Genomic DNA, 288,358 nt, shown 5'->3' with positions numbered 1-288,358 from the left:
CTCTTCTTAACAAAGTTGGATTGTTTTGCTCAGACAGGCACAAAATCAGTCTTCCTTCCCCTATGCAGTGGAATCTTTTCCTCTTCTTTTGAGCTGCATTTTAATAAGACCCCAAGGGATAGTCTTAAGGGATCAGGAGCCAAAAAGTCAGTTTAATTTTCAGATCCTGGCTCTTTTGGTTTTCTGGGTTCTTTGCTTGTGGGGCTCAGTCTGCTCCCACTGAGAAGCTCAGCTCTAGGGACACTCTGGGCAGCTGCTCCCTGCTTTAAAGCATGCAGCTTGCTGCTGGGGCTAAGTCTTGAGAGGACTCAGGGACATGAGAATGGTGTGGCCACAAGGCTATATTTAAAAGTAGTATATCTTATCAGCAAGTAAAATTCTATCTCAGCCACTCTGTATCCTTGTATCAACCTCCATACCTAATTTAAATATCCCATAGCATTCATTTGCATTTGGCTGCATTTATTATTGTTGTGGTTTTAAAGACCTCCTTTTCTTCCCATCTAGTTCTGCTTCTATTTTCATGTCTTTTTTTTTTTTCTTTATGTGATGATCCAATAAGTTGAGTTAGGGGTGCTTACAGGAGCATGAGTGAGGGATTCTTTACAGAAGCATGGGAACCTTACCAGGGGCTACAGCACTAAGAAAATGTCTCTCCCTCCCCCAGCAACCATTGATTGTCTATAGCTACTCAGGGAAGGGGCTTTGCCTCATGCACCCCTCGCCCAGCAATGACCATGTTGAGGGGCCCAATCTTTGATAGGCAATCATAGTTGCTAAGAGTTACAGAGTTGAAGAGTGCTATGCCTGTTTTATGCCCAGATGGCAACATTTGACAACACTCTTCCCCTTCCTCTGGCCCATGGTTTTTACTCTTTTGCTATACTCCCTGAGCCTCGGAGGAGTTGATAAAGATGTCCCAGTTAGAGATGAGCACTGAATTCAATCATAGCCGTTATGAGTCTTTAGTTACTACTGATCACTGCAAAGGAAAGCTTCTCTGACCAAAGATGCCAGCAGCACTCATCTATAGGCATAAACATAACTATTTAGAAGGCAATTTCAGAGGCACATTATGTCCATTTCACAGAACTGAAGCAGTAGCTTTCCCACTTACAGCTTATGACCTGCCCAGCCACAGGCCTTTGACCAGGATTAGAGTACCAAATGTGAATTCCCTTCTGGGAAGCAAGCCTTAAATCCAGTCCGACAGCAGTTGGTTATCCTCATAACAATCATGCCATTATTGCACCATTGGGGACATCTTGCCTGGTAGACCATTAGTACAGCACACAGGGTCTCACAGCTGAGTAACTCTGTTGAAGACAGTTGTCTCCAGCAGCCTGCACAGCACCTTCTGGCACTGTCAAAGCGATCCAACAGGGAAAAGGCTTCCAGCTCAGTTCCAGCTTGATTTATCTATGCTCCGAGTTCACACCATTTGAAGAACCTGAAGTTGGCAAAGACATGTGATTAATTGAGCAAACAAGGTACAGAGGATGACACAAATGGCACAATCTCAGCTGAGTAGCAAGAGTACTATGTACAGAAGATACTAGGCACATATGCTTGTATATGCATCAACCATTTCTGGAAGCATATTTGATTACTGGTTGTTTCTTGGGTTTGGCTTTGGTGTGTCTGGCAAAGAGAACAATTTATACTTTCTGCTTTATACCCCTCTCATATTTAAAAACATTCCGAGGGAGCTGTAGAGATGACTTATTAGTTAAGGAGCTTGCTGGCAAAGCCTAAGGACCCAGGTTCAATTCCCCAGGACTCAAGCCAGATGCACAAGGTGGCACATGCATTTGGAGCTCATTTTCAGTGGCTGGAAACCTTGGTATGCCCATTCTCTCCTCTCTCTCTCTCTCTCTCTCTCTCTGTGTGTGTGTGTGTGTGTGTCTCTCGCTAATAAGTAAATAAAAATAAACATAATGAGCTTACATTGATAAAAAATGAAAAATTAAGTGTACACTTTGAGCTAGCAACCTGACTCTGACTCTTGGCTGTTTGTACTTTCCGATGCTGTGAGCAGCAAAGCTGCCCACGCCCCCCCCCCCCGGGCCTGCGGAGACCAGCTGGGAGGGTGATGAGGGGAGAAGCTGCGGGCACATCCTGACTTGGGTCTGCCTACTAGTGTGCGAGCCCACATTAAAGACAAGACTCTGGGGTTTCCTCCATGTACAGTTGCACCCTGCTTCTTTTTATTTAATTCACACAGCTCCCTCCCCACTTCTGAAAGCTTGCTTGTTGCCACAGTTTCCACATGTGCCCTAGTCACATAGTTCTGAAAACTGTCTATAAGAGCACAGAGCCATATACACACAGACTGCTGAAGGAATTCTGTAGCACGAGCTTCCCTTCAGCCCACTGGCATGATACAACAAATTCTTGAGTTCTTGGGTCCACTTTTAGTGGGGCTTGGCTTTCTCACTGACTTGAACCAAAATTTTTGCAGCAACATTACAGGTATTATAAAATAGCAGTGTATCATGTTAATGACACCAAAGAAACACATACAATGAATTTTGGAAACAACAAAACAAGTCTTAAATTATGATTTTAAAATGAGCATGCTTAGCGTTGAGATGAGGCTAAGTTACACCATGTTGTATTAAACAATGGTTTTATACTGTATAAATTTTCTAAGCAGCATTTAACTACATTTTTACTGTAACTTCAGAGGAAGGAGGATTCATTAAAGTATATTGGGAAGTACAAAGACTCTATTAGGAACTGGGCTAGAGCAGTTTGTATTATATTCTGGCAAAGAAACTGGTTGCTCCTGTCCATATCCTTAGAATCTGAATGAGGCTGAAATCAACAGTAATGAACTGAATTTTTGGTGGAGGAAATCTCAAGACAGGATAGCATCCAGGCTGTGTCATGGTTACTGCTTGCTGCTCTGATCTAGGTCTACAGTGAGAGAGTGCAATTGGAGTAAAAACAAAATCCAGAAAGATGAAAAGTGAGCAGTTTGGCAAGGAAAAGAATGTGAGTTTAAAGTTACAGATGAGGCACATTTGAAATCAGTTTTAAGTGTTACAGAGATTAGCACCATTGAAAAGAAACCTGAAACTCTGTTACTGAGAAACAGGAGAGGTACCTGAGTGTAAGACCTCACCTATCAAAGGCTCCATCTTGTGAAAATGAATATCCATTTGCAAGGAGAGATCCTAAACTGACAATGCTGCTGAAGGAGTTCTCTGCTGGAAAGCAACTGCCAAGGGGTGACTTCTTGGGGTCAGCTTTGAAGACACACAGAAGCAAATATAGCTGTGGTCCACAAGGGTTCACTCTTTAACTCTCAGCAGCTATGGGCAGAACTAGGCAGCATTGACCACGTGGTACTGGCTTTTCAGGCATGAGAGATCAAAGACTGATGTGGTCATGGCATTTTATACCATGGTTCCAGAGAGCTGCTGCGGCAAGGCCATTGTGGCAGTGTTAAAGTCCCTGCAAGGAGGTCCTGAGAGACCACTAACATGAAACTGGGGTGCTGAAGCCTAAGTAACAATGGGGTCCCCAGGATATTGGAGATGCCAGCGCCAGGTCTGCTGAGGAAAGCCACAGGCACAGGGTGGAGCTGGCCCAAGAGAGAGGCTGGGTGTTCTATAGATAGCATAACTGGAGGCGTGGGGCCACTGAAGCCATTTGAGTCCCAGATAATTGCATCATGAACCCCAAATGCCAAACATGGAGCTGGAAGATTTGGTATTTGCCCTTCTGAGTTTTAGTCTTGTTTTGGTTTGATCTTTCCTTGCTATGTCCCCACCTCCATTCTTCCCTTTTAGGAAGGGGAATGTTTATTCTATGCCATTGAATGTTGGAAGTAAAATTGTTTCTGAATGTATAGAGGCTCACAGTGATAGGGATTAGGAGCATGGCCGCTACCTTTTTGTGTGCAGTTAGTCAGGGTCATAGGCCCAAATGAACAAAAAATATGTACATGCCCTGACAAACACTAGTAACACACCATGAGACCATCCTTCAAGGACATCATATAGTCAAGAGAGAGGCAAGTAATACCTAACAGGAACCACCGGATAAGCCCTGGGGGCACCACTTGCCAGTGCAGTTAAGAGAAAAATCCCCAAATACTGATCGTTTTAGGCAACAAGGCTGACTCCCTCCCTCCCATTCATTGTGATGGCTAAAAGGGAAAAGGGAAAGAAATATACCCCAGATCTAAGGATGCCCCTATCCAGACGTGTGGGCTTAAAGTTATAGGAACAAGATAGCTTTTTTTTTTTTTTTTTTAAATTTTTTATTTATTTATTTGAGAGTGACAGACACAGAGAGAAAGACAGATAGAGGGAGAGAAAGAATGGGCGCGCCAGGGCTTCCAGCCTCTGCAAACGAACTCCAGACGCGTGCACCCCCTTGTGCATCTGGCTAACGTGGGACCTGGAGAACCGAGCCTCGAACCGGGGTCCTTAGGCTTCACAGGCAAGCGCTTAACCGCTAAGCCATCTCTCCAGCCCAAGATAGCTTTTTATAGACAACCAGCCAGGGAAAGGCCCAAAGGAGCAAGGAGATACCACCACACCTGCCCCTGCAGAATGAGAACTCACTTCTGATCCAGTCTCATCCAAGCTGGCTGTGAGCAATTCCTCATCAAACAGGTCTTCCTACTTCTTTCTCGGCCTAGCACACCTGAGTGGGCTTGTCCCTTCCCAGTCAGCCCCTTGTGTCCACAGACTAACGTGGTTTCTCCTTCACATGCCCGAGTCTGGCGACAAGGCTTACCCTAATTGGATTCCTGCCCCACATAAGCGGGTCTGCCATGTGCATAGTCAATTTTTGGCTGCATCTTCCTGGCAACAGACTCTCCTGAAAACCACTTTGGCAAGCTGTGTCTGGGAAAGGGGAAGAAAATTTCTTCTCTGTTGGGACATCTTCCTACCTTCATGTTGGGTACCTCCTCACTTTGTTACATGGATGATTTTCCTCTAGGCTCTGGGATCTTCAATATCCTATTTCTTAGTCTTTCTTGACCTCTCTGTGAATGTAAAGGTGAAGGGCTTGTGCTGTCAAGCTTCACCTCCTGTGTGTGTATGCGTGTGTGTGTGTGTGTGTGTGCACGTGCACATGCACATGCCTCTCCCTTCTGGTCTGACACTTTCTAGCCTTCCCCTGGATACCAATTCTCTCTAAATAAATCTCATAATTTATAATTTATACTTCCTGGGGTCCATTTTCTCGACTCTTTGTTAAAGTGGATAAAGTCCTAAAAGTTGGGATTCACAGGGTGGGGAGGACCACTGTACCCCTGAAATATCATAACAGGCTCTTCTTTAGACCAAACTACTTTGTTCTCCAACATATAAATAAGTCCTCCATTCTGACAACCCAGTTTCAGGTCCCCTCTCTGTTTCAGAAAGCCACTGCTTTCTTTGCTTCAACAGAGCTGCTTGCTTGCCCTTTTGCCGTCTGCACCCATCCTCTGTAAGTGTAAGACAGCAGACTGAAGCCGAGGTAGAAAACTGACAACAGCTGTTCAGACGGCTTGAGCCTTAGAACGGCACTTGCGCTTTGAGCATGGTGAATGCGGCTCGAGGTCATTTGCAGTGGCTGGAGGCCTTAGTGCCCATGTTCTCTCTCTCATAAACAAATAAAATATTTTAAAGACTATGGAGACTTTTGGAGTTGAGATGAATGCATATTACACTATGTGCTAGTCATGATTATCAGGCAAAAAACTTAAAAGCAATATATTTGGATGTCAAGTTAACAATGGGTGGACTTGTGATGGTTAATATTGATTTTCAACCTAACAGGATCTAGAATCACCTAGAAGATATATCTCTGGGCATGTCTGTGAGCGGATTTCTAGACTGAGTGAGTAGAGGTGGGAAGACCACCCTAACTGTGGGCAGCACCATTCCATGGACTGGGGTCCCAGACTAAATGCAAAGAAGAAAATGAGATGAGCATCAGCCTTCATAGCTCTCTTCTTCCTGATTATGGGTTAATTTTGACTTAGTGCTTCATGCTCCTGCTACCATTGACTTCCCTGCTATGCTGGGCTGTATCCCCTTGAGCTATATGCCAAAGTAAACTTCCTCAGATTGATTCTTGTCAGGTATTTTGTCCCAGTAATAAAGTAACTACTATACTCATCTTACATGCTGAAGGTAATAAATCTTTCCCATCTCTTTTGCTTCTGGGATACACCTGTGCTTGGCTTTGTGCTCATGAAGGTGCAAACCCATGTGTTACATTACAATGAAACATTGGGGTCTACTTGGGTTGTCTAGTGCTTGGATTGTAGGAAACTGAAGAGGCAATTTCCCATAACAACCTCACGACAGTCTGTTTGAATCTAATAGCCCAGAACTTAAGTCATATGACCACATCTTGCGTCAAGAGAAAGTGAGACTTAGAGCAGTTTAGACCTTAAATCACATGACTACGTCTTGCTTCAGGAATGGTGAGGCTTATAGCAGTTTAGCTGGGTATATTGCTGCCCTCAATCAATCTAAGACTTTTTTTTTTTTCTAATGAGAAAGTGGAAACTAAATATTGAGAGGACCTAGCAATTTTTGCTGCACATAGGAGCCACAAGAGAAAGTTCTTGCTCTTGGAAAGCCTATACTCTAGTGGGGACAGTCAGACACTAATTAGAGAATGACAAACATAATTGTAAAATTGCCCAGGGCAATAAGTGAGGTCAACAAAAAATTCACTGGGTCTTAGAAACCTATTATTAAATGACCTGACCTACTTTTGGAAGAAAGTTTTGCTGAGGGAGTGTGAATTGGAGCTGACAAGGTTGACAGAAGTCAGCCATGCAAAGCATGGTCTAAATCAAAATTTTACTTTTCATCCTACAACAAGGCCAGACATTTGCTATTTTGCTCAGGGGGTGCAGAGCCCTTTTGCCTTCCCATGCTTACATTTTGAAAAGATCTCTTTAAAGTCTTGACATATACCATACTCGGACAGAAGTGTACGAAGGACATAAGGAGAGGAATGGCCACTGAAGTCAGCTCAGTGCAGGGTGGCCAAGGATTTGGAACATTAGCAGTGGTCAGTGGTGGGGCTGATCTTGTTTATTCCAAGGTACTTCATTTTTTTGAATGGGAGTGATTCTCTGATTTCATCCTCATGTGTTTGTTGTTAGCATATATGAAGGCTACTGATTTCTGTGTATTTATTTTGTATCCTGCTACTTGGCTGTAGGTGTTTATTAGCTCTAACAGCTTGCTAGTAGAGTCTTTAGGGTCCTTTATGTATAGAATCATGTCATCTGCAAATAATGATAACTTGATCTCTTCCTTTCCAATTTGTATTCCTTGTATGTGTGTCTCTTACCTTATTCCTAGGCTAAGACTTCCAAAACTTTATTAAATCAAAGTGGGGACAGTGGACACCCTTGTCTTGTTCCTGATTTTAGTGGAAAAGCTTCCAGTTTTTCCCCATTTAGTAATATGTTGACTGTAGTCTTGTCATAATAGCTTTTTTTTTTTGTTTGTTTGTTTGTTTGTTTTATGAGGTAGGGTCTCACTTTAGCTCACGCTGACCTGGAATTCTCCTTGCAGTCTCAGGGTGGCCTCGAACTCACAGTGATCCTCCTACCTCTGCCTACTGAGTGCTGGGATTAAAGGCGTGGGCCACCATGCCCGGCATAAATAGCTTTTATTATATTGAGATATGTTCCTTCTATTCCCAGTCTCTGTAGAACTTTTCTCATGAAGGGATGTTGTATTTTGTCAAATGCTTTCTCTGCGTCTAATGAGATGATCATGTGATTTTTGTCCTTCAACCCGTTTATGTAATGTATTATGATTTGTGTATGTTGAACCATCCCTGCATCTCTGGGGTAAAGCCTACTTGGTCCGGGTGAATGATCTTTTTGATATATTCTTGTATTCTGTTTGCCAATATTTTGTTGAGAATTTTTGCATCTATGTTCATGAGGGAGATTGGTCTGTAATTTCCTTTTTTTGTTCTATCTTTGCCTGGTTTTGGTATCAGGGTGATGCTGGCCTCATAGAAGGAGTTTGGTAGAATCCCTTCTTTTACTATTTCCTGGAAAAGCTTAAGAAGCAATGGTGTTAGCTCTTCCTTACAGGTCTGGTAAAATTCAGCAGTGAATCCATCTGGGCCTGGGCGTTTTTTAGTTGGGAGATTATTGATAACTGTTCGGATCTCCATGTTTGTTATAGGTCTATTTAAGTGATAAATCTCATTTAGATTTAACTTAGGTAGGTCATATAAATCAAGGAAATCATCCATTTCTTTCAGATTTTCATACGTTGAGGAGTATATGCTTTTATAATATGTCCCTATGATTTTTTGAATTTCTCTGGAATCTGTTGTGGTGTTACCTTTTTCATCTCTGATTTTATTAATTCGTGTCTCTTCTCTCTTTCTTTTGGTCAGATTTGCTAAGGGTTTATCAATCTTGTTTATCCTTTCAAAGAACCAACTCTATGGTTTAATTAATTCTTTGGATTTTTTTTGTTTCTATTTCATTAATTTCTGCCCTATTCTTCATTATTTCTTCCCGTCTACTGATTTTTGGTTTGCCTTCTTTTTCCAAGGCTTTAAGGTGAAGCAATTAGGTCGTTTACTTGCAACCTTTCTAATTTTTTAATACAGGCACTAAAGGCTATAAATTTACCTCTTAGAACTGCCTTCATTGTGTCCCAGAGATTTTGATATGTTGTGTTCTCATTATCGTTTGACTCTATAAATTTTTTGATTTCCTTCTTGATTTCTTCATTGACCCATTCATCATTTAGTAGTGTATTATTAGTTTCCATGATTTTGTGTATGCTCTATAGCCTTTCTTGCTACTGACTTGTAGTTTAATTCCATTGTGGTCAGATAGAATGCAAGAAATTATTTCAATTTTCCTGAATTTGTTAAGATTTGTTTTGTGTCCTAATATATGGTCTATTTTAGAGAATGTTCCATGTGCTGCTGAAAAGAATGTATATTCTACAGCCTTTGGATGAAATGTCCTGTATATATCTGTTAGGTCCATTCCTTCTATGACCTCATTCAGTCCAGATGCCTCTCTGTTTATTTTTTCCTGGGATGACCTGTCACTTGATGAGAGTGGGGTGTTAAAGTCACCCACCACCACTGTGTTTGTTGTTATCTGTGACCTTAGTTCTAATAGTGTTTGTTTGATGAATTTGGGAGCCACCATGCTAGGTGCATATATGTTTAAGATTGTAATGTCCTCCTGTTAGAGTGTGCACTTAATCAATATAAAGTGACCTTCCTTATCTTTCTTGACTAATGTTGGACTAAAGTCTACCTTGTCAGATATTAGGATAGCAATCACTGCTTGTTTTCTAGGCCCATTTGCTTGAAACACCATTTTCCAACCTTTCACACTAAGATAATGTCTATCCTTTGTAGAAAGGTGAATTTCTTGGAGACAATAAATTGTAGGATTCTGCTTTTTAACCCAGTCTGCAAACCTATGTCTTTTCGTTGGGGCACTGAGGCCGTTGATATTAAGAGATATTATTGAAAGGTGTGAATTTATATTTGCAATTTTTTTGTGGTTCTGGTTAACCTGTATTTAAGTATTGCTTGTTTTTACTAGGTTCCTTATATGTGTACTTTTCCTTTTCTTCAGCATGGAGGATTCTATCAAGTATTTTCTGTAGAGCTGGTTTTGTCTTCAAATACTCCTTTAACCTGCTTTTGTCATGGGATGTCCTTATTTCTCCATCTATTTGAATGGATAGCTTTGCAGGATAAAGTAACCTTGGTTGACAGTTGTTATCTTTCAGAACTTGGAATATATCACTCCAAGCCCTTCTGGCTTTTAAAGTTTGTGTTGAATAATCTGCTGTAATCCTGATGGGCTTGCCTTTGTAGGTAACTTGATTTTTCTCTCTAACTGCTTTCATTATCTTTTCATTGGTTTGTGTGTTTGGAAGTTTGATTATAATATGGTGAGGAGAGGTTGTTTCCAGGTTTTGTCTGGCTGGTATTTAAAAGCCTTCCTGTACCTGCATTGGTACTCTTTCCCAATTTGGGGGAAATTTTCTTCTATTATTTTGTTGAAGATGCCTACTATGCCTTTGGAGTGGAATTGTTCTCCTTCTACTATGCCCTGAATTCTTATATTGGATCTTTTCATAGTGTCCCAAATATCTTGAAATTCCCACTCATACTTTTCTATAAGTTTATCTTTCTCTTTGTTGGACTGTATTAGATCTGCCACCTGGTCTTCTAGCTTAGATATTCTGTCCTCTCCTTTATCCATTCTACTGGTGATATTTTCTACAGAGTTGTTTATTTCATTAACTGTGTTCTTCATTGCTAGTAATTCTGACTGTTTTTTCTTTATTATTTCTATTTCCTTATTTATGTCTTATATTGCCTTCTTTATTTCATTAAAATGGTGTCCTGCATCTTCTTTAATTTCCTCTTTGATTCCTTTGATTTCCTCTTTGATTTCTTCTTTGATTCTTTTGATTTGTTCTTTGACCTCTTTGAACATATTTACAATCATTCTTTTGAAATATTTCTCAGGCATTTCCTCTAACTCATTCTCACTGGAGGTCATTTCTGTTGCATTAATAATTTTAGGTGGATTTATATCATCTTGCTTTTTAGTGTTTCTTGTGTTATAATGTATATATTTTTGCATCTTGGATTATGTTAATGCTTGGATTTTTAGCTAGCTGGGTATTCTTAGCTATATTAATTGATTTGATGTTATATGTTTTCAGTGTAGGAGCTTAAGGTGTTAGGTTTGGCTCTTGAGACTCTCAGAGTATCTACAAAGGTCTTCCTAGGGGTTGAGTTTCCCTGCTATGGGAGTATTCAAGTAGGCTGAGTGGAATAAAATACAGGTAGATTCTTTAAGTTAACTAAACACTGTACACATTCAATCAAAAACAGCCCCAAGTATGTATGCCAGAGTAGTTATTATAAATACAAGATCCTCTATCAACAAAGAGGTTAAGATTTCTGGTCTGTTGAGGGATCCAAGTCAGCTTTTGACCAAGTGAGACCCTTCCCTGGTGCAATCCCAGTTACGTTGGATGATTTTGGTCTCTGTCAAGTTGTTGGCTGGGTCGTTGGGCTGCTGTTCTGATTTCTGGAGCTGGGCACTGGCTTTTCCTGTAGGGCAAACTTATCCTGGCAACAGTGGCCCTGCAGATCAGCAACCCTGCTGCTGGAACTGCTGCTGCTAAAGCTGCCGCTGCTGGGTCTGTTGCCACTGCTGCTGAAGTTGCTGCTGCTGGGTCCACCGCTGCTGTTGCCTCTGCTGCTGCTGCTGTAGCTGCCACTGCTAGAGCCACCGCTGCTGCTGTAGCTGCTGCTGCTGGGTCCACCACTGCTGCTGCCACTGAAGCTGCTGTTGCTGGATGTACCACTGCTGCTGCTGCTGGATCTGCTGCTGATGGGGCTGCTATTACTGGTGCCGGCGCTGCTGATGTTGCTGCCGAAACTCTGCTCCAGCTTGGGTCCCGCTGTCAGCTCAAGTTGGCATGGCTGGGTCCTGGGACCACTGCTCTGTTCGCTGGAGCTTGGCTCAGGTGGTGGGGGAGGGGAGGGAGCCGCAGCTGCTCTGGTTCTCTCGCTGTTCCACGTGTTCTTCTACCTCGTGGTCTGCTCCTCCGTTGCTCACTGCTGCTCTCCCTTCACGTTTCCTGAGTTGTGGAGAGCTCTGGTGTGAGGGGAAGCTCCCCACACCTGGCTTTTCCTGAGACTGCAGCTGAGCCTGGCGGCTTTCTGGTGCACCACCGCAGCTGCCAAAGTTGGTGGAGCTGCCTGGGCTGCTTTAGCCAGCCTGTGCGAGCTCTGGATGCTCTGGATCTCTTCTACTTCTCCACTGCCGCTTCGATTTCCTATACACCTCACTTTTTAGTAAAAGTGTGTATTTTGCTGAGTTTTTTTGGTCTTTTTCCCCCCTAGGCTGCTTTGGCGTGGTACCTATGCCGCCATCTTAACCGGACGTCCTCTGATCTGGGTTGTAGCATCCCTCTTGTCCTGTCCTACTTAAACACAGGTGACATGGAGGGACTATCACCACCAGAGCCAATGGTGTGCCCTCAGTCATTTGTTATTCACAGTTGGCTCCCAAGGGACAGAACAGCTATCCTATGCAATGACCATTCCAGCCTCTTTCTTCTTGCTAACATAATCCTGCTTTTCTCAATTGTGTGGGGAAATTCCTTTGACTTAGGGAAAACAGACAATTCCAGTCTCAAGGGATGACTCCCAGTTGGTCTAAGGCAGACATAGAAATCCCATTCCTCTTCCCAAACACATTTCCATCTTTCTTGTAGCTGGAGATGAATTTGTGACTCAGTGAGATGAATGGGGCCTTTTGTTAGTGCCTTTTGATGATAAGTAAATGTGTTCGAAAGTTGTTCCATGTTAGCATGTCTTCTCCCTCTTTCACATTTGGGACACTGGTTGGAAGATAATATGTTTAAAGCTGTAGCAGCATCATATGACTGAGGATATATAGCTCAGAGACCAAAAGTCAACATCCTCATGGCTCAGCAGGACAGGGTCTTTCGATTCAGGTTCTTGATGACATTGTGGACATTTGCACCCATTCTGGAGCTACCACTCTAGATATTTTAGAATATCTGTCAATGTCCAAAAGGAATGACTGGCACTGGGTTCCTTAGCCATATAATATCTATTTTTATATCTATCTATCTCTATCTATCTATCAATTAATTATTCAATAAATGTTGTGTTGAGTCAAATAAACTAAGTTCAGTTCAGCTCTGTACTTAAACTTGAGTACCCATAGGCAGATCTCTTTGCCTTTCAGATACCAGGGTTTTCTTCTAGAAATAAGCTGGTAATTACAACCACCTGATAAGTATTGTTGCAGTCAGGTTTGCATTGCTGGTAGAAATCAGCCGATCAAGAGCAGTTTGTGGGAAAAAGGGGTTTATTTTGTCTTACAGGCTCAATGGGAAGCTCCATGATGGCAGGGAAAATGATGGCATGAGCAGAGGGTGGACATCACCCATTGGCCAACATAAGGTGGACAACAGAAATAGGAGAGTGTGCCAAATACTGGCATAGGGAAACTGGCTATAATATCCATAAGCCTGCCCCCCAAAATACACTGCTCCCAGAAGGCATTAATACCCAAATCTCCATCAGCTGGGAACCTAGCATTCAGAATACCTAAATTTATGGGGACACCTTAATCAAACCACCACATTCTGTCCCTGGCCCCCATGAACTGATAACCATATATGATGTAAAATGTAATGCATTCATCCAACTTTAAAAGCCCCCATAGTTTTTTATCAATTCCAATGATATTCATACATCCCCATAGTCCAAGATCTTTTAACTGAGCCATAATAGAAAAAAAAAAAAACCTCAAAAAAAAAAAAAAAACCCACAACAGCATAGAATAAACATTCATACTGCAAAAGATGGCATTGGGTATAGTAAAGAAATACTCAGACTGGAGAGATGGCTTAGCAGTTAAGCATTTGTCTGTGAAGCCTAAGGACCCCGGTTCGAGGCTTGATTCTCCAGGACCCACGTTAGCCAGATGCACAAAGGGGCGCAAACATCTGGAGTTCGTTTTCAGTGGCTGGAGGCCCTGGCACGCCCATTCTCCCTTTCTCTCTATCTGCCTCTTTCTCTCTCTCTCTCTGTCACTCTCAAATAAATAAATAATTAATTTAAAAAGAAAGAAATACTCAAGCAATATATGATTTAAACAGAGCAAACATCAAACTGTAGTTCCAAGTCCAACAACTCTAGCCAGTGACAAGTCTCCAAGTCCAACAATTCTAATCAGCAAAACTTCTCTGGAGTTGCAATTCCACCCCTCCAGTTAGGCTGCTCACCATCCTGGAAAATTTCATCTGGGGCCAACAGCTTTCCTCAGCAGCCATCTCATGGTCCCAGCATCTCCACTGGGTCTCCACTGCAATTCAGGGTTCATCCTCATGTCTCCATGCAGGCAATCCCACTTCACTTTGCCCATGATCACTTCCAAAACAAAAGACTGCATTACAAACTCAATGGCCCCCTTTTTCCTGCATTTCTTATACTCCACAATAGCAGGTAGGGTGTAGCGTGCCAACTTATGAATCCGGGGGTAGGGGGGATGAAACAGACTTTAAAGAACCGGACACTTCTTGAGCACTCAGGCCCCTTCCAAAGACTCTACCTTCTTCCTGTTGCCCCAGTGCAGGTCAGCTAGCCCAGTCTTAAAGGTTGCAATTTCTCAGTTGCAGCAGAATGGACAGCAGTTCAGCCAAAGATTTTTCTTTCTGTGACATATCCCTCTGCTCACTTCAGTTCATTTCTATGCAAAGCAATCCTGCACAATTTCTCAGGACATAACACCAAGTTTTTGACACAAACTGCTTCTATCCCAGTCCAAGCAAAGCTCTTTTTCATCCTCATAAGCCAAACCTCACAGTCCATAGTCTGTAGTGCATTCAGGTCTTTCAACTCTGACCAGAATAGTCCATCAAGCTGTACTTACAGCACTGCAAGGCATCTCTTAGGCCAAGGTTTCAAATCTTTCCTTATTCCTCTTGAAAATCAGCTCCAAAAGGCCAAAGCCACACATAGTCAGGTGTCTACTAGCAACCCCTCTCAGTACCACTTTACTGTTGCAGTCAGGTTTGCATTTCAGGTAGAAATCATCCAACCAACAGCAGCTTGTGGGAAAAAGAGGTTTATTTTGGCTTACAGTCTCAAGGGGAAGCTCCACAATGGCAGGGGGAAATGATGGCATGAGCAGAGGGGAGACATCACCCTTTGGCCCACATAAGGTAGATAACAGGAACAGGAGAGTGTGCCAAACACTGGCATAGAGAAATTGGCCCCTTAACACCCATAAGCCTGCCTCCAACAATACGTCACCTCCAGAAGGCATTAATTCCCAAATCTCCATCAGCTGGGAACCTATCATTCAGAACACCTAAGTTTATGGGAGACACCTGAATCAAACCACCACAAGTATATTCTGAGAAATAAACAAGATGTTATGCCTAAGCCCATTTCCTGAGCTCTAAAATACAGTGTAAACACAAGTATAACCAATTAAACTACTGTTGCCTGTTGAATTGTAATGCATGTAGGTATTAATACTTTAGTTACCAAAGCTAAGCTAATTTTCTTGTTGACATTCTTCTATTCTGTAAATGAGGTAATATAAATTTCTTCTCCCTTTGTGATTTATTAAAGCCATTTTTAGTTTGCTTAGTGAAAAAATATAGTAAACATGCAAGTATTTCCTAAATTAACTCTCATACCAAGAAGAAAAAGAAGGTTGCTTAGCACTGAGTCTAAAATCTAAAATGTTCTTTGTAATCAGAAAGACTTATATTTAAATGTTGATACTAAGTATTAGACAATGATCAGTTTTATGACTAGGAAGCTAAATTTGTTAGCCTCTGTGTGTTATACAGGGATGATAATACCTACCTTATTGTGCATAGAGAACTAAAGAATATGATTATGGATAGTCTAATTCCCTTTACAACCCTGGCCCATGTTATTTCTCACCTGACTACTGGATTCTGCTAACTGCTCCACTGAATAAAAAGTCGCTAATATTATTGGGAACACTGGTTGAACAGGACTCAGAATATCACTGGGCCACATTCCCTTAGTGGAGAGAGAGTACATGCCAAATTACCTGTGTCTCATGAGGTAACTTCTGCACTTATGAGAGGCAGGTTCTCATCTGTCTTCTTTTTCATGGCTGTGGCAGAAAGAATCAATTTCAAGATGGAACCTGTATTAGTCACTTCTTTCATTTCTGTGATCAAGTATCTGACAATGGGGGCTGGAAGGATGGATCAGTGGTTAAGGCACTTGCCTGCAAAGCTTAAGAACCTGAGCTTGATTCCCCAGTGCTCACATAAAGCCAGGTGCACAAGGTGGTACATGCGTCTACAGTTTATATGTAGTGACTGGAGGGCCAACAGGAAAAAACTCTGAGAAGAAGCAGCTTAAGAAAGGACTAGTTTACTTTAGGTGATAGTTCTAGGGAATATAGACCATCGTGGCGGGGAAGGCATGGTGGAAGGTACAGGTGGCAGGTGACTACATTGCATCTGCAGTCAGAGAGCACAGAAAAAACAGGAAGTGGGGCTGGATTATACCCACAGGCCTCAGTGACTCACATACTTCTGTGAGACTTGAACTCCTAATGGTTCCACAGCTTTCCCAGAGAGCACCACCAGTCAGTGACTATTATGGCTAATCTGTGGTTATCAACTTCACAGGAACTAGAGTCATCTAGGAAAGTAGCTCCTGGGCATGCTGGTCAGGGCTTGTCTCCACTAGATTGAGGTATAAGGCTGCATTTAAACTGTGGGTGGTGTTATTCCATGGGCTGCGGTCCTGGACTACAAAAAAGGAGAGAGAGAGCTGAGCACCAGCGCTCCCTTCTGTGTGCTTCCTTGTGGTGGGCTAAATCTGACCAGCTGCCTCAAAGCTCCTGCCCCCACGCCTTCCCCTCAGTGAAGGACTGTAACCTCAACTGTAAGCTAAACTAAATGCTTCTCCCTGTCACTAAGTTTTTAGATTTTTCATTGAAAACTTTCATAAATATAGACAATATACCACAATCATAATCCTCTCCCACTACCCTTCCTTTTCCCCTTCTCAAATCCCTCCACTTCAATTTTGATGTCATCATTTCCCCCCCTATTATGCTGATCCTGTGTAGGTAGAGTCAGCCACTGTGAGGTCATGAATATCAAGGCCACTTCGTGTCTGAAAGACAATTTTGTAAGTGCTCCTCCCCTCGTTCGGCTCTTACATTCTTTCCGCCACCTTTTGTGCAATGGTCTCTGAGCCTAGGAGGGGATGATAGAAATGCCTACTTTAGTGATGAGCTGTTCGTTCTTCTCAGCACTTTGGTGACTTTTGAGACTCCACCGTGGTCATTGCCATCTGTAAAGAGAATCTTTTCTAACCGAAAGATGAGAGTAGGGCTGGAGTGATGGCTTAGCAGTTAAGCGCTTGCCTGTGAAGCCTAAGGACCCCAGTTCAAGGCTCGGTTCCCCAGGTCCCACGTTAGCCAGATGCACAAGGGGGCGCACGCGTCTGGAGTTCGTTTGCAGAGGCTGGAAGCCCTGGCCTGCCCATTCCCTCTCTCTCCCTCTATCTGTCTTTCTCTCTGTGTCTGTCGCTCTCAAATAAATAAATAAATAAAAATTTTAAAAAAGGATGAGAGTAGCATTAATATATGGGCATAAACATGAGCATTTAGAGGGCCTGTAACTGACTTTTGTCAGGTAGTTTGTCTCAACAAGAAGGTAACTAATATGGGGACCAAATGTTCAAACACATGAGCCTGTGGGGGGACATGTCACATTCAAACCACAACAGTGGCCAGTGTTTTATTTCCCCTTTTTACATGTTTGCACATAATCTCACCCCCTTGAGTATGACCTGGACTTGATGACTTGATTTTCTATTTTCATTTGAAAAAAAGATTTCATTCTACTACCCACACTGGCCTGGAACTGACTATTTAGCTCAGACAGGCTTTGAACATATGGCAATCTTCCTGCTCCATCTCCCCAAGTGCTGGGATTATAGGTACTAGCCACCATTGTGATCTGAATGTAAAAAGTCTCCCTAGGCTCATGAGTTTGAACACTTGGTTCGTAGCTTCTGGTGCTGTTTAGGAAGGTTGTGAAACCTTTAAGAGGTTGAGCCTTACTGGGAGAAATTTCTTTTGAGTCTATGCCTACGAGTAGAATTGTGGAGTCATTTATTAACTCTTTTTGTTCCTTTAAGGAACTTCCAGATCATGTTCCAAAGTATGAAGACTTTGAGTTCTAAACATCTAAACTGACAGTAGTTATTTTAAGTTTTAGTTGTTTGCTTTTGTTTTGTTGAGACAAATCTCACTATATAACAGGGACTGGCTTCAAACTTGAGAATACCTAGCCGTAGGCTCCTGAGTGCTGGGATTACAGGCGTGGGCCACCCCACTTGGAATGTTCTGTGTTTTTGTTTTTATTTTAATATTTTTTAAATTATTTATTTATTTATTACAGTGAGAGAGATAGAGGGAGGGAGGGAGGGAGGGAGGGAGGGAGAGAATGGGCATGTCAGGGCTTCTAGCCACTGCAAACAAACTCCAGATGCATGTGCCACTATGAGCATCTGGCTGATGTGGACCTGGAGAATCAAACCTGGTTCCTTGGGCTTTGCAGGCATGTACCTTATCAGCTAAGCCATCTCTCCAGCCCCTGTGTATTGAATTTGACTCTGTTAGTGAATATCATGCTTTTTTAAAAAATTATTTATTTATGAGAGAGAGATGGAGAGAGGGAGGAAGAGAGAATGGGCATACCAGGGTCTCTTGGTGCTACAAAGGAACTCCAGACTTATGTGCCACTTTGTGCATCTGGCTTTATGTGGGTACTAGGGAATCAAATCCAGGCCATCAGGCTTTACAAGCAAGTGCTTAGCCACTGTATCATCTCACCATCTCCCATTAGTGGTATTAAAATGTATTTTATTAATAAGTAATGATGTTGAGCATCTGTTCATAGCATCTTCAAGTCATTTATTCATTTTATATCTGTTGTCTATTTACTGCTGTTATAAGAATTCTATAAGTTCTAAATACAAATTCCTTATCAGATAAAAAATTTGAAAGTATTTCCTCCATTCTGTGGATTATATTGTGTGTGTGTGTGTGTGTGTGTGTGTGTGTGTGTGTGTGTACAGGTGCACAGAGAGGCTAATGGACAACTTGAAAAGCTTGAATGGCCTTTTTTAAGTGCCATCCTTTCTTTTGAAACAGGTTGTCTTGTTGCTAAGCAGGTTAGATTGCCTGGCCTCAATCCCCAGGTGCTGTGCACTTGTCTACCTCCTCAGCACAGAGATTACAAATGTGTACCACCATGCCTGGCTGTTGTGTGTGTCAGGGCAGAGAGCTCTGGTAATCAAACTCAGATGTTTGCCAGACAAGTATTTTACCAGCTAAGCTATCTCCCCCATTGCCAAATCTGTAATCATAATTTAGCTCTGTTTTCCTTCTTTGCTTTTCTTTTGTTTTGGCTTTTGGAGGTAGGGTCTCACTAGATAGCCCAGAGTGACTTAATACTTGTTATACTGTCCAGGCTAGCCTTGAACTCCTAGCCCAGCTATCTCAGCCTCTCAAGTGCTAGGATCAAAAGCATATACCACCCCACCCAGCTCCCCTGTTTTCTTCTAAAAATTGTATAGTTTTAGATCTTAGGGCTTGGATTTTTTTTGTTGTTTCTGAGCTAGTTGTATGATGTGAGGTAAGGGTAAAAATTAATTATTTCACATATTCCTATACCAAATTTGTTAGTATTTTGTTAAATTTTTCAATATACATATTTATGAGAGAGAGGAATCTATAGCATTCCTATGATATTTTAAATTTTTATTTATTTATCTAAGAGAGAGAAAGAGGCAGAGAGAGAGTGAGAATGGGCATGCCAGGGCCTCCAGCCACTGCAAAGGAACTCCAGATGCATGCACCCCCTTATGTATCTGGCTTAAGTGGGTCCTGAAGAATCAAACCAGGATCCTTTGGCTTTGCAGACAAACACCTTAACCGCTAAGCCATCTCTCCAGCCCTGCTTATGGTATTTTTGATTTGGTATCAAGGGAATTAGTAGTTTCACAGAATGAGCTGATAACTGTTCCATCCTCTTCTAATTTTCGAAGTAGAATTTATGAGCAAGTAGTTTTGTGGTGGTATGAATGTAAGGCATTTAAAAATTATTTATTTATTTATTTATTGAGACAGAGAAAGAGGGAGGGAGAGAGAGAGAGAGAGAGGAGAGAGAGTAGGTACTCCAGGGCCTGCAGCCACTACAAACAAACTTCACATGCATGTGCCCCCTTGTGCATCTGGCTTATGTGGGTCCTGGAGAATTGAGCGGGGATCCTTTGGCTTTGCAGGCAAACACCTTAACCACTAAGCCATCTCCCAGCCCTAAGGCTTTTTTTTTTTTTAATTAAAGTTAAACTTGTAACTTGAGTCTCCATCATCCAGAGTCTTCGTGGGAGGAGGCATGTCACTGGGGTGGGTTTTATAAGTTCAGCCATACTGGGTTTGTTTAAAGCACTGGAGGTCCAGCTGGTGAGCTTGCTGCTGCTGGCAGCTGCTTCTCTCTGCTGAGGATGCTGAAGTGAGCCAGCTTTTCCCTCCATTGATGGTGTTCCTCTGGATTCTGTAAGACTGAAATAAACCCTTTCCTCCTACAATCTTCTTCTGAACAAGTATTTGTCCAGCAATGCAAAGGTAACTACAGGTATTTAGCCTTCTTTAGCTGTATGGTAGAATTTTGTAATGAAGCCATATTTTCTTGCTTTTCTATGTTGGTCATTTATTTTACCATTTGTTTATCTATTTTATATATATATAATAACAGGTTATGCTCTTTCATCCCCTTGCCCCCTGCTCTCTTTTCCCTCCTCAGTGGGGTTATGGTATTCACTGTGGAGTCAAAAAGACGTCAGTCAGTCCTTGTAGGGTGTGGGGGAGCGTGCTTCTCTCTGAGTTCTGTTCTCCAGCTCAGAGTTGGTGCTGGGGCTGAGTAGGCGCTGCTATTTCTGAAGTGCTCCTTCTTATTTGCTTATTTCCCCTTGTGAGTAAATTTGCCTGTTTATATCCCTGAGGGGATAAGGGAGAAGGTGGAATGAAATGCCCAAGACCAGCACCCAGATCACAAAAGCAGAGCATTCCACATATCTAACAGATACTCAACAAATACTAATTTTTCTTTGCATCACAATTCTCAGTCTCATCCAGTTGTCTGACCCCATGGGAACTGTGATGCAGGGGAAAGCCTCTTGCATTGTATTCCAGAATGATCTCCTAAGGTGAGACAGTAATACTCATGATGGGCCAGCTGTTGGTGTGTTTACTGATAAACCTTATTGAATTTAACAACAGTCATTTAATAATCATCTAGGAAATATGTTCAAAGTAAATAAAAGGTAAGTAGAACATAATTTCTTCCTTCAGAGCTATCAGTCTAGAACTCAAGCCTGGATACGTAGGTTTTGTTTCTCTAGATCATTTCATCACTTGCAGGTTAGTCACTAAGAACCTGCTCATTTTCTCCCTTCTTCTTCCAGGCTACTCAGAAATACTGTCAGGAAGTCTGACACTTCATTTTAACTTTAGTCCTGGCCATGCGGTTTCTCTGAGGCTTTGCAGCTGGCAGTTTCTGGGCCACCACATTGGAATAGGGACCTTCTCTAAAGGAACTCGCGATGTCTTATCACTTGCCAGTATGGTAACTGGGAAAATTAGAAGAAGAAGAAAAAAACACTCTTCAGCCTCATGTCATTTCACAGTCATTTGTCACCACATATTTATGGTGACATCACAACTCTATTATGTCTACAAAGTGAATGATTCTGGCATTTGTGCATCCACTGGGGACCAGGCATGCTATGGGGATGTGATCTGGATAGCTGGAGTTCAGGGATACAAGAGAAAAATGGATCTAGGATGCAGAAGGGCCCAGAGAACTTATTCCCACATCTCCCTACCACCCTGCCAACATTAACACAGGAATCTTCTAGCTTATAGGTTCCACCAGACTGCTTTTTGAAAAAAAAAAAATTTTATTGACATTTTCATAGAGGTACATAATGAATTTTGATCATAATTCCCTTCCAGTACTTTCTTTTGCCCCCAACCAGATCCTCTTCCACTGAGCCTTCTTCTTCCCAACGAATCTCTCCTCTGCTTTGACGCCTTTGGTTGTTGTCACCCTTCACCAACCAGGACACCACGTCCATGAACCCGATATCATGCAGGTCTTGTGCAGGTCATCACAGCCACTGTGAGGTCACGAAGCAGTAGTCACTTTGTGTCCAGAAGGCAGTGTCCCAACGCATCCCTCCCCATCCCCTGTATTGACAGATATCTAATATCCCCAGATTAATTCTATTATGTCTCTGGTGTGGCCCAGGCCATTGAGGTCCCCAGCCCACAAGCCACTTGAGGGCAGTGTCTCACCACTGCAGCAGCTGCTGGGCCACCTTCCAAGCACTGTGATTCCCCATCAAGGCTGCAGCTTCGTGGGACTCTGTAAGTTGGAAAGAGCGTCTGATGTTTCACTTCATCCATGTACCAGAACTGCATTGCACTCTGGGTGTAATTGTCTTCCTTGATTTTTTCTTGCTCCCTTCTGCAACAATGCTTATGCCCCATACCTCTTGCTTTCTTTATAAAAAACAATGTCCTCAGAGTCAGTCCATGTCTTCCCTTCAACTTACATTTAACTTACACTAGTCATGCCCTCAGAGCACATCAAATGGTCCCAGAATGTGCCTCACCAATTTTTTAGACTCTAAAAACCTGTCAGAGATACTTGTTACATCCTAAAATAGTAATGCTGGGAAATAGCCTTTTCTTCAGGGCAAGGAAAAAAGCATATCTCCAGAGTTTTTGTGTGTTGGAATGACATTTTCCCCCACCTTTAGCCATATGATACAAAAGGTGGATATTGGCAAAAGGGTCAAAAATCCTGCAGGAGCTTGTTTTAGGTGAGTGTATGTATGATGTTCACCATTGTATACCTTACTGCCAGCTTAGAAGGCTAGAAGGGAAGCCTCTGTTTGCTCATGATTTACTTATCTATTTATTTTTTGTGGTACTAGGGATTGAGCCTAGGGCCTCACACAAGCTGCTAGACAAGAGCTCTACCATTAACCTACATCCCTTGCTCTCTTTTGTTTTTAATTTGAGACAGTATTTCACTAAGTTGCCCAGGTTAAGCTTACACTTTTAATTCTCCCGCCTTAGCCTCTCAAGATCACAAGCCTGTGCCACCAGGCCTGGTGTAGCTTTGTTCTTTCCTTTCTGGAAACCCCAGCTCACCTAGGTGAAAAAAAATGGTTAGATTATGGCAGCATGGGCAAAGATACTGCTCAGTTTTTGGCAGAAGGGAACTTTGGAACCTGCGTTGAAGGAGTTTTGTCTTCCATCCCGCAGGAAAACCAGCTTTTGGTTTTCAGGTGGGCAAATGAGTATATTTGGGCAAAAAAACTGCCAGACACTTGAATAAAAATATCTTGGTTTCTTTCTATTCCTTCAAATTCACCAAACTTTTCTAGGAGGCAGGTGTTTCTGTTCTAACACAAGCTAATTAAAAATAAGTGTTCAAATAAAAAGAATGGAATGAGTTCATGGAGGGAGAGAGTAAAAGGTAAGACCAATGAACATGGGCTGGGAAAGCTGAAAAACACTTTGGCATTAACTACTGGGAACTGCCTAGCAAGTTAGGCTCTCTGTGACTCAGGGCCCACACTATTAAAATAGGGCTAAATTAAGTTACATGTTCCTTAAGGCAGCATTCAATGAGAAACCTCTCCAACTAAAAGATACTTTTTCCTTCCCTCTCCACTTACCTCTCTTGCCCTCTTTCTCCTTCCTTTTCTCCTCAGTCATATTTTTCCTTTTCTTTTCTGTCTGTTGTTTTTATTCCCAGACCTTTACACAGGCGCTTTTATTTTCATCACCAAGCGATTTGTGCCAGTGAATGTGATGCAAATAAAGTTAGACAGGATTTTGGTTCTGACTGAATAAGAATTGTTCCACTTGAATTTACAAAAACACAACAACCAAGTCCCTCTAAACTGATTCTATTCAAAGTTTCTTGGCTTCAGAATTTAAAGAACAAGCCGTTCTTGTGGGAGGTTAATTAGAAAACGTTTGGCCCACCTCCTTCCCCATTAGTGACCAACAGGAAATGAGTCCCCAGGAAGCTGCAGTCTGTGCTGTCCTCCAGAGAGAGGACTTCCCCTCCTGGTGGGCTGCAGCCCTTGCTCAAAACTTAAAAACTATCCCTGAAGCCAAGTTGTGGGAAAGTTAAAAATGCTCAGAAACTGGTGGCATTTACACACACACACACACACACACACACCTTGTTATATCCTGTCAAAACAAACTGACATCAACAACTCAGACCTTCTAAATGTTCTCTCTTGCTTACGAAAACAAGTGGCAGTGGGCCGATGAAACTGAGAGAATTAGAAACGCTACAGAAATAGGGAGCATCTTGAACTTCTTGCTGGCCATCAGTAGGGGAGCAGCATTGAGTTTCTTGAGGTGAGTGATGCAATATGAACAGACGATGGGAATAAGACATAATGTTCCCTTTTCCACCATTTTCTTTTTTTAAAAAAAACTTAAGGACATGAAAAAAATCAAATTGGAACAAGTGGAAAAAACAATATGTTAGTGTGGAAGGGCAAAAACATGTGAGATGTCAAGAGTCCCTGGCTGCTCAGCTGCCAGGAATCCAGGACGCATGGCAAACATTGTGGCTACTCCGTCCTCATACAAGGAACGGGGATCTGGGAACCAAGAGAGTCAAGTCTGGAAAACACAGGTGAGTCACATGTGGAGGAAGCTGTGATGAATCCCCAAAGGGGTTATTAAACAGATGGTCAGTGAGAACTTAAAAACCAGTGGTTCTAAGAAGCCAGCGCAACCTGGCCTAGTGGTGCTGGAAAGGCGAACACTCTGGAGTCTGAGGGAGGAGGCCATTGAAGCCCAGCCTGAGCAAGTCAGTAAGACCCTGTCTAAAACCCAAACCATAATGGGGCTGAAAAGCCCAAAGTGAGGTCAGGGAAGAGATTGAGTAAAGGAAAGGTGGAGGGAAGGCTAATCAAAATCTAAGAGGATATAAATAAATCATATGGAAACCTACTTTTTTGGACAATGGAACACTCAGGAGCCATAGATTGTTGCTAGAAAATTTTCAGTGCCAGGGATGGGATGCCTTCCAGTAAATTGTTGGCCAGGGAGGTCACTGATGCCCCCAAAACATTATAGGCCATTGGAAGGCCCTTGGTTTCCCACCAGGAATACATGGTAAGACCCTATTGCTGAAGACTCCACATACTTGGGCTGCAAGGCCACAGAAAAATCCTGCTGGAACTGAGCTGATAACCTCCTCCATTTAGACCAGCTGACAGAAAGCTGGAAGAAGCCATTCTGGATACAGTTCAATGGGAGAGAGAGAAATCACCAGTGAAGATCAGTGGACACTGCTATCCTTATATTTGGCCAGCCAGGCCAAATGAGCCAATAGGTGCAATAGTGACATGTCTGTCATGGTGGAAACCAACTGCCCTCTAATTAGACTGGAGGCCTGCTCCATAGGAGGGAATACATCCCTGATACTGAAAACTTAAAATAGGGATAGTCATGAACCCTAGGGGTGTAACGTCTGCTGCTGTCTGGCTAAATGTATATACTATGCTCATCAAACCAGTAAGCACTTCTCTTAATGTTCATACCCTTATATTAATGCTACTCTCACTTTTGATAGAGAATCTCTTTTCAGATAGCAGTGACCTTGGGATGACTCAGAAGGCATCACGGTGCTGGAAAGAAGTGATCAGAGTGCTCAGTACTGCAATATCTCTGTCACACATTCCAAGGTTCAGGGTCGATTGCGGAAAATGTGGAGGAAAGAATGTAAGAGCCAAAGGAAGGGTAGACTCCTTACAATGTGCTCCCCCCAGACACAAAATGGCCTGGATATCCCTGACCTCACAGTGCCTGATACTACCTACATAGCACCATCATAAGAGGAGGAAAAGATCATGACATCAAAATAAAAGAGAGACTGATTGAGAGGGGGAGGGATGTGATGGAGAATGGAGTTTCAAAGGGTAAAGTGGGGGGGGGAGGGCATTATCATGGAATATTTTTTATAATCATGGAAGTTGTTAATAAAAAAAATTGAAAAGAATAAAACCCAAACAAAAACAAAATGTCAGCACAGCTTTATTAAGTGCAAATCAAGTCACCACAAGTCCAACCTTCTCCCTTTCTAGCTGTGTTTACATAGCACCAAACTCAAGGGAATCTGGCAGTGCTGCTTTATCTAGAGTTTCAATAGACTCTTGTTTTTGAGAGAGAGATAAAGAGGCAGGTAGAGAGAGAGAATGGGTGCACCAGGGACTGCAGCCACTACAACAAACTCCAGATGCATCTGCCACCTTGTGTACTTTTTAGGACACATTAGTTTGTGGGTGTGCATATTCACATGTGTGTATGCATGTTCATATGTGTGTGGGTGTGCACATGTGAATGTAGAGGCTAGAGGTCAATTTGGGTGTCTTCTTTAACCACTATTTTTTTCTTTGAGATGGGGTCTCTCTTGAAACTAGAGTTCACGGGTATGGCTAGTCCACCTATTTAGTGAATCCCAGGGATGTCCTGTCTTGACTTCCCCAGAGCTGAGATTGAAGGCATGTGCTATACAATGCCTCACTGGGGATCTGAACTCAGGTCCTCACGCTTGCTGGGAAAGCACTTTACCCACTGATCCATGCCCTAGTCCCTCATTTTATTTTCATATTGTTGTTGTTTTTGAGATAGGATTTCAGTCTGTAGCCCAGGCTAGTCTGGAACTCACTCTGTATCCCTGACTGGCTTTGAATTCCTGGCAATTCTCCTGCTTCAGCCTCTCAAGTGCTGGAACTACAGCTGTGTTCCACTATGCCCACGTGGTTAGTGGTGCAGATGTTTGTGCAAGTGTTATTAAGTACTTTTGACCAGTAGCCCATGCATGTAAAAGGAAACTGTTCAGTATGCTACAGATCTCTGCTTTTAACTCTGTCCTGGCTAAGATTTCATACCAATAACTTTCATGAAGGTAGAGATGTGAGTGAAAAAGATTAGAATTAGAGAGAAACAAAGAACAAAAAGCTAGAAATTTAACAGGAATATATGCAACTAGGCAACATAACAAGACTCTGTCTCAAAGCAAACAAACAACAAAACAAAAATCACAAAACAGCAATAATGATGAGAAACAAGCCAGAAGAAGTCAAGCACAGAAGAGTCCCATGAGAATGAGGAAAACTCAGACATTCTACTGCGTCTCCTCCAGGGAGATGTGATGAAGGAGAAAGTAGAATTTGTTCTTACCCAGGAAGCATCAGTGATATAAAGGTATTAAGTCTCTCAACTGATGCATATTTTAATAAATGAGTTCAGGTCATTTCTATTTTGAGAAATTATTGATGTGCTTGGAATTGTTTCTCTAGGTTCTTTAGTTAGGAAGGAGCAGATGGGGGCTTCCAAGGTACCATCAATGCCCTGCGTGTGGACATGGATGGTGGGGCCTGGGCAGGGCCTTTGCAGAGATGTCTTCCAGTCCACATTCATTTTATACTTTCCCAATCTACAACCATCTCTCGCTCTTCTCCGCAGAGGCAGCCATCATTTCAACTTTTACAGTAATCAAGTCAAAGGACTTAGTTTGTCTATCTGAATAAAATAGTTTGTTTTGGTAGTTTGGAACTTAACATAAATAGAATTAAGAACATGCAAAGTACTCTCATATTGGAACATTTAGTCCCCTGCTGATGGTGCCGTTTGAATAGATTCTGGAACCTTTAGGAGGTGGAGTCTTGCTGGAGAAGTGCGTCACTGGGCAAGAGTCTTCAGGTTTTTATACTGCCCCCCTTCTTATTTGCTGTTCCTCATTAGGAACGCAGTGTGACAAGCTCTGTTTTATGCTCCTATTGCCATGCCTTCTCCACCATGATGGAATGTAGTCTCTCAAAATCAAGTCAGAATAAATTCTTTCCTTCCTTAAACTGCTTCCTGTCGGGTACTTGGTCAGAGCTATAAGTTAACTAACCAATAAGCAATAAGTTAACTAACGCAAGGCCTTGGGCCACAGTGCTGAGTCATAGGATCCAAAAATCTTTAATGTGAGTAGATAATAAATGTGAGTAGATTTAAAAAAGAGTAGATTTAAAAAATTGTTTTTTAAAATGGTCATAGTAACAAATGCCCCTAACCCTCAAGTGTATGGACTTTCTTCTTTCCCACTTTATTGTTAGTTCTTGAAATTGTGAGACTCTCTGATTCTAGCTAAAATATAGTAGTTATATGTTTCTTTAAGATTGTTACATGCATGCTTTAGTTTACATTATCAAAAAAATCTAGTGCTGAGAATGGCCTATGTTTGACACTGAGATGCCCTCCACAGGCTTGTGTTTTGAATGCTTGCTCCCTAGCTGGTGGCATTGTTTGGAGAGACTATGAAATCTTTGTGACGTAGGATCGAGCTGGCTGTAGTAGGCCACTGCGTTGGGCCATTGAAGGCTATACCCAGTCTCTCTTTCTTGTCATGCTCTCTTTCTGCATCCTGGTCTGCCATGACCAGAATAGCCTCTGCCACACACATAAAATGAGCTCGCCCCCATCCCTGCCTGTCACCATGGACTGAAACCCTCTGAAATTGTGAACCAAAATAAGTCTTTCCTCCCATAACTTATTTCTGTATAATTGTGGTCACAGAGACCAAAAATAATTAATAGCAGGTTAGGTAGAGCACTTATTTAGCACAAACAAAGTTCTGAGTTCCATCCTCAGTGCTATAAAAAAAAAGTCTAGCCAGGCGTGGTGGCACACGCCTTTAATCCCAGCACTCGGGAGGCAGAGGTAGGAGGATTGCTGTGAGTTTGAGGCCACTCTGAGACTCCATAGTGAATTCCAGGTCAGCCTGGGCTAGAGTGAGACCCTACCTCGAAAAACCAAAAAAAAAAAAAGTCTAAAACAAATATGTGCCTATCTTCACTCCCATCCTAAATCATGTTAAGATTGTTGTCAAACTTTTATTTTCCACTGTTCCCTTATTCTCCTTGAAGTCTTGCACATAAAATGTTGTCAGCATTCAGAATTTTAGATCTAATTATTTTTAAGTAATTATTTTGTAGGCAATGATTATTATATTTTTGTTCGTATATAATTATCAGTTTGTTTACCTCTTGCTGGGTCCTTTATGTGTGAGTATGCATGTTCCTATGTGTATGGGCACATGTGTGTGCATGTGCGTGCATGCCTTTGCAGGACAGAGGCAAGTTATCTACAGGAATACCATCCCCCTCTTTTTAAGACAAAATCTCTTCTTAGTTTGTGGCTTATCAGTTAGGTTAGATCAGCTCACCAGAAAGCCATAGGGGTCCTCCTCTCCCTGTCTCCCAACTCTGGGATACATCCATACGCTGCTATGCCCAGCATTTATGTGGATGCTGGAAATGGAACTTAGGTCACAGGCTTGTAAGGCAGGCAACTGGGCTATTCTCCTAGCTGCTTTCTGGGTTATTCATGGAGAACTTTCTTCATTAATTCTCAGTTCTCTTTCAGTTAGAGTACGTGGGTGGTAAACTATGGGTCTGGAAATGCCTTTATTATACTAAAATAGGATATAATAAAGCATCATTTCATATCATCAGAGAAAGATGAATTCTTTAATCAATTATAGTTTAAAATTAGATCCCTACTTTATTCTTGACAGTAGAATCATTTTCAGATGGATTCATGATTTAACAATGAAACTACAGAATTCATAGAACAAAATGTGGATGGCAGTTTTTATATAACCTGGGCATAGGAATTCTTCCTTAAATAGGTCATAAAATCTTGAACTTTATCTGTAGAAGAAAAAAAACTGTCATGAAGGTGAAATACTATCACAAAACTTGGAAGAAATAATTATATTTAATTTGTTTGTGAGGAGAAAGAGAGCAAGGGAGAAGGACAGAGGGAAAGAGAGGGAGAAATATATATGTAGATGAATGGATAGATAGATAGATAGGTAGATAGATAGATAGATAGATAGATAGATAGATAGATAGATACAAAGAGAATATGAAATATGAGAATGGATGCACCAGGACCTCTTGCCTCTGCAAATGAATTCCACATGCATGTGCCACTTTGTGCATCTGGCTTTACATGGGTACTGGGGAATTGAAGCTAGACCATCAGGCTTTGCCAGCAAGTGTCTGAGCAATCTCTCCAGCCCTAGTTTATTTTCTTAACAAATAGATTTGGAATTCATTAAGTCAAACAAGCAAACCTAAAGAAATGGTTGAAGATTAAGAATATAAAATTTAGAGATGAGGAAAATATTATCAGCTTTATTTAAAGACAAAAACGTGAGATTAAACAAGAAGTCACTTTTCACCTACCAACTGACAAAGGGTAAATAATTTCTCAATCTCCAGAGGGAGCATGTGTGTGAAATAAGTATGATATAAAGACGCATTTCTGTGACTTTTTCTGATACATAATTTGGTGTTGCTTATCAAAACCCAAAACATATAAACTTTAAAAGTATTCATTTTTGACATTTTCATACATGTATACAATGTATTTTGATTTTATTCCCACCAGATATCCTTTCATGCCCCTACCTTCCCAGCACCCTTCTTCATCCATCTTTCATGTCTTTTTAAAATATATATGTGTGTGTGTATGTGTACAACTTCTATACTTACAGACAACAACACATGGTATTTCCCTCCCCTCCCCCACTTTCCCCTTCATAACTCTGCTCCCCATCATATCCTCATATCCCCTCCCTATCTCCATTATTCTCCTTTTTAATTAAATGTCATCATTTTTTTCTCCTATTATGAAGGTCTTGGATAGGTATTGCTAGGCACTGTGAGGTCATGAATATCAAGGCCTATTTCTGTCCAGACAGTTGTATGTAAGCAGTGATACCCTTCCTTTGGCTCTTACATTCTTTCTTTAAATTTTTTTTTGTTTATTTTTACTTATTTATTTGAGAGCGACAGACAGAGAGAGAAAGAGGCAGAGAGAGAGAGAGAGAGAGAGAGAGAGAGAGGGAGAATGGGTGTGCCAGGGCTTCTAGTCACTGCAAACGAACTCCAGATGCATGTGCCCCCTTGTGCATCTGGCTAAAGTGGGTCCTGGGGAATTGAGTCTTGAACCGGGGTCCTTAGGCTTCACAGGCAAGCACTTAACCGCTAAGCCATCTCTCCAGCCCTGGCTCTTACATTCTTTCCACTACCTCTCCTGCAATGGACCCTGAGCCTTGGAGGGTATGAGATGTTTCAGTGCTGGACACTCCTCCGTCCCTTCTTCTCAGCACTATGTTGTCTTTTGGGTCATCCCAGTGGTTATTGCCATCTGAAAAGGGAAGCTTCTCTAACCAGAAGTGAGAGTAGCATTAATATATGAATATGAACATTAAGTGTAGTGCTTTATGCCATAGGCAGAAAACAGCATTTTGAAGCCTCCTTCCCCATACTCCAGCTGTTACATTCTTTTTGCTTCCCACCTTCAGTGAGGTCCTGAGTGTTAGAGGGGTTGGTCGAGATACCCTGTTTGAGGCTAAGCACACTGTGGTCACTCTCAGCAATTTTTAAAAAAAATTTTTTTTTATTTATTTACTTGAGAGTGACAGAGAGAGAAAGAGGTAGAGAGAGAGAGAGAATGGGCACGCCAGGGCCTCCAGCCACTGCAAACGAACTCCAGACGCGTGTACCCCCTTGTGCATCTGGCTAATGTGGGTCCTGAGGAATTGAGCCTTGAACCAGGGTCCTTAGGCTTCACAGGCAAGCGCTTAACCACTAAGCCATCTCTCCAGCCCAACTCATGGCCTCCATTTTTTTTGCCAGGTATATGTCTCTCCATTAACCACTGCCCATTGTAGTGAGAAACTTCTGTGATCATAGCTTCAAGTAGTATTAATTGATGGGAACAAATATCGATATTTAGAAGGCAGTTTGACATGCTGTCCATTTAGCATAACCATAGTAGTTAGTTACCCCCAGAGCCTATGAACTTAGCCATAGGCTTGTGACCAGGTTTATAGCATCAGGCATGAAATCCCTCCTGTGGAGAGAGCCTCAAATCCAAGTAGAAAGTGACTGGTTATTATAACATCCATGATACTTTTGCACCAGTGGGATTATTTTGCCTGGCAAGTTGTGGAATATGCAGGCTCCACAGCTAGGTGTATGACCTGCAGCTGAGGCATCTACCATGTAAGGAACCTTCATTCAAACACTTTTCAAAGATTTATATTTTATTATTACTTATTTATTTTAGAGAGAGACAGACAAACAGAATGGGCATACCAGGACCTCTAGCCACTGCAAATGAACTCCAGATGCATATTTCACCTTGTGCATCTGGCTTATGAGGATCCTAGGGAATCAAACCTGGGTCCTTTGGCTTTGCAGGCAAGCACCTTAACCACTAAACCATCTCTGCAGCCCCCAAATTTATATTTTATAGAGAGTTTGGGCATAAGTACCCTGTAGGGTAGAAAATGCTTCACCAAGAAGCTATACATTGTTACAAGAAAATTTTCCATGAATATGATACCTTCTGGCAAGCTGTCAGGCAGGGAGGCCCTTGATGCTCCCAAAACAAGCCAGGCTGTTGCCAAGGCTCTTGACTGGCCATGAGGACTAGATGTTAAGACTCTATTGATAAGGGCTGGAGAGATGGATCAGCAATTAAAGACTATTGCTGAAGATGCCACATGTTTGGGCTGCAAGACACTGAGAAATCACGCTAAAACTGACCTGGAAGCCCTCTTGCTGTGGGCTAGCTGTCACGGTGCTGGAAAGTGCTATGCAGCCTGTTTGGGGAGAGAAGTCATCGGTGGTCTTAAGTAGCAACAGACTCTGTATGCCACACAGCAGGCCAGCCAGGCCAAATGTGCCAACTGGTGCAATGGTAGTCTGTCTCTTGGGCAACTACCTACTCTCTGATCGGATTTGAGGCCTGCCTCACAGGGCAGAATCCATCGCTGGTGCTGAAGGCCTAATCCAAAGCCTGTAACTACAGAGGCCATATAACCCCAGGAGGAAGCTACTACTGTTGTTTGACTAGATGGATACATTGTGCCCATCAAGTTTCCCCCTAAATATTTATGTTTATGTCCACATATTAGTGCTGCTCTCCCTTTTTGTTAGAGGAGCTTCTCTTTTCAGATGGTGGTGACCACTGGGGTGACTCAAAATTCATCAAAGTGCTGAGAAGACATGGCAGTGGAGCATTAGGTGAGACATCTCTATTATACCCTTCAAGGCTCAGGGACCATTGAGCAAGAGGTGCCTGAAAGAATGTAAGAGCTAAAAGGAGGAGAGGAGTACTTTGGAATACCACCTTCCAGACACATAGAGGATGTGGCAGTTACCTGCATGAGGTCTGCATCATGAGGGCAAAAAGATAAAAAGAAAGATGACATCAAAATAGAAGAGGGGGCTGGAGAGATGGCGTAGCGGTTAAGCGCTTGCCTGTGAAGCCTAAGAACCCCGGTTCGAGGCTCGGTTCCCCAGGACCCACGTTAGCCAGATGCACAAGGGGGCGCACGCGTCTGGAGTTCGTTTGCAGTGGCTGGAGGCCCTGGCGCACCCATTCTCTCTCTCTGCCTCTTTCTCTCTGTGTCTGTCACTCTCAAATAAATAAAAATAAAAATAAATTTAAAAAAATAGAAGAGGGACTAGTTGGACAAAAGAAGGGGTTCAGTGTTGTGGGAAGAGAGGGGGCAAATTAGGGTGATAGGAGGAGATTAGGAACAGGGTACATTACATATATACATATATGCATATATATATATACATATATATACATATACATATATATATATATATACACATACACATAGATAGATAGATAGACAGACATATATATGGAGATTATATATATTATACATACATTTTATATATATATACATATATATATATATATACACATACATATATATATATAGAGAGAGAGAGAGAGAGAGAGAGAGAGGTTGTTAATTAAAAGGTTTTTTGTTTTGTTTTACAAGGGAGTGTCTCACTCTAGCCAAGGTTGACCTGGAATTCACTATGTAGTCTCAGGGTGGCCTCGAACTCACAGTAATCCTCCTACCTCTGCCCCCCAGTGCTGATTAAAGGCATGTGCCACCACTCCCAGCTCAATAAAAAGTTTTTAAACATTGTATTTTAATGGGCTTACCAAGCAGCAAGTTTCCATATGGCTTATTCTCATAGCCTTGGTTTTGATTCATCCTCCCGCCACAGCTTTCTCTATCATACCCCACCCCTATCCCTGCTTAAACCTTTATAGACCACTGTGGGGCCTCTACTTTAATGGCCTTTGTCCTGCTATCCCCCACAAACCTTCCCTCCCATGGCCCCTTTCTAGTTTCTTGGCCCCAGCAACATTCTGACATATAGTCACTAATAGAAATTCAAAGCTAGGATCTGCACCTTAGAGGGAACATGCAGCATTTGTGTTTCTGAGCCTGGGTTACCTTACTCACTGTACTACCTTTTCCAGATCCATTCATTTCCCGTGAATTTCATATTTCTTTCCAGCCGAATAAAACTGCATTGTGCATATGTACCACATTTTTGCTATTCATCCATCCATCAATTGATGGGCATCTAGGCTAATTCCATTTCCCAGCTACTGTGAATAGAGCAGCAATAAACAGGGTGAGCAAGTATCTCTATAGTAAACTGCAGAGTCCTTAGGATATGTACCCAGAAGTGGTATAGCTGGGCTATAAACACATCTAGTTTTAGCTGTTTGAGAGACCTCCACACTGGAAAGTCTTTTCAAGTCTACAATGCTATGATTTTTACCACAATCTGAATAACATTTCAAGCTTGGGAATGATATCCAGTCTCTAAAACTTGTAATGTCAATGTCAAACTCAATGTCCTTGAACCTTTGGAGACTAATAAGAAAAATAAGTTTAAACACATAAAACATAAAATTTCACAAGTTTGTAATAACAATAAAAATCATTTGTCAGTGGGCTAGAGAGATTGCTCAGTGGTTAAAGGTATTTGCTTGCGAAGCCTGATGACCTGGGTTCAGTTCTCCAGTACCCACGTAAAACCAAATATACAAAATGGTGCATGCATCTGGCGTTCATTTGCAGTGGCTGGAGGAGGCACTGGCGTGCCCATACACACACACTCTCTCTCTCTCTTTCTGTTAAATAAATATTTTTTAACAATCATTTGTCAAGCTAGAGAGGCCGCTCAGCAGTTAAAGGTGCTTGCTTACAACACCTTATGGCCTAGGTTTGATTACCCAGTGCTCACATAAGGCCAGGCGTACAGTAGCACTTGCATCTGGAGTTCATTAGCAGTGGGTGGAGGCTGGTGCGCTCAAACTCATAGTCTCCTCTCTCTCTCTCTGTCTCCCCTTGCAAGATAATAAATAAAACCTTTTTCTTTTATTTTCTTTCTTTCTTTCTTTTTTTTTTTTTTTTTTTTTGAGATAGGGTCTCGCTCTAGCCTAGGCTGACCTGGATTTCACTACATAGTCTCAGGGTGGCCTCCAACTCATGGTAATCCTCCTACCTCTGCCTCACAAGTGCTGGGATTAAAGGCATGTGCCACTAAGCCTGGCTAATAAATAAAAACTTATAAAAAGTAAATCTTTTGTTACCTTTAGACATTGTTAGGGAACCAACTCATACTGAAATTTTTTCTGCCTTTTGGGATTTATCCTCATTTAGAGAAAACCTGTGAGTTCTCAATTCTGTATAGGTAAATTATAGGTAACCACTGTAGGAATAACAACATAATTAGAAGAAAAAGAAAAAAAACACGGGCTGGAGAGATGGCTTAGCAGTTAAGGTGCATGCTTGTGAAGCCTAAGGACCTTGGTTTGATTCTCTAGGTCCCACATAAGCCAGATGCACATGGTGCCACATGCATCTGGTGTTTGTTTACAATGGCTAGAGACCCTGGTGTGCCCATTCTCACTCTCCCTCTCTCTCTCTCTAATAAATAAAAATAAATCTTTTAAAAAATTACAATCTTCATGGGCTGGAGAAATGGTTTAGCAGTAAAGTGCTTGCCTGTGAAGGGTAAGGACCCCGGTTCGAGGCTCGATTCCCCAGGACCCATGTTAGCCAGATGCACAAGGGGCTCACACGTCTGGAGTTAGTTTGCAGTGGCTGGAGGCCCTGGTGTACCCATTCTCTCTCTCTGTCGGCCTCTTTCTCTCTCTGTCTGTTGCTCTCAAATAAATAAATAAAAATAAACAACAACATAAAATTTTTTTAAAAATTACAATCTTCAACCTTAACAAAATAATTCTTCTTCGGTTTCTTGAAGGATTTAGATGAGTACACAGGGAATCTGGATAGGTGAAGATAGGATTCACTTGACCATTTAGTGACAAATCCTAGTGTCACTAAGTAGGACAACAGTCATTAAGTGCACCTGAAATGATAGGGTAGGAAATATAGAACACATTTCATGGACTGCTCTTGCCCCTCCCCAAACTGTGCCTGAATGTGGTCAAGTTCTAGATCTACATGAGAACTATAGAAGTAGTGAATTATGCTCAGCAACACCATAGAGATACAATCCATCAAGGCTTTAAAGAAGAGAATTCTCTATTGTACAAAGACATTACTGGGTTCATCAAAAACTAATTGGCACACACGGGGGGGGGGGTGTACCTGTGGATCAAATGCAATGAATATGCCTTAGTTTGATTCTGAGTCAAACATACCCACTTTGAAAGAAAGTTTTGCACAACTGGAGACTTGAACATGGACCAATAGATGACATTGAGAAATTACTGTAATTGTTTTTGTTGTGACGTACTTTTATGGGTTTTTTTTTTTTAAGTATCATCTTTTATAAATACATACTAAAGTATGTATAGATACAATGTGATGTCTTTATAATTACTTTAACTCATTAGAGATGTGGGAATGCATGAAAAAATACTATAAAACTGTGTTTTGTATAGAAAATTCAGTTGAAGGGTCTTTAACTCCGTGAGCATTTGAAATTTTCCATGAAAAGCTGACAGCACTCAGGAGTCAAGGGCAGGAGTTCAAGGCAAGACTGGACTTTTTGAGCCCTGACTCAAAAAAAACAAAGTTGGAAAATGGCAGCTTAGTAAATCATCTACCATTTCTTCTAGGAAGCACTACACCATGCTAGCTATAAGCATCGTGATCATAAGCATAAGGAAAATATTCTAATTTTTCTGCCAATGTTAATCTAAGGTGCTCAAGTTGATAATGTCATGTTTTTGTTTAGTGTATGCCTTACTTTAGAGAAACAGGTTGGGTTAAATCAGTGCTCTGACTCTCAATTTAACAAACGTACTTAGTGCCTCAATTCCTGCATACAAATAAGGTCTTGGACTTGGGGGAAAAAAAAACCTCCAAAAAATTTCTTAAGCTAATAGTTTAAGTTTCCATGATTTAGCATCCTAGGTGGCAGTTTATTTTTGGCATTTTCTGCTTAGATAACTTCTTTGTTTCTTGCTAGTGTCCTTATACACTCACAGTTCAGGTAAGAAAGGCAAACTAAATTAGCTGGAATTTTCAAACTACCATTAAGAGATAAAAAGTAATAAATAGATCATGTGACAAATAGATAAGTTATTTAAATTTTTTCATTCTTTTAGGCTCATTTCACACATTTCACTAGAGGGCTGGAGAGATGGTTTAGTGTCAGTGTACTATTAACCAAATTAACTGCTAATTGGTCTCTAATAGGTTAGCAGGGTTCACTACATCTTGAGAATCATTTATTTCAAGAAAATAGAAAGTACCTCATATTCCCCATTCCTTACTCCTCACATGCAGGCCCTATAACTGCTGAGAATAAAGCAGCCATGTTAAGACAAACCTATGGTCTATGAACCCCCAGCTGTAGTGTCTGGAAGCCTCTACAAGCCATGTCCCCAGGGGTTATGGGTGAGCCTGAGCACCTTAGGGATGCTCAGTGTATCATTAGCTTCAACTTTATAATTCTAAAACCTTCCGAAATGCCTTGATATTTGGAAAACATAATGTAGTCATCTCTCTGTATCCAGGAATTTTACATCTGCAGATTTAGTCAATGTTAGAAAATATTTGAAAATAAAATTTCATATGTATGGAACATGTGCAGAATTTTTTTGTCTTGCCCGTATTCCTTAGTTAATATGGTGTAACAGCTATCTACATACATTTACATTGCATTAGTTATTATAAGTAATTTAGATATGATTTAAAGTTTGCAGGAGGATGCATATAAACTACCTACAAATACCAGGCCATTTTATGCCAGGGATTTGAGCATTAGTAGATTTTGGTATATGCAGAGGTGCTCTGGGCTAATCTCCCAGTGATGGGGGTGGGAGGACAGGCTGTACAGTAGGAAAGGGGGAAGTGCTTTACAAAATCAGAGCAGCCATTAAAGAGTGGGAATGCTGTGAATGTCAGAGATACCAATCTTCTGTGCTGATATGGTAAGGAGCTTTACTTTTGTACTGGGCACCATGATGGTTTTGCATACAAATAGGTGCTGGGTTAAGGAACTGAAGAGAGTTGAAAGGCAGTTCCTAATAAGTAATAAAAAGAACTTGAGGGGGCTGGAGAGATGGCTTAGTGGTTAAGCGCTTGCCTGTGAAGCCTAAGGCTCCTGGTTCAAGGTTCAATTCCCCAGTACACACGTAAGCCAGATGCATAAGGTGGCGCATGCATCTGAAGTTTGTTTGCAGTGGCTGGAGGCCCTAATGTGCCCATTCTCTCTGGTTCTTTGTCTGTCACTCAAATAAATAAATAAAAATAAACAAAAAAGATAGTGATGAAAATCTCATAGTGTCTAAAACTTTGAAATAAAAGTTCTTTTAAAAAAGTTTTTTTGGGGCTGGAGAGATGGCTTAGCGGTTAAGCGCTTGCCTGTGAAGCCTAAGGACCCCGGTTCAAGGCTCGGTTCCCCAGGTCCCACGTTAGCCAGATGCACAAGGGGGCGCACGCGTGTGGAGTTCGTTTGCAGAGGCTGGAAGCCCTGGCGCGCCCATTCTCTCCCTCTCCCTCTATCTGTCTTTCTCTCTGTGTCTGTCGCTCTCAAATAAATAAATAAAAATTTAAAAAAAAAAAAAGTTTTTTTGTTGTTTATTTTTACTTACTTGAGAGTGACAGACAGAGAGAAAGAGGCAGATAGAGAGAGAATGGGTGCATCAGGGCCTCCAGCCACTGCAAATGAACTCCAGACACGTGTGCCCCTTGTGCATCTGGCTAACATGGGTCCTACGGAATTGAGCCTTTAACCGGGGTCCTTAGGCTTCACAGGCAAGCGCTTAACCACTAAGCCATCTCTCCAGCCTTGAAAATAAAAATTCTTAAAAAAAAATGAAAAGCACTTGAGGGCTGGAGAGATGGCTTAGTGGTTAAGATGTTTGCCTGCAAAACCAAAGGACCCAGGATCAATTCTCCAGCACCCACATAAGCCATATGCACAAGGTGGCACATGCATCTCAAGTTCATTTTCAGTGGCTGCAGGCCCTGGTGCACCCATTCTCTCTCTCTCTTTCTCAAATAAATAAATAAATAAATAAATTTTTTAAAAAGAACTTGAAATTTTTAGACACAATCTAATGGGGAGATGGGAGAGGTAAGAAAAAAGGACTAGAGGGCTGGAGAGATGGTTTAGTGGTTAAGCGCTTGCCTGTGAAGCCTAAGGACCCCGGTTCGAGGCTCGGTTCCCCAGGTCCCACGTTAGCCAGATGCACAAGGGGGCGCACGCGTCTGGAGTTCGTTTGCAGAGGCTGGAAGCCCTGGCGCACCCATTCTTTCTCTCTCCCTCTATCTGTCTTTCTCTCTGTGTCTGTCGCTCTCAAATAAATAAATAAATAATTTTTTTAAAAAAAGAAAGAAAAGACAAAGAAAAAAGGACTAGAGAGGAAAGAGGGACCAAGCTAGTCAACATGAGGCAAGAATGCCATGCATGGAGTGAGTCCAGCCAGTGAAATGACCAGTGGCATGATGGCTAACGTGTCCCTTATGGAGAAGGAGAGTTATGTGCAATTTAAAAATTGAGATGGTAGAAGTACAAAGATCAGAAATTCAAAGTCATTCTCAGTTACACATCAAGTTCCAGCTTGAGGCCAGCCTGGGCTGCCTAAGACTGCCTCAGAAGCAGCTGGAAAGATGACTCAGCGGTTAAGAGTGCTTCTCCTGCAAGCGTGAGGGCCTGAGGAGCTCTGAGACCACTGGAGTCAATTCCCCACACCCATGGTAGCATCTGGGAATGGTCATGCTTGTGTGTGACCTTTCAACAATGTGCCTCGTGACCTTGTGCTAAGTATGCCCAAAAATGTGTCTCATGGCGTTGGGGCGTTAGCTCAGTTTGTAAAGTTCTTGTCTGAGTTCAGTCACCATAACCTATATAAAATACAGCTGAGTAAAGTGACATGTGTTCATAATCCCAGCACTGGAGAGGCGGTGACAGGTAGGTCCCTGGGGCAAGTTCCAGGCCCCTGCGGGACCAGCTTTAAAACAAGTCACAGAGCAGGGCTGAGATGAGGCAGGGGCTTACCAGAGCAGGGAATGGAAGTTCAGGAGAGGTGAGAAGCCAAAAAGAGAGCTTGCCCATCCGGTAAGCACCAATTTATAACCTTATTGCAGTGGCCTTGACCTTCAGGCTCAGGTGAGCCTCAGAGAGGCCTGATTGTTCTGGGCTAGGGGCTCGCTGAAGAAGTGGCCAGATGTGGCATTAAGTTTAACCAGCCAGTATTCCAGGACCAGATTTAAACCTTGATTTTAGGAAAGGGGAACTCCTTCCCACACAGGGGCTCAGGTTGCTTATGGGAAAACAGATGAGGCAAGTTCTTCTCTAATCTCTAGCAAAGTGGAGACTACAAGGACAGGCCAAAAAGACCTTCCTGATGTTTACTTTTGGGGCCCAGTCACCCTAACTGTCTCACCCATCATCTTTCCTTCTTTGTTTATTTTACTTTTATTTTCTATTGGAAATTTCCATAAAAATTAACAGCATACCATGATCATATACATCTCTCACTCCCTTCCTTTTTTCTACTCCCAAATTCTCCCTCTACTGGACCCCTTCTTTTTTTCATATATATGTCTTTTCCTCTAGGATATAGTCTTGTATTCCTTTGCCCCTGTCTTCAGTTTCCTGAGGGTCCTCTTAGTAGGGTCCTTGTGTTCACTGTGGGCGATTTAGGGCCTCCATCAGTCTCTGGCTAGCGGGGAGGCTATGCCTCAGGATATTTTTACCCTCTCTGTGGTTCTTTCAATCTTTGCACCCCCTCTTCTGCAACAGTCTTTGAGCCTCAGTGGAGAACGGAAACACATCCTTCTTGGTTGTTTTGAAATAAGAGCCTCATGTAGTTCAGGCTTGCCTTGAATTTAAGATTAAAGGAGGATAGGAGAAAGCTAGCTTTTTTTTTAAAGGCAGTTTCAACTAGGGATTGAGGCTCAAAATGAACCATGAGATGCCACCACAAAAATGGAATTAGTGTCTAATGGAGAATGGTCTACAGTGTCCCTGTTGCCCAGGCTAGCATGCTGCCTAGACAGGCCCCCAACCTACCAACCAATCCAGCCCTCCCCTTGCCTGTAAAAGCCACCGTCTGCTTCCTTTCAAAAATTCCACTCCACTTGCTCAGCTCAACTGCCTGCCTATCTCTCTTCGTCTGGGCTACAAAGCTGCACATGAGTCCAACTTCCTACTGTTTCTTGGTTTGGATAGCTTTTCTGCTTGTCTCTGCTCTATAGTTTGGAGTAACTTATCCCTTTGATTACATACATGATTTTCCTCTGGTTTCTGAATCTGCCATGTGCGGGTTCTTCCCAAGTTTCCTGACACAAGCTCCTAGGCTCTGCTCTTCATGTGCCAGCAGCGTTACTTTAATCTGTCTTTAAAAGTCTCCGCTTCTCTTAAATCCACATGCTTGCCGCTCTACTCCAGTCCCCCACCCCCGACCTCTTAAACAAACCTCATAAACTATGCAGTGTTTCCATATGAGAATGTGTTTCCTAAACCTCACAATTCGTGATTTCTCCCTTAAAAAACCCCACACTTTGTGATTTTACCCTCAATAAACTTAATTATTCCTATTTTGTCCTTCTTCAGTCCATCTTTATCAATTCTTTGTTACAGTTAGGACAGAGCCCAAAACATGGGGCTCATACATTGGGGGACCCCCTCATGAACCACCAATATCAAGATGACCTGAAGATGACTTTGAAATTTTGATCCTTCTGTTTCTACCTTCTGAGTGTTGGGATTACAGATGTGTGCCATTATACCTAGATTTTTTTTTTTTTTTCCAGTTTTTCAAGGTAGGGTCTCACTCTAGCTCAGGCTGACCTGGAATTCACTATGGAGTCTCAAGGTGACCTTGAACTCACGGCGATCCTCCTACCTCTGCCTCCCAAACTCTGGGATTAAAGGTGTGTGCCACCACGCCTGGCTTCACACTCAGCTTTTAATTCATTAAATTTTACTTTGGTTTTAAGTACCTGGTTCTAAGCAGTGTTGGGGATTGAAACCAGGGCTTCATGCATGCTAGACAAGCAGTCTATCAATTGAATTATAGCCTGAGCCTCATCTTTCCTTTTTTAACTGTGACTTTAGACTAAACGTACTCAGGAACGTACCTGCTCCTAAAATGCTTTCCTATGTGAACATGATAGGCTTTCTAAATAAAATCCCTATGCTTCCTTTGCTTAAGGAGAGTATTGCTTTGGAAGGAATTCCCATGCTTTTCTTCCATGTTGCAGGCAATAAAGTCACCCTTCTCTTATTATTCTTATTATTTTTATTGTTGTTGTGTTTGATTTTGGTTTTATCTTTACCAGGATGAAAACTCATTGCTTTCAATTACATTATGAATTTTAAAAATATTTTATTATTTATTTACTTGAGAGACAGAGAGAGAGAGGCAGAGAGAGAGAGGGAGAGAATGGGCACACCAGGGCCTCCAGCCGCCACAAACAAACTCCAGACACATGCACCACCTTGTGCATCTGGCTTATGCGGGTCCTGGGGAGTGGAACCTGGGTCCCTTGGCTTTGCAGGCAAGCACCTTAACTGGTATGCCACTCCTCCAGCCCTACATTATGACTTTTTTTCTTGGGTAAGGATATGTTTAAACAAATATCTAAATTCGTTGTTTCTATCCTTTACTGCTTACATCAAAATTACTGAGTGTACACTGGATTTTGGCCATTTCAGTTACTGTCAGAGAGCCCCAGCCAGGGGTGTGAGATCCCAGCTTTCAGTCTTGGCTCTGCCACTTGGCTCACAGTGTTACCTTGAGTCTTTGGTGTCCTTAACTGTAAAATAAAACAACAAACTTACACTACTGGCCTCAAAGACAGTTGAGAAGATTAAAAGAGATAACATATTAACCATGTCACTTAAAACACTACATTTTGCAATTAAAACTTAACTATTGGGAGCTGGAGATGTTGGTCAAGTGTTCACTGAGCATGCATGAAGTCCTGGCTACCATCCCCAACACTTCATAAAACTGGTCACAAAGGTACATACCTGTAATTCCAGCACTTAGGAAGCAGAGGCAGGAGGATCAGAAATTCAGGTCATCTTTAGCTACATAGTGAGCTTGAGACTAGCCTGGGATACAGAAAGAAGTGAACAATTGGTGTTGGACACAGTGGCACAAGCCTATAATCCTTGCATTTGGGAGGCCGAGGCTGCAGAAGCAGAGGTTTGAGGCCAGCCTGGATTACATAGTAAGAAATTTGTGTGGCTTATGGATATACCTGAGAAAAGAGTTACTGGCCTTCAGTGTTCCTTCTCAATGGGTGATCTGAAAGATTCAAACAAACAGAAAACTGAGAATACTGTCAAACCTTGTAGTTAATTTTCGTTCAAGCATTCAAGCTGGCCAGCAACCCAGCTAATTTCCAGTTTCTGTCCTATGAACCAACTGCAAGGAACTTCAGCCAAACTTACTTCAACAATTACTGCCCTGCAGCTCTTGAAGGGGTAAAAAATATGTTGGAAAGCCAAGAATGAAATCATCTGAGAAGGCCAATCTCAGTGAAATAGCCTCAGGACTGTGGGGCTTCCACTGAGCAGGAGAAACACTTTACCCAACTGGGTATCCTGCTGGTTCACACCTCTTTGGTTGCTCTCTCTGCTGTCATCACTCTGAATTCTTTTTGTTCCAAGGAACAAGGTTGGTTAACCTCCAGGCTCAAAGAAACAGTCATTACCCTTAAGTAACTGAGGCTCAGCTTTCCATGGTACTGAAGAAAGTCACTGTTGTGGCCCATTAGGATGCAAAATTTCACAGCAAGCTCTTACCCACCTCTCAGAGCACTCTTTTTTAAAAATACTTTTTATTTATTATTTGCAAGGAGAGAGAAAAAGAGAGAGAAGGAAAGGCACACCAGGGCCTCCCTCCACTGCAAATGAACTTTAGATGTGCCATAATGTGCATCTGGCTTTATGCGGGTACTGGGAATTTGAATTCAGGCCGGGAAACCTTGCAAACAAATGCCCTTAACTATTGAGCCATCTTTCCAAATTCTCTCAGGGCACTCTTAATGGTTCTGGGTGGCTCCAAGTCCAGGTACTACCTGATGGCTCTTGGCTTGAGCTTGGTCTCCAAGCCTGTTATTCCAGAGCATCTAATAGCTGCCTGCAGGACAGTTGTGGCCACGTGGTCACCCCTTGAGGACAGAGCCCCCCACTCTTTGTACCTCCTTTATTCTCCTCGGGCTTACTTGCCTCTTTTCTCCATTCCTAACAAGACCGAGTATGACCTGTTTGTATATTGTTTTACTATTATTGTCTAAATGCCATCAGCCCAATTATTAATCATAGATCCAATCTGCTACCCAAAGCAAGGCAGTTGGAGAGCGTAATGGATTACATTTTGGTTACCCTAAAAATATACAGTTGAGAAAAGTGAACAGTTGGGAGTAATTATAAGGCTTTTTAAAAAGATGACTTTTCTTTTAATAAAATAATAAATGTTCATTATAGAACTTGGCAAAAATACAAACAACCTTAAAATCCTTCTCTCTGACATATGTGATCATGCACTTGGCTGTGGGGCTTAGATGTAGACAGTATTACCTTCCTCCACATGGTGCCCACAGGAGGAAAATGCCCAAGGGAAGTAAGGCAAGGAAAAATACCTCATCACCATGCTGAGGGGCTTTGGCCCCAAGTCAAATGAGAATTTCAGGACCCTCGCGGAACCTCATGGAAGCCTCCTTTGAGAAAAAATAATTGGTCTAATGCAACTTTGAGCCAATGCTGGTTATAAGGGTCTTCCAATCCTGACCCCAGGGAAATGGCCCCTGACCCCACTGGAGCCAAGAAAAAGAGGAGTCAGAACTAGGTCGGCCTAAGGGCCATTATTCCCGATCTCTGATGGGTAGGAGCTTGGAGAAAGAGAGGAAGCCACATTCTCCCAGCACTGAGCTATAGGTAACTCAGAAATATGGCCAGTGTAGGGGTACCATGAGGAGATAGGGGTATAAAAGTAAGAGGTGGGGGTAACAAGAGAAGAGGGGGTTCCAGAGGCTTTCACCTTTGACTCTGTAAGCCCACTTTTAGAAATTCAATTTAAGGATAGAAGCAGTTATCAGTGATGTGTAAAATAATTCAGATATTCACTGTCTCATGGAGCATGATAGCTTAATTATGATGCTTTTGAAAGGCTAATGTCACATGTGAGCATGAGCTTTACTGTGTTCAAGTCCTTTTCTGATGCCAAGACCGTTTGCAACTAGTCCAGTGCACAGTTCAATAATATTTATTTCTCTAAATTTCACATGATTAATCCATTTTCCCACAAGTAAAACAACAGAAAAAAGTAAAATAAATGCATTTCATAAATCCAAAGAGTATTGAGAGAGCCAAAAATAATACAGATATATGGAACCAAACCGAATGTTGGAGATAATTTAGTCCAGTAACTTCATTGAACAAATAATAAATGGGGTCCTGGTGAGAAAAGGTGACTTGTCTAAGATCAAGCCAGAACCAGAAGTGTTTCTTTGCTCTTCCAATTAAAGGACCCCTCTGTATCACCCCTGCTTTCTGGTGTGGAGCCCTTGGCATTCTGGGAGAGATTGGACCAAGCCCTTGGCATTGATGCAATCTCTGGATAAAATTATCTTTGAACTGTCAATGCTATTATAGCTAACAGATATAAATAGAGGACATGCAGTAAAATCTAAATACCAGATAAACAATGTTTTGGTATACGTATGTCTCCTGCGCACTTATATTTATATATGTACATAGCGACTGGAATTGTTTATTGTTCACTCAAATCTCAGTCTGAAAGTTGGAATTTGAGTACATATATTTTAAAAAACCAGTGCATATTTTTGTTTACCAAACCTGGCAGCCCTATATTTAAAAAGAGAGAAGAGTAGAGGATGGTTAAAATAAGAAATTATGACAATTCCATTCCAATGTCCTGATTTTTACAGACGAGAAAGGCGATAGACGCAGAGAGCTGTGATGTGTCCAAGGTCTCACAGCTGTTCCTTGATCATGGAGAGACAAAAGGGTAAAGCCTTCCAGGACACATCTTACACAACACTCCAGACCACAGCACTGAATGTTCAACTTGCTGAGGGACCTCAGCAGTAGAGCACTTGTCTAGCGCATGTGCGCGCACGCGCGCGCGCACACACACACACACACACACACACACACACACACACACACACACATGCAAGGCCCAGCAGAGTGTGGGGATCGAACTTGTAAATGATTTAAGAATGAAATTCTAAGAGGTCTTTCACTTTGTAATTTCTTTGCCCCTCCCTCTCAGGGTACCCAGTGCAATCTGGGCTTCACTTGTTGCCAAAATAGGATGGAGTGTCAGGACATTCTTGGAAATCATTAGATTTGTGCCTCTCAGCTTCCAGAGTGCAGCACAATCCCCAACAGGGCTTACTAAAGCAGCCATCGCTGGGCCCCACCCCAGCATTTCTGATGCAAGCGCCTGTGTAGGATTTGCAAATCACATCTCTAACAAGCTCCTGGCTGCTCACGGTCCAGGAACCACCACGGAGAACCACTGGTTTGTTTGATACACTCCTATCTATTCCACATGAGTTCCCTGATTAACCCAAGAAAACAAAATCCTTCTGTATGGTAATACTGGATTTCAGACATCTGTTATCAGAGACATTTTCTTAGAGACAAAACCAGCTAAATAAATTTGCTGAGCTGAGCCCAGTGAGACCAGACCATAGCAGTGAGTTAAACAATGATGAGGCAAATACAGCTAAGAAAGGAAAGAACAAATTGGAACAATAATTAGCTTCAGGAATGAGGAACCACGTGGACAGTTTGAGACTACACTGTACTCAGAATGTTCTCTATTTCGTACCTTTTTGTTTTTTCCCCCCAAACATAGCTATCCAGTTATATGGCTAATTGAAGCTGAATGAGACATTTTGTTGGCATTATTCAGGCCAATACTCAAATTTTTGAGGCTTTTGTTCAACCATTTGGTGAGAACTCAGCGCCCTGTTTCCCTAGCAGAGCAGGCGGCTCCAGGACAGCTGCCCACTCCCTATCTCTCCTCCTCCTTGTTGCCACTGTCTCCAACAGTGATCAGATTGTTATCTTCTTTTGGCTCCTACAGGAGACCCTAGACTGAGGTTTTTAAGTTTATCCTTTCATCCCTTCTTCCTTTGACTGGCCCCTCCAAAGCACTGAGCTGCAAGGCCAAGAGGCCTGCCATGGGACAGCCACTCATGCTTTGCATTTTAGCAGTGTGCATATGTCATGATAATTTCATCCTCTACCTAACAACACAGCTCAATTCTAAAATTACCAGGAGAAATGCTATTTTAAAAAACCAAGTTATATCTCCAAACTGAGATGTCTGAGAGATGCAGTCCCAGGGAAAGAGCAGTCTTTTCTGAGAAATTCAGGTGACCATGGTATAATTCTATACACAGAGCTTAATTGGAAAATATCCCTGGCAATAAATACAGAACAAAGGAAAAAAAGAAAAAAAAATACTCCCACCAGCCAGCTAATTGCTGAGGCAAGAGTCAGCCCTGCTTAGTGCTTATGGGTCCCCAAGAGCCCATTTCTGGCTTGCCTGGAGGCAGAGCTGCTGGCCCCATGGAGTAAGGAGGCAAAAACAAAAGACGTTTTTCCTAAATGTAATTCCCTAAATGTAATGGCAGCCCTTTCAGGAAACAAGAAAGGCACCTCACTATGTGCGAAGTGCAGGAAAAGCAGATTTTATGTTACAGCTAGGAATTCAGGAGATAGAAATGATACTTCACTCCTTCAAGGATACCAGGGTGGCAGGCACTTTAACACAGGACTCTGGTATCCTCCCAGCCCCTCAAACACAAAGACAGTGAATTCCCTGGAGAGGAAGTAGAGCCCAGGAAGGAAGACCTGTGATAGATTCTAACTGAGGCCCCTTGTCTGATGGGATGAAAGCAGTAAAGCAGAAGTGGACATGGCCTCAGCATGCTCAGTCTCTTATCTCAGAGCATCCCTGAGGCAGGTAGACACTTTTTGGGGAAGGGATTACATATTAGTTAAATGTCAGGGTCCAAGAAACAGAAACTCTGGGGTACATTGGTGGTGTAGAGAGTTTATTTATTAGCAAGGCCAGGTGTGGTAGTTTGAATAGATGGCCCCTAATATATTCATTGTTTTATTAGCTTGTCGTTTGGATCTGCAGCCAGCTGGCTGGAGGCAGTGTCACGGGGTGGATCTTAGGGTCCAGCCCTGAAATGTGGTGGTGGGTTTGATATTCCAATCTAAAGATATACAAAGAGTGCCTAGGTGGAGTTCCTGAAGTGTGCTGTGCTATGTGGCTTTTTGTATTGTGTTTCTCTCTCTGCTTGGACCTGTGAAGGCAGGCCAGCTTCTTCTGCCATTATGAAACTTCTCCTGGATCTGTAAGCTTCAATAAATATTCCTTCCTCCATAACTTTGCCTGGTCTGGTAGTTCATCTCAGCAAACCAGAAGCTGTTTGCTACAGAAGTTGGTACCGGAAGTGGGGTAAGATGAACCTGACCATGTGGATGTTGGTCTTTTGGAACCATTGTTTTAGAGGAATGGGCATGGACTTGGTTCTTGCAACTGAAGATGTCTTCTGGAGTAGTAAGCCAAGTTTTATGGACTATTCTGATTGCTTGAAAATGCTAGGTACAGATAGTATTGAACTTCAAGGCTTGGCTTATGAGCTTTCTAAGGGGAAGGAAAGACTGCAGAGGACTTTGTTGGAACTGGGAAACTAGCATAAGAGCTGGCTGTGTTCTGCTGCACAGGCCCAAAGAGTTTGATCAAGGTGAAATTTCTAATGTATTGATGTGCTTGGCTAAAGATACTGGGCTTAAAGATTTAGGATTTTAAGTTGGAAAACCTCAAACAAGTTATAGGCACAGAGACTAGTTTTTGGTTATTGAAGTTGCTGTTGTCAACACATTAGCAATCTTAAGGAAGAATGGCCCAACCGCTTTACATTAAAGCAGTGCAGGATGGATGCCTGAGGAAAGACTATAATAGAAATGCAATCTCTTTTGAGAAGAAGTTGAGTGGAAGAGGAACCTGCTTTTCAAGGTTACAATTTATTTCATCCCTGATTAAGAATATGGCTCTGTCTGTTATAGGGTCCAGTGTCAACTCACAGAATGTGAGGCAAAGTTTTACTGGGTAAAAAAGAAAGGAAATAAAAAAGAAAAGTCTTGTCTATCAGGTCTCCACTCCAGATTCTGAGTGAAGCCCTGAACTGTTCAGAGTGTCAGTTTTTATAAAAAAGAAACAGGATGGGAATTAAGCCATAAATCACAATTTACATGTGACAGTTACAGTTATAAAAGGAAAAAAAAAGGAACTTCTTAATAGGTCTGTTGGTCAGTAACAGGAAGCGCCACCTGGGGGGTGTGAGGCAGGCCTGTGACCAGGAGTCCTGCTTATCTTTAGTAATTTGCTCAACAATGCAGGCCCCTGCAAATGTTATTCATCCTAGCAGAGCCTTTTATTTACCTGCCATAGCAGAGCCTCCTAGATTTCTCTAGGCTAGGTATAAAGAAATGTACAGAAATATAACATTTTGCTCTCCTTACATGTCTTGCACACTTGGCATTGGTTTTGGGAGCATGAAAAATGCATGGTGTGGTTACACGGTTGCATGAGCCACTGCTGAGATGCAGGCAGGGTGTGATAAACCTGTCAGGCAGAAAGAACCTTTGGAAGATGGTCCGTGGTTTGCATGAAGACCTAAAGATGGTTTGTATATACCAGGACTGTGCAAGGGCTACCATGGAACACACTGTTGGCCTGGGCTGGAAGTGTGGCTACTCTGCTCATCTGAAGGGGTGGAATTGGAAAATCTGGAAACTTCCAGTCTCTGGTTATATTAAACTTAAACTGCAGAAGTTTGTTGTTTGTTTAATGGTGGTTGAGTTTGCATTGTTCAAGTCTCTCCTTGCTATGCCTTATACCAGTTGAAAATGTTTACTCTGTGCCATTATATGTTGCAAGTATTTAACTTGTTTGATTTTACAGGACTAATTATTTTAAGTTGGTCAACACTTTGGGGACCTTTAAAATTGGACTGAATACAATTTACAATGTGTGATTGTTTTAAATCTGTTGGGGGCCAGGGGCAGAATGTAGTTGTTTGAATACATGACCCCCAATATATTCAGCGTTTTATTAGTTTACACTTTGGATCTGCAGCAACCTGGCTGGAGGACTGGAGGCGGTATCACTGGGTGGATCTTAAGGTCCAGTCCTCTGGTATGGTGGTAGATTTGAGATTCCAAGCTAAAGATATGCAAAGTGTTCCTAGCTGGAGTTGCTGAAGTGTGCTGTGTTGTATGGCTTTTGTCTTGTGCTTCTCTCTTTCTGCTTGGACCTGTGAAGGCAGGCCAGCTTCTTCTGCCATTATAGAACTTCCTCTGGAACTGTAAACTTCAATAAATATACCTTCCTCCATAATTTTGCCTGGTCTGGAAGTTCATCTCAGTGAACCTAAAGCTGCCTGCTACACCAGGTGATAGGAACGAGAAAGGGGAATGGGTAGAAGCCAGTAAAATACTGGCCAAGTTAATTAGCAGGAATGAACTGTCTTTGAGCAGAAAGGCTAAGCATCCATCGAACAAAGCTCCAAGGGGGGCACTTCTGTGCTTCATTCCAAATACCATGGACCTGCTGTGAGCTGATTCAGAATAGTATCTTATAGGTAGTGATGTGTGGATTTACTAAGTGGCCTGGGAGCCAGCTGGATGACTTGATTGAGGGTCCTTATGAATATTCCTGTTGCCAAACACTCTCAGTCATTTATTGTATTTTGTAACTTTTGAAACAATGGCTTGCTATTTAGCTTAGGCTGTACTGGAACTCACTATGTAGTCTGTCCTTGAATCCTTCTTCCTCAGCGTCTTGAGACCTAGGATTACAAGAGCATTCCACCATGTCCTTATAACTCACTTGAAGAATGTTATCTCAGCCCCTTTAGTGGACACTTATGACATTTTGACTTTCTGGTTAGTTCCTTCAAAGCTGTGATTAATTTTTGGATATATGTGTATATGTATACATATACATATACATACATATGTGTGTGTGTGTGTGTGTGTGTGTGTGTGTGTGTGTGTGTTTTAAATTTATGAGAGGGGGGCGAATAGAATGACATTCCTGCGCCTCTTGCCACTGCAAACTAACTCCAGACACATGCACCATGTATGTGTGTTCTGGGAAATGGAACCTGGGTCCTTAAGTTTTTTGGGCAAGAGCCTTAACTGCCAAGCCATCTCTCTAGCCCTGAAGATTAATTTTGATTGTCAACTTGATAGGTTTTTAGAATTACCTTGGAAATACACCTGTAGGTTGTCTATGAGGGTGTTTCTAGAAAGGTTTGAGTGAAGAGGGTGACTCACCCTGAATATGGATGGCACATCCTATGGGCTGGGGCCACACATTGAATGAAAAGGAGGAAGCAAGTGAATCACCAGCATTCACTGTTCCCTGCTTCCTGACTGCAAATGCAGCGTGACCAGCCTCACGCTCCTGCTGCCGTGCTTTCCCTGCCGTGATGGTCTGTGCTATCAAACTGTGAGCCAGAATAAGCCCTTCCTCCCTTAAATGGCTTCTTGTCAAGTAGTGGGGTCATAATAGCAAGTAACTAATACAGAGCATTGAGGATGTGTAACTCATCTCAAGGACATCATCCCATGCAGGAACCAGTATCTTGCTCTCTCTGCCCTAGTACATTTGAGAGCTAAGCTCATGGCTTACACATAGTCCAGGAGCTGTTTGCTCCTAGAACCTTGGAACTTGCATGAGTAGTTTTCGAGACACAAGGGATAGTTTATCATCACAGTAGCAGTACACAGACTCTGCATGCTCTGTGTCCACATCTAGTTCCTGAGGCCTCTATTCGAGGCCTGGGTCTCTGACTTCTTGTTACTACTCCGAGGCCCATTAAACATCTTCTGCTTAAGTTAGCCAAAGTTGGTTTCTTTTGCTTGCAGCTACGACCCTTGATTGATGTAGTCCCTCATCTCTGAGAGCACTTACTGACACCTGCATCTCTCGGTAGAGAGATGAATTCACAAGGTCTGGTAAGTAGGATGGCTGCCCACAGATATGAAAAGGCATTTGGGAGGGTGGGCTGACAACTTTGGCAACTTTGTGGAATTGTCATATACTTCAGAGTTTAAAGAACATCTTTACATACTCTTATTTGATCCTTGCAATTACCGTGTAAATTAGATAGGAGAATTAAATCCATTTTCAAGATGAGGAAAGAGCCTCAGGAATTAAGTGGATAGCCAGATCCAGCAGCTGAAGTGACAGATCTGAACTGAAGTTTCCTACCTCCCCAGCTCATCTGTGGTCCATGGGCAGCCTGTTGTCACAGAGCACGGAATAGTGTGATACAGAAAAGGGAAAATGTACATAAGATAAAGGAGTGAATTCCTGGGCTTGGGATAAACAGAGAAGATCAGAATCACTTCCTTCCGAGTGTAAATGAGCTGGAGGGAGTGTGGACAGAGCAAGTGAATGAGAAAGTACAAAAAGGAAATGAAGAGGTTGAGGATTTGAAAGCAAGAGGGAGAAATGAATAAAATAACAGCCAATAGCCACATTAGCTCTGAGCTAGATACCCTTCCAACTGCTTGGCATATATAAGGCATTCAGTCATGTATAGATATTTATACAAAGATGAGTAAGTTAGCTCAGAGAATACCTCCAAAGTGGGACACTGAGGTTTCTGGGGTCCAGGTCAAAACTGTGTGTGTGGAACTGGTTATGAAAATGCATTAGTCACACTTTGTATTAGTTACTTTTTGTTGCTATGACAAAATATCTGAGAAAATCAGCTTGACGAAGGAGATTTTATTGGGGCACACAGTTCCTGAGGTTTCAGTCCATGGTCCACTGGCTGGGTTGCTTTGAGACCTGTGGCAAGGCAGAAACACCATGGTAGAAGGGTATGGTGAAGGAAAACTTGCTTACCTCATGATAGTCAGGAAGCAGAGAGACAAAGGGCCTGGGGACAAGATGCATCTTTCAAAATCACACCAAAGTGGCCTACTTCTTTGGCCCAATCACCTCTCAAAACCTGATCACCTGGCAGCCACACTAAATTTAGCATGTGAGCCTTTGAGGAATGTTTTCAGAGTCAAACCATAACCCAAGGATGAGCCCAAGCAGGTGGAAGAGTAGAGTCGCACTTCCACTTACCAGCCTTGGATCAAGCCTGTCCAAGTAAGAGTGTGGATTTGGACCCTGCTGCCACTTACAGGAGAAGGGACAAGTCTTGGACAGATCACATAAACATTGTTAGGCTTGCATTCTTCATCTAAATTCAACCTGACAAGATTTAGCATCACCATGCAAACAAATCTCTGAGCAGGTCTGTGAAGGAGTTTCTAGATTAGTTAACTAAGGTTGAAGACCCTCCCTAACTGTGGGCAGCACCATCCCATGGGTTGGGGTCCTAGACTGCATGAAAAGGAGAAAGTGAGGGCTGGAGGGATGGCTTAGCAATTAAGGTGCTTGCCTGCAAAGCCAAAGGACCCAGGTTTGATTCCCCAGGACCCATGTTAGCCAAATGCACAAGGGGGTGCACACATCTGGAGTTCATTTGCAGTGGCTGGAGGCCCTGGCATGCCCATTGTCTCTCTCTCTCTCCCTCTCCCTCTTGCTCTGTCAAATAAATAAAAATAAATTTTTTTTTTAAAAAAAAAAGGAGAAAGTGAGCTGAGCACCAGCATTCATGGCTCTCTGCTTCCTGTCCACAGGCACAATGTGACAAGCTGTGCTTCATGCTCCTGCACCATGCCTTCCCCACCATGCTAGACTATAACCCTGCACTATATATGGGATAACATAAGCCCTTCCTCCCTTAGGTTGCTTTTGTCAGGGGTTTGAGCACATCAACAAGAAAAGTAACTAATTCCATTAGTAATGCCTCATATCAAAGACTCCAATAAATCTTTGTAATATAAAGCAAACACTAATTAAACAATATTGCCCTGTTGCTCAATCCCCTCCTCCCGGGGATATTTAATGGCATTTCACAGAAATTGTCAAGGCATTGAGTAATGGAAGATCATATTTTGGATAGCTCTCCAACCTAGGAAATTATTCTTGTCCCCAAGAGAGATTTAAAACACTCATCTCTCTGCCACCCACAGAAATGCTGGCTGTGCCGTGCAGAAAGTGGCCAATACAGAACACACACACACAAGTCAATTATGTCAGACAAGAGAGGCACTGCTTCATTCCCGAAACAGGCAGCCAGCACCTCCCACAGGGAACTGATGGCAACAGACTTGGCCGAAGCCATTGGGCAAAGGCTGTATCAGTCAAAGGTCTTGAAAGATAGAACAAGTAGGGCAATTAGACAGATATGTTGCAGATAGATGATATAAAGATAGTACTTGTTAGGCTCATGTGATGGTAGAGACAGAGAAGTCACATGAGAGACTGTCCACAAGCTGAGAACGAGAGAACCTGGTAGCATGGCTCAGTTCAAATCCAAAGGTTCAGAACTAGGGGCAGATGGTGTCATGCTCAGGCTTAGGCTGGACCCAGGTGACTTGTAATGCAAGTCCAAAGGTCAGAGAGCCTGTGGTACTGATATCCAAAGGTGGGAGTCCCAGCTCTAAGAGGCAGAGAGCAGACATGTGTTTGAAGAGAGAGAGAGAGAGAGAGAGAGAGAGAGAGAGAGAGAGAGAGAGAAAGAAAGAAAGAAAGAAAGAAAGAAAGAAAGAAAGAAAGAAAGAAAGAAAGAAAGAAGGAAGGAAGGAAAGAAAGAAAGAAAGAAAGAAAGAGAACTCCAAGCTGCTGGCTGGCTGCTGTCCACTCACGTTGAGGGAAGACCTTACCTCCCCAGTTCCTAATTCAACCTGCCAGTCTCCTCTGGAAACACTGTCAGAGATACACTCACAAACAATGCTTCATACATTTTCTAGGTAGCCTCACATCAGTCAGACTATCTACAATTAGCCGTCACAAAGGCTGGGCTTACAGGGATGCTGTCTCCTGGTGAATCAGTAGAAAATATATGACTGAGGGCACAGACTAAAGCATGAAGCGGCATCTCCAGAAAGCAGAAGTGGAAGCTTCTGGAAGAATGCAAAAGCCAGAAGCAGCATCCATGGTGGACTCAGAAGAGCTTTATGTTGGCTGCTCTGACTGCAAGACCTGGAGGGTGGGATTAAAACTCAGGGCTCTCTTTTTAGTTAACTTGTACACAGCCATATCGATATCTACTCATCCGTTTGTCTCTTCGTAAACATACAGTCTTCACAGAGTATGGGTTCATTTTGTTTGATGCTAAGCCTAATGGTAAAGAAACCAGCCTGGGGATGGAGAGATGGCTTGATAGTTAAAGTGCTTGCCTGCAAAGCCAGAGGACCCAGGTTCAATTCCTCAGGACCCATGTAAGCCAATGCACAAAGTGGCACATGTGTCTGGACTTGGTTTGCAGTGGCTGTAAGCACACACTGGCACACCCATTCTGTCTCCCCCCTGTCAAAGAGAACGAAAGGAAGAAAGGAAGGAACCAGCCTGGAAGGTTCTGTGTAGCTGTGTAGACTTGGAGAACCCTATTAGTCACAATTCTGTTCCTGTGGTGAGAAAAACAGGAGTACCCCTAAAACATCTGTACTGGTACAATGGGTTCATGTTATTCTGTAACATTAAAATGTTGTGTGCAAAGTACTGTTAGTGTTTGCCAAGAATAGGTGCTCTACTGGAAAATCTCCCAGGCATAGGTCCCTGAGGTTTACAGACAGTTGCATTTGACTTGATGGAGCTTGGAGATTGGGAGAGTGGACCTCAGCTACTCACTCACATGCACAGTTATCCATGCTTGCTAGGATGGGCAGGACAAGAAACCCATCAAGGAGGGCCATTTGTCAGTGATGTGTAGGCAGAAGCTATGGAAAATGAAGGTTTCTCGTTAAAAGAATGGGTAATTGACACTTAGGTTCTGGCAGCCAGCAGTGGGAGATGCCCTGGAACTCTCTTGAATGTCAGAGAGAAGCAGCTGGAAGACATGGTCAGAGGAAGAGGTCTGGGGAAGTCAGGTAGTGTGCTGAGAAGAAGCCTCCAGCAGGCTCAGCATACTCTGTGCTTTTCAATAGAAAGATGGGCTTCTTGCCAAGGCTGTGATGGGAAGAAGGACAGCCACCTCCCTGGAGTAGAGGAGGACAAGCCAGGGGTGGTGCCAAGCAAGGACCCCCAATAGACTCTGCAGGAGACCTGCGACAGCTGGTGAGTAGATGGTGGTCCCTGGCTACAGGAAAGCCCATTGCACACAAGAGACCAGATGATGTCCCAGGAAGGACTCTCCCCTCTCCACGCTGTGCCCTGAGAGCAGACAAGAACCATTGAGTTTTCCCACAGGAATTCTAGGGTCCAAGCAGGGAGAATTGGTCATAAGACTCAAGATGGCACACACAAAGAGGAGGAAGAAAGGTGATGCAGAGGGAACACAGTGGGTGTGACAGGGAGGTGGGGCTAGAGGAAGAAGCAGCACGACCTCTGAGGACAGACAGCTTGTTGTCCCCACAACAGCTAGCTGCCTCCAAGAACATCATTCTGCCTGAATCCCAGCTCCAAATTGGGCATGCATCAGAATCACCCAAAGGACTCCATTAGCCACAAATTTCTGTCTGCCAATCCCAGAATTTCTGATCCCTGTCAGAGATAGGGATCCAGCAAATTGTGTTTTTAGCATATTCCTAGATAAAATGGCTGTGCTGGCCTGGGAAGCACATGTTGAGAACTGAGGATCTTAAATAACAGTGAAGTGAAAAAAGCTAGATGCAAAGTTGCAAAGTTTGAATTTGCAAAGTTGGCACATCCATCAGGAAGACCAATCTTTGGCCTCAAACTAATTAAAGAAGCAGAAAGGAGGTATGGTGGCTTGAATGGGGATGTATGTCCCCCATAGCCTGAGGTATTTTTGATTATGCTTGCAACTTAAGTCACCAGTCGCTTGCTGGAAGGGGTGTCACTGGGAGTGGATCTTGTAGTCCAGCCCTACCGGGTGTGTTCAGAGCTAGCTTGTGCTCTGGCTGTTCACGTTTGCTGGCTGTTTGGTGGTGTCTCTTTGCTATGAGCTATGGAAATAACTCAGCTCCTTCTGCCATGATGGAACTTCCCCTAGATTCTGTAAGCCTGAAATAAACCTGTTCCTCCCTTAAGCTGCTACTGGTTGGGCATTTGTCCAAGCAATGGAAAGTAACTGCAATAGAACTGGATAGCAGTCATTAAATATGCATAGTTTAGTAATTGTTGAATTAAGCCAAGGTATGAGAATTATTTCATGGGGTGATGTGATTTTTAGACTATGTATTTTATGCACATGTCTGTATGGGACAGTCTGGTATGGAGAGAGCTGGATTTGAAGTCATACCTTGCTTCTAGGCTCAGCTCTGACACTGAGAAGTTGGAGGTAGGACTTTGTACCTCTCTGGTTGATTTCCCCATCAGTCAACTGGAGATGCTTGTCTGGCTTAGCTCATAAACTTGTGCACAAGAGGATCAAGTGAGATGATGAAAAAGTGCTTTCAAATACCAAAAAATGGGGCTGGAGAGATGGCTTAGCCATTAAGGTGCTTGCCTGTGAAGCCTAAGGACCTAGGTTTGACTCCCCAGAATATACATAAGCCAAATGATGCACATGGGTGGCACATGTGTCTGGAGTTTGTTTCCAGTGGCTAGAGGCCCTAGTGTGCCTTATCTCTATCATTCTCTCATAAATCAACAAATAAAAATAAAATATTTTAAAAATCTGAAAAATGCTATAAACTCAGGAGCTACTTTTATTTATTTATTCATAATTTTTTAAAATTAGTTTTGTACTCAGTGAATACAGTCAAGTTGGTACCATTGTTAGCCTCCTCCGTGTCCTCCCCCTGGCCCATCCTCATTGGGGTATATTCGTCATGCATTGTAGGGTTAGCCCTCGGTTATGGGTAAGAGGAAATGTCTATGTCTCTGTGTATCATGACCCAATGTATGGCTCTGACATTCTTTCTGCCCCATCTTCTGCAAATTTACCTGAGCCATGTTGGGTTCATTTTAGATCTGCTTTAGTGATGAGGTCTTGGGAGCCTCTGTGTCTCTGGATATCTGATTTGGTAGTTAATTGTTCTCTGTGTTGATCTCCTTCAGCCTTGTGCTGGTACCAGGTTCACCAAGAAAACAGCACCCTTGCTTGTTTCACCAATTATTCTTAGTTTCAGCTGGAGCCCTTTTGAGGTATGATGGGGTGATTCTCTTCTTAGGATCAGCATCTATCTGAAAAACAGAAGCATATTCTCCAGTGGAGAGTAAGGTTAGCACCAGATAAATGGGATAACCATTATATATTTTAGAGATAATTTAATAGGTGTAGGCCCTCTTGTAGTTCATGATTGGGGGGTACCTTGATAATGGAGAGCAGGATAATTTTCGGATCTGGTTCTGACTTCTTTCCCAGCTCCAGCTATGGGTTCCATTCCACTGAGCTGATCAGTTAGCCAAATCAAGAGCGGTCTGTTTCCCACCATGGCTGTGCACCACTATTGCACTTGTGTGAGCATCACGTCAGGCTATTTGCTGCTAAGTAGGTTAGACTATGAGTTGTTTGGACAGATATTGGTTATTTTCCCCCAGTCACCCATGTAGCACCTTTTGGCACTAGACGTGCTGACTGTCTGGGGACTGACTCTTCCAGCTTGCAGCCATGTCACTCTATGTTACATGTCAATCGCATATGTTGTGCTCAGCAGTAGGATCTTACCACTAACCTCTGGTGGGTCATCAAGTACTCTGACAGAAATCTGTCATTCTTTTAGGAAACCTTGTAGGTCTCTCTGATCAAAAGTTCATTATGGATGATAGGCACCTGCTGGTACTGGGAGTTACAGGTCAGTGCCCAAGAAGAGAAGGAAGAAAAAGGTAAGTAATATAAAAGAGTTAGAGAGAAGAGGGAGAGACAGAGAGAAAGAGAGAAGCAGTAGAAGATTAAGGTCAGTGTTCATTGTACCCTCTCCAGGCCTGGTGACTCAGGTGTTCCCTCTAAGGGCCTGGTGAAGGTTCAACCATTTGGTCTTTTAGAATGTAGAATTTTATGGTACCATTGCCATTTGGGCCCATATTTGTGTCCCCCACCCCATCCTTTGCCCTGCCCTCCCTTCCCACCCACCCTATTGTCTGGGCCTCGAGATGCTTGCTGGGTATGTCAGCATCTTGGGAGAAAATATTTGCTCTTACTTATTTTTTATTTATTGGTGACAATAGTGAGAAAGAGGATGGACATGCTAGGGTTCCTTGCCACTGCAAACAAACTCCAGATGCATGTGTCACTTAGTGCATCTAGCTTTAAGTGGGTACTAGGGGAATTGAATCCAGGCCAGCAGGTTTTGCAAACAAGTGCCTTTAACTATGGAGCTCCCCTTTAGCCCCCCCATGTGTATTCTTCCCCACCCTTTTTTACCATTATTAACAACATATTTCATATGATACATAATGTGCTGATACCCTCCTTTCCCTCATCCCTGCCCCCATTCCACTGAGGACGCTCATCAGTGCGGTTGCAGGCATTCCCTATGGAGTTGTGGGGTATGCATGGCAGGAGCAGAAGTCAGTTATTTGGGGGGGGGATGCCTCTGAGCATGATGTCTCAACCTGTGGCTCATACAATCTTTCTTCCCCCTCTTCTGAAAAATCCCCTGAGCCGTGGTGGGTGAGTTTTAAGTCTACTTTAGTAATGAGCTCTTAGGAGCCTCTGGATCTCTGCTTTGGTAGATGTTGAGTATCCTTGGGGTCTGTCTCTTTCACCCTGACACTGATTATCAGGTTCAGCATGGAAGCAGCACTCTTGCCCATCTCCCCAATTCATCTGTGGATCTCACTGTGGCTTGGCTGAAGTGCCAGGGGTAGTTTACCTCCTTGGGTCTCGCTACCTTTCCAGAGCAGGGGATCCATGAGTTGGGACCCAGGGGTCCTTCAGTCAGGCTTGGGTGTATTCTTGGCTGATTACCTTTGATTTAACCTTAGGATAGAAGATGCATACAGCAGAGACACTCCTGCCCTGTCCTTGAGAAACAAAATCATCTTCTTTTAAGGCTCTCCAGGGAAATACTTAAGTCTGTATGCAAATGGAGATCAAATCACAGAGCCCTTGGTATCTGATAATAAAATTAATAGACTCACATCAAAGAGGAGCAGAGGTTTTGCAACACTGAAATTGTCATCCAGCACAAGACCTGACTACATGGATCCTCTCAGAGAGTGGCAAATTATTAACTCTTAAAAGGTTCAAAGTGCCACTTTTAGCTGAACCACTTCATTCTTGCATGATGGGTGCGCAGCTGATTTTTTTTGGCCCAAAGTACAGGGCCTTGTCTTTATCACTGTTTAACTTTATTAAGTCTTACCCTTTGGGAAATATAGAAAAAAAAATGTGGGCTACATGCAAGGGCAGCTAAATTTAGTGGTGACAGTATTGGGACAAAAACAGGATAAAGCCAGAGTGTGAGGAATGTCCCAATGACTCTGTGTCCAGGTAGTGACAGGAACATTTATCATATGCTCTTTCATGGATGCACTTAGGTGTTCATGGTTGCCAATAGTTGAGAAATCTAGATGTGACATCTTCTGTATAATGTGTTGCAGGCCAGTAATCCTATGAGGATATCAGTGAGGTTAGGGTTTCTATGCAGGGCCTGTGGCCACTTTCTTCTTACCGTCACTGCTGCTAAACCATGATTTTAATCCTCTGAATTGACACTGAGCTCAGCCAGTGTCTAATGTAGCAATCTAGCACATCTGCCTTTCTCCAGTATCTGCAGTATTTCCAGTATCTGGCATGGGTTGATGGTTTTCCTCCATGGCCCACTCATTGTCCCACACTTGGGGTCCAGATGCGAGGCTCACAGCAGGACTAGCTCATCAGCTTCACCGGCTCTTCATTCAGCCTCTAGCTGGCCTTGCCCATGTTTGCTCAGTTCCCTGTGCCCTGTGCACCTTGATGGAGAAAATGAAAGCACACAAGAAAGAGCCAGAGAGTCCATTTGTTTAATGTGACTCTCAGCTCACATTTCTGCTTCAAACACCATATGGAGTTCATTCTGCAATGTCCCTCGCTGGTACCGGTTTTCTGCAAGAAAACATGTGTGTCTACGCCTAGAGAGCCCAATGATGGGTAAAAGTTGCCTTTACACTCGTACTGGTTATGTTGGGAGTGATCTCGCTTTCTCATGCCTGGGACTAACGATGCTAAAATAACACAAGGACATCTGGTAATAAAGTTAGAGGCAGGGTAGGAGGTAGCAGCCCCTCTGATATGACAATATCCTGGAAATCAGTGAGCAGGGGCTTAACACTGGCAGGCTAATAGAGCTGATAATTGATTCATCTCTCCTCGTAATGTCAGGTGAAGGCGAGGCTCTATTACTGCCTCTGTTCCTACGCCCGTTCCTCTGCAATTATGGAGGGTTCCAGGACTGGATATTTCTTTGCCCCCCTGCAAGGGGATGGTCACGTGGAACACCTCATAGCCCATGAGACAAAATCCTGAATCTATTGAAGAATCTGAGAGGTTGAGTTGGTAGATAGATAACCCACTCTCTGCATTCCACAGTCTCACCTATGTTGCACATGTGTTGTAGTGTGGCATGGAAGGAGGAGAAAAGAAGGGCTGCTCAGGTACATGACTGTCTCATGTGTGTTGTAACATGGCATGGAAGAGGGAGACATGAAGGGCTGCTAAGGCACATGGTCTTCTAAGAAAGTTCCTGATGTGCTCAGCGGGCTCAGGATAGAGCTTCTTGGTGAGGAACGCACCCTGCCTGCTCCCATCACCTCACTCTGCTTCTGCAAGAAGGAAGAGCACTGGAAGTTCACCTGGGCCTCATTCTTTCCTTGGCAAGCTGGCAACGCACCCTTATTGATGATCATAGACCTGGTTGCATCCCATAACATCAAGCCCATGAATCCGTACTAACTGCCAGCCATGTACGTGGCATGAATGGCATTAGACTATAACACGGAACAAGATGGCACCTCCTCTCATGGGTGTCACGTTTTAGTGGAAGAGTCAGACACTGAGCGATGAATCATGTCAACTTTGAATGATGACAGTAATATGTACCATAAAAGAGGAGCCCAAGGTAGAGGAAGACATCCTTTGGGAGGTGACGTTCCATCTGAGCTTTTCAGATGAGTAGGACTGAGTAGGTGCAGAGTGGAGAGAAGGCAAAATGTCATCCATAGAGAGATAAGCACATGTGTGATGATGCCAATGAACAGAGAAACAAAAACAATATTCCATGACTAGAGTACAGTGGAGAGGCTGGAGATGTGGGCAAGAGCCAGGCCGTATTGGGCCTTGTAGACTATTAACACTGGAGAATTTTATTCTAAGATCAATAAGAAAGTCAATTACTGGCTTTATTTTTAAATCTTATTTATTCATTTGTCAGAGGCAGTGATATGAGAAAAAGAGAGAGAGAATATGAATGGACACATCAGGGTCTTCTGCTGCTGCAAACAAACTCCATATGCACGTGCCACTTTGTACACCTGGCTTTGCATGGGTACTGGGGAATCGAATCCAGGCAGCCATGCTTAACAAAATCGTGTGTTGTGTGTCTGTGTGTGTGTGTGTGTGTGTGTGTAATAAATAGATTTTCATTTTAAAAAATGCAGATGGGGGCTGGAGAGATGGCTTAGCAGTTAAGCGCTTGCCTGTGAAACCTGGGGACCCCGGTTCGAGGCTTGATTCCCCAGAACCCATGTTAGCCAGATGCACAAGGGGGTGAACGCATCTGGAGTTCATTTGCAGTGGCTAGAGGTCCTGGCACGCCCATTCTCTTTCTCTCTCTGCCTCTTTCTCTGTCTATCACTCTCAAATAAATAAATAAAAATAAACAAAACAGTAACATTTAAAAAATGCAGGTGGAGGGCTGGAAGGATAGCTTAGTGGTTAAGGCATTTGCCTACAAAGCCAAAGGACCCTGGTTCAATTCCCCAGGACCCACATTAGCCAGATGCACAAGGGGGCACATACATCTGGAGTTCATTTGCAGTGGCTGGAAGACCTGGTGCACCCATTCTTTCTCTCTTTTTCTCTCTCTCTCTTTCTCTGTCAAATAAATATAAAAATAAAATCTTTTTTGTTTTCTTTTTTAGAATCTTAAGATTTTATTGTGTACATATCAATATTCTTGTAAATACAAATTAATTTGATAAAGTTTGACTATAATCAATGTCAATTATTTCTCTTGGGAGTTGGTGAAATCAAAAGGAAATAAAATTACACCATGAGCTGGGTGTGGTGACTCATGCCTTTAATCCCAGCACTTAGGAGGCAGAGGTAGGAGGATCACCTTGAGTTTGAGGCCAGCCTGAGACTACATAGTGAATTCCAAGTCAGCCTGGTCTAGAGTGAGACCCTACCTCAAAAAAAAGGAAAAAAATATGTTTGTTTGTGTGTGTGTGTGTGTGTGTGTGTGTGTATGTGTGCATGTATTCTGAATACAAACCACCAAAAATGTTCAGAGTAAATCTAAGATGATATATCAGGAGACATAGATTGTTACTAGAAAATTTTCAGCACCAGGGATGGGATATCTTCCAGTGAGTTGTTGGCCAGGGAGGTCCTTTATGCCCCCAAAACATTACAGGCCATTGCCGAGGCCCTTGGTTTCTCACCAGGAATAGATGGTAAGACCCTATTGCTGAAGACTCCCCATACTTGGGCTGCAAGGCCACTGAGAAATCCTGCTGGAGCTGAGCTGAAAACGTCCTCCATGTAGACCAGCTGACAGAAAGCTAGGAAAAGCCATGCTGCATACAGTTCAATGGGAGAGAGAGAAATCATCAGTAAAGATACTCAACAGTAGACACTGCAAGCCTTGTATTTGGCCAACCAGGCCAAATGAGCCAACGGGTGCAAATACGTTTTAAGATGCAGGTAGAAAGAATACAGAAACCAGACCACAAAGTGTCAAGAGGGCACATGGTGAGGCAAGTCTTTTGCAGATCCCAAATGATGGTACATTGAGTTGAGGTAGTGGCTGTGCTGATAAAGAGATGTGAACAGATTTCAAACCCACTTGTGAGGTTACCCAAACATGGGAATTAATTTTACATGTGTGATGGGGGAGTTATCTGACTCAGCATGTAGAAATTCCTTTGCTGACGTGAGGGCAGTGGAGGGAGGCTGGTTTCTGAATTGTTACATTTGAGGGCTGCTGGAAACCATCTTGTACTTATATGAGAATCTGAACTCACCCCCAGGACCATGACGAAAAGCCACCACAGATGAGCCTACACAATGATTCGGGTACCTGGAATTATGAAAGTGTGTGTCTAAAGGCAAAAAAATAATTGGTGTTAGCTGGGTGTGGTGGGGCACACCTTTAATTCCAGTACTTGGGAGGCAGAGGTAGGAGGATCGCCAAGAGTTCAAGGCCACCCTGAGACTCCATAGTGAATTCCAGGTCAGCCTGGGCTAGAGTGAGACCCTACCTTGGAAAACCAAAAAAAAAAAAAAAAAAAAAAAAAGAAGAATTGCTGTTTAAATTTGCAATATAATTATACTAAACTATATGAAGGCAAAGGGCCAGAATACTGCATAAAAATATAATTTTCAGAGCCAGCTGTGGTGGCACATGCCTAAAATCCCAGCGCTCAGGAGGCTGAGGCAAGATTACTGTGAGTTGGAAGCCCGCTTGAGTTACACAGTAAGAACCTGTTTCAGCATGCTTTTTCAGATAAATCATATAAAAAAAAAAAAACTCACCATTTAAAGACTCAGTGGACTGGTTGCCAGTATCTGCTCTTGTAAAAACCATCGCCACCATCTAGATCTAGAACACTTTCTTCACCCCTTGCCTAAAACAGTCTCTCTCACTTCCTTCCTCTTCCCAGCACTTCAGAGGAATCCTCACCCATCACTTGGCTCATCATGTCTCCTTGTGATGTCTTGTTCTGCTCCATCCAGTGATTTGATTTCTCTGTCTTAGTGGCTTTCAAGTACTGTTGGGATTTTCAAAAATCAGGGCTGATGAAATGGCTTAGCAGTTAAGTTGTTTGCCTGCAAAGCCTAAGGACCCAGGTTCAATTCCCCAGTACCCACAAAAGCCAGATTCACAAGGTGCCACATGCATCTGGAGCTCATTTGCAGTGGTAGGAAGCCCTGGCATGCCCATTCTCTCTCTCTCTCTTTCAAATAAATAAAATAAAGATTTTTAAAAAATTAGTGGTAGGTTGCCTTATGGCTTTCCTCTCATGTCAAGATTTTAGTGTGTACATAACGTCCAACGAACACATGCTGATTGTATATACAACCGATTCTCAGCTGGCTGGAGGGAAGGGAACATTGTAGTAAATGCAGAAAGTCATTCTTGCACGTCAGTTTTGATCCCAAGTAAGGCTTTTATCCACTCTTTTTTCACTCACAAGGCCTCAGTGCACCATGTGCCATTCATGGAAGACCTGGGGACCATTCTCACCAACCCACTAACCCAGCCCCCTATGGTCTGGGGAGCTCCAGCACTGGGCTCTTGGGTCCTCTGGAATCGCCATCTCCTCTTAGCAACCACCTGTCACAGTGCAGGCTCCCTCGCCACTGCTTCTCCTCTGAGGGCCGCTGGATATCACGGTGATGAATGGAGCAGCCCTGTTCCTCAGACACACTTGCCCTTCTCAGGGAGCCAACCCTGTAAGTTCATGAAATTTGGTACCTATTTCAACAACAAATATTTTTAGCTTATAAACTTGTCAGGAAATGGTCCTTCTGAATGTTCTCATTTGCCTTTTCTCTCTTCTTTACATAGAAAGTACCACTACCTTTTTTTTGGACCAACTGTGGGGATTTCCAGGAACCAAATATGGGATTTCCATGCAGAATAGCAAGCTGGACACAAGCCATTTGCTAAAATACATGGAAAGCAATATTCTAGTTGTAGGATGAATTCTTACATGAAGATTTCTTCATGGCTTGGAGACAATAAAAGTAAAATGGGATCAAGGATCTATTTTAAGTTTGGGCTTCCCTACTGAGTAATAAATAGTGAGGACATCCATTGACATTGATATACCGTATGAGAAATAAGACTGTGAATATACATATATATGTGTGTGTGTGTGTGTGTGTGTGTATATATGTCATATATATATATATATATATGATCACATAATATAATATATATATATGCATAAGATTTGAGTTTACAGGCTTAATAAAATAGATGCATTGCACATCTGCCATTTAAATTTCTTTGTTCAAAGTGGAAATTTACAGACTGTGAAGTGACTCAGTGTATGCCTAGATCAGTGGATATCAAAGCCCCAAATATAGGTTAAATCCTCATGTCTCTTTTTTTTTTTTTTTTTTTTTTGAGAGAGCAAGATGGAGAGAATGGGTGCATCAGGACCTTCAGCCCGCTGCAAACAAACTCCAGACATGTTCACCCTTTTGTGGCACATGTGTGACATTGCATGCTTATGTCACTGTGTCTGGCATGTGGGACCTAGGGATTTGAACATGAGTCCTTAAATTTTGCAGGCAAGTGCCTTAATCTCTAAGCCATCTCTCCACACCCTCTTGTCTTTTTTTTAAAAAAATATTTTATTATTTATTTATTTGAGACAGAGAAAGAGGGAGAAAATGGGCACACCAGGTCTCCAGACACTACAAATGAATTCCAGACACACGTGCCACCTCGTGAATCTGGCTTATGTGGGTCCTGTGGACTCAAACCTGGGTCCTTTGGCTTTACAGGCAAGTGCCTTAACCACTAAGCAATATCTGCAGCCCTCCTTATGTCTTTAAAAAAAAAAGAAAAAAACACAGAACCAAGGTCATCTCTAGAAAACATCATTTAGTGGGAAGGCTCCTGCACAGTCATCAGTCCTTGAACCAAAGCTTGGCCAATCACATAAGGGTGTGAAGCCAAGGTCTGGACAAGCGGAGGACCAGGACCCTATGTTAGGATAAAAGCCCAGTGGACTTCCCACTGAGTGTGCTTGCTTGCCTGAACTCTATGGCTGCGACACTTCTGCAGAAGTGAAACAATGCCTTGTCAAGATGCTTTGGATTCTTGGTCATTCTTGGACCCTATTCTCACTTCCAACAATCTTCTCATGGCTCACCAGGTGTTTATATATTAATTATCTCACTTGACACTCATAATCACCTTGTGATGTGCATGAAGAAGGTTTGTCATAGGAGAAGGTGGGGATTCCTCCAGGCTAGGGCTCCAGTTTCCTCTCTCCCTGCCTGGGGTATGACAGCATGACCCATGGGCACCTGTAGAAGGACTAGATTAAACATGGGTTGGCTGATAGTCTAGAAACTGTTCCTAAGGCAAGAGAATGTTCTAGAATGTAACCTTGCACAGACACTGACTATATCCCTGTCTAGGGACCTTGAGCACTTCAAGAGACCTAAATAACCTAAGGTGAGGAATGGGAGCCTGGAACTGGAAGGAGGGCCAGTGAGCAAGGACCCAGGCTGTGAGTGTGCTGGAAGAAAACCCCTGCCCTGCCCCATGCGACATTCCTGCCGCATCGCTGAGTTTGTCACCTCCAAACTTGGCTGGGAAAGATTCCTGCCCATCCTTCCCCCACCCAGATGCCATGTCATGTGCTCCCAGTGGATATAGGGGTTCATTGCTCATGACTACATACGGCTGTAGTCCATCAAAAGGCCTCATATCTGAATCTTGCCGAGAGGTATTTGTTGTCCTCTCTATGTGTAGCTTGGCTAAAGAGGCTGTGATGGAAGGCCCTGATGCTTCCCACTGGGCTAAGTTACTCAGCTTTCCTGTTTTTTTTTTTTTTTTTAAGTCTTTGTTGAGGAGGAAGCCAGGGCCCAAGAAAGAGGATAAACCATATATGTCAACAAAAGAGAATAATGTATTTGTGACTAAATATCATATTTGCTTCTAAGATTCTTGGCAGCTTGAAATCAAAAGGAAACATGCTGGGTGGTTATGTAGACATCATTTTTAAAAAATATTTTAATTTATTTATTAGAAAGAGAAAATAGGCATGCCAGGGCCTCTACCCACTGCAAAGGAACTTCAGACATATGCACCACTACATGCATCTGGCTTACGTGGGTCCTGGGGAATTGAACCGGAGTCTTTTGGCTTCGTAGGCAAACACCTTAACTGCTAAGCTATCTCTCTAGCCCAGACATTAATTTTGAAAATTAGAAATGTCTGCTTGTTTTTCACGTAACTGTACTTCTAGTACCCATCCAATTACAAACATGTATATATATAGAAGTAGCATCAGGGTCTTCTGCCAATGCAAACAAACTCCACATTGTGCATCTGGCTTTACATGGGTACTGGGGAATCAAACCCAGGCCAAGAGGCATTGTAAGCAAGACCCTTTAACCACTGATCCATCTTCCCAGACCCATTGTTTTAAAAATTATTTATTTATGAGAGAGTGAGAACACATCTTTTTGCCACTGTAAATAAACTTCAAATGTGTGCACCGCTTTGTGTGTCTGATAACTGGTATCTGAGCCATATCTCTAGCCCCTGTAGGCACTGTTTTGTTGTTTTGACGAGCCACCCTGTGTTTTAGCTCTATAGTCCAGGCTGACCTGGAACTCAGATTAACCCAGATTAACCTCAAACTCATGAAAGTCTTCCTGCCTCAACTTCCTCAGTCCTGGGGTAATAAATGTACCCCAGCACACCCAGTACCCATAGCCGCTATTCCATTTCTTTTTCTCTCATAGAAAATTTCATTTTTTAAAAATAAGCTCTCCTAATTATAAAATAATAAAGGCTAATTTTTAAAACACAGAGAAGTGCAAAATTTAGGAGGTTCCCCTACATATTTTATGTGCTTCTTTCCTACAATTCTCTTTGCATATGAATAATATATATTAAATGTCACAAATTCATAATCATGTTCTTACAGCTATTTGTTTTTACTCGATCCATTATAAACATTATCCCATGTCATTAAAATTAAATTCTCTCAAGATCATGTTTCTTGGCAGGAGAAATGCTCTATCATGAAGACATACCATAACTTATTCAACCATTTTGTTGTTGCTTGATATTTATACTGTTGCCAACACTGCTGTGCTGCAATAAAGCTACTCAATCTTTGTCACTGTCTCTAACTGTCACCTTTTTTTAATTTTGAGGTAGATTTTCACTCTCTCTCAAGCTGACCTGGACTCCACTCTGTAGCCCCAGGCTGCCCTGGAGCTCATGGTGATCCCCCTGTCTCAGCCTCCTGAGTGCTGGGGCCAAAGGGTGCGCCACCACACCCGAATCTTTGTTTCTATGACTACATCCCTGGAAGTGAAACATGTGGGTCCAAACTCAATGACAACCCACAGGCCTTCATGACACTCGGTGAAGCTTTATTGAAAGAACAGTCTAGAATTGATGAGCCTGTACCCCTTCAGTCTCTCTAAAATGGTTCTCCTGAAGGAAATGGTTAGAACTGGAAATCATGTTAAGTGAAACACAAGTCATACAGCATGTTTTCGTATGTGGAGTCTGGGGGCGAAAGACTCGAAAGTAGACGTGTACTGCTGGGGAAGAGGCAGCGGCCAGAGGTGGGCAGGAGAGGGTGATGGGACGAATATGATTGAAGTCAACGGCGCACAAGTGAAAATGTCACAACGAGACCTATGATTTTGAGCACTTAATATGCACTAGTAAGTGTATGTAATATACACTAGTCAAAAGGAAAATAAAATAAGACAGATTTCATTTTTTTGTTTGTTTGTTTTTCAAGGTAGGGTTTCACTCTGGTCCAGGCTGACCTGGAATTCACTATGTAGTCTCAGGGTGGCCTCGAACTCATGGTGATCCTCCAACTCATGGTGATCCTCCCACCTCTGCTTCCCAAGTGCTGGGATTAAAGGCACGTGCCACCACACCCGGCTGGCTTTCATATTTTATCTCCTAAAAAATCCAATGCCTAGCCAGGTGTGGTGGCGCACACCTTTAATACCAGCACTCAGGAGGCAGAGGTGGGAGGGTCACCATGAGTTGGAGGCCACCCTGAGGTTACATAGTGAATTCCAGGTCAGCCTGGGCTAGAGTGAAACCCTACCTAAAAAAAAAAAAAAAAAAAAAAATTCAATGCCTATATCTAGTCTTCTCTTACTTGATTCCTTGGTGACTTTTATTCTGTTTTTTCAAACTTTCTTTGATTTTTATGCCTTTCTTCCTGGATCTTTATCACATCTTCTTAGGCTCAGGAATAATTTTGGCTGCCAGTGACAGAAATCATACTCACTGTGGCAAGCAAATTAGGATTTCTTCTCTCCCTTTCTTCTTTCCTTCCTTCCTTCCTTCCTTCCTTCCTTCCTTCCTTCCTTCCTTCCTTCCTCCCTTCTCTCTCTCTCTTTCTTTCTCCATGTGGGTGTGCACATCTGTGTGAGGGTGGTACACTTGCATTCATGTATGTATGGAGATCAGAGGACAAACTTGGATGTCGTCCTCAGGTACTGTCTACTTCTTTAAGACAGGGTCTCTTGCTGGCCTGGAACTGGCCAATAGGCTAGGTTAGTTGCCCAGAAAAGTTCCAGATACTTGCCTGTCTCTGGCTTCCTAGTTCTTGGGTTACAAGCTCATTCCTCCACACTCAGCTTTGTAAATGCAGAGTCTTGATGTCAAACTTAGGTCTTCATGCTTTCAAGTAAGCACTTTGTTTACTGAGCTGCTTCCCAGCCCAGGGCTGATTTTTCTTGTATAGTAGACGATGATGGTGGACAGCTGCTAGAATTGGTCTATTGGCTTACTAGTGCTAGGCTGGCAGCACTGAGTCTCTTGGACTTCTTTGCATGCTCATTGCTTCAAGATGCCCAGGCATCCACTTTCAAAAATGACTTGATGCAATAACTTTCCCCTCTCTGCAGGCCTTTTATTTACAAAAGGGGTTCTCTTTAGCTGGCTTCTTTTTTTTTTTTTTTGGTTTTTTGAGGTAGGGTCTCGGGTCTCACTCTAGTCCAGGCTGACCTGGAATTCACTATGTAGTCTCAGGGTGGCCTTGAACTCATGGTGGTCCTCCTACCTCTGCCTTCCAAGTACTGGGATTAAAGGCATGCGCCACCACACCCGGCTTTTAGCTGGCTTCTTGTTATAGTTCACCACCCAGGAATGGGTGCTATATCTGGCTTTATGCTGATAATACTAGTTCATCCTCTGGAGACCTGGGAGTGTTTCTACCTCTTGAGATCAAAGGACCTCACCCTTATGCCTACACAGATCATTGCTGGGTTGGGGGGAAAGGAGGAAAGAGTGTAGGAGAGAATGGCTACCTGGGCAATGGAGAGATTGGTTACAATTGATGAGTTCAAATTCCTTCCTCTTCCCTCCTCTCATTTGATTTGCCTCCTAGACATGTCACTCACAATCAATTCCCCTCTTGCCACACAGTGACTGAGGTTTAAAGCTTATACGTTGAGTCCCAGTCCAGCTAATCTTGACTTATATCAAATGCTATGGTCCATTTGTTGTTGGCCAGGAGGTTGCTGTCCATTCTCTGCTCATCCCATCATTTCCCCCTGCCAACATGGAGTTTCCCCTCAAGTCTGTAAGCCAAAATGAATCCTTTATTTCCCCACAAGCTGCTCTTGGTCAGGTGATTTCTGCAAGAATGTGAACCTGACTGCAACAGTAAAGTTGGTACCAGAGAAGTGGAATTGTTGCTAGACACCTGACTGTGTGGCTTTGGCCTTTTGGAGCTGATTTTCAAGAGGAATGTGGAAGAATTTGAAACTTTGGAATAAGAGACACCTTGGAGTGCTGTAAGTACAGCTTGAGGGACTATTCTGGCCAGAGTTTAAAGATCTGAATGCAGTAAGAACTAAAGACTGTGAGGTTTGTCTTATAAGGGTGAGAAAAAGCTTTACCTGGGCTGGGCCAGTAGCAGTTTGTGTGAGAGGCTTGATGTTATACCCATGTCCTGAGAACTTGTGTAGGGTTGCTTTGCATAGAAATGGACAGGTGTGAGCAGAGGGATATGGCACAGAAATGAAATCTTTGGGCTGAAACTTCTGCTGGTTCAGCTGCAATTATATTAGAAATCACAGCCTTTGATATTGGGTCAGCTGACCTGCCCTGGGGCAACAGGAAGAATGTAGACTCTTTTGAAGGGGCCTGAATGCTCAAGGAGTTTCCTGTTCTTCAAAGTCTGCTTTATGCCCCCTGGATTAACAAATTGGCACCCTACCTGGTATTATGGAGTATAAGAAATTCAGAAAAGAGAAGTTCATTGAATTTACAACACAGTCTTGTGTTTTGGAAATGGCCATGGGCAGTGTAAAGCAGGATTGCTGGTTGCCTGCATGGAGACCCCATGTGGCCATGAGGATGAACCATGACTTGCAGTGAAGACCTGGTAGAGATGCCAGGACCACGTGATGGCTGCCAAGGAGAGCTGCCAGCCCAGATGAAGTTTTCTAGGACTGTGAGTAGCCTAGCTGGAGGGGTGGAATTGGAACTCCAGAGACTTGTTGCTGGTTAGAATTATCAGACTTGGAGATTTGTCACTGGCTAGTGTTGTTGGACTTGGAGCTAGAGTTTGGTGTTTTCCCTGTTTAAATCTTGTATTGGTTGAATATTTCTTTCCTATGCCCAATGCCATCTTCTGAGTGTGAGTGTTTATTCTGTGCCATTACCGGTTTTGGGGGGAGTTTTTGATATTATGGCTCAGTTAAAAGATCTTGGACTATGGGAATGTTTGAACATCATTGGAATTGATAAAAAATATGGGACTTTTAAAGTTGGACTTTATGCATTGCATTTTACAACATGGATGGTTATCAGTTTATGGGGGCCAGGGGAAGAATGTGGTGGTTTGATTCTGGTGTTCCCTGTAAACTTCGGTATACTGAATGCTAGGTTCCCAGCTGATGGAGATCTGGAAACTAATGCCTCCTGGAGGCAGTGTGTTGTGGGGGGTGACCTTATGGGTACTATAGCCAGCTTCCCCATGCCTGTGTTTGGAACACTCTCCTGTTGCTATGATCCATTTGTTGTTAGTTGGGAGGTTGATGTCCACCCTCTCTCTGCTCATGCCATCATTTTCCCCTGACATGGATAAACCCCTCGAGTGTGTAAGCCAAAATAAATCCCCTTTTCCCACAAGGTGATCTGGGTCAGGTGATTTCTGCCAGCAATGCAAACCTGGCTGTAACACCTGCTTTTTTAAGACCTTGACACTTGCCTCCCAGGTCTCCTCTTCTTCCATGAGAGTGGGGAGCGAGCACCCAGCATCTCCAGGACTCCTGGGGGCACTGAGGAATAGACCTGATCTTGGTGTTTTAGCATTGTGTACCCCAAGATGAATCCTAAGCAAAGGCTTGGCTGTTTCTACTTTCTTAGGAAAATGCAGTCTGTTCCAGAGAAGCAGGAGTGAGGGGTAAGGAGACCAAGACCCAGAAGGAGGAAGAGCCAGGATGCAAATATATTAAGAAAGTCATTTCCAATCTGCATTGCTTGCTTTCCCCTGCTGACTGTGCTGTGAGTGGCCACTGAGCAGTTGCAGCTCAGAACAACCCATGGGACAAATTATTAAGAGTGTGTCTGTTGGGTCCTAGAACCCACAACGTCACTAAGTATGGTCTCACTGTCCCAAGCATCAACTCCTTTATAGGCAAGCGTGTCACTGAGTCTCATGGCATGTCACACTTCAGGTGCGACAGGGAGCCCTGGTGCAGGGGCTGGAGATGCCCAGCATGAGGAGGAAGGAGCCAAGGTGGAATACCTGAGCAGTGAAGCACATGGTGTACCTGACATGGTAGGTGAGCACCATTGTACAGACGAGAAAACTGACACCCAGAGAGGGGACCTGCCTTGCCCCACATCACCCAGCTAATTAGCAGCGGTCTCTACATCCAGTGTTCCTTCCTCACATTCGGCGACCATTGCGCACAGGTTGTACCTGTCTTTCTCCTCGTGACTCACGAAACCATCCTCAAAGCCTTGGCCCTTCTCAGTGGAACTTCCTGAGTGGCCTTGGCACCATAGACAGTGTACACATCCTTCTCTGGATGGTGATGATGATGATGATGATAATGATGATGAAGATGGTGAAGATTTTGTTAGCCAAGTGCCTCTGGGTGTGAGGAAAGCAGCTCTGTGGAAGCAAGGCTGGTACTATAGGCTTCACTTGCCAAGAGTGGGCAGAGGCTGACCTCAGCATTCAGCAGAAGCTGTGTTTATTTAATAAGACCCTGAGGATAATGCCACACCAAGACCGGCGTCCCAAAGCTTCCAGGATGCTTTATGGTTGCATATGGTTCTAAACACTGCAAATTACCTCACAGCCCTTTCTGTAATAGACAATACATTAGCCACGCTATAACAACCACACAAATTTTCTTGTAGAAAACTAAACCAAACTGAGGAATAGGTATTAGCAATTCATAAATAGGTCCTATTTGTAGGTGTGCACACAGAGATGATCATTAGTTACTGTGGTAGTTTGAAAGTGAATATGTGTTTCCCCCCAAGAGTCTGGCTTCCTGCTTAGTGTCCAGACCAAAGGTAAGAGAGCAGTTTGAGCTCTGGAGGGTTTGTGTCTGCCGGTGTCGGTGTTTGCTGCTGTAGTTTTTCTCTCCACCTGGATGCATGGAAGTAAGCAGCTTCTTCCACCATTGATGAAACTTCCCCTGGATCTGTAATCTTGAAATAAATCCTCTCCTCCTCTAAACTGTGTCTGGTTGGATGTTCATCCCAGCAACGTGGAGCTGACTACAATAATTCCCTTGTTTAGAGTCTGGACTTCTTGAGAACAGTTAATTCTGTGTAATGATTTTCTGAGCAGGGTTCCTGAAGGAATGACACTTTGCAGTTCACCACTTCCTTGGAACACTGGAACACAGTTCTACCAATTTTAAGCAACAAGCAATAGACACATCAGAACACTATAAGAACAGCTATGATGGCAGGCAGCAGGAAAGTACACAATCCTGATCATTTTGCCAACCTCTGCTTTCCTTTCTGGCCCACACATTTCCTTTCCTGGCCTTGGGACAGCCATCATGTGAGCTCCAGTGTTTGTAAATTCTTTTCTCAGAGACATGACACTTCCTAAAAGATTGTAGGTGGCTATATTCTTGAATCCATTGAGTGAAATGTATTTTTGGTCTTAGATAGTTGACTGCTCATCATTGAGAAATAACTGGAACTCATTATGCGTTCACTGGAGGCTGTGTATTTATAAAAAATACATTTGTATTTAATCTATTCAGCTAGATTTTTTTCCCCCATGAACATTACTTGTACAAGTTGGACTAACCATGAGAAATAGTAAACATATGATGGCTAGACCGAGGCTGGCTTGGCTGTGTGTTGGGGTCACAGAAACTACATTTTATTCCTGACTATACAGTCATTTGAAGACGACTGACTCAAAAGAAGCAGCAATACTTTCTTTGAAATTGTTCAAGCAAAAAACAATGTCAGCATTTAGAGAGGAATTCTTAAATATTTCTCAAGGATTTTTAGTTTGTGTAAACAACATCAATACAAGTGTGTGGTGTTCATGTACACTTATAGCAGCATATTTCTCATCTGGCTTTAAGAGTTGGTGATGGTGACCCAGTTCCACATTTATTGAGCATTTATAGACATGGTGAGAGACTGCCTTACAGAAAGGAGGGAGGACAGGAAGAAAATAAAGAGACTAGGTTAAAAGGTTAGACAAGGGCTGGGTGGTAGATAATTTTAGGTTGTTGAGATGAACCTTTAGACCATGCACAGTTATAGACGAAGGGAATTTATTGAAGACAGAGGGGAAGTTCCATAATGGCAGAAGAAGGTGGTCTACTTTCACAGGTCCAAGCAGAGAGAAAAAAGACCCACAAGCCCAAATTCCAAAGTTACACCACACAGCACAAAGGTACTTTGTATATTTTTAGACTGGAATTCCAAATTCACCACCACTCCTTAGGGCTGGACCCTAAGATCTGCCCAGTAACATCTCCTCCAGCCAGGTGGCCACAGATCTAAATCACAAACTTAAATAAAATCCTGAATATATTGGGGGGGGGCATACATTTAAACTACCACATTCTGCCCCAGCCCCCAATAGATTTATAACAATCTAACATTGTAAATTGTACTTAGTTTAATTTTAAAGATTTACACAGTTTCCACAAATTGAAGGTAGTTTTAAAGTCTCAAGTTTCATCTGATATTTAAGGTTGTTTTTAGCTGTGAGTCTTGTAAAATCAAAAGAAGTTATATATTTTTAACATACAAAGGCAAAGGGTAACATTTTTAACTGCTATAAGGCATAATAGGGAGAGACTGGAATAATGTAAACTTAACAACCATCAAGTAAACATAAATTTTTGTTGTTTAAGTCTGATACCATAACCAGTGACTGACAGTGTTTGGACTTTTTTTTAATTCCACCCTTCCAGCTGAGCTGAGTAGCCAGGGAAATCTTTTATCTCTAGCCAACAGCCTCCATGGTAGCTATTGCAGTCAGGTTCACATTGCTGGTAGAAATAACCCAACCAAGAGCAGCTTGTGAAAAAAAAAAGAGGTTTATTTTGGCTTACAGGCTGGAGGGGGAAGCTCCATGATGGCAGGGTCCAATGATGGCATGGCCAACATAAGGTGGACCATAGCAACAGGAGGGTGTGCCAAACACTGGCAAGAGAAAACTGGCTATAACACCCATAAGCCCGCCCCCAACAATACACTGCCTCCAGGAGGCTTAATTCCTAAATCTCCATCAGCTGGGAACCTAGCATTCAGAAAACCTAAGTTTATGAGGGACGCCTGAATCAAACCACCATGTTCCGCCCCTAAGCCTGATAAATTGATAACCACACATGATGTAAAATGTGATGCATTCATCCAACTTTAAAGGTCCCCATAGTTTTTATTAATTCCAATGATGTTCATACATCCCCATAGTCCAAGCCATAATACCAAAAATTCCCCCCCAAAACCCATAATGGCACAAAATAAACATTCACACTGCAAAAGATGGCATTTGGGCATAGTAAAGAAATACTCAAGCAACACATGATTTAAACAGGGCAAACACCAAACTCTGTAGTTCAAAGTCCAGCAACTCTAGCCAGCGACAAATCGCCATGTCCAGTAATTCTAACCAGCAACAAGTCTCTGGCATTCCAATTCTGCCCCTCCAGCTAGGCTACTCACAGTCCTGGAAAACTTCATCTGGGCTGGCAGCTCTCCTTGGCAGCCATCTTGTGGTCCTGGCATCTCCACTGCAAGCCACAGTTCATCCTCATGGCCCCATGGGGTCTCCATGCAGGCAACCAGCTTTACAATGCCCATGGCCATTTCCAAACCACAAGACCATGTTACAAACTCAATGACCCTTTTTTCCTGCATTTCTTATACTCCACAATACCAGGTAGGGTGCCCATTTGTTAATCTAGGGGAGAATAAAGCAGACGTTGAAGAACAGGATACTCCTTGAGCACTCAGGCCCCTTCAAAAGAGTCGACATTCTTCCTGTTGCCCAGCGCAGGTCAGCTGGCTCAATCTCAAAGGTTGTAATCTCTCAATTGCAGCTGAACAGGCAGCAGTTTTGACATAAAGATTTCATTCTATGCCATATTCCTCTGCTCACACCAGCTCATTTCTACGCAAAGCAACCCTGCATAACTTCTCAGGGCCCAGGCCTAACAGCAAGCTTCTCACACAAACTGCTAGCCCAGTCCAAGCAAAGCTTCATAAGCCACCCTCATAAACCAAACCTCACAGTCCATAGTTCTTACTGCATTGAGGTCTTTCAACTCTGACCAGAATAATCCATCAAGCTGTACTTACAGCACTGCAAGGCATCTCTTAGGTCAAGATTTCAAATCCTTCCACATTCCTCTTGAAAATCAGCTCTAAAAGACCAAAGTCACACAGTCAGGTATGTAACAGTAATCCCACTCCTCGGTACCACTTTACTGTTGCAGTCAGATTCACATCACTGGTAGAAATCACCTAACCAAGAGCAGCTTGTGGGACAAAAGAGGTTTATTTTGGCTTACAGACTCAAGAAGAAGCTTGATGATGGCAGGGAAAATGACAACATGAGCAGAAGGTGGACATCACCCCCTGGCCAACATAAGGTGGACAATAGCAACAGGATCAAGGGGAAACTGGCTATAATATCCATAAGCCCACCCCCAACAATACACCGCCTCCAGGAGACTTAATTCCTAAATCTCCATCAGCTGGGAGCCTAGCATTCAGAACACCTAAGTTTATGGGGGACACCTGAATCAAGCCACCACAGTAGCCCATGTACACTTATGGTATATCTAAAACATCTTTTTTTTTTTTTTTTTTTTTTTTTTTTTTTTTGTCAACCATGCTTCATTTTTTAATGGCTCCTCAGCCTCAGGGTCATTATGTCCTGTCTATGTGCCACGTCTCAGTAGCAGCTTGTGAAACCGTATATACTTTTATGACCATTTTGTGCATTTTTATGCTTTTGAAACCAATATCTGGTGATCTGGTATATGAGACACAACAATATTTTTAATTTAGAGACAAAATAAATCATGACCTTGAACAGCAAGGTTTGTCTCCAGTCATCACTTTTCAAAAGAGGTTTTGTTGTTGTTGTTGTTGTTGTTGTTGTTTTCTTTTTTCGAGGTAGGGTCTCACTCTAGCCCAGGCTGACCTGGAATTCACTATGGAGTCTCAGGGTGGCCTCGAACTCATGGCAATCCTCCTACCTCTGCCTCCCAAGTGCTGGGATTAAAGGCGTGTGCCACCACACCCAGCTAGGAGTTTGTATTTTTGACATAGTCTTTTTAGGCATCTTTTTTTTATTGTTTTGTTAATTTTAATTTTTCTTATTGACAACTTCCATAATTGTAAACAATATCCCATGGGAGTTCCCCCACCAACTTTCCCCTTTGAAATTCCACTCTCCATCATATCCCCTAAATCAGTCTTTATTTTATTTTTATATCATCATCTTTCCCTCCTATTATGATGGTCTTGTGTAGGTAGTGTCAGGCACTGTGAGGTCATGGATATCCAGGCCATTTGGTGTCTGGAGGAGCTCTTTGTAAGGAGTCCTACCCGTCCTTTGGCTCTTATATTCTTTCTGCCACCTCTTCCACAATGGAGCTTGCGCCTTGGAAGGTGTGATAGAGATGAGCACTCTCTGTCACTTCTTCTCAGCACCATGATGCCTTCTGAGTCATCCCAAGGTCACTGCCATATGATAAGAGAAGGTTCTCTAACCAAAAGTGAGAGTAGCATTAATATATGGGTATGAGCATTAAGAGAAGTGCTTTCTGGGAAGTTTGGTGAGCATGGCACATAGCCAGACACCAGCAGATGTTACACCCCTGGGGCTCACAACTACCCCTGTTGTAGGTTTTCAGTATCAGGAATGTATTCCCTCCCATGGAGTGGGCCTCCAGTCCAATTACAGAGAGGTTTATTTATCCCATAACAGACATGCCATTATTACACCCATTGGCTCATTTGGCCTGGCTGGCCAAATTTAAAGCTTGCAGTATCCATTGTTGAGTGATATCTCTCTCCCATTGAACTGCATGCAGGCTAACTTTTTCCAGCTTTCTGTCAGCTGGTCTATGTGGAGGAGTTCTTCAGCTCATCTCCAGGAGGATCTCAGTGACCTTGCAGCCAAAGTATGTGGAGTCTTCAGCAATAGGGTCTTTCTTATTCCTGGTGGGAAACCAATGGCCTGTAATGTTTTGGGGCTATCAGGGATCTCCCTGGCCAGCAACTCACTGGAAGGTATCCCATCCCTGGCACTGAACATTTTCCAGTAACAATCTATGACTTCTGAGTGTTCCATTGTCCAAAATGTAGGATTCCATATGATTTATTTATATCCTCTTAGATTTTGATTTGCCCTCTCTCCACCTGTCATTTACTCAATCTCTTCCCCTGTCCTCACTTAGACCTTTTCACCCCCATTAATCTGTTTTTCTACTTACTTATATACAATACCATTCTATTAAGTTCCCTCTGCCCTTCCTTTCTATTTCTTTGATATCTCCTTTCTAGCTTACTGGCCTTTGCTACTGAATTTTATTCTTACTCACATGGAAGTCTAGTCATTTTTATCTAGGATCCACATATGAGAACATGTGACATTTGGCTTTCTGGGTCTAGATTACCTCACTAAGTATAAAACTTTCCAGATCCATCCTTATTTCTGCAATTTTAATAACTTAATTTTTATTTACAGCTGAATAGAACTCCATCGTGTAAACGTGCCACATTTTCGTTATTCACTCATCAGTTGAGGGACATCTAGGCTGGTTCCATTTCCTAGCTATTGTGAATAGAGTGGCAATAAACATGATGGAACAAATATCTCTAAGGTGGTGAGATGAGTCCTTAGGATATATGTCTAGGAGTGCTACAGCTTGGTTATATGGTAGATCTATTTCTAGCTGTTTCAGGAACCTCCACACTGATTTCCACAGAGGCTGGTCCAGGTTGCATTCCCACCAACAGTGTAGAAGGCTTCCTCTTTTTCCGCATCCTTGCCAGCGTTTATGGTCATTTGTTTTCATGATGGTGGCCAATCTGACAGGAGTGAGATGGAATCTCAATGTAGTTTTAATCTGCATTTCCCTGATGACTAGAGATGTAGAACATTTTTTTAGATGTTTTCATGTAAACTGTATTTTTTCTTTTGAGAACCCTCTATTTAGTTCCATAGCCCATTTTTTGTTGTTGTTGTTGTTGTTGTTTTTGTTGTTGTTTTGTTTTTTTGAGGTAGAGTCTCACTCTAGCCCAGGCTGACCTGGAATTCACTATGTAGTCTCAGGGTGGCCTTGAACTCATGGTGATCCTCCTACTTCTGCCTCCCAAGTGCTGGGATTAAAGGCATGTGTGCCCGGCCCATAGCCCATTTTTTATATTTTTTATTTATTTATTTGAGAGAGAAAGAGAGAGAGGTAGTTAGACAGAAAGAGAGAATGGGTGCATCAGGGCGTCTCACCACTGCAAATGAACTCTAGACAGATGCAACCCCTTGTGCATCTTGCTTTCATGGGTCCTGGGAAATTGAACCTGGGTTCTTAGGCTTTCAAGGCAAACACCTTCACTGTTAAGATATTTCCCCAGCCCCATAGCTCATTTTTAATGTTGGGTTATTTGATTTCGTATTATTTATTTTTTTTTGTTGCTGTTAAAAATGCCTACTATGCCTCTGGAGTGAAATTCTTCTCCTTCTACTATACTCTGAATTTTTATGTTTGACCTTTTTATAGTGTCCTGAATATCTTGAAATTCCCACTCATACTTTCCTATTAGTTAGTCTTTTTGTTAGACTGTATTAGATCTGCCACCTGGTCTTGTAGTTTAGATATGCTGTTCTCTCCTTCATCCTTTCCACTGGTGAGATTTTCTAGAGTTTTTTTTATTTCACTGACTGTGTTCTTCATTACCAGTTTTTCTGACTGGTTTTTCTTTATTATTTCTATTTCCTTTTTTATTTCTTGTATTGACCTGGAATTCCCTATGTAGTTGCAGGGTTGTCTTGAACTCACAGTGATCCTCCTACCTCAGCCTCACAAGTGCTGGGGTTAAAGGCATGCACCACCACAGCAACTTTGTATTTTTATTTTAATAAATAAATTAGTTAGTTTCTCTGTGTGTGCAGGTGCATGTACACATGTATCCATATGTGTATAAAAGCCACAAGACAACATTCTCTAAACAGCATCCATCTTTTATTTTGATAGTGTATTTTTTTAACCTGAAACTAGTAGACCAGTGAACCCAGGTATCTGCCTATGCCCACCTCCCCAGTGCTAGACCTATAGGTATGTACCACCATGCTTGGCTTTTTGCATGGGTACTAGTTATCAAACTCATACCCTCATGCTTCCATGGCAAGTACCTTACCAACTGAACTATCTCTCCAGCCCCTGATAGTACTTTTATTAATTATTTTTTAGACAATGTTATACTTGTATGTGATTGTTTTGATCACATTCACCCCCATAACCTCTTTCTAAAAAACTTTTTTATTGACAACATCATTAATTATAGACAATAAACCATGATAACTCCCTCCCCTCATAACCTCTTGTTTCTCACTCTTGCTGAACACTTTCTTCCCAGTTAGTCCCCTTCTACTTTGATGATTTTTATTTATTTAGTTTGGTGACTCACTGAGTTTAATTACGGCTGCTTACTGAGCACGGTTGAGGGTTATTTACCAGAACATGGGCAGCTTACCAGTGGCTACACCACACAACAAATGCCTCGTCCTCCTCCTCCAGCAGCTGCTTGTAGCTTTTCAAGGAACTGGCGCCTCATGCGCCTCATGTCATCCACGATGAAGTACTGACGGCCCGCCAGTCTGCATGTTTTGTGCATTCATGAGTGCAACAGCCATGCCAACCAGAAAATAGCTTTCCACACCACTCCTTTCCATTCTCCACCTCTTACATTCTTCCTGCCTCCTTTTCTGTGATGTTCCCTGAGCCTTGGAGTGGATGATATAGATGTCTTTAGTACTGAGCACTCAAATGTTACTTATTCTCAGCATTTTAACCAATTATGAGTCTGTACAGCAATTATTGCCCACTGCAAAAAGAAGCTTTTCCAACAAACAAACACAAAAACAGCAGTAGCTGTCCCCCAGGACCTAGGACCTCCCCAGCCACAGGCTTTTAGATAGGTATACAATACAAGGCATGAATTCCCTCCTATGGAGCAGGCCACAAATACAACCAAAAAGTGGTTGAAGCCAGGTGTGGTGGTGCGTGCCTTTCATCCCAGCACTCAGGAAGCAGAGGTAGGAGGATCACCATGAGTTTGAGGCCACCCTGAGACTACATGGTGAATTCCAGGTCAATCTGAACTAAAGTGAGATTCTACCATGAAAAACAAAAACAAAAACAAACAAACAAACAAAAGATTGAGTGCCCCCACTCAATTTTTAATATTTTACCTGGCAGACTACCTGTGCAACAGGCAGGGCCCACAGCTAGGTAAGCTCGTTGGTGACTTGTGTCCTCCAACAGCCTGCACTGCACTTTCCAGCACTGTGAAAATTAGTGACAAGAAGGAATCTTCCAGCTCATTTCCAGATCAATTTTTCTATTTCCTGAAACTTAAGCATGTGGCATCTTCAGCAATGGGAACTTATCACCCTAGTAATATTTATTTTTAAAGAACTAGAGTTTTGAGGTTTTTAGTTATACCACTAAAGCATGTAAAAGATTTTTTTCTCTTTTTATAACTTATATCTGCTATCTAATTTTCATATCTTTAAAAATATTTCTTTTTATTTATTTCAGACAGAGAGAGTGAGAATGGGCACACTAGGGCTTCTAGACACTGCAAACAAACTCCAGACACATGTGACTTACGCGGGACCTGGAGAATACCCTGTGTAGCAAGCACAGGAACCTGAGTCCTTAGCCTTCCCAGGCAAGTGCCTTAACCACTAAGCCATCTCCCCAGCCCTAATTTTCATATCTTCATTCTTTCTTTTCCTTTTTAAGACAATGTTTGTAACAGTAGTGATAGGCTCTTTTGTTTTGTTCCTGAGCTTGGTGAAAATGGCTTTTCTATTTTGTATGCTGTTTGCTGGGTTATTTTAAATACCTAGCATTTATTGTTCCCTTGGGGAATAAAAATAAGGTTGGATACAAACCATAAGTATCCTGGGAGAAAAAATATCTCAAGAAAGGAATGACAGGGGCTAGAGATATCGGTCAGAAGTTAAAGGTGTTTGCTTGCAAAGTCTGACAACCCAGGTGCAATTCCCCAACACCCACGTAGAGCCAGATGCACAAAGTGCCACATGCATCTGGACTTCTTTGCTGTGGCAAGAGGCCCTAGTATGTCATTCCTTCTCTCATTGTCTTCTCTCTCTCTCTCTCCTTACAAATAAATAAATATTTCTTATAAAAGAAAGGAGTGACAACCTATAATGAATGCTGGGCAGGTAAACAGATCGGAAGCTTGAGAACAGATTGTTAACTTTAAAAATACAGAGGTCATTGTCTATACTTTACATGAAGTTGGAGTGATTCAAGAGATAATGGAGGGGGCTGGAGAGATGGCTCAGTGGTTTGAAGTACTTACTTTCAAAGCCTGATGGGAGGTTTTGTTTTTGCCAGAGTTTATTGTAAAGGAATGAAGAGAAGTGGGCAGCAGCTAGAAAAATGTCACAGGATATTTTGGGTTTTGTTTTGGACTTCATTTATTTTGTCATTTATTTTGTTGCGTGCTTTAAAATATTTTGTTTTTCAAGCAGAGATAGAGAAAGAGACAGAGAGAGAATGGGCATGCCAAGGCCCTTTGCCATTGCAAACAAACTCCAGATGTATGTGCCACTTTGTGCATCTGGCTTTTATGTGGGTACTGCAGCATCAAACAGCAGGCTTTGCAAGCAAGCTCTTTTCACCACTAAGCCATCTCTCCAGCTATTGGTGTGTGCTTTTGGGACAGTGTCTCATGTAACCCACATTGGCCTCAAACTCCTTATGTAGCCAAGACTATCTTTGAATGTGTGATTCTCCTGCCTCTACCACCCTAAAACTGGGATTCCACACCTGCCCAGCTCTGGATTTAGCTTCTAAAGGTAGAAATCATTAGACCTTTTTAAATTTTTTTATGCAGTAGGGTCTCACGCTAGGCTAGGCTGACCTTGAATTCATGGTGTCATCTCAGGGTGGCCTTAAACTCATGGCGATCCTCCTACCTCTGCCTCCTGAGTGCTGGGATTAAAGGCGTGTGCCATCACGCCTGGATCTTTTTTTTTTTTTTTGGTAATTTTTAAAAATATATTTTATTTATTTATTTGAGAGTGGGAAAGAGAGAGAATGGGCACACCAGGGCCCCCAGCCACTGCAAACGAACTTCAGATGCATGCGCCACCTCCCCCCTCCCCACCGTGCATCTGGCTTACGTGAGTTCTGGAGAGTCAAACCAGGATCCTTTGGCTTTGCAGGCAAATGCCTTAACTGCCAAGCCATCTCTCCAGCCCCACTGGGTGTTTATAAAAGCTGCTGCATATGCCCCAGTGTTAAGGGAAAACTGTGGGTCAGAAGCCTTTGAGGAGATGTGGTCTAGCCAGTATGTGGGACTTGACTATGGTTAGAGCAGGGAGTCTGTTTGTTGGTGCTGGGGATTGAACCTAGGACCTCTTGCATCTCTTTCATTGATGTGCACCCCCAGCATCAAGTAGGGCCAATTTATTTGTAGTAAGAAGAGGGAAGGTAGAAAATGACACAAAGGTCAGTAAAAGCTCAGTGGTTGTCAAGGCAATAGAAGGGTATGGGGAAAGGATGGATGGAAAGTGGGGTTGGGGTGAGGGCAGTGGAGTGAGAATATTTCATATGACACTATAATGGTGGGCAGGCTCAGTGTACATGCCTACAGAACGCATGGCACCATGGGAAGCAGTCCACGGCCACTGTAGTCACCATGGCTTCTTTTTCTCAGTGCACATGAAGACTTCCTGGGTGGCTTTCTCCGAAATGTGTAGGTTGAAAATCATCAGCCCAAAGCTGCCACCATGCAACCCAAAGAGCCTGTTGCTTCCTGGCCTCAAGTGTGCCCTTGCATATTGCATCTATCTCTGCTGTCAATAAAGCCATGCCCAGAGCTGCCTCAAGCGACCACGAAGATGGAGTGTGGCTTCTGATTTCTAAGCCTTAGGTCCCAGACTGCAGGAACCACGCCTCCCCCTGCCCCACCCTGCCCAGGCCTGCTTAGCTTTTCTAGCCCGGCAGTGCTTGACACATATTAAAAGACAAAAGGACCAAAGAACAAGAGCAGAAGGAGGAGACAAGAGCCAGAGAAGGAGGGGGGAAAGGAGAGAAGGGAGAACAGAGGAAGGAAAGAAAGAAAGAAAGGAAGGGACAGGGAGGAGAGAGGTCAAATGGTTTCTCAAATGGCACAAGGGCTTATTTCCATGCCCCTGCTGAGAGGCTCCATCATCCAGAAGTTCAGGTCTGGTAGGGTCCTCAAAGAGGGCCTATGTTCATCTCAGAAAGACAGGTCACATTCAGTGGCACTGGCCCTTAATGATACCAACTCCTCCCTGGAGTAGCTGGCATGAACTGGGGTGAACTGCTGAATAATCCAGGCTGTTCCCTCCCACCACCCTCCTGCCCAAACTGGAGTCCACTTGAGAGCCAGGAGTGATGAATCTGGCAGCCATGGCACTTCCCTGCCCCCTGCAGCACGCCAGGTCCATGTCTTCCGAGGCGACTACTGATGCTGTCATCTCTGCTGAGCTGCCCAGGTACAGCACAGGCTGTCCAGCATTGGCCGTGGGGAAGAGAACAGAATGGTCTGGTCAATTTCCTGCTTCCTGAGTTCTGGGCAATTGCTCTCAGTGACTGTCCCTACCTCATCCAGCAAAATAAGGAATCGCTTGTTTCCCAAGAGCTGCGCCCACAGGAGAAGGACCCCACATGACAAGTTTGGCGGAGGGAGCCTAGATACCACAGCTCTTATTTGTTCCCTGGCATCATGCAATAATGGACTCTGATATTAAAATGCATGTTTCATAGTTTCTTGTCCCATGTTTTGTAGGAGGGCCGTTCTCTGTGCCTGAGCCATTCATGCACACACATCACATGGAGAAAAATACGTCTCCCCAGTTGCCAAATGGAAGATAGATTACCTCAGGAGGACAAGCACATTCTTCTAAAGATTGGTCTCCAGACCCCAGACATTGAGCTAAAACATACCGAAGGGAGACTCAGAGACTTCTTCTTCTGGGTCAGCCTCTGCATTCCCAATCACCAGAGCCTTCCGGCCTACTGTGGTGGGACAGGTGTCCTCAAGTCTCTATTGTATCAGGTGAGCATCTTGGGACCTCTTATTCTTCCTTCCTAACAGAGCTTTATAAAAATGACTTCATCAACAGAGCACTTCGTATTTATGCATACTTGCTGAATTGATACATATTTGGAATGAAAATTAAGCAAGCAGGATGTTAAAATGTTCTTTGGGGAAGGCATGTTGGAGTGTCTTACCACATATGTGCACACTCCCTCCTAGTCCCCACCTTTTAGATTAATGCAGGTCCAGATAACTCTTGTGTCCGACAGCATAGAAACCTAACCCTCTTGTCTATCTCCATCCATACGATTAATGATAACTGTGTGTGCACAATTACAAATGTTACTGGCATTCCACTGAGCTAATCACTTAATTTTCCAATGCAACCTCACAACTTTTAATTTTTATGTTCTTGCCCATGTTAACCATCAACACAGTTATATAATCCTCACGTTATACGAACAGTTATTGAACACCTATTAGGTACCTGTCAGCGTACTCATCTTTGATGGGGAATGAAGCAGAAATAACCAGAGTGTGCAGCAGACCCTATGAAGGGCGTAAGCGCACGTCTCACTCTGAATCCTCTGGTTGGGAGAGGGGAGGGCCCACGGGCAGCTAAAGCCAGTAGTGACCTAATTATCCAATATTTAGGTTGTCACACTGTTCTCTGCCTAGGAAGCAGATTCCGCACAGTTGCACGGAGGTGCAGGCGTTCAGCGCTGTATCTATCTGTTCGGTGCAGATCTCTTCAGGCTTGCTGCAGGGTATCACAAACGTCCATTTTTAGCAAAGTTATGGGTCCAGTGGCTTCTTCTGATCTTTTCCCCTGGCTCCCATCTGCTTTATTTCAGCCATGCTATCGAGCACGGACGCGCAGCCCACGCTCCCTGCTGGGATTCCTAGCCTAGCTCCGCGCGCTGCTCCTGAGCTCAGCATCCCTCGACCCCCGGCCACTGCTGGCTCCCGCCCACGCGAGTCTCCTCCCGGGCCTGGAGCCGTCCGGTTGCCTCCGGCTTCTCCTCACCCTGGGTCTTAGCATTGATTTCAGCGGCCGCGCGGGCTGCCCCAGAGACTGGGCCAGGCTCCGGCCAAGGCTTCCCCACCGCTACCCCTCCCTGGAGGACAGTGCCCCGGGGAAATGCGTTCTCCCGACAGGACGGAGGACTGGCCGGTAAGGTGACCCGGGACCTTGACGAGCAGGTGCAGGTGTGGGAGGGTCAGGACGCTCCGGGACGGGGGAGGGCGCGGGGGCGCAGGGCTGCCCAGGTGAGGCTGTCCCCGGGCCCGGGTCCCCGAAGGTTGGGTGACCTGGCGGCGGGAGCCGAGCCGGTGGCGCGCGCGAGGCGGCCGCCGCAGCAGCAGGTGGGGGCCGAGCTGGCCGGGGGCGGGGCGGGGCCGGGCTCGGGGCGGAGCCGCGGCGGCGGGGCGGGCGGGGACCGACCCGAGCCGGAGCCGGAGCCCGTGCGGGGAGCCGCACTAGCCGGGCTGTCGGGGCGCCCGCGGCCGCTCGCCCGCGCCGGAGCTGGGACCGGCCTGGCGGAGCGCGCCGGCGCCACGGCGGCTGGAGACAAAGGGGCCGCCGCGCTCGGCCTCCCGCGCTCGGTAAGTGGCTCCCGGGTCCGGGGCATTCTTCTCCCGGCGCCGCCCGGAGTTCCGCGGGCTCTGGGGAAGCCGGGAGAAGGAAAGGACCATACTTCCCCGCTCGATCGGCGCCCCAGCCTCGTCGATGCCGTAATCCCCCCCCAAGACCATGCAAACCCCAAAGTAGAGACTTTCCAAGCGGGGGGTGGCCTCCCACCCGGCCGCCTACGGTGACCTCTCCCGCGCGCGCCGGTGCGGTCGCCGGCTTGGCTGGGAGGGTGGTCGCCGGGCTCCCCTGTGGGTGTGTACCGAGGAAGAGGACCCTGGGGCTGCGCGTCGCCAGGGGACCCCACCCCATGGGCACAGTCCCACGCGTCCGGGGTCGCCGAAGGGCGCTTCGCACTGCGAGTTCAGTTTCGGATCTTCGCTGTGGGGTTTCACTCGGTACCCCGTCATCCGTCCTCCCAGGGAGAGCAGCATCTTCCCTCCGCCCCACCCGACTAGAGGCGCCCACCTAGCAGGTCCATGCCCAGGAGAGGGAGGGCACCCCGCCGCTTCCCCCGGGCTCCACAATGCCCAGCACCCGCACGCGGGGGTGGGCGGGCAGCGCGGGCAGCGGCTGGGGGCTGACATCACGGCTCGGTCCCAGCCGGCTACCTCCCGCCTCCGGCCCGCGTGGATCTCCATCGGAAAAGCACTCAAAAGCACGGCAGGCTTTTGCTTTTGTTCTGCACGCCACTCTTCGGAATCCGAGGAAAGCTCGGGTAGATGGGTGCTCTAGAGGGGGCTTTGGGGGGAGTTCCAGGTGCGGCCCTGAAGTGACAATGGTGCAGGAGGCGGTTTCCCGCCTCTGGGCTGGGAAATGGATTCCAAGCGCTCATCAATCCCTGGGAGCCGGCGGTGGGTCCGCGTCGCGTCCCCAATGAGCGCGGTGCCCGCCAGGGCCACGCGCTGTCACGCGCCTCTCCAGCACTCTGAAAAGCGCATTTCCATTCATGGATCTGTGCCTGGGATTTGATTAATGTTGTCTCTGCTGGGTTGTCTAAGAGCGAGCGTTGGCTTGGATTTCATAGCTTTTTACCGGGGTTCCTCCTATGTCCAAGGCAGCTGTCATAAGATCAAGTTACTTTTAAAGGTCTTTACTGAGCACCTACTATGTGCAGACTGATGCGCCACGCTGTTCTCAGTTTAACAGTTCCTGAACGCTTTCCATGTTCAAGGTAGTTGCGCTATGATCCTGTTATTTCAGTAGTTGTCTGCTGAGCTCCAATTAAATGTAAAGATCTTTTTGGCTGGAGGGCTTCCCTGTATACTTGAGGGGCGGGGCCGTATTGAGACCAGAGGGGGAGAATATAATGTCTTCGACTCCCGAGCTTTCACTTCTTGAATAAGCTGGCTGCATGGTAACTTTATGGACTGCTTATGTTGTGACCTGGGAAGAGCTGGACAGGGTTGGTCAGAAGGGGCAGGGCAGAATAATGAAAAGTCCTACTGTGTCAGATTTCTAAAAAAAAAAAAAAAAAACAAATTAAATTATTTTTATTTATTTATTGGAGAGAAACAGAAAGGGAAAGAGTGAGAGAGAAAGGGCGGGGGGAGGGCACACCAGGGTTGCAAACAAACTCCAGACACATGTGCTACCTTGTACATGTGACTTACATGGGTTCTGGGGAATCGAACTTGTGTCCTTTGGCTTTGCAGACAAATGCCTTAACAGTTAAGCCATCTCTCCAGCCCTCCTTTGTCCACTTTAGTTTCCAACATAAACCAGCAACAAACTGACATGGTGATGCTCTCCTGTAATCCTAGCACTGGAGAGACAGAGGCAGGAAGATAGGTCACTGGAGGCAAGTCTGTCTCACAGAGAATCAGACCAAGGTTAGCATGGCAAAGCCAGGGTGCTCAAAAGGATGGAGAATCTATGCTGAGGGCAGAGAGACAACAAGACAATCAGCCATAGTGAGATGACCCAGTAGAGAGGGGTGAGGGAAGCACAAAGATGGGGTCAGCTCAATCTTCAGTTCCCTTGCTCTGCACTACCACCAGAAATGTTGGGGTCAGTCAGTGTCTTTAAAGTCTCATGGCTGGAGACCTGGGCCTCATCAAAAAGTTTGAGAGACCTGTTAGGAGATTTGATGAATTATCCTGGGCTCGTGAGTCGAATTGTCAAGAAACCTGTAGATTGTCAAACTAGAGGCCAAGGTCTGCACACTTGGTGTTGTATCAGCTGTTATTTGGGAAGTGCAGTCTGAGTCTTCATTCTTGAGAAAAACTTAGAAATTGACAGCTTTGGCAGCTGAAAGGAAAGCCAGAAGCATACCTCGCACACACCAAAAAGTTCTGACCCCATAGGATGGCAGCTTTTCTTGCACCAGACATTGAGTCCACTCTGAAGCCATGTACATTTCTTTTGACATTGAACTCTAGAAATTTCTGGTAGGTGCCTTATCCCAGCTTCTTGGTACAATGAGCCTTTTCTTCCTAAATTATTTCTGATACCCAGTTCACATTTTTCTTAAACTACATTGCATTATTTTTGTTATGAACTTGAAAGCTGCCTTCAAGTCTTTTCTGGAAGTAGGTGCATTATGAAAGCTGCACAGAGAATATGGTAAGTGCTAGATGAATGTACTTGGAGGCTCTGCGCTTGCTAATGAGGAAAGGGAAGAAGATCCCAAGGAGAGAGGTGACAGGATGTGACAGAGAAAACATAAGCTGGCATTGCAAGATGAAATAGGATTGCACCTGAGGGAAATGTCACTTAGCAAGGGTGTCCAGGAAAACAAATGGTCTTTAGATCTGATAGATCCTCATCTGGCATGATTTCCACTCACTCAGCAGAATAGTGAAGCCTGACAGGGTTACTGTGTGTTGTGCACTGTGCCTGGTGCCAGCCAGGCAAGGGCATCTCCCCCAAGTACAAGGCTCCCTACACCCCACAGCTGCAAGGACTATTGATTTCGGCTCCAGCAGCTGGGGTGGGGGCCTGTGTTCCCACCATTCTTTCAAGCATTCCTGGAGTGTTTTCACCTGAGCTGAACTTGACTATAATCTTCTTCAAGGCCAAGAATGTGACTTCTTTCTCTCTCTGTATCTCAGACTCTTGAAAAAAGAATGTGTGGAGTAGGTGACACGGAACACTTCAGTGTCCCCCTGCTGCCCATTTCTCCACCTTCTTGCTCCATCCTCAGGGCCTGCTGCCCTCTTGTCCTCCTCCTCTAATTGTTTCCAGGCCTTTCACTGTCTGAAAACTGTTCTGGGGAAAAAGAGTGGGTCACCCCATTACTGTCTCTTGAATATGAACATAGGTCACCACAGTCCCTCTTCCAGGGGTCTTTGCACTTGAAGCCTCTTTACTGCATGAAAGGCTGGGTCTGCTGTGAGGGATGCCAGGTTTAGGCAAGTGGGTCTTGGAGGAAACTGAGGTGGCAAGCTATCTTTCCTAGTGCTCTGTAATGATGCTACCTTGGCCAGGGTCCTTACAGTCCCATGATCCATGAAAGACTGGAGGCTTTATTCCTTTTTTTTTTTTTTTTTTTTTGGACACAGCGTTTCCCTACGTAGCCTAAGCTGCTGGGCTTGAACTTGGGTTATTCGGCCTCAGCTTCCTGAGGGCCAGGTTTATAGTTATGCACCACCATGCCCAGCACTTTTGTTTTTAAAGTATCATTTCCATTTTTTTCCCCTGTAGAACCTTCATTGCTTTTTATCATGGGGCAATAGTTGGTGCTAGACAGTAGCTCTTTGTGAGCCTCCTGTCAAGCTGACCTTCCCATGCTCTCCCCCAAGGTCAAAGGTATTATAAAAATATTTTATTTATTTATTTGCAAGCAGAGAAAGACAGAGACAGTGACTGAGGCAAAGAGAGGATGGGCATGTTATGTTCCCTGTCACTGCAAATGAATTCCAGACACATGCACCACTTTGTGCATCTGGTTTTATGTGGGTACCATGGAATTGAACCCAGGCCATTAGGTTTGGCAAGCAAGTGCCTTAACCACTGAACCACCTCTCCAGGCCTCCAAGGTCAAGGGTTTGTTGCTTTTTAGTGAGAATGTGCTTCTTTCTTCATACATGCCCATTGTCAGGGATTCCTTTTTTCTCTCTCTTCTATTTCTTGTGCATCTATTGTGATGTGGTGTGTGCAGATGCTTGCACCCCATGCATACATGTGTGAAGGTCTGAGGAGAATGCCACAGTGTCCTCCTCTATAGCTCATCCACATGTCTCCTTCAGATGGAATCTCTCACTGAATGTGGAGCTGCCATTTGTAGTGAGCCCCAGAGGACTGGGGTTGCAAGCATGCATGGCCACTCCCAGATTTTTACTTGGGTGCTAAGGTGCTGGGTTAAGGTCAGACCCTGTTAGGCCTTCACACTTGTGTGGCAAACGCTTTTACTTACTGAGCCAGCTCCCCAACCCAGGACCGGAATCTCTTAACCTGGTACTATGACACTGTGAACCAGAGAATTCCTTGCTACTGGAATGTGGAGGGGGGGGGGGAGCCTATCTTTCACACTGTTGGGTGTTTAACAATACCCCTGGCTTCTGCCCTTTAGATGCTAATAGCACCTTATAGTCTCCCTTCCAAAATTATGACAACACAAATATCTCCAGATACTACCAAATATTGAGGATTACTATTTTTAAAATGTATTTATTTATTTATTCATATGTATGTGCATAGGTTTGCCAGGGTTTCTTGCTGCTGCAAATGAACACCAGGTGCATGTGCCATTTTTTGCATCTGGCTTTAAGTGGATGCATGAACCTTGACCTGTAGGCTTTGCAAGCAAGTGCCTTTAACTAGTGAGCCAACTTTCCAGCCCCAGGACCACTTTTTAAGGGAGTACCGGCTATTATTTATCATGCTGTAACAGAACATAGCCATATCTGAGAGAGTCTTTATTTAATGTAACTTGGTTCTTGTTAATGAAGATGATTTAATAAATGTGTGATGACCTTTGTGGAACTTTCCATATAAAGAACTTCAGATTTCAATAAACATTCTCTGTCATGCCACATATTACTGGCTTGTCATGCCATATTAGGGTATTGCGGGAATTCCCCTTCCCTCAAATTCTCCCTCTGGCACGGGTCTGATCCAGCTATTAGAAGTGAAGGTCGCACAGCCATCATTGGCAGTAAGCATTACCTGCAGGATCAGCTGAACCTGCGGCTTAAGCAGTGGCTGGTGGGCAGCAGTGGGGCAGGGAAGTGGCGGGGAAGACCGAGTTCTGTGTGGACTTCATGCCTATGTAATTTGCTTTAAGAAAAGGGCAAAGCGGAGTCCTGTGAAGACCAAGGAAGGGACTGCAGGTTTAAGGTTCCTGAAGTTCATGGTAAAGGGCTGTCTGGGAAAGGTTTGGAGAAGTGCTAGGACACATGCAAGAAGAGTGCACTCGAACTTTCTTCTACCTAGGACGGGCAGGAGTTGAGAGAACTTTCTCAAAGTGTTGACTTAAATCAAGGGCATTGGGTCAAATAAAGTTGCTAATAGTAGAGTGACCTATACTTTTCTGCATAGCTGTCCCCAGAAACAAGAAACTTGCCTATACTCAACGACTCCCAGTGAATTTCATCTGCATCTCTGTGGGAAGAAAGGCAAAATTAGTTCTACTTGTAGATAGAAGTAACTTGTGCATCTTGCAAGTGACATTGAGCAGTGCCCAAGTTATTGCTTCAAAAGTGAATGAAGGGGCTAGAGAGATGGCTTAGCGGTTAAGCTCTTGCCTGTGAAGCCTAAGGACCCCGGTTCGAGGCTCGGTTCCCCAGGTCCCACGTTAGCCAGATGCACAAGGGGGCGCATGCGTCTGGAGTTTGTTTGCAGAGGCTGGAAACCCTGGCGTGCCCATTCTCTCTCTCTCCCTCTATCTGTCTTTCTCTCTGTTTCTGTCACTCTCAAATAAATAAATTAAAAAAAAAAAGTGAATGAAACACATTTTCAGGCCATGGACTGACTGGTAGTTGAAAAGTTTACAGTAAAAATTCAGTGATGCAGATTTCTCTTACAGAACACCCAATGCAAGACGCTTTCCTTGCATTGAAATAGGCCAAGAGGAAAGTATTTGTTCTCCTTCGGGGCGGTGGGGAGGGGCAGGAGTTCAGGAACCATAAACAATTTAAGTATTTCTAAGCCTAAATAATAAAACTTTACAAATCCTATAGTTCAGGCTTTTCATTCTTTAATTAGACAATTGATCTTTTTCCTTAGTCAAGCAACCTAGCTTCATCATATAAATGCACCTGGCTCCATGTGAGGCTGATCTGTCAATAATTCAATGTTTACATTAACCAAAACAAAAACACCCTCTCCATGAAGACTTGCCTTAGGTGATTTAGAAAAAACTAGCTGGGCATGGTGGTGCACGCCTTTAATCCCAGCACTCGGGAGGCAGAGGTAGGAGGATCGGTGTGAGTTCAAGGCCACCCTGTGACAACAGAGTGCATTCCAGGTTAGCCTGGAGTAGTGTGAGACCCTACCTTGAAAAAAAAAAAACAAAAAAAAAACAAAAAAAAACTAGCCCATCTTCCCTTTATGTTTCAACTGACTTGATTTGTAGAAACAGTTTCAAGATTTGATAGCTGTTGCGAGATTTTGAAAGTCGATCTGAGAGGGATTTAAAGGACCCCTGACCAGACCTTTTTGCCTTACTGTATAAGTGGGGAAACTGAGTCTGAGAGCAGTGAGCTGGCTTGCCATGGTTACATGGAGGTCAGGGAAGAGGCTGGGGCTCATAGCCAGTCATTTGCCAGATCCCTGACACTCAGTGCTGCTGGGATACGGCTCTGTCTTCTTGGTTGCCAGCGTTGGTTGGTAGAGGGGAACCAGGCAGGAAACAGACTTAATAACTTGTGTCATTTCCAGGATACCTCATCCTGAAAGAACAGCCCACATTCAGTCTAATTACATTGGTGCCAAAGGTGTGTGTACATACTGGTAGTACTGAAAAACACCACAGGAAAGTTCAAACAGTTGGATTGGTGGAATAGGATAATTTTATACAACTTCCTTTAGTGTTCTTTATGTCTTTACACTAAATAATTACAATGAAAACATTTAGGAAAGTAGTACATTTCACTATAGGAAGTAGCAAAGAAGAATAAACAAATCAGCATGTGAAACTTTAACCCTTCTCAGATTTGCTATGCTTATTTTTGGTGTTTCTTTTTTTCTCAGTTCATTTTAAAACACAATGGACTAATTGGGACTGCACTATACATACAGTTTTAACTAATGCTTTTCAGTTCACATTAGATCAAACAATATCTGTGATATAAACTCTCTGTAAATATAATATTAATGGATTCATAATTCAATATTTGCAAGCTCCTTAATTCACCATAGTTTGCTATTTAGTAGATATTGCAATTGCTTCCAGGGCTGCTTGAGAGATGGCTCAGCAGTTCAAGATGTTTGCTTGCTTACTGGGTTTAATTCCCCAGTACCCATGCAAAGCCAGATGCCCAAAGTGGTGCGTACTTGTGGAGTTTGCAGTGGCAAGAGGCCCTGGCACATCCATGCTTTCCCCCCCCCCCCTCTCTCTCTCTCTCTCTCTCTCTCTCTCTCTCTCTCTCGTTTACAAATAAGTCAAAAGAAAGGCGGCTCCCACCTCCTCCCTGCTCGAGGAGAAGCAGCTCTGTGCCTGTCCTCTCTCTGCTCTCTGGCTCTATCGAGTCTGATCTATGGCTAATTGCATCTGTTTTCTTGCACTCTCCATCTTAGTTGCTGCATTTCCATTGTAGAGTCCTAGGGCCTTTTCAGACATATAATGTAACTTTACATAGTTACAGATCCCTTGTAATTTTTTCAGGACAGGGACTTGCTATAAGTCCAGGCAAGCTTCAAACTTGTAGAAATCCTCCCATCTCAACTGCTGGGATCACAGATGGGTACCACTCCGTGTAATTAGTTTATTATATTATTTTTGCATGCACATATGTGGGATGTACATGCATGTGTATATGCATTTTATATGTGTGTGGACATACATGTATGTGCAGGAGTGAATGCATACGTATGCACATACATGTGGAGGCCAAAGGTTGACCTCAGATGTCATTTCTCAGGTATGCAATCCACCTCTTCTTGAGATAGGCTCTTTCATTAGCCTAGAGCTCACCTATTAGGATAGACTGTCTGGCCAGTGAAACCTAAAGGTCTTCCTATCTCTGTCTTCTAAGGGCTGGGATTACAGGTGGGTATCTCCATGCCAGGCGTTTTATGTGGGAATGAGGGGCTGAACTCACTCAGGTCTTCATGTGTGTGAGGAAGCACTTTACCAACTGGGCTAGATGCAAGCCTCCTAATTTTTGAAGTCCAGCTTTTAATCTCTGAGAGTGTGCTAAGCATAGATATTTTTTATTTTATGTCTGGGGATTTTTCATTTGGAATACTTAAGCACCTATTCTTTCTGACTATTTCTGGCTCTAATTTCCTTGCTGGCTTACATTTAGGTCTCCTTGTACGTTTGGTTATCTTTGAATGTGCGCTGAATATTGTTTGGAAAGCTATCTGTATAGCCAGATATAGTGACACAGGCCTATCATCCCATCATTTGGGAGGCTGAGGCAGGAGGATCATAAGTTTGAGGACAGCCTGGAATACATGGCAAATTCCAGATGCCAGTCTGGGCTACATAGTAAGACCTTGCTTCAAAGAAAGATATATGAGGCTGGAGAGATGGCTCAGCAGTTAGGTACGCTTCCTGTGCAAGCATGAGGGCCCGAGGGGGCCTGAGACCATCAGAGTTCAAATCTCCAGATATCGTGTAAAACAGCCAGTCATGTTCGTGTTTGCCTACAACCCCAGACCTGTAGGGGAGCAAACACTAGGACTGAAGATGTCTCACAAGCTCTGGAAAAAGTAAAAAAAAAAGGCCACCACAGGGGAGTCACCCCTGCTTCCAGCGATTGTATGGGGCACCACAACAACATATATACAACATACACACAAACAAAAATAGATGTATATATGGAAATATATGTATATATAAATTTTATTTTAAGGTATATTTTCATACTTTAATCTCTAAATTAAGATGTTTTTATAATTAATGCACCATTGCATTTATAGTTGGTAGCATTTTTTTCTGATACCCAATAATGCATTGTACAACTATTTAACATCTGATGACATGATAATCTGGCTGCTGATGACAAACATGGCAAGCTTTCTACAAAGGATTCTCTTTAGCTTGTGTAGATTTTTCTGGGGAACTCACAAGACTGTTGTATTTAGGGGCTTGAGACTTTCTAGGCCACCCAGATGACATGAAGCCAGGGTAGTTTAGGTTTTGCTTTCTCTTACTCCTGAGCCTAAATCAAAGTGGTTTCCCAGTCTTCACTCAGAGGCACTGGCCTTTGATCCCACAGGCTGCTAATGCGCAGCCCAGCCTGCTGTAGAATTGGCCAGCGCTACCCTCCACCATGTGTCAAAATGACCCCAACACTCAATCCCACATGCCTATGGCTCTTTTCCCCATATCGTTTTTATCTGTCTGTCAATCTAATCTATCTATCTGACAGAGAAAGAGAGAAAGAACATGGGCATGCCAGGGCATTTTGCCACTGCAAGTGCACTCCAGATGCTTGGGCCACTTTGTCATTCTGGTTTTATGCAGGTACTGGAGAATTCAACCCTGGCCATCAGACATTGTGAGCAAGTGCCTTTTTCTGCTGAGCCATCTCCCCAGCCTGTTTTTCTCCATATCTTAAACCTGCAGTCCCTATCTTCCCCATCTTGTTAGCATTTTCATGCTTTTAGAAAGTTTTGCTTGATTTAAATTTTGCCTATTTTCTTTTATCCTCTCTGGGAAGGTTGGCTCACTACCACCAACAGGAACTAGGACCAAGTCTGATTCATTTTAGAGATGGTTCACAGAGAAGCACCAATCACCAGTTGCTTTTTGCTGGCCTATCACCAGAGACCTTTCTTTGTCTGTCCGCTTGCAGCATACCATCCCAGTGACAGTGGGAAAGTAGAAGCTGGGATGACTAAATTCCCACTAGTTACATGTAGGTAAATGTAGATCTGTTTCCCTGTGTGGGTGAGAATAAGTGCTCCGGCTTCTTCTAATAAGGAAGGCGACCAGGCAGAGAGAGGTCACAGCAGTTGTATCTGGAGCCCCATCTTGATTCCCCCTTCCTGTGCATAGTGTCCTGAATAGAAGGGTGAAGTAAGGTCCCAGGGAAGTGATAAGGAAGTTTTACTCTGTCCAACTATCAAGAAGTATTTTAAAAATAGACTATATGTTATCTGAGTGAGGTGTCTTGGTCCATCATGCCCCCCCCCCCCCAACTTATCCATAGGGAAAACAGAATGTTTCATCCATGGCCTGGGCTTGTCCTTGTCACATCCAGCTCAGGCCTCAGGACTCAGGACAACCTTCTCCAGCAATTCTCCTTGATTCTAGTTTCTTAAAGGAAGCTTGAGGATCACGTCTGGATTTTAGAAGCCATACATTCAACTCACATTTGATCTATATCTCCCCCACCCCTTGCATTCTTGTGCATATTTCTTCCTCAACACTCATGAAACCTGAGAAATTACCTTGAGAAAAAGGTATTATTGGTGTTTGATAAGGATGGGCAAAGGAGCATTGACTGGTGAGAAGTCAAGTTTACCTCCTTTCCTTAATATAGCTTACCTAACTTAACCTCTGTTGGCTGGTTCTCCTGGGGACAAAAGGAGGCTCTAGTTTTTCTATTTGAGCCCCTCCCTCTGAAACCTTAGATCTGACATATTCTCTTATTTCTATTGCTGCTTTCCTGCTCCTGGGAGCCCTAAATCCCCACTCACCTTCAGGTGTGTGCAGCTCTGAGGAAAAGAGGAATGTGCGGGGAGCAGGGATCTGCCTCCCTGGCAAAGGCCTCTCTGGATGGGAGGTGTCCCCACCAACTCTAGAAATCACCTCATATGGCAGATTCTTTCCTATAGCCTACAGTGATTTATTCAGTTCATTTTTTTTGAAATATTTTATTTATTTGTTACCCTCCCTCCCTCCCTCCCTCCCTCCCTCCCTCCCTATCTCTCTTTCTTTCTTTCTTTCTTTTTCTGAGAGTGACAGAAAGAGAAAGAGGCAGAGAGAGAGAGAGAGAATGGGCACGCCAGGGCCTCCAGCTACTGCAAACAAACTCCAGATACGTGTGCCTCCTTATGCATCTATCTTGTTTGCGTGGGTCCTGGGGAATTGAGCCTCGAACTGGGGTCCTTAGGCTTCACAGGCAAGCGCTTAACCACTAAGCCATCTCTTCAGCCCTCATTTTTATTTTAATTTTACAATATTTTCTGCATAGGAACAAAATTATATTATATATATTATATATATATATATTCTTTACATAATATATATTAATAAATATATATTCAGTCTACCCTATTTCTAGAAATAGAAATCCTCCAATTAGGCTTTAATAATCGTCTGTAAAGGAACAGACCTGTCACTCTACCCACAGTTCTAGACTGTGGCTAACCCCTTTGGAGGAAATGATAATTAAATTTGAAGAGGCAAATTTTTGGAGATAGACTCACTGAAGGTTACTGCCAACCATAAGAATTTATGAACCATGACTACTCAGCCTGAGATGAAGTAAATTAATTCTCCTAGCATGTTTTGCTTTAAATACAAGCCCGAATTTCTTTTACTAATTAATTAATTATTTTTGTTGTTGTTTGTTTGTTTTTGAGGTAGGGTTTCACTCTAGCCCAGGCTGACCTGGAATTCACTCTGTAGTCTCAAGGTGGCCTTGAACTCACAGCAATCCTCCTACCTCTGTCTCCCAAGTGCTAAGTTTAAAGGCAGGCACCAACACAGCTGGCCCAATTTTTTTTTCTTTTTTTTTTTTAAAAAATATTTATTTATTTATTTGAGAGAGAGAGGGAGAGAAATATGTAAGAAGAGAGAGAAAGAGAGAGAATGGGCACACCAGGGCCTCCAGCCACTGCAGACAAACTCCAGATGTGTCCCTTTGTGCATCTGGCTTATGTGGGTCCTTTGCAGGCAAGTGCCTTAACCACTAAGCCATCTCTCCAGCCCCTAATTCTTTTCTAATTGTCAGTGACCTAGGCTCTTAAATTGAATTTTCTAGTTATTTGAGAATGATTGTATTTTTTTTGTCAGTTTTTTCAATTGATTGGGTTTGAGGTTTTCCAAGCCATTTTGAGAAAATGGTGTCTGCTAATGAGAGGTAAGGTGCTGAAATTTCAATGACATGTTTTTTATTTTGTTTTTCTTTACTTTTTTTTTTGTTTGCAAGGAGATAAGAGAAGAGGAGGGAGAGAGAATGGGCATATGGAAATGCCAGGGTCTCTTGCTGCTGTGAACAAACTCCAGATGTGCATGCCACTCTGTGTATTTGGCCTTACACGGGTACTGGAGAGTTGAACTCATGTGCTCTTAGGCTTTGCCTCAACTGCTGAGCCATCTCTCCAACCCTCTCTATAGGATTTGTTTTTCTTTTTTCTTTTCTTTTTTTTTTTGATTTTTAGAGGTAGGGTCTATCTCTATCCCATGCTGACCTGGAATTCACTATGTAGTCTCAGGGTGGCCTCAGACTCATGGCGATCCTCCTACCTGTGTCTCCCGAGTGCTGGGATTAAAGGTGTGTGCCACCACACCTGGCCAATAGGATTTTTTAAGCTTTTTTTTTTTTTTATTGACAACCTCCATTTATATATACAGTGTACCCTGATCATAACCCTCTTCTACCGCCCTTCTTTGTCCCCTCACTCCAGCCCCTCTCCAATGAACCCCTTCTTTTCAAGTAGTCCCTCTTCTATTTTGATGTCATCCTGTTTTTTCTGACCTTCATATTACGCACCACTGTGAGGTCATGAATGCAATGATGACGTAATATCTGAAACAACAGTATTGGAAATCACTTCTCCCTTCTTTTGGCTCTTATATTCTTTCTATTACCTCTTCTGCAAAATTGTCTGTGATCTTTTGAAGGTATGACGGAGATGCCTCACTTTGGCCAGCCAGGCAAAATATGCCAACTGGTACCATGGTGACATGGCCATTATGGGGGAAACCTACTGGTCTCTGAATGGATTTGAGGTTTGTTCCATGTGAAGAAATTCATGCTTGATAATGAAAACCTAGTCAAAAACCTGTTGCTGGGGAGGTCATAGGCCCTAGGGAGGAAGCTACTACTCTTGTTTGGTTAAATGAATATAGTATGCTCATCAATTATCCCTCTAAATATTTATGCTTATGCCCATGCATTAATGTTGCTCTTGCTTTTGATTAGACAAAGTTCTCTTTTTCAGATGGCAGTGACCACTGGGGTAACTCAAAACTCACCAAAGTGCTGAGAAGAAGGGGCAGTGGAGTGTTGAGCACTGAGACATCTCAACAGCATATGTGAAAATCATGGAGACTCAGAATTAGCCCAGGAAGCTCCTGCTTGACAGAGGCTAAGACCTTGGTTCAAGAAAGGGATTGGGTTTTCCAAGACTCAGAACTCTTTGGAGGACAGAACTGTAAGGTATTGTAATAGTTCTTTCAATAGCGCAGAAGGATCAGAAGTTCAAAATCTGGAATGATCTCATGTGTAAGAGTAATGAAGATGATTGCAGTCACTCCATTAGGAAGAGGATCCAAGAAATAGATAACAATGAAACAATCACTGTGGACCACTTGGAGCTTTCCAGATTGGAGGAGAAAGAATGAAACTTTTCTTAAGAATTGTTATACATTTCTAATCCCTGCAGAGTAGGACTCAAAGAGGGCTCAAATGACCCATCCATCTGGTATGCAATAAAGCTCTTGAAATCTATGCCTTCCAAATAGCAGAGAAAGGAGAGAGCTTTTCATACTGTGAATGTAAATAGTTTGGGGCATATTGTTTCCTGAATGGGATGGCATTTTTCTATACTCTCCCATTTTCTCAAGTTGAATGGAGATTGAAGAGGAAAGAAAAATAAAAGACTTGGGACCTTATTAACCTTGCTGAGTCTCTTGATGGGAGAAGATAGGTACATGAGTCCAAAGTGAAAATGTGTTTACTGTGTTTAAGCATATTAATCAAAAGCTCAAAGTCTTCCTTCAGAATTTTTGTATGTGCTTTTATTCTTCAGAAGTTATTTGGGGGCCTGGGGAGATGGCTCAGTAGTTAAAGGTACTTGCTTACAAGGCCTAAAGGCCTGAGTTTGATTCCCCAGTAGCCACATAAAGCCAGATGCACAGAGTGATGCATGCATCTGGAGTTTGTTGCAGTGGCAGGAGGCCATGGTATACCCTCTCTCTCTCTCTCTCTCTCTCTCTGCCTCTTTCTCTCTGTCACTCAAATAAATAAATAAATAATTTTTTAAATGAATGATTTTTAAAGAAAATGTAGGGCTGGGAGTCGTGGCACATACCTTTAATCCCAGCACTTGGGAGATGGAGGTAGAAGGATCACTGTGAGTTCAAGGCCTCCCTGAGACTACATAGTGAATTCCAGGTCAGCCTAGAGTGAAACCCTACCTCTAAAAACAAAGAAAAGAAAACTAAAGAAAATTTATTTGGAAAATTTGTAAATCCTCAAGACTCCTTTTCTTATGAGCAGTCTTTTACTATGAACTTGCAGTGTATTTGAGGAACAACAGTAATGACAACATCCTTTGACCTCTCTCTCAAGAAGCGGGTATCTGACCACTGACCCCCACACCCAAAAATCTGTCGGTCCTTTAATTTGCGTTCCTGTCTTATTTAACCAAAAACATGATAGTGTTTTGCTAAACACTTCTGAGTTTAGGATTTGGCTTCCATAATAATCACTAACCTTCTTGCCTTCCCTTCCACCTTTTCTGTCTGTAAGAAACAATAGCAGCATTAACGTTTAACTACCACAACTAAAAGTTATGTCATATTTCAGTAATCTAAAACTACACTGCCTTAAACCTAAATTACTTGGCAGAAGATATATTCTCTGGGCCTGGGGGATGGCTCATTGTGTAAACTGCTCCCTGTGCAAGCTTGAGGATTTGGCTCTGGACCCCCAAACCCATGGAAATGCTGGGCAGTGTGGCACATGTCTGTAATCCCAGTGCTCAGAGGTGGAGACAAGAGAAATCCCCAGGACAGGCTGGCTGGCTAGACTAGCTGAATCAGTGAGCTCTGGATTCAGCGAGAGATCTTGCCTCAATAACTAAGGTGGAAAGTGAGTGAGTGAGTGAAGAAGCCTTAACGTTGACATATGGACCACATGCACACATATACATGCACACACATCACAAACACATATAATACACACACACAAAAAGCCACATATTCCATGAAGTAGTGGATACCTAGAAATAAGGGAAGTTGAGGGGTTGGTCTTAGAAGACACAGTCACCACCTGGTAGACTAGGACTAGAAAACGAGTCCTCTGCCTCTGTGCTCAGTGTCCGATGCCGTAGAAACAATTTTACTTTTTTCTGGACATTCTTTTTCAACACTCCAAGCTGCCTCTCTGGTTTCTGGTCATAGTGTCTGTTCTATTCTGTGTAGAATCATAATTAGATGTTATAAATATTCTCCTCATTAATCTCCTCAGACTAGGCTTGCTCTCTTCCTTTATCTGACTGTGCCTAGTCAAGAATGTGCACAAATGACTTACTTCATCTTTGTTTTATGGAATGGGATATTCAAGGTACTTGTCCAAATAATTATCCATTTCTAGGAAAACCACAGTAATAAACTTAGACATTTCTATAAGACTAATGTCATTGCCCACGGAGAATGAAAACCACATGATGTTTGAGCTGGAAGAAAGCTCTTTGAGAGGAGTGATTCTTTTGCTTCATGATTTTGGAGCCTGGAGATCACATGACTTGCCCAGCATCCCACAGTGAGGTAGAGGTGACAGGTACACAGACTCCAGTTCTCCTGACATCCATCCCAGCTTCTCTCTTGTCATAACAGGAACAGTCTTGGAGAACAATTGTCCTGGTCAGTAGGGTTTAGATGAATGGCCAGTGCTGGAAAGAAAGGAGTCACAGTAAATGAAAACTCCAACTGTGGAGAGGAAATCCCAAAAAAGAAAAGAGGCTTATTGAGTTCCCTTCCTCCCCGCACCTCTGTGTGTGTGTGTGTGCGCATGTGCATGCTCGTGTGCACGTGCATGTGTGTGTTGTTTTTTTTTTTTTTCTTGAGACAGTATCTCACTATATAGCCCAGGCCTGGCTTGAACTCATGGCAGTTCTCCTGCTTCAGCGTCCCACCTGCTAGGATTATAGGTATGAGCCAACACACCAGGCTGCAAGTTTTAAAAAGTGGTTTTTATAATCATGGAAAATGTTAATAAAAATTTTAAAAAAAAAAGTGGTTTTGTAGGCCTACCTCATTTTAGGCAAACTTGTTATCTGAACTTCAGCATTTCTCTGCAAGCACTCCTTAGGTGATGTTCCTGCTTCATGCTTTTACCTCAGCAACATCACCTCACTGACCAGATAAATTAGGAGCACAGCACCAGAGTTGTGAACGGAGGTGTTAATAGTGCTTTCTGTCTGGTAGGTATCTTAAAATGTGGTAGGTATTATATTAAGGGAAATAAGCCAAGCACAGAAAGACAAATACTACATGTTCTAATTCATATGTGAAGCTAAAATATTGATTTCAGGGGCTGGGGAGGTGGCTCAGCACTTAAAGGCACTTGCTTGCAAAGCCTACCTGCCTGAATTTGATTCTCTAGTTACTATGTAAAACCAGCTGCATAAGCCAGGCACGGTGGTACACGCCTTTAATCCTAGCACTCGGGGGGCAGAGGTAGGAGGATTGCTATGAGTTCCAGGCCACCCTGACCCTTCCAGGTCAGCCTGGGCTACAGCGAGAACCTACCTTGGAAAAACAACAACAACAATAAAAAAAAAAAAAACAGATGCATAAAGTGGCACATACATCTAAAGTTGTTTGCAGTGGCAAAAGGCTCTGGTGGGCCCGTGTTCTCTCACTCTTTACTTTCCTGTCTCCCTTCCAGATAACTAACTAACTAAATATTTTTCTAAAATTTGATTACAGGAGCTGTGAAAATGGCTTAATAGTTAAAGGTACTTGCTTGCAAGCCTGCCAGCTAAGTTCAAACCCCAGCATTCACATAAAGCTGGACACAAAATGGCATACACATCTGTAATCCTAGCGTATCTAGGCCGAGAAGCAGAGCCAGGAGACTCTGGAAGCTCAAGGGCCAGCTAGACTGGTGCATACACCAACAAAACAAGGACCCTGCCACAGAGAAGGAAGGGGAGGAAAACTGCACAAGGTTGTTCTCGGACTTTTACATGTTCTCCAAGACATGTGTATGTGCACGTGAACACACACACACACACACACACACACACTTTTTTAAAAAGTTGATTTCACCCAAGCAAAGTAGAACAGCAGTTATCAGATGGCAGGAAAAGGCGAGGATGGGGAGAGCGAAAGAGGTTGGTTAATTGGTACAAGGTTATTTTGATAAGAGGAGTAAATTCCAGTTCTCTGTAGAATGGTAGATGACTACAGTTAACGGTAATTTACTGTATGTTTAAAATAGTTAGAAGCCAGGAGCTTGATTGTTACCCACACAGAAACTTATAAATGTTTGATGTGATCAATATACTAATTACCCTGACTTGATCACTATTTATTGTATATATGCTTACCACACTGCACCATTCTCTCTTTCAAAAAAAAAGACATCCCCTGGAAATATATGATGTGTACATATCTGTTTATGTTTGTGTGTACATGTGTCATAGATCCAAGCCCAGGCTCTGCCCTAGAGAATCTCATCTATGTAGTCTGGGGTAAGGTTCATACATCAGTTTTTTTTATTTTAAGCCCAGATTGGCTGCTTATGGGAATTATTAGGGAGGGTTTTTTTTTTTTTGATTGTTTTGTTTTTCAAGGTAGGTTCTCCCTCTAGCCCAGGCTGACCTGGAATTCGCTATGTGTTCTCAGTGTGACCTCGAACTCACAGGGATCCTCCTACCTCTGCCTCTCCAGTGCTGGGATTAAAGACATGCACCACCACATCGGCTGAGGGAAGTTTTAAAAACACTGATGCCTAGGTCCCGCTCCAGCAATTCAGGTGATCTGGGTTCTGGTCTGGGCTTCAGGAATTCTTCAAAGCTCCTTGGATGATTCTTACAAGCAGGTCAGATGGCAATCCTTCAGGTTGGAGAGTGAGACCAGGTTTACCTTGTGTAGTGAGTGCTCAAAAATGATTACATATGCTGGGCGTAGTGGCGCACACCTTTAATCCCAGCACCTGGGAGGCAGAGGTAGGAGGATTGCAGTGAGTTCGAGGCCACCCTGAGACTGCATAGTGAATTCCAGGTCAGCCTGGGATAGCGCTAGACCCAACCTCTAAACACCAAAAACAGAAAGAAAAAAAAAAAAAGATTACGTGTGACGTGAAGGATAGAAGGATTTGTAGAAATGTGAGTGCTAACTTGCACATTTCTGGATCTTTGAGCATTTCCACAGGCCTTGCTATGTTCTGTTGTGGTTTAGAGTTGGAGTGAAAGTAGAACCTAATAAATTTAGCTCATGCCCATGGCCTTCATTGTAGCCACTGCTGAACTTTGAGCCAAAAGTGGCAGTTGGGCTCTTCTTAATTGCTGTTCCATCGTCTTTGCTGTGATGGCATAGCTGTTTGTCACACTCCGGTTTCTAACAGTTCTTTGGAGAGAACCAGCCCAGGATTGGTATCTGTGTAATAAAGGTGTGCCAGCAGGGGCGTTTGCCTTAGGTGAAGTCTGTCTAGGCCAGCAAGTGTCTGCCTAGTGCTTCTCCATTGCCCAGGGCTCATGAGAGCTCTGTGGAGCACGAGTAACCTGTGTTGCCTGGTTTCCTTTGTTCCCTGGGCGCTTCTTGTTTAGTCCAGGGGGAAGGGAGGGGAAGTGTTTCCAGGTCTGGCTCCTGGGGGATGCACATGCTTTCTACTGAGGTGAACTTTACGCTGAATAGAGACGGTGGCCAGGCAGAGTATTCACGGGGCTTCTTGTGAATACAGGCTGAGTTGCTTCTCAGGGCCTCTGAAACCCCTAATGCAGTGGTTCCCTAACCTGAGCCTGTATTAGAGTCTCTACAGGGCTTGCTAAACAGTACAAGGGGGTGCCCAGAACTTCTGACTCATCAAATATAGGGTAGGACCCAAGAATATTTGTCTCTAACACTTTCCCAGGAGATATTGATAGGGCTGTCAGGGCTATCTCAGTTCCAGGAGGAAGGACATTGTGTTGTAGTACTCAGTCAGGGCTAGGGAACAGGCAAGAGATCACAAGATAAGGAAGTGGAAATGATTTTACAGCGAAGAGATCAATGATTGATTTTTAAAATATTACAAAATGCCTCCTGCTTGCTAGGTATTGTTCAACCTCACTGCTGTAAGGAAGAGGAAGTATGTTTACTACATGAAGCAGCTAGCTTGGGTGTGGGGTGAGTAATGAATGAAGATGTTGTGATCAGCTCCACATTGTGGAGATGAGCAACTAACCAGACATAGTTTATGGGATAAATGGGTTTATTTTAGGCTTACAGAACAGGGGAAGTTCCATCAATGGTGGAAGAAGCTGGTCCCCTTTCATAGATCCAAGCAGAGAGACACCACTGAATAGCCAGCACCACAACCACCAGAGCTCAAACTGCTCTCTCCACACCTTTGGACTGGAATTCAGACACACCCCAGTGTCGCGCCGCCCCCCCCCCCCCCCCCCCCCCCGCTCCCTGCCATAGCAGGAATCTGCCTGCTGAGGGATGAAGCTGCAAACTCAATTTTAATACCCCGACCTAAGTGTGTGGGGCTGTCCATTTACGCTATCACATTCAAACTACAACTGTCCCTCTGTAGAGGCGGACCTGGGGCTTCCATGGGACACACGTGGCAGAGGGAATGTGTCTCAGAGGTGATTTCTGAGGGCAGGAGATGCTGGGTAGAAGCTAGATGGCCAATAGTTTGCAGGGTGCAAGTGGGGCCATATGCTGGGGGCAGGCAGCAAGAGCGAAGATGAGAGGGGAGCACACGTGGTGTGGGATGGAGTAACGAGCTCCCTGGCAGGGGAGCAGACAGATCTCAGGACATGTCTTCATGGGGAGTTGCAGCGGACAAAGTGGATCAGATTCGCCAGCTGCATAGACTGGAGAGAATGCACTCTTGCATGAGATACAGGAGGCTGTCAATGGAGTCACTGTGGGAGAGAAGAGGCCACAGGAGACGTGGCCTTTACATCCCCCTCTTGCATCACCCTCTGTCTCTTCCCGGCATTTCAAACTTTGCAGACTATGTGTACTTTTAGAGTGCTGCTGGGTGATCCATCTGTGGTCTTCTTACACAGATTCTGTGTGTCAAGGAAAACGAAGTTACGCTGAATGTCAAGGGCAACCTTGAGAGAGGTGAGTCACCAAAATGTGGGCACTTGAGCAATGTGTGCAGGAAGGGTGTTGCAGTCAGGTCTGCATTGCTGGTAGAAATCACCCAACCAAGAGCAACTTGTGGGAATAAAAGAGGTTTATTTTGGCTTACAGGCTCAAAGGAAAGCTCCACGATGGCAGGGGAAAATGATGGCATGAGCAGAGGGTGGACATCACCCCCTGGCCAACATAAGGTGGATGACAGGAGAGTGTGCCAAACACTGGCATGGGGAAACTGGCTATAACACCCATAAGCCCACCCCCAACAACACTCCCTCCAGGAGGTGTTAATTCCCAAATCTCCATCAACTGAGAACCTAGCATTCAGAACACCTAAGTTTATGAAGGACACCTGAATCAAACCACCACATTCTGCCCTTGGCCCCATAAACTGATATCCATACATGATATAAAATACAGTGCATTCAGTCCAACTTTAAAAGTCTTCATAGTTTTTGTCAATTCCAAAGATGTTCATACATCCCCATAGTTGAAGGTCTTTTAACTGAGCCATAATACCAGAAACTCCCCCCCAAAACTCATAATGGCACAGAATAAATATTCACACTGAAAAAGATGGCATTGGGCATAGTAAAGAAATACTCAAGCAACACATGATTTAAACATGGCAAACACCCAACTCTGTAGCTCTAAGTCCAACAACTCTAGCTAGTGACAAGTCTCTAATTCTAACCAACAAAAAGTCTCTGGAGTTACAGTTTTGCCCCTCCAGCTAGGCTACTCACAGTCCTGGAAAACTTCATCCAGGGCCAGCAGCTCTCCTTGGCAGCCATCTTGTGGTCCTGACATCTCCACTGGGATCTCCATGCAGGCAACCAGCAAACCTGCTTCACACTGTTCATAGCCATTTCCAAAACACAAGACCATGTTGCAAACTCCACAATACCAGTTGGGGTGCCAATATGTTAATCTAGGGGGGAATAAAATAGACTTTGAAGAACAGGACACTCCTTGAGCACCCAGGCCCCTTCAAAAGAGTCTACATTCTTCCTGTTGCCCCAGTGCAGGTCAGCTGGCCCAATCTCAAAGGTTGTAATCCCTCAATTGCAGTTGAACAGGCAGCAGTTTTGGCCTAAAGATTTCTTTCTGTGCCATATCCCTCTGCTCACACCAGTTCATTTCTATGCAAAGCAACCCTGCACAACTTCTCAGGACACAGGCATAACAGCAAGTTTTTGACACAATTTGCCTCTATCCCAGCCCAAGCAATGCTCGTTCTCACCCTCATAAGCCAAACCTCACAGTCCATAGTTCTTACTGCATTCAGGTCTTTCAACTCTGACCAGAATAGTCCATCAAGCTGTACTTATAGCACTTCAAAGTATCTCTTAGGCCAAGGTTTCAAATCTTTGCATATTCTTCTTGAAAATCAGCTCCAAAAGGCAAAGCCACACAGTCAGATGGCTAGCAGCAACCCCACTCCCGGTACCACTTTACTGTTGCAGTCAGGTTTGCATTGCAGGTAGAAATCACCCAACCAAGAGCAGCTTGTGGGAAAAAGAGATTTATTTTGGCTTATAGAATCAAGGGGAGGCTCCACAATGGCAGGAGAAAATGATGGCATGAGCAAAGGGTGGGCATCACCCTCTGGCCCACATAAGGTGGACAGCAGGAACAGAAGAGTGTGCCAAACACTGACATGGAGAATCGGGCCCCTTAACACCCATAAGCCCACCCCCAACAATACACTCCCTCCAGAAGGTGTTAATTCCCAAATCTCCATCAGCTGGGGACCTAGCCTTCAGAACACCTAAGTTTATGGGGGACACCTGAATCAAACCACCACAAAGGGAGTGGACTGTCCTATCTCCTCAGCCTAGATGAGGTTGAGAGGGACTTTCTTGTACCCATTGTGTATTTGTGGGGAGCTCTGGGCTAGCTGGGAGCAGTGCCTGTCTCCTTTCTGACCTTGAGACGATTCATCTGCTGCTGGCAGACTCATTTTCCCCACCTTCCAGCCCATCCCCCTCAGCTTGGGGGTTAACTAGCAGACCCTCTGCATGCCCAGCACAGTGTGAACCAAATGTGCATGCAGGAAAGGCACAGGAGTGCCGCAGTAGGCTGGTGGTTGGGTAGGGACACGTGCACAAGGGGTGGGTGGGGTGGGGGTGCCAGCTCATGTATCCTGCCTGAAAAGAAATGAGCATGATGGATTTCGCTTGTGGTTCTTCTCACTTCAGTCTGGTAATGAAAATTTGATGTGTGGTTTCCTCTCAGGACTCTTCATCACACAGTAATTGATACATCTCCAACAAGTGGCTCGTGAGGCAATCAATTCTGACAGGTCTCATCAGCACCCACCTCTCCGCAGGTGCCACCTCCTTGGCAATGCCCTTTCCTCCTTCACACTGTCAGGTTGCCCTGTGGCTGAGGTTGGGGCTTCTTTGGAGGCCCCAAGGAGCTTCTGGAGGAGGAAGAGTTGGCAGGAGTCACATCGGATAGATTAATGACTGGTGTGTAGTCTGAAGTAATGGCATCAAGATTTATAAGTCACCTTTGTCAAAATGGCTTTGTTTGCTTCAGACAACACAGTAGCTGTGATTTGCAGGATGGGGAATGGGAGGTGCCTCCAGAATAGAAGGCTGGAGAGAACGGAAGGTAATGGACACAGCCAGCAGTCCATGCTCACCCTGGTTGGGAAAGAGAGATGTGATCAGACGGCTTCAACAAGGACAGGGCACAGACCACCTGGTGCTGTCTTGGAAGTGAATTGCTAAAACAGTTTAGCCAAATGTCCTTCAGGATTTTCAGTCACCTTTGGCTGGCATAGGCAGAGCCTTTCCTTGAATCCATCTGCTGTCCTGCTCTGAGCAAAGGTCTGCATCCAATGTGCACCATCTCCGGAATGTTCTCCCCCCCCCCCCCATAATGTTTGCTATCAGCTCTGCTTTGTGAAGCAACCCTGGACATTTGGTATGTCCCTCACTGATGTCATTGGGCAAAGCTTGGCTCCTTGGGTACTGAGTGTACTTTAGGAGGGAACTTAACTTTTGCATGCCATCCTTGTGTTCTACAGTAGCTACTGGGTAATTGGGTGCTTGACTGAGATGTGTGAGTCTACCACAGCTTGGGGTCAATTCACTATCAGACTAGCCTCTCCCTTTCCAATACCCATCCAATACTGCTAATGGCTTTTCTACTTGGGCTCACCCAGTAGGACTGCTTGGAGCAGTTATTCAAACTTCACTGTGAGACATGTTGGGGCCACAGTTTGTATGATTTTTCTGGGTCCTGACAACATCTCCAAATACCCTAGTGCTCTTACTAAAAAAGTGAGGATGCAGGCTGGGAGATGGCTCGGTGGTTAACAAATGATCCATTTTCAAATGCTTTAAACAGCAAGTGTTTATTTTCTTATACTTTCTGTGGATCAGGAATTTGGAAGAAACTTAGCTGTGTAGTTCTGGGTCAACATCTTGCATGAGGATGTAGTTAATATGTTGGATGGAGCTGTAGACATCTGAAGGCTACCTTTGGCTAGGGATCTGATTACAAGGTCACTCAATTGGCTGTAGGCTGTAGGCTTTAATTTCTTGCTACAAGGGCCTCTCCATAGGTTCTTACCATTTTGCATCTGGCTTTCCCCAGGCCAAGTGACACAGAGATAGCAGATTAAGCCACCGTGCCTTTTATGACCCAGACAAAACATGTATATTGTCATTCCCTTTCTCTTTCTACTCATTAGAAGTGAGTCACTAAATCAGGCCACATTGAAAGGGAAGGGGAATTATGTTCAAACTTTTAGAGGGAGCATTGAATGCATTGTAAACTACTACATAAAGTGTGCCTCCTAGGTGTGCCCAAATGGGCAAGCAGAGTGGTTAGGTGCAGCCTCAGCTAAGGGCTCATATTCCGTGTGGGGTGTGCAGCTGAAGCTGGAAGGCTCCGTGTGCCTGTGGTTGAATGTGTAAAAGTGTTGGGACTGGCTTAAGAGACAGTCTGGCAACAATTAAGACTTGGATATATTGCAGTCCAGCAGCAGCCACAGCACCTGGAAGATCTTAGTCATGTGATCTTCCCCTCCCCATACTGCTGGAATTTCCGAATCTCTGGTAGAGGGAGCCCCTGCAGTTGACCCTGATGCAAAGAAAGAGAAACCTGGACCCGCGGACTTCCCAAGGTCCCACTGACCCCAGGCTTTCCTCTCTGCAGCCTGAACTGGAGGCATACATATCCTGCAGACCTCTGAGGATAGTTTGGGGATGGAGTGACTCCATACTTATCACAGTGGCCATAACTTCTGCCAAAGGACTTGATGCTGGGAGTTCATCTGGGAGAGATTCCTGGAGAATAACCAAACATAGTTCATCACCCCTAAGCATCTATATGCTACTTTATAGCATAACCTAGCCATTGCTTGCTGCAGTCCAGGGAGTCTGTCCAAACTCTCTGTGTCTTTTCTTCTCTGTTAGAGAAGAATTCTGGTGTTCTGGGAATGTAGTCGAGGGATCAAATCAGTGTGCGAATCTTAACTTCCCATCTACTTTGTGTACCCCTGGCAGCATCACGATATGAAACTGGATGACAGGAACACTCTATAGCATGTCTCATATTCTTTAAAAAATACAACCCCCCTTTTAAATTTTATTTTTATTTATTTATTTTAGTTTTTGAGGCAAGCCCAAAAGACTGGCTTTTTTTTTTTTTTTTAACGCGAGAGACTAAGAGAGGGAATCAGCATGCCAGGACCTCCAGCCACTGTAATCGAACTCCAGACATGTGTGTCACCTTGTGTGCATGCATGTACAACCTTGCACACTTGAGTCACCTTGTGCATCTGGCTTATGTGGGATCTGAATATTTGAACATGTGTCCTTAGGCTTCGCAGACAAGCATCTTAACCATTCAGCCATCTCCCCAGCCCATGCCCCCCCCCTTTTGAAAATATAACTTGATTAATGTAGATTCCTTAATCTGAAGAGAATGGAAATATGAATGTATGAACTCTACATGGGCTTTTCATTTTGTGTTATTTCCTACCCACAAATGGTGTCATGAACTCTTGCCAGTCATCTTGTGCCCTTGTGGTATGTGTGGTTTACCCAGCTGGCAACTAGCCTTACTGGGGGACTGTCCTTGAAGTTCCCTCTGCTTCCAATGCTGGAAGATCTTGACTGCATTATGCAGTGGAAGCCATCAAGCCCTGGTTTAGCAGACAGCCTCAGGTTGTTGGGATGAACTTCTAAACCAGGCACAGTTATGGGAGGAAGGGATTTATTGAGGCTTACAGATCGAAGGAAAGCTCCATAATAGCAGAAGAAACTGGCCTGCTCTGACAGGTCCATGCCTAGAGAAAAGCCACCACCAACCAGAGCAAGCACACTCCAGGAACTCAGGCAGAACTCAGGCACTTTACATATCTTTAGATTGGAGTTCCAGGTCCACCCCACACCGTAGGGCTGCACCCTGGGATCCCCTCACAGTGACACCTCCTACAGCCAGGGTGCTGGAGATCTAAATTACAAGCTTTAATAAAATTCCTGGACCTACTGGGGGGACATCCATTCAAACCACCATACCTGGTATTTGTCACTGACAGAGTTCAATTTATAATGATAACAAAAGGATCACATGGCAATGACTAATGTGAAACTACAAGACTCACCTGCACTCACAGTGGTAAATAGCAGATATAAAGTGCAAGTATTGACCACCAACTAAAAACATCAATAGCATTCACTCCACTCCCCTCTCCAAGGAAGCACCGCACCATGACCTTGTACAACTGAAGAGAATGTCCTTTTCTTTTTCCTGTATAAATCTATCATGTCTTGTTTTAGTTCAGTTGGAATGGTGAGAGAGAGAGAGAGAGAGGGAGGGAGGGAAATAGATAGATATGGAGAGGGAGAGAAGAAACAGGAGAGGAGGAGACATTGTGTTCTAATCCCAAATTATGCTGTTTCTATCTGGTGAGTTTAGATTCCTGATCACGTGGGATCCTTTAAAAATAATCTAGATACTCCATGCCAGCCCCAGAGGTTCTGATCTGATTGGTCAGGGAAGGGGTCCACAGGTCCAGATGTTGTAACATTACAAAGCTTCCCAGTGGTTGCAGTTGAAGCTGGGGCTGTGGATGCATGGCTTAGTGCATCCATCCCTTGCCCTGCCATGGTCCCTGAGGCTGTCGCTCCTGATTGTCTTTTGTTCAGATTCGTCCACAGCTGACCCTCATGGACATTCTATCCTCCAGCGTGTGCTCTGCCAGCTGAGTGGGGGGGGTCTTCCTGTAAGTCGCCCTCCTTCCTGTCTTCTGTAGTAGTTCTGTATGACAGTGGTGAGTTATGCATTGACACGCCTGGACTTTGCTGCAGAGCAAGTTGAATGCTTCTTAAAGTGACCCACAGTGTGCAGAAAGCTGACTCTCCTCTTGCCCCTGCCTCTCCCTCCAACAGTGCCCTGTGGTTCTGTCCTGTACCCATGTCCACCTACACGCAGGCCATGCTTGCTCAATGAGGAGCCCAGGAAGAGTGATTAAACAAGTTGGGGGTCCTTGCTCTGTAGCAACAAGCACCCTTATATCCATTCAAAAAGGTCATGCATGGCACCATGATATTTGTGATAAAGAGCTTTTGTTTGCTTGTTTGTTTTGTTTTACAAGATAGGGTCTCACTCTAGCCCAAGCTAATCTGGAATTCACTCTACAATCTCAGAGTGGCCTTGAATTCATGGCAATCTTCCTCCCTTTGCCTCCAGAGCACTGGGATTAAAGGTGTGCACCACCACACCTGGCTTAAAGAGCTTTTTTTTTTTTTAAATATATATGTATATTTATTTATTTGGGTGGGGCATTTAAAGAGAAATAATGGGAATGCCAGGGCCTTTAGCCACTGCAAACAAACCCCAAAGCTACCAAGTTTGGTTTGACCAGCTTAGTTTTCAGTGATTTCCACTTGTTACATTTTACACCAATCATTCTTAGCTAGCAGTCCTATAAGAAATGGTAATTGTCAGCCGGGTGTGGTCGCACTTGGGAGGCAGAGGTAGGATGATCTCCTTGAGTTCAAGGCCACCCTGAGACTACATAGTGAATTCCAAGTCAACCCCGGGCTAGAGTAAGATCCTACCTTGAAAAACTAAAAGAAAAAAAATTTTTAAATGCTACTTGTGGGTTGGGGAGATGGTTCAGTGGTTATAGGCACTTGCTTACAAATCTTGCCAGCCTGGGTTTAATTTCCCAGTATCCACGTAAAGCCAAAATGCCCCAAGTGACCCACACATCTGTAGTTCATTCACAGCAGCAAGAGGCTGAGCTGGCATTCACTCTGTAGTCTCAGGGTGACCTCAAACTCACAGTGATCTTCCCACCGCTGCCTCCTGAGTTCTGGGATTAAAGGCATGTGCTACCACGCCCAGCCAAATAAAAATATTCTTAAATGCTAATTATAATGATTACTAGAAAAATAAAATGGAAATCATACTCTTCTGCTCGAGGAAAGTGGGCCGGAAAGCATTTGACAGTTCTTGCTGCTGAAGTGGTGAAAACTGCTAGGCCTAGCCATTTGCTGGGCTATGGAGTTCAGCCGAGGAGCAGTGGACGAGTGTCCGGCTGGACACAAAACTCATGTGAGCTTCAGAGCCTTCCTCTGTGCACGTGCAGTACTAATTATAGATCTTCCCAAGGAGGAAGAAAATACCACGTGCGGGACTAGGAGCAAGCTGACTCGTGGCCAGCTCGGGGGAGGTTAACCGCTGCATGGATCTGTTAGTCTCCTTTCTCTGTGTTACCTGTGTAGAAGCGAAAAAGGAGATTTCTTTCTCACTGAGCCAGGGTAAAGCCTCAAGATATCCCCAGGCAAGTTCTTGCATCTATTCTCCAGAACACACAGCTCATTCTTTGTGTTTAATATTTATCTAGATTTTTAGAGATGGTGCTTTGCATACCGTTGCCATCTGGTGGCAACACCCTCAAATTGCAGGTGTTTTGAAGGATAAATCTTTTAAAAACTTCAATCTGAAAAGAAGTTCAATTAGGAAGTGACAGCTAGTAGAAATTTTGTGGTTTTCAAAGCTCACATGTCCTGCCTAGCCTGGTATTACAGTTACCTTTCCATTGCTGGGACAACACCCCTCCCAAAATAGCTTATGGGAGGAAAGGGTTTATTTCAGGCTCCAGGGTCCAGGGGAAGCTTCGTCGTGGCGGAGGAAGCTGGCTCACCTCATCATGCATCAATAGCAGAAAGAAAACCAGCCCCATCAAGCACGAAGAGCCAGCGCTGAAACCGTGCTCTTACATACCTGATAGGTAGAGCTGGACTCAAGATCCACCCCACACTCTGGAGACAGAGGTAGGAGGATCACTGTAAGCTCGAGGCCAGCCTGGGACTACAGAAAAAGTTTTAAGGCCAGTCTGAGCTAGACTGTACCTCAAAACAAACAAACAAACAAAAAGCATCAGCCTCCCAATGACATACTTCCTCTAGCAGAACTCTGCCTTCTGAAGACTAAGTAGGAAGCTTAATCAAAAACACCTGGGCTGGGGGCTGGAGGGATGGCTTAGCAGTTAAGGCATTTGCCTGCAAAGCCAGAGGACCCAGGTTTGATTCCCCAGGACCCATATAAGCCAGATGCACAAGGGGGTGCACACATCTGGAGTTAGTTTGCAGTGGCTAGAGGCCCTGGCGTGCCCATTCTCTCTCCCTCTCTCCATTTCTCTTTCTCCCTCTTTCTCTATCAAATGAATAAATAAAAAAAAATTTTTTTAAATACCTGGGCTAAAACGTGGTATGGTGGAACGCACCTTAGATCCCAGCACTGGTGAGGTAGAGGTAGGAGGACTGACCGAGTTCAAGGCCACCCTGAGACTACAAAGTGAACTCCAGGTCAGCCTGGGCCAGAGTGAGCCCCCACTTCACAAAACACCAAAACAAAACAAAGCAAAATACCTGGGCTGGGGAGATTGATCAGTGGTTAAAAGCACTTGCTTGCAAAACCTGCTGACCTGGGTTAGCCCAGGTTTGATTTTCCCACTGTCTAGGTAAAGCCAGGTTCAAAATGTAGTTCATGAGTCTGGAGTTTGTTTGCAGGGGCAACAGGCCCTAGCATGCCTAGCATTCATTCATTCACTCATAATTTTCTCTCTTTCCTTGCAGATAAATAAAATAAAAATTAAAAAATATACTTGAATGTATGGGGGACATACGTTTGTATTAAAACCACCATATACAACTGGCTACTGTGAAAAGTCTGTAGATAAAATAGGTGTAAATGAGAAGCAGGCAGAAGGGATTGCTATGGTCAAGTGTTTGTGTTCCCCAGAACTCCTGCTGAAACCTACTCCCCCGTGGGAACATGCTGATTCCTTCAGAAGGTGAGCAGGTCTTGAGGGTTCCACCTTCGGCGATGAGACCGTACCTTCATGAGAGAGCTCTGAGGAGCATTGTGGCCCATCTGCTACGCTGGTGACAGAGCTAGAAAGGGCCAGCTGTAAGAAAGAGGCCCCTTGCCAGATGCAAAGGTTTCTAGCACTTCAACCTCACACTTCCCAGCCTTCAGAACTGTGAGAGCTACATTTCTTCCTTATGATCCATTCAGCACAGTACTTTGCTTTGTTTAGTTTGCAGTGCTGGGAGTCGGACCCGGGGCCTTGTGCCAGCTAGGCGAGCGCTCTACCACTGTGAGGTGCTTTGTTATAACAGCCCGAATGGACAAGGACAGCAGTTACACTGTTTGTTGGTCATGTTTCTATCACTCTAATAAATATCTAGGATAGTCAACATACTGGGAGGAAAGGGTTTTTATGCTGCATCAGGCCTCCTAAGAGTCCTTTACGCACTGAAATGAAGACATCACTATTTCAGTCATTGACCACCCTTTCTTGTGATCAATGTCTGTTTCTAGAATGGACTTCCTCACCATTTGGAAAGGTTTCAGTCCATCATCAATTGACCCCATTATTTTGGGCTCGTGGAAACTCAGTACGTCATGGTGATGAAAGTACAAGGTGGAACAAACTGTTACCTATGATCAGGATGATGACGAGAAAGAGTGTGGGATCCCACTGTGTTCTTTAAAGGCCTAGGGACATCCCAGTAGGCTCCACTTCCTTAATAGTACCAGGGTGGAGACTAAGCCTTCATCACATGGGTCTTTGGGGGATATTCAAGAGCTAAACTATAGGGCAAGTCAGAAGGCCAAGAGTCAGAGCTGGAGCTTGGTGATGTTAATGAAGGCCTCATAAAGGGCCATCAAATGAAGCAGGAAGTAGGAGCACGTTAAAGCCTACTGGAAGACTCCAGTAAGGCTGGGTGATTGTAACAACTTACTGCATTGCACAGAAAGGACTAGAACTCTGTCTACTTTGTGTTTATGTGTCTGACTTTACCTGGAATCTGGGGAACTGAACCCTGACTGGCAGGCTTTGTAAGCAAGCATCTTTAACCACTGAGCCATCTCCCAAGCCTCTGGAATTCTGTCTAGATGGTCAATGATGCCATTCACTCCAGCCTTTCTGACTGTTCTTCCTGTGATGAATGAAGGCAAGCGATTTCAGTTATTTACTGTCACATAACAAACCTCCACAAACTTTGAAGTCTTAAAATAATAGTGGTTCATTTCTCATAATTTTCTAGCTTGGGCTGTGCTTGGCTAAGCAGTTCTTCTTCCTGTGGCATCAAATGAGGTTATATTTGGTCACTTCTGGCCAGTGGTGATGTTGGGTAGGGCCTCGCTTCTATTTCATACCTGCATGCTCTTTCCTGTGACCAGTCTGTAGCTTGAACTCTTCACAGCATGGCAACTTCAATGTAGCTGGACTTCTAAGGGAGCCAGCAGAGCCTCCTCAGCTCAGAGTCCTTAGAACGAGCATCATCTCCACTGGCCAGATTCACGGGAAAGGGAAGGAAACTCTGCCTCTTGGTGGGAAAGGCAGCATGCTCCTAGACAGGTGAGAGGAATTCATGGCAGCCCTTTTAGGAGACTCCCTACCACACTAACACCCATGTGTCCACTTAACAAGAAAAACAGAAAAACACTTTTTTGCATGTGTCTGTGTGTCATGTGTGTAGTTTATGTACATGTATGTGTCCATGTGGCACCCTGTGCACTTGCCTGAGGTGGAGTATGCTCACCTGTGGTGGTCAGAGGGGAATGTTGAGTGTCCCTTTCAGCACTCTTTTGTTCATTCTTATTTGAGTCAGGGTCTCTTATTCGACTCAGAACTTGCCACTTTTGTTTTTTTTTTTCCCATGAGCCCCCTCAATTCTTCAGTCTGTGCTCTACACAGGTCTGGGTTACAGACATGCATGGCCATGACCAGCTGTTTATATAGGTGCTGGGGATCAAACTTGAGTGATCTCTCATGCCTCCTTGGTCCTCATGCTTGCACAGGGGGTGCTTTTCAGCACTGAGCCATCTCCTCAGCTCAAGGAACAGATATTTTTTTCTAGCAGATACCATCCATAGACACAAAGGAGACTATTAAGACCACCAAGTATGGATGAGACATTTTTTTTTAATTTTTATTTATTTATTTATTTGAGAGAGACAGACACAGAGAGAAAGACAGATAGAGGGAGAGGGAGAGAATGGGCGCGCCAGGGCTTCCAGCCTCTGCAAACGAACTCCAGACGCGTGCGCCCCCTTGTGCATCTGGCTAACGTGGGACCTGGGGAACCGAGCCTCGAACCGGGGTCCTTAGGCTTCACAGGCAAGCGCTTAACCGCTAAGCCATCTCTCCAGCCCGAGACATTTTTTTTTTAAATTCAGGAGTAGCAGGCTCAATGCAAGGTGAAAATACACTACAGGAGTGGCCCTGGAATATAGGAATAGCTGTTGACAGTGAAGGTCCCCATTTGAACTCCTCTTTCAGGACTGCCTAGAGATTCAGGAATCATAGTCTTGGGCCTAAAGCTTTCTTAGTGCATCTACCCCAAAGTGGGCTAAAAGGGCATGTGTGCATGTAAGAAAGATGTGGAGAAATGATCCCTCAAATAGCCTATCGAATGATAGACCAGTCATAACTCTAGATGCATGTAACAGGTAAGTACAGAGTGTTCGTCTGGTCACCTATGTTGTCCAGTTGCTGTGGCCACCGCACACTTTCCTTACTCACTTTAGTACATCCGTCTAACTACCTCTTCACTTTCCTTTTCCTTGAGCGAACTGGGCAGAAGAGTTCAAATTACAATCAAAGAGAATTTGCCGCTGGGGCTTTGGTGACGCTGTCCTCACACCTGCAGAATTGCGTAGTCAGTATTTATGGGGCAGTTTGTTCTTTCCAAAGAATGGTCAGGTGTGTTCTAGTCAATTTTTATGCCAGTTCTACTAAGAAAGAAAGATGCTGACATCCAAGGGTATTAAGAACTTGATCACAGGGTGGCAAAGCCAGACGTAGGGCTTGACTCCCCTCTTCCGCCCTTCCACCCTGTGCTTTGCCCATACCAAGGCCAAGGGCAAGATGTGCAGCTGGGATGAGAAAGGAACAATTCTTGGCACTAAACCCTCAGTTAGTAGCTTAATAATGACCTTGGTTATGAAGGTAAGATATGAAGATGCATCCTTTGAACTTGAATCAGTGTTGTAGAAAATTTCTGCAGCTAATGGAAGAAGTATTGTCAGAAAGCATGTTTTACCCAACCCTGGTAGTGATGTTCCCCTTGGAAGAGGATTTGAGCTCTTCACCATGGACTTGAGAATCAGGACTGGGATCAAGTCAGCACTTGCTCTGTTGTGGCACTTCCACATCTGTTCATTTGGATCAGGGCTTGGCAGGAGTGGATGGTTCCAGGTGCCATTTGTGGACCCACTTGTCCAGTTTAGAACACTGCACAGAAATTAATGAAGGCATGCTATTTTAGTTACTTAATACCACATAACAAACTTCCACAGACTTAAAAGTCTGGGCTTTCCTGCTGAGCTGAAATTAGAGCTGAAAGGTAAACACAGATATACCACTGGAGTGGAATAACAATGATGTACCATATGGGAAAATGAGGGTGCATCTTAATGATTCCTTTGCCTTCTTCAGTGCTCAACAAAGCTCTGCTATGAGCAGTACAGATAGTGGGGCAAAGCATTCTGCTTCTGGGGACAGTTTCAGCACAACGTCTTGTGCTTACGTCTGCAGGAATGACCCTTTGAGTTACAAGGTCCTCTGGAGCAGAGCTCAGCATATCACAGGCATTCAGGACAAGTGAGTTTTCTGTGCTGGGTGGTGGCCACACCAACGGTGTGCATTCTGGGGTTTTAGTGAGTGACTGCCCTTCTGGATTCTAGAGGTGAAAATCAGTCTTCCTTGGAGAAGCTTTTCTTTTAGAGTGTGTGAATTCTGGGCTGTGGAGATGGCTCAGCAGTTAACTTGCAAACAGTAACTTGCTTGCAAAGCCTAACAGCCTGGGTTTGATTCCCTAGTACCCATGTAAAATCATATACACAGTGGCACGTGCATCTGGAGTTCATTTACAGTGGCAAAAGGCCCTGTGTTATAGTCCGGTTCTCATTGCTGGTAGAAATCACCCATCCAAGAGCAGCTTCTGGGAAAAAGAGGTTTATTTGGCTTACAGGCTCGAGGGGAAGCTCCACGATGGCAGGGGAAAACGATGGCATGAGCAAAGGGTGGACATCATCCCCTGGTCAACATAAGGTGGACCACAGCAACAGGAGGGTGTGCCAAACACTGGCATGGGGAAACTGGTTATAAAGCCCTTAAGCCCACCCCCAACAATACACTCCCTCCAGGAGGCATTTATTCCCAAATCTCCATCAGCTGGGGAGCTAGCATTCACATCACCTAAGTTTATGGGGGACACCTGACTCAAACCACCACATTCCGCCCCTGGCCCCCATAAACTGATATCCACACATGATGTAAAATGCAATGCATTCAGTCTGACTTTAAAAGTCCCCATAGTTTTTATCAATCTCAATGATGTTCATACATCCCCATAGTTCAAGATCTTTTAACTGAGCCATAATACCAAAATATAACCTCAAAAAACCCATAATGACACAGAATAAATATTCACACTGCAAAAGATGGCATTGGGCATAGCAAAGAAACATTCAACCAATACAAGATTTAAAACAACCAGGGCAAACATCAAACTGTAGCTTCAAGTCCAGCAACTCTAGCCAGTGACAAATCTTCAAGTCCGATAATTCTAACCAGCAACAAGTCTCTGGCATTCCAATTCCACCCCTCCAGCTAGGCTACTCACAGTCCTGGGAAACTTCATCGGGGCCGGCAGCTCCTCGGCAGCCATCTCATGGTCCCGGCATCTTCACTGGGTCTCCACTGCAAGCCACGGTTCATCCTCATGGCCCCATGGGGTCTCTATGCAGGCAACCAGCAAACCTGCTTCACACTGCCCATGGCCATTTCCAAAACACAAGACCGTGTTGCAAACTCAATGACCCTCTTTCCAGCATTTCTTATACTCCACGATACCAGGTAGGGTGCCAATTTGTTAATCCAGGGGGGAATAAAGCAAACTTTGAAGAACAGGACACTCCTTGAGCACTCAGGCCCCTTCAAAAGAGTCGACATTCTTCCTGTTGCCCCAGCGCAGGTCAGCTAGCCCAGTCTCAAAGGTTGTTATCTCTCAGTTGCAGCTGAACGGGCAACAGTTCACCCAAAGATTTTTCTTTCTGTGCCATATCCCTCTGCACACACCAGTTCATTTCTACGCAAAGCAACCCTGCACAACTTCTCAAGACATGGGCATAAGAGCAAGCTTCTCACACAAACTGCTAGCCCAGTCCAGGCAAAACTTTTTCTCACCCTCATAAGCCAAACCTCACAGTCCATAGTTCTTACTGCCTTCAGGTCTTTCAGCTCTGACCAGGATAGACCATCAAGCTGTACTTACAGCACTGCAAAGCATCTCTTATGCCAAGGTTTCAACTCTTTCCACATTCCTCTTGAAAACCAGCTCCAAAAGGCCAAAGCCACAGTCAGGTGTCTAGCAGCAATCCCACTCCTAGGTACCACTTTACTGTTGCAGTCTGGGTCACATTGCTGGTAGAAATCACCCAACCACGAGCAGCTTCTGGGAAAAAGAGGTTTATTTGGCTTACAGGCTCGAGGGGAAGCTCCACGATGGCAGGGGAAAACGGCATGAGCAGAGGGTGGACATCACCCCCTGGTCAACATAAGGTGGACCACAGCAACAGGAGGGTGTGCCAAACACTGGCATGGGGAAACTGGCTATAAAGCCCATAAGCCCGCCCCCAACAATACACTCCCTCCAGGAGGCATTAATTCCCAAATATCCATCAGCTGGGGAGCTAGCATTCACATCACCTAAGTTTATGGGGGACACCTGAGTCAAACCACCACACCCTGGTATGTCCATATTCTTTCTCTTTCTTTCTCTCTCTTTTCCTCCGTCTGCTTGCAAATAAATAAATAATAATATATTTTAAAAAGGATGTTTAAATGCTTATTCAAATTCATATTGCACAGTAGCTGTCCTGGCTTCTGCTGGGTTCACATTCAGTTGTGCTCTAGGAAAAGGATTTTCTGCTTCTTGGTGGGTGAAAATCATCATAATATTGTCTGCATATTTGTGACCACAGATTGTTTCTTTTGTGCATTACTTTATTTCTTCTCACAAAAAAGTGATTGTGGGAGAGTCAAGGGAGCTAGAAGCACAGACAGGCTTAGGAGTAGGTTTAGGACCTAGGCCTCCTACTTTTTGATTTCACATCCTTCTCTTAATCCTACTTCGGGTAGATATTTTTAACAGCAGTATCTGGCAGTAGCCTGCTGACTTTTTTACATGTCTTTTTAACATGCAGCAAAATTTAGGACCCAGTAAAATTGATGAAAATGTAGCCTGCATACCTCTGTGACCACGCAGAGCTGGGTTACTCTGGAGTATTCACTGTTGCTAGTTTCTTCACCCTATATAGCCAAGGGGCAACCTGTGAAGCAAACCTTGTGTGTGTTTTGTGTGTTTATGGTTTACCAAGCACTGTATGCTGCCCATGTCTGCCTGCAGCCTCTATGTGATGCATCTCAAATGTCAGCACAGAGGAATGAGACAGACCTCTTATCACAACCAGTCTTTCCTCTTTCAGAGGAGGAGCAGGGCTCAGGAAGTGTGCTTTTGATTTCTACACAGGGAGTGGGGAGCTTGTTGTTTCCCTCAAGGGGTTTCCTCCCCATGCTAAGGGATGGCAGACAGAGCCTGCAGGGCTCTTAATGAGCATCTCTTGAAATGCTGCGATGATCCTCCTCTGTGAAGGTGCGGACAAATGTGGGCTCTGCTGCTGTGCTGATCACAAATACAGCCGCCTTGTGTGAATAATTTTAATGGCCAGAAAGGCCAAGAAGTCCTGAAAAGTTAACTAAGCAGCACATTTTCGAATGGAGCCAAACTGACGGAAGGGGAAAGAAAGACTTAGAAGTGTTTTGGTTAAAGTGCCGAGAGTAAGTTCAATGATCAACCCTAAATGAGACATCTATGTCACCCCCTCCAAGGCTCAGGGAATACAGAGAAGAGGAAGAAGAAAGAATGTCAGAGCTGCAGTGTTGTGAAGTGTTGTCATTGGGCATGACGTGGCCATGGCCCTCGAGCTCTGAACAGATGGAATTACCTGTACCTCACAAGATTGGACCCGCCACCATCCCATCATGGTGACATCATGAGAGGGAGGGGCTCACAAGGCCTCACCCCTCCCTGAAGATTTTTTAATTTTTATTTATTTATTTAAATTTTTATTTATTTATTAGAGACAAACCGAGGGAGAAAGAGAGAGAGAGAGAGGGAGACAGAGACAGAGACAGAATGGGCACACCAGGGTCTCTAGCCATTGCAAATGAGCTCCGATGCATGCATCACCATGTGTAGCTGGCTTTGTGGGATCTGGGGGTCAAACCTGGGTCCTTAGGCTTCACAGGCAAGTGCCTTAACCACTAAGCCATCTCTCCAGCCTCTCCCTGAAGATTTATAGGCTGTGAATGGTTGATGAAGCAGAAGCATTTTCTTTAGCACTGTAGATGGTGGTAAGCTGCCCATCCTCTTATAAATAATCCCTCTCCAGTGCTTCGGTAAGAACCCCAGCTAAAAGCATTGGGTCACCAAAGAGAAAACAAAGATGAAAAGTAGACATGAAAGCAGACAGTTGACTAGGGAAGAGGAAAGGGATCAGTGGAGCTGGAGGGGGAAATGAGAGGATAATGTAAAGAGAATATAATCAAAATACATTATGTACATATATGAAAATGTCACAAAGAAATCTATTATTATGTATAACTATATATGCTAATAAAACTGAAAAATTGAGTTTTGAAAGCATTCCATTATGTCTGTTATGAGTAAGAAATGGGTTCACAGGAACTCTAGAGGCTTGTGAATTAGAGGAGTTAAGAACAGGGTTCAAGGATGACAAATCACTCCTGGTGGGAAACTGCTCCTCCTTGGAGCAAGGAACACTTAAGGGGTATGATGTTTCAGACAATTAGAAGCCAATGAGCTGGAGAAAAAATATCAATGTGGAAATGTGGGTAAGAGTACCGACTTTCACCTACAGTGGCTGATGCTACCCACCAACTCCTGCATAATAGGAGGGGAAAAAATGATGAAATCAAAACAGAAGAGAGACTAGTTGGGAAGACAAAGTGATTCAGTGGAGGGGAGACTCAGGGGTGGCAAGAGGTAGGGATAGTGAGGGTACACTAGTTATGATATACTGTCTATATGTACAGAACTTGTATATAATCAGTAAAACAAAAGCACTTTCTCTGAAGTAGGATAACATCCTCCCTCACCATGGTCTTTGATAGATTGCAGTAAGAGAATCATAGATCCTCAGATCGAATTCACAATGTGAGCGAAGGAGTCACAAGCTGTCTGCTTGCTGTGTGTCTTCTTTCCACCTCTCCCATGTGACTGAAGACACAAACGGATTTAGATTTCTTTCCACTAATTGGAGGCTTTTGTTTCTATGCAGTAGTATGGGGATGTATTGATTGAATAAGTGAGAGAGTATTGATTGGGGGGGGGGAGGGAGGAGGCCATCATTCCTCTTATTTTGTTCATAAGGTTTGAAGAGATTGATTTGGAATCATTACATCTTAGAACTAAAAATAAAAACAGAAACTACAGAGTTATGGAGCCCAACTTCTCAGCAAATGCAGTTGACTTTTCTGAAGCCATCTGAGTTGATACTTCAGACATTTTGAGAACACTTTCAAACTAAAAACTTGTCTCACAAGGTTCGCATCCCATTTCTAAGCCTTTAACCTGTTTACCTACACATAACACCTCCTGTGTACCTACCAGTGGTATGAACCCTTTGTTTAATCTTTCATACAACATTACCTGTGTCTATTTTTAAAATGAAGACATGGAGAGGTCATGTGATTTGTCCAGAGACAGACAGCTAGTAAGTGGCATTTGGGATTAAACTCAGGTGGCTTGTTTCTGTAATCCGTGCACTTAACCATCTGCTTTACTCCTAGTCTGATGAGAGATGTGTGGAAATTAAGATTTTTTTCTTACTCTGCACTATTAAAATTGGCCTCTTGTAATTTTCTGCCCTGGAGTTTTTGATGTGATGATGCTTCACGCATTTGCCTTCCCATCATAACTTGTGTGAGCTGGCGTTCCTGTCTCTCAGCCGTCTCCATGTGGCGTGATTCTGGCCCCTGCTGCGTCCTCTCGCTTCAGGCCAACTTCCAGTGGTCTGGGGGAAAACATCTGGGTGGGTTCCTGGCTCTCTTGCTTATTAGCTGTATATACTCAGACACTCCGTCTTCTGAGTGGAGTGCCCTCCATGTGTGACATGGAACTAGTTCTAAGCTCTTCAGGTCACTGTGAAAATAAGCAAAGAGCCAGGGGCCTGGTGTGAGCCCCACAGTGACTATTTCTGCTGCTGTAATCGGCAATGACAGCTATACCCTGTCCCCAATGCATCAAGACATTCATCAAACCCACTAAAACTCTGGCAGGCTAATTTTAAGAAATTGACTTACCAGATTCTAAGGTTTATATAAATGTAAAATATCTAAAGTTACAAAACAATATTTTAAAAGAACAAGTTTAGAGTACCCACTCCACGGTGTAGGATTTAATATAAAGCTACAGAAATAAAGATAATACCAAAGATAAAGATAAACATATGTGACCTGGGATCTAGTTCTACTAGTAGAGCATCTGCCTAGTGTACACAAAGCCCTGGGTGGGGTCCCCAGCACCACACAAACCTGGTGTGGTGGAGCATACCTACCATCCCAGCACGCCCGTGGTGAAGGCAGGAGGAGAGATTCAAGGCCAGCCTGGGCTACGTGAAGCCCTGTTTTAAAAAATAGTTGAATGAAACAGAACAAAGAGCTAGAAATAGACTTCACATGCATAGCCAATTGATTTTTTTTGCATGTGTGTGTAGTATGTGTGGTGTGATATGTATGTGGTATCATAAGTATGTGGTGTGATTGTGTATGTGGTATGTATAATGGGATATATGTAGTATGTGCAGTGTGATGTGTGTGTGGTAGGTATAGTGTGATTTGTGTGGTACATGAGGTGTGATGTGTGTATAGTATGTGTGGCATGATGTGTATGCAATGTGATAAGTGTGTGGTGTGTGTGGTATGTATGGTGTGATGTGTGGGTTTGATATGTATAGTAATGTCGTGTGATGTGTATGGAATGATATGTGTGTAGTATGCTATGAGTGTGGACTGTGTGTACTATGTATGGTTTGCTGTGTGGAGTACATGTGGTGTGGTGTGGTGTGCGTGTGCTGATGGATGTGCTGTGTGCACATGCATGTGGAGACCAGAGGAGAACAGTAGGATTCATCCCTATCCTGCCTACATCCTTGAGACAGTCTCTCTGAACCTGAAGCTTTCCCTTTCGCAAGCCCCGGTGACTTGCTGGTGTCCACTCCTCACAGGACTGGGGCGACAGGTGTGCATGGCTGTGCCCAGCTTTTCCTGGAGTGCTGAGGACTAAAGTCGGGCCTGTCAGGCCCTTATGCTTGCACAGCAGACACTCTTACCTGCTGAGCCACTTCCCCAGCCCTTGAATTTATTTTTGATGAATATGTATGTCAATTCAACAGGAAATGATTTTTTTTTTTTTGAGGTAAAGTCTCATTCTCACCCAGGGTGACCTGTAATTCACTATGTAGTCTTAGGGCAGCCTCTAACTCACAGCAATCCTCCTATCTCTGTCTCATAAGTGTTGGGATTAAAGGCATGTACCACCACACCTGGCTCAGGAAAGGATTTTTATCAGAAGCTAATAGAAAAAAAAGAAGGACTAGAGAGATGGTGTTTTAGGTAAAGCACTTGCTGTGCAAGTGACAACAATCTGAGTTTGAATCCCCAGAACACACATAAAGCCAATGCAGTGGCAAATGTCCATTATCTCAGCCCTCCTATGGTGACCTGGAAGGTGGAGACAGGAGAATTCTGGAAGCTCACAGGCCTGCCTGTGTTCATGGCATGAACAAGAGTCTCTGCCTCAAACAACGGGAAAAGTGAGGACCAATGCTCAGGGTTATTCTGTAATGCCTACATGTATGCCACGGCGCGTGCCTGCACGTGCGCGCACACAAGATTTAAAAAGTGGATAGCTATAAATAAAGCAAACTTTGATCCTTCCCTTGCTTTGGGTATCAAAAGCAATTCAAGATGCATCATAGATGTAAATTGCACCAAAGACTGCAAGAAGACATAGGAGAATATCTGTAAGGTTTTGAATTAGTTAGGAATTAGGAGCTCACAGGCAGTAATCATAGAAGTGATAAGTGGGAATTTGTCAAAGTCAGATATTCTGCTCATGAGTATTGCTGTTAAGAAAAGGAATAGACATTCAACAGAGTAGAAAAATGCAATACATATAAATCAATGAGGTTTAAAAGTATTTACAAAATGCCATAAAAGCCATAAGAGAGAGCCCAGTAAATACACAAGCAAAGACATGAGCAGCCGTGTGGGGATTGACATCATCTGTCATGGAAGTGTAAGTTGAAATCACAGTGGGGTGCCATTCACAGCCACTAGAGTAGCAAGTGCTAGCAAGGACACAGAACAACTGAACATCTGCAGTTCTGGTGGGAGTGTAAAGTTACACAGTCATTGGAGAACTGTTGGCCATGTTCCCTCCTAAAACACTTTCCTTGTTTATCTAAGCAGCCCTGGAAAGAATGAGCGGGACTTACATAAGTCAAGGCAGTGTTTCAGAAAAGATGGTGTTGTAAATAATAGCAACAGGAATGAAAGCCCAGAAATTCTCTAGGACTGTGTATGTACATATTCATCCTCCCCACCTCCGTGTTCTAGGCGGCACCATCCCCTTCTTCATGCATGGGCTGACCTGAAGGCCCAGTGAGGTTGAATCACCTGTGAGGTTATATGATCAGTAATGGCTGGTGCTGAATTCAAATCCCGATGGGTCTAATGCTAACATATGTATCTCAGTGTTGTGCTACATTATACCTGCTTCCAGGCTCATTCCTTCTGCTTGACTGTAATTAACCTGAGATTTATCTGTCTTTGGTTAAACGTCTCACCGTAGCTGAAGCCTACCTCACTTCCCCAAGGAGCATTTTTATAAATTTCTACTGGGGACTCCAGTGTGTATGAAAGGGCATCAGGGTGTGTTAAGGGAGTGGTTCTCAGGAACTCCAGACCTCATTCTGGGTCCAGACCTCACCAGTCTCTCCACTTGTTGAAGACCAAAAGAATTCCTGAGGCAAGCCATGAGGCACGAGCTGGGTGTCGCTGTTCTGTGTAGTCATATAAAGCAGCATCAGTATCACAGTTGGATTGCAGAAGCACTGCGTGGTACCAGTCCATGCCTGAAGGAGAGACCTGGCAGCTGTCTCTGGCCATAAATCAGTGTGACAAAGCTGTTGGAAACATAAAACATTCAGTCCACATTAATCGAAGCAGAGAGTTCAAATCACAGGAATGACAGCGCTACTGTACTCAGTATGAGTCTTACCATGTTCAGTTTCAGGTGTCATTATTATGATATTTTTTTACATTAGGTAGAATTTGCTCAGATTTTAAAGGTTCAATTTAATATACTCTGTCAGTTGTGCTAAATCATATAACCATCACTCCAAATTAAGATATAGACTGTTTCCCAGAAATGTTCCTTGTGCCCCTGCATAAGGTATATTTTGGTTCAAAAGAAGAGGTCTTTCAGGACCCAGCTGCATGTTTTTCTTCATTATCTTTCCCCAGGCATTTTGTAAGTGTCATGAGTGCACAGGAAGAGCCCCTTGGAAGCAGGGACCGGAGACGGCTCACTGCAGAAACAGATCCAGTGATCCTAGCATCCAAAGGCTCTAAAAGCTAATGTCTGCTCCCCACAGCCCATCCTGGTGCCTCCAAAGTCCTGGCTCACCTGATTTTTTTTTTTGTATCTAAACCAGGAGCCTCAGAGAGTTTCTTGACCAAAGTGTTCTTTCCAATTTTTGTTTCCCAAATAAAGTTGCCAGGGAGCAGATGATTAACTAGGAAGTACAAGGTGCCAAGTTCAAAGTCTAGAAAGACCCTTTGTCTAGATGATCTGTTTCCTAGTAGCTTGTATCAATTTGGCCTTGTTGGCTACTTTTACGTTGCTTAAAATGGGACAGAAAAGGAGACATTATACTCTCGAAGACCATGGGTCAAAAGACACCCCTAGGTTACAGCTGGTGTGATATTATCAGGGAGATGGCTGATAGACATGGTTGTTGAAGAAGGCATATCTAGGTTTTCCTCTGGGGTTCCATTATCTTTCAGGTATGTAGACACACTTTTCTGACCTGTAATTCTCTTCTGAAAATTGAGATAAATGCTGCTTGTCTCTCTCAAGGCCATCTCAAGGAGAGAAGTCTGAGCTCTGCTGGTTTCTTGCTGCTTGTTGCCCTGGGTGTGTGCTGGCTGGTGGTTTCTCTCTCTGCCTGGGCCTGTGAAAGGGGCCAGTCTCTTCTGCCATTATGATACTTCCCCTGGATCTGTAAGCCTGAAATAAATCCTCCCATAAACTATGTCTGTTTGGAAGTTCATCCCAGCAACATGAAGCTGACTACAACATGTGAAAACTAAACACACAGTTGATTTGAAACCAACCCCAGACTATTTTGGTGGCTGGAGAGATAGCTCAGCTATTAAGACATTTGCTTCTAAAACCTAACAACCTGAGTTTGAGTCCTCAATACCCATGTAAAGCCAGATGTACAAAGTCCTTCTTCCTTATACATTCATACCTTTGGGCTCTAAAAGGCTTTGGGGTCTTCAAGGCCTCCTCTAGCCATCACCCTCTTAGCACTGCCAACTGAAACCAAAGTGGAGTCAACAGACTGTAATATTAAACATCGCCTGCAAACCCCTGTGAAGGCTCTAAAGACGAGGAAGGAATAGCTCTTGCCCTCCAGGAACTTACACTTGATCTTGTCCCTTAGACAGGAGAGTCCCCCAGATCGTGCCCTGCAGTCACCAGACACATTGCTGGCTCCTTAGTAATTTACCTTGGCTTATCTTGGTGTCTGCTTTTTCACACATTCAGTAGTTCATCCCCAAGTTTTACGTCTACCATGACCATAGCCTTGCCAGTACCTTTGGAAGGAACCATAAATAAGCCTCATGTTAACATGCATCCTGTTCACGGATGACGGTATTTAAAAAACTCCCATGTACCTTTATCTTCATAACGCTTATACCTGGCTGACTTTGAGTTCTATTTGGAATTCATCAAATGTCCAATTGAGATTCTCTTTCTATTCCAGAATAAAGTCGAGTATTCCATATCTCTCCAACTCATCTTTAATTCTTTGAAATCACATTCAAAGTTTCTTAGTCCATCCTTGTTTATTCATGACTTTAGCCTTCGTAGGAAGGGCTGGCCATCTACTCCTGATATTAGAATGGGATTAGTGGGTTTGGGAGAGGATGCCCACAGCAGTGGCCTTTTAGTATCATCATATCAAGGGGGCGTGATATCCGCATGACTGATGGTGTTAACCTGATCACTAGGTTAAGCTGTGGCATTTTTGTGGGCTTCTTTCTCTGCTCTAGCTGAGTACTGCTTTTTCTCTTCTCTGTTCTTGGGAAGCACATCCCTCATCCTACCACACCCTAAACTTCACCTTCTGGAGCACAGAGTATCTGCATGTATTAGCTGAACAAATGTGTTCCGATAGGATTAATTACCAACCTCTCTACTACAGAGCCATTCAACCTCTCACTACAGTTCTCTTTCACTCTGTTCTTTGAGAGTGCTAGCTAATTAATCCTCATTAGAAATTATACAGAATCTTACTAATTCTCACTCCACTGAACTCTAAGTAGAACATCAAAAAGAAATCAGTCTTCGTGTCTAAGCTGAGATTTGTAGAGCTAAAAGTGGTGGTATAGGCTTAATATCCAAAGCCCATGTCCGTGAGTGTGTCTAATGAGCTTATCAGCAGAGCCCAGCATGGGTGACTTCCCCCAAACATTTTACCTTGTATTTCCTAAGCCTGGAGAGCATTATCCTTAGTCATTTAAAGAGAATGTGTCTGTGAAAATAGCCTTAGCTCTTAATCCATTCATTGTAGTACAGCCTCTCAGTGGAGCACCTTTCTACAAGGAACACAGAGCCTATTATGATCCATGACTAAGTAATATCTGTATTCTTATAAATGCAGGCTCTTTAGCAGCTGGTTTTTGGTAGAGCAGAGTTCAGTTTAGGGTGAGACTATCCTGAGTGGATTCTTTCCAGGGTAATCCATTGTATTTGATCAAGTTTGTATATTATAACTACGCCCTCTCACTCCATACACGGAGAAGGGCTTGAGAATGGTCTGTGACTTTGTGTCCCATAGAGATTAGCATTTGGAATTTGTAGCAAATGTTTCTGGGTATCTATGCAATAAAACCCTGTCATTTTCAATGCCCCTTTCCCCACACAGCCAGATATCTCAGGGGAGAATGACTCTACCCCGTGAGCTCAGAGGTGGGTCTGATTGTTTAAGAACCTCAGCCCATGATGATCTTAGGAAGGTACACATAACCTTGAAGAGGTCATGAGAGGGGATGGCTGAGGGCTTCTTAGAGAGGTTTCCTTCACCTTAAGAAAAATCTATGGAGACAGAAGGGCAAGGTAGTTCCTTTGCCTGTGGTATCACTGTGTCTGTGTGTGTGAGTGCATGTGCAGTCATGCTGATACGTCTAAGTCATGCTTGAATCTCTTTCCTGGCCCTCAGCTACGCCAGAGCCACAGAGAGCTAAGGAGGGCCCTGAAAGCCTGACTTGGCCAGCAGAATAGCATTCCAGCTGTCAAATGGTTGTTGTTTGGTACTCTGATCCCAGACAACATATATGAAAGGACAAAAATGGGACAGAAAAATATGTAAGGTGGGCAGTTTGGCAAGGGAAAAGAGCGAGAGCCAGGTTAACATCACAGAGGTGGCAGGTTCAAACACAGATGAAGTTGTTTAAAGAGGTTAGGATCATTAAAGAGAAACCTTGTGCTTTGCACTGGGATAATAGCCCAGAGTATAAGACTCTACCCATCAAAGGCTTTATCTTGTGAAGATTTAAATTCATTTGAAAGGAGAGAGCATAAACTGAGAACACCGCTGAAGTCTCCTGCTCACATATAACTGCTTAAGAAGGCATTTCCCTAGGGTCAGCTGGGAAGGCACAACAAGCCTAACCCAGCTATGGTTCAGGGGGGCAGGCTATAGCTCAAGTTGGCAATAGAACTTGGCAGCATGTTTGCTGGCACAAAAGAAACAAGATTGAAGGGATCCTAGGCTCTTGCACCAAAGTTTCAGAAACGCTGCTGAGGCCAGGCAAGGCATAGAAAGATTAAAGTCCCTACAAGGAGGTCCTGAGAGCCACCGTGTGAAGCTATGGAGGTGAGGTGCAAGTTGCAGGGGAGACCCCGTGGGAAGACTGCTGAGAAAAGCTGCAGACGCTAGTGGAGCTGACCCAAGAGAGAGGCTACACGTGCTGCAGACGGCAGAGCTGGAGCAGGAAGTGACCCAGGCCCTTGGAGTCCAGATGATTCTGTCATGACCAGCAGATGCCTGACATGAGGCTGCAGGATTCAGTGTTTGCCCTGCTGGGTTTGGGTCTTGCTTCCATGCAGTCTTTCCTTGCTGTGCCCACAAGTCTTCCCTTTGGGAGTAGGAATGTTTACTCTGTGTCACTGTATGTTAGAAGTTTATAATTTGATTTTTGATGTCATAAGGGCTTATAGTGAAGAGATTACATGAATCTCAAAAGAAACTATTTTGCATTATGAGATGACTTAATTTGAGCCTATGGGACAAGGGGTAGAAGGTTAAGACTTAAAAGTGATGCCATGTTTGGATGTCAGATTAACAACAGATGGAGTTATGATGAACAATCTTGATTGTCAACTTGAATGGTTTAGGATCACCATGGAAACAAACTTCTGGGGATGCATGTGATGGATTTCTTTAGATTAGAGTAATTGAAGTGGGAAGACCCCTCCCCCCAACCACCACCTATGTACACCACTCCATGAGTCAGGGGTTCTGGAGTGTATAAAAAGGAGAGGGTGAGCTGGGCACAAATATTTGTCTCTTTGCTTCCTGACTGCAGATGACTGCAGTATGAACAGTTGCTTCCTGATCCTGCCACCATCCCTTCCCTGCTGTGTTGGGCTAGAGCCTTTAACTGTAAGCTGAAACAAACCCGCCTTCCACAGTGGTTTTGTACTTACCTTCTTGTTGCTAGGACAAAGCACCCAACTAAAAGCAGCTGATGGGAGGAAAGTTTTTATTTTGGCTTAAAGTCTTGAGGGAAAGATCCATGATGGGAAGGGAGAGCATGGCATGGGCAAAGACTGGACATCACCTCTGCCACAGCAGGTAGGAAGTAACAGCAGGAGGGTGAGCCTGACTAACACTGACAAGCTAGAGGCCAATAAACCATCAAGGTATATACTCAGCAGCACACACCTCCTCCAGCAAGGCTCCACCTCCCAAGCTGCCGTCATCTGAGGACCAAGCGTTCAAAACATGGATTTATGAGGGACATCTGATTCAAACCACCTCACTAAGACATTTCATTACAGCAGCAATAAAATAATACATCAACCACATGCCAGTTTCCTGGCTATATTCTACCCTCTTCCACATACATACCCATGCATACCCATTCTTGGGGTTCCTGTGGAAACCATGCCTGTTCCCACAAATGCTGTGTTTTTACCTGGTTTTCCATGCCCAACCCATTCGGTCAATTTTGACTTCTGTGTGACTCAGTCTGCACTTGCAAAATAATTATAATACTGTCTCCCTTGTGGGAAAACTAGTTTGTGTATGCAAAGTGCAGAGCACTGCCTGGCATCTTGTGAGCACTAGCAAGAATTCATGAGTTGTTTTTTTTTTTTCCTTAAGATTTTGTTTTGTTTTGTTTTTCAAGGTAGGGTCTCACTCTGGTCCAGGCTGGCCTGGAATTAACTATGGAGTCTCAGGGTGGCCTTGAACTCATGGCGATCCTCCTATCTGTGCCTTCCGAGTGCTGGATTAAAGGCGTGCGCCACCACACCTGGCTTTTTTCTTAAGATTAAAAAAAACACTTTTTATTTTATTTGTTTGAGAGAGAGTGGAAGAGAATGGGAATGCCAGGGCCTTTAGCTGCTGAAAATGAACTCCAGATGCATGTGCCAGCTTGTGCATTTGGCTTACATGGGTCCTGAGGAATCAAACCTGGGTCTTTTGGTATTGCAGGAAAGCACCTTAACCACTAAGCCATCTCTCCAGCCCTCATGAGTTCTTTTTTATTCCTGTAAATGATTACCAAAGCTTTGTCTTTTTATTTTATTTTATTTTATTTTATTTCATTTCATTTCATTTTATTTTAGAGAGAGAGAGGGAGAGAGAAAGAGAGAGAGAGAGAGAACTGGCACACCAGGGCCTCAGCCACTGTAATGAAACTCCAGGTGCTTGCACCACCTAGTGGGTATGTGCAACCTTGTGCTTGTCTCACCTTTGTATGTCTGGCTAATGTGGGATCTGGAGAATTGAACATGGGTCCTTAGGTTTTGCAGTCAAGTGCCGTAACTACTAAGCCATCTCTCCAGCCCCAAAGTTTTGTCTTTACAGGTGGGTGTGTTACCTTGGTGTTGCATGGATGAATTCAAGACATAACAGTCTTTTGTTAAATAAGCCGGATGTCGGGCTGGAGAGATGGCTTAGCGGTTAACGCTTGCCTGTGAAGCCTAAGGACCCCGGTTCAAGGCTCGGTTCCCCAGGTCCCACGTTAGCCAGATGCACAAGGGGGCACACGCGTCTGGAGTTCGTTTGCAGTGGCTGTAAGCCCTGGCGCGCCCATTCTATCTCTCTCCCTCTATCTGTCTTTCTCCCTGTGTCTGTCGCTCTCAAATAAATAAATAAAAAATGAACAACAAAAAAAAATATATAAAAAAAAATAAGCCAGATGTCACAAGGCCTTGTACTAATGTTATTCTGCTGGGTTCCTCAGAGCTCATACTCTTGGTTTGCATGGACTTCTAACAAGTTTGTTTTTTTTTTCCTCCATTTTACAAATTAGTACATTAGTCACTTTTCTTGTTGCTGTAACAAAATAGTTCACAGAAACAACTTTAGGGAAGAAGTTTTATCTGGGCTCATGGTTTCAGAGGGTCCAGTCCATGGCATGGAAGGCGTGGGGGAGCAGCTCAGCAGGAGCATGTGTGTGTCGGCAGCTGTTCACATGGTATAGGACTGGGAAGCAGAGAGAATATGGGAGTTACCTGGCTTTCTTCTTCCCTTTTAGTCTATTCAGCCTCCAGCACATGGAGTACTTCCAATATTCAGGGTAGGTCTTCTCCCCTCAGACCCCTTAGGTCTCTGAAAATCCCCTCAAAGATACATCCAGTCAAGAGCAGGGTGTGGTGGTGCAGGCCTTTAATCCCAGCACTTGGGAGGCTGAGGTAGGAGGATCTCCATGAGTTCAAGGCCAGCTTGGGACTACAGTCAGTGTGGGCTAGAGTGAGACTCTACCTCAAAAAAACAAAAACAACAAAAAAAATGAAGGAGAGATATATCCAGTCAAGTTGAAAATTAAATTAAGTATTACAATTAGAAATAGCAAATTAGAAGGTTTTTTTGGGCAGGCAAATTCAATAGCAAGCTTATAGTGAAGAAAAAGTTCATAAGAACATTAAAATCAAAGAACTAAATTCTAGGGCCATTTAGTTAGAGACAAAATAGCTTCATATCTCAGTAACTCTAAAATAATTCCATTATTCTGATGGTCAGTGTAAGGGTTGATGTTTGTAATGATGTCCATGAGTTGTCAAGAGATTGATTACATGATTTTTAGCATGCTTTCTGCAGTGAGGCAATAAAGCATGTGATAAGCTTTAGAATTCCCAGCAAAGTGGCAAATGTTAAAGTTTGGATGCTGGGAGCAATTAATCATGGTCCTGTTATTTATTAGAGCAGTCTCTTTAACATACCCAGTTCCCAGAGAGGACTGGGTAAATGAGGCGTCGCTTTACGCAGTTGTGGCAGTTAATTGTAAAACACTCAGTAATCCATGAGGCATAGCTCTTACTCTATTAGAGAAACAATCCCCAAATCTCCTCTTGCTAATGCCTATAGAGTCTTCCAGGCACGGAGAACATGGAGTGTGTATCATGATGAAGCTGAGGGGGGAGACTGAGACTGACAAAGTTACGACAGCAGCCTTTTTACTAAGCTGTATTTTTAGATTCTGTTCCTCTTGCCCCAGAGCCCCTGTCCACAGTTATGTTTTGCTGAGTTGGGCACAGATAAATTTCTGCATCACAGGAAAGGGCCTGTGAAATATTTTGCCTTGGGCTGCAGAAACTGTCTCAGGTCACGGTTGTGCTCAAGTTTGCCTTAATTGAGCAGGAGTGGCCCACCTTGGGGTAGAGTGCCATGGAGCAGGGGCTCTGCCCACAGTGCCTAGGACATGATTCACTTTGTCCAACTTAGGTCTCCTGTATTGATGTATAAAGTGGTTAAGAGGGAAGGGCTTTAAAGGTCTGCAAAGCCAAGGCGAAAGCGAGAGCCAGATCCTTCAGTTACTGGTCATGTTTCCCCATATGAGGTGCTGGGTGCTGGCCATAGCCTGAGTTACTGCTGTAAATGCCACCACGTACTGAGCCCTTGCTCTGTGCCAGGCATTTGCGCAGTGCACAGCAGTACTGTGCTGAGATGCCATCAACTTCACATGGTAGGAACTAAGTACATTTGAGGAAACTAAGGCTTAGAGAGACTGAGTAGCTTATGCAAAGTCACACAGCTAACTAGAGAGAAGACTGAGATGTGTCTACCTCCAAGGGCCACACTGGTGAGCGCATCTCCTTCTATGTGGGACCAGCTTAGTCTTGGCCTTTGCATGGAGGAGAGAGGCATGAGGGGGGTCCTAGGAGTAAGTGCTACTGCTCCAAAGGAGAACTGCCAGGGGTCTGTATCTGGATAGGGCCTTGGTTAAACACTGTATAGAACACATCTCATGTGTTCTGGGGGCCAGAACAAAGCTGGGACATTCTCCTGCCCTGCTCCCAGGGCCATAGGCCCTTGCCCATGGATTCTTCAGGCCACTTATCTCTGGACATTTGACCCCTGATCTCCCTGTGAACCATCTATGGCTAGGGTTGTCCCCATTTGGGATGCTCCCTGGACCAGCAGAGCCGCGTTTCTCCCAGGGCACAGTGGCAGGAGGACGAGGTGGGAACATGGAGCCCAGGTTTCCTTCCTAGCAGGGACTAGCTACCCTTCACACAGGATCGCACAAGTGGTTACGTTGTTGAACTGAGACCCAGCTCTTTTAATTCTCTTCTGAATTCCTATCCCCCGTGTACTCTACCTTTACTTAGCCTTTGGTTAGCCTCCCTCCCTCCCTCTCTCCCTGCTTCCTTTCCTCCCTTTCTCCCTTCCTTTTTTTTTTTTTTTTTAGGACAGGGTCTCATGTCACCCAGGACTGCCTCAAAGCAGCTGTGTATCTGAGAATGACCTTGAACCCCTGATCTTCCTCTCACCACCTCCCAAGTGCATCTTGGATTAGTTTCTCTTTTATCCCTTGCTCCCTTGACTATTTTGGTACCTTTTGGTGGTTGTGTGTGCTATTTTGACATGATCCATGGTGTCCTGTCACAGGGCCAGGAAGAAGACTCTTGCCTGTGGAAAAGTACTGATCCAAGCAGTGAAGGAGGCAGAGGAAAGCATCAGGAGGATGAATTGGGTTGGCACTTTTAACATGCACAGTTGGTGACCACACTGGAAACTGTCAGTTCCTTAGGAACAGCTTTCAGCCACATCCCAAGTACTTCATCCATCATCTCCAAGACCTGTTGTTATCTTTCTAGTCTCAGCCACGTTATTATCTTTCTTTGACAGGGGAAAAGCAAGTCATTTCTGTTCTGAAGCTGTCATGAGGAATGGTGTTACTTCTATTTCTGGCCTGGTGAGGCCATGAATAAACTGTGACTGTCATCTTTAATGGGCTTGTGGGTAATTTTACCTACCTTTGGGCTGCAAAAGCCCAACCAATGGACCTAACTCTAGTGGTCTTATTATTAATCATAATGTATGTAGCAAGAAGCCAAATAACAAGTCCTTATAATTTCTCAAGGGCTACCTTGAAGTACTCTACAACATGTTGTTCAGTATTCCTTATTTAAAATCCTATTTAATTAATTTTTTGATATAGTATCATGGAAATTTTTTCTTTCAATAAAATAATACTTTTCTCTAGTCAAAAAGAATTATGTAAGTGATTATATTTCCCCTTTTAGCAAGCCTATAGGGAAGCAAGATTTATTTGGTATTTGAAAATAATAACCATTGTGGCCCAGGATCATGCAGATTATCCGTGTTCATCTTCCACCCCTCCTCCCCCAGCTCTGTGAGCCCAAAGCTTTGTTTCTGACTTCAGGATTTATATGAGACTGACGCATTGCCTACTGTGCTACAAGGGTGCCCTGACTTCAAGATCTAAACTGTGCAACATGTTATTGTAGATTAGTGAAAGTCCTTCTTGGGAGATTTTAATTATAATCTGTAGCTTGCCTTGGCCATGAAACAGCAAGTTGCGGAGTGGTACAGAGCTAACTTAGAGCTCCACTTCCCTCGGCCTGGTGAGAAGTCCTTGGATCTTCTAAGAGTGTGGGCTGTGGGTGTTCAGAATGCCGTCATAGGACAGGCTCACTTCCTTTCCCATGGTGGCAACTTGAGGTATCCTTGCTGTAAACTCACTGCACGCATGCCACGGTGATCCTGATTTGAGATTTCTGGTTCATTGATTTAGTAAGATTGATAATGGCAGTGGATGCTATGCAGGTATGACACTGAGCATTTTGAGTGCTCCATCATGTTTCGTCCTCTGCCTTAGGAGATGTCTTACAGGGCCAGGGAAACCAAGGATCTTGTGGGTAAGCTTACACAGTATGGGAGAGGTAGAATGGAGATTTAGATGTAAATGGTTGTGGCGAAGGGCTGCCCACTTTCATCATTGCTGCACTCGTTTCTTGATGGTGGTTATGATACTGGCAACAGTGGCACCCGGTAACTCTGCTTCTTGCCTGTTGTGTGTTCACTCAGGGCAGCGCCTCATGGTTGCTTAGGGAAATGATAGTTCCAACAAGCTTCTAGTTGGAATGGAGCTCCTAGTACAGAAGGCAGATTAGCAAGAGAGAAAAATAAACATATTTATTAATATGTATAGTTCATATGTACATGAGAGACATCTGCGTATATATGAGGAGTTTTCAAGTGGTTTTGGAGCCCAGTTTGGAATCCAGTTGGTATACTGCCTTCAGCAAGGAAGAGGCAATTTTGGGGAACGTGACAAGGCAAAGAGGAGGATCTGAGAGCATGGGCAAAGGCGGGTAATTGGCAGGTGAAGGTGGTTAGTGAAGCTGTTGACATAGATTCCCAGATGTCATCTCCCGGCCCAGCAGGGTCCACAGGTGTCTTCAGTGGTTTATCTTTGCTCTGCTGGGAGCAGGGCTGTGGCAGGTTACTTATATATCTGTATCTTGCGTAAGACAAATACAGGAGGACAGAAAGCTTTCTTACATCTGCTCCTTGCAAATTGTAGTTCATTGATCCTTCCTGTTCGTGGGAGGCATGTTCTTGTCTCCCTCAGTAGGTTCTGTTCCTACTGATAATTTACCAGTGGAGGAACTGAGGCAAAGAAAAATTAATTGACTTTCTCTGGATCACATAGCTGGGAAATGGTGAAGTCAAGATGTGAATCTAGACAGCGATCTTTAAAGTCCATTGCATCATTGACTGTACTCTCTCTCATCCTGTTGAACAAACCTGCTGGTAGTCAATGTAGTGGATAGAAAGTTAGGATTAGGAACTGGAGATCCAGTTTAGCAGTTATAAGGCACTTGTCTGTGAAGCCCAAGAGACTCAGGTTTGATTCTCCAGTACCCATGCAAGCCAGATGCACAAGGTGACACATGTATCTGGAGTTTGTTTGCAATGGCTACAGGCCACGGCATGTCCATTCTCTCTCTCTCTCTCTCTTTATCTCTCAAATAAATAAATAAATAAATAAATATTTTTTAACAAAAGAAAATTAGGATTTGGAACTGGGTGTGGTGGCACACACTCCCAGCACTTAGGAAGCAGAGGTAGGAAGATGACTGTAAGTTCGAGGCCAGTCTAGGACTAGAGTGAGTGCCAAGTCAGCCTGGGCTAATGTGAGACCCTACCTTGAAAATAAGAGAAGAAAATTAGGATTTGGGGTTTGAAACCTGGATCCTGGTTCCGGACCTGCTGTGGCTAAAGAGCTGAGTGATATAGGGCAGACCATCTCCCATCTGTACCAGTCAGCATCATGGTTAGAAGACATCTACACCATCTATTTTAACAGAGTTTAAGAGAGGGGCTGGGTTAAATAGATGCTTGATGCCTGAAAAACAAAGGGGGACCTGGAGGTGATGCAGAGACTTAACTGTAAGAAACAAGGCTGAGGAAACAAAGGAAGAAAGCCTAGACCTGTGGCTCAGACTTCCCTGGAGACAGACCCTGATCATGGAGGAGAACCTCTCAGAGCACATTCAGACCCTGGAGAAGAGGGACCTTACCAATGCTGACACCAGGGGAGGCAGGTACAGGCATGGAGGGGAGGGGAGAGAAGCTGGAAGCCAGCGTGTTGCCAAGGTGGAGAGCATTTCTGGGGCCATGCTGCCAAGATAGCCTTCTCCCTGCCTTGCGGTCACCCACAGTGTCCGCTCTTGGATGGGCTGTGTGATTTGCAGGTGGGCAGACTTCTCGCCCAGCCCATTGAACAGGGATGGAAGGGGTGGCCCAGAGCTGAGAGGTAAGAGCTTCCTAACTGCTCTTCTGCTGCCAACATTTCTTCATTTGTAGAAGATGAGGTTGGACAGAGGCTGTGCAGGGCTGAATGGTACTCTATGTCAAAGACACACCATAGCTAGTTTATCTTCCCTCCTCTCTTCTCCCCCCTTGACAGTGAGCATTTTGAGGCCCAATATGCCTTTTCCCCATGCTTGTCTAGTGCCAAGGACAGGTCATGGTGGATTCTGCTCACTGTAGTCATAATGACCAGACTGTGGCATGGATGAACACCACTGAGTGTCCAGAGACCACAGATAATGTAGCCAGCCCTGCTGCAGAGACTGTGGAGAAACAGAATGTGAGTGAGGATGGCCTGTCTGTGAATGAATGGCAATCTTGTCCTAAAGGCGAGATGAGCCCAACACACAGAGTAGTCACTTCCATGAGGCACTGTCTCCTTGGGGAGGTTCCGGCAGAGTTGTAGTCGTTTCACTGAGAGATCTCTTAAAGTATCCTCTCTCTCTCTCTCTCTCTCTCTCTCTCTCTCTCTCTCTCTCTCTCTCTCTGTGTGTGTGTGTGTGTGTGTGTGTGTGTGTGTGTGTGTGAGAGAGAGAGAGAGAGAGAGAGAGAGAGAGAGAGAGAGAGAGAGAGAGAATGCCAGCATGCTCGTCTCTTGCCTCCGCAAATGAATGTCAGCTGCACGTATCACATTTGGGATCTGGCTTTGCATGAGAGCTGTAATCAAACCTAGGCTGACAGGCCTTGCACACAAGCACCTGTAACCACTGAGCCATGTCCCCAGGCCCTCAGTGTCACCCTCTTCCTCAGCATCATCTTCCATCTGGACAGTGTCCATCTTCCTTCATTGTTTCCAAACGAGCATGAACAATTAGAAGAACGCCCAATAGTCACTTGCTCTCAGCTACAGAGAATCTACCACAGAGAAGTGTCCTTAGGTGCAGCCTTGGGGGCAGAGGTGCCTCTAGCAAATGACTGTGCAGTGTGGAACTTTTTACTGGCAGTGACGCTGGACTCCGCATACAGGCCTGGGCCAGAGGATAAGCTTGCAGAAGTCACCCCATAGACCTGCCACAGCCTCTCCGGCTGCTGAGGCATTGTTTCCCAGCCTCACGGAAGGCTTCAGGGAGTCATTTAATGAGACACCGTTTACTCTTCCAGGCCTACAGAGAAAGGTAAAGTGGCCCAGAGGAAAGGGTAGCCCTGCTCTGGAGGCACAGGACCTCGTCAGCAAGACACTTGAACATTGCATGAAACCACTGGGGAGTACTCTGATGCTGGATACCTTCAGGAAAGTCGCACCGCTGGCCCTCTCCGCTCTAACATGCTGACTCCTGGGCTGGAGAGATGGCTCAGCAGTTAAGCCGCTTGCCTGCAATATCTAAGGACTCATGTTTGACTCCCCAGGTCCCACATAAGCCAGATGCACAGTGACGCACACATATCTGGAGTTTGACTGAAGTGGCTGGAGGCCCTGGCATGCCAATTCTCTCTCTCTCCCCCCTCACTCTCTCATTAACAACAAAAAAGAATACTGCCTCCTTGTTTGGGAATGACACAGAGCTCTTTGTACAGGACCCTCAGGCATTCTCTTCTTATCCAAAGTCAAAGTACTAGTTTTATAAATGAAACTCTGTGATTCTTAAATGTGTAGCCCAGTGATTTTCTTACACGTCTGTGTACCGTATGATGGGGTTAGACTATATGTTTCATCATGGAAGATTTTGTCTGTCTTCCTGGGACACTCTCATTATCCTCCCTTTCTGACCACAGATGAGGTTTGTCTCATTTTGAACTTCATGTTGATGGAATCTTAGAAAAAAAAAATGCTTGAAGCTGGTGAAATATTAGAAATGATGAAATTTAGTTTCTATTAGACATATTGGTGTGATGGACAGTTGGGTGGAGTAGTAGGCTATAAATTAGTATGTATTGCATAAAATATTCCCCGGCCTTCCTGTCAGGGTAATCACTAACTACATCACTCAGTGTAAGTTGTATTCCATTGCTGATAAGGACCTAAAGGGCTGATTTTTTAAAAAAACATATTTAAAGTAAAAAATTGAAACTCCTTTTAAATGAATACTTTCAAAATGTTTTTCTAAAACAAATTATGAATAATAAATACCAAATTTAACTTGAAATTATTCAAATAAGGCTATAACTATTTATTTCCTTGACTAGCTCATTGCCTCTGATTGAACATTTTTTAAAAGTTTTGTTTATTCATTTGCTTGTATGTGCATGTGTGTAAAGAAGGGCGCACCAGGACCTCTTGCCTCTGCCAGTGAGCACCAAGTACCTGAACCACTCTTTGAGTCCGGCTTATGTGGGTGGTGTGGGAACTGATCCTGGGACCCCAGGCCTTGCTTTGCAAGCAACTTTAGTTGCCAAGTTGTCTTCCCAGGCTCTTTATTGAACATTCTTATAAAACTAAAAGTATTTTCTTTTTATTTTTTTTTAATTTTTTATTTATTTATTTGAGAGCGACAGACACAGAGAGAAAGACAGATAGAGGGAGAGAGAGAGAATGGGCACGCCAGGGCTTCCGTCCTCTGCAAACGAACTCCAGACGCATGCGCCCCCTTGTGCATCTGGCTAATATGGGACCTGTGGAACCAAGCCTCGAACCGGGGTCCTTAGGCTTCACAGGCAAGCGCTTAACTGCTAAGCCATCTCTCCAGCCCAAGTATTTTAAAAATAAATAAAAGTATTTTAAGTTTCAAGATATGCTGGGCATGGTGGCAGGAGGATCATCGAGAGTTCAAGGGCATGCTGAGACCACAGTGAATTCCAGGTCAGCCTGAGCTAGCATGAGACCCTACCTTGGAAAAATAAAATAAAATAAAAATTTAAATCCATCTATGGGCTGGAAAGATGGCTTAGTGGTTAAGGCATTTGCCTTCACAGACTAAGGACCTAGGTTTGATTCCATTCTCCAGTACCCACTTGAGCTACATGCACTAGGTGACACATGTGTCTGGAGGTCACTTGCAGTGCCTGGGAACCCTGGCATGCCCATTCTCTCTTTCTCTATCGGCCTGATCCTCTTTCTCATCCCCCCCCTCGCTCTCCCCATCTCTCAAATAAATAAATAAAATATTTTAAAAAATATATTTAAGCAGGTGTGGTGGCACATGCCTTTAATCCCAGTACTCAGGAGGCAGAGGTAGGAAGATCACCCACCATGAATTCAAGGCCATCATGAGGGTACTTGGGAATTCCAGATCAGCCTGGACTAGAGTGAAACCCTACCTCAAAAACAAAAACAAAAATTCATCTAATTGTCCGTGTAACAAATCAGTTTCACAGGTCGCAGTGTTAACTCTGGGCGTCCTGAGAGGTGCGTGGAGGAGAAGTCCTATAAACTGGATATTGCTGCAAACGGTCCTTCCACTTCCACCATCACTCATGTTCAACAGCTTCAGTGGTGTTGGTAGAATCCAGAATTGCAGGATGGACAGAAAGGAAAAGCAAATGAATAGTCTACCCTTCTGGGGAAGACGGCCTTTCATCCTGCAGGAATCTGTTACGTTGATGATAACCAAGAGCAAAGGCAGAATAGTTAGTACCCAGCAGCCAGCTCCTCGCCTTCCCCTCACACTAAAGCTGACGGCCGCTGATGCTGGCGGTGGCCCACGCCCCGCTCTTTCATGTTTGACACAGTGGCCTTCTTTGTGAGCTAGAGATGCTCAGGCACTTTTGTCTGGGGCTGAACCATGTTAGTCCCACACATGGATGTCCCGGTTACATTGAGTCGTGTTGGGCTCAGCACTGGCTCCTGAGAGACTAGCGCTCCCATGGGTTCTTTAAGTGTGTGTGTGTGTGTGTGTGTGTGTGTGTGTGTGTGTGTGTGTAAGAGAAAGAGAGATCTGATGGGTGAAGCCCAGCACTCATGCCCCTTTGCAACTAAGTTGGCTACATGTATGTATAGATGGGTGTGTCCCTTGTGCACATATGCAGAGGCCAGAGGAGGATGTCAAGTGTCTGCCTCTGCTGTTCTTCCACCTTATTTCTTTATGACAATCTCTTAATGACCCTGAGCACCCTGGTTGGTTTGTTTGTTTCTCAGCTAGACTGGCTAACCAGGAAGCCCCAGCAACCATCCTGTCTCCGTCCTCTCAGCACTGGGGTTACAGGTAGCCATGCCTGGCTTTTTATGTGGGTACTGCATACCGAACTAAAGTCCTCATGTCTGCTCAGCAGGCGCTCTTACCCACTGAGCCGTCTTCCCAGCCTCAGGCCTCAGTTTCCTTTCTAGTAATTTGAGGGCTTCATACTGGACGCCTGCCTTTCAGACTGGGCTGCACAGAACCTTAGGACTCCTCAGCGCTGCTTCAAATACTAGAGCTGTCTTTGAACTTGTCTTCCTGTTTGGCTGTAGGAACTCCATTTTGATTGGTTTATCCTAGGCTCTGTGTGAAGCTCCCTATGGGAGAAAAGGGCCGGGCGATGTGGGACTTCTGTACAGAAAGAAAATTGATAACTGACGGGATAATGTGAGATATAGTGCGATATAGATCCACATCCCCTGCATTTAAACCCCAGATCTGCCACCACCCTTGGTAACACTTCAGGCCAATGTACTTAAACTCTGCTCAGCCTCAGCATTAAAATGCTGTTTCCTCATCCATAAAATATTGTCACTTTTGTTTACCTGTCATGATTGTCTTGAGGCTTAAGTGAGATAATAGGACAGTACATCTAGGAGGCAGGCATGAAGGTTGTGCTTAATCGATGGCAATGGTGGTGATTGTCGTTGCCCCGCTGTCACCCTCCTCTTGTGGTGTCGACCTTGAACTCAACGTGGAGCTTCTCTCTGTGCTGAGTGGGGGATTTGCAGGCTTTCTCACAGCGAGGCACGCTAGTGCCCACAGTGGGTAAAGCATCAGTAAGATGGGATGTTCTGCCAACTTCAAGGCATTATTAAAATAACTCATTTATAACCAAGAAGAAAATCCTTGCATATAACTCTTCCATTTTACTGCTACTGCACATAGTAGGAAAAGAAAGTGCAGAGTTTAGTTTTTGATATTTTTATTTAATTATGAGAGAGAAAGACAGAGTGAGTGTTCATGTTATGGGCGTGCCAGGGCATTTGCCACTGCAAAGGGACTCCAGACACATGAGCCACTGGGCCTTATGTGATTACTGGGGAATCAAATCCTGGCCAGTAGGCTTAACAATGAGCACTTTAACAGCTGAGCCATCTTCCCAGTTCAATTTTTTGGTTTGTTTTTTTTTCTAGACATGGTCTCACTGTAGCTCAGGCTGACCTGAAACTCACTCTGTAGCCTCAGGCTTGCCTTGAACCCATGGTGATCCTCCTGCCTCAGCCTTTCCGGTGCTGGGAGTAACGGCGTGGGCCACCACGCCCCACGATGCCGGTGTAGAGTGCAAAGCACCTTAAATAGTTAAAGAGCAGGATACAAAGGAAAATCCATGGCTTTGCTTTTTGTCAAATGTGACTGCATGGATTAACCTTGACTCTGGCTTTACTCCGTTGCTTATTCCAGTTTGTTAATCCCTTTATTCACCGCAGTCTGTTGTACTCAGTCATTCTGTGTGGGAGAGTCACACTGCTCTCTTGCAGAGCCCATGAAGCTCTAGGGCCAACCCTTGTGAGCCTGGAGCTGAGAAGACTTGGGAGCTTGGATGAGCGCTCTTCTCACGGGCCAATCATGTGTCATAAGAATCGAGAGGAAGGGAAGTGACAGGCCTTGTGATATCACTCATCTTATGATCCTAAATCCTCGCTGGAACATTTCTGTCCCGCCTCTGCCCTGACTTATCCTAGGACCTTAAGCCACGCCCCTCCTCCTTGTGTCTATCCTTGAGACTCTTCTTGTTTATAGCGTCATAAAATCTTAGCATTAGATTGATGCTGTGTTTCTCCACTGCCACGTCTTGTCCATGTCAGCTTTGACGGGTCAGCCCTGCTTTGTACAGTCAGCTGCTCCTTTGGAGGAGAGCTCCTGCTTGTTTGGAAACTTCTTTTTGTCCCAACACTTGCTTTTCTGATGTAGATAAGACACACACGTGCGTGTGCGCGCGCGCGCACACACACACACTCATGCCTTCTTTTATTCCCTGCAGCAGGCTTGTATAAATTGGACCCCTCTTCCACGGGCTGCCTTGGTAATGGTTACACTATGTTCTCCCTCGCTTCTGCTACCCCCTGCTGACCTTCACCTGCCTGGCGGTTGGCCTCTGGGCTCTGCTTGCTCATGGAACTGGCGTCCAACTGCTTGTGGTCTTGTAAACAGCACAAGAGTTATCTTGATGCATTGTAGCTGTAATTCAAAACACCCTCGGAGATAAGTCAATCTCTGCGAAGAACAAATTGAGACTTATTGCAGCCAGGTTTCGCATTGCTGTTAGAAATCACCTGACCAAGAGCATCTTGTGGGGAAAAGAGGCTTATTTTGGCTTACAGGCTCAAGGGGAAGCTCCGCGGTGGCAGGGGAGAATGATGGCATGAGCAGAGGGTGGACATCACCTCCTGGCCCACATAAGGTGGACAACAGGAACAGGAGAGTGTGCCAAACACTGCCAAGGGCAAACAAGCTATAAAACCCATAAGGCTGCCCCCAACAATACTCTGCCTCCACGAGGCTTTAATTTCCAATTGCCATCAGCTGGGGAGACTAAAATCTGACTACCTAAGTTTATGGGGTACACCTGAATCAAACCACCACAGAACTGTATCATTTGACCCCAAGTCTTTATCAGAGACCACTCCTGAAGTTCATATAAAACTGGGGAGAAGGGCTGAAGAGAAGGCTTAGTGGATAAGGCCCTTGCCTGCAAAGCCTAAGGACCCATGTTCAACTGTCCAGATCCCACGTAAGCCAGATGCACCAAGGTGAGGCAAGCGCAAGGTTGCATATGCCCACTAGGGGCACAAGTGTCTGGTGTTCGATTACAGTAGCTGAAGCCCTGGTGCGCCAATTCTCCCTCCCTCTATCTCTCTCTCTCTGTGTCTTGCTCTCTCTAAAATAAGAAAGGAAGGGAGGGAGGGAGGGAGAAAGGAAGAGAGGAAGGAAGGGAAGGAGGGAGGGAGGGAGGAAGGAAGGAAGGAAGGAAAAACTGAGGACAATGCTGTACCTGTAATTTGTCCTTATTAAAGTTCCCTTAGCTTTGACAATGTTTATGTTTTTACATTATGTCCAGTATTGCTATTGTCTCCACAGGAAGAGTAGATACTCGTGATGGAGTGGGACTGAAACATGAAAGGTGGGATCAGACTGGGGACACTAAGACTTTCTCAGATCTAGAGAGATGACAAAGACTGTTTCTGCAAATACTGTCTGAAAGCCAGTTGGTGCACACCCACCCCTCCATGACTTGGGCTCCTGGTCTGGGTACCTGCCTTTCTGAAGCAAGTCTCTTTATGGCCCAGGCTGATTAAAGTCATTTACGTGTTACTTATATAAGGAAGTGAATGGACATTGAGAAGTGGCAAATGTTTCCTCTTAATTAGGCCATCTCCCTGCAAAAGGAAAGAACTATTTGAAGGTTCTCTTGTGGAGATTCAAATTTCTGTAAACCTGAATTAGCAACCCAGCCAAAGACACCTAGTTTGAGGTGTATGGAGCCTGGTATCACATACTAGCTAGCCTGCAACTGTGAGTCCCTCCAGTGGGAGGAATTAAGTGATCAGTGCCTATCTGTTTTGCTGTGAGTCACTATGATGTTTACCCAGCACATTAGAATTCAGTTTAACATCCTTGAATCCTTGACTCACTCACCATGATAGGCAAATCGCAACCAGCATTGTGGACTGCCCTTTGCTTCTTGTCTTCTTAGTAAGCCTTCCTTTCTCAATGCGGCGAGCACACTGAGCCCCCATGGAGACCCACTCCTGCTGGATCTCTTTGATGGATTCTTTTTAAAAAATCTATTTTAAATATTTTATTTTTATTTATTTATTTGAGAAACAAAAAGAGGTACAGAGAGAGAAGAAGAGAATGGGCACTCCAGGGCATCCAGCCACTACAAACAAATTCCAGACACATGTGCCACCCTGTGCATCTGGCTTATATGGGTCCTGGAGAAGCAAACCTGGGTCCTTTGGCTTTGCAGGCAAGTGCCTTAACTGCTAAGCCATCTCTCCAGACCTCCCTTTATGGAATCTTTTAAACTACACCATATTTTTACCAAAGCTGAACCATATTGACTGATGTTCCCCTCCTGTCCCCTCAGCAGTCCTGTCCCTCTGCAGGGCTGGCGGGGGAGGAGGCGCAAGCCTAGGCTGGCATGAGCAGGGCTTTGCGATGGAGCTGCCAGCCATGGGGCAGAAATAGGATGTTGTCTTCTAAGGGAAATGCAGGCCATGCAACTTCTTTATTTGGCTTGGCAACAATAGGCACGTGCTTTACTGGGCTGAGCCTGATCACTTACTGAATATTTATTTGTTCCAACGATTATTTAGCTATCCTCAGGGATCCAGGGACTCTAGCCAACTTCCCTCCTTTGGCATGACCTCCCAGTGGGGAATGTGAATGACCCCTTCCTTCTCCCTTAATGACCATCAAGTGGGAAATGTTATAATAAAAGCAAAATGAGGCCCAGAAGGACACATGACTCCCTAAAACAGCATAGAGCTAAGACTAACCCCAAATTTGGTGCTCTTTCCAGTACAAGAATCTGTCTTGAGGCTGAAGAGATGGCTTAGCAGTTAAGGCACTTGCTTGAGAAACCTAAGGAGCCAGGTTCAACTCCCCAGTATCCATATAAACTGGATGCACAAGGTGGAGTTTATTTGCATAGAGGCTCTGGCATGCCCATTTTCTCTCTCCCCCCACTTTGTCTCTCCCTCTCTTTCTCTGTCAAATAAATAAATACATATTTGGGGGGATTTCGAGGTAGGGTCTCACTCTAGCCCAGGCTGACATGGAATTCACTCTGTAGTCTCAGGCTGGCCTCGAACTCATGGTGATCCTCCTACCTCTGCCTTCCGAGTGCTGGGATTAAAGGTGTGCACCACCATGCCTGACTCATAATTTTTTAAATAAAAGAATCTCTCAAACTTGGGGTGCAGCAGTGGAGTCACATGTCATTACCTGAATAACTTGTTCAATAAATGCATATTTTTAGGCCCCCTCACTAGAAATTCTGATGCAGGGCAGGAGTGTTTGCTGCGCACCTCCACAAGACGACAATGGCCACATGAGCTTGGCCTTACAGATACTCACTTCCTGCTTGTACTTTCCAGGGAGGAGAAGTGATGCCAAGTAGTTGAGTATGAAGAGTGTCATATTGTCTTACTTTTTTTCTTTAAATCATACCACAAGTTGGGTGTGATGACACATGCCTATAATCCCATCACTCAGGAGGCATGAGGAGTTCAAACCAGCCTAGACTACATGAGACAAAATATATATATATATATATACATACATTGTTGTCCCCAAAACATTACAGTGTTAGAATAATCTTAAAGACAGAAGAAAAAGACCAATAAACCCACCAAGTTATTTTCAACTTTTCCTTCTATCTTTAGGAGAACAACCATGTATTTAAATGGGTATCAATGTAATAGTTATCTTATCTGATTTTCATTTTTTAAGCCAAATCTGTTTACTACTTCACTTGCTAGGAAGCAGGTCTCTTGAAAGAAGAAATGTGGCATGTAGTTTTATCAAGCATTTGCTGCGTTTCTGGGCACCATGTGTTCTGTATTGGTTCACTTAATCACGTTGACATTGTCATCTCCAGTTTCCAGATGAAGAAACTTGATGCTTGGAAAAGGCAGATAGCTTGAGCAAAGCCCTGAAGCTGAGAGCCAGACCTTCCACCCCCACAGCTGTGCTCTCCGTATGCCCGTCCACCCCTGCCTTCCAGATGTGAGCACACAAGGTGATGCCTGACCTGCGGGTGCTCATCCATGTGACGCATGGAGACCGAAACAGGAAGCAAGCCGAGAATGAAATAGCAAGGGAACCTAGGTACTGAGATGGACGCTAACAGCACTCAGTGCTATGGGAGCTGCAAGCCTTAGAAGCAAGGGGCAAACCCGGGACATCACCCTAATGGAAATGCTGAAGCTACTATAAGCTTGGAAGGACAGAATGGCTCAGTGAAATGAAAAGTCACAGACAGCCCCAATTTGCCATGAGCCATCAATCTTATCTGATGCCAAAACAGCCCCTTTGCCAGAGCCACTCCAGATTTGACCCTTCATTCCTCTCAGAGCTATTAATCAGCTGACAAGACCCTGGGTGGTGGGAAAGAAGGGTGACAAGGGTCAAGCTTTTATATTTTGTTTTGCTTTTTGAGTGGGTGTGTGTGGCATACACACATGTATGCATGCCTGCTCATGTATGTGCATGAGTGTGGAGACCAGATGTTGATGTCAAGTCTCTTCTTCAATCGTTCTACCACCTTAGTTTTTTTTTTTTTTAATATTTTTATTTATTTATTTATTTGAGAGCGACAGACAGAGAGAGAAAGACAGGTAGAGGGAGAGAGAGAGAATGGGCGCGCCAGGGCTTCCAGCCTCTGCAAACGAACTCCAGATGCGTGCGCCCCCTTGTGCATCTGGCTAACGTGGGACCTGGGGAACCGAGCCTCGAACCGGGGTCCTTAGGCTTCACAGGCAAGCGCTTAACCGCTAAGCCATCTCTCCAGCCCCCATCTTAGTTTTTGAGGCAGGCTCTCTTACTGAGCCTGGGGCTCTGCTTCTTCCAGACTAGGCCCGGGGCTCCTCCTGCCTCCCCCTCCCCGGGGCTGAGGTGATGTACTTCTGTGCCGGCTCCTACCTGCGCATGCATGAGGACCTGAGTTGAGCCCCAGCTGAGCCACCTCTTCAGTCCCTCGGGGATTCTGTTTGCTTGCTTTTTGAAGCAGAGTCTTGCTATGTAGCCCTGGCTGTCTTAAAATTCACTGAATAGGGCTGGAGAAAAGGCTTAGCAGTTAAGGCGCTTGCCTCCGAAGCCTAAGGACCCGGGTTTGATTCTACAGGTCCCACATAAGCCAGACGCACAAGGTGACACATGCATCTGGAGTTCATTTGCAGTGTCTAGAGGCCCTGGCATGTCCATTCTCACTCTCTCGACCCCCTACCTCTTTGTCTCTAGTAAATACATAAAAATAGATTTTTTAAAAAATACACTGAGTAGACCAGGCTGGCATTGAAATTGACCTATCCTTCTGCCTCTACCTCCAGTGTTCAGATTACAGACATGCGCCACCACACCTAGCCTGGGAATCATGTTCTTAATAATAAAGCAGAGGAACAGCCACAGTAGAATGTTGCCCAGAAGTAAAATCTCCATGATCACCACATGAACACTTGTCTGAAAGGCCTTTTTCCTGTGTCCCAGGAGTTTCCTTAATCTTTGTCCCTTGTCCAGATATCCACAGTACTTCCCACTTGTACATGCACCTGCACGTAATAGTAGCAAATACTGGCATTTAATGATGACCACTAACGTTTACTCTCTTGTACCCTGCAGGTAGGAGGGCAAGCACCTGTCGTTGGCTGTTTGCTGCCTGCCAGGGGAGATGAGTCATCACAGTATCTGTTAAAGTCCTTTGAAGTTACTTGATCTAGGTGGACTTTATTAGTAGCCCAGGCATGTGGGAGAGTCCACAAGGCCTGGGTACAGCCATGGACATAGAGGACCTGAAGAAGGTGGCAGGGAGAAGAGCCTTGGCAGGAAGGCTGAGTCACGTGACAATGAAGACGCTTCCCACATGTGTGGCTTGAGGATAGAGCACAGCTCGGGGGGTGGGGGGTGCAGGGACTGGCCAGGTCTCCCCAGGGTCCTCTCAGGCGTTATACATCAATGGTCGTGGCAGGTGGGGCTCCTTGGGAAACAGGCTCTGGCACAAGATTCCAAGATGCATAGAGAGGGCATTTGTTACAGTGTGCTTCTGGATTTCAGGTTTGGCCCCAGACTACCCATGTGTGAGTGATACCCAGGTGAGCCACACCATGAGGAAGCGTTCTTGAACCCTCCCTGTTCTTGCTCTCAACCTTGACTCCCCATGATTCCATCCCACAGGTTCACTTCCAGAACACATCTCAGGCCTTTCCACACTCCCCTCTGTCCCTGATATCTAAATCTAAGCATGTCTAGACTGTCTGTGGGGCTTCCTGACTGGTCTCCCTATTTCCACTGTTGCTTCTCTAGAATATTCATTAGCATTCATAAATTGATCAGAGAGAACTCCAAAGCAGATCACATCACTCCCTTGGTCAGACTACTTCTTGTCTTCCCAAAACATTTGGATGAAGTTAAAACTTAGCTGTGACATGCAAGCCCTACTTGATCCATCTGTTCAACTCGACCCCAACACTATTCTGGCTTCCTCCCCTCTAGTTACTTTCCTGAATATATCATCCTGTCTCCTGCCCCAGGGCCTTTGCACTTGCTGTTCCTCTGCCTAAAATTCCCTTTCCCTAGTTACACAAATATCTTCTTCTTACCTTTCAGCTTAGGCAAGGGGAAAATCTTTTCAGACAGGCCTTCTAGCTAAAATGATCTGTCCCCTGAGATAGGCTAACACGTCACCTGTTCCTGTCTGTCACCTTTATGCCTCTTTGTACGATGTGATGTTACTTTTCTCTGTTGACTTACTACTGTTTGTCTACTCATGCTGCAATGTAAGTTCTAGCCTGGGGGAAGAACTGTTTACTGACCTACTGCTGTGTAGCCAATGCTCACACAGAGATAAGAACAGAGTAGGCATGTGTACTAGTCACCTTGAAACAGTTACAATGGAGTACTCACAACAGGCCCTCATGGGGACCAGAAGTTTATCTTGGTCATAGTTGTGGGGTTGAGAGTCCAAGTGGCATGGCATAGACTCTGACAAGGACCCTTGTCTCACCAGCTCCACCTTGTTTGTTTTTTATTATTTTAGAAAGATTAAGAAAGAGAAAGAGAATTGGCACACCAGGGCCTTGGCTACTACAATCAACCTCCACATGCTTGAGCCACCTAGTGGGCATGTGCATACTTGCACTTGTTTCACCTTTGTGCGACTGGCTTATGTGGGATCTGGAGAGTCAAACATGGGTCATTAGGCTTTGCAGGCAAACACCTTAACCTCTAAACCATCTCTCCAGCCCTCCACCCTGGTTTTGTAAATTAAAACCCCAAAGTACAGGGAAGAAAAGAATAAATAGAAAAGTAGTATTACAGTGCTGAAGAAGTGGCTTAGTGGTTAAGGCACTTGCCTGCCAAGCCTAAGGATTCATGTTTGATCTCCAGATCCCATGTATGTCAGATGCACAAAGTGACACAAGCAGACAAGGTCATACATGCACACCAGGTTGTGTGCACGTCTAGAGTTTGGGTGCAGTGGCTGAGGCCCTAGTGCACCAATTTTGTCCCCCTCTCTCTTTCTTGAGGCCAGTCTGTTGGGCTTGTCTCAGAAAAGAAAAGAAAAATAGTATTATAGGAAATGAAGAAACTTCTGAACAGCAAAGATTATAATCAACACAGTGAAGAAATAATTTACAGAACTAGAGAAAATGTTCATATTCATTTGACACAGGATAGCCATACTATACAAGGAACTCAAAACCTCACAGACAAAGAACTAACCTGATGAAAGGGAGCAAGTGCCAGGAGGATTGCCCATTCTTTAGGGAAGAACTTCACACTCCTGCTGATGCACACAACCCTCACTGGAACCAGCGGGTCAACAATATAAACAAGCATGGAGGTAGGATGAGGATCCAGTAGGCTTAGAGGGTGAGGAAGAGAGAAGGTGACAGAGGAGATTGGATCAAAATGCATTGCATGGTTAGGCATTACGAGCCTTGAACCACTTAGCCATCTCTCTAGCCCCAAATTGTCTTCTTATTTATTTAATTATTTCTTTATTTATTTAAGATAGAGAGAGGAAGAAAGAGAAAGATCCAGAAAGAGACAAGGAGAACAAGCATGCAAGGGCCTCCAGCCACTGCAAACAAACTAACTGCAGATGCATGTGCTACCTTGTGTATCTGGCTTACATGGGTTTTGGGGAAGTGAACTGGGGTCCTTTGGCTTTTCAGGCAAGTTCCATAAATGCTAAGTCATCTTCCTAGCCCATGTCCTATCCTTTCTTTTCTTTTTCTTTTTTAATTTTTATTTACTTTTTTCGCAATTTTTATTAACATTTTCCATGATTATAAAAAAATATCCCATGGTAATACCCTACCACCCCACCCTTTCCCCTTTGAAATTCCATTCTCCATCATATTACCTCCCCATCTCAATCATTCTACTTACATATATATAATACCAACAAATTAAGTATCCTCTTCCCTTCCTTTCTCTTCCCTTTATATCTCCATTTTAACTTACTGGCCTCTGCTACTAAGTATTTTCATTCTCACACAGAAGCCCAATCATCTGTAGCTAGGATCCACATATGAGGGAGAACATGTGGCGCTTGGCTTTCTGGGCCTGGGTTACCTCACTTAGTATAATTCTTTCCAGATCCATCCATTTTTATGCAAATTTCATAACTTCATTTTTCTTTACTGCTGAGTAGAATTCCATTGTATAAATGTGCTACACCTTCAGTATCCACTCATCAGTTGAGGGACATCTAGGCTGGTTCCATTTCCCAGCTATTATAAATTGAGCAGCAATAAACATGGTTGAGCACGTACTTCTAAGGAAATGAGATGAGTCCCTAGGATATATGTACCTAGGAGTGCTATAGCTGGGTCATATGGTAGATCAATCTCTAGCTGTTTTAGGAACCTCAATGGCTGGACCAGATTGCATTCCCACCAGCAGTGTAGGAGGGTTCCTCTTTTTCCACATAAAAATGGAATTTTGATAGGGATTACTTTAAATGTGTAGATTGCTTTTGGTACGATTGCCATCTTCACAATATTGATTCTTCCAATCCAGGAACAAGGGATGTTTCTCCACTTTCTAGCGTCTTCTGCAATTTCTTGCTTGAGTGTTTTAAAGTTCTCATTGTAGAGATTCTTTACTTCCTTGGTTAGGTTTATTCCAAGGTACTTTTTTTTTTTTATGCCATTGTGAATGGGAGTGATTCTCTGATTTCATCCTCTGTGTGTTTGTTGTTAGAATATATGAAAGCTACTGATTTCTGTGTATTTATTTTGTATCCTGCTGCATTGCTGTAGGATTTGATCAGCTCTAACAGTTTGCTAGTAGAGTCTTTAGGGTCCTTTATGTATAGAATCATGTCATCTGCAAATAATGATAACTTGATCTCTTCCTTTCCAATTTGTATCCCTTTTATGTGTGTCTCTTGCCTTATTGCTGTGGCTAAGACTTCCAGTACTATATTAAATAAAAGTGGGGACAGTGGACACCCTTGTCTTGTTCCTGATTTTAGTGGAAAAGCTTCCAGTTTTTCCCCATTTAGTAATATGTTGGCTGTAGACTTGTCATAAATAGCCTTTATTATATTGAGATATGTTCCTTCTATTCCCAGTCTCTGTAGGACTTTTATCATGAAGAGATGTTGGATTTTGTTGAACGCTTTCTCTGCATCTAATGAGATGATCATGTGATTTTTGTCCTTCAACCCATTTATATAATGTATTACATTTATAGATTTGCATATATTGAACCATCCCTGCATCTCTGGGATAAAGCCTACTTGGTCAGGGTGAATGATTTTTTGATATATTCCTGTATTCTGTTTGGCAATATTTTGTTGAGAATTTTTGCATCTATGTTCATGAGGGAGATTGGTCTGTAACTTTTTTTTTTTGTTCTGTCTTTGCCTGGTTTTGGTATCAGGGTGATGCTGGCTTCATAGAAGGAGTTTGGTAGAATTCCTTCTTTTTCTGTTTCCTGGAAAAGCTTAAGAAGCAATGGTGTTAGCTCTTCCTTGAAGGTCTGGTAAAATTCAGCAGTGAATCCATCTGGGCCTGGGCTTTTTTTAGTTGGGAGATTATTGATAACTGTTCGGATCTCCATGCTTGTTATAGATCTATTTAAGTGATTAATCTCATCTTGATTTAATTTAGGTAGGTCATATAAATCAAGGAAATCATCCATTTCTTTCAGATTTTCATACTTTGTGGAGTATATGCTTTTATAGTATGTCCCTATGGTTTTTTGAATTTCTCTGGAATCTGTTGTGATGTTACCTTTTTCATCTCTGATTTCATTAATTTGTGCCTCTTCTCTCTTTCTTTTGGTCAGATTTGCTAAGGGTTTATCAATCTTGTTTATCGTTTCAAGGAACCAACCCTTTGTTTCATTTATTCTTTGGATTTTTTTTTTGTTTGTTTGTTTCTATTTCATTAATTTCTTCCCTAATCTTTATTATTTCTTCCTGTCTACTGATTTTTGGTTTGCCTTATTCTTCTTTTCCCAAGGCTTTAAGGTGAAGCATTAGGTCTTTACTTGCAACCTTTCTAATTTCTTAATATAGGCACTTAAATTTACCTCTTAGAACTGCCTTCATTGTGTCCCAGAGATTTTGGTATGTTGTGTTCTCATTATTGTTTGACTCTATAAATTTTTTGATTTCCTTCTTGATTTCTTCATTGACCCATTCATCATTTAGTAGTGTATTGTTTAGTTTCCATGATTTTGTGTATGCTCTATAGCCTTTCTTGCTATGATTTGTAGTTTAATTCCATTGTAGTCAGATAGAATGCAAGGTATTATTTCAATTTTCCTGAATTTGTTAAGACTTGCTTTGTGTCCTAATATATGGTCTATTTTAGAGAATGTTCCATGTGCTGCTGAAAAGAATGTATATTCTGCAGCCTTTGAATGAAATTCCTGTATATATCTGTTAGATCCATTAACTCTATGACCTCATTTAGTACAGATTCCTCCCTGTTTATTTTTTCCCGGGATGACCTGTCAATTGATGAGAGTGGGGTGTTGAAGTCACCCACCACCACTGTGTTTGGTGTTATCTGTGACCTTAGTTCTAATTCTGTTTGTTTGACGAATTTGGGAGCCCCCATGTTAGGTGCATATATGTTTAGGATTGTAATGTCCTCCTGTTGCAGTGTGTCCTTAATCAATATGAAGTGACCTTCTTTACCTTTCTTGACTAACGTTGGACTGAAGTCTACCTTGTCAGATATTAGGATAACAACCCCTGCTTGTTTTCTAGGCCCATTTGATTGAAACACCGTTTTCCAACCTTTAACTGTAATATAATGTCCATCCTTTGTAGAAATGAGAGTTTCTTGGAGACAACAAATTGTAGGATCCTGCTTTTTAACCCAGTCTGCAAACCTATGTCTTTTGGTTGGGGCATTGAGGCCGTTGATATTAAGAGATATTATTGAAAGGTGTGTATTTATATTTGCCACTTTTTTTGTGGTTCCGGTTCTACCTTTGCTCTCTTGTGTTAACTAGTATTTTAGTATTGCTTGTTTTCTCCAGGTTCTTTATATGTGTGCTTTCCCTTTTCTTCAGCATGGGGGATTCTATCAAGTATTTTCTGTAGAGCTGGTATTGTCTTAAAATACTCCTTTAACCTGCTTTTGTTATGGAATATCCTTATTTCTCCATCTATTTGAATGGATAGCTTTGCAGGATAAAGTAACGTTGGTTGACAGTTATCTTTCAGAACTTGGAATACATCACTCCAAGCCTGTCTAGCTTTAAAAGTTTGTGTCGAATAATCTGCTGTAATCCTGATGGGCTTGCCTTTGTAGGTAACTTGATTTTTCTCTCTAACTGCTTTCAATATTTTTTCATTGGTTTGTGTGTTTGGTAGTTTGATTATAATATAGCGAGGTGAGTTTCTTTCCAGTTTTTTTCTGGCTGGGGTTCTAAAGGCTTCCTGTATGTGCATTGGCACCTCTTTCCCAATTTGGTGGAAGTTTTCTTCTATGATTTTCTTGAAGATGCCTACTTTGTCTTTGGAGTGGAATTCTTCTCCTTCTACTATGCCCTGAATCCTTATATTTGATCTTTTCATAGTGTCCCGAATATCTTGAAATTCCCACTCATACTTTTCTATAAGTTTGTCTTTCTCTTTGTTGGCCTGTATTAGATCTGCCACCTGTTCTTCTTGCTCTCCATCCATTCTACTGGTGATATTTTCTATAGAGTTCTTTATTTCATTAACTGTTTTTCTTTGCTAGTAATTCTGACTGGTTTTTCTTTATTATTTCTATTGCCTTCTTTATTTCATTAAATTGGCATCCTGTGTCTTCTTTGATTTCCTCTTTGATTCCTTTGATTTCCTCTTTGATTTCTTCTTTGATTCCTTTGATTTGTTCTTTGACTTCTTTGAACATATTTACAATCATTCTTTTGAAATCTTTCTCAGGCATTTCCTCTAACTTGTTCTCACTGGAGGTCATTTCTGATGCATTAATACTTTTAGGTGGATTTATATTATATTGTCTTGCTACTTAGTGTTTCTTGTGTTATAATGTATATATTTTTGCATCTTAAATTAAGTTAATGCTTGGATTTTCTAGCTAGCTGGGTATTCTTAGCTGTATCAATTGATTTGATGTTATATATCTTCAGGGTAGGAGCTTAAGGTGTTAGGTGTGGCTCTTAAGCCTCTCAGAGTATCTACAAAGGTGTTCCTAGGGGTTGACTTTCCCTGCTATGGGAGTATTCAAGTAGGCTGAATGGAATAAAATACAGGTAGATTCTAAAATTTAACTAAACACTGTACACATTCAATCAAAAACAGCACCAAGTTCTTATGCAAGAGTAGTTATTATAACAACCAGATCCTCTATCAACAAAGAGGTTAAGATTTCTGGTCTGTTGAGGGATCCAAGTCAGCTTGTGACCAAGTGAGACCCTCCCCTGGTATAATCCCAGTTACCTTTTTGGATGGTTTTGGTCTCAGTCAAGTTGCTGGCTGGGTCATCGGGCTGCTGTCCTGATTTCTGGAGCTGAGCATTGGCTTTTCCTGCGGGGCAAACCGAGCCTGGCAACTGTTGCCCTGAAGATCGGTACCCCCGCTGCTGGAACCACTACTGCTGCTGCCCAAGCTGTTGCTACCCCTGCTGTTGTTGCTGTAGCTGCCCCTGCTGGAAACACCTCTGCTGCCTCTGAAGCTGCTGGCTGCTGGAACCGCCGCTGCTACCGCTGCAGCTGCTGCTGCTGGATCTGCCGCTGCTGCCGCTGGGGCCACTGTTGCTGGTGCCGGAGCTGCTGATATTGCTGACAGACTCTGCTCCTGCTTGGGTCCTGCTTTCGGCTGAAGTTTGCATGGCCGGGTCCTGGGACCACTCCTCTGTTTGCTGGAGCTGTGCACAGGCAGTGGGGGAGGGAAGGGAGCCGCAGCTGCTCTGGTTCTCTCACTGTTCCACCTATTCTTCTACCTTGTGATCTGCTCCTCTGTTGTTCACTGCTGCTGTCCCTTGATGTTTCTAGAGTTTGCGTAGAACTCCAGTGTGAGTGGAAGCCCCCCTCACCTGGCTTTTTCTGCGGCTCAAGCCGAGCCTGGCGGCTTTCTGGTACACTGCCACCATCATGTTCAGCAGACCTGCTGGGGCTGCTTTTGCCCTCCTGTGCGGGCTCTGGATGCTCTGGATCTCTTCTACTTCTCTACTGATGTTTCCATTTCCTATTTACCTCACTTTTTAGTAAAAGTGTGTATTTTACTGAGTTTTTTTGGTCTTTTCCCTCCCCCTAGGCTGCTTTGGCATGGTGCCTACGCTGCCATCTTACCTGGAAGTCCTTTCTTTTCTTTTGAGGTAGAGTTCACTGTGCAGTCTAAGGGTAACTCATGGCAATCCTCCTACTTCTGCCTCCCTATTGCTGGGATTAAAGGTATGTGCCATCACGCCTGGCCCAAATTATTTTTTCATATAGTTTTTTTCCACTGTAAGATTTATAAAAAAATAAAGGTAAAAATAAAATAAAGTTTAAAATAAAGCCAGAAATATAGATACAAAGTTAAAAAAAAATAAAAGAAAAAAAAACCCTCCACCTCTCAACATCACCACACTGGACCAAGCTTCCAACACCTGGACCAAGGAGACAAGTTCAGACTCCTTCCAAACCAGAGCAGCTCGGAATCTGCATTTGGTGGAATGAATGAATGAGTGTATGGACTCTGTGCGGCTGGTCGTGCAGATGGAAGCAGAGTACAAGAGCAGCTATGAAATCATCCCTTCCAGTTACACTTTTAGAGATTTGTAGAGCAAATGACACTTTGCACACGGTCTAAGGTGCCGGAAGAGCACACAGCTAAAGAAAGCAACATGCAAGGCGGTGGGAGTGCCGCGCCCAAGACCCTGGAGTCGGGGTTTGTGATGGAGAAGACTCTGCGTGCACAGACTTTTACATTTGTTTTTGCAAAGCAGTATGTACCAAATGATCTTGTTTTCTTTCAAAAAACTATTATAGATGCAGAAAAGCCTGGAACATTTCCAGAATGTTAGTTGGAATTGTCCATAATGTTAGATTATTCTCTCTTTTGTTTTCCTTACTTTGTCATCTGAAATTTTAATTATTAATTTTTCAGTTGATTTTTTACATGTATTTATTTTCAAGGAGAGAGAGAGAATGGGCACTCCAGGACCTCTAGCCATTGCATACAAACTCTAGATGCATGTGCTCCTTTCTGCATCTGGCATTATGTGGGTACTGGGGGATTGAACCTGGGTAGTTGGCTTTGCAGGCAAACACCTTAACCACTAAAAAATATCACCAGCCCTTAAATGATTAATTTGTAATTCTTTTAAGAAAGCAAAGGGGATGGAGAGATGGCTTAGTGGTTAGGGAGCTTGCCTGTGAAACCTAAGGGCACAGGTTCAATTCCCCAGAACCCACCTAACCCAATACACATGGTGGTGCATATGTCTAGAGTTTGTTTGCAATGGATGGAGGTCCTGAAGTGCCTATTCTTTCTCTCTCTCTCTCTCTCTCTCTCTCTCTCTCTCTCTCTCTCAAATAAATAAATAAAAATAAAAAATATATTTTTTAAAACAAAGGTGGGTGGGTGTGGTGGTGCACGCCTTTAATCCCAGCACTCAGGAAGCTAAGGTAGGAGGATCACCATGAGTTTAAGACTTCTCTGAGACTACATAGTGAATTCGAGGTCAGCCTGGGCTAGAGTGGGACCCTACCTCAAAAAACAAAAAAAGGAGGCGTGGCTAAAGGGATGGCTTAGCAGTTAAGACACTTGTCTGTGAAGCCTAAGGACACAAGTTCAGTTCCCAGAACCCACGTAAATCAGATGCACAAGGTGATGCATGTGCATAAGGTTGCATTTGTCTGAAGTTCAATTGCAGTGGCTAGAGGCCCTGGTGTGCCCATTCTCTCTCTCACTCTTGCTCAATCTCTATCTTTCATAAATAAAAAACAATAATAATAATAATAATAAAAACAGAAAACAGTAATAATTGGGGGCTGGTGAGATGGCTTAGCAGTTAAGAGTACTTGCCACTTCAGCATGAATGCTCTTAGGCTGGAGTCTGCCAATTTACTCCCAGAACCCACTTAAAAAGCTGAGTGTGGCCACACATGTCTTGTAAACGCAGTCTGTGTAGTTTACCTCAAGGAAATGTGGTGGTGAGTGATAAAAGAAGGACATCCAATGTTCTCCTCTCATCTCCACACACACCCATCCCCACACACGCACAGGGCACATGCCTCAACACACATGTACATACACCATACATCACCCACACAAGCATGCAAAAAGAAAAGCAACAATTGTGTTTGGTAGTTTTCTTTTCAAACCATGCCAATGGGAACATTCTTTTCATGAGGTTCAAGAATGATTGTCATTTTTGTGTGTTGTCCAAATCCAAATCTGTTTCCCTTACTCTGTAACTTACATAAACAAGCAGTGAGTCCAGTGAGTCAGGGCACTGTGGGGATGGTGCTGTTCTTGGGGTGCCTGATTTTGAGACTCCTCTTCCAAGAAGCAAAGGTGCCCGTACTGCAGTGCCACACCCGCTCTGCCTTCCGGGTCCAGAAAGCAGGGGCTGCTTCTGGGTCAAGACGAGGTCGCAGGTCACGCAGTGGCATGCTTGGAGAGTGCTGTGTAAAGCCTCGCCAGAGAACCTGCTTTCTCTCTCAGCCCATGGCGCTGAATGTCATGCTAATTCACTCTCTGGGACGCCCCAAAGATGAAAACTACATGGAAATGAAACTCACATCCTGGCTGATGTGCGCTTGCCCCAGCATGCCTGCAGAGACTCAAGCCTGGGCCGTGTGAGAATCCAGCCCTCCTGTGCCGTCCTGAGCCCGTGCACACGGACCCTCGTCACCAGCGTTGGATCAGGGGGCAAGAGAAACTCTGACCCCAGGAACCAAGCTGGGTGGCGAGAATCCTGGGATGTTAATGAGCAGCAAATGCTGGGTATGAATCATGGCGAACCCTGTCTCCTTCCCTTCTCCCTTTCACTCCTCCTTTCTCCCATGGTTCTTCAAGAACCTTTGTGCCCCCTGCTGGAAAGACCCTCAGGGGTCAAGAACCCATGAGCAAATGGGTACTAGGTCCTTAGCAGGCAGGCTGGGGCACACAGTAGCAGAGGCTGGGAGGTAGAGATGCAGTCCATCCTTCATGACAGAAGTACTCTGTGGACAAGGCTCAGTGTAAGGCAGGGATGCCAGAGCAGACTCAAGGGTCACACAAAAGCCAGGATACATCAGGGACTAGCGAGGCCTCAGGCTTATATAATAATGGGAACCCTCTTAAAGAAAAGAGAAAGTTGCTAATACTCTCCCAGGACTCTGGAAGGGGCTCTTGTAACTAAGAAGCTCTTGGTTTAAGCTTCATTAGTTCATGGTGTATATTAGTCAGTGTTCTGCAGAAAAAATGGTAAAATTATCACATTATTATGGAGACCGGTGTGTCCAACATCTGCGCAGTGAGCCAGAGACTGGAGACCTAGGGAGATCTGAAGTCTGAAAGCTTTCTTCTGCTGAATTCCCTCCTGCTAAAGAGAAGTCATTCTATTGTTCTGCTCAGGGGCCTTCAGTTGGCCAGGCAGGGCTTGCCTGCATTATGGAATATAGAAGGCAATCTGTTTCCCTCTCAGCCCACCAATTTCAATGTGAGCCTCATCCCAAAACATCTGCAGGAACATTCAGAAGAACCCAACCAGAATAACATACAAGATAGTTTATCTCACCTGAAAACCCACCTCTAGATCAGCAGAGGGGCAGAGTTCTGTGGACCTAGTGGTCAGAGAAGGTTTCTTGGGATTTAGTGGGTGGAGCTGCAGGATCTGCTTGGGTGGGGGTATCCAGATTGTTACTTGGGGCCTCTTGCTTTTCCTTTTTCTCATCTCTTCTCCTCTTCCCCTCTCCCCGCTTTTCTGGCTTTAAGCTTCTGCCTCAGGTTAAATTAGGCTCCTGTAAGTGAGGTCTCTCCAGGTCCTCAGAAGGAGCCACAGAAGGAGTTGAGATCTCCCCATGTTCAGAAGGGCCTGACCCTGTGCCTTAGCGGCTCTTTGCTGATGTTCATATTGCACAGTGGCATTCATCATGTATGTGTTATTTACTCAGAGCTCTCCGTTTGTTTCCCTGTACAGGGAAGCCAGCTTCCTGGCTAACCCCACGTCCCATCAATCTGCAAGACAAATGGGTGTTTGCATTAGTCTTATAACTAAGGGAGGGAAGGCAGCCATTGCCTTTCCTGCTCTGCATTTTCTTTCTCCTCCTCATCTAGCCAAATGGCCTCTATTCCAGCCCCTGCTGTTTTCTCAGCTGGGTTCTGCCAAGACCTCCATCAGAGGGCAGGGCCTGAAAACAAGAAGCTGACTAGCAATGATCCAGTGACACCTTTCTGGACACTCCCTACTGGAACATTCCTTCTTGCTCACCATCGCCAGAGTTGACCTGGTCTGTGGAGGAAGGAGAGGTCTCAGTCATGTTTTCCACTCCATACCAAACCCCAACTTTGAGATTCTTCCCATTGGGAAGCAAGGCCCCAGCCCTCGGTCACTAAGCGATCTTCATCCCCAGTTGTCTGGCTGTAATGGCCATGTGCCTACATGTAGCACTTCACATTATTCAGCATTCCTCACAGTAGCCTGGCAAGGGAGCAGGGAATCTCAGCATCCCGTGTTAGAAAGACACAGTGGCATGGGACATGTGTTCATTCACAAGTAGTGCCCTGATGTGAAGCAGACCCCATGCCTGGGACATCCTGCATGGAAAATGATAGAAGGTACAGGAGGTCTCACTTGGCCTTGCATTCGGTTGTTATTTATGGTCCACAATGGAGACCTTGCTTCATAGGGTCCTCTGCTAATTTCTTGGGACCTGATGGGAGTGTCTTTATGAGGTGAGTGGACAAGTCTGGGGATGGTAGCCTTCTCTCTGATGTATTAGGCCCTGGTATGAGCCCACGAGGCCTGAAGTATGTGGAGTGTTGGCGTTAAACTGGCTCAGAGGTGGTCCAAGACCTTGTCTCAAAGTAGAGAGTAGAGATCTAGTCACCATGGAATAAGTTCCTGCCAGCTGTTCCTGGTGGTGACTCTAGCACTCTCTGAGGTAAGGTTCCCAAGCAGAGGGGGCCAGGGCAGAGGGAGGCTGGGCTCCCACTGTAGCTCTCCCCAGATGCCAAGTTGCATCTAGCTCAGCTAATTGGCAAGAAAAAGAGAAGCAAAAATAGTGCAAATCTGTGAATTAATAAAGCAGCCTTTAAGCCACTGCCAAAATGTGTACAAATCATGAAGTAATTAGAAATGTGAAGAATTCTACTGGTTGTCTACTCCCAAATCCAGCATCTGATCACTTTAGGAGGCCAGGGGCTGCTGGGAAGCCATGGGGAGTAGAAATTCTTTCCATTGTACTCTGAGCTCACCTCCCTTGGAGCCTGGGTTCCTTTGAAATCATCAGGGTCCTGGCAGCTTCCAGGGTCCTGCTAGAATCAAACATGACACTGTAGAGGCCTCATAAACACACAACATCTTGTCCCAGCAGCATCTTCTATCCCAGGATATGGTTGTAAGATTTCACAAAGTGCTTCTTGGATCCCTGATCTTATTTCATCTTACTCTCAGCAAATGTCCTTGCTATGTTGATCTCTAGGAGAAACTGAGACCCAAAGAGTGAAGTGTGATAGCCCCAGCTCTGAGTTATAGTCAGTAGCAGAAGGAGGGCTAGAACCAGAGTCTCCGACAACCTCTCCGCTCACTCACATTCTCCCGTTGGCCTCTGCTGTCTCTCTCAACAATGCTAGACATTTCTATACCTTTTGGCTAATAGGCAGCTGAAAAATCTGTCTGGCCATGAGACCAAATTTATATAAGTGGTTCAACACATATATTTGGTTAATAAATTAAGGCTCAGGCACCTGTAGTTGTTGTTTTTTCATCTCATTTTATACACAGATTGTTCTGAGGAGAAGAAACGAATCTATTCTCCTAATCTTTGGGGGAAAGTTATGGAAAGGGGTTTCAGGACTTAAGCCTTGCCATTTCCTTAGAGGGAAAGGGTAGGAACAATATATGCCTCGAGCCTCCTTGGTTTTTCTCAAGAGTAAATGCTCAAGTTCACTAACACCCAGGAGGGCCTTGCTCAGGGCTGGAGTGCCATATACCAAGGGCTGGAGACTCCAAGAGCCAAATCCAGAGAGAGTCATGTAACAGGCTTGACGTGTGTAGCTAATTCCCCAACCATGGCAGAGAGCTCCCAGGAGGATGGAGTTTACACAGTTTGCAGCCACGCTGAGCAAACAACAATGGGATTGAGTTACAGGCCTTAGTCGGCTCCATAATCAGAATAGAAATATACTTGTTCATTTGTGATGGAAAGTTTTCAACCGAGCAGTGGTTACTCGCACAGACTTGTTCCTGATCCTCAAGTTTGGCCAACAGCAAAGGAACCCCTGGGAGCAGAGGGACCCAACTGCATAATTGGTGGGGCATAAATGCAAAATGAGATTTGGCCACCTTGCTGATAATTTTTAATAATTTTAAGACAATGACCATGATGCAGGATTGAAGTTCTGGGTTGGATGAGAATTCCATAATAACACAGGAGACCCCCCCCGACTCCAGGCTTGCAAATCCCAAACTTGGGGTCCTGGTCCAAGTTATTGAAGAACTGAAAAACACAGACACAGATAAGGGTAAGTTATGAGAAGAAAAACCAGGCTAGAGGAATTCCTCCCCTCCCAGTATTGCTGGGCCAGAAGAGGAAAAGACTGGGAAAGAATTTCCTTCACACAGGGAATAGAAGTCTCAGAAGCCTCTGAAGCAAGGGCTCTCACGTGTGGCTCAGGTTCATGTGAGTGAATGGTGCATCTAACTAGAATGAGACTCAGGAGTGTATGGAGAAACCTGATCAGTTAGTGGTCCAGGAGCAACACTGACTCAGGAAGGGCTCACCCACGGGGGCTGAGCCTGGGCTGCTGGGAAAGAAGCAGGAAGCTGTTGTTGAGGAAGGATTAACAGGCTGCTGCTGCTTACAGCCATCTTGGATGAGACTAGATCAAACCGAAGTTTTAGTCCCACAGGGCAGAGTGCCATCTGTACTTCCTGGGGCCAGTCCCTAGCTAATGATCTATTGGAGAAATCTGTCTTGCTCCTAATCCGTATCAACGGGAGTGCATAAATGAGTCTGTGGTCCTTCTGTGTGTGTATGCGTGTAACGGTGTGTGTCATACATTCTAAAGCTTGCCCAGGTTGGAAGCCAGGACAGAAACAGGGCATGAGCCTGGAGCTGAGTGGTTCTGAATTAGCCCAGTGCTGCTCTGCTGGACAGTGAGAGGAAGAGCCTCCAGGTCATATTTACAGGTGTGTGTGGCAGCCCCGCCCTTGCTGGAGCAATCAAGAACAGCTGGAACAAGGGGCTAGAGAGTGATAATTTTCAGAGCTCTGCTTAGCTCTTCTGTTTCTAATCTATAAATGGCTTTATAATGTCCATTCCCTCTGCTCTTGTTGCACAGAAGGTCTGTGTGAGTGCCTGGACACAAGCAGAGCCTTGCTGAAGGTGTGTGATACACATGGACAGTAAGCAGCCGTGAGTGCCGTGGAGAGTGGACCTTGCTGGCATGATGGAGGATGAGGTGAGGCAGGGCCAAGGCTCAGAGGCCTTCAGCTTGCCTGGATCCCGAGTCATTTCCTTCTGGATGGGTGCTGAGACCACTTTGTTGTTTCCTGTGGTCTTTGCATCTAGACCAACCTGTCCCTAGCCATACTGTGGATTCAGGAGTACCAGACTATGAGTGCAGCCCAGTCTGGCTCCCCTGCCCACAGCTCCTCTGCTTCTGACCTATCCATCCCTCGAAGGACCTGAAATTCTCCTCTCTTCTGGTCCTGCAACTGCATGGTTGCTCGCCATCTGCTGGGCAAACATTAAGTCCTTTATCCCAATATAGCCCTCCCCTGTCTGTGCACAGCTGTCTCTCAGGCCGTTCCCTCTCATCATTCCGCCACACAGAGCTCCTGCCCCTTGCCCTGTGGCTGCCACACCAGTCTTCCCCACCCAGTAGCCTTGTGTAGCTTTGCAGCGTCCACGCACAGCCTCTCCGCCTGTCCCTCCAGACCAAGGCACAGCGTCCTTGTGATTCACCATTCCATATACATCAGTTGACCTACTCACTAAACTTGATTTGTGTCCCCAGGTCAGTGCTCACGGCACTGTCAGTTACTTGTGGGCCAGCCCAGGATGGTGAGAGACTTGACTGGCCTGACATTCACGTTTCCCAGCTGAGTCCAAGTTGACTCTGCCTTCTTGTCGCAGCTCTTACTGGAAACAAGTGTCTTCACGGTCCACTTAATGCCATGTTTTTGTGCCTTTTATTGATGATGTTGCAGTTTAAAGCAGCCCTAAGTACCACACTGAAGTGTCATGTACTGTTCTAAGTGCAGGAATAACAAGGATCACCTACAGAAATGATTGAAAAATAGCAAAGATCGTGCTTCCATGAGTGCCTCACATCCTTCAAGCCCTTCCAGTGCTTTTAGGCTTCCTGCTGAAATCAGCCCCTGTGCCTCCTCTGCCCCGTGAGCTTTGTGTCAGCCCTTGTGTGTTTTATTTGCTGTAAGACTCCCATACTCAGCCTTATGATATGCCTGGAAATGTTTTATCTCTCCAAGTGCCCCCCCCCACCGCCCAGTGGGACAGTAAGTCCTGTCAGAGCAGAAGGCTGTTGGCCTGCATGGAGCCATCCCTGGGAAGCGGAGCATTGAAGGGGTGCAGACGCCGGGTGTGGAGAAGGTGCTTGTATGGAACGTGCTCGATGACAGATGCCAAGCATGGAAGGCAAAGATACTGCAGCACTTTCCTCGTGGAGAAAAGAGCTCAGAGATCAGGAAAGGTGTGCTGTGAACTTGGATAGTGCCGTGTGGGCACCCTGTGCCCATTGCAGTGGCAGCTGGCAAGCAGGTGTGTGTGCAGTGTCCTGGAAACTTCCCGTGGGACCCCAGAGCATCAAACCTGCCAAGGATTTCATGCTGCTGAGAGGAGAGAGCAGGATTTCAGGTGGCCCTGGGTGAGACGCTGCGGGCAGCTGCCTTCCTGCTGCAGAGTCCACGTGCTTGCCTGTCAGCGTCACGTGACCGCAGCAGTGCCCGCGAGGGCCAGTAACCAAGGCACCATGGGCCTTGCTGGGAGCCAGTAGGCCACAGCGTGTCAGCTGCAGGGCGCAGATGCCTGGGTTTTCTCTCCTCAGTCATGAAACACTATTGCTCTTGTTTCTGGATTTCCAAATAACATGGTTTGCAAGGTCTTCTATGTGTTTGTTAGAATGTATCCTTCTGGAGCCACCTCAGCTGTTACCTAGTCTGTCTGGACACTGTTCCCAACCTCCAGCGATCCATTTCCATGTCTCCTCTGCCCATAGGGTTTCCCTCAGCCTTTCCTCTGTGTTCTGTTCTACTCTGATTGTGCAGATGTTTGTGAATTACATTAAACCTTGCTGGACTTCGAGCATTCCTTAAGAACAGACACTGAATCCACTTTGATTATTTTATCCTGTGCCTAATACAAAGCTTACTATCTCATCACTTTTTACCATTGTTGCTATGATTATTATTATTACCACCTGTCGCACTGATAGAGTAATTTAATGCAAGCCCTAGCAAAGACTATAGTTCTACATCTGCAGCCCCTGAACAATAAGGACATGGGTGAGCCAAAGTCATCTTTTGGTCCCTGATTTCTCTACTCCACTGAGGAAAGAAGCTGGTATGGAGGAGGTAGGAAAGAAAGAAGAAATCCTTCTGGAATCTAGAGGTTCTTCAAAGGTACCAAGGGATCCCTTGATCCCTTTCCCCGGAAATCTTTAGGGAAAAAAAATGTGACATCCATTTGTCTTATATGGTTTCCTGAAAATAATGCCCTGCTGAGAGTGAACAGCTGTTACCATCCAGGCATCACTGGATCCGGCCATAACAATCTGGACTCTGGGTTGTAGCAGGAGGGTCTGAGAAGGTTCTATATCCTGCAGTAGTCAACTTAGATATTATAACAAGTATTGGCTCAGACAATGTTCTAGGCATTGCTGGAATGTTTGATAACACCATGAGCTGAGGGTTTGATTCCTGTCAGGGACCTCCTGCTTAGTGGCTTCCTGACCCAAGCCACTTGGGCACGTTGATGCCTGATTAATCTTACTGAAACACCTTGGTTTTTTAGCTCAGACATCGTAAGTGGCTTCACACTGGGGTTTAAATTAAACCCCTTAAATCTTACTCTGAAGTCCTTGAGGGCACTGACTCTGTCTGATACTCCTGTGTGGTCTCAGAAGGCGTGAGGTGGCAGGCATGAAATGTGGTGTGGGGATTGGACCTTATTCATGGTCACATGTGGAGCAACGTGAGGCCCCTGCAGACTTTTCTTTCACATAGCTAAAGTAGAAAGAAGACACAGTCTACCATGATCCGGCGTTCACCGTGGTGTGCGGCTCTACCTAAGGCTAGGTGGGCGATCAGGAGGAGTTCCAAAGCCTGATGCACTTAGTTTGAGTTGTGGGTGGCAGTGGTGGGGGTCAAGGTAGTTGTAGCAGTGGAGGTGGAGGTTGAAGCTCAGGGTTTGTTTTAATCAAGGTCCTTGCTGTTCTCAGACAGAGATGCCTACTCATACTTCTTGGGTGCTCTGCTTCTCTGCTTTCTTAGTTTGCTTGGTGAAAACCAGTACCACCTCCCTTCCCGTGGCAGAGATGAGCAAGTGGCTCTGTTCCTAAGGAGGGTGGGGTACGTGCACACCCGATGTAGTCATACATGTGCCATTGGCATGCACGGTGTTTTCCAGCATGGCTGTCAGTTCTGCTCTGTGGTTGCTCTCCAAGCAAACAGGGATGTGTGCCCTCTGACTTGATAAGGCTGGGTGAGGTCAGTTCTGGGAGTGAAACCTTAGTGGTTCTCCGTAGTGACTAGGACAGGATCATGGAACACAGGTAAGCTCTGGTTGCTCTGATGTTCCTTCACATTGATTTCATTCTTTGATTGAGGGCACAGGTTACATCCTGCCTTAAATTTGACTAATAACTCTTACTGAAATATCAACTTTTATTTTTAAATATTTTATTTTTATATATTTATTTGAGAGTGAGAGAAAGAGGCAGGGAGAGAGAGAGAATAGGCATCCTAGGGCCTCTAGCCATTGCAGACGAAGTCCATATATATGCACCCCCATGTGCATCTGGCTTATGTGGGCACTGAGAAATTGAACCTGGGTGCTTAGAGTTCATAGGCAAATGCCTTAACTGTTAAACCATCTCTTCAGCCCCCATCAACTCTTTTAGAGTAAGGGTCACCTGCCACTGAGTTTTCATCATCCCAGAGGCTTAAATAAGAGAGATGTTTCTATGTATCCTTGAAGAAAGTCTGTGATCTGAGCCATCCAGGCTCTACTCCTAATTAGGGAATCAGGGAACACCCAGAGGGACCAGGACTTACTGTGGATGAAAATATATTGGTTTAATATCCAAGTAATATTATTCCCATTATACCCATGTGTGTCCGTGTTTCTGCTCTAAATTCTTACGGCCTAAGACTATGACTCATCCTGCTATGTCCCCCTTCTGTGTGATTAGACGCAGGCTGCACTAGGTCTTCCATGCTCCAGAGCTGTGCTTCTCAGCTCCAAGTGCACATTAGAATCTCCAGGGGAGCTCTTAACCATTCTGCCCCATTGGCTCTCCAGGCCTATTAGCTGAGCCTCTCTTGGGGTGGGATCCAGCCATCAGTATTTGTCACACGCCCCAAGTGACTCCTGTGTGCAGCCATATTAGCTGTGTGAGGGAAGCAACCTGCTTTACTCACTGCTGCATCTCCAGAGCTTCATGTAGTTCCGGGCACAGGCGGGTTCTCAGTAGAGCTCAGCACCTCCTATTAGCATCTCTTAATGGGTGAAAACATACCAAACAGCATCACCATGAATGGAGCTCAAGCTTGCCCCTCCTCCAGCTTCCCTGTCTCAGAATCTGTATCTTCATCCATCTAGGAGTCTGAGCCACAAACTTAGGATCCACCCTTCACCTTCTTTCCTTCTTCCCTCCCCCACATTCCAGTCCTTCCATGTGCTTGGGGATTTGACATAGTCAGTATCTCTCATGGAGATCAGTAAATTTATGTCCATCAGCACCACCCAAGCCCAAGAGGCCATCATCAGTCCCCTGGGCTTCCTTAACAGCTCCTGGACTGGTCAACCACTGCATACCCCAGGCCAACCAAGCCATTCTCTACAACATACTCAGAAGCATCCCTACAAAATGCAAATGTGGCCCACTTATTTAAACCCCTCAACACTTTCCACCAAGCATGAGTACCTGAGTTTGGATTCCCAGAACCCACACGAAAGTCAGACCCTGTGGCAGGTGTCAGTAATCCCACTGCACCTCTGGTGAGAAGCAAGGTGAAGACAAGAGAACCTCCTGGAAGTGTGCAGGCCAGCCTAGAAAACACAGCAGAGAACAATTATGAGACTTTTCTCAAACACGGTACAAGGCAAGGACTGATGCCCAAGCACGTGTACTTGCACTGACACACAATGCACACATCATCACATGCATGCACACCAAAAAATTCTGTTTCTATCAGGGGGCCAAACTTCTTAATCTGACCAATAAAGCTCGATGGTCTGCCCCATAGTCTGCTGTGGTCGACTCTATGAGATTCCCTTGGTCTGGTCCACAAGTTCCTGTGGTCCAGTTAAGAGTTCCTCCAGGGCTGAGTCCACAGTCTCTTTGCCCAGGTCTACAGTGACCAGTGAGGTGATCTGCTTAATCTTAATCCACTTCACCTTTGCCATATTGCTTGTCCTCAGTCAACACTAGCTTTCTCACAGCTCCTGAATCCTCTCTCTTCCCATCCTGTTGTATGTATGCATTATGTACATGTGTATGTATATAGGTGTGTGTATGTATCTAGAACATCTCCCCATCTCCTTTCCCCTCTTTGCCTAGTTAATGACTGCTAATACTTCAGTTCTGAGCTGAGGGCTCTCTAACTTGGTGCAGCATCACCCACCCCAGCCCAAACTTCCTTTGTCACATGCTATCATGGCATCGGGTCATGTCTCTGAGCATTGTCCTCAGTCTGGAGCTCCCCTTCCGTTCTTGTGATTGCTGGGCTGATGGCCCTCTGCCCTCCTAACTGGAGCCCGTGGGCAGGGGCTCTGCTGACTTTGTTCGTGTTAATCCCGATGCTGAGCAGAGGACAGAGCTGTCTAGAAAAGCTTCATGAACAGTGGCAGACTGAACACCTGGATGTTTCCACAGCTCCAGCCAGACCTCAGTGGTCTCTTGCTTCTCTGTGCTCCTCCCATTCCCTTCTCTCATGCACAGGCTGCCTCTCCTGCCTGAGACCCATGTATTTCCTAACAGCACAGTTACGTAAAACATCCACATGACATGTCTGCTGCCCTTATTTTTAGCTACCGCCTAGAGATCTATTAATATCTATATCCCTCAGTTGCTTTAATCTGAGGCCCTTTTTGACGCTTCTTCATCTCTTAGAACTCACCTAAAGCTGAGTTGTTGCCATGCATCCTCTCTTCTGCCACTTTGATCTGCTGGGGTTTCGGCATTTGTTTTTTCTCATGTTGCATCTCACATCATAGTGTGTCGTCACTCAAGAGTTCCCACATACGCGGGTTTGTGGCTGGGCAGAGTGTGCGGGATGATCTGTGCTCACAGATGGGAGCACAGGCTCAGGGCGGGGCCCCTGGCGCCGTCACAGCCTCCTGCTTGCTTCTACCGCAGAGCTTCGTAATCTTCAACTGACCAGAAACAAAACCTGCCTCTCAACATTCGTTTCTCTGAGCCTCCCCATAACAGTGGGGAGAAAATACACTAGACTTCCATTTTCTGACCCTCTGAAACCTTTTCAATCTCTTCCTCACTTTTCCTATTATGTGGAATGAGGTGCTTGAACCAGATTTAGGATCCCTCAGTAATAATAATGATCATAGTAGATAACAGTAATACCAATAATATTAATTGGCATTTATTAAGTATATAACATGGCCAAGCATTAAGTATCTTACATATATTTTATTAGCTCATTTTTAAATCCCTCTATCAAAACACAGTGTGGTCCCATCTTATAGATGTTGAAACTTACTCACAGTGAGATTAACCAATTTTCCCAAATCCACAGAGCTAGGAAGCGACAGAGTCAGTATCTGAACCCAGTGATTCTGGCTCCAAGCCCCCACTGTTAACTAGCTCATGCAAAAGATAGACAATAGACTTTGGCATCAAAGATTGGAGGGCTGACTCTGCCAGCTTTCAACCGTGTAGCCTCCACCAGGCTGCGTCAATGTACCTGTTCCTACACACGTCAGGGTGCAGAGTCTGCCAGGACCATCACAGACTGCTGACTGAGCAACAGACATGTTTTCACTCACAGCTCTGGGCCAGCAGGGGCAATTTCCTGGGCAGCCCCTCTCCTTAGTTTGCCAATGACTGTCTTCTTTCTAGGTCCTCCTGTGGCTTCCCCTCACTCCATCCTACCAGTGACGTAATTTTCTTTTCTTGTAAGGACATCTATCATACAGGATAGGGTTTACCCTAATGACCTCGTTTAAAACTTGCATGGATGTGTTTACCCAAGGACTCTTGCTTTCCTTTCAAAAGTGAGTTTGCCTTTCTGCCTAATGACCTCATTTAACCTTAATTCTATCTTTTAAAAAATATATATATTTACTTTACTTTACTTTATTTTTTAATTTTTATTTTAGGAAGAGAGAGAGAATTGGCGTGCCAGAGCCCTCAGCCACTGAACTCAAACTCCAGGTGGTTGTGCCCCCTAGTGGGCATGTGCAACCTTACATTTATCTCACCTTTGTGCATCTGGCTTAGGTGGGATTTGGAGAGTTGAACAGGGGTTCTTAGGCTTCACAGGCTAGTACCTTAACTACTAAGCCATCTCTCCAGCCCTAAAAATATTTTATTTATTTATTTATTTGAGAAAGACATAGGAAAAAAAGGCAGAGAGAGAGAGGGAAAGAATTAGCACACCAGGGCCTCCAGCCACTGCAAAGGAATTCTAGATGCATGTGCCACCTTTGCCACCTTGTGCATCTGGCTTATGTGGTTACTGGGGAATTGAACCTGAGTCCTTAGGCTTCGCAGACAAGCACCTTAATCACTAAGCCATCTCTCCAGCCCCTTAATTTTATCTTTAAAGGCTGTCTTTAAGCACAGTCACTGGGGTTTAGACTTTAACATCTGAACAATTCAGCCCCTGACAGGTAGGTTGTGTGTACCTTCAAGAGCACCCTGTATGTGGAGCACCTAGCTCAGTGAGTGCTGGGGCTTCCCCTCTCTCTGCCAGCTCTAATGTCATACCCATCCCTCTATTCTTGGGCAGTGACGGGTGCGATGCTTGTTGGCAGTGTGTGAGTGAGCACAGGGTGGAATCCGTCTGTTAGCAGCTATTTCTAGCATAGAAAAGTCTCTCCCTCATTTTTGATTGTTCATGGCACAGTTCACAGTCCTCCAGTTAACACTGGAGTTCTTGAATTCTTAGAAGAATATTCTGATGCATTGCAGCTCTTTAATCTTGCATGGATGTGTTTACCCAAGGACGCTTGCTTTCCTTTCGAAAGTGAGTTTGCCCTTCTGCCTGAATGAGCCAGCCCCTCCTTCCCCTTGCAGCTGGCTAGGGCAGACATCAGCGCTTTTAAAACAAACAGTCACTGGTATCTCAGAGACACTGCTGCTCCCCTCTGCATCCCTCACGGTAGGTTCCTCTGTTTCCTGCTGGGCTTCCCCTTCTCTTCTGGGAGACCCCTGAAAATTGCAGCAGGTTTGGTACGAAGCATCCAAAAGGAGCCAAGAGAGAAGTGAGCACTGTTGACTTAGCCTTGATGCTCTCATGCAGTAGGCAGAGAAGGTGGAAAGCTTGGGAGCCTTTTCAGAGAAAGCTGGTTCTGGAAGGAAAAGCAGAAAATGTGCAATGTCTTCCTGATATAAATGTGGCTGCTGTTCTCCGTGTGCCTGTCCCATGCCCAGCACCACGCACAATCCCAGCACATGTTCCCTCACCTTCCACCACCCTGAACAATGGACTTAATGACCCCCATTCTCCAGGTGAGGAGCTGAGGCTCAACTTGCCCAGGTGCCACACAGGCAGACAAGCAGAGGTCAGATTCCAGGCCCCTCTGCTCATCTACCCACCTCCCAGAGAAGAGGGGCGCTCCATGACACCACCAGGACTGTCAGTGGGTAGAAGTGAGCAGCCTTGAAGAAAGGGAAGTAGTTCCCTAAGGGCAGAGCCAGGCCTGAGGTCTGCAAATGGGAGTGAACCAGGAAGGCAGAAACCTTTAACCTGAGCCAAGACAGGCATCTGTCATCTGCATTTTCCAGGTACAGTGTGCTCTCCAAGAGCGCTGTTGTCCACTGAGTAGGCTCCAAGAGTATGGCACTTATCAAGGTAGGTGAGGGGAAATAAGAAAAGGCTGAAGTCTTTTATGAAAGCATTATATTTATTTATTTGTGAAGAGAGCGAGAGTCCAAGAACATGAGGACCTCTTGGTGTGGTGTGGTATGGTGAAGGAACTCCAGATGCCTATTCCACTTTGTACACCTGGCTTTACGTGGGCACTGGGAAATCAAACCTGGGCTGGCAGGCTTTAAAAGCAAGCTGGTTTCGTCACTGGCCCATCTCCCCAGCTCCTTAAGTCTTAATATTTAGCTACTTTTATAATTTTTTTGAGACAGGGCCCAGGCTGGCCTCAAACTCATGTTTCTTCTGTACTGCCGTATCAGACTCTTTGAGTATTAGGATCACAGGCAAGAACCAACCTGCATAGCCTTTCTAAACTTCTTTTGATGTAAAATTAATTAAATGTGGCCATTGCAGAAAATTCAGGAGAAAAAGTAATTATAAAAGGAAAATCCTGTCATTGACCACTTTCAGACGCTTATCAAAGCATTAAGGCATCCAATCTTCTTTGTAAAATTTTATGACAAGCATAAAAGTGTGTGTATCACTTAGTAATCTTTCTTCCCTTAATGCTCTAGCATGCATATTTTCCAGTATTTTCAAATGTGCTCTTGGAACAGAACTTTTGCTCCTCCGTTACCATTTAATTCCCCCCTTGTTAGACATTGGGGTGACTGGGAGTCCATACCCTTGATAGCTCACCTGGCAGGCTAACCACTAGGACCCTTAGGAAAGCAGGGCCAGTGTCTACGTTATACATATACTACACACTGTTGATAAATATCTCTAATATTAACCAATCAGACTCAGAATTAGTGTCTGCAGATGGTATTCATAGCAACCTCACATTCCTTGGTTCTCCTAATAGAATCAGTTCAAACGGGTCACAGACTTTCCATTCTCAAAGTGACTTAGAGAAAGATGAGTCATTGTGGGATTCACTTATGTATTCTACACCCAGACATGTTCTTTTCAGATACACATGTATGGGCACAAACAGCCACACTGGGTGTTCCGCAGTGAATTACAAAATGGGCCTTTTACCCCCCGAGGGTCCATAGCAGCAGTGCGGCTGTTCACGGATTCTGCTGCCACCTGGGGCCACAGCAAGGAAACTTGGCTTAGAGCTTGGTCTCCACTGGCTCTGGTTTCTAGGATGTTCATGATTATGATAAAATTATTTGGATGGTATTGTCAACAGAACAGGAATCATCATGCTTGTATTCCTTCCATTGTTGAGAGAGAGAAAGAGAGTGTGAGTGCCTGACCCATCAGGGAAGGCAAGGAAGGGCAGACTTAAAAAACTGATAGAACAAGGTTTTTTTTTTTTTTTTTTTTTTTTTTTTTTTTTTTTTTTTTTTTGAGAGCGACAGACACAGAGAGAAAGACAGATAGAGGGAGAGAGAAAGAATGGGTGCGCCAGGGCTTCCAGCCTCTGCAAACGAACTCCAGACGCGTGCGCCCCCTTGTGCATCTGGCTAACGTGGGACCTGGGGAACCGAGCCTCGAACCGGGGTCCTTAGGCTTCACAGGCAAGCGCTTAACCGCTAAGCCATCTCTCCAGCCCAAGAACAAGTTTTTAAGGAAATAAGAAATAAGAAAATGCTAGTGTCCTATAACAAAGATCATTTGTGAATTTATAAGTCATGGTTATCTTTATCAATTTTAGGAGAACTGTCACCTGAAAAAGAAAGTTGGTTGAGAACACCTATTTCAAATACCTAAAACCAAGCTCCATTCTTGTCTCTGAAGGGCTGAGAAGGAGCCTCTTTCCATACAGTATCCTTCCCTCCCTCCCACTCCTTTCTCACTCTTGCTGTCTAACTCTTAAACGTGGAGCATAAAAAGTAGGCTGAGCTGGGCGTGGTGGGGCACACCTTTAATCCCAGCACGTGGGAGGCAGAGGTAGGAGAATTGCTGTGAGTTTGAGGCCACCCTGAGACTACATAGTTAATTCCAGGTCAGCCTGGACTAGAGTGAGACTCTACCTCGTAAAAAACAAAAAATAAAAATTAAATTAAAAAAAAAAGTAGGCTGAGTTCAGCAGTTAAAGGAGTTTGTTTGCAAAGCCTACTGGCCCAGGTTCAATTCCCCAGTACCGATGTAAAGCCAGATGTACAGTGGTGCATGGATCTGGAGTTCATTTACAGGGTAAGAGGAGGCCATGATGTACCCATACACACTCTCTTTTTCTCTATGCTTGCAAATAAATAAGTAAGATTATTTAAATGTGGGCTGCTATCAGAAATCAGTTCTTATCTCACCCTGTCACTGAATCTCCATTGGGATTTGGGCAGGTCTCTCTATCTTTCTCTGGTTTATTTATCATCTGTAAAAGAGAGTCAAGTATATTTCTAATTTCCAATTTGTGTTCAAAGGTAATTTGTTGTTCCACCAATATTAGAGTTGAATTTTAAACAAATACATATCTCTTTTTAAAATTATACCCTAATCCAGGTGTGGTGGCTTTAATCCCAGCACTTGGAAGGCAGATACAGAAGGATTGCCGTGAGTTTGAGGCCACCCTGAGACTACATAGTGAATTCCAGGTCAGTCTGAGCTAGAGTGAGACTCTACCTTGAAAAAATAAATTATACCCAAATAACACTTGCATGTTATCTATCAAGTTTTAACTCAAATCCTCAATGTACTAATTTGATTTTTAGCTGTCCTCAAGATTTATTCTGCCACTTTTAATTTATTTTTAATTTTTTATTATTAACAACTTATTCTGCCACTTTTTTAGCTCAAAAATAACCTTATTTTTTCAGTTGAAAAAATATTTAAAACTTAAAATATAGTTTTAGAAAGGAGCTGAAGCTGGGCAAGATGGTGCATGCCTTTAATCCCAGCACTCAGGAGGCAGAGATAGGAGAATCGCTGTGAGTTCCAGACCAGCCTAGGCCTGCAGAGATCAGCCTGGGCTAGAGACCCTACCTCAAAACAAACAAACAAAAAAGAGCTATTACACATTTTCCATAACTTAATATTTATGGTCAAGATTTTATTAGTACTGTGAAGTCAGAAGTGCTTAGAAATAAGCAGGCAAGTATTCCACAGAATAATCTCAGGACCTCATTGACTGTCTTTATAACTAAATGGTTAAAACAAACTAATGGAGTGAAGTTATACTGCATAGCACAGTCCAATATCAGTGCCTCTTTAAGTGTGTGTATATTGTGTGTGTGTGTGTGTGTGTGTGTGTGTTGTTTTTTCATATATATTTCATTTTCTGTAAGATTTTGTTATTTTCCAAAGTATTCTGGGACTAGAGAAATGGCTCAGCAGTTCAAAGTGCTTCAAAGACTGACGGCCCAGTTTTCATTCCCCACTACCCATATAAAGCCAGATGCATAAAATAGTGTATGCATCTGGAGTTCATTTGCAGGGGCAAGAGGCTCTGGCCTGTTCTCCCCCTCTCTCCTTGTAAATGAAAAACAAAAATTGGGCTGGAGAGATGGCTTAGCCATTGAGGCACTTGTCTGTGAAGCCTAACAACCCATATTTGACTCTCCAGATCGCTTGTTAGCCAGACACACAGAGGTTGAGGCAAGTGCAAGGTCGCATATGCCCACTAAGTGGCACAAGCATCTGGAGTCCAATTGCAGTGGCTGAGGCCCTGATGAGCCAATTCTCTCTCTCTAAAAAGTAATAATAAATTATTCTGCTATATCATTACTTCTGAGATCCTATCAGACCAACAGTACATAACTTATATTTTTACATGTGCAACAAAACATTTCTGTGGTCCTGTAAGCATCACAGCAGATGCTGATGACCATTAATGGTTTTAGTTTGAGGAAGGGAGTTTATAATAACCATTGTTAAAGAATCCCAATTAATCAGTTGGATAATTATTTTCTCCACTGTGTGGCTTCTGTTAGGTTGTCAGCAGAAACACATTATTGCATATTTGGGCAAAAGAAATTTACTTAAAGTTTCTGGATGCCAGTCTACATGCTAATCACCAAGGCTGAAGAATTCCACCCCAGGGGATTTTAGGAAATAGGGCTGGGGTGACTGCTCAATTGACTGCTCTAAATTAAATTACAAAGCACTGCCTCTAAACTTGGCATACAGAAATTTTGTTGGTGTATGCATTTTGCCTGTTTCCCTGTGACTTTATAAAATGACCACCCCAATATTGTCAGTGAAGTAAAACTAGGAAATTGTTTGTACCCAAGGCCTAATAGGATGAGGAAGAACTTATTCTTTTTAAAATATTTTTATTTATTTATTTGAGAGGGAGAGAGAGAGAAAGAGGCAGATAGAGAGACAGAGAGAGAATGGGCACACTAAGGCCTTGATCCACTGCCAGTGAACTCTGGACACATGCACCACCATGTGCATCTGGCTTATATGGGTTCTGGGAAGTTGGGCCTGGGTCCTTAGGCTTTATATTCTCAGGAGCAACTTTGACTCTAAATAGAGACCCCGGGAAGCATAAGTTGACCCTCTTTTCAGGTCAGCACCCTAATATGTGTGTTGCTTGTGCTTGGTTTTGTTGGTGGTGGCTTTTAATATTTTATTTATTTATTTGTAAGCAGAGAGATACAGACAGAGCATGAGAGAGAAATAGACAGACAGACAGACAGACAGACAGACAAGAGTATGTGAGCACCAGGGCTTCCAGCCACTGCAAACAAACTCCAGATGCACGTGCTGCTTTGTGTATCTGGCTTTACGTGGGTACTGGGGAACTGAACCTGGACAGTTAGGCTTTGCAGGCAAGCACCTTAACCTCTGAGCCATCGCTCCAGCCCCGTGCCCCTTGTTTAATTTCTCTTATTTTGTCCAAAGCTCAGTGTTCTGAGCCATAGATCTCGTCTGCGACCTGGCTGAGCAGAGACATGGCAATCATTCAGCGGCAGACTACAGTGGTCCAAGGCAGAATGGCCCTCATGGTTAACAGTGTGCAGGTGTCCACTTGGGTCACTGGTAACTAGCCTCAGTCTTGAACCTTCACAGTGAGACAAGAGGGGCTGCTATACCCACCACCCACTTGATAGCTGCCTTTGTGTTTTTGGCAGTGAGGGGGAGTGGGTTGTGGCTCTGGAAGCAGAAATTAGGGCCTTGTGGATAACTGAGCAAGTGCTCTACCATCAAGTCACATCCTCCAGTCACGCTCTTATGTTCTTCATGCCTGAGGGACAGATTATCTGTATCCACCATGCCACCCACCTGTCCTTCCGAGCCCCTCTTCCCCCAGACAGTGGCTTTCAAAGTCTGTCCCTGGACTAGCACTGTCAGCTTCGCTTGGGAATTTGTTGGGAACGTAGATTCTCAGGTCTCACCCCATGCCCACTGAACCAGGAACTTCAGATGGGTCAGCTATCTGTGCGTTAACAGGGCCCCCAGGGAATTCCCACGCTCACTCAGGCTGGAGGCCCTGGGCTCTAGGGAATGGCTCACATGCACAGGGTACCATCCAGTGGTTCTATCTTTGTCCTGCTCATGTCACACCAGTTGACTTGGGACGAAGGTTGGTCTCATTTGGTATCGATTCCTGACAATCTCTTCTTGCTTGTTGTGGATGATCTGGCATAATGATGGCTGCTGTCATCCCTCCCCCTGGCCTTAACACAGACACACAGGCAGGCATTCAGACATGCAGCTACCAGGACACTGCACAACTGGCTACAATAATGAAAAAACTCGCTGCTCTCAGTTGAGTACGCTTGGTGAGAGTCCATTCAACAAGCTCCCATGGTTACCTGAACATTGGGACCAACTGCGGGTCCCTCCCCGAACCCTAATTTACTGATCACAGCACAGCCCAGCTATCAGGATTTATTATATATATTACTTGTTTATTTTCAAGAAGAGAAAGAGAAGAAAGAATGGGTGCTCCAGGGCCTCAGCCACTGCAAATGAACTCGGGATACATGTGTCACTTTGTGCTTCTAGCTTTACATGGGTACTGGGGAATCAAACTTGGGTTGTTAGCTTTTCAGGCAGGTGCCTTAACCACTGAGCAATCTCTCAACCCCAGGATTCTTTAAGGCATCCCAAGCAGGTCTATGCATACAGCTGAGCTGAGAATCATTAGAACATCAAGGGTGCCTGAAGGAACAGAAGACGCCAATGGGCTGTGGGGGGAGAGCCCAGTGGCTAATAAGAGAGGTGGTTCCTGGGTCAGCTGTTAGTGGATGCCTTCTCTCCAACAAGTCTTCCCCTGGGTCCTTCCTAGCATCTTGTCTCACTAAGATAGTCTCTACTCTCAGAAGCATCTTCCTTCTTCTTCTGGGACCATGAGGTCCATAGTGAGTGACTCCTGTGCTTTTCTAACTTGAATCAACTCAAGCCCTAGTCTTAAACAAAAAAAAAAAATCAGGGCTGGAGAGATGGCTTAATGGTTAAGAGCTTGCCTGTGAAGCCTAAGGACCCCGATTCGAGGCTCAATTCCCCAGGACCCACATTAGCCAGATGCACAACGGGGTGCACATGTCTGGAGTTGGTTTGCAGCAGCTGGGGGCCCTGGCATGCCCATTCTCTCTCTCTATCTGCCACTCTCAAATAAATAAATAAAAATAAACCAAAAAATTTTTAAGAAAATCAAATGGGGCTTATAAGGAAGCTAGCTTCTCCTGACTCACCCCTGGCCTCAAACTTTCAAGCATTCAGGTCCTTCCTTCCTTCCTTCCTTCCTTCCTTCCTTCCTTCCTTCCTTCCTTCCTTCCTTCTTTCCTTCCTTCCTTCTTTCCTTCCTTCCTTCCTTACTTCCTTCCTTCCTTCCTTTCTTTTGCACGCTCTCTCTCTCTTTCTTTCTTCCTTCCTTCCTCCCTTCCTTTCTTCTTTCTTTCTTTCCTTCCTTTCTTCCTTCTTTTTTCTTTTTTATTTTTTAGAGGTAGGGTGTTGCTCTAGCCTAGGCTGAACTGGAACTCACTTTGTAGTCCCGGGCTGGGCTCAAACTAACAGCGTACTCCTACCTCAGCCTCCTGAGTGCTGGGATTAAAGGTGTGTGCCAGCACTGCTGGCAGAAAGAGAGAGAGAATGGGCACAGATGCATGGGCACATGCACTACTTTGTGCTCCTGGCTTTACATGGATACTGGGGAATCAAAATCGGGTTGTTAAGCTTTGCAAGCAAGTACCTTAACCACTGAGCCATCTCTCCAGCTCAAGCATTTCTTTATTTAGTTCTTTAACTATGATACTTTCCATGATTCTATATGACACACTTTACTTGTCTTTTTTAAAAATCGTGTGTGTGTGTTGGTGGGTGGGGGTGAATCACTGCTGATTAAGAGAAAAGGCGAGAGTGATTTGAATAGAAAAGGGGCAAATCTAGCTTCCTCCCCCGTTAAGTAATTGACATTATGCCCTGAAATTACTTTCTGATAAGTCCTTATTACTCTCCCTGGGAAGCAAACACTATTGTTGGCACTTTTGAATTTGATAATAATCGATACCTTTTTTCTTTACATGTGTTTGTGCGTGCATGTGTGATGTGTGTTGCACATCTGTGCGCAGGTACCCATGCACATGAAATACGTGTGTGTGGAGGCCAGAGGTTAATATTAGGTATCTTCCTCAATTGTTCTCTGTCAGTTTTTCTTGAGACCGGGTCTCTCACTGAACCTGGTGCTCTTTGACTGGGCTACCGTAGCTAGCCAGCAAGCCCAGGGATTCTCCTGTCTGCCTCCCCAGTGCTGGGGCCGCAGGAATGCACCATTATACCCGGCTTTTGCATGGGTGCTGGGAATTGAACTCAGTGCCTCGTGTTTGCCCAGCAAGCACTTTTACTGACTGAGCCATCTCCCAGCCCTAATTATCACCTTTTATTTTTTTAATTTTTTTTAATTTTTATTTTTTGGTTTTTCAAGGTATGGTCTCACTCTAGCCCAGGCTGACCTGGGATTCACTATGGAGTCTCAGGGTGGCCTTGAACTCACAGTGATCCTCCTACCTCTGCCTTCTGAGTGCTGGGATTAAAGGCGTGTGCCACCATGCCTGGCCCTAATTATCACCTTTTAAAGAGCATGCATTTATTATCCTTAATTTTAAGTTCTTATATTCATTTGCTTTGACTTCTATTTCTCCTTTCGTCAACTTTAAGATTTAGAATTTCTGCATTGGAAAGACCTTACTTAAATAGCTTTTTATGTGTCACAAAGAGGGATGGGGAAGACAGAACATAATATTGTAAAGGAATGGCCACGATGAGTTGCCTTGGTAACAGCATTCCTGTGGAAATGACACCTGGGGAGGTTGGGGAACCAGGAGAGCTGCTGTCAGCTTGTCTGATAGGGTCAGAGGAGGGAAGAAGGCCTCCAGATGGGAACTGCATAGCAAGGGTCAGGCTTGGTGTCTGGGAACAAAGTCACACTTGTAATTGGCATCAGAAGCATCCTAAACTGTTGAGTCAGGCATGCTAAGGCCTCAGAGTCACAGAGAGAAGAGAAGCAGCTTTGGGGACTGGGGCATTTCTCTAGTGACATCATTCCTTACCCCGCCACCCAGAAGGACTCTAGTACTTCCCTCATCCTTCCCCTACAACCCAGAAAATGGTCTCTAAGAGGTAGTTTTTCAGGGGCCCAGAAATATCCTACCTTTCATAACCAAGATCTAGATTTTCATACAGATAAAGCTGAAACTACAGACACTCTGGGGAAAGAAACCAAACTCAGATCTTGATGCAGGTAGTGAAGCAAAGAGTGGGAGTGTTTGAAAGGAGAAGAGAGGGCACTGCCAAGGAAGAAAGAGCAGAAAGCACTTGGGAACCAGGCTGACTGATGTGTCACCATTTGCAACCTCCCTCACTCCCACCTCGGCCCCAGGCGCTCTTCTGAGGCTCAGCCATGTAGTGGAGAACTGGGAATAGAGTGAGGACTCACCGGGGAGACCCATCTCCAGGGAGGATGGGAAGGAGAGAGGAGAGATCTGGTGGCCAGGAAAGAATGAGATGGAAGTGATGGAAGGTGAGGATGGCCAAAGACAAGTCTCTGGAGGCGAGGAATCTTTCTTCTAGGCATCCAAAGCGATGGGATGAAGGAGGGATGAATGCAAGAATGCTTTTCAAAATGACCTAAAAATTCCCAGAGCACCACCCATGCTCCACGTTGGGAGATATGACTTTGCTGTGTTGGAGTTGGAGGAAAGCTGGGCACATAAGAATCCATGAAGGATCGTGTGTGATTATTAAACACTGTGTATAATCCTTTGACTCTGGCAGTGGGAGCCATAGTCATCTTTCTTTCTTTTTTTTTTAATTTTTTATTTATTTATTTGAGAGTGACAGACACAGAGAGAAGGACAGATAGAGGGAGAGAGAGAGAATGGGCGCGCCAGGGCTTCCAGCCTCTGCAAACGAACTCCAGACGCGTGCGCCCCCTTGTGCATCTGGCTAACGTGGGACCTGGGGAGCCGAGCCTCGAACCGGGGTCCTTAGGCTTCACAGGCAAGCGCTTAACCGCTAAGCCATCTCTCCAGCCCTCATCTTTCTTTTTTAATCTGAGTGGCTTCCCTGCCTCACAAGTGGGAGCAGCAGAGGGCCATCTCTTGTCAAAGGCCTGAGTGCGCTGTGAGCTTCTGTCAACTTAGTTGCGTCACTTAGCACATGGGCCCCGTGATGCGATTGCCAAGACAGCTGTTACCAAGGATCCAGGGGCAGAGCTTAGTAGTTAAGGTCTAGTAGTTGAATGCCAGCAGGCATCTGGCATTTGAAGCCCTGCTTCGCCCCATTCTAGCTGTGTAGACTTGAGCAAGTTTCTTAACCAGCCTGTGCCTCCGGTTCTTCCTTTGAAGGACAGAGGTGAAGCTCAGGGTGGTAGACTGGCGCGAGAACTCTCAGAAAGTCGTGCCAGCTCTCTCTGTCAGGACATCAGATGTGTCAGATCTCCTCATCCTCACAGGACAGAAGGAGACACCTCCTGAGGCTTGGGCTTTCCCAATGCAGAACCAAAGCAAAGACGTTTCCCGTGCAGGCTTGTCCCCACCCCCACCCCTCCTCAGTTATCTTCTGGTGGCTCAGGAGTCACCCCCTCCGCCATGTCTCTGTCCCTCTAGCAACAGACTTCTCATGGTCATGTACTGACCCCCTACCCAGAGCTCTCTTCATTTCTTAGAAAGTCTCCATTTAAACACCATTCCTTCAGGGGGGTCTGCCCTTGTCCCCCAAAGTAACTGTCTTCTTGTCGGCGCTACTCTCCGCATTGTGTGCTTTTCCATCAGACATTTGTAATGAGCCTATTTGTATGTCACATTGACCCCACCACTCCCAAATTGTAAGTTCTATGGGACCAGGGACTGTGTCTGTCTTATTTGCTTCTGAATCCCACTGCCTGATATATAGAGAAACCCAATGAATACTGCATGAAAATATTAAATATTCAATAATGCTGCAGGCGAGTGCTTTGGACAGTGGAAAGTTGCTTTGCAGATGTGTTTTCATCTGACTTTTATCTGTATCCATGGAATTACCAAACTATAAAAGAGCTGTCTACAACAGCTGAGGCTTCCAGAAGAATTGACCAAAACAATGTGTAAGGTTCATGGTCTTACTATGAGTGAAGATCAGTCAATAATGCCTAGGGTCAGGGAATACTCTTGTGGGACATGCAGTCTCTATTGCAACTACTTGACAATGTCTTTGTAGAACAAAAGCAGCCACTGACGACACCTAAATGGATGGGCACAGTTGTGTTTCAACAAAACTTTATTTATAAAGAATAGGTGGTGGTTGAGATGTGGCCTAGGGTCATTCATTGTTCCTGATGAAGGGAGATAGAGAAGTGAGCCTGAGCAGATGGCTTGTCTTCACTTATGGTTAACAGCCTGAATTTAGCATCCGGGATTGGTCAGTGTGATGATCTGAAAGCTGGAGAGGGCCTGGAGACATGGCTCCGTGGTTAAGGCACTTGCCTGAAAGCTGGACAAGAAAAGAGAAGTGAGCCCTCAAGGGAATGCACGCAATGACTGTCTGCCTTTGGTTTGGCTTGAGCTGGACTTCCGACTGTTGTTTGATGCTCTGCCTACAAGAGATAGTAGTCAGCTACCAGGATTCTACTGTCACTCCCTGCTCCAGACTCACATGCCCATGCAACCTATCACCCCTCATGCGTGTGCAACACGCGTGTACGCACAAGAGAGAGACAGAGAGAGAGGATTTCCCAGCTGACCTCCCTGCTGGCCAGTCTTGTGCCTCAGTTCTTGGGAGCTGTCCCTCTGTGGTCTCTAATCGGCGCACCGCGGTGTTAGCTGTTCAGACTTCTTCATCTTGTTCTCCTCAGGCCTCTCGCTGTCGTCGCATGGAACTGATGGAGGTTCCTCCAGCACGCCACATCCTCGGGGGAACATTTCTTTAGGAATCACTTCCTGAAGCCCCACTTCCAAACGTTTTCCACTCTTGGGCCCCACCCCCAGCCCCGGCCTCCACCTCCATTGATTCATCAACTGCGTATTGTCTACTGTGTGCTAGGAGCTGTCCACAGCTGGGAATGTGGGTGTAAAGCAGTCGGTCTAATGGGGACAAGAACCCACCAAGAGATGGAAGATTAGCCTGGCCTGGTGGCGCACGCCTTCAATCCTAGCACTTGGGAGGCGAAGGTAGGGGGATTGCTGTGAGTTCAAGGCCAGCCTGGAGCTACAGTGAGTTCCAGGTCAGGTTGGGCTAAAGTGAGACCTTACCTCAGGGGAAGAAAAAAGGAGCAGCAGCAGCCTGCCATAGATGTGTGCGCTGTGAGTGAGAAAGGGAGCGTTAAGTCTGGAAGTCGTCCTTTCCCTTGAAAAAGTGGTGTCTGGGCACAGCACAGGCAGGGAGGCTCTAAATGCAAAGAGGAAAGTGCCTCATCTCAGTGGTCTTTCACGGTCCAGGAATATGGCAAATGAAGGAAGATTTCCCCCTAACCTGTGTGGCTGCAGTGTAGGGTGTAGTTCATGAAGAGATTGGAGAGGAGGGGGGCGCTGTGGCAGAGCCTTGAGCCTGAACCCCTAGGTAGTGGAGACCTATTCACAAAATGTTGAAGTAGGAGAATGAAAAGAATAGATGCTTTGGAAATAAAATAGAAAGGAAGGTGGTTTGGAGAGGACACAGGAGATGGCAAAGAGCCTTGAGGAACTGAATGGCTCTGTCTCTCCTTCAAATAAATAAATAATAAAGCCTTGGGTTTCAAGGAGCCCTGCAAACCAGCCCAAGTCAGGCTCCCGAGCTACTCCAGGCTTATGTACTGCCCTCCCCTTGAAGCTAACCTCATCCCAGTGCCACAAGGCCAGGGCAACTTGGGGCCTGAGGGAGAAGACGTGGCAATGGGCTTCCTGTACGTTTTCAGCCTGTTCATTGAAGGATGCCACCAGCCCTAGTGTTGAGACGGGAGGTAAAAATGAATGATCTCTTATCCTGCTGCCATCTCAAGGACAGATGGGATATGTTGAGGATGTCCAGGACCTGTGTCTGTGTCTTTAGCCCTTTTGGATCACTGGGGTCACAGCCCTGGGAGGGGCCACAGCCAGGCCTTGGAAGGAGGTGGAAAGTACAAGAAGTCCAGGCTCAGAGAGCCCCTGGGTGCAGGCACCAAGCTGTTTCCTGTCTGTGCTCCTAATCACCTTTGCCTACCACTCAGAGGATCACAGAGGTTCTTGGCCCTAGGAGCCAGGGGGAGCAGAAGGTTGAGTGGGACCCGCCCTTCATGCAGTTACAGATCCATAGGACAAGCCAGTTCTCTCCATCACCTTTGGTTTAATTTCAAAGAAGCAGTTGCTTTGAAACTGAACAAAGGAAAAAGGCTAGCCTTGGTCCCAGATCCTCTGACTGGGTCCTGGCCAGCCCAAGTCCTCCAGGAACACTTGGCTCAACCCTGCCCAAAGCCATTCTATAGTCCCCTTAGCCTCTCCCAGGCCCAGCCACTTGAATCACCCCGGCCTGTCTATCTGCCCACACCTGGGATCCTACTGTGCAATTTCACATTCAGAACTGAAAACAATTTACATCTCAACTTACAGAAAGAAAATGGTTTTGTTGATGGCAAAATAAAGCTTAGTTCTAAAATCAGCCTTCTTCCCTCCCAGGAGGTTCCCCCTGGATGGTGGGGTTTGGTTCTGTTTCCTCCCACCTCCCCCAGTGAGCAGAATTGCACTCAGCTTGCTCTAGGTAAGACGTGACCCCTGCTGCAGAGGCAGCTTCCCAGCCAATCTTGACCTGATCCCAGCATCCCAAGCCCTCCGCAGCCACTCTTGCCACTTCCCTCATGTTCTAGAGGGCAGCTCTGAGCAAAAGATACAGGAAGCCCACTGCCATGCCTTCTCCTTCAGGCCCCAAGCTACCCTGGCTTGTGGCATTGGGATAAGGTTAGCTTCAAGAGGAGGTCTGGGGCTGGAGAGATGGCTTAGTGGTTAAGGTGCTTGCCTGCGAAGCCTAAGGGCCCTCCCCCCGCCTTCATGGAGACGAGACCCTTGGTGGAGAGCTCAGAAGTGATGCAGAGCTAGAGTCCAGACCTCCTGGCTCCCACCCTCAGCCATGATAGCCTGTAGTGGCCAAGGAACTGTGGATCTCCCCCTAACTGTCACATGTCACTTGCGTTAACTTGTAGGCAAGGAGATGCAATCACCAGGAAGGGAGTGCTTCCTTCTGCTCTAGAAATGGTTCTTTTGGCCTCTGAACACACCCCTGTAAATGATTAGCCTCCATGGGAAGAGCCGGGGCAGCCATGCGCACATGTTAGCTGGCTAATGGGCAGCGTGACTAGTGGGAAGTGAATGCTCTGCGGTTCAGTACGTCAGAGGACTGAGGCCAGCATATGCATCAGGTAAGGCCTGGGAGTTCTCATAGGGGCTGCATCCCTGTGGGGAAGAGAGAAGCCAGTACTGCCTGTGTGTCTCCACCACTGATGGCTTGGGAGGTGGCACTTCCCAAGACACCATTAGAGACTGAGCAGAGAAGACAGAGAAGCGTGCGGTGGAGGAGCCCCTTCCCGGATACACCGAGCTTCCAGCAACACTGCGCACCTGCGATCGAAGCTGGAGCCGAATGAGACAAAAGTGACCTGAGAAGGGGTGACAGGGAGACACAGCCTGAGCAAACCAGCTGGTCTGTGAAGGGAAAGGAGACATCCTAGGAGGTCTTAGAGAAGGAGGGAAATGAAAGCTTAGGGCTAAGGGATGCGTAAGAAGGCCCAGGGGGAGAGGAGGGAAGCCCCTGGGAGCATGACATGGCCACTGGGCATCTTGTGTGGTGCTAAGTACACTTCAGGGGTTAGAGATGTTCAGGAAGGGTGTCAGGAAAGGTGACTTAGGGAAGCAGGACACATCCTGCTTTTCCAAGGAATGGGGAAAGTGACCTAAAGAAAAGCTAGCACTCACGTGTGACAAGAACAGAGAGGCACGCCCTAGAAAAGCGATGCACTGGAGTCAGATTAGACCTGAGGCTCCACCCTGTAGTAATGTGACCTCAGGAAGACATGTCCCCTCTCTGCAAAGTGATGAGAGGAAGAGGAAGATGACACCTACAGAGCCCCTTTGTACCCAGCACTGGGCTGTGTCTTGTTGAGTAGTGAGTGGTGCAGGGACACCACCTCTCTGTGTTCGTTGGGTCAGGTGCTGTTCAATGCACCCAGCAGAGCTTCAGTAAATACTGCGTTGGACGGCATGCTTGTAAGCAAGGCAGCCACGGTTCCAGAAGCAAGGAAGGAGTGCATCACAGTAACGAGCGCATGAGCCCAGGGCGTCAAGGGCATGGAAGCAGACAGTTCCATCTGAGCACTAGCCCCAAGCCGTGAGCAGATGCTTGACTTCTGGGGTGCTATATGAGAAGGGGCTCATTTCTCTGGCTTATCAAGAAGAAAGGGGTGGGGATGCGTTATTTTTTATTTATTTATTTATTTATTTATTTATTTATTTATTTATTTATTTATTTGAAAGCGACAGACACAGAGAGAAAGACAGATAGAGGGAGAGAGAGAGAATGGGCATGCCAGGGCTTCCAGCCTCTGCAAATGAACTCCAGACGCGTGCGCCCCCTTGTGCATCTGGCTAACGTGGGACCTGGGGAACCGAGCCTCGAACTGGGGTCCTTAGGCTTCACAGGCAAGCGGTTAACCGCTAAGCCATCTCTCCAGCCCAGATGCATTATTTTTAAAAACAACTTTAAATACATATTTATTTAAAAGAGTATATGAATACACTAAGGCTTCCTGCCACTGCAAACATGAACTCCAGATATATGCATCACTTTGTGAATCTGATTTCACATGGGTGCTAGAGAATCGAACCTGGGCCATCAGGCTTTGTAAGCAAGTACTTTTAGGGGCTGAGCTCTCTCTCCAGTCTAGGATTGATTATTAATGTCTGCCACAAGCAGTCTGCGACAACAGTAGCACACATGACATATTATGTTTTGGTCTAAAATCAAGATAATGCTGACTCCTGTGGCTACAAACCAGGAATCTTTGAACATGTATGAGGAGGAAGTGATGAGCCCTTGAGTTTGGTAAGAAAGATGAGATCCTAATACTGGACCCTTCCAGAGACAGGAACCTTTTGCTTTTCCTCAATGGCACAATACATGTGGAGTCATAGACAGAAATCTGTGAGTTTATGGAAAGCACCGGGGCCTGTGCCACCATTTAACAGTACGTGCTGGAAAATTCCAGGCAGGCTCTGCCTTCTAGAAGCTTGCCTCCTAACTGTGATGGCTTTCCTTGGCCCAACATGGCCCAACAAAGCCAGCCCAAAATGGGTGTCATCTGTTAGCTGCCAAAGCATCATTGCACTGAGTTAGTTTTGAAAAAAAAAAAAGAACAGCTGGATGTGGTGACAGACACTTGTAATCCCAGCCCCTGAGAGGCTGATGCAGGAGGATCACAAGTTCTAGTGCAGCATGGCTATACAGCCAGACCCTGTATCAACCTACTTTCCACCCAAAGAATAAAAGGAGGAAAAAAGGAAGCTTCTGTTATTCTGGGTTTCCTTCCTTTAAAGGGAGAGTGAGAAGTCTCATCTTTAACCTACAAAGGTCAAATGTAGGAATCATCCAAAACCAAGACTGATCCACCACCTTCCCAAACCTTTGGAGAAGCCAGATTCCCAGCCTCCATGCTGGGCAGGTGTCTCTTCCCGGATGACACTGTCTCCATGGAGACCAGCACCCACACTTCACATGTGCGGGCCTGGTCTGCCCCCCCTCCCCCAGCTTTGCTCTGCTGGGCCTGGAACTCCCATGAGCCAGCCGGGGTTTCTCTCTCTGCTATTCCAGTGTGCCGGGAGCTCTGGGAAGTCTTTGTTCTGGCTGGTTACATAATGTTCTGGAGAGAAAGCCGGGCGCGGCCTGCGAGCTCAGGGGTTTTGCTCTCTGGCAGGTGGTGACTCCCACCTCAGGTCTCATGTTGCTCCTGAAAACTGTTGGCTCCCAGTCTTCTATTGCCTTCCTCTTATCCCCCACTCAGGGAGTTAAAGTCACAGGTGTTCCCTCCTGCTTCCTTCTCGGTAAGATCCCTTCAGGCATGTTCTCAAAGAAACTGTGTAAGAGAACTGCAACCCAAGGTAGATGGCCCAGCTGCCTCTAAGGAGCACAGACTCAGAGCTCCTCCATGATCTCTCTTGACAAGAGAGCTTGGGGGAGGAGGTCATAGATATGGCTCAGCTACTCAAGGCTGTCAACAAGGTCCCTTGTTCATGTGCCAACTTCAGGGTGTTGGCACTAGTCCCCAGGCTTTACCCTGTGTGGTCTCAGGATGGCTACTGGAACACCAACATCACTTTCTCCACAAAGGAATCCAGACAGTTTCCTCTTTCTTCTGGAGGAGAGTTCTACCCTTGACCCCAGTAAGCTGTCCCTAAAACTTACTGCCCAGGATTGGATCTTGTGACTACCCACAAGGAGAACTTGGTTATCACAACTGTTTAGACTCAGCTTCTTCAGCAGAGATGCATTTGAGAGCTGCCATTGGGAAAATGTATAAGGTCATTGCAAGGACTGAAGTCTCGTGAGAGTCACTAAGTTAGAGGCACCGGCTGACCCGCTCAGTGCTATGTATCTCTGTTATAAACTGCTCAGTGGATCAGCAGCTACCAGTGGGACTGATATGGTGTCCTGCTTGGCATTTGGAGACACTGAAGGACATTCTTGGCATCAAGTGAGCCAGGGAAGCTGCTGGGTAACCTCCAAGTCACAGGACAGCACCCCCACAACCGGGAGTGATCTGGATCCAGATGTCCACAGTGCTGAGACCCACAAGTGTGGTGAAGACCAGGTGTGAGTCTGCTCAGCTAATAGGAGTTTGGGCTGTGCTACCCTGTGACTGAACCAGATATGGCTTCTGTCATACAGAGAAGGCAGGAATGGTCTGGATACATACCAGTGTCAGCTACAGAGATGCCAAGCAGGACCCTGTGAGGGCCAGCCCTGGCTGTCACAGGCTCACATTCAGAGAAGAGGATAGGAACAGGCCAGAAGGCAGCAAGGCTATGCTTGGTTGAACCTGAGTTCCCTGTTTGTTTCCCTCATCTTTTCACCTTAATTCAACATCGTGTTCTCAGTTTCTCTTTCCATTTGCTGAGTTTATGAACTGTGGCCTCTATACCAAGGCTGAAAAGGTAGTGCTTCTTGCTGTCAGGGATCCACAAGGTGTACCCATCCCACATTTGCCCCTTACTAAGCCTGAGATGTCATATTTTGCCTGGAAACTTCATGGTGAGGGTCACTCACTTCAGCTGAGGTGATAACAAGGTGGGTTCTGGAGTCATACTGACTTGAATCTCAGGCTCCTCACTTGCTAATGTCTTATGCAAATTGCTTTCCCTGGGGAGGCTCATGGGAGAAAGATGTTAACCTCAGGGCTGTATGAGACCCACCTGAACCACCAAGTAAAACTCTTGGCTCCCAGGAACTCAAGCATGTAGTCCTTCCATCTACTTCATGTCATCTGCCACTTCCCCAAGGCCTGGCAGAAGCATGGTCATAGCCAGGAGACTTGTCAACAGTGCCACAGACTCACAGAGACACATGTACCATTAGCCAGACTGGGAAGCTTCTGGAAAGGAGAAGGGCTCAACCTGAGAAAGCTGGGGTGGGCCTTGGGATAGTGCAACCATACAGGGCACCAGGAAGATAGAGGCCAAGAGGAAGGAGAGGCAGCAAGAGCCTTGGGCCACAGCACTCTTCAGCATCTCCAGGCAACAAACCAGAGGCTTTAAGGCTACAGCCTTTAATCTTTGCAAATAAGTTTGATTGAAATGTACTTGTGCCATTCATTTGGATGTTAGCAGTTGTGGCTTTTGTACCACAAAGTCATGGTTGAGTAGCTGTGTTGAGTGGTTGCAATAGAGGCTGTAAGTCCTGCAAGAATGAAATATTCCCTGACCCCTTATAGAATTTACTTGCTGCTCCTCCCTCACAGAATCATGGGCACTGGAGCCAGCCAGACCCAGCTGTGACTTGAATGGCTCCACCTGGAACTGTGCCATGCACAGCCGGTTCCACTGAAGCTTCAGCCCCACCTGACAGAAATTAGCTACAGGCTTGGGGGTGTTCAGGAGAGGAGGAAGCAGTCTCTGTAAAATGTCAGTGCCTCACAGGAGATGATATTTCCTGCTGAAAGTTGACAGCATGAGGTTTGGGAAGATCTGAGCCGGTGGGGAGGTGTGTCTAAATTTAGACTTTCCAAAGCCATTTTGTAAACCACAGCCCCAGGAATCCCAGAAAGGGATAGTTGGCACACAGAACCTCATCTCTGGTTTGTCTCTGCTTGTTAAAAGGCGGATGAATGAGAGAATGATGGATTGGGATTCAGGTTCGCTGTTGGTAGGAAGCTGAAGTTCCCTGGTTAGGAGTCTTGGGTTAGAAGTTTCCATGCCTGTGTCTTATTACAGTGCTTGTCACAGAACTGTGAGGGCTCGAGCTGCCCCTGTGAGAGCTACACACATTCCTCTTGCTGTGTGTCACTTGAATGCAGCTGAATGACCTTTGCATCTCTCACAGACAGCGATGCCAAGTCCTTGGGTTTGAAACTGTACCTGGGATTCTGAGAGCTCTGAGCCACCATGGCCACATGGAGATGGCCAGGCTAGACTCAGGGAGACGCTGAACCCACTCCATTGCTGGGACACATCCAGGTGTCATCTGACTTTCTTCTGGGGGTGAAAGGCCCTGAGACTCTTGGCTCATCATGCCAGGAATGAGCCTCTGTGCTGAGTCTTATAAATCAGTGCACAAGTGGCAAAGACAGAGGTTTGCTGTGGACATTACCAAGGAGCTGGAGACACAGAAAATGAAGAGGTTTGAGAGGATATGAGTGACAGCAAACTCAGAGGGGGACAGAGTGCTCAGACAGCCGTCTGGATCGGGGGTGCAGATTCTGAGAGGCAGCAGGTCAGCAGTAGATGATGCTGAGGCAGTGAAGGTGTAGGAAATGGGCCTGCCTGAGTAGTTAGTTAGGACTCGGGGTAAGAAGAGCCCCTTGAGCAGGGCGCATTCACACAGGCCAGCCAGCCATCCAGGAGACGTGGCCAACCTGATTGCACAGAAATCCTGCATGGGACCCATGTGCTTCTTTCCATAGTTATTTTCTGTGTGCTCCTTGTACGTGACTTGTGAAGTTTAGGGGCTGGAGAGATAGCTCAACAGTAATGGCATTTGCCTGCAAAGCCTAATGATCTGGGTTCAATTCCCCAGTACCTATTGAAAGCCGCATGCCCATTCTCTTGGTCTGTCTCTCTTCTCTCTCTCTCTCTCTCCGCTTGCAAATAAGTAAAAGTAAAGATTTGTGAAGCTTAAAGGCTGGTCAAGAGATATATCAACATGAAAGCTAAATAACATCCCAGAGTAGTATATAATAAGTATCAAAATATATGTGAGTGCCATCAGAGTGTGGAAAAGGGAGAGATCTCGAAGAACTAGGACGAGCCCTTGAGACAGGAAGGGTGAGTTCATCTGCGCTGAGTGATGGGCAGGGTTTATGAAAGTGGGGACAAAGCAGGGGGATCTTTCGGGAACCAGAAAAGCACAAGCAAAGAAGCCAGGCAGGAATTTTAAGTCTGTCAGGAGACCCAGGAAGAAGGTTGTGTACCTAGACTCAAGCCTTCCCGAAGTGACATGTGTCTTACCTGTTCAAGTCTACAGTGTGTTAGGTAGAGCGCTGAGAAAGAGATGGGACACACAGGAAAGATAGTCCCTCCGACAGGAGAGAGGGAGAGGAATGACTTTAAAAATAAATTAAGTGTCTCTTACTCTCAAATTATCTGCACTGCAGCCTATTGCCAGCAAATCCACCTTCTAGCTGCTTGTGAGCTCAGAAGGGCCAGTTCCCATCACTGTGCCACCCAGAGGGACTGAAAAGGGAAGGACTGAGCACCTCTCCTCACAGAGCAAACTGTGTGACTGCCCCTTGGCTACACCTTTGGGGACCAAATAAGGCTTTGAGATAAGACTAAAAGAAGCTTTGGCTTGGGTGGCAGTGCCTGGTTTGGCTACAGGAGCCAGGACAGAATGACACTGTGGGAATTGAATGGCCAGGAGGAGTTCACTAGACCAGGCCTGAGGCTGAGGCACCATGGATGGTCCCAGCACTGTCTCTGGAAGGCTCAGAACTGAAGGGTATCCATCTATCCTTGCATCAAATGCTCACTGGCTCTGTCTATCTTGGCTGCACCAAGCCAGTGCTCACAAAGCCTGTGCCCTCACCTTGGACCTCAGAATCGGTGTCTCAGTGGAGATGCGCTTAGCACTTGGAGTGGAGGGGTGATGTCAGTCAGTAGTGGTGTTGCTTAGTAGTATGTTTACCAGCTTGGCTCTCCCCAGTAAAGCCAGTAGTGACTTCTAGTCAAATGAGCCAAAGAGGACAGTACTGTCTCCCATTTAAGGACCATGGCAATTGTTCACTAAGATATCTCGTCAGTCTGAAGTTCTGTAAGTCTGTGACTATTTTGCCTCTGGGCCCAATAAAAACTTCAGAGTAAAATTGCTGAAGATTTGACCAGCAGTCAGAAGGCACCTCTTACTCGATGTGAGGGGCTGATGGACAATAGCAACAGCAAGTGGCATCTGGAGAGCTGAACATCTAGGTTCCAGAGCCTGGGCACATTTTCCTTCACTGAGCATCCCCAAAGGAGGCCTAATTATTTATGATTTCATATCAGCTGTGTGCCATAATTTGCCCTCTGAATCTTGGAGCACTGAGTTCATGGTTGCTTTGCTTCCTCTATCATTTGTCGTATCAGGCAGGAATTTTAATTTTTGTCGTGTTCAGTTGGGAAAGGGTTCTTATACGGCGCCCAGCAGTGGGATGGGAATGAAGATGAGATGAGAACTCAGAATTGAGCAGAATGAGCAGAAGTTCTTCTGTGTACTCATGAATTTTACATGAATTTAACATGTTGCCTTAACCTGAGAGTTTTGAGTTGACATGGCTGGTTTTGTAGGTTTCTCTCTCCCCCCACTTATATCCTATACCTGTAATTTGATTTAGAGCCACCAGAAAGAGACAGTTGAGCCTGGATTTGACCTGCCTCTGAGCAGTTAGGTTTTTCTACTGTCCCAGTATACAAAGAATATGGTGTAATATAAATGGACTATAAAGAAGCTGGAGGGATGGCTAAGCAGTTAAGGCATTTGCTGGCAAAGCCAAAGGACCTAGGTTCTATTCCCCAGTACCCACGTAAAGCCAGATGCACAAGGTGGTACATGCATCTAGAGTTCGTGGTGGCTAGAGGCCCTGGCACACCCATTTTCTCTCTCTCTTTTTCTCTCTCTCGCCTCTCAAATAAATAAATAGAACACAGAAAGAATACAAATACATTGTAAATGGAATATAGAAGGGATATGAATATTATATAAATGGAATATTAAAAGTCCTAGTACAACACTTGGAATCTATACCCTAATTTTTAGGCAGAGTCCCTTTTCTATGGGGATTGGTAGGGGCTCATTGTAATTTGTAATTTTCTGTGTGTACTTCCCCCACTTACATGGAAAGCAGGTAATACAAATGTCATTAAATCTCAGTCCAAGTCAAATTCTCTCTTAAAATATTCAAAGGCATTTATAAAAGAAGGAAGGGGCCCACGTGGGAAAGCAAGATTCCCAGTCCCTCCTTTTCCGTCTGTCACTAGTTCTTTCCGACTCTCATCCTTCCTAGCTGCACTGATGTCTGTGTTCGGAAAGCATCCCAGATTAATTTTGCAAAGGTCAGGAGGGATGACTCCCACCCTCCGCGTGTAAGAGTTAACCTTGGGGGAGCAGGCAGTGACATAAAAGCCTACCATCTGACGGGCTGATCAAGTCGGCGTCTTTCTCCTCTAGCAGGGCAGCGCTGTACCCGGCAGCAGGAGGGTGGCTGAGCAGTGCGAAGGTGGAATCCCCTGAGCAAGCAGCGTTGCAGCTGGCTGGACAGATCAAATAACACTTGGGCCGGTTAACAAGAGACGCAAGTGGGAAGGTGTTAGAAGCTGGAGTGTGGAAATTTACCCGGCATTGTTTCTTTGACAGGGAAGGAGACTGTGCCTGAGAGATGCCACATTCCTGCAGCCCCTGGCATCCAGTGGAGCAGCCTCAGTGGAGGTGGTGTGGATAATTGGGTGAACAAGGATGCATCGACCTCCAAAGGAGACTGCTGGAGGACCCTGGCCCAGCCTGGCAGCTGAGCTCCTGTTGGACTTGGGACAGCAGGTAAAACTTGGTGCAGAGCTCGTGAGAGAAGCATGGCTTACTCCAGTGTTTTCTCCTTGCTCATCAGACTGGTTGGGGCTTTGGAATTTAAAGTGAGTTGGTAGAAAAGGAGTTTATAGAAATTGAAACCCCTAGAAGCTTCTATAATCCATTGACTGGATCCCCACATACTGCTTAGAACACAGAGAAAGGCCGTGATCCAATTGAGCTTTGTATCCTTCTAAGTGAAGGAAGGCATTTCAGCAAGCAGCTCCAGCATTTTAGCCAGAAAGAGCCTCCTGTCACATGGAGTTGGAAGGGGACGACGACGTGCAACATCCTGTTTTCTGAGGCCCTCAGCGACAGAGGAGAAGGACACTGGCTTTTCCTTCCAAGATGCCAGTTTGAAAGAAGCATGAGCCATTCCAAGCATCAAGGAGAGTTCAGGAGGCAGAAGAGTCGGCAGCCCTCCCAGGGCAGGTGAGGAAAATGGACAGAGTCCCCAGCTGAGCAGGTCGGTGAGTAAGGACTTTCTCTGATGCGGTGACCTCACCGGGGCAGAAAGTGTCCCTGGGCCGTGCAACCTGACAGAATGAGGTGGACTGGGGAAGCAGCCACCTGGCACTCGGCCCTTCCTGATTGCCCCAGTATCGCCCAGCCAGCCCCAGACCACTGAGTCAACAATGGCCGAGAAAGGCGACTGCATCGCCAGCATCTATGGCTATGAGTTGGGTGGGCGCTTCGTTGACTTTCAGCCGCTGGGCTTCGGTGTCAATGGGCTGGTGCTGTCGGCCATGGACAGCAGGGCCTGCCGGAAGGTGGCCGTGAAGAAGATTGCCCTGAGCGACGCTCGCAGCATGAAGCACGCGCTCCGGGAGATCAAAATCATCCGGCGTCTGGACCATGACAACATCGTGAAGGTGTATGAGGTACTGGGACCCAAGGGCACAGATCTGCAGGGTGAGCTCTTCAAGTTCAGCGTGGCCTACATCGTCCAGGAGTACATGGAGACAGACCTGGCACGTCTGCTGGAGCAGGGCACACTGACAGAGGAGCACGCCAAGCTGTTCATGTACCAGCTGCTCCGCGGGCTCAAGTACATCCACTCTGCCAACGTGCTGCATAGGGACCTGAAGCCCGCCAACATCTTCATCAGCACAGAGGACCTTGTGCTCAAGATTGGGGATTTCGGGTTGGCACGGATCGTAGACCAGCATTACTCACACAAGGTATGTCTGAGAAGTGCTTCTGGTGGTCCATGGACTCTTCGAGGGTGTGGACAGAGGATGTACCAGGCTCCATGGTAATCAGGGGACTGCAGTCAGTATGAGGGAAGGGGTGTCGGAGGATGCTAGAAAGTTCCAGAGTGTGAGAAGTTGTTGGGGGCTGGGGATCTGGTTCCTAGTCTTGGCTCTGCCATGTGACTCTGGCTCATAACTGGGCTGTACAAGTAGAGGACAGATGAGACAATGCCCAAAACTTTTGGCTTTAATGTGTGGACGGATCCTCTTATCCCCAGTGTCCACATCACTGTCTCTTCTCTCTGCTTCCCAGCAGGCTCCCTCTGCAGGATCTTTGGGCTCTGATTTATCTCACCTGCTCCTCTTATCAGAGCTGACCCATTCTGGGTCTCTTTCAGTCAGTGAGTGAAGCGAGGGCAAGGATGGCTAAGAAGTTAAACTGACAGTATACAGATTGTTAAGCACTCCACCCTGCAGGGGCCTAGGGTACCCTTGCCCCTGGGTGTGCAGGGAAAGCTATGCATCCGATGATTCTATTAAAATTCCTCATGGTGGACCAGTCACTCATCCAGCTGCGGTGATTAGAGCCGATGCAGCCACACTGGTGGGGAGACGTGACACGAGCCCTGGACCTGCTGCTGCCTGACCAGCGGAGGCTTCAGGATCTCTCTGACAGTCCATCCAGGCTCCTGCTCCACGTGCTGCCACCATAGGGGTGTCTTTGAGTGCCTCAGGGCAGCATATGACCAGGCGCTCCACAACAGAGCCAGCCTCTGTGAAAACTTTGTACCTTGAATTTGTATGTGTGTGTTGGGGGGGGAGGTCTGTTTTCACTGATCTACATGTTTTCTTGAGTTGGAGTCTTTCATTGAATCCAGAGCTGCCATTTTCAGTCAGACTCAGCAATCATCTGGTCTGCACTCTCCACAGGACTGGGATTGTATGCGTGCATGGCCACACCCCACTGTTTATGTGGGTATTGGGGAACTCAAACTCACGGTGAACTTGGGCTCTCATGCTTGGTCAGCAAGTGCTCTTACCGGCCAAGCTGTCTCCCAGCCCCTTGAATTTTTTGTTTGTTTTGTTTTTTGAGGTAGGGTCTTGCTCTAGCTCAGACGGACCTGGAATTCACTCTGTAGTCTCAGGCTGGCCATTAACTCACAGCAATCCTCCTACTACCTCAGCCTCCCGAGTGCTGGGATTAAAGGCCCTACCTCAAAAAAAAACAATATTTTTTTTTTAGTTGCCAGCTGATAACAGTAAGCAGGGACGTTCAGGGGTGGGGGAAGAAGAGATAGCACCTCTCCCCTTTCTCTTCTGCTTATGTCTTTATTTTTCTTTTAAGGAACAGTGATACCACAGGTTTTATTTAACCCAAATCAGTTCTTACTTGGAAAAGGCCCAGAGAATCCACAAGACATATATTTGGGATGCACAAAACTCACTGAGTTGCAGTAGCCCAGCACACTTGGTATCACCGCATGTATCACCACATGGGTGGGTGTGGGGGGGCTGACGTAACCAGTACCGCAGGGGAGGAGCAGCCTTCGGCACACGGGGAAGATGGTGTGTTAGGGGAGATTGGCTGCAAGTAACCTTCATTGTTGTCGTCGGTTCATTTTGTTCTGTTTTGTGTTGCTTTTCTGAGACAGAGTCCCATTCTATAGCCCACACTAACCTGGAACCCACTATGTAGCCCAGGCTACATGCAATCCTCCTACCCCAGCCTCCCACAGTGGAGATTACAGGATTATAGGCATGAGCCACTGTTCCTATCTATGGTAACCGTTCTTAGAGAACAGTGTGGTGGAAGTAAATGCCACTGTCTAAGAGTCGGGGTGTGGGCTTCCAGTGATGGCACTAGCTCAGACTTGGGTCACTCACCCCCTGGATTCTCAGTCTCCCCATCTTTCACAGAGTCAATAACCCATGTCCTGTCTGTCCCTCTGACCAATGGTTAAGAATCAAAATGAATCATCAATGTAGGATTCCTTGCAAAACCACAAAATCTACATCCATCGACTTCACAGATGTTCATTGAGCACCCACAGCCCAGGCCAGTGTAAGGGCTGGAGAGGATTGAAGGTCAAGGCTCCCCTGACCCACCCTAAGGGCTCTGCTTCATATCCCTGGCTTGTCCCTGACACTACTCTGGGTGCACAGGAATTCAGAAGTTCTGACTTAGTATTATTGGGCTGTTTTCAATAAAATTAGCTGTGGGAGGTTAAAAAATAATTAGAACCAGTTACTACCCCGGTGGGTGTTCACATTGTCCTGGTGCCCTCGGTTTGGCAGGCACCACCCGCCTCACCCGCGTCCTCCTCGCTCATGTTCTCCTTCCAGCTTGCTGGCCACCCCTCCCCCCAGACGATGAAAAAGCTTTCTATTCAGTGCTTTTATTTATCCAATGTGCATTTAAATCACTTCTCATTTAATCCTCATAATACTGTGAGGCCCTTAGGGCAAATGGTCCATTTGAAAATACAGAGGAATGGCTTTATGAGAAAGTGTGAAGCTTGCATGGCTCGCTGGCAGAAAGGGGTATGGAACCAGGGGCTCTTGTGTCCTGTGAAAAGACTATCCCTGTGCCACCTTCTTAATGAGCCCACCTGGAATCTGGATGGGAATCTCTCCTGTCTCTGTGTGGCCTGTCAGCGCCAGCCCAGAGCCTGGCTTTAGCAGCACTGTGTTCCATTCTGGCTCACGGGCACTTGTGTCTGCTCTCAGCCCGGCACAGGGTCCCTGGCTCCCTGAGAGCTGTCTCATCTTCATGCTGGTTTCTTCCATGGAGTTTTGTCCCCACGCCTAAGACCTGGACCGCTGATTGATTCTGTTGCATTGTACTGGACAGATGGAAGGACAGTGATCTACCTTTACATTATAGATAGGAAGATTCTGAGTCTGTGGATTCCATAGCTAAAAGGTCTGACTTATCAAGAGCTCATCACTCTTTTAGACAAGGGCTGGGGGTCAAAGGTTGGCACCTGCCGTGAGCATCTGCAGTGGAAAACTCGTAAGTAGAGGATGGTGTCCAAAAGCCATGTGCTCTGTCAACAGTTCCCCCTAAAGCATGATGGGTCTGACTCCCTTCAAAGAGGACCATTGCTCACACAGGCGACGGCTAGATGCTTCCTTTTCCATGTTGATGGAACCCAGGGTCAGTGGTGTGGCTGTAGGGACTGGGCTCTTGGCTAAGCATCACTCACCCAACAGTGTGCACAGCCTGGTTCTCACCTCTTCATCTCTCTGCGGGGTGGACAGTGTATATTTGTCACTCCCACATCCCTTCATCTTTTGCAGGACCTGCCATAAGGCAGATGCCCACTGTGAGGCTCCAAAGGGGGAGTTGACAAAGAAAATGTCCTTCTGCTCTCCACGGAGCAGCTGACCAAACTAGGGCTTCAAGTCACACTTGGGGAGCCTTCTATATGCCTTCTGTGGGGGTTTTGGTCTTTGCAAGGTCCAGAGCGCTATAATGGCTCTTTAGCTCACAGGCAAGAGGTAGCATGGGTGACAGTGAGGTTCTCATAGCCCTTTCTCAGCAGAGGCAGCCTGGGAGACACTGGTGCCTGTCCTTGAATTAGTTTTGCATTACAATGAGGTTATAAAAAGGGGTTAGGGAGGACAAAGTCTCTAGGCTGCCTGTTCATCACTCTTGAACCTGCAGGTTCTGGGAGCCTTCGCTAGTCTCAGCCCAAGTGGCCTGAAATGACGGGAGAACTGCTCACACCCTTATTCCCCCACAGGCTTTTCCACCTCTCACGTCCCTCATGGCGGGAGGTCTCTGTACTTCCTCCTTTTTCTTTCTTTTAATCTAATAAGGTCAGTCCAAATCTTACCTTCTGGTGTATGGATTTCAATTCTTTAAATTCATAAGGCAATAACTTATTGGTGCTTTGGCACATTGGTGTATTGGCAAGGAACCTGAAGATTCCCATTTCCAGGGTGTCAGTGTGCTTTCAGGTGCACCCAGGACTAAAGCACCAGCAGCTGTCTACCCAGATAGCTGCCTTGGTAACAGCAGGCAGACCCCAGCTGTCAGCTTGCCTGCCCTGCCCTGCACTGCACACCTTGGCTTGACATGTTGGCCCTGGGGGAGTCGAGTCATGAGGCCCTTCTTGAGACTGTTTCTCAGCTTCAAGTCCTGCTTTAAATCTCTTTCTTCCCACCTCCTCTGCAGGCCTGCTAATTAGTTACTTGTTTATGTCAAGAAGAGGTGGCTGAATGACCAGAGCTTATTTTTCTTTGAGTTCACCCATTTAGAAAGTAAACAATCTCAAATGAAATAAAAAGTCATTTAAGACTTCCCTGGGCTCTGTGGAAAGTGAAGAAACATTAGGAAGCTCCCAGAGATCAGGCAGAGGCTTGAGCCTCTCCTCACAGCCTTGTTGGCTGAGTGAACACTTCCCTCCAGGAAGGGCAATCCATGTCTACAGAAAGACGCACCTTCCATTCTGCAGGCAGCCCTCATCAGGGCTCCCAGTGCGTGGCCAGCAGACCCACTTTCCACTGGGTCTTGGTGAAAAACAGCCAAGCAAGAAAGGAAGAGGCAGGAGTTATTGAGAGTTTGGGCAGCCAGTGATCTTGGGGTTTTCTTTGTTTGTTTGTTGTTTGTTGTTTTTGTTTTTGTTTTTCAAGGTAGGGTCTCACTCTAGCTCTCAGATTGACCTGAAACTCACTATGTAGTCTCAGGGTAGCCTCGAACTCATGGCGATCCTCCTACCTCTGCCTCCTGAGTGCTGGGATTAAAGGCGTGCACCACCACGCCTGGCTCTGTTTGTTTTTTGGTTTGGTTTGGTCTTTTTGAGGTAGGCTGTCACTCTAGCCCAGGCCAGCCTGGAATTCACTCTGTAGTTCCAGGCTAGACTTGAACTCACAGCAATCCTCCTACCTCTGCCTCCCAAGTGTTAGGATTAAAGTAGTGTGCCACAATGCCTGGCAGTCCTATATTTTTGGTGGATCATTGGAACAAGTCCAGGCTTTCTGCCAGGCTGGCCTGGCTTTGCCAATGATCTCCCGGCTGTGTCCTAACCTTTGTTTTCTTACCTCACTCATGATCAGAAAGTTTTCACACGTCATCCCCATATCTCCTTAGGATCCCTTAAAGACCCCAGGGATCTTGAAGTGTGGTCCCAAGCTAGGCGTGTCAGCTTCACCTGGGAGCTCCTTAGTGACTGATTCTTCGGTCCCATCTCAGACCTACTGAGTCAAGCTCCATCTGTGTGTCCATAGGACCGCAGAGGAGTCTAAGAACCACTGATGAGAAGAGATGGGGCGGCTTTCCTGGGCATGGGAAGTGGGCTCTCCAATGTGCTTGCTGGTGGCAGTCCTCACACCAGCACAATGGGTGAACTTGACACAGGGTACCTTAACTGAAGGGGTAGCTAGTTGTGGTGGTTTGAATAGATGGCCCCCAATATATTCAGTTGTTTATTTGTTTGTAGTTTCCGTCTGCAGCCACCTGGATGGAGGCAGTGTCACTGGGTGGATCCTAAGGTGTGGTGGTGGCTTTCAGATTTCAGTCTAAAGACATGCAAAGTGTGCCTAGCTGGAGTGCCTGAAGTGTGCTGTGGCTTTTAGCCTTTATTTTTTCTTGTACTTCTCTCTCTCTGCTTGGTCCTGTGAAAGCAGGCCAGCTTCTTCTGCCATTTATGGAACTTCCCCTGGATCTGTAAGCTTCAATAAATGTCCCGTCCTCCATAACTGTGCCTGGTCTGGAAGTTCATCTCAGCGAACCTGAAGCTGTCTGCTACACTAGTGGTGGTGGTATTTGTCACAGGCTAGCTTTGTAGAGCCTCAGTACATACCTTGGAAACTGCCAATTTCCCATGGTATGAGTTTGGCAGAACGCCTCATGCACCGAAGTCCCAAACACAAGGAGTATTGCTTCTTATTTGTTTCATTTTAACATTTAGAAATATGAACAGTGGTTTTGGAAAACATAGACTTTTTACTCTGCTGTAAACTACTTCACTAAGATGTTATTTCAGAACAAATGTACTGCTTTCACAGTTGGGTAAGAATGAGTGTTTGTGGGCTCAGCAAATTGCTATAGTTTGTTAAGACTGTGGTTCCATGTGGGGCCCCAAAGCACTCCGTGAGGCTAAGCACAGGCACAGTTCAGGGCGCCCTGCTAGGGCCTGGCTTAATCATGTTGACCCAAGCCACTTCCCCCTCCCTTGGCTCTTACCCTGCCTTCAATAGTCTTTTAAACCACTGTAACCCCCACCCCATCTGCCTGAAAAGACACATAGAAAATGCCCTAAAAAGACAAACCCTGGGCTGGAGAAATGGCTTAGTGGTTAAGTGCTTGCCTGTGAAGCCTAAGGACCCCGGTTCAAGGCTCGAGTCCCCAGGACACCATGTTAGCCAGATGCACAAGAGGGCACATGCATCTGGAGTTCGTTTGCAGTGGCTGGAGGCCCCGCCGTGTCCATTCTCTCTCTGTGTCTGCCTTTCTCTCTCTCTCTCTCTCTCTCTCTCTCTGTTGCTCTCAAATAAATAAATAAATAAATAAATAAATAAAAACCTTGAAACCCAGCCAAGGAGGAAAAAATGCTCTTTTCCATGACTCAAGAGGGCCATAGCCAGCAATTGCGAGTGAAGTGCTTGTACCCTGGACGCTGTCCTCATGGCAGATGGCAAAGCCCAAGGTGTAGGGAGTGGGAAAAGATTTGTCCAAGACCCCAGAGTATGACTGCGGACCATCACCATCCTGTGGGTACTGTGAGAGGCCCTGCCACATACAGAGGCCATGAGAAAATGGGCATGGAAGGATACCTTGCAGGGGACCAGCTTGCAGCTTAAGCCGCTAAACATGTTATTCCAAATCAATGGAGCTGAAAAGATTTATTTAAGAGACTACGAAATATCCTTTTTTTTTTTTTAAAAGGAAAATATCTGACCTAGAGGATTAGACAGAGGTTGCTCTGAAGTGTCAAGTGTCCCCGGACACTCGGGCAGACTTGGAAAGATAATTGTCGTGGCTGTCAGTGCCTCCCTGGCTCTTTCCCACTGCAGAAGTCCTGGGAACAGACACCTTACTCTGTCCCTGGACCTCGTGATGTCCTTGTCTACCCGTCTCAGACGACTACACATTCAGTCACACCCCACCCTGAGAAGCCCCTCCATGGAGCTCCAGGGGCATCCTGGACACACATCAGCAGGACAGAGGCTAGCCAGAGGACTGACGCAGGGTCCTGGAGGTGCCCTGCTGGTCAAGAACTAACCCTTCATTGCCATATCAAGGTGAAAAGCGAGGGGGAGAGGGGAATAGAGCAACAGCTGTTGACTAACTAATTTGTAGGTGTATCTTACCCTGAGAACAGCCTACCTATAGGGTACCGGGCAGCCATGTTTCCTGCTGCCTACTGAAACCCAAGTCCCACCCCTCCTAAGTCCCCTGGGTGGAACCTGATTAAGTGGATCAAAGGGATCAATAGCTCCCTCCTGAGAACGCCCTGTGATGTGCCAGGTGCCAAAGCTTTGGAATTAAGAACATTTAACCTGGCAGGGAGGCTGAGGGGAGCTGGTATTTCATGAAGTGCAGGCTTGGTTATCTGGAAAGTATCTTTCTTTGATGCTCATAGTAGATTGTCTTCTCTGGACATAAAGTTCTGAATTCAGGCTAGGGAGATGGCTCAGAGGTTAAAGGTATTTGCCTGCAAAATCAGTGGGCCTTGTTTTGTTTCCCCAGGACCCACATACAGTCTGATGCACAAACTGGTATATGCCTATTTCTTTTTCTTGAATTTGGCTTATGGCTCCCTGCTCTTCCACATTCCTAGTCACCTTTGCTTGTTTGCAAGGACTTCTGTGGATGCTGTGAAAGTCATCTGTGTTGTACTGTCTTCCTTTGATGATTCTGGTGGACAGCTAAGCTACTGTTGTTGGTTCCAGCAAGGGCTGGCTTCAGGCTTTGACAGGATGGACCTAAGATCCTTAACACTATGCTGTGGCTTCTGTTGTCTCACCTCTAAGCTGAAATGTTAACAGTTTTCTGCTCTGTCTGGGCCAGAACTCCAGTGTCTCCCAGAACTTTGCTACTTTAAATATCCTGTCCTGCTCTAAGTTCCAAAGTCGCTCCTCTCTGGTAGACCTTGCTGGAGTCTCACCATATGTTTGTGTGGTCCAGCCCTTGGCCAGGCAGGTGGGGGGGTCCAGCCCTCTGAAGCTCATTCCTCTCCAGGGTACCCAGACAGAGTGCCAGGCTGGACAAGAAGCATCTTGTGTGTTTCCTTCCCTCTCTAAGGGATCCTTCACACCTGTTGTCCACAGGACAAATGTAATACCAGTGACTCGGTCAGGACCAGAAGTGGTCAGCCCTAACATGGAATGATGGCATGCTCTCTGAGATATATGTTTGTGAGTGCTAGACGGTAAGCACCTTGAAGAATGTATTCATGGCTGACTCTTCTATGTGTTTCCTATAGCATGCTACTGAGTGGAACGGGTGGGTCAGCCTGGAGGGTAAGTGTTGAACAGTGTGCTCCTTCTTCCCTGTGTACCCGAGATTTGCCAGTGTGGTGGTTTGAAGAAGGTTTATTCCCCACAGGGTCATGTGCTGGAAGCTTGGGGTCCAGTGTGGTGACATTAAGAAGTGGTGGGACCCCAAAGAGGGGGTTATTAGGGCATCCATTGTCATGCTTTTGGCAGGTTTTGATGTCATTCTGTTTAGACTCTTGTTCACTCTGGCTTTCTATCATGATGTCATCCAGCAGCAGGGGTTAAGCCATGGGAACCCTCCTCAAAACCAGTGCTGTGTCGTTTAGACTTTTAGCTTTCAGAAGTTATCCATCCACAGGGATTTTCTTCAAAGTAACAGAAAATGTACTAGTGCTGGGGTAACAGCACTTCCTTTACAGAGCACCTCCAGTCCCGGGGTGAAGGATTCCAACCTCCTGTCTTGGCTCTGATCTGTCCACTTGGGTACTTCCAGGTTGTAAATGCCTCGGGAACATAACTGGTCTACTCTATAGGCAGCTATCACTTTGTTGGTACTGAAGAAGAGTGATTAGGAAGTTGAATCAAATTCTATTCCATTTTCTTCTGAAATTTGGTTTCTTTATGCAGCCTTTGTTGGGGTGGCCTGTTGAGAGGACAGTAGTGCAGAAACATAAGGCTCAGAGGGAAACTCATATTATTTTGTTCTTTCTGATGCTGGTAGCTCCACCCTAAGTAAATGTCATGCATCCCTGAACTGAGAGACCAGAGACCAGCACTTATCACTAGCTTAATTTTGTAATATCAGCAACTTGTCACCATGCCGTAGAAAACCCCATGCCCAGTGACAGCCCTGGTCCCACACACTGTTCCCTCTGCTCCCACATAAGCTCCTGCTTATCCCTGTAGATCCTGCTCAAATGCCCCAAGTCACTGAAAGTTCACCAGTGAGTTCACTCCTTCCTCTTTGTCGCCCAAAGCAATAACCCACAGTTGGCTAATCTCTACCTACCTCGTCCCAGAAAGACTCAGTGGTCTCTAAATTGGAGTATGATCTTATCTCTTTCCATTTCCTAGCACTAAGAACATTATCTGGTCCCATACGATATGCTTGCTAGATGCTGATTGACTAGGGAACAAGCCACGTCTGTCTTTCTGTTGAACAGGGCATGGTTGTCCAGAGGCCCTGTGGTGGTTTGATTCAGGTGTCCCCAACAAACTTAGGTATTCTGAATGCTAGGTTCCCAGCTGATGGAGATTTAGGAATTAACGCCTGCTGGAGGCGGTGTATCCGGGGCAGGCTTACAGGTGTTATAGCCATTTTCCCCTTGCCAGTGTTTGGCACACTCTCCTGTTGCTGTTGTCCTTCTATTGTTGGCTAGGAGGTTGATGTCCACCCTCTGCTCATGCCATTGTTTTCCCCTGCGATCATGGAGCTTCCCCTAGAGTCTGCAAGCCAAAGTAAACCTTTTTCCCCACAAGCTGCTCTGGTCGGGTGATTTCTGCCAGCACTGCGAACCTGACTGCAACAGCCCCAAGATACAGCTTCGTCAGGCAGCTGTCAAAAATTTAATCCCCATATTGTGTCCTTCCTGAAACCCTGCACTCTAGAACCCTTTGTTTCTAGGCACGGGCATCCAGGCTCTGTTACTTAGTGTCTGACAAGTGTTCAATGACTCAGTAACTAGACATAATAGATGCATTCGTCGTCCCTGTGTGGAAGCCGGAGAGACCGAGGCACAGTGTCGGCAGAGGCTGGCTTCCGCTCCGGCTTCGCTGCCTTCGTGGTGTTTAGCAGACGGCACTCCAGGCCCGCGCCATCCCGACTGCCTGTTACCGGCCTCCTCCAGAGAGAACGGGTTCTGTGGCCACAGAGCACAGTCAGTGGGGGTGTGCCATCTCTGTGCTGGGGATGACTCACTGTGCACGCTGCTAAGGTTTCTTTGGCGACACCTCACACTATGGGCTCATATTAAGCTTTTAGAGAGCTGACTTCTGCTAACTCCATATTCCCTGTTTTACATTTATGTGACATTTTTAGCTTAAGCACAGGACTTCTTCTCTACCTTTATTTCTACTTTTAGCTCATAGATAAATATTCCAACTGGAGACCTTTTTGGATCTTTGTTCTATTCCAAAGTCTTGCACTTCTGGCTTCATAATTTATAAGCCTGAATTCTTGGACTTCACTCACATTGCTAATTAAAATATGCATAGCGACCCGGGCGTGGTGGCGCACGCCTTTAATCCCAGCACTCGGGAGGCAGAGGTAGGAGGATCACCGTGAGTCCGAGGCCCCCCCTGAGGCAACATAGTGAATTCCAGGTCAGCCTGGGCTACAGAGAGACCCTACCTCGAAAAAAGAAAAAAAAATTCTAAAATATGTATAAAAAGGTTATATCAAAGGGCCAACCTCATGGCCCCTGGGCACTCCTGACCTATAAGCTGACATTTTTTGAGCTTAGTTGTCCAACCAGTTATTACTTTACATAATTGTATAGTTGTATGACCCATGTGTTTTCATTGCCCATAAAGAGAATCTAGGAGATATAGCTGGATGCTTTGCTGAGATTTAGGAACATGGTCTATAGGACACTCTCATTACAATTTTAAGCTCATCCTAGGACTGTAACATACAACTAAATTCAAGCCGCACACCAGCTGGGACACTTTAATTCCTAGATACACAGAGCACAGATGTTGGCAAACATCACTACTTCAAGAAAACCTGAGACATGAAAAATCTAAACTTTACAAAATCATGGTGAAGGTTAAGGCATGATTAAGCAAACTATGGCTTGCCCTTTAATAGAAAGTTATATAACTGTTTTCAGTGGTGTTTTTGGAGTTTACAATAACATGGAAAATCCTTATGTGATGATAAGCCTAAGAACAATATAGAGAACTGTGTTGATGAGGTGATCTCAGCAGCCTAAAAGAAGGAAGAAAGAGCTATGCACAGAAGTCATCTGGGAGTAAAGTGGTTGGACATTGGCGGCTTCTTTCTTCTCTGCATCATGATTCTAGTATTCTCCATGAGCATTCATGGTTCCTCAAAGAAAGCTTTAGGGGCAAAAGTTTGGGGAAGCTTGATGCAAAAACAGGTTTAACAAGAATATGTTTATTGTAGAAAAGAATGGTTAAGCTGAATCCTTCAGTTACCAAGACAGGAGGAAAAGGGACACCTGCCACTGGCCCAGGTGTCTGGGATAGACAGACCCTTGATGGTGTTTTGTGCTAAGATGCCCACTGGGTCCTAGGTGTAAGCCTCCCCACCCCACCTTACCTCAGCTACTGATTCTGAAGGGACTTTGGGACAGGGTGTACTATACACCTTGGGAAGCAAGACACTCTCTTCTTGTGCAATGGGCAGGTGCTGACTGGTATCTTGTGTCCCTGAGCAAGCTCCTCAGCCTGCCTGTGACTCTCTCCAGCCCCTCTTAATAATAGATTCCACTGCCTGGGACTGTGTGATATACAAATCTAATGATGTGTGAAATGTTCAGCCCTGTCAGGCACCTGGAAAGTACTCAGTAAATAGTGGCTATTTTTTGCCATGACTCTTAACAGATTCTCAGATACCTGACATTCCACCACTCACAGTAAGCTAGGGGCAAGGGGCTGGGGAGGAGTTGTGACAGCACTCCCAATTCTCTTTCTAAAACTCAACTTAAAGACATGAAGGAGAGTGGAAACAAATGGGAAAGCCTTTGTCTGAATGAACTTGTCAGAACAGATTGCAGAGAAGTACTAAGTTTGTGCAGCAGTGGTTGGCAGTTAGCTCAAGGGGAGACCAGAATAAGGAGCCTCCTTAAATAGACATTTGGGTTCTTTCTGGCTCGGGCTATTATAAGTAATGCTGCTATGAAGAAGCTATCATGTGGGCATGTGCTTTTACTTTTGGGGGGTGTAGTCCCGAGAGTAAGATTATTGGGACTTGGGGTTCTGTTTAAGGAGCTGTCAGACTGTTTACCCAGGTAGATGCAACATTTGATTTTCCCATCAGCAAGGCATAAGGGTTTGTTTTCTCCACATCCTAATACTTCTCTCCACGCCCCACCCCCGGTCCCCCTAGCAGGCATTAGGAGTATCTTACTGTGGCATTTTGATTTGCAGTTCCCCCATGGAAAATCAGTTTGAGTATCTTCTTTGTATATTGGCCACTTACTAGCTTCTCTGTGTATCTTCAGCTGCTTTTTAAACTTTTAACTGGGCTGAAGGTTTTTATTATTATTATAGAATTTTAAATGTCTTTATTTATTCTAAACACAGTTAGTCCCACATTAGATTGAATAATTTGCAAAACACTTTTGACCCACATTCTACTGGTCACCATTCCCTTTCTTGATCTTGTTCTTTAAAACACACATTTTTAAGTAGGGGGTACTGCTCAGTGCTAGAATTCTTACCTTGGTATGCTCAAGGTCTAGGACAAGGAAAAAGAAATGAAAAACAGCACTCCACCCGGGAGGCCGAGGTTTGAGGATTTCTGTGAGATCAAGGCCAGCCTAGGCTACACAGTGAGTTTCAGATCAGCCTGGACAAGAGGGAGATCCTACCTTTTAACAAAATCAAACAAGAAGAAGGTTCATGGTGGTGATGGTATCCACTTGACTTATCTTTGTTACTTTTGTTGGTGATGCCCTCTCTAAGAAAACACTGCAGTTCTGTGTATTTCCCACCTTCAGGCTGCATTTGGCGATGCTAGGTGTAAAGCCGGCCACCTTCAGTCTAACTGCAGACAGTGACCTCAGCTGGGGCATCTCTGCTTCTAGGACACACATCTACTGTCTCCAACGAGTCCTGCCAGGGACCCAGCTGGCTAGGACTCCACAGGGTTCCTGATAAGAGGGTGACATTAGGAACTAAAAAAATGCCAGTTAAGGGTTAATTAGGCCAACTCAGTCCTTAGAACTCAATCTAAGACCCCAAAGAGACTTCTAGAAAAGGAGGATCAGGAGAGGAACCAAAGGATATGGGGGTGGGTAGAGACGTGGAAAGGAGAGGTGGGTGGTGCCCATGCATAGGCACCTCACATAACTCCCTTGCCTCCACAAACGAAACGTGACTGGCCCGGGATGACGCAGGGTCTGGCTCAGCTTTGTGGAGAGGATCAAAGGAAACAAAATGAAAACATGTCTCCTCGGGAATTCTGTTGTTCTTCGGTTTTAACTTCAAATTAGTTCCTAGTCTGAACATTCTGTAGTCCAAGATGCCAAATGTAATTCAATGTTTCTATGTTCCTCCCTCAATCCTTGCACATAATACACTAAAATTCAGAAAGTCCTGGAAGCAAAGGAAGTCATTCAGTTATCGAAAATTAAATTCTGTTCCCTGGGTGCTAGGTGCTGTGGCAGGAAATTGAATGAGGACATTTGAGAGATATTTCCAGTAACAGGGATTGAGGGGATTGAGACAAAAAGTCTTTTCTGCTTAACTCTCATGTAGCCAGAACCTCACATCAGTCCCCAAATAACCACCAGAACTTTCCCCACCTTACATTCTTTGCAACATTATACTTCCTTTTTGAACAATGGGTTTTCATCTCAGATGTGGCTCTTGATTTAAGCCAAGCAAATCTACCTCACTTTGGACTTACTGCACTGCTAAGTCAGATATGTTTGCCTATATTATAAGACTGCTACTGACTTTTTTGAATAGACATCCTCTGGTTCCTTGAAAGCTTGTGATTTCTAGTGTAGCAAGGTTTTCCTCCATCCAGCCTGCATGGAATGAGCCTTTCGTGAAGTCTGTCAGCTGTTTGCTTGCACAGGTACTCAGCTCACCCAAGAAAGTAGACAGAGTCCTCCAGGCCCATCTCGCCTGGTTAGATAGAAAAGGGAGCAGGGGTTAGGATGCAGTTGCAGATTCCAAGAACTGTGAGTGAGGAGCAAGACCAGGTGGATCTGAGCTTCCTGGAAAATTCTCTGTCTCCAACTTAGCCACTGGCCTTTCCCACACAGCCCAAACAAAGAGAGCTAAGTGCTTATGCACACACACACACACACACACACACACACACACACACACGCCCAACAACTTGACAGATACCAACCACACACCTTAACACCTTACCATTGGCTACCATTTCAGGCTGGAGAGATGGCTTGGCAATTAAAGGAGCTTGCATGCAAAGCCTGCCAGCCTGGGTTTCATTCCCCAATACCCACATAAAGCTGGATGCACAAAGTAGCACATGTGTCTGGAGTTTGTTTGCAGTAGCAAGAGGTCCTGGCATGCCCATTCTCATTCTCATTCTTTCTCTCTACTTGCAAATGAATAAATAAAACAAATTTAAAAGATTACTAAAACAGACCAAGTGTGGTGGCACAGCCTTTAATCCCAGCACTCAGGAGGCAGAGGCAGGAGGATTTCTGCGAGTTCAAGACGAACATGAGACTACATAGTGAATTCCAGGTCAGTTAGAACAATATCTACCTCCAAATAAAAAGATAAAATAAAACTAAATGTACATTTCAATGGTACATTTACAGTTGTTCACCATTTTAGAGCATTTTCAGTACTGCCAAGAGAAACAGCCTACACATGAGCAACTATTCCCAATTAGTTCTACCCCCAAATACTCCTTAGGACTGGACCCTGGGACCTACCCAGTTGCTCTACTTCCAGCCAGACAGTTGGAAAGTCAAAGTTTTAATAAACTCCGGAATCTACTGGAGGATATCCATTCAAACTACCACACCATGTAAACTGCTGGGTGTGGCTACATGCACCTGTAACCGTAGTCCCAAAAGGGGAGCAGAGATTGGGGAAACATTTCAGAGTGGTTCACCCAATGTTCTGGCCACAGGCCTCTGGAGTCAGGGCTGCTACTCTGGGGCACTAAGGGGAAGGGTCTGGAGGCCAGGCAGCTTCAGACACCCTCTGTGATTGGAGAATCCCATTTGGGCCTCCAACTCTCATCAGCCCTGTAGGCTCTGCTGACTCTCCTTCCCACCTCACCTCAACCTGCCCTGGACTCTCCATGTAGTCTAGATTTTACTTCTCAAAGTCTTATTTTTGTTGTTTGTTATTTATTTGCATGTGGTGTGTGTTTGTATATGGGTGCACCATAGTCTCTCACTGCTGCAAGTGAACATCAGGCACTTGCATTGCTTTTTACTTTTTGAACAAAATTCCCAGAATAGGCACATCTATGTATAGAGAAAGTAGGTTTGTGGTCGCTTGAGGATGGGGGTTAGGGTTAGGGTTTGGGAGCAGATGTGGAATTCTAGTCTAAAGGCATGCAGAGTGCTTGAGTTCTTCCTGGGGCTCCTGGAGTGTGCTTGCTTATAATGCCAGTGATGGTATTTCTCTCTGCCTGCCAGGGCCTGTGAAAGGGGGTCAGCTTCTTCCACATTCTTGAACTTCCCCTGGATCTGTAAACTTCAACAAATCCCGTTCCTCCCATAAACTGTGCCTGGTTTGGTAGTTCATCCCAGCAACATGAAGCAGACTACGACAGATGGGTTCTGGAGATTTGCATGGGATCTGGAAGGTTCAGGCCCCCTAAGGCCCTCATTCTTCTGCAGAAAGTTTGCTTAACTGCTGAGCCATCTCTCCAGCCACTTGAGCAGCCTTTTTGCTCTTCCCTTAGGAATTAAGCGACCTGATTTGTGTTTATATAGCCTAGGTAATGGACATTCTTGTCCATTCCTGGTGCCCCCACCCTCTGCTCTTTCGTAAGGAATCTGCCCTTTTTCTTGATGGATTGGACAATACATGTGAGCTTTCCAGGGCAAGTCACTACATCCTTGGAGAGAATTGCCACATAATTTACTGGTGATAACGAGAAAGAATAATGCCTGAGCAACAAGGGACCAGGGTCCACACCCCAGTTCTGTTCCTTAAGAACTGTGTGCCATTGGACAGGTTTTGAGCCCTCTCTCAGGTCACTTCGCTTTCTCTCTTTGTTTTTCAAGGTAGTGTCTTTGACCTTCACATGCATGCACACAGGGTATATGCTTCTGCACCCAACACATATGTCACCACACACCACACTATACCACACATATGCACACACAAACATTATATATACTACCCTCATACACACACACACACACACATCCCAACTGGCTAACCAAATGGAGCATACTGCATACACAGAGGGGCATTGGGTGGTGCCTGTGTTCCCTTACTTTACACTTGCATGTGATCGTGGGCTTGAAAGATGGTTTAGTGGTTAAGGTGCTTGTCTGCAAAGCCTAAGTAGCCATCTTTCACTCTCTAGATCCCAGTTAATCCAGACGCACAAGGTGACGCAAGCACATAAGGTGGCCCATGCGCACAAGGTAGTGCACACATCTGGAGTTCAATTGCAGTGGCTGGAGGCCCTGGCACACCAATTCTCTCTCTCTCTGTCTCTCTCATAAAAAAGAAACATATGCATGTGACCAACCTTCACAGCAAGTTACAGACAGCAGCTGTGGACAAGACAGACATGCATAGCTTTGTTGAATGAAATATACCCCCATAGGCTTATGTGTTTTGAGTACTTTGTTCCCAGCTGGTAGCAATTTGGAGAAGCTGTGGGACCTTTGGGGGTGGAGCTTTGCTGGAAGAGGTGTATCGCTGGGGACAGGCTTTGTAGAAACACAGCCCATCTCCAAGCCTGGTAGTTAGACTGTTTTCTTCCTGCTGCTGTGAAGATGTGATGCCCAGCTGGCTATCTGGTCCTGCCATATTTTCCCTGCCATGATGAAACATCCCTTTGAAACTATAAGCCAAAATAAATCCAGAAGCACCATAAGCTGCTTCTGGCTGGATGCTTTGTCCTAGCACTGAGAAGGCAAGGACTACAACTTTCACTCTCCTCCATTGATTCTACTCACCTGGCACCCTCAGGCTACCCACTCTATTCACCCACATCTTTAAGTCATTTGCCCCATTCACCTGGGGTGCTCAGGCCATCCAGGACCATCCACACCCTTGACTACCTCTAGTCCATGGACTAAACCTCCAGCTGGGGCTCTAGTTCCAGAGTCCTGCTGAGAGCCGTCTGTTGCACCCCTGAGAGCTCCCTGACAGTTCAGCTCTTTCACCTGTGTCTCCATGCAACACAGCCCCACTGTTCTGCTCTTCGAGGCAGGCTCAGAACTGAATCTTCCCAACTGAGCAATCGGTGCTTACTGTGTGAATGGCAGGTGTCATTCTGCATTTCAACAGTGGTCTCTTGCATGCCCAGAATGCAACCCTAAGTACAGTCAGCCCTCTGTATCCATGGGTTCCACTGCACAGATTCAACTAATTACATGTCAGACAATTTAAGGGGGAAAAAACATTGCTTCTGTACTGAACTTTACTCTCATCGTTATTTGCTAAACAATACAGAACAGCAGGTGCTGATATAACTGTTTACATTGCACTAAGTATTAGAAGTCATCTAGAGCAAGTCTCCAAGAGCAAGTTTGTAGGTTACGTGCAAATACCGTGCCGTTTTAGGTGAGTGCTGGGGACTCAAATTCAGGTGCTCGAGCTTGTTTAACAGTTCCTAGGCTGAGTCATCTCCCCAGTCCCAAGTTTAATTTTTACTATTAAAGAAAAGTAGACCTTTGTTGATTTTCCCTTTGCTTAGTTTATGGCTTATGCTAGTTTTCCTTGAATTGCACACGAGAAGAGGCACCACCACAGCATCGGTCCTCCAACCTCTAGAGTTCTTCTGGCCCCAGAAGTCAGGTCCAGGTGCAGCCCTCGCTGAGCCGAGCTTGTTTACCTGGATGAAGGTTTACCTTCATGAAGGTAGCTGTGTTGGGAGGCAGAGAGTGGGGTCTGTGGAATGAAGGGAGCTGGTAGTTAGACATGGTCCTGAACAGAAAGGGAAGTGGGTGTGAAGGAAGGTAAGGCTCACCCCCTTGGTTCTTCACAAGCAAGTGCACTAGCGTCTTCTGTGTGGTCCCAGATCAGCAGTGGCTTCAAAGGGAAGTTTTTAAATGTGAATTCTCCCACCTGAGATGTAGCAGGTCAGACACTGTGGAGCCAGCCAGCCATCTCAGGATCAGTGAACTCTGCAGGTGACTGATGAGGCTGAAGTCAGAGAAGTGCTGCTGTGGAGTGCATACTCCCTGTGTTAGCACTTAACACCTTTTTTTTTTTTAATTTTATTTATTTATTTGAGAGTGACAGACACAGAGAGAAAGACAGATAGAGGGAGAGAGAGAGAGAATGGGCGCGCCAGGGCTTCCAGCCTCTGCAAACAAATTCCAGACACGTGCGCCCCCTTGTGCATCTGGCTAACGTGGGACCTGGGGAACTGAGCCTCGAATGGGGTCCTTAGGCTTCACAGGCAAGCGCTTAACTGCTAAGCCCACTTAACATCTTTTTGAAGCCTGACTTTACTCGCCTGTAGTAAGAACAAGAATACCTGAGCTGCCAGGATGGTGGCAGGTGAATGCCAAAGAGCAGGAGTTTCTCTGCCCAAGATCTGTGTTCAGCATTTCCTGGCAAGCAACGCAAGGCAAAGCTGTGGCCTTCCTCGGATGGTTTTATTGTTGAAATAAAACCTCATCCCACAAGCAAATTAATGACTTAATAAAAAGACTAGCATTGTTGCTGAACATAAGAGCAATATATTAAAAAATCAATTTCATTTCTGCATGCTGGCTAAAAACAGAAGATAGCTTAAATAATATGCCCTTTAGAATCATAGCCCATTTATGTTTGCTAATACGGCAGTTGCATTTATGAGCCAGAGTTAGGGTGGACTTCATAGATTAAGGGTCATCTCTACTTACTCACCACCAGCTCAGGGGTCCCTGGCCACTCATACATCTTACTAGCTGGCGACAAGCTGAAGGGTTCCCATCTACAAGTCTGGCTATAAATTTGGGGGTTCCCATCTTCCCCTCAGGTTTGACAGTTTACTTGGTGGATTCACAGAACTCAGGAAAGCCCTTACTTATGATTATGAATTTATTATGAGAGATACAAATCAGAACCAGATAAAAGAAGAGGCCTCAAGTGCATCTTTGTTTTCTGATCCATTACCTTAAGGCCATAGTCATGTGTCGCAAACCAGGGAAGCTCACTTGAGCATCTGGGTGCAGAGGGGTTTTTTAGTTACTCTGGTTTGGGGGAGGAAGGTCATTACCTAGGCATGACTGACCGCCTGGTCAACGAAATTCTAACCAGCTCCATTCTGTCTCTGAAGGTCCCATGTTGTCTGAGTGCCCAGAGCTGCTGCATTCTCCTGGCTTCCCAGGAATGTTCCAGATGCCCAAGTGGAGAATAAAATGCCTGCATGCTCTTGTGGAGAAGGCACAGATATCATTTTTATAGTTGGTCCTCTGAAAGTGGTAAACCAAGGGCTTGAGTCCCCAGTGGAGGAATCTCATGGGGCTGTTGGCAAGGGGAGGAGAGCAGCCCTGGGTGCTGAAACTCTCATCTGCCTGCCCATGTAGGGAGGGAAGAACCCACCCTCAAAGCCACACAGGCTTCTCTGCAGGCACCCCGACTCCCACACAGTCCCCTCCTTAGGAAGACCTAGACCTGTTGCAAACCCTCCAGCGGGGAGGGGGAACAGCTCTCTATATAATTTTCTTCCAGCTGTGAAACCCTGGGACCTTCAGTGAATGACTTCAAGACATGTTCTAGACAGCAGGTGAGGTGTTGCACACCTTTCATCCTAGCACTCAAGAGGCTGAGGTACAAGGATCGCCATGAGTTCAAAGCCAATCTGGGCTTACAGAGTGAAGTGACAGAGGAGTGCTCAGCACTGCAGTATCTCTATCACACCTTCCAAGGCTCAGGGTCCATTGCGGAAGAGGTGGCAGAAAGAATGTAAGAGCCAAAGGAAAGGTAGGACTCCTTAAAATGTGCTCCTCCAGGCACAAGATGAACTGGATATCCATGTCCTCACAGTGCCTGACACTACCTACACAAGACCATCATAATAGGAGGGAAAGATCATGACATCAAAATAAAAGAGAGACTGATTGAGAGGGGGAGGGTTATGATGGAGAATGGAGTTTCAAAGGGGAAAGTGGGAGGAGGGAGGGCATTACCATGGGATATTGTTTATAATCATGGAAGTTGTTAATTATAATTTTTTTAAATTCCTTTAAAAAAAAGAGTTTCAGGTCAACCTGGGCTAGAGTGATAGCTTACCTTTAAAAGAGAAAAAGAAAGAAAAGAGAGAAGGAAGGAGGAAAAAAAGAAGGATTAAATTAATCAATTGATTTAATTCTTACCAAACATACTTTGGGGTGTTTGGATAGGTTAGACCTACTTATTCTGTAATCCTTAAGTAGACAGAAGCAACTGGGGGCCTTCCCTGTAGAAAGTGGGGTCTGGAGACCAGAAAAGGGAATATGAATGTATATTCAAATCACTCAGGAACTTTTTATGCAGGTGAAAGAAACTTATGTCAAAGTGGCCACAGGATTGTTTAATAGGAGATGGACAAATGTAACTCCATGTTTACTGCTAGAAACCACAGCGTTGTAAGAAGTCTTGAATTTATGGGGAGGGAGGGGGGAAGTGTGTCCCTGTTTGTTCTCTCCCCATCCCTTCTCTTTCCTGAACTGCAGGAGACTACACCCTCTTGGGCTTTGGTGGCCCCTTCACTGGGGTGTTTATATTTCTTGGTTGATTTTGCTGTATTCCTTCCCTTCTTATTTTCTAATCATTTTGTAACACGTGCTGACTCTTCCTACCCCTCTTTTCCTGGGAGAATAAAGACTTATTGGTACTCAGAAAAAGAAAAGAAGAAGGAAAGAATGAAGGGTCATAGAATACATCTCTTCATTCCTTCCTAGCTTGAAAATTCTGACAAGGTGCCTTTCTGTCATGCTTGGTGTTACAGTCTGGTTCACACTGCTGACAGAAATCACCCGACCAAGAGCAGCTTGTGGGAAAAAAGGTTTATTTGGCTTACAGACTCGAGGGGACATCCAAATTATCAGGGGTAAATGACGACATGAGCAGAGGGTGGACGTCAACCCCCTCACCAACATCAAGTGGACAACAGCAATAATGTTCAAAATTCCCCATAATCCAAATATTATTATTAATTTTGTTTTGTTTTGGTTTTCAAGGTAGGGTCTCACTGTGGCCCTGGCTGACCTGGAATTAACTATATAGTCTCAGGGTGGCCTCAAATTCATGGCGATCCTCTTACCTCTACCTCCCTGAGTGCTGGGATTTAAGGGGTGTGCCACTAAGCCATAATACCAAAAAAGAAAACATACCCATAATGGCACAGAATAAACATTCATACTGTAAAAGATGGCATTGGGCATAGCAAAGAAATATTCAAGCAATACATGATTTAAACAAGGCAAACACTAAACTGTAGCTCCAAGTCCAACAACTATAGCCAATGACAAATCTCCAAGTCTGATAATTCTAACCAGCAACAAGTCTCTGGAGCTTCAATTCCACCCCTCCAGTTAGACTACTCAGAGTCCTGGAAAACTTCATCTGGGGTCAGCAGCTTTCCTTAGCAGCCATCTCAAGGTCCCAGCATCTCCACTGGGTCTCCACTGCAACCCACAGTTAATCCTCATGGCTCCATTGGGTCTTCATGCAGGCAAACCAGCAAACCTGCTCCACACTGCCCGTGGCCATTTCCAAAACACAAGACCGTGTTGTAAAGTCAATGACCCTCTCTTTTCTTTATTTCTTATACTCCATAATACCAGGTAGGATGCCAATTTGTTCATCCAGGGGAGAATAAGCAGACTTTGAAGAACAGGGCACTCCTTTAACATTCAAGCCCTTTCAAAAGAGTCTGCATTCTTCCTATTGCCCCACTGCAGGTTAGCTGGTCCAATCTCAAAGGTTGTAATCTCCCAATTATAGCTGAACAAGCAGCAGTTTTGGCCTAAACATTTCTTTCTGTGCCATATCCCTCTGCTCGCATCAAACTGTTTCTACACAAAGCAACCCTGCACAAATTCTCAGGACATGGGTATAACAGAAAGCCTCTCACACAAACTGCTTCTAACCCAGTCCAGGCAAAGCTCTTTCTTACCCTCACAAGCCAAATCTTACAGTCCATAGTTCTTACTGCATTCAGGTCTTTCAACTTTGACCAGAATAGTCCATCAAGCTATACTTATAGCACTGCAAGGCCCATCTCTTAGGCCAAGGTTTCAAATCCTTCCACATTCCACTTGAAAAATCAGCTCCAAAAGGCCAAAGTCACATAGCCAGGTGTCTAGTAGCAATCCCATTCCTCAGTACCAACTATTACTGTTGTAGTCCACTCTCCTATTGCTGTTGTCTACCTGATGTTGGCAAGGGGGTGATGTCCACCTTCTGCTCATGTCGTCATCTTTCCTGCCATTGTGGAGCTTCCCCTCAAGTCTATAAGCTAAAATAAACTTTTTTTTCCCACAAGCTGCTCTTGGTCGGGTGATTTCTGCCATCAGTGAAAACCTGACTGCAATACTTGGTCACTCTTCTTTTGTCCTTATCCTCACCATAGATTCATGGGGCTTAGCCTCAAGGTCTCTTGTTCAATAATTGATAAAAATGGACCCAAGAAGGATAAATTATGAATTATTAAATTCACTTAGGGGGAATTACAATTTGTGGGCTCATATGGAAGAATTATGTGTAGAAGGTACAGCCTCCATCTTGAGCTTCCCCATGGAAGAAAGTTAAAAGTGGTGATGGGACCTGGAGCGATGACTTAGCAGCTAAGGCACTTGCTTGTGAAGCCTACAAACCTAGGTTTGATTCCCCAGGACCTACATAAGCCAGATGCACAAAGTGGCACATGCATCTGGAGTTCATTTGCAGTGGCTGGAGAACCTAGCGTGCCCATTCTCTACCTGCCACTTTGTCTCTCTCTCTCTCTGCCTCTTTCTCTTTTAAGTAAATAAATAATTTTTTTTTAAGTTTTCTAAGACTTTTGTTTTTGTTTTTGTTTTTTAGTTTTTCAAGGTAGGGTCTCACTCTAGACCAGGCTGGCCCAGAATTCACTATGTAGTCTCAGGGTGGCCTTGAACTCATGGTGATCCTCCTACCTCTGCCTCCTGAGTGCTAGGATTAAAAGCACACACCACCAAGCCTGGCTTTTTCTTTTTAAACACACACACACACACACACAGGCATTTTATTTATTTATTTATTTCAGTTTTTCGAGGTACGGTCTCACTCTAGCCCAAACTGACCTGGAATTCACTATGTAAGTCCCAGGGTGGCTTTGAATTCATGGTGATCCTCCTATCTCTGCCTCCTAAGTACTGGGATTAAAGACGTGTACCATCACGCCCAGCAGGAAAAAAAATCGTTTTAAAGTGCTGATGGTTTGAGAATTGGAGAGAGTGCCAGGCAGGGAAGAATGTACTCATGGCTGTCCCGAGTTTAAAGAAATTACACAGGTAGCAGGCCCAGACTTAGGGAAAGCGCCCACATGGTAGATCTAGAGTATAAGGGAAAGACACATGTGGTAGATTTAGAGATAGAGGAAAATCACACGTGTAATTAAAGTGAGAAGTTTGAACCAGAGGCAAGCGGAAAGACTGCCCAGACCAAGAAGTAGTATTCTGCTTCCCCCACCCCACCCCACACACGCCCAGGTAGGCTCACGCAAATCCCTGTGACCAGAGCGCGGGGATGCAGAAAGAGAGAAGGAAGGCCAGAACAGCCTTTACAGTCCAGTGAAAGTGTATTCCTTCATCACATTCAGGTGTGTAAAGGGATTGGTTTGCAGATTCAAAGGGGCAGACACCAGGGCCAGCCCACCCGGGTAGCAAAGGTTGCCAGTCTGGTAGCCTGCTAGATTGCAGACAGCAGAGGCACCACAGCTGTAGTAGAGGAGTCTCACTCAATGGAACTTGTTTGACGCAAGTTCCGTTCATGCCCAAGCGGGGTGGCATCGCTTCTCCGGGCTTCTGTTCATAATAAAACTACCTAAAAGATCCTAGCTTTTCCTATTTCTCCTTCACAAGGGGTCAACTTCCATTTTGACCTTCCTTGAAAGTGGATGATTGATGCTCCTGTGGCCCAGCATTTGAGGGATCTGAGAGGTTGAGTTAGGGATTAGTGGGATATGCTTACATAAACTCCAGTTACCTCTTTATACAGGTATTGCTATCAGTTAAGCTAATGTGTAACTTCCAGAAATTCTCCTAAGGCCCACTGAGTTAACACATGGGGGGGAGGTGGTCACAGCACATAAAAAACAGGGCCAGCCCCACAAGTCAGAACACGTGACTAAAAGGACATCATCAATGGCCTTATTGGGTGTCATCAGTTATAAAAGGAGAGGTTTAGTTACCACATATGGAAACTAAAAATGCCCCTACATATTACAGTTCATATACAAAAGAATGCTTAATAAGATTTTTCCAATAATCCTACAAACATATATAGTATTACAAATACCTCATTTTGAGCATAAGAGATTTCTAAAGCATCAACCATACTGGAGGAAAAGACTATTATCTTTCAAACATTTTTAAACACTGAGTTACCTTTAACTTCTCTCTGTGGAAATTTATATAACAATATTCCCATAGAAGAGATTATTTCAAAAATTATGAAATACACTCACATATTTGCTACCTGTAGTTTGCCAAGCAGCTAATTAGCAAAAAAAAAAATGTGTTTTTTTATGAATTCTGTGATTTTTATAATATTTGCCAACATTTTATAATTTGTATTTCACTGCCAATACTTTCCTAGTTCAAAATTACTTTCATACCTAATTTCATGTTTATAATTTGCCATTTTTAAAAGACTCCCAACCCTGGGCCCACCCTGGTCCTCTTTCTCTTCATACAGCGACTGCCCATCTACTGCCCTCACGGCATGGACTGGCCGTTGGCCTCATGGCGGGCTTGGCAGTTGAACCAGCATGCTCGCTGCACACAGCAGGAGTGTCAACTCCATGGAGACAAAGCCACACCTTCTGGAAACTCTTAGTAAGCCCCAGTTTGCAGAGCCTCCAAAATGGGATGGTAGCTGCTTGTATAAGGGCCCAGGCAGCCTCTGGGCTTACGGGCACTCACCTGTGGTTCATGTGCCCAGGCCCTGAAGTTACCTTGGGAGACAGTGTCTGCAGAGGGCATGTGATCCCTGGTGAGTAATATCCAGCAGGTGCTCTGGTCACCAAGGTGAGAGACCCTTCTCAAGGTCAGGGTCAGATAGGATGACTGAGCCAAGAGCTGGGCTTGGATTGGGACAGAGGCAACACTGGAGAGAGGCTGGGCTGCTCTCCGGTCTTTCTGCAGCCCTCCTTCCCATCCTCCCCTGCCCTTGCTTCTTCCCTTCAGCCCCGGTGCCCCTGCTTCTGTCCCACAGCGGCTGTGGTGGAGCAACTGACATTTCCAACAGCTTTTGCAACGTCAGCCCTCTTCAGCCTCTTATGCAGCTTTCAGTCTGTAGCCATCAGCCCACCAAGCCACAGGGGAGGCAGGGGGTGTCCATGCACACACAGCTGCGTTCAGAAGACTCCAAGGCATTAGTCATCTAATAAATAGGAGACATGTCCTGTGAGAGGAGTCATGTTGATGTGTTCACAGGATCTCATTCCCATAGCCTGTCCCGCAAACGAATGGTCTTCAGGATGAACCAGAAAAAAAAAAATAATTTAAAGGATTTGTGGTGAGACAAGTTTGACCAGGATCACCTGCTACATCTAGAACTTGAAGATTTATAAATAAACGTGTTGTTTGCTGGCAGCCTGGCTCAGGGGCACATACCCTCATCTTCCTCATGCCTGTCATTTTGAATATGCAATGTCCTCTACAGGGTCTTGTGCTGAAAGTTTGGTTCCCAGCTGGTGGCATTATTTTGGAAGGCACTAGGAGGAAGTGGGTTATGGCACGGGCGGGGGGAGGGTAAGGGGCACACAGGGTGACTTATCCCTGGCCCTAACCTGTTCCCTGTGCTTCCTGGATGCGACCAGGTGAGAGTCTCTGCCACATGCTCCTGCCACCATGATGATGTACCACACTTCTGGCCCAAAGCAATGGAGCGCACCAACTTTGGGCTGAAAGTTCTGAAACTGTGAGCCAAAGCAAATCTTCCTTTTAAATTGCTCCTCACAGCGACAGAAGCATCTTCGGGACCCATTTCCGGAAGTGCTTCCTTAACAACAAACAGTGACCTGTCGACGACACTCCTGCGCTGGGGCAGATGGCAGCCGAGTTCAGGGCAAGCGGGCGCTGTCCACCGTGCTGTGCAGGCAACTGCTCACTACTGGCGGGTCACGGGCTTGCGGGGTGTCCTCCCTGCAACAGCAGCCTCCTCCCGATGCCGCCTCCCATGCAGGCCATGGAGGCGAACCGGTAACAGCTTCAGGTGGCTCTCTGCTGACCATGTCAGGCCATTCCCATAGCTTCTCTATAATTAAGCCACCTGGGGCTGGAGAGATGGCTTAGCAGTTAAGCGCTTGCCTGTGAAGCCTAAGGACCCAGGTTCGAGGCTCGGTTCCCCAGGTCCCACGTTAGCCAGATGCACAAGGGGGCGCACGCGTCTGGAGTTCGTTTGCAGAGGCTGGAGGCCCTGGCGCGCCCATTCTCTCTCTCTTCCTCTATCTGTCTTTCTCTCTGTGTCTGTTGCTCTCAAATAAATAAATTAAAAAAAAAAAAAACTTTTAAGCCACCTGGAGCTTCTAAGCTCTGCCCCCACCCTGCAGACCAAAGTTCTTCCTGATCCTGAAATGACAAATGAAAGCCAAAGACTTTTTTTTGTTTTTGAGATACTGTCTTGCTGTAGCCCAGGCTGACCTGGAATTCACTATATAGTTTCAGAGTTTCCTCAAACTCACAGCAATTCTCCCACCTCTGCTTCCCTAGTGCTGGGATTAAAGGTGTGTGCCACCATGCCCAGCTATTTTTAACTTGTTTTTTACTTGACAACTTCCATAATTATAGATAATAAACTATGCTAACTCCTCTCCCCCCACTTTCTCTTTCACATATCTACCCTCCATCATTACCCCCTCTAAATTAGTCTCTATTTTATTTTTTTCTCCTCTTTTCCTCCTATTATGAGGGTCTTATGTACGTAGTACCAGGCACTGTGAGATCATGGATACCCAGGCCATTTTGTGTCTGGAAGAGTGCATTACAAGGAGTCCTACCCTTCTTTTGGCTCTTACATTCTTTCCGCCACCTCTTCCACAGTTGACCCTGAGCCTTGGAAGGTGTGAAGGATATGTTTCAGTGCTGAGCACTCCTCTGTCACTTCTTCTCAGCAATATGGTGTCTTTTGAGTCATCCCAGTGCTCACTGCCATCTGAAAAGAGAAGCTTCCAAAGACATCTCTTGATACTTGATCCACTAGCGCCATCCAGTGAGAGCTGTGGCTCAAACCCCAGCACCTTCTGACAAGGAGATCTGGGGAAATTCCCTCTGTTGTTTGTATCTTAGAGCTGAACTGCAATGACTTTTAGCCCTCGGGAAAGATGGCACACAGCAGTTGTGGGAGAAGCAGAATTGTGAGGCACACTGGGGTCGTTTGAGGAGGGACATATGATGTTATTACTTTGTCTTTGATCCCATTGTCAGCTACCTCCCCTGCAGAACAGGAACACAGTGATGACAAATGAAAGAGGACAGTGTGAGCTGAGGGCAGTACCCAGCACACAGTCAGTACCTGGGGAGCAGTCATCAGTACTACACACATGCTCACACTCAGAAGAGCCTTGGAGTGTGTGTGTGTTGGGTGCAGGGTGGGTACAATATAGCCCCCAGTCTGTCCTCAAGGACAAGATCAACAGGCCAGAGGGCTCAGTTACCACCCTGTGGCATCACAATCCCATGAAATGGAAATCCACATTCACACCCCACCTCTGGGAGAAAGCCCTTAGATTTCAAAGGTGTGGACTTGAACAAAGAGGCTGCCTGTGTCTTGTGATTTTTTTCAAGGTAGGGTCTTGCTGTAGCCCAGGCTGACCTAGAATTGACGATGTAGTCTCAGAGTGGCCTCGAACTCATGGCTATCCTCCTACCTCTGCCTCTGTAATGCTGGGATTAAAGACATGTGCCACCATGCCCAGCCTGTTTTGTAATTTTTTTTAACACAGTAATTAAACTTCCCAATAACTTCCTCTTGACTGGTGGTCAATTCCTGGCATTCCATGGACATATCAGTCATTCCTTTAGTTTTGAGCATATCATTAGGCTGGAATTTCTAGCTAGCAATCCTAGGCATAGTAATCATTCCTTCAGCTTAACGTTTGTATTCCATGTACTCAGCAAAATTTCAATGAGAGCCCACCCCACGTGGGGTGCCCACAGATGTGGAGATGAAACAGCTAGTGTCTATCTTCAGAGTCCCTATGAGCTTCCCTATAGAGTTGTGTGAACAGAGGCAGAGGGTCAGGATTCTGCAGAACACAAAGGCTCATCAGCTTTGTCAGTGAGATGGAAGGGATCTACAATTATTTCCCCAGTTATAAGTGAAAAATTACGAATTTATTTTGAGATGGGATCTCACTACTAACCGAGACTGGCCTCAGATCTGCCATCCTCCTGTCTCAGCCTCCTTGAATGCTAGGATTACTGGCACACACCACCATGCAAAGCTAAACTCTTCCCTTAAAAAAAAAAACAAATTATTGGGGCTGTAGAGAGATTGCTTAGTGGTTAAGGCACTTGCCTGTGAAGGCTAAGGAGTCACGTTTGGCACTCCAGGCCTCATGTAAGGCAGACACACAGTGACACAAGAGTGTAATTTCACACATGCACACAAGGGGACCCACACCTCTGGAGTTTGATTGCAGTGGCTCTAGGCCCTGGTGTGCCAATTCTCTCCCTTTCTCTCTCCCTCTTCCTCTCCCCCCCCCCCCCATAAGAAAAGGCCAGTCTGCCGGGCGTGGCGGCGCATGCCTTTAATCCCAGCACTCGGGAGGCAGAGGTAGGAGGATCGCCATGAGTTCAAGGCCACCCTGAGACTACAGAGTTAATTCCAGGTCAGCCTGGACCAGAGTGAGACCCCACCTCAAAAAAAAAAAAAAAAAGGCCAGTCTATTGGACTTGCCACCAAAATGCCAGAATTCTTGGGCTAGAGAGATATGGCTTAGTGGTTAAGTGTGCTTCCTGCTCAAACATGAGGCCCTGAGGGAAGCCCAAGTTTAAATCTCCAGAACCCACCTAAACAGCCGGGCATATCCACACGCATCTATAACCCCATTCTTGTGGGGAGTAGAAACTGGAGAATTGCTGGGGATCATGAACATACAAGCTCAGCAATCAGTAACAGAACCTATGACAAGGAGCAAAAACAAAAAAGTGGGAGAGTGCAGGAGGGGGACACCCCATGTTCTGCTCTACCCACTGCAGATGAGCCCACTGGCCATTGCAGGTGAGCACACAGCGTGAGCATATGCACATGCACACGCCATAGACTACCACGCACACGCTGTGCTGACACATACTACCAGAAAACCAAATTCTCGTCAAGTGAGCTCTGCCACTTGTGGCAAAAATCCCTGTGCACAATGGATGCTCAGTCAGTGCCGCTTCCTTCCCTGCTCTAAGATGTTCAGAGATTTTTACCTGCATGCTAATGTGGGATCTGAGAGGAAGTTTGCCAGGTGGAGGGGGGGAAAGCACGTACTGTCCTCCTTTGGGGTGGGAGGGAAAGGCAGAAAAGGGAGACTTGCTCAGAGATCACCTTCTCTGGTGTTCTTCCCACAGTGGCCACATTGTTCCTCCTTTGTTAATCTCCACTTTCTACTCAGATGTCCTCTTAGGAGAGTCTGTCCTGGACTACTCGCCCCATTACTCCCTATCTCCTTATCCTGCTTCATTTTTCTTCCTTACACTTGTTTTCACCAGATACATCATTCACTGTTTGCTCAGCTGCCTTTCCTGCTAAAATGTACACTAGGATTACAGCGACTTTGTTCAGTTCACTGCTGGGAACAAGTCATCACCTGATTTGACCTTAGCCTTGCCATTCACCTCTATGCTTCTGCTAGATTGGTTTGACAATCAAATGCATAGTGCCTGGCATATCGAAGGTCCTCAATAAATATTAACTATTATTGGATGCATTCGTTTCTGGTAGATTTTCCTTCCCCCAGATCAGCTGTATGGGGAAAGCCTCTGTAGCTGCTGATTTGTCCTGAGTGGAGCTAGAAATAGAAAACTGCCCTGGTGGGAACTAGAAGGCCATCGCTTATCTTTGCAAAGCAGGAGAACTAAAGACCTCTAAGAAAGATCCCAGTTCTCAAGCTGAAGAGAAGGCTTAGCAGTTAAGGTGCTTACCTGCAAAGCCCAAGAACCCAGCTGTGATTCCCCAGAACCCACGTAAGCCAGATACACATGGTAGCACATGCATCTGGAGTTCATTTGCAGTGGCTAGAGACCCTGGCTCTCTCTCCCTCTCTCTATCTGTCTGTCTCTCTCTTTCTCTCTGTATCATAAATAAATTTAAATTTTTTTAAAAATCCCAGTTCTCATATACAATTACACATTGGAATCCCCAGGGAGTCTTAAAAAAATATTGATGCTTGGATCTCACCCCAAGTGATTATGATGGCCTAGGTGGCCTGAACATCAAGATTTTTTTTTCTTCAGTTTCCCAGGTGCTTCTAACCTATAGCAGATTTAAGACCCATTGCCCCACAGCTTTCCTCTTGAAAGTCAGCGAGACAAATATCTACTTATAGCCTGACATTTAAAGCCTCTTCCTAGAAAGAGACATTTGCTCAAAGACAGGCCCATTAAAAATGAATCGCTTTGGCCCCGCAGGGCACATTTCTTAAAGATCACAATTGGAGTGAGCTCTGTGGCAAATGTGTAAATCACGAGGCTAAGTTCCAAAGCGAGGCTATGCAGTGAGCCCCTGTCTAAAAAAAAAAAAAAAGAAAAAGAAAATCAAGGATTAACTGATAAGGGTGGCAGGCACCTGTAATCCCAGCACTGGGGGACAGACAAGTGGATCCCTAGGGCTCACTGGCCAGCCAGTCCAGTCTAATTGGTGAGCTCCAAGCCAGTGAAAGACTGTCTCAAAAAAGGTTTATGGCATTGCTGAGAATGACCCCTGAGGTTGTCTCCTGGCTTACATGCACATGTGCACACATATGCAAGCATATCTGCCTGCCCACACACACATGCACACATGCGCGCGCACACGTGCATTAAAAAGAGGAGGGCGGGGGAGATGGCTCAGTGGTAAATCACTTGCAATGCAAGCATGAAAAGCTGAGTTCAGACACCCAGAATGCATGTAAAGCCGGATGCAGTAACACGTATCTGTAATCCTGGTGTGCCTACAGTGAGATGGGAGATGGAGACAGGAGACTCCCCACAAGCCCCACAGCTAGCTAGCCTGGCAGACAACAAGAGGGGCCCTACCTCAAACAAGGTGGAATGTAAGGACCAACACCCAAGGTTGTACACACACACACACACACACACACACACTAGATGCACACAAAAAGAAGAGAGAAAAAAATAGGAAAAGGGAAAGGAAGCTATTGACTACGGCACCTTCCTACTATGCTAACACTGCACACAAAAGAACTTGGAAGCTCCCCAGCAGATAGCAGATAGGAAAACTAAGGCAGAAATAACCAACCAAAGCCCATTGCCAAACAGCCCAGCCACTAGCCCTGCAAGGGTAGCCGTTAAGGATAATGAGCCTGACATACAACAAAATAACCAAAATGTTTTCTTGGGCCTTTGAACTGTAATCATTCATGATTTGGCCCTATGATGATAAGAGCTAAAGCTTTTATTGGTGTTGGTAAGCTCTGGTTGAATAGAAGGCAACCACAAGCAAAGTGCTTTCCAAAAGTCAGCCCAACTCTATGGCTCCCTCTGTCCTGCTGTTTAGGAGGAAGGAGAGGTGCGTTCTGCTAAGTGAAGCAAGCCACAGGGGACAACTTCTGTGTGTGTCCACTTATACTAGGAGGACCCTCGAGGAGTCAAACTCAGAGATGGGAAGTAGAACGGTGGTTGCTAGGGGTAGAAGGAAAGAGAGTGGGGAATTGTTTGATGGGGACATCGTGTCAGTTTTGCAAGATGGAAAGAGTTCTGGAAATGGATGGGGAATGGCTGGGCACTATTGTGAATGTTTTAAAAACCACTGAACTGTGCACCTGAAAATGACCAAAATGGTGAATTTTATGATATACATATTTACCACAAGCAAAAATGCTTTAGACTATGTGTGTGATTGTTGTTATTTATGAAAGTAAGACAGGAGTATCCCCAGACTCGCTTGCCAGCTGGCCTAGCCTAACTGATAAGTCCAGGTTCCGTGAAAGACTGAGCCTCAAAAACAATTAAGGTGGAGAGCAATTGCAGAAGACACCTGGCCTCGTACACATGTACCCACACACATGTGAACACACACACACATGGGAGAAAAAGGAAAAGAACAGAAATTCATCCATTTTAGTTTAGTTTAGTTTTCTCGAGGTAGGGTCTCACTCTAGCTGAGGCTGACCTGGAACTCACTATTGTAGTCTCAGGGTGACCTCGAACTCACGGCAGTCCTCCTACCTCTGCCTCCTGAGTGCTGGGACTAAAGGCGTGTGCCACCACGCCCAGAAGAAATTCATCTTTTTAAAAATGACTGTTACAGTTTGAATGCAAAATGTTCACAGGGCTTATGTGTTTGAGCACTTGGTCTCCAATTTGGGAGGTTGTGAAATCTTTGGGGAGGAGAACTTGGCTGGCAGACGTACATCACTGAGGGCATGCCTGTGAGGGTCATGCCTGGTCCAGCTGTGTGCCTCCTAATCAGCTCCACTTGGGATGCGGCCACTGTAAGCTCCTGCCACCTCTCACCAGCCCACTCCAGCTGCTGTGCCCGCCCCACCAACCTGCACTGCCCCCTCGAAACCATGAGCCAGAAGAAAGCCTTCTCCCAGAAGCTGCTTCTGCTAGGGGTTCTGTCACGGCGACAAGAAAATACAGCAGAAATATAGTAGCCAAGGGTCTGCAGGTCCACAGGAACCTGAGAGGGCTTTTGACTTCCTTCCTGGGAAAGCTGGGATGAGTTAGTGGACTTGACTGGGCAGGATGCCCTGGAGCCACTGTGGGGAAGAGGCAGCGCTGGGAAAGGCTGGTCAGCAAGCAGAACGTGGGGCATCTTAGACGTTTATGAGAGCTCCGTGCAGCCACGTTAACGGTTTCTTTGATCACATTCGTTCTTTCTCCTATCATTCTTTCGCAGCTTTTTAGTTAGCATAAAATAATGCTTCATGATGACATTTCACACGTATATCTTTGACCTTCCCAAATTTGCTCTCCAGTGCCCTCCTCTTTTCCTCCTCCCCCCTCACCCGGCCCCTTTCGTACCTCAAACTGCCCCCCTTTTGCTTTCACGTCATATGTGTGTTGCATATGCAAATGTATGCATATATATTTAAATCTAGATTATATGTGAGAAAAAACATGCAATATTTTCTTTGTCCTCCATTCCTTCTGTCCATTTATACCTCTTCTTCACCTTTCATAATCCTCAATACATTCTTGTTTTGTACACACACACACACACACACACACATATATATATATATGCATATATCTAAATAGTAGATTCTGCATGTGAGAAAAAACATGATAATTGTCTTTCTGTATCTGCCTTGTTTCATTTAACATGACCTCCAAGCCATCCATTTTCCTGAAAAATCACATGATTTTATTCTTTTTTATTTAACAGAAAATAAAATTCTACTGCATACATACCACATTTTCCTTATCAATTCATCTGTTGATGGACATTGAGGATGGTTCTATATCTTGGCTATTTTGAGTAGTGCATCAGTAAACATGGACTTAGTACACTGACTTAGAGTCTGTAGAATATATATATACCCAGGCTCAGTATAACTGTATGATATAGTTGTTCTGTTTCTAGTTGGTTTGTGTGTGTGTGTGTGTGTGTGTGTGTGTGTGTGTGTGTCAAGCCCAACAGACTGCCTCCCTTTTGTGAGAGGGAGGGAGGGAGAAAGAGAAAGAATTGGCATGCTAGAGCCTCCAGCCACTGCAATCGAAGTCCAAATGCATGTGCCATTTTGTGCATCTGGCTTTACATGATACTGGGAAAATGAATCTGAGTCATTAGACTTTGCCAGAAAGTGCCTTAACAACTGAGATATCTCTCCATCCCCATGTAATTTCTCCACACTGATTTCCACAGTGGTTATACCAGTGTACATTCCCAGCAACAGTATATAACTGTTCCCTTTTCCCCACATCCTCACCAGCATTTATCATTTGTTTTCTTGATAATCATTCAGACAGAGGTGAGATAAACTCTCAGTGTTATTTCAATTTGCATTTCTCTGATGGCTAAGGAGATGACACATTTTTTTTCAAAGATTTATTGGCCATGAAGTGGTTTAAATGTGTGGCCCATAGACTCAGGCTTGAATCTTGAGTCTCCAGTGGTGGGATCCCTAGTGAAGAGGTACATCACTGAGTGAGAGTGGAGCTTGGGATCCAGCCCTAAGGTATGTTTGGGGAAGATCTTAAGTCCAGCCCCAAAATGTGTGGGAAGTAGTGGCCACTGTGGCAGTGTGCTTGCTGGTTGTGCTGACAGCTGGTGGCATCTCTGCTGGGATCTGTAGAAGTGAGCCAGCTCCTTCTGCCATTAATGAAGTCTACCCTGGATCCTGTAAGCCTGAAATAAACCCTTTCCTCCAGTAAGTGGTGTCTAGTTGGATGTTTGTCCCAGAAATGTGAAACTGGCTGCAACAGGCCATGTGTATTTCTTTTTTTAATTATTATTATTATTAACAACATGTTTGGTATGTATACATCATATGTTGGTACCCCCTTTTCCCTCATCCCTGCCATGTTTATTTTTTATTGTGAAAACTGTGTTCATTTAATTTACCTATTTGTTGATTGGATGACTTGGTTTTGGGGTTTATTTTTGTAGTTCTTCATAGATTATAGACATTCATTCCCTCTTAGATATGTAGTTGACAAAGATTTCCTTATACCCCATAAGTTGCCTCTTCATTCTGTTAATGGTTTCCTATGTAGAAACTTTTTAATTTCTGGTAGTCAGTCCCATATATCAATTCTGGGATTACTTCCTGAGCTACAGGGGTCCTTTTCTGAAAGTGTTTGTCTATGTCTATATCTTGAAGTGTTTTCCCTAACAGTTTTTGAGTTTCAGGACTTACATTAAGGTCTTTGATCCATTTTGAATTGATTTTTGATGCAAGGTGAGAGGTACGGATTAAGTTTCATTATTCCATATGAGGAGCACTATTTGTAGAAGAGACTATCTTTTCTCTGATGCATGTTTGTGGCATCTTTGTCAAAGATTATGTGGCTATATCTGTATGGGTTTATTTCTGAGTCCTTAGTTTTATTCTACTGGTTTAGATCATGTCTCCTTTAATTGCATAAATAGTATGTGCCTACTGATTTACCAAGGATTATAGTGTGAGCTGAGCTTTAAAGATTGTGTGTCCATGCAAAGTTCCACCAGCTTCCTGCTGCATGTTTTCATGGAAATGAATGTGATAGAATGAGCCTGGAGTCAGCAATAGGAAAGTATACTTGGCTGAGTTATCACTCCTTTTTAAAATGGTTTCTAACATCCTCAAATGCATATTGACACAAATAAGAATTGTACCTTTGGGCTGGAGAGATGGCTTAGTGGTTAAGTGCTTGCCTGTGAAGCCTAAGGACCCCGGTTCGAGGCTCAGTTCCCCAGGCCCCACATTAGCCAGATGCACAAGGGGGCGCACGCGTCTGGAGTTCATTTGCAGAGGCTGGAAGCCCTGGCGTGCCCATTCTCTCTCTCTCCCTCTATCTGTCTTTCTCCCTGTGTCGGTCACTCTCAAATAAATAAATAAATAAATAATTCAAAAAAAAAAAAAAAGAATTGTACCTTCAGAGACTGGGAAGAAGGTTCATTGGCTAAAGGCAATTACTTATAAAGTCTGCCAACCAGAGTTCAATACCCAAGCCACTTAAGCCAGATGCAAGAAGTGGCACAGGATAGATCCCACATCCATGTTGATCGTGGTTACTGACTAGCCCTCCAATTTCCCTTTCACATTAGCATTCTGCCACTCTAACCACATGATAGGTCGTCTTTATATCCCCTACCCAGAAAATAACACAGGTTGGGCTTCAGCTGGGGACCCTCAACGTCCATTCAGTAGGGGAGAAAGAACCTTTTCTTTCTACATATACACACACACACAGCCACAGTTGAGAGGATTTTATTCTTGAAGAGTATGGTCCCACTTAATACTCCCGTGAGTGTGAGGATTAACAAGCGCATAGTTAATAAAGTATGAAGCAGGTTTCTTGGACCAGGACAGGTGTGGACGTGGTGCGGAGAGCAAAGCTAGTGTCCACGCAGGCAGGGCAGCCTGGCTGAGCAGCCCCAGAGCAGCCCGGCTTCCAGAGTGGCTTGGATCCAGGCTGTTCTGAGTCCCCAGACAGGCAACAGGGAGTGCTGGCACCCTGCTCCCCGCAGAAAGGGGATGAGCGCTCAGACCTTTAATCAAACCTTCTCTCTAGATCTACCTGGGCCTCAATTATGCTCTGCAGTGAGCAGCTGCTGCTAGATCACATCCCAAACACCTCTGAAGCTTCAGAAAGAAGCCTCGCTGTGGGCTCTACACACTCAAGAGAGACAGCAATATGGCCTGGTGAAAACAACAGCCACAGAAAGCCCAAAAGCCTCCACAGAAAGTTCTAGAAACAGGCTGGGGAGATGACTCAGCAGTTTAAAGGTGCTTTCTAGCGAAGCCTGCCCACTGGTTTCAATTCCCCAGTACCCACATGAAGGCATGTGCACAAAGTGGTACATGCATCTGGAGTTTGTTTGCCGTGGCAAGAGGCCCTGGTGTACCCATATGCACGTTCTCTCTCTCCCTCTCTCTCCCTAAATTAAAAAAAAATAAAATAAATTGGAAACACAGTTCTAGAAGCAGCTGAGAGGCAGAGGTAGGAGGATCGCTGTGAGTTCGAGGCCACCCTGAGACTACATAGTGAATTCCAAGTCAGCCTGGGCTAGAGCCACACCCTACCTTGAAAAACAAAACACAAGTTCTAGCTGCAGTTCCCACCTACCTCCCACCACCTAGTGGTGCTGCAGAGCCCTTCTTGGCCTAGAACAGCAGTGGGTGAGGCGCCCAGAGAGAACCAGAAGGAGCAGTGCCGGCCAGCCCCGCCTTTTGCACACTGTCACCAAGCCCTGCCTGAGTGCGACAGACACAGAGAGAAAGACAGATAGAGGGAGAGAGAGAGAATGGGCGCGCCAGGGCTTCCAGCCTCTGCAAACGAACTCCAGACACGTGCGCCCCCTTGTGCATCTGGCTAACGTGGGACCTGGGGAACCGAGCCTCGAACCGGGGTCCTTAGGCTTCACAGGCAAGCGCTTAGCCGCTAAGCCATCTCTCCAGCCCGGATTCATGTCTTCTTAGAGCAGTGATGCCTCCCAGTCCCGCATGACAGCCTGGCCCCAGCGTGTGCCACCCACATTCAGTCAGTACTTGCACGTGTCCCCCACCCTCCCGCCCAGTCTGGGGGCGGGGGCATGCACTGAACACCCAGCTGAGGAGCTGCAAGGTAGAAAGGTGGTCGGAGGATCTCTCTTAAAGATTCTGAGCCTTGATGACAAATTGAGTCTCTGTGCCAAGACATTTGTTATTTTTTTTTTCCCCCTAGAATATTCTGAGCTTCACCCTGACCATTCAGCTGAGACTGGTCTTTGGCCTTTAGATCACTAGTACAGTGTTGTGGCCTCCAAACTTAACTCAGTCCCCCAGGACTCATCAGGGCTGCTGGCAAGACTCCTGAGTCTCTAGTGTCCATCACGTACACTGAGGAATGGAGCCTCCTGTTCGTCTCGTCTGGCCTTTCCACAGCTTCTCTTGTGCCATGGCTTAGAGGAAGACACTGCAGCTTCAGGAATCCCCATGTCTTGTGGCTTCTGAAAACACATCCATAAGTTCCCTTCACATTTTCCAGACTTCAAAGGGGCAGTAGCCACAGGGAAATAAGGAGTAGCTACCACCAACTTAGATTTCTTATACATACCTACGTTGTTTTCAAGGTAGGGCCTCACTCTAGCCCAGGCTGACCTGGAACTCATGCTATAGCCAAGGCTAGGCTCGAACTCCCAGAAATCCTTCTACCTCAGCCTCCTAAGTGTTGGGATGAAAGTTGTATGCCACCATGTCCAGCTCCAATGTTTTTATTTTTGTTTTAATGGGAGAGAGAGAGAGTTGGCACCCCTCAGCCTCCAGCCACTGCAGTCAAACTCCAGACCCATGTGCCACCTTGTGTGCATGTGCGACCCTTTGCACTTACATGACCTTGTGCATCTGGCTTACATGGGATCTGGAGAGTTGAACATAAGTCCCCAGTTTTCTCAGGCAAGTGCCTTAACTACTAAGCCATCTCTCCAGACCAGCTCCAGTGGTTTTTCTTTTAATTTTTGAGACAACTCCCATACTTACAGACCATAAACCATAATCATTCCCTCCCCTCCCCCACTTTCCCTTCACAACTCCATTCTCCATCATATCCCTTCCTTCTCTCCATTAGTCTCTCTTTTATTTTACTTATTTATTTATTTTTGTTTTGTTTTGTTCTTCGAGGTAGGGTCTCACTCTAGTTCAGGCTGACCTGGAATTCACTATGAAGTCTCAGGGTGGCCTCAAACTCACAGTGATCCTCCTACCTCTGCCTCCTGAGTGCTGGGATTAAAGGCGTGCGCCACCACGCCTGTCTTCTCTTTTATTTTGATGTCATCATCTTTTTCTCCTATTATGAGGGTCTTGTGAAGGTATTGCTAGGCACTGCAAGGTCATGTATATCGAGGCCAATTTCTGTCTCAACAGTTGCATTGTAAGGAATGTACCCTTCCTTTGGATCTTACATTCTTTCTGCCACCTATTCAGCAATGGACCCTGAGCCTTGGAAGGTGTGATAGAGATATTTCAGTGCTGGACACTCCTCTGTCACTTCTCAGCACTTTTCTCAGCTGTCTTTTGGGTCATCACTGGTCACCACCGCCTGAAAAGAGAAGCTTCTCTAACCAAACATGAGAGTAGCATTAATATATGAATATGAACATTAACTGTAGTGCTTTCAGGGCAGTTTGGTGAGAATAATATATGCATTTAGCCAGACAAGAGCAGGCTTAAAACCCCTAAGGCTCGTGACCTCTCCTGCCACAGGCTTTTGATTAGGTTTCCAGTACAAGGCATGTATTCCCTCCCATAGAGAGGGCCTTCAGTCCAATTAGAGAGCAGTTGGTTTCCCACAGAGCAGACATGCCACTATTGCACCCATTCAGTCATTTGGCCTGTCTGGCTGAACTTGAGGCTTCCAATGTCCACTATTTTCACCACTGATGACTTCTGTCTCCCATAGGGCTGCATGCAGTACAGCTTTTTCCAGCTTTCAGTCAGCTGGGCTAAAGGGAGAAGGTTTTCAGCTCAGCACCAGCTTGACTTCTCAGTGACCTTGCCACCCAGGCATGTGAAGTCTTCAACAACAGGGTCTTACCATCTATTACTCATGGAAAACCAAGGGCCTTGGCAACAGCCTGTAATGTTTTGGACGGAACAGCGATGTTTTTATTTATTTGTGAGGGGAGAGAGAGAGAGAGAGGAATGGAATGGAATGGGCACACCAAGACCTCTTGTATTGCAAACGAACTCCAGATTCATGCACCATCTTGTCCATCTCGCTTTATGTGAGTACTAGGGAATCAAACCCAGGCTGGAAGGCTTTGCAAACAAGCTCCTTTAACCACTGAGCCATCTCCCCAGTCCAATTTCTTGATTTTCAGTGAAGGATAAGGAAGAGCCAAGGCATAACTTCCTTAGCTTCTATCACAACAGTGTCCAAAATTCTAGCCGTAGGGCGCCTTGTCACATCAATGAACATCCCTCAGGGTAGATGGCTCAGAAGGAAGCTGTGTCTCTACTTTTCTCCAGCCCAGACTCTATAGCTAAATAGATTAATTCCAGAACATTCCATCCTGTATAAGATTATTCATTGGCTTATCAGATAAAACTCTTCTTAAACTGTCTCCCCTCTAGGTCCTCTTTGCTTTATCTTCCCCTTACAATCTCACCCTCTGGCTGGAATATAAAATCAAGCCATTCTTTCTGTGTAATCCACCCAAACTGAAGTAAAGAGCTTCCATAGACAGTTGACTTGTCTCTGTAATTGCTAGAATCACACTTACATTCCTAACAAACTACTGTACACACGAGGGTATCTCTGATGTGTGTGTTATGCTAAGTAAAAGAATTCAGACTCAGAAGACTATAGACTGTGGTTTCATTCATATTGCATCCTAGAAAAGTAAAGTCAGGGGAAGCCTGAGCATAGTGGGACGCACTTGTAATCCCGTGCTCAGAAGGCAGAAGCAGGAGGATCAAGAGTTTGAGGCCAACCTGAGCAATATAATGAGCCCTTAACTCAAAAAGCAAAAAAATCCAGGGATTTCCAGGGGCTAGAGCTACGACTGGCAAAGGAAACATGAGGAAATTGTTTGAGATAATGGAACTATGAAATACCATGATTACCATAGTAGAGATATGATTATCTATGCTTGTCAAAACTCAAAACTGGGGCTGGAAAGATGACTTAGTGGTTAAGGCACTTGCCTACGAGTCCTAAGGATTCATGTTTAACTCGGCAGGTCCCACATAAGCCAGGCACACAACGTGATGCAAGTGTGCAAGGTTGCACGTGCACATAAGGTGGCGCATGCAACTGGAGGTCCATTATAATGGCTAGAGGCCATGTTACATCAATTCTCTCTCTCTCATTTAAAAAAAAAAAAGGCTAGGGGCTGGAGAGATGGCTTAGCAGTTAAGGCACGTGCCTTTGAAGCCTGAGGACCCAAGTTCAATTCTCCAGGTCCCACATAAGCTAGATGCACATGGTGGCACATGCATCTGGAGCTTGTTTGCAGTGGCTAGAGGCCCTGACATGCCCATTCTCACTCTCTCTTTCTCTTCCCCGCCCCTCTTTCTATCCCTAATAAATAAATAAAAATAAATCTTTTTGAAAAAACAAAAAGTGTAAGGCTAGTCTGTTGGGCTTGCTTCAAAGAAACAAAATCAGAACCATACATTGTAAGGGCAGATTTTACCTATGGAAATTGTACCTCAACAAACCTTACTTTGAATTGTTAAACTATGGGCTGGGGAGATGGCTCGGTCATTAAAAAGCATTCACTTATAAAGCCTGCTGGTCCCAGGTTCACCCTAGGCTTGATTCCCCAGGACCCACATAAAGACAGATGCACATGGTGGCCCATGCATCTGGAGTTTATTTGCAGTGGCTGGCCCATTCTCTCTGTCAGTCTTCTATCTCTCTCTGCCTGGAAATACATAAATAAATAGACTGCTATTTCTATCTGCTAATTCTTTTTGGAACAAGACAAAATGTGAATAACTATCAGCCTATAGTTTCTCTAGGCACCTTTCAAAGTGAGAACTAGAGCTGTCTGTGAGGAGAAGGAGTGTATCAACGATGAGAACAAACAGGCCCTTCAGAAGTTGCCTCAGGTTAAATGGGACTCAGGCCACACGAGCCAGGCTGTACTAAGCCTTCTTTTAGTTCTTCACAGGGCTTAGTCACACTTCCTAGGAAGCAGGCACAAGGCTAGGCAATGCAGAGGAATCCACAGAACAAGCTAGAGCTGCTCCCAGGAGGCATATGTCATCCATTGTTTCAAGGAAGAGGTGGGGTGACAGAACTGGGGGTTCCAACGAGGGTATGGCCTGAGGGTGTTAACCAGGTAGGGCTGTGAGTCTGAGGAGGTCCACTGGGGCATGCAGAAGGAGAGAGAGTTGCAGCTTCTAACTCTATGAAGAGTTTATTCTGGTAAGACATGGAGGTCAGAGCTGGGAGGGGCTGGCTCCAGTCATTTCCAGCTAAGGGTACACAGATGGAGAGGAAAACCAGCTTACACACTTCCTCCTCCTGTCTTCTCCCTACCTGCATCACTTCTGTGACTCCAAAAGGTATGGCAAGAGGTCAGCAAGCAAGTGATTCTACAGGGCCACCAACTGGGACTGGGTAGTCAATTCAGTCTGGACGCTGTCCACCCACAGACAGCATCAGTTTCACAGTGCCCAGATGCCCATACCAAGTCCAGGTCCTTGGGACTGGAGCTGGCAATCTAGGTTTTCATGAACCCTTCCTTGGGTTAGTTAGTTTTTTAGAGCCGCTCCGAACCTTAGGGAAACACACTGACAGGGTTATTATAACAGACCTTACACAGAACACAGATGAAGAGATGCGGTGGATGAAGTATGGGGGGAGGGGCATGGGGCTTCTATATCCTCTCTGGACGCACCACCTTCTAGAAAATCCCACATGTTCATCTATATGGAAGCTCTTCCAGCCCTGTCCTTTCATGGAGTCTTCATTGGATAAGCATGATGGAAACATAGACAACTGTGTAGAAAAGTGGATGGATTAAAAAAAAAAAAAGAACATAAAACCAGCCAGGCATGATGGAGATGCCTTTAATCCTCAGGAGGCAGAGGTAGGAGGATCGCCTTGAATTCGAGGCCACCCTGAGACTACTGAGTGAATTTCAGGTCAGCCTGGGCTAGAGCAACACTCTACCATGGAAAACAAAAACAAAAACCCAAATACTAACACACTCAGGAATAAGGAAAGCCTTGTAACCAATTATTGATGAGGGTGGGTCAGAGAATTTCTTTATGGTCAGTTCCAAGACAGAAGGTCGAGGAAGATTTAAGTGTTTGAGACATGCTTCCTAGAGGAATTCTGGTCTTTAATGGCAGAGGTATGAACCAAGAATAATGGATTGTGGTGGTTTGAATAGATGGCTCCCAGTATATTCAGTTTTTTTTATTAGTTTGTAGTTTGCATCTGCAGCCACCTGGCTGGAGGTGGTGTCACTGGGCGGATCTTAAGGTGTGGTGGTGGTGGCTTTCAGATTTCAATCTAAAGATATTCAAAGTGTGCCTAGCAGGAGTTCCTGAAGTATGCTATGCTGTGTGGCTTTTGGCTTTTGGCTTGTGCTTCTTTCTGTGTGTTTGGTGCTATGGACGCAGGCCAGCTTCTTCTGCCATTATGGAACTTCTCCTGGATCTGTAAGCATCAATAAATCCCTTCCTCCATAACTGTGCCTGGTCTGGAAGTTCATCTCAGCAAACCTGAGGCTGTCTGCTACATGGGTGAACAGCAGAATGTACACATCATTGTAATGTATAGAAGTGTCTTCCTTCTGCCAGTCTGGGCCTTGCTCTGAAGAAAGATGACCATGGAGAGCAGAGAGCTCTGTCATAATTTAGAGCTCTAGCCTTTGCCCAACAAATGAAGAGACTTCAGATTAATAGATTAAATCTCCTGGGTATTTGGGTTTCCTCATTTTTCATCTGCTTTAACCTGGGACTCTGATACTCTTTATATCAGCACAAAGGAAAAGCTAGACGCCAGAGTGAGCATGGCAACAGAAAATAATAAGGCCAACCCCAGACTCTCCCATGGACCCATTTGTGTTAACTTTTTCTGGAAAGACATGAAAAAACATCAATTCGCTGACAACAAACACACATACATACATACAATAAGCAAACAAATACATAACAATGATTCCTCCCAAGTCTAGCTTAGTGAACCAATGAATTTATTGGGGTTTCCTACGTGTCAGTTTCAGGCACCCCTGAAATATAAGCTTTGTTTACTTCCAGGGTCTTCTGGAGCCACCCTCCAGGAGGGAATGTTTCTATTTGGAAGAAATAGTTACACACCACTTACCTTCACCCAAAAATGGGCCCGAAGGTGATTCTGAAAGGGTCACTGTCTCACTAGGAGGGGAAACCATATGACACATGAAAGGGTGATACCTGAAAATCACTGATCAGTGGATGGGAACTTTGTCTTTCAGGGTTATCTGTCAGAGGGACTGGTGACAAAATGGTACCGCTCTCCACGACTGCTCCTGTCCCCCAACAACTACACAAAAGCCATTGACATGTGGGCTGCTGGCTGCATCCTAGCCGAGATGCTCACGGGGAGAATGCTCTTTGCTGGTGAGTTGCTAACCCGGTTGCGTGCCTACTCTTCCAGTACCATTCTGTAAAACAGGAAAGCTGAGTCAAAACACATGCTGGTCCCAAGACATGCTACTCTTTTCTGAAGTAACTTCTTTGGCATTTATGGTACGTTTGTAGGCATGTTCTAATTTCATGCAAAGGCACTGTAAAGACTGTAATTATTAGCCTTGTGGCACAGATGTTTTGGAACCAATAAGTATTTTGCTTCGGTCTAGATATTTGTGTCCCCCTAAAATCATATTGAAATCCTGTCTTAATCCATCACCCCAGCCTGGTTCTATTGGAATAAGGCTTGGAGAAGACTTAGGAATTTGTGTCCTTATAAAGGAGGTAGCAAGAGAGCTCCCTCTTCCTTTATACCGTAAGAAGAGGTATCAAGAAGACACCGTCTATGAGGAACAAGCCCTTCGCCAGCCAGTAAATCTGTCAGTGCCTGTGTCTTGTTCCAGTCTCCAGCTGGAAAGAACAAGTGTCTGTAGTTTCTGAGACACTGAGCCTAGAATATTTTGTTATAGCAGCTTGAGTGGACTAAGATACACTACACTTTCAGACGGACTGCTGAAGTCACCCACTTTACATTTCAAGCTCTTTCTCCTCCCTTTCTCTAACACTGTGCTCTTTGTCTTGTAGCCATACTGAAGCTTTTCTAGCCCATCATAATTTTTTGTTCACTTTGTCACACAAAAATACTCTTCTCTGCTTAAAAATCTATGGACCTGCTGGGCATGGTGGCGCATGTCTTTAATCCCAGCACTTGGGAAGCAGAAGTAGAGGGATCACCGTGAGTCTGAGGCCACCTTGAGACTATATAGTGAATTCCAGGTCAGCCTGAGCGAGTAAGACTCTACCTCGAAAAACCAAAAAAAAAAAAAAAAAAAAAAAGAACAGAAATCTATGGGCCCTTCAAGCCCCGGGCATGCCCCGTCTTCCGTGATGTCTTTGATAACCCCGCATGGTAGCCTCATCCCCCTTGGTGCTCCCACGGTACTTTGTCCTCCTCCCGCTGCCTCTCCCCTGGACTGGAAGAGCCCTCGCTCTCTTTGCTTGCTCTCCACCAGCTCCATCTACAGTACATCTCATAATCCCTCCATAGTAATCATTTTGCATGACTGTAACAAGATACTGTACACAAGCTACTTAAAGAAAAATTTCTTTTGACTAAGTTTCAGACTGGGATCAGCTGGCTACATTGGGTTCATGCATGTGACAAGGCAGAAAGAGCATAGGAGAAAGGCTTGGTGGGGAAAAGCAGAGAGAAAGAAAGAGCAGAGCTCTAGGGATAAGGTACGGCCTCAAAGGTATGCTTCCAGCAACCTACGTCCTCCTAGACCCCACCTCCTGGTAATCCGCTCAGCGGTGACCTCATCAGGGGATTAAGCCATTGATGGCCCAGTCACCTCTCTGTAGCATCACTAGCCGGAGCCACGCCTTCAACCCACGAGCCTGTGGGGAGGGACACTTCATACCTAAACTGTACACAAACCCATGTCCTCTAACCCATAGAAGCCACCTGCATCCAGACCACAGACTTGGCTCTGTTCTTAAATCCAGCAGAGCCCACTGTAGCCTCATCCTGTCAGGCTGCTCAGAAGGGGCTCGCTAGCTCCTCCTTGAGGCTCTACTCCTGGGCTGGCTCTCCAGCCTCTCTGCACTTGCTTCTCACCCTGCTCCCTCCACCCTCCTGAAGTTTCCATCCCTAGCCCCACATACTGCTGTCCCTGGCTCTCAGATTCTAGCTTCGCCTTAGCCCCTCTGGCTAGCTTTGCAGACATGCTCTGGACTGTCACTGTTGGAGTGCCATGGTGACACCCACCCATCCGGGAGTAACCATCAGAGCCCTTGTTTCAAGGGCGGCAGGGAAGCAAACAGCTGGTTTGGTTGTCTTTTGACCCTGAGGACATGGTCAGAAAGGAAAGAGAGGGAGGGGTTTTAGCAGCAGCATGCCCTCCCATTTTAGGGGTTCCTTAGTAAACTCCAAGTTAATATGCCATCCCCAAGTGACATCAGCCACCAAAGATCACAGGGACAGTGAGAGCATCAATCCTGTACGTGGGTTTATTCATCAGCTTCTCTCAGAGAAAAGTCAGGGTTCCCCAGCTCCTAGAAGGTAGAGGAAGCCACAGTTTATTAAGCATCTACTGAGAGACAAGGCCTTCTCTGTGCCATCAGACTGGGTTCCTTCCTCACAGTAGGCATTCCAAGTGTCCGTGGTCATCCTCTTTCCACAAGGGGTGGGGGCAAGAGAGAAGGTGGGGAACCACGCCTGCCTCCAGGGCTGTCTGCCATCAGAGCTCTTGCCATCTGCTCCACCACAGTATGGAAATCCCCCAGCCTCCACCAGCAAGGTCCATGGCAGGATCTCACAAGCAAAGCCAGTGGGCCAGTTCCTCCCAGATCACCCCTTATTGAAGAAGTGACTCCAAACCCAGGCCTGCATTGCTGAGCTGTATGTCCAAGGAGAGAGGTCAGAATCTGAAGAGCCAGGTGCCATCATCTGCCTTCAAGTTGATCACCATTGGCCTTGTGTCTGGTCAGAGAGTGGAGGGGAATGCTTGTTTTGAGAGGAGGCTCCCAGAGGCCTGAGCTGACCCGCCCTGAGCTTACTGCAGAGACCAAAGGTATCCTTCAGTGTGGACCCCAGGGCTGTGGGGGTCAGTCACAGCTTCTGAATATGCTTGGTGCTACATAGGACATGATAGGAAGGGCATGGGAAAACATACCCTAGGAACATCCCCTACTGCAGACCACCAGCTTGTGGAAGCCTGGGGCTCTTCAGTAGCCAGTAGGTGGAGAAGGGCTCTCTGGACAAGAGGATGGCCAGAGATGCTTCAGGAGGAAGTAGAGGTGTGGCTGGGGATAAAGTCTGGCAGCGGTAAATGGAAAAGCCACTTGGGCTCAAAGGAGAGAAGGAAGGCCAGGACAGCCTGACATCAGAGCGACAGCCCTGACCAGGACTAACACGTGTCAGAGTGTGGATGCTGTCCATGGTCAGTGGTCACTTGGACGATGAATTGAGCTGCTGAGCTTCGCAGACTGAATTTCCTTATAGACAAGAACCACTGGGGCTGGGGAGATAGCTCTGTCAGTAAAGTCGTCAGTAAAGTGCTTGCTGCACAGGCAAGGACCTGAGTTCAGGTCCTCAACACGTAAAAGCTGGGCACTGGGAAGCAGACGGAAGGATCTCCCCTGTCTGGCCAGTCTCGCTGAATCGTGAGCTCCAGGGTGGTGGGGCTCTGGCAGAGTCCTGAAAGGACCGCTTCCCTCTCCTTAGCGGTGGCCGTGTCTGGATGAAACGCCTGCTCCAGAGCATGCGTGCTAGAGGACTGGACCACAGGGCCTTGGGGACCACTCGGTGCAAGCCTACATCACTTACCTCTCTTGTCACTGTGACAGAATTCCTGACGGGAGCAGTAAGGGAGCAAAGTTTAGTTTGGGCTTACAGCCTCATGGTGGGAAGGTCTGTGGCAGCCTGCCCTATATCTGGCTCACATCTCGGCAGGGGACAAGAAGCAGAAAGTTTGGGCAGGAAATGGGGCTACACCGCCAGTGGCCTGTGTTGCCAACTAGGCCTTATATCTCAATGGTTCCAACCCCCCCCCACACACACACACACAGTATCACCACTCAGGGAGGTTCAAACATGTGCATTTGGGGACCATTTCACATTCAAACACTCAGACTCCTTCTGCCTACATTTACCAGTGAGTAGATGGTAAAGTGAAGGCAAGAACCTAGGTCCCCCAGCTTAGTGATGCCAGTGCCCCGGGAGCCGCGCCGGCTCCCTGCCCTGCCCCGAGCACGCGCAGCTCCCTGGGGAAGCAGCTTAACCGTGTGGCGTTTGCCTTGCCAGGGGCTCACGAGCTGGAGCAGATGCAGCTCATCCTGGAGACCATCCCCGTGACCCGAGAGGAGGACAAGGACGAGCTGCTCAGAGTGATGCCCTCCTTCGTCAACAGCACCTGGGAGGTGAAGAGGCCTCTGCGCAAGCTGCTTCCCGAGGTCAACAGTGAAGGTATCCGAGCCTGCATCAGGGCCCCATTCCGACGGGCTGGACTCTGGCTTCCCCTGAGGCAGGGGCCGGCAGCCCTCCCTCCACAAAGGAAGACATGGCCTTGGGATGCAGACCTTGAGGCCCCCCAGCAGTGGGTGTTTGCCTCAGCTATAAGTCATGATGTCTCTGCTCAAAAGGATTCAAGTTTTGTAGCATTTGGTATTTCAGATTCTGAGGTTAGAGACTCCTTAACCATTTAAGACTACACAATATTTTTGGGTGGTTTTATTTTTTTTTTTTTTGATTGTTTGGTTTATGCCCAGAAAATATCTGACATCTGAATCAAAATTCAGGTTACTTACAAACACTTCGGAAAAGGGATGTTCAACCTCAACTTTGAAGCTGCAGGTTCCTGTCCTCTGGGCTGGAGCCCAATGGCAGCCACAAGGCAGTCGTGTTCCTCCATGCCCTACTCCAACTTGACTTCCTCTCCTCATCCTTCTTCCTTGACATCCTCACTCCCTTTCTTCATCCCTCTTTTTCTTCTCTAGAGAGGCATGGGCACATTCTTAGCTTAACAGCCAGGCTCATGTTAATTCTAGCTTCCCACTGCCTAGCTCTGTGGTCTTGGTCAAGCTATTTAACCTTTTGGAATCTTAATTTCCGTAATTGAAAATAGTCATAATAATATGGAACACTTAGAATATATGTTAGTCATCTTTCCTCCCTATGACAAAATACATGAAAAAAACAAAAGGAGGGAAGGTTAATTTTGACCGACAGTTTCAGAAGCTTCAGTCCGGGATCACTGAGCTCCGTTGTTCCTGGTCTGGGGTGAGGTAGCGCAGGGCACGTGACAGAGCAGAGCTGCTCACCGCATGATCCAGGCATGAGCGAGAGGAACGAGAGAGATAAAGAGATATATCGTGAAAGACAGTCAGAGAAAGAGCGCAAGAGCTGGATGTGCTGGCACACACTGGTAGGGAACTGCTGAAGAATAGAAGCAAGGAGGATCAGGAGGTCAAGGCCAGTTTGGGCTACACGTTTTATGACCTTACAGTGGCTGCATAATAGACCTGGATAACAAAGGGGGAAATGATGACATCAAAATAGAATGGGGGTGGGAGGGGAGGCTGGAGGCATGGCTTGATGGTTCAGATGCTTGCCAACAAAGCCTAAGGTCCCAGGTTTGATTTCCTAATACCCACATAAGCCAGATGCACAAGGTGACGCATGTATCTGGAGTTCATTTGCAACGGTCAGAGGCCTGTAACAGGGTGCTAGGCGTTCAGGAAAGTCATTGAACACTAAACCTTAAGTCTGTATCTATTTTTAATCAAAGAATTAAATGAAACAAGACTGAGAAGGATAATTATTAAATAATTATGTTTATTGAGGGAAGTACAGAGCCAAAGAAAGGCGCCCATGTGGCTAGGGATCTTACATAGAGGGTCTGGGAAACCATGGAGAGAAAAGAAAGTTCAACGAGCTCCTGCCCTGCGGGGAGCTGGAGAATGGGTAAAGAGCCCATGTGGAGGGTAAAGGTGAGGGGGCTCACCAGCAGTGGAGGGTCCCAAGAGATCAGGCTGCTCAGAGAGCATGCCCTCCCCTTGAAAATGCATTTATAACTTTATGGAGGTGGATCCTGCATTCAGGCTCAAGTGAGCCAGAGGAACAGCAATGGGTCTGGGCTAGGGGCTGTCTCAGGAAGAGGCTAGCCATGACACCAAGTTCTGGGGGATGAATTTGACCAACAATAATGTTTAAATCCTAGGAATGACCTCCCTCCCACGAGGGGCCCAGGTTGTTTATGGAAAAACAGATCTGGGAAAGAGATAAGAATTCGGATCATACTTTGATCTCTCTGCAAGGAAAGGCCCAAAGACATTCCTGATTTATTTTTTTTAACTTTCAGGGGCCCAGTCACCCTAACTGCCCAAAAGAGCTACCTGACCCCCTATCAGGGCCTGGTGTGCCTATTCTCTCTCTCTTTCTCTCTCTCTCTCTCTCTCAAATAAATAAATAAGTAAACAAAATAGAACAGGAAGAAGAAAGTAGTGGAGAGTTGAGAGAGAAGGGGGGCAAAAAACGGTGGTAGGAGGGGATTATCATTATAGTGTACTGTGCGTATGTACAGAGGTTGTCAATACAAAGATTTTTCAAAAAGCCAAAGCCACACTTTGGGCCACCTGATCACCCTGATTTTATATCACATAAGATCAAAAAACCTTTATCCTTCCCAAATTTTTTTATAATGGTGAATCTAAGGAAAGTTTCTGTAATTCATGAAAATCCTCAGGACACAAGATCTTAGTAGCAGCAGGTCAGTTGTATGTAACCAATTTTTAACTGATGTTTGTATAATGGAATTATTCCTTCAACTAATGAGAGAGAGAGAACACAAGAGCATAAGGAACAGATACACCATTTTAAAATTTATTTAGCTATTTATTTGACAGAGAACGAGAGAGGCAGATGGAGAAAGAGAGAATGGGCACACCAGGGCTACCAGCCAGTGCAAACAAATTCCAGACACATGTGCCACCTTGTGCATCTGGCTTATGTGGGTACTGAGGAATTGAACCTGTGTCCTATGTAGTCTCAGGGTGGCTTTGATTTCACAGTGATTCTCCTACCTCTGCATGCCGAGTGCTGGGATTAAAAGTGTGTGCCACCACACCTGACTAAGAGACATCTTTCTAGCTTCCTCACCTCCAGTGGTGCATTCAGTTGACAATGCATTGGTGGGGCAGTGCCATGGTTAGGTCAGAGCCATCCTGATCCAGTCATTTTCCCAAAGCTCCAAGTCTGAACAACCCTGAACACAGGACCAGCCCTCAGCACCTGACTCTGGGGACGTGTCAAATCCAACCCCTAATAGGATGGTTGTAACAATTAAGTAGCATAGAATCAGCAAAGCATTATGGCACGGGATAGTTGCTTTCTAATTCATAGATGTTACTATTATCACTGAGTCTCATACCTAAAGCTTCCTTAAGAAGCCCTCATGTAGGTAGGATCTGAGTTCACCCAACTATAAGAGAAACCCAAATTCCCAATTGCTTAAATAAGATTTATTTCTTGGGCTGGAGACACGGCTTAGTGGTTACGGCACTTGTCTGCAAAGCCAAAGGACCCAGGTTTGATTCCACAGGACCCATGTAAAGCCAGATGCACAAGGTGGGTCACGTATTTGGAGTTCATTTGCAGGGGCTGGAGGTCCTGGTGTGCCCATGCTCACTCTCTTATCTGCCTCTTTCTCCCTCCCCCTTCTCTCTCAAATAAACACATAAATAAAATTTTTAAAAGATTTATTTCTTATTGGAAAAAAAGTTTATGAAGCTTCTTTCTTTCTAACACAGTGATCCGAAGGCAGATGGTCCAGGTCAGTATGGTAGAATTGCTCACAGGGTCACCCAGGGACAAAATACCTCTGTCATGGAGCTGCCAGCGTAGGGTGTGGCCCTGTTTCCCTGGAAAATGATGGGAAAACAGAGCAAGTGCCTTTGCTCCAGGAATTCAGGATCAAGACTGCATCACCCATGCCGTCTCTCCCTCAGGCAGCCCCACACGGCACACCAAAGTCCTTTGCTGACGTGGCTCTGACTGAGATGCGCTTGTCTCCCGAATCTGAGTCGGTGGTTAATAGACAAAGCACCTCACCATTGTCAGCCAACATTCATTAATCCCCTGACACAAGGAGCCTGCATTAGGGACAGGAATTCAAAAGGACGTGAAGCAGTCCAGCTCGAAGACAAGGAGCCCCATCGCAGATGAGTCTGAGAGGCAAGGAGAGCATCCTTAGGGACCTTCCGAGTGCTGAGGCTGGGAGAGTCAGAGAGGCTGGGCAGAGGAAGTGGAGAGCTCTGGTTGTGAGATCGGTCACACAACTGAGTGTGGTGGTGACTCTGGAGAGGTGAACGGGGCTAGGAGGCTATGGGGAGGCTAGGGAGCCGAAGCCCAGCTGCTGCACCCACACTGAACCCTGGAACTAACCAGATGCTCCCTCAAGCCCAGCTGGCCTTACTACACTGTGCAGCTCTAAGCAATGTTCCCCTGTCTGCCTCTCTCCTTGAAAGTAACCCCAATTGGCCTCTGGCCTTGAGGCCATGAGGAATCATGCAATTGAACTAGCAATGTGAGAAAGAGCCCAGCGGGGCCCCCAAGTTTTCTCCCTCTTCTGCTCATTTGAAGCCACCAGGCCAGGAAGATGCTCAGAGGTCCACCTGGCTATAGCCTCAGAAGGCAAGAGACTTAGACTAAGTTACAAGAACCCTGGACAGCCCAAATGGCCATCATGTGACAGGTGCAGGATGAGGGAGGCTGGCCTGAGACCGTGATGGGGACAACCATTTTGATAGATGTACAAATGGATATTATGCCCAAGGAGATGAGGATGAGCAAAGCTGGCACAACAGGTAGAGGGGATGTGGTGGGTGAAGCAGGAGGAGGGCCTGAGGTGACCTGCCTCCCACTTTCCAGAGGTGCTCCTGGGAATTGTTCCAGAAAACCTGGACCAGAGGCATGAAAATACATAAACCTTTCTATGCAAAACTTGCCTTTAAAACACCTGGGAGAGAGTTTGAATGGCTGTGCCCTGAACCCAGGCTAAGGTCACCCCGGGCAGCCACTTCCAGCAGAAGCCGTGACAGGAAGCAAGATTTCTGCTGTCGATTTGGGTGGGTCAGGCTTGAAATGGAATAATTCACCACTCCCTGCCATCAGCAGCAACTATAGCTGCACTCTCTCCAAGAGAGGTGTGGAGAGGTAGGTCAGTGGGGTGCCAGCAGTGAGAATTTGCAGGGGACAGTCCACTGCCTTGAAGTAGGAGACAATCACAGGACAGAAGAGACTTGCTGAAGAAAAGAGATTAAGGGGGCCAGTGACCCCAGAGCTGGGTTCAGGAGTGAAGTTAAAGGGGGTGGATCTAGGAGTGATAGGAGGAAGAAATTTTCTGTCTTGGCCGGAAGTCAAGCTGTCAATGGGAAAGGTGAAGATGATCTCACCCCCTTTTTCCCATAGGTAGTCTGGGAAGCAGCCTGGAGCTAGGACTCTGAGGGCTCCTGTGTCCTCTGGGGCTCGGCCATGGTCCCCAAAGGCGCCCAGGCGACCGAGGGTGGGTGAGCGCATGATGAGAGAAACACTCTGGGGAGATAGTTAAACAGCGCTCTCAGTTTACTGTCAGTGAAATGGGTTTATAAACATCTGAGGGTGGGAGAGGGTTCTAAAGGGATTGGACATACTAAGTTCATTTCTGATGCCTAATTAGCCTAAGGGGCATCAATTCTAACATGTAGGCAATGGGAGGGAGGGGTCAGGTGATCTAGGATCTCAGGAAGATGGGCTGTGTGAAGGCTAACAAGGAGTTTCCTAGGCAACTGGCCAAAGGTTACAGGGCTATAGGCAGAGCCTAAGTTTAGGTGTGCTGGGCTTGGAGAGGGAGTGGCCTCCTGCAGCCTGGGGGTCCTTAGCCATGCCTGAAAGCTCAGGCCCCTCTCCCGAAGGCGCCAGCCTGTGCCTGGCAGTGCCCAACAACTCTACACTCCAGGAATCACTGCTCTTTTTTTTTTTGGTTTTTCGAGGTAGGTTCTCACTCTGGCCCAGGATGACCTGGAATTAACTATGTAGTCTCAGAGTGGCCTCGAACTCACGGCAAACCTCCTACCTCTGCCTCCCAAGTGCTGGGATTAAAGGCCTGTGCCACCACACCTGGCTGATTCATTGGTCTTTTGTCAGTGATGATAACAGCAGGGTGTATGCACTAGAATTTAGGACTCTAATGCCCTGTTGCCTCCTGACACCAGATGGGGTCCCATGCAAGAATGACCTGCCTAGCCTGGAGCTACGTAGGACCAGCACTGACTGGAGTGCTTTGTGTATTCAGTCCTAAGCAGTTTGAAGCACACCCTCCACAGCAGCCTGTGCCCCGGCCCCTCTGAGCTTTGGGGAGCTCAGAGTCTCTGCCACTTGTCTAATCCTTTAGCCCAGGACCGCACAGCAGCACTCTGTCCTCTTGGGAAGCTGGTGACCTTCTGAAGCCATTGATTTCCCGAATCACTGATGCTGTTTCCTGCAATGAGACCCAGGGCTGCTGTAAGGGGCAGGTTCATAGTGCTGGCTGAAGTCCCCTAGGTGGTAGGCAGCCCAAACCTGGAGCTGAGCTACATTCCCCACATTGTGTGAGCTAGAAAATGAGTGGTCAAGAAGCACTACAAATTTCTAAGTCAGGCTGTGCCCTGGCATGACCTCAGAGGAAGGACAACAGCCCCAAGGGTGCAGGGTGCTGTCCAACCAGAGCACCTTCTGACATGGGAGATGCTGAGCTTAGAGCAATTCCCTGTAAGCTACCCCTGTGACTGGGCTCCCAAGCGTACTTTCACCAGGTTTCTAAAGCTCAGAACTCCCCTGGACCCAGACAGTGATGGGTAAAAGCCTGGCAGAGCAGGGGACTTCTGCCTGGGTACTATTGATTATCAATCAAGTCTTTGTTTGTGAGACTTCCAGCAGCAACATACGGGGGAAAGAGATCAAGCTCTGAGAGGAGCTATGTCCTGCCCCTCCCTTTCCCTCCTCACCTTCCACATACACCTTCTCACGAGATGGTCTCCCCCAGGGTGCTGGCTTCACCCCACCAGCTCTTGACACAAAGGGAGTGGATGTGTCCCAACTGTCTTCCAAGTGGTGGATCCCAGTGGAACTGAGTCATTGTGCCCCAGGACTGACCCCACATGTCCCCAACACCTGTGTGGAGAACTCCAAACTCGGGGCAGGCTCTGGCGTTGATCGTCCCTACCCGATAATGAGAATTTTAACAAGTCACCTTGTTTACAAAGCCAAAAAGCCACTTCTTTTCAAGTTCCAAATGCCAGGCAGTGTGTCCCCACGTTGAGGACTCTTCTAGGCTTGGCAAGGGCAGTCAGTGCACGACCTCCATGTCCTGTTTTCTCCCCACAGCCATCGACTTTCTGGAGAAGATCCTGACCTTTAATCCCATGGACCGCCTAACAGCTGAGATGGGGCTGCAGCACCCCTACATGAGCCCATACTCTTGCCCCGAGGATGAGCCCACCTCGCAACACCCCTTCCGCATCGAGGATGAGATTGATGACATCCTGCTAATGGCTGCCAGCCAGAGCCAGCTCTCCAACTGGGACAGGTGCGGATCCAGGGCTTGTGGCTTGGTGTCTAGAGCCCTGTTGACTTGTTCTCCCACTGCTCTTGTGCCTCTGACCATGACCTTGCCCTCTGACTCCCAGGCTGTAGAGTTTATTGGGTGCTTTCCCCATGCTAGCTCCCTGCCTAGCTCCTGTCCCCAGGCTCCTAGTGAATGGCCAGCTGGGTGGTGCATGAGGGTGCCAGGGCCTTCCACTGTTCAGGACATCTACTGCAGCTCTCCTTTGCCACTGAATATGGGGCTTGGTGTGCATGAGGGGCAAGTGCCAGTGAGTGCCTACTGTGGCATCTTGCTTGGAGCAGGATGGGATTTTGCCCTGGGGATGGAACAGAGAGCCTTGGGCATGCTAGACAAGTGTTCTGCCAGTGAACTACATCCCCAAGTTTTTGCCTGTGGCAAGCTAAGTATAACAATGCAAGGCAAGAAAGCAGACCTCACCATTACAAAACACTTTGCATCTTGCACAGCACTGGTGCCTCTGACAGGGCCATTATCACTATTGTGCACAAAGATGCTGCTGCTCAGAGGATGACAATGGCACCAGGTTACACAGTGCATCAGTGGCCTGTGGAGAGTCCTCCCCACAATGCATCCATGTCAGGCACTGCAGAGCATTCGTAGAACTCCCCTGCTAATTGCACTTGCTCTCGGGATCCTTGACAAATGTAGCTACTGCCAATGTGTCAGTGTTGGGTAGGAGACAGATTTTTAAACAGCTTCTGTAGAAGCATTAGTGATCTCATAGATCCTTTTCCATCCCACCCTTCCTAGATCAGCAGCTACACGTCTGGGCATTGCCATCTGCTAGTTCTGGGAGGCAGCACCAGTAGCTGCTCAGTTTAGAAATAGCAGTGGAGGAAGGGCTCAGCCACAGTGACTCCAAGGGGGCCTAACTGGAAGCCCCGCTGCCATGGGAATGTGACAGCTAGTTACATAAATGACGGATGAGCAATTTCTCCTTTTTAGTCATTTGACAGATGATAGGTTTCAGATTGAGGAGGTGCCAAGAGAGAGCCAGGGCAACTGCTATTTGGGGCATATTTGCTGGCTTGTTGTCAAGTGCTGCCTACCAATAAAGCTTAATGAAGATTCTTTTGAAATCCCTACGCTGGGCCTGCTCTAGACTCTCGACCCCTCCCCTTCTTCACTCCACACAATTTGGGGACAGGGTGTTGACTTCATGAGATTTGTACTATATTTCTTTCTTTCTAATTTTTTTTTTTTTGAGTCTCATACCAGCCCAGGATGTCTCAGGGTGGCCTTGAACTCACTGTGATCCTCCTATCTCTGCCTCCTGAGTGCTGGGATTAAAGGTATGAGCCACCATGCCAGCTTATCCTATATTTCTTATGGCTGTGGCCTACAATTGATGCCAAGTGAAAACTGTAGGCAGGGTGCCTCAGGTCACTGCCCTTCAACTGTGGTCAGTGCTGAGGCTGGCACGCCTCTGATCCCGGCCCTTCATCCCTATCACAAAGATGACAAAGGCAAGCCCGTCCCACAGGACTTGCCTCGTCCCCTGGGTGTGCTAGTTTCCTGTCTGTATAGCCATGGTGATGACACTAAGTCTGCCAGGCTGCTACAGAGTCTATAACTAATGGGCGGCCAGCTCTTACATGAGGCAGGCAAAGGCAGGGGCTCCCCAAGCTATTTCTCCTAGGTCCTCTGCAATTTCAAAGCCATCCAGGAGAAGAGGCAGGGCTGAGCTCCAGGAAACCAGTCCTGCCCCAGTAGTGCCCCTGGGAGGTGAACAGCTCTGGCCCTTACAATGTCTGTCTAGCCATAGTCTATGGGCTGGTGCTGCCCAGCCTCCCCTCCATCGTTGTCCTATGTGAGCGCCCGGCCTCCTGCTCAGGGAGCAGCTGGCTAGGAGCCGCTGTCTCCTCCATGCTCCTTGCCAACCTGCCCGCCAGGGCTGTGGGCAGAACACCTGGCACAAGAAGGGGGGCTCAGCCGGAGCTGACACTGCTGCATGACCATCTGCCCCTCATGTGCTCTTGGCTATCTGACGCCACCCTCCTTGGCTGCAGGGCAGTTGGCAGAGGGCAGAAGCCCAGGGATTTTGTCCTCCCCTGATGGTGCCTGAGATCTTTCTGCGGGTTCCATCTGCACCGCATGGAAGCACGGCGCTCCGGAGCACCGGTCCAGGTCCACTAGGGCAGGGGTTCTGCACCTTAGATTTTCCTTGGGGAGAGTTCACAAACATGCCCAGGCAGGGCCATGTAGACCTACTGAACCAGAACTGCAGTGACGGGTGGTAAGGCAGACTTGAAACTTATTTTTAATTCCCCCATGTGAGCTGTTCTGAGCCAAGGTTTGGAAGTATCCGTTAGGACTTGCCACTAAAAGTGTGGACTCATCGACAGGGAGCCCCGTTAGAAATGCGGAAGCCCGGGCCCCGTGCAGGGCCGTCCATCCAAGCAAGACCCTGTGTCAGCTGCTGGTGCTCCAGCGCATCAGTCTTCCATGGCTGAATCCATCAGAAGGTTGCGTAGGGACAGGGACTTTGTTCACAGCTGTCTTCGGTATGCCTAAAACAATGAATATGTGGCAAATGGTGAGCGTCCACGAAACATGTGTAGGGTTCTGATTCACTACCAAGCAGGGAGCTTACCCATCCCTCCCCCTAGCGGATCCCTTGAGAGGCTCATCTTTGCCTGGGCGGGTCTTCCTCGCACCTGGAGGGGTCAAGAGCCGGCTTGTGAGTGGCAGGCAAGGATGGTGGCGGTGGATCTCTCCACGAGGACACCCACCTGAGTGCTGCGTCTGCCCCCTTGCAGGTATCCCGTGAGCCTCTCGTCGGACCTGGACTGGCGTCCCGACCGCTGCCAGGATGCGAGCGAGGTGCAGCGCGACCCTCGAGCGGGCTCGGCGCCGCTGGCCGAAGACGTGCAGGTGGACCCGCGCAAGGACTCGCAGAGCAGCTCCGAGCGCTTCCTGGAGCACTCGCACTCGTCCATGGAGCGCGCCTTCGAGGCCGACTACGGGCGCTCCTGCGACTACAAGGTGGGGTCCCCCTCCTACCTGGACAAGCTGCTGTGGCGGGACAACAAGCCGCACCACTACTCGGAGCCCAAGCTCATCCTGGACCTGTCGCACTGGAAGCAGGCGGCCGGAGCTCCCCCTTCCGCCGCGGGGGCCGCGGACGCGGTGGCGCGCGAGGACGAGCCCTCCAGCCTCTTCCTGGAGATCGCGCAGTGGGTCCGGAGCACGCAGGGCGGCCCGGAGCCGGCCAGCCCGCCCCCTGGTAGTCCCGAGCGCCGCCTCTCTGCCGCGCCCCCTGGCCCCCCGGCCCCGCTCCACGGAGGTGCCAGCCCCCAGTTCGACTTGGACGTGTTCATCTCCCGGGCCCTGAAGCTCTGCCCCAAGCCCGAGGACCTGCCAGACAATAAACTGGGCGACCTCAATGGCGCTTGCATCTCTGAACACCCAGGCGACCTTGTGCAGACAGAGGCCTTCTCCAAAGAAAGGTGGTGAGCTCAGAGGGGGTGGCTCAAGGACCGACCCCAGAGAGCTGGACACAGTCAGAGGAGGCCACCTCCTTGCCCCCTCCCCACCCCTTCGGCCCCCCTCTGCTGCTGCCTTAAGGTTAGCAGAACACACGAGGATCCGAGGAGCGAGAGGAATGTCCATTTCTTAAACTGCCTTAATAATTAGCCTTTAACCTCTGGGAACAGGTTTGAGCAGAGCCTGGCTGGAAGCTATCACTTTCCCAGCGAAGGGAATGCTTATGTCTTACAAGTGGCAGTGTGCAGGGAAGAAACAGGTCTTGACAGTAATTTGCAGCCCCTACCTGAGCGGTGGGGTGCACAAACAGCTTGCAGACATAGTTTCCAAGCCATGTGGCCCCTTCTAGCCTCTGCTGACAGATGAGGAGAGACAGACACTTAGGCCCAAAGAAGCAAAATGGCTGGCTTAGGATCCCAGGCCTAGTGAGTGCCAGGGCGAGTTCTGAATCCCCAGCTCCTTCCTAGACCGGGGTCTGCCTATAGTACAATGTCTTTCTCTGCTGAGGCCTAGGTTCTTGGTTAGAAAACTTGGTCCAAGATGTTTCTTTCTTATCTATTACCATCTTCCCCATCCAGTGTCCCTTTATTTGGAGAAATGTTTCTTGTATTCTGAAATTGGAAACTGAACCGGTTTCTTTTGCCTAGTCACCAAGCATATATTTTCTGACTCCCCAAAGTGCTTCAATGCCCTCATTGGCCATCTCCCTGTATTGCCTCAACCCTACATGATCTGAAGTCTTTGCTTCTGAGCAGTTTGGCATCCACAGACAAGTTCAGTCATCCTCCTAGAACTGTCTATAAACCCACCTCTTGCATGCCCTATGCACTTTGCTGAAACACACCAAGACACAGCCCCTCTCCCCAGTGATGTCACACACGGGTGACTTTGAAGACAGCAGCTCCAAGATCCCTGTAGTTCACCCCAGAATCCAACCAACCCCATCCACAGGCTCCTCTCCATCCCTACCTCAGCACCAAATGTTCTTGGCACAAATTGCTGGCTTTGGAGGAAGCAGTAAGGTGCCTGCCATGGAGCAAATGCATGATGAAGGAAGGCCACATAGAACCCTTCACTAATGCTGCACTTGCTGTTGACCATCACTTAACCTTGGCCACGAACAGGTCCTAAAGAAACGCATGGAGAATAGCAATCTTGAGACAGGAAACCCAGAAAGATAAGCAGGTGGTAAAGAAGGAGTGCCCACCTCAAGGGACCTCAGGAGTCAGGCATTGACATGGAGACCCCATGGCAAAGAACAACCCCATCTCAAAGCAGTCTTGGAGTGCAAGGCCCTCTACAGAAGCATGGGGTGGGAACCCACTAACTGCCCCCAGCCAGATCCCTGAACACTGTCATTTCTTCTCCTCCTTCCCCTGCCCCTGTCAGGACCCTAAAGACCCCCACAGGAAGTCTAGCCAGTCTAGTATGAGAGGATTCCCTGGGCTTGACCTGTGTTACCCTCATATCGCAGCACCTTAAATCTAATTAGCAAACTATGATTTGTACATTGAAACCTGCAATATGTTAGAAACTTATATTTAAAAACAGAATTAATCACACACAGTTTTAATATGTAAATATGAAGTGTTTATGTTCTGCTTTTTCTCTCCTTTAAGAAAATGAAATGCACCCCACACTCCTCATGTGCCATTGTGTCCTCAGAGGGCAGCTTCACTTTCTGAGTAAAGAACAAGCTGCTGACTTGACCACAAGTTCATATAGAATTGCTATTACAGAGGAATTGTTATAACTGCTCACATTTTAAGAAAGTATATTAAACATTGTTAAGCTTGATCAGGATGAGCCAAATAAAAGTTCTTTTGGAACATGGATTCATTGTGTGTTGTATGCATTTACATCTTATGTACTCCTACCTTTGGCAGTGGGTGAGTCATGGGGTCCTCACAAGATTCCTTCGGAAACATGTTGGTCAGTGTTGGGAGTGTTGACAATGGGAACTGGAAGACAGGAGAGTCTCCACAGGTGGATCATCATGAAGTGACTCCAGAATTAGCTGCTAAGGCCTGGTATGTCCACATTGTGGATTTCTGGCCATATCTTGGAGTCACTTTCAAACTCCTGACCAGAGCTGTTCCTTTCCTCTAGTCACAGATGATACCCATATCATGAGATCCGGTGGAGGCAACCTTCCATAACTGTCAGCTGGAAACACACCTCACAGATACTTAAGACTGTACCCATCTGAGACTGACCCTCCGTAATTGGTGTGTCAAAGCATTAGCCCTAACTTCACCCATTACTCAACAAATATAGAATACAGAGTTGGTGTTTGTTTCTATTTATCTTGGCTTTCCAGAAAGGCCTTTCTTTCCATTAACAGAACTTATTAGCATTGAAATGCACTTGTGCCAAGAGGAGCAGACTGCTGAGCCATTTGTCAGGCTCTCCAAGCATCTGCCAAGAATGCAGTAGCCCCCTTTGACCCGCTGTTCAGTTCCTGAGGTTTCAGTTACCCACAGTCAGCTACAGTCTGGAAATACTATGGAAGAGTCTACATATAATTCAAAAGTTTTACATTTGACAATATCTGGGTAGCATGATAAAGTCACAAATTTCCACTCTGTCCCCACCAGGGAGATGTCTTGTTCCAGTGTATATCCTACAGACACCACTGACCCCGTTAGTGATTTCATAGCCATCTCGGTTATTAGATCCATCATGGTATCTCAGAGCATGGCTAAGAGCTGGGTAGTGTCCATAGTTTCATGCATCCGCTGGGGGTCCCTTGGACAAGAAACTACTGTAACTGTCTCCCTGCCTACATGATGCAAGGCTCAGAGACAGGGAAGAAGTTGTTTGGAGTCTCCTATTAGAGGAACTTTGAAGGCTAGTTAGAGGCCTGGCCTTCTGGAAGTGAGGCATGAGACAAGAAGGAACTGAGTAGCCCAAAAAGCACTGAAGATGGAGAATGGAGAGCGGGTCACCATTATGCCTAGCCTCGTGATGCTGAGGTCAACAGTTCTCTGAAAGGACCCCAGGGAGACGCTATCATAACTGAACTATGAACTGAACTTTGGAGCATAGCCACATCCATCCATCCATTCACATGTTATCTAATACTTATCATGAAGGCTTTTTTGGGAGGTTTTTTTTTTTTCAAATTAAAAATTTCCAGATTAGGGACTGGGGATATCACTCACTGGTTAAAGTGCTTGCCATTCAAGCCTGAGTACCCAAATTTGATCCCCAGACCCCACATAGGAAGCTGGAAGCCATACCAGCACGCTGACCACTGACAATGAGATGGGAGATGAGGAGAACAACTGGAGGAACAGGTGGACTGCAGTGGTGGCAATGCTGATCTTTGCCTGCGTACTAGAACTTTGGGTCTCCTGCTGCCTGGAGTCCCAAGACTGACCTAAGTGATGGTTCCCTTTCCCTCCAGGTAGTTTCTGCCAAGCTTAGGGCTTGATCAGTTAGAGAAGGAAAGGAAGGAGGACAGGAAGAAGGGAGCGAGCCAGGGTACTGGCTTAGTTTCATGTCCTTCAGAAACAAATGCTGAGACAGAATCAAGTGCAGATATGGGATCGGGGAAGTGTCTCAGGAAACACTGGAAAGGCAGCAAGGAAATGAGAGAGGAAGCGAAGATGCCAGTAAGGATGGCAGATCCTACCACAGGCAGCTGTCATTGCGTACTGGTATGGGGAGGGGTCTGGGCGGCAGAGAGGCACATATACCTTAAGGTCTTTAGTTGATAACTGTTCCCCTTGGATATGACTGCCCCAGTGGCTCTGGCCTGAAGTGCAGCCAAACAGGCTGGGAAAGGGCCACAAGCAAGAGGAGCAGGTGCACACAGGTACATAGAATGACAAGGACCAAGCAGACATTGGGAAAGCATCAACATCTCCAGGTGTCAACCGTGGGGTTAACATGCGGTGCATCCGGGGCAGAGATTTAAAAAGCACCTACTTCGTGATAGCAATATACTACCTGCCTTGGCCATGGTTTCTCAAACCTCCCTGCTTCTCCTTCCCTGCAAGAAGGAGCACTGATGGGCTGGAGAGATGGCTTAGTAGTTAAGGCACTGGCCTGTGAAGCATGAAGACCCAGATTTGATTCCCCAGGACTCATGTAAGCCAGATGCACAAGATGGTGCATGCATCTGGAGTTCGGTTGCAGTTGCTAGAGGCCCTTGCACACCTATTCTCTCTCTCTCTCCTTCTTTCTCTCCCTCTCTCTCTCTCTAAATAAAAACTCAGTAGGAAAGGCCAGTAAGCTAGAAAAGAGATATAAAGGGAAGAGAAAGGAAGGGAGGGGGTACTTAATAGAATGGTATTGTATATATGTAAGTAGAAGAATAGATTAGTGGGGGTGAAAAGGCCCAAAGTGAGGTTAGGGAAAGAGATTGAGTAAAGGAAAGGTGGAGGGAGGGCTAATCAACATCTAAGAGAATATGAATAAATCATATGGAAACCTATTTTTTTGGACAGTGAAACACTCAGGAGCTGTAGATTATTGCTACAAAATTTTCAGTGCAAGTGATGGGACCTTGCAGTGAGTTGTTGGCCAGGGAGGTCCCTGATGGCCCCAAAACATTATAAGCCATTGCTGATGCCCTTGGTTTCCCACTAGGAATAGATGGTAATACCCTACTGCTGAAGACTGTACATACTTGGGCTGCAAGGCCACTGAGAAATCCTGCTGGAACTGAGCTGATAATCCCCTCCATGTAGACCAGCTGACAGAAAGCTGGACAAAGCCATTCTGCATGCAGTTCAATGGGAGGGAGAGAAATCACCAGTGAAAGATACTCAACAGTGGACACTGCAAGCCTCATATTTGGCCAGCCAGGCCAAATGAGCCAGGTGCAAAAGTGGCACATCTGTCATGGTGGAAACAAACTGCCCTCTAATTGGACTGGAGGTTCCATGGAAGGGAATACATCCCTGATACTGAAAACTTAATACAGGGGTAGTCATGAGCCCTAGGGTGTAACATTTGCTGCTGTCTGGCTAAATGTATATACCATGCTTATCAAACTGCCCAGTAAGCAGTTCTCTTAATGTTCATGCCCTTATATTAATGCTACTTTCACTTTTGGTAGAGAATCTTCTCTTTTCAGATGGCAGTGACCTTGGGATGACTCAGAAGGCATCATGGTTCTGTAAAGAAGTGACCAAAGTGCTCAGTACTATAATATCTCTATCACACCTTCCAAGGCTCAAGGTCTATTGCAGAAGAGGTGGTGGAAAGAATGTAAGAGCCAAAGGAAGGGTAGGACTCCTTACAATGTGCTCACCCCAGACACAAAATGGCCTGGATACCCATGACCTCACAGTGCCTGACACTACCTACACAAGACCATTATAAGAGGAGGAAAAGATCACAACATCAAAATAAAAGAGAGACTGATTGAGACGGGGAGGGGATCTGATGAAGAATGGAGTTTCAAAGGGGAAAGTGGGGGGAGGGAGGGATATTTTTTAAATCATGGAAGTTGTTAAAAAAAAATTTGAAAAGTAAAAACATATTTTTTAAGAAAACTGAGAATACAGGACAAGGACACTATGACTGAACTTCAAGCAGAGGCGAAAGAAAGCAGTTAGAGGTGCACTTCGAAGCTTTCTGGGCTTTTCTTTTGTGTCTGTGTGTCCATGTGTGGTGTGTGCGCATGTGTGCAGATGCATTGGCCCAGGCACACAAGAGCACAGACCACAGGAGGATGCCAAGTGTCCTCTATCACCCTTTCACCTGATTTCTTTGAGACAGGGTCGCTCACTGAACCTGGAGCTCACCATTTTTCAGCGAGCCCCAGGGATCCTCCTGTCTCCACTGGAGTAACAGGTGCATGCACAACCACACCCAGTGTTGTTTTCGGTTGTTTTTGTTTCTTTGAGATAGGATCTTATTCTAGCACAGGCTGACCTGGAATTAGTTTCAGGCTAGCCTCGAACTCACAGCAATTTTCCTACCTCAGTCCCCGGAGTATTGGAATTAAAGATGTGTTCCACCACACTCAGCACTTTTTAAAATATTTTTATTTATGGCCTGGAGAGATGGCTTAGCAGTTAAGCACTTGCCTGTGAAGCCTAAGGACCCTGGTTCAAGGCTCGATTCCCCAGGACCCATGTAAGCCAGATGCACAAGGGGGCACACGCATCTGGAGTTCGTTTGCAGTGGCTGGAGGCCCTGGCATGCCCATTCTCTCTCTCTCCCTTCCTCTTTCTTTCTCTGTCGCTCTCAAATACATAAATAAAAACTTTAAAAAATATTTTTATTTATATATTGGCAAACAGAGACAGATTAGATAGATAGATAGATAGATAGATAGATAGATAGATAGATAGACCTGCATGCAGACAGATAGACAGACAGACAGATAGATGATAGACAATAGACAGATAGCGAGTATGGGAGTGCCAGGGCCTCTAGCCACTGCAAATGAACTCAAGATACATGCACCACTTTGTGCATATGGCTTTACGTGTGTACTGAGGAATCAAACTCAGGTTATTAAGCTTTGCAGGCAAGTGCCTTAATCACTGAGCCATCTCTCCGGCCACACACAGCTTTTGACATGGATGCTGGGGGTAGACTCAGACCTGCATTCCTTGAATAGCAGGCACTTTGTTGTTGAGCCATCTCCCCAGCCCAAGGCTTTTCCTTCCAAATGTAAGCATCTCAAGTTCACTGTCAGTGTCCGGTTAGTAGTCCAAATAATCCTACTCTGAGATCAGCCATCCAGGCCATTTTTCACAAGTATTGTTGTCAAACCAATGAGTTGTTTATATCGGAGCCTGAGTTCAAGCGCTGCGCTGAAATGAAAGCTGTGAACTCAGGCTGCACTCCTGGGCCATTGTGAGCATGAGATAGGGGCTTGGCCTCACTAAGTCACACTAAGAACTTTGCTGAGATTGATGTAACCCCTCCAGATCTTGGGGTCGAAGTTGCTTATTCTTCACTGCCTTCTCTTTGTCTCTTTGCAAATGGTCAACTCTGTGAACACGCCTATACCTTGATGCCTCTTAGTGGCACAAAGAGAATGGCAGTGCAATGTGGCAGGTTCTGCAGACAGCCTGTGGTCAGGAAAGCAAACACAACTCCAGGTATGTACACCCACGGCATACATCTCCCTGGCACAGTGCTTAGCCAGCTAAACTATGGGTCACATTCCACCTTAACAGTAATGATCTGCTGTTTCCACTCAGAACCACAAACAGCCATCTCCACATTAGAATGACACCAGGCTCGAGGCCCCCGTGAAGGAACCACGCTGGCCCCTCAGCTCACCTCCCCAGCCAGCCTGGCTCAGGCGTGCACATAGCTGTGGAGCAACGGGCACAGCTGTAAGCAAGAGAAGGATAGGGATGTGGGAGCTCACAGCTAGAGGCAAAACCTCATTTTCAACACTCCTTTTGTCTCCCAGAAGTGCTAACAAGTAGATAAAAATGACTTACATTTCTCCCCTTTAATTCATGTAGGCAGAGCTAAGATCCAACTTTCAGTGATTGCGACATTCAGACGCAAGGAGGCTGCAGTCATGGTCCTGCCGTGAGCTTACATAGATATGGCTGTGCAGGTTTCAGTGGTCATAAGATGCCCATCACATTGACCTGGGTGGCTTCCTGCAAATCAGTCCCTGAAATGGGGATTCTTGGGCAAGTGGGTTATGGAAGCAGAGCTCTAAGAAGACAAGGGACACAAAAGTAGATGGAAGATGGGTGTGGTGGCGCATGCCTTTAGTCCCAACACTCAGGAGGTAGAGGTAAGAGGATCGCCATGAGGAAGGCCACCCTGAGACCACTTAGAGAATTCCAGGTCAGCCTAGGCTAGAGTGAGACCCTACCTCAAAAACAAAATTTTTTTTTAAGAAGATGGAGTCCCACAGGCACGTGGCCTTGGCTACAGACCAGCTCCCACCTGACCCTGTAGAAAACTCTGGAGAGGAAAGTGCAACACAGAATTGATTCCCTTTCAGGAAAAGAAGGCAGCCTTTTATGTCCCTATGTCAGCCAAGCACTGGCTGCCTCCTGGGAGGGGGAACAGGACCCATTCAGTCAAGAACAGTACTAGGGCACTACGAGTCATTAAGCAGCAAAAGCCCACAGTGGCTGGGCAATGGGCACCATCTGTATTGCACTAGGCACTAGGCAGTAAGAAGACCTGTCTCAGGATGGAGAGATGGCTTAGCGATTAAGCACTTGCCTGTGAAGCCTAAGGACCCTGGTTCGAGGCTCGCGTCTGGAGTTCGTTTGCAGAGGCTGGAAGCCCTGGCGCACCCATTCTCTCTCTCTCTCCCTTTATCTGTCTTTCTCTCTGTGTCTGTCGCTCTCAAATAAATAAATAATTAATTAAAAAAAAAAAAGAAGACCTGTCTCAATTTGGGTGGGTAAACATGGGAAAATTTTAAGATCTTGGGTTCAAGGTTCAAATGGGAGACCTTCAAAGTTCTTCACCTGGTGAAACCCAGTTCCAGGCCCAGGAATTACCTCTCTTGTCATTTCTCCCCACCACAAACCCTCAGCCAAGTGACTATGTTAGGGGTCCCCAAGACTTTCCTTCAGTGTAATGATTTGCTACGAGGACTCACATTTCTCAGCCAAGCTGGAATACTCCTCCTGGTCATGGTTAATTGAAATGAACAGAGAGAGCTCCAACTCCACGGAGGGAAAATACATGAGTGATACCCTTGAGAAGCCAGCTACAAGACTCCAGGTGCCCCTCCCAGGGCAGCCATATGAAGATGTGCCTAACTTTTCCTTCTAGCAATGTGGGATGACTCAAGTAAGGTTTTGCTTCCCAGGAACTCTCATCTGAGCTTTGGAGTCTTTAAGGTCAGGATCTGTCACCCAGTCATGCAGGGCCAAAGGGACTCACCTTAGCTACTCCTTATTACTTGGTCTCCAACTATCTCCTCTCCTGGAATCAGCCTGATACCACATAGCCCAAGTCCTCACATACTCTGATCAAGCAACTGGACGCAGGATATGCCATGGGCTCACTGGTCACCTCCAAGGAGCCAATCAAGGATCTGTCCTTCCAAACAGTAGCCTCTGTCAAGAATGTGCAAGATTTGGGCAATCGAAGTCTGTCGAGTTAACCCTTTGCTACACAATGACATGAAAGACGTGTGTGTCCCCTGCAATTCCAAACTTGGGTGAGAGTTTGTCTTATATGACCATCACAGCAAAGCTGAGGGGATATACAACTATTTATAATGGAGATCTTATTTAATCTAATGTGCCTAGACACTTTTAAGCATATGTTGCATTATTACATATGAACTTTTAAAAAAGCACGCATGCTGAGGCAAAGACATTCCTCATATTATTAATTCATGCTCTGCTTATGAACCTGTTAGCAAACTTGCCATCCAGCCCTCTGTTCCTGCTATGGTCATTGCCCCTGGGGCCATGGAACATGCATGGCCGGTTCCTTTGGGAAACAATCACTCCCAGCTCCCCCCAGCTATTCTGCATCAGTCTGAGGGTTTTGGAGTTCTGAGCCCGGGAGACGGGGACTCTGGTTGTGTTTACTGAGCAATGATCACCTGGAGAAGAGACAAGGTAAGAGATGGTAACATCATCAGGCAGGCCAGTCATGTCTCAGGTCCAACCCTCAGAAGGAGCAAAAGGCATATACAGAACCAGGGGCCTGGGACTCTGGAGGTGAAAAGGAAGGCAAGGGTTGGACCCCTTACCACACAGTCTCCCACTGATCTGTCTGGGTCACAATGTGGTGAGGATTACAGTGGAACAGCATACAAAAGCCCTGCCCTTCTGCATTAGCCAGGGTTTCACTGATCAAAGCAATCAATAACAAATAAGGGCTGTGTGTGTATGAGATGATGGAGAGAAAGAGTGAAAGATTAATTAAGGATTATGAAGGCTGGAAGAGTGGGAAGGAGGTTGGAGCCCTGGGAAGTGCTGATACTGTGCTAGGGACGCCCTCTACTGGCAGAATTCTTGCCTGCTGTGGGAAATCGCTTGTATCCTATGTGGGCCTTCAACCGTTAATGCCACGCAAAACCAATAATTCCACTCTAAAAAACACCCTTGCATAAACATTCAAAATAATTTTAATCGGATATCTGAGCAGCACTTCCCATTACAAACAAAAGTCAGCCAGTATTGCTGAAGACTCCACATACTTGGGCTGCAAGGCCACTAGAAATCCTACTGTAATTGAGCTGATAACCTCCTCCATGTAGACCAGCTGACAGAAAGCTGGAAGAAACCATTCTTCATGCAGTTCAATGGGAGGGAGAGAAATCACCAGTGAAAATACTCAACAGTGGATACTGCAAGCCTCATATTTTGCCAGCCAAGCCAAATGAGCCAACGGGTACAAAAGTGGCATATCTGTCATGGTGGAAACCAACTGCCCTCTAATTGGACTGGAGGCCCGCTCCATGGGAGGGACATCCCTGGTACTGAAAACTTAAATAGCGGTAGTCATGAGCCCTAGGGTGTAACAACTGTTGCTGTCTGGCTAAATGTATATACTATGCTTATCAAACTGCCCAGTAAGCACTTCTCTTAATGTTCATACCCTTATATTAATGCTACTTTCACTTTTGGTGGAGAACCTTCTTTTTCCAGATGACAGTGACTTTGAAATGAATCAGAAGGCATCATGACAGGAGTGCTCAGCACTGCAATATCTCTATCACACCTTCCAAAGCTCAGGATCTATTGTGGAAGAGGTGGCAGAAAGGAAGGGTAGGACTCCTTACAACGTGCTCACCCCAGACACAAAATGGCCTGGATATTCATGACCTCACAGTGCCTGACACTACCTACCCAAGACCATCATAAGAGAAGGAAAAGATCATGACATCAAAATAAAAGAGAGACTGATTAAGAGGGGGAGGGGATATGATGGAAAATGGAGTTTCAAAGGGTAAAGTGGGGGAAGTAGGGCATAACATGGGATTTTTTTAATAATCATGGAAGTTGTTAATAAAAAAATTTGAAAAGAAAAAATTTTTATAAGGACATAATTTTTTTTTTATTTGAGAGTGACAGACACAGAGAAAGACAGATAGAGGGAGAGAGAGAGAATGGGCGCGCCAGGGCTTCCAGCCTCTGCAAACGAACTCCAGACGCGTGCGCCCCCTTGTGCATCTGGCTAACGTGGGACCTGGGGAACTGAGCCTCGAACCGGGGTCCTTAGGCTTCACAGGCAAGCGCTTAACCGCTAAGCCATCTCTCCAGCCCATAAGGACATAAATTTTAAAAAAAGTCATCCAGGCATGGTGGCGCACACCTTTAATCCCAGCACTCCAGAGGAAGAGGTAGGAGGATCACTGAGTTCAAGACCACTCTAAGAATACATAGTAAATTCCAGGTCAGCCTGGGCTATGGTGAGACCCTACCTTGATAAAAAAACAAAGAGTCAATAACAAACTCAGAAAGCTTTGGCATATTTGCCCTGCCCACGCTGCTTGTTCCCCAGAAGTACACTAGCTCATCCCACCTCCCAGGGGAGGGCCCTGCATCCGGGACTGTGCTGTGGTGACTGTCCTCTTTCATCCTTGCCACCCTGCCATAACGGTCGGCCCAGGACTCATAGGTAAGCTGGTGGATTGCAGTCCCTGTCCCGGAAGTGCAGACTGACCATGCAGATGTATGAGTCAATCTTGGCACATCTTCAACTGGGGCCAGAGTTCAAGGGAGGTTCTGGCAGACCTCTGGATGAGACAGCTAGGTGAACCCAGCCTGGAGGGAAATGAGTGCCCGGTGGAAGGGAAACATGAGGAGGGGTCTCAGAGGCCTCTAACGCTTTGCCTCAATGCTGAGAGAAGTGCTCCCAGCCTAGCTCATAAATGGGCTTTTCTCTTTTCACCATCTTCTCTTCTTTTTAATAATATTTTCTTTTTCTTTATTACAGAAAGAGAAAGAGAAATAGGCAGAGAGAGAGAGAGAGAGAATGGGTAAGCCAGTGCCTCTAGCCACTGCAAAAGAACTCAAGTTGCATGTGCCCCCTTGTGTATGTGGCTTATGTGGGTCCTGGGGAATAGGACCTGGGTCCCTTGGCTTTGCAGGCAAACACATTAGCCACTAAGACATTTCTCCAGCCCTCTTTTCGCTACCTTCTCCAGTCTAGTACTCTTCCTGGGGGAAGAACCTGGAGATTAGAGACTCAGGCTGCTGTTGTAACTAAACTTCCACAAGTAGAGTTTCTTCCCCAACAAATGCCCCTGGCCATGGGAAAGAGAAACACCACAGCTGTTTTTACCAACTGGATCTCACTGAATTAATTACATTAAATTACTACTGGGCAGCTCATTCAATGCCTGCAAGGTGCTTTAATGAAATTAAGAGGAGGTCTAAGCAGAAAAGTATCATCTGATGAATCTAACCTCTCACCTAGAAATAAGGGGCCAGCCTCAGGGAAACTGAAGGACAGTTGCAAGGTCACATAGGAAACTGGTGGGTCCTGGCTTGCAATCTCATGTTCTTTCTTCTATAGCACGTTGCGTTATGTTGGGGCTAGAGTCTGTCTGTCACTGCCATTGGCAACGTGACAGCCAATTCCATTACCCTTTGCACTTGTCCCTCGCCTTCCCTGGAAGCTGAGAAAGTGGCTTTCCCAACTTTCCAGGAGGCAGTAAGATAGAAGGGGATGCTTTCTGGGAAATTTCTCAACAATGAAGTTTTTTGAGTCTCATCAGAAGAAAACCTTTCCCTCTGCTTTCAACTTTTCCATGGATACAATGCTGAAATTTCAGCATCTGTCTTTTGATCATGAGACAACAACTCGAAAGGTGAACAGCAAACAGACCACTGGGAGAAAGTAAAAGACAGATGCAAAAAGCCCAGGTTGATATTGACATCACTTACCTGCTGAATCAGCCCCAGGAACACCCTGATAGTTTAAATATATTAATCTGAATTTATAGCCCCATAGACTCAGGTATTTCATTAAAATTAAGCTTGTAACTTGGGTTACAAGCTGGGCTAGAAGAGGTGTCATAGGGGGTGGCAGTGGACCCTGGAGTCCAGCCCTAAGATGTGTTTAGGGGTGGATCTGAATTGCAGTCCAAAAGTGGAGGGAGAGCAGTTTGAGCCAGAAGGGCTTGGAGTGCTGTATTCCAAGTTCTGAAAGGTAACAACTGTCAACCAAGTTACTTTATCCTCCAACGTTATCTATTCAAATAGACAGAGAAATAAGGACATTCCACAAAAAAAAAAAAAAAAAAAAGCAGGCTAAAGGAATATTTGAAGACAAAACCAGCTCTACAGAAAATACTTGGCAGGATCCTTCATGCTGAAGAGAAAGAAAAGCACACATATAAGGAACCTGGAATAAACAAACCATACTCAAATACTAGTTAATACAAGAGACCAAAGGTAAAACTGGAAGAACTACAAAACAAGAAAAATGGCAAAAATACACACCTTTCAACAAAACTCTTAATATCAATGGCCTCGATGCCCCACCAAAAGACATAGGTTTGCAGACTGGGTTAAAAAGCAAGATCTGGCCTGATGTGGTGGTGCATGCCTGTAATCCCAGCACTTGGGAGGCAGAGGTAGGAGAATCACCAAGGACTCCATAGTGAATCCCAGGTCAGCCAGGGCTAAAGTGAAACCTTCCCTCAAAAAAAAAAAAAAAATCAATTTGTTGCCTCCGAGAAACTCACCTTTCTACAAAAGATGAACATTATCTTAGGGTGAAAAGTTGTAAAAAGGTGTTTCAAGCAAATGGGTCTAGGAAAGAAGCATAGGTCACTATCCTAATTTCTGACAGGGTAGACTTCAGACCAACATTAGTTAGGAAAGATAAGGAAGGTCACTTTATATTGATTAAAGGCACACTCCAACAGAAGGACATTACAATCCTAAACATATATGCACCTAACATGGGGGCTCCCAACTTCATCAAACAAGAGCTATTAGAACTAAAGTAAGAGATAACACCAAACACAGTAGTAGTGGTGACTTCAACACCCCACTCTCCTCAAGTGACAGGTCATCCAGGCAAAAAATAAACAGAGATGCATCTGGATTAAATGAGGTCATAGGACAAATGGACCTAACAGATATATACAGGACATTTCATCCAAATGCTGCAGAATACACATTCTTTTCAGCAGCACATGGAACATTCTCTCAAATAGACCATATATTAGGACTCAAAGCAAATCTTAACAAATACAGGAAAATTGAAATAATTCCTTGAATTCTATCTGACCACACTGGGATCAAACTACAAATCAATATCAAGAAAAGCTATAGAGCAAACACAAAATAATGGAAACTAAACAATACACTAATAAATGATGAATGAGTCAATGAAGAAATTAAGAAGGAAATTCATAGAGTAAAATGATAATGAGAACACAACATACAAAAGCTTTAAGACACAATGAAGGCAGTCCTGAGAGGGAAGTTTATAGTTTTAAGCTATATTAAGAAATTAGAAAGGTTGCAAGCAAACAATTTAATGCTTCACCTTAAGAAAAAAAAAAAGCCGTGGGAAAAAAAAAATAAGACAAACCAAATATCAATACATGGGAAGGAATATAAAGATTAGGGCAGATATTAATGAAATAGAAACAACAACAAAAAATCCAAAAGATCAATGAAACAAGAGTTGGTTCTTTGAAAGGATAAACAAGATTGATAAACCTTTAGCAAATCTGACCAAAAGAAAGAGAGAAGAGACATAAATTAATAAAATTAGAGATGAAAAGGCACCATCACAATGCAGAGTACTAACCACTATATGACCATAGCAAATAGGAGCCCTCATCCACTGTTGGTGGGACTGTAAGATTGTACAACCACTTTGGAAAGCAACATGGAGACTCCTAAAAAAGCTGACTATATAGTTACCAACAGACCCAGTTATTCCCTTACTGGGCATCTACCCTAAAAGCTCCATGCCTCTCAGCTCAGAGAGATTTGCTCAATCATTATAGCTTCTGCATTTGTAATAGCTAAGAGCTAGAATCAACCCAGATGTCCATCATTAGTCCAGTGCTCATGAAAAGAAGGAAGAAAAAGATAAGTAATATAAAAGAGTTAGAGAGAAGAGAGAGAGAGAGAAATGCAGTAGAAGATTAAGGTCAGTCTTTATCATACCTTCTCCATGGCCTTGTGACTCAGGTGTTCCCTCTAAGGGCCTGGTGAAGTTTCAACCATTTGGTCTGTCTTTTAGGATGTAGAATTTTATGGTACCATTGTTTCGGTCCAGTTTTGTGTCCCTCACCCCCTCCCTAGTCCTCCCCTCCCTCACCACTCACCCTATTGTCTGGTGGTGGGTGACCTTAACACCCCACTCTCATCAAGTTACAGGTCATCCCAGGAAAATTAAACAGAGAGACATCTGGACTAAATGAGGTCATAGAAGGAATGGACCTAACAGATATGTACAGGACATTTCATCCAAAGACTACAGAATATACATTCTTTTCAGCAGCACATGGAACATTCTCTAAAATAGACCATATCTTAAGACACAAAACAAATCTTAACAAATTCAGGAAAATTGAAATAATTCCTTGCATTCTATCTGACCACAATGGAATTAAACTACAAATCAGTAGCAAGAAAGGCTATAGAGCATACACAAAATCATGGAAACTAAACAATACACTACTAAATTATGAATAGGTCAATGAAGAAATCAAGAAGGAAATCAAAAAATTTATAGAGCCAAACGATAATGAGAACACAAAATACCAAAATCTCTGGGACACAATGAAGGCAGTTCTAAAAGGTAAATTTATAGCCTTAAGTGCCTATATTAAGAAATTAGAAAGGTCGCAAGTAAGCGACCTAATGCTTCACCTTAAAGCCTTGGAAAAAGAAGAACAAGGCAAACCAAAAATCAGTAGACGGGAAGAAATAATAAAGGTTAGGGCAGAAATTAATGAAATAGAAACAAAAAAAAAAGAACAATCCAAAGAATTAATGAAACAAAGAGCTGGTTCTTTGAAAGGATAAACAAGATTGATAAACCCTTAGCAAATCTGACCAAAAGAAAGAGAGAAGAGATACAAATTAATAAAATCATAGATGAACAAGGTAACATCACAATAGATTCCAGAGAAATTCAAAAAATCATAGGGACATAGTATAAAAGCATATATTCCACAAAGTATAAAAATCTGAAAGAAATGGATGATTTCCTTGATTTATATGGCCTACCTAAATTAAATCAAAATAAGATTAATCACTTAAATAGACCTATAACAAACATGGAGATCCGAATAGTTATCAGTAATCTCCCAACTAAAAAAAGACCAAGCCCGGATGGATTCACTGCTGAATTTTACCAGACCTTTAAGGAAGAGCTAACACCATTGCTTCTTAAGCTTTTCCAGGAAATAGAAAAAGAAGGAATTCTACCAAACTCCTTCTATGAGGCCAGCATCACCCTGATACCAAAACCAGGCAAAGATAGAACAAAAAAAGAAAACTACAGACCAATCTCTCTCATGAATACAGATGCTAAAATACTAAACAAAATATTGGCAAACAGAATACAAGAGTATATCAAAAAGATCATTCACCCTGACCAAGTAGGCTTTATCCCAGAGATGCAGGGATGGTTCAACATACGCAAATCTATAAATGTAATACATTACATAAACGGGTTGAAGGACAAAAACCACATGATCATCTCATTAGACGCAGAGAAAGCAAGTTATCATTATTTGCAGAAGACACTAGACAGTGGAGAAACATCCCTTGTTCCTGGACTGGAAGAATCAATATTGTGAAAATGGCAATCTTACCTAAAGCAATCTACACATTTAATGCAATCCCTATCAAAATTCCAAAGGCTTTCTTCATGAAAATAGAAAAAACAATCCAAAAATTCATTTGGAATCACAAAAATCCTCGAATATCTAAAATAATACTGAGCAACCAAAACAAGGCTGGTGGTATCACCATACCTGATTTTAACCTATACCACAGAGCCATAGTAACAAAAGCAGCATGGTACTGGCACAAAAACAGAGATGTAGATCAGTGGAACAGGATAGAGGACCCAGATGAAAGCCCAAGTAGCTATAGCCACCTGATATTCGATACAAATGCCAAAAATACTCATTGGAGAAGAGACAGCCTTTTCAGCAAATGGTGTTTTGAAAACTGTATATATATCTGCAGAAGGATGAAAATAGATTCTTCTCTCTCGCCATGCACAAGAATTAAAGGATTAAAGACCTTAACATCAGACCTGAAACTCTGAAACTGCTAGAGAAAAAAAGTAGGGGAAACCCTTCAACATATTGGTCTTGGCAAAGAGTTTCTGAATACAACCCCAATTGCTCAGGCAATAAAACCACAGATTAATAACTGGGACCTCATGAAATTAAACAGATTTTTCACGGCAAAGGACACAGTGAAAATAGCAAAGAGGCAACCTACAGAATGGGATAAAATCTTCACCAGCTATATATCTGATAGAGGATTAATATCTAGGATATACAAAGAACTCAAAAAGTGAAGTAATAAGGAATCAAACAAGCCAACCAAAAAATGGGCTATGGAGCTAAATAGAGCATTCTCAAAGGAAGAAATACGAATGGCATATAAGCATCTAAAAAAAATGTTCTTCGTCACTAGTTATCAGGGAAATGCAGATTAAAACTACATTGAAGCCGGGTGTGGTGGCGCACGCCTTTAATCCCAGCACTCGGGAGGCAGAGGTAGGAGGATCGCTGTGAGTTCAAGGCCACCCTGAGACTCCATAGTGAATTCCAGGTCAGCCTGGGCTAGAGTGAGACCCTACCTCGAAAAACCAAAAACAAACAAACAAACAAAAAAAACTACATTGAGATTCCATCTCACTCCTGTCAGATTGGCTACCATCATGAAAACAAATCATCATAAATGTTGGGGGGGATGGGGAAAAACAGGAACCCTTCTACACTGCTGGTGGGAATGCAATCTGGTCTAGCCATTGTGGAAAACAGTGTGGAGGTTCCTAAAACAGCTAAAGATTGATCTACCATATGACCCAGCTATAGCACTCCTAGGCATATATCCAAAGGACTCATCTTATTTCCTTATAAGTACATGTTCTACCATGTTTATTGCTACTCAATTTATAATAGCTGGGAAATAGAACCAGCCTAGATGTCCCTCAACTGATGAGTGGATAATGAAGATGTGGCACATTTATACAATGGAGTTCTACTCAGCGGTAAAGAAAAATGAAGTTATGAAATTTGCAGAAAAATGGATGGACCTGGAAAGGATTATACTAAGTGAGGTAACCCAGGACCAGGAAGCCAAGCATCACATGTTCTTTCTCATATGTGGATCCTAGCTACAGATGATTGGGCTTCTGCGTGAGAAGGAAAATACTTGGTAGCAGAGGCCAGTACGTTTAAAAGGAGACATAAAGGGAAGAGAAAGGAAGGGAGGAGGATACTTAATAGGTTGATATTTTATATATGAAAGTACAATGATTGTAATGGGGAGGTAATATGATGGAGAATGGAATTTCAAATGGGAAAGTGTGGGGGTGGGGAGGGAGGGAATTACCATGGGATATTTTTTTATAATCATGGAAAATGTTAAAAAAAAATTTTTAAATTTTAAAAAAACTTTAAAAAAAGAATTTATGGTAATGTAAAAAAAACAGTAAATGTTATCATGTTACTTATCCTATTATAAGGCTGATCTTCACAGTACTTGCTAACAGAAGAATATCTTCATTATCAGCAGATTTTACTAATAAAATTGTAGGACAAATAAAATACAAGCCCAAATTTTGTTGGTGATATTTTGTATTAAATTTTAATTGTTGAAAATATGAATTAAATTTAAAATGCTAACATAAAAGAAGAAATAAATTACTTTTTAAAGAAGGCAATAAGTATCTTTATGATAAAGCCAGTCTTCCATCAGTTTTCTTTCACTTGTATCTGAAGACAGCCAATCAATTCAGGGCAATGTGAAGGTTCCTGGTTTCTCGACAATCTTGCAATGCTTCCTTTTTGGCCTCACTGTAAGAACATGACTTTCCTAGAACACATAAGTAAAAGTTTCAAACCAAAGTGTCTGTGCTCTTGTATATTCTATTGAGGATCACATTCTGCCTCTCACCTCCTCCTGCCACCAAAAGACACCACCTAGCATTTGTGTGTCATCCTTAACCCAGGGCTATCTAGCCATCCCATCTCTCTAGGTGTTTTGAGAGATGTTTATTCCTCTCAAACCAACTCTGCTCCTGTTTCTAGCCCTCCTACATTGCTGAGTCCCCACCTATGCATTTGCTGAGCCATCTCTCTACTCCATCACCTATCTATTTTTTAACATGGTGAATGGTGCTAAAATTTTAAATTTCACCTGTGGCTCATATAATCCTGCTCCTTGGCTGCAGAGTTCTTGAATGTTAAGGGCTGACTATAAGCTCCATCTCTTTTAATTCATTTCTGAGGTCTTCATTTTCTAGAACTAAAAGACTGGCTCTCATAGTTGAACTCCAGGCCCCAAGTAGACTTTTCTAAAGCAATCATGAAAGTGGTCTCTTATCTTAAATATTGTTTGCAAACCCACCTAAACATCTCTAAGCAATAGGAAGTACTGCTTAGGGCTTGGTAGATTGCTCAGTAGTTAAGGCACTTGCTTGCAAAACTTGCAGGCCCAGGTTCAATACCCCAGTACTCACATAGAGTCACATTCATTTATTTAGTGCATGTGTCTAGAGTTCATTTGCAGTAGCAAAAGGCTCTGCCATGCCCACACTGTCTATCTGCCTCTTTCTCAAGTAAATAAACAAAAATATTTAAAAGAAAGAACAAAGTAATATATATTAGACAGATGCAAGTATCTGTCAAAGGCGACAAGACAGGCTCTTCTCATCTTGTCCCTGTGCAAAGGGGCTGATTACTTTGTGTTTTGGTCTAACTGCTTTCATCCCATTCAAAACCCTGAACCCCACATCTTTCTGCTTCATCTGAATCGACCAAAATCCAATCACTGAAGTCCCCACAGAAGCAGGGTGACCTTCGCACCAGACAATCGGTCGTGTACTTTATCTCCAGTGCTGCCAGACATTGCTTCTTACATTGGAGTCTCCTGGCTGTAGGCTGTGATTTATTTATTAGACTTGACACTGAGAGCTGTCTGCCCTGAACAGGCAGAGGAAATTTCAGCCTGATTCTAAAAGTGGAAGGAGCTGCAGCCAAGTGTATCTATTGATTTAATGGTGGGGGGAGAGACTTGCCACTCGAGGAACTTGTGTCATAGCTTGCGAAATTAGGTCACAATTTGGAACATTGTTTTGTGTGTGCATGTGTATACGTGTGGACGTGTCTACGTACATGTGTGTAGACCTGTACCTGCCACGGCCCATGTATGGAGGTCAGAGGGCAACTTTTGGGCATCTGTCCTCACTTTCCACCTGGTTTGAGGCAGAGTCATCATTCACATTCACTGCTCTGATCATCTAACTAGCTCGCCTGTGGGCTTCTGGGAAATTCTCTTATTTCCACCTCAAATCTCACTGTAGGTGTGCTGGGATTACAGAAGTCCGGTCACGAAATCCAGCCATGTGTGTTGTGTGTGCGTGCATGTGTGCATGCATGTGTGTGTGTGTGTTATGTGCATACTATGATGTGTGGTATATGCATGTGGGGTGTCCAGATGTATACACCCATGCTCCATGCCTGTGGAGGCCAGAGGAGAACATTAGGTATCCTCTTAAACGCTCATCTGCATCTTTCTTTCCTTGAGATGGAATCTCTCCCTCAACCTGGAGCTGCTGTCCATCAGCAAATCCCAGAACTTCTCTAATCTCTGCTCCATGAAGACTGATGTTACAGATGTGCATCGCCATGCCCAGATGTTGCATGGGTTCTGAGGAGTCAGCCCTCATGCATTAGTGGCTAAGATCTTTCCCCAGCCCAGCTTTTCAATTTACATGTGTCTGGGAATTACTATCTCTCAACATTCTTATGATAATTCATAATTATGAAAAGCTGCATATATGGAGGGTTGTGTAATAAAATTTCATCCTTTAAAGACCTAATGGACTTGGTCACACAGGCTGGGCTACACTTCTGGTGAGAGCAGCAGATGTCCACCCAAATGCAGTGATCAAAGCTCTATAAAGATCCCTTAAACCCTCCTCCTACCGGAGTCTGTCCTAGGGCGCCAGCCTCTCCCATCACACCCTTTCACTGAGATCATGTGCAACTACCTCAAAGGGACAACGCGTTTCACTAGCATAAATTCCCTGGCAAGCTCAGCTAGATTCAGAGGAAGCTGGGAGAGAAAGAGAAAGTGCCATAGGCAGGACACACAGGAGCTTATAACTGCAGTGGCTGGAGGCCCTAATGTGTCCCCCTCAAAACAACAACAACAAAAAACCCTGCCAACTCACACCTAGCTGGGAACTTTATATGGGGTCATCCCACATGAGGTGAATGTCCAGCGGTAGCAACCAAACAATTTCTGGACTTTGCTTCTGTATTCTGCCTATAAAAGCCCCATGCTGGGCTAGAGAGATGGCTTAGCAGTTGAGGCGCTTGCCTGTGAAGCCTAAGGTCCCATGTTCAACTCTCCAGATCCCATGTAAGCCAGACGCACAAAAGTGAGGCACGCGCAAGGCCACGCATGCCCACTACGTAGTGCAAGCATCTGGAGTTCTATTTCAGCAGCTGAGGCCCTGGCATGCCAGTTCTCTCTCTCTTTCTCTGTCTCTCTCTCTAATGAAAAAAAAAAAAACAGCCCTCTCCTCATCTCTCTAAAGCTGAGCTCTCAAAAGCTCCTTTGGGTCCAAGTGCTGCCCACTTCCTGAGCTGTCTCTTGTGCAATCAAACTCTCCTGAGCAGACCTGTGGTGTTTCCGCCAGTACCTCATGCTTTCTGCTAAAGCGTGGACCTTGTGTGTCCCACAGAGGCCCTGGTGGTGAAGGTTTCCCCAGAGTGGTGCAACTGGGAGGGGAGGAGCCTTGAAAAGCTGGGGTTGACTGGAAGACTTTGTGGTTCTGAGGGAGTGAACTCTTAAAGAGGATCTCAGGAAACCAGCCCATTTCTCTCTCTTTCTTTCTCTTTTACTCTTTCTCTTTTTCGCTCCCTCCCTCCCTCTCTCTCTCACACACACACATGCACGCACTTTATTTTTTTCAGGCAATGCAGAATGATTTTGTTCCAACTTGCATTCTTGCAGTAGTATACCACCTTACCACAGGCCCCAAAATAATCTGGCCAAGTAATCATGGACTGACATCTCTATAACTATAAATTCTTTATCTCAGATGTTTGTTTCAGCACCAGAAATCTGATGTGGTGGTTTAAATGTATTGTCAACTTGACAGGACCTAGAATCACCTAGGAACAGAGCCTCTGAGAGTGTCTATGGGGGATTATCTAAATTGGGTTAGCATCTGGACATGCTTGTGAGGGATTATAGGTTAGTTGAGGTGTGAAGACTTATATAAATGTGGGAAGCACCATTCCCTGGGCTTGGGACCAACACTAGACAAAAAGGAGGGAGCTGACTGAGCACCAGCCTTCAGCACTTTCCACTTCTGGTGTGACCAGCTGGGCTTCACGGGTCTCCACCATGCCTTCCCCAACATCATGACATGCAACCTCAAGCTGTCAGGGAAAATAAACCTTTCCTCTCTTAAGCTAATTTTTTCTATGAGAGAGAGAGAGAGAGAGTGAGTGAAAAGAGAGAAAGCAAGAATGTGTGCACCAGGGTCTCCAGCCACTGCAATCAAACTCCAGACGCATGTGCTACCTTAAGCACATACATGACCTTGAACATGTGTCACCTCATACACCTGGCTTTCATGGGCTCTGGGGAGGTGATCATGGGTCCTTAAGTTTCACAGGCAAGAGTCTTAACCACTAAGCCATCTCTCCAGCCCTCTTAAGTTAATTTTTGTGAGGTATTTTGTTCCAGCAATGAGAAAGGTAACCAAAATACCACCCTCATCAATTACTTCTCTAGTGACTCTTGAAGTCACACAGGGTGCCTCACTGAGCCTGAAGAAGCCTTCTTGGCTACAATATATCCTACCTCTTTTCTTTCTCTCTCTCTTTTTTATTTTTATTTTTTTCAATTTTGGAGGTAGGGTCTCACTCTATCCAAGATTGACCTGGAATTCACTATGTAATCTCAGGCTGGCCTCGAAATCACAGTCCTCCTACCTCTGCCTCCCCTATGCTGGGATTAAAGGTGGGCTCCACCACACCTGGCTTTTCCCTCTTTCTCTAGGCTCTGAAAGGGCATATTTGCTGAAGAGACTTTGGGGGCCGGATGTCCGGGTAGAAAGGACCGGGGCTGCATGGCTACATTGGTTGCAGTGACTTGATGATGCCCTGTCAGAGCCCCTTCCTGTGGCTGCCCAAGGCCTCATAAATTATACAGCCATTTTTCTGCTGCTTCTTCCTACAACTTCAAGGATTTCTTCCTTAGACACAGGGTGAAGGGGTTCCATCTCCTCAGTCAAGTAGGCTTCCAGCTGGGCATTCCCTAGGAGGCCTGCAAGCAAGCTCAGGCCTCCTTCTTTATGCCAGGGTGCCTGCCGGGCAGGTAGGTTTCTCTTTGGCTTTTCAGAGAGAAAGTCTGTTGACTGAAGAGAGGAAGGCAGAGGCTTGCACAGGCTGGAGGGTTATGCTCTGTGAAGCCGCTGTGAACGTTTTGTGAAGGGAGCCTGGCTGTGAGGGCGCCTGCCTGCAGCCCACCAGCTGTTCTGCCCACTTCGGCTGCCTTGCACACTGCTCAGCTTTCAAAAGTAACACGTGGCCAGAGCAGAGCCAGGCAGAGACACCCGCTGTTCACACCTCTGGCCACTTGCTGGGAGAACTTCCAAGTTGCTTTGGGTAATTTTTGTTTTCCCTTCTCTTTTTATACCCCTCTGTACTGGCCCCTGGCCAAAATCAATCACCTCCCTGTCTTCCAAGGCTGGTTCTCTCACCTGCCTCAGCCCAGCCTGAGAGCAGACATTTTACTGGCACAAAACAGCAGGATGACAGATCCAGCTGTTAGTTAGTATTCTTGGCCTGAAACCCAGGAATTGACTTTTGGATAGGAGTGTGAGGGCTGCGATGATGTCAGATCAAAGCTTTGAATTCTCTGTTCTTGGTACCCAGCTCTGTCCCATTTTTCTGTCAAATCAGTCTCAGCCATAGCTGTGAATCTTGACTAGAGTGCAGATGCTTATCTGAGAGGCAAGACTTCACCCTCTGGTGTAAGGACAGTCTACTAACAAGCACCAAGAAGGATTTGCATCAGCACAGTGGTGTGTGTCAAGATCCAGGTCAGAGCCCAGGACCATGCAGGGATTTCCATGGAAAGGCATTTGCTTGACAGGTAGCTAGCCATCCCCTCCAGTGCTCTGAAATGACCCTGTGAGAAAGTCAACACCGTTGCTCTGCCTCCTTTGCCCTGTGAAGAGTGTCATCCAGACATTCCCCCTCGCTCACCCCCTAAACTAAAAGCAAGAGGGATGGCAACAGAGAGAAGAGATAGGAACCAGAGATACCCTCTGCTCCTGCCCATCACACCTCCCCCACGTCACCACTGCTCCACACATGTGCAGCCAGCCTCTGACACCCCTGCAGTGTCTGATGCTTGGTTTTCACTGCCTGTTGACCTTGCTTGCAGTACGACAGGTTTAATGAGAACCAAACATGATGGGTCAAAAACAGGTCAGAGGCCTTGCTTTTCATAGCTGTCCTGTTTCCAGTGATCTAGACCAGACTTTGTGGAGAACCAACAAGCCAGGTTCAGCCACTCACCCCTAAATCCAAACAGAAAAGAAAATAATTAAAGCAGGAATGTATTCAGTATAGCATGTGGAGAAGACATGGAAGGACCCAGCTTCCTCTGCCCTGTCTTCAGGAATGCTGACCAGGGCCCTGGGACTACCCAGCTTTTTCTGTTTGAGGCAAACTGTGAGACACTGTGAGAACCATCTATGTTCATTATCTAAGATCTGATTCTATGAGATCCTGCTGTCTCCAGAAAAGTCACTATTGAGGGGGCAAGCCACTTCCCAACATGACATGATCCCCTCTGCTTAGAAAGGCAGTCCCATCATGGAGTGACCCATCGGCAAGCTCACTCACTGTTCCTGGAATCTTGGGAACATCTGACTCTTTTTGTGCTGTCTTTAGTCCTTAAAGGGACGATTGCCAGCTTTAAATACTCCTTAAATAGGTAATATGTCTCTAATGTAATCCAAAGGTTTAAGATACTAAAGGAGAAAGATCAGATACAAAATGAAGGCAGAGATGCCAAGTGAAGAGTCCATGCTGTACCCAGCCTTGGCACACTTCCTGTTTGCGAAGGCTTTAACAGTGCTGCTGAGTGTGAAAGGTGTGTGTGTGAGCATTACAAAGCAGAAAGTTTCTTTGCATTGTATATATAATATATTCACCTCTATCTGCCAGACATCTTGGGGGCAGATAATGAGCAAGGGTGAGGTGGGGGTTCCTAGAGAGGGGACCAGCTAGACAGCATAACCAGGTAGACAGCTAGGGGCAGGCGCCTCAGTCCCCTGGCCCCAACCCCTCAGATCGCTCCTCCCACTTCAGTTACAGGACTCAGCATCTGCTCAACTCACACACGCAGATCTTGCAGATCTCGCTCTCCAGCGGGCACCCCACCCAAGTGTGGGTGGTGCCCTTCTCTGAGCCCAGGCCAATAGGATTTTCGGACATCACACAGGTGTGCCGGCCCCTTCTAGAGCCAGGCCTCCAACTCTCTTTCCGAGCTCAGGGAAGGAGAACTTCCTTTCCGGCTCTTTGGGCCCCTCACACCTGGTGCCTGGATCTTCCAGCCAGCGAGACTATGTCCTTCCAGCTCTGGCAGTTTGACTGACAGCGTGCGAAGAGCTATTTACTTGTTACTGTTTTTATGGCCTCTTGATGGCTTTGAAAGCACACGCCTTTTTAGAAAAACCTCTTTTCACATTTTTGTTTCCAGGGCCCATGTTCTCCCATATGGGCTCTTGGATCACAGGGGTGGTACCTATTTTCCCTTCCTCGGTTAGCAGACCCTTCCTCTCCCTCATTCATTCCTGAATAAAATGTAACATTTTATAAGTTATCCTTCTCAGTCTGTTTTATCCAGTTCTTTGGTTAAAAACAGATACAAACCCAAGGCGTGGAGTTCAAGAACCAGTCCTTAACCCTCCAAACCGTTCCACCTCCAGGTGAGTGGAGGAGCTCTGGCAGCTATGGCCAGGATCCAGGCTGCTGTTATCACTGCCCTGCATTACATCATGGCACAGAGCTGAGACAGTTTTCAGCCAGCCATCCCAGGGAGAAGCAGTCCCACAGAGACGGGACATGTCAGTACAGATTTCCACCCAAGCACCCTGTGCCTGTGCTTCAATGGTCCCAAATGGCCCTGGACTCTGTGTATACCCTCCCAGCTCCCAGCTTCCTGTTGCTGGACAAGGGAAGAGAGAAGAAAGGATGAGCACTTTTGAAAGCACCTCTAGCCTCCACCCCTGCTTTTGTTTAGTTCCTAACCAGTCTTGAGGAGAGGAAGGAATGACAGAAGTTAAGAAATTTCAATTAGGAGTTTGAGATGCAAACCTTAGCACACAGAGCAGAGGGCATCATAGTTTAAAACAGCGAGGTGGTGGAATCGGATGTACCCCTTGAACATATGTGTTTTGGGTCCTTGTTCCCGAGCTGATGGCAGCTTTGGAGGTGGAGCCTTGGTGGAGAGGTGTGGTGGTGGTGGTGGGCTTGGGGGTGTCACAGCCAGCTCCCCCTTACTAGAATTCAACTCACTCTCCTGCAGCTGTTTCCACCTGCTGTGGCAAGG

General features: G+C 45.3%; 1 protein-coding gene across 2 annotated transcripts; it reads left to right on the top strand.

The window, feature by feature from the left end:
* The first annotated feature begins 87,880 nt into the window (after nt 1–87,880).
* On the top strand, nt 87,881–263,461 carry Mapk4 (mitogen-activated protein kinase 4). 2 transcript variants are annotated; one of them, XM_045144097.1, is made up of 6 exons: nt 87,881–87,997; nt 201,154–202,541; nt 246,786–246,930; nt 250,805–250,966; nt 257,900–258,101; nt 260,900–263,461. In XM_045144097.1, the coding sequence occupies exons 2-6, from the start codon at nt 201,996–201,998 to the stop codon at nt 261,594–261,596; spliced, it is 1,752 nt and encodes a 583-aa protein (XP_045000032.1). In that variant the 5' UTR covers nt 87,881–87,997; nt 201,154–201,995; the 3' UTR covers nt 261,597–263,461. The 2 variants fall into 2 exon arrangements, with proteins under 2 accessions (XP_045000032.1, XP_004656845.1); XM_004656788.2 differs by lacking the exon at nt 87,881–87,997 and adding an exon at nt 88,358–88,428.
* Nucleotides 263,462–288,358: the final 24,897 nt, after the last annotated feature.

This window comes from Jaculus jaculus, chromosome 2 (genome assembly GCF_020740685.1).
Source record: "Jaculus jaculus isolate mJacJac1 chromosome 2, mJacJac1.mat.Y.cur, whole genome shotgun sequence".
Classification (NCBI taxonomy): domain Eukaryota; kingdom Metazoa; phylum Chordata; class Mammalia; order Rodentia; family Dipodidae; genus Jaculus; species Jaculus jaculus.
This window is presented reverse-complemented; position numbering and strand designations above follow the sequence as displayed.

Coding starts and splice junctions, on each gene's coding strand:
- Mapk4 (XM_045144097.1), top strand. CDS start 201,996: ATGGCCGAGAAAGGCGACTGCATCGCCAGCATCTATGGCTATGAGTTG. Junction 250,967..257,899: donor TCCCGAGGTCAACAGTGAAG/GTATCCGAGCCT, acceptor TTCTCCCCACAG/CCATCGACTTTCTGGAGAAG. Junction 258,102..260,899: donor CAGCTCTCCAACTGGGACAG/GTGCGGATCCAG, acceptor GCCCCCTTGCAG/GTATCCCGTGAGCCTCTCGT.